Here is a 287,616-nt window from a genome sequence, read left to right on the forward strand (position 1 = left end):
CCTGCACCTCAGGCCAGGAGTCCCTTCTGCACACAGGCAGTTCCTGACAGGCAGCGGTCACGCAGTGTTGGCCCGATGCCGTTAGCAGAGTCATTGGAGCGCAGAGCTGTGCACTGTTCAAGGCACCAGAAGAAGGTTTTGCAGACAGCTTTGTGCCCCTTGGTATGACGCTAAAGAAGAGTCTGGGAGGCTTGGTTTGAAAAGGAGCTGTTTGACATACGGGGAATGTCATGTCTGCTCTCCGGTTTTGCCGGAGGTCCTTCTTGGAGCACCCAGAGAGCAGAGTTGGGAGCCCTTGATTAAAGAGGTGGGAGTTTGCATCTCTAACAAATGGGCTTTTCTCCAGCTGTGCAGGCAGGCAGGTGAGTTACAAACAAAGGGCTTTATTTCCCCTCAGTTAATCAGGGTTTATTCTCTTGGTATGTGTAACTCATAACCTCATGGCCTCTTCCAGAAACAACAGAGTATAGCCAGACCCAGATTTCTAATGTAAAAAGAAAAAGCTGAACAAAATGGAACAGACTCTTGCCCTGAACAGTTCCCCAAATGTTCATGTGAAATCACACCCCCATGCTAGGCGTAAGTTACCTACAGGCTGCCTTTCCTATTATGTGTGCAGGTGCTTCCCTGAGACAAGGTGAGTGAGGAAATAGCTTTTATACCTACCCACCTTGACTCTCTAGTGTCCTGGGACTGACACGGTTACCACGACTCTGCATACAGACTCTTCCCTTTCAGACTGCTAGCTGCATGTGATGTTTGTGCTGTTTTCCAGTGACGATACCCCTCATGTCCCCAATGAGAAACTTGGAGAAGAAGTAGTGCTGGAAATAATTGCCAATTTGACTGCTCTGATAAAACAGGTGTTTCCAGGTACGATTCACCTGAGCTGACAAACCAAGAATGTGGCAGTGCAGAGAATATCTGACCCAGCATCCCACTGGCAGGAAAGACCAGCTCAGCCAGATAGAGATGGCAGATCTAGAGAAGGGGCAACCATCTAAGGGGTCAAGGAATCTAGCACACTTGGGATATGAGGGCATATTTGTCCCCCTGCCTATGATTTATAAACTCTACGCCTGGGAGGGGTGGAGGGGGTCCAGAACACCCTTATGGTCTCTGATTAGCTTCACTCTTGAAGGGGCAACACACTGCAAGGGGGAAGTTTGGAATAGCAGCAGCCTTTGAATAATTCATGGTGGAAAAAACCATTGGAAACCTCCTCTCCTGTTTGAACATCTCAGCAATGGGGAGAAGGAATTATCCCAACACTGGGGCCGGACCCACCAGATCAGTGGAGAGATGCTGGCCTAGCACTGGAATGCCCCAGCAAAGTACATCAAGCCCATAATTGAACTGTGTCTATGGAAAACCAAACGTGGATCATTCCTCGGAGGGGCCACGGCTGCCCACTTGAGAAACCTAGTGCAAAAGGAAAGGAGGACTTGTGGCACCTTACAGACTAACAAATTTATTTGAGCATAAGCTTTTGTGGGCTACAGCTCACTTCATCGGATGCATGCAGTGGAAAATACAGTGGGGAGATTTTATATAAACGGAGAACATGAAACAATGGGTGTTGCCATACACACTGTAACAAGAGTGATCAGGTAAGGTGAGCTATTACCAGCAGGAGAGAAAAAAACAAAAACCTTTTGTAGTGATGATCAAGATGGGCCATTTCCAGCAGTTGACAAGAACGTGTGAGGAACGGGGGGGGGGGGGGGGGGGGGGGGGGGGGGGGGGGGGGGGGAGGGGGCGAGGGGATAAACATGGAGAAATAGTTTTACTTTGTGTAATTACACATCCCACTCCCAGTCTTTATTCAAGCCTAAGTTAATGGTGTCCAGTTTGCAAATTAATTCCAATTTAGCAGTCTCTCGTTGGAGTCTGTTTTTGAAGCTTTTTTTTGTTGAAGAATTGCCACTTTTAGGTCTGTAATCGAGAGACCAGAGAGATTGAAGTGTTCTCCGACTGGTTTTTGAATGTTATAATTCTTGATGTCTGCTTTGTGTCCATTTATTCTTTTACGTAGAGACTGTCCGGTTTGACCAATGTACATGGCAGAGGGGCATTGCTGGCACATGACGGCATATATCACATTGGTAGATGTGCAGGTGAACGAGCCTCTGATAGTGTGGCTGATGTGATTAGGCCCTGTGATGGTGTCCCCTGAATAGATATGTGGACACAGTTGGCAACGGGCTTTATGCAAGGATAGGTTCCTGGGTTAGTGGTTCTGTTGTGTGGTTGCTGGTGAGTATTTGCTTCAGGTTGGGGGGCTGTCTAATCACATCAGCCACACTATCAGAGGCTCGTTCACCTGCACATCTACCAATGTGATCTATGCCATCATGTGCCAGCAATGCCCCTCTGCCATGTACATTGGTCAAACTGGACAGTCTCTACGTAAAAGAATAAATGGACACAAATCAGACGTCAAGAATTATAACATTCATTTCCCCATGTTTATTTCTCTCCCCCCCCCCCCCCCCCCCCCCCCCCCCCCCCCCATCCACTGTTCCTGAGACGTTCTTGTCAACTGCTGGAAATGGCCCACCTTGATTGTCACTACAAAAGGTTCCCCCCCCCCCCCACCGGCTCTCCCTGCTGGTAATAGCTCACCTTACCTGATCACTCTTGTTACAGTGTGTATGGTAACACCCATTGTTTCATGTTCTCTGTGTATATAAATCTCCCTACTGTATTTTCCACTGAATGCATCCGATGAAGTGAGCTGTAGCTCACAAAAGCTTATGCTCAAATAAATGTGTTAGTCTCTAAGGTGCCACAAGTCCTCCTTTTCTTTTTGCGAATACAGACTAACACAGCTGTTACTCTGAAACCGGTCTAGTGCAAAAGGCCCCCTCCTGAGTGAGTGTCTCTCCAGTGCTCCTGCAGGGGTGAGATACGCACAGCATGGAGTCAGTCAGCATTTCCCACAGCTGACTGCAACTGTTGCCAGGCTGCGGCTCTGGAAACTGGCAGCTTCCATTTGCCCGCAAATGCCCACCCTGAACAGCTCCTCGCCGGGGGCTCACCCGACAGTCCCCCCCCCCCGAGTGCTCGCCCTGAACAGCTCCTCACCGGGGGCTCACCCGACAGTCCCCCCCCCCCGAGTGCTCACCCTAAGCACTCCCTATCCCCTTTGTGCTCACTCTAAGTCACTCACTATAAATGGCTCCCCAGGTGCTGACTTTAAGCAGTTCCTCAAGTGCCCCCCTAAACAGCTCCTCCCCAAGGACTGACCTGCACAATTCCTCCCTAGACTCTACTTAAAGCCCTCAAAATAGCCCTTCATTGGGATGTGTTGGCCCTCTGTCCGGGGGTGGGGGCCAGGGTTTCTCTCCCTAGGTTTGCTACAGGTATTTTGGTGGAGCTGCAGCAGTTCAGAACACCACAGGTGTCCCCAGTGCAGATGTCTCCATGCACGAGAGGGGAATTCACTCCAAACCCTGTCCAGTCCAGGCCTCAGGCTGCTCACAAGGGGCCTATTAGCGTTTTTGTTCCCCAGCCGCTCGGCTGAGACCACCATGTTGGATGGGAATGTCATTCAGCCATTCCTGCCCTGCGAAGGGGTGACCTAGCATTGACGGGCCCCATATCCTCTTGCCCTACCCCAGAGCCATTCTGTCCTCTCCCTTAACTCTCTCTTGCACTCCAGCACCAAAACAGGCCACAAGTTCCTTCATGTTTTCTCTTGATTTTCTCCAGGCACTAAAGTCTATCCCGCGATGGGCAATCATGACTTCCATCCCAAGAACCAGTTCCCAGCTGAGACGCACAGGATCTACAACGCCACAGCAGAACTGTGGCGCTCATGGCTCAGCAGCGCCTCCATCCCGACATTCAAAGCAGGCATGCCCGTCATTCCGGCACCGCTAGCTCCCGCTGTCTGCACCGCTGGGGGAAGAGGGCGGAGGAATCCCCAGTGACATGCTGCCCATGCAATGCTGCCCTCTACAGATAGGGCAGTTTTGGGCATATCTGCAGCTAGAGGAAGGCCCTAGCAATGGGCTGCCAACCTGGTGCCACTCACCAGCTCTGAATTCACTTACACATGAGAAAAGGAAAGATGGTTCCTTGTACCTCAATCTCTCCTGCTTTCTCACAGTTGCACGAGAAGGGTGGCCTAGGAGTGTTCCTTGTAGTACAGAAGATGTAGGACTGGGCTGTAATGAATATGAGGGTCTGCGGCTGTTGGACTCAGACAGAGCCCATGGTTCTTGCTGGCTCTCCAGCTCCTGGACTGACTTGCGCGGATTACGCAGATCACCACTCAGAGCCTCCCTTAATCCTGGTCTGACATAAGCAGCCATGGGTGGAAGTGCTGGTTACACTAGAGCCATAGATTGCCCTGAAATAATTTTACTCCAGATGAACGTGTCCTCCTTGAACAGGAACAAAGGATGCATTTACAAACTCCCAGACATGCAGGAGAGCGGTGGGCTGGGCCACTTTGAGCTTCTTTATAAAACCTTTCCCATCATTGCATGACCAGCACTTCAGCTGCATGGCTGGAAGCAGCTCTGGGAGCACTGATGCAGGCTGGGCTCTAGGAAGCCTCTGGTCTGCTAACCATCATCCGCTAACCCTGCTCAGATCAGATGCACAGCACATGGTGTTCAATGTGCTGGCAGCCGTGCCCAGACTAGGGCCCCCATCATAGCTATCACCATGGAGCTGAACCTGAGGTAGAAACAGGAGGGGAATTTGGGGCACAAAAGCCAGCAAATGTTGTACCATCAGGTCCTTCTCCTGCTGGTTGTGTTTTGCAGGTGCTTTCTACAGCGAGAAGCTGCTTGGTCCCAATACCAAAGGACGAATGATTGTCCTCAACACCAATCTGTACTATGATAGCAATAATCAGACAGCTGGCTTGGAGGACCCTGGTGGGCAGTTCCAGTGGCTGGAAGATGTGCTGACCAATGCGTCAAAAGCAGAAGAAATGGTAAAACTGTTTCCTTCTTGACTTCTCCCACCCTGGAATGTCCCTCCTGGAAGCCCCTTCTGCTGCTGAGCTCCTCCTTAGTCTAGAAACCCTGGAGAGCCTCTACTCTGCTTGGAAGCACGCACTCAGTCTGTACTCAGCCCGGCTCTTTTCTGTTGTAGGTCTACATTGTGGGGCACATCCCGCCTGGCTTCTTTGAGAAGAAGCAGAGCAAATCCTGGTTCCGGAAGCACTTTAACAAACGCTATACGGAGATCGTGCAGCAGCACCATGCAGTGATAGCTGCCCAGTTCTTTGGGCACCATCACACTGACAGCTTTCGGATGTTTTACAGCAATGGAGGTACCGTTCCTTGGCCTGGTCTGAGCCATTCGCCCACAGCCCCGTCCACTCTAGGAGAACATCCCATTACTGAACACGGTTCTCGGTGACCGTTCCCCAAATGCTATTGAAATGAGTCCAAATGCTAGGAAAGACTTGTTCTGCATCACACTTTCTGAAATTGAATGGTCGGTGGTTTGGTCCGGTCTATTCTAGCACATAGACTTGTCAGTACCAAATCAGGGGACCCTTTGCTGAAAACCGCTGTCACCATGATGTGGCAAGACCTGTAAGCCTGCCGGTGTTACTGTTCGGCGAGTCTTCCTGCCTCTCAGCACTGTGCAGTGCCAGAGTGCACTGCCCCACCTGACGCTGGTGACTGTCCTCCAGGCACTCCGTCCCCACCTGCTGAGGCCCTATGGGGTAGCGGCACAGATCTTTCCAGCCCACGTAACTCACTGGTCAGTGTCTGCCATGGAGCTCTCTGAGTGGGAGCCACAGACAGGGCCGGATTAACTCCCCTGTGGGCCTGGGGCTATGAGATTTTGTGGGACCCTTGTATACAAGTCTTTTTCCTAATTTAAAACAAAATGATCACAATTATGGCATTGAGGCTATTAACGCTATACTAAACTTGTCTTTTCATTAACATAATGTCATTCAGTGGTTACATTTCAGTCTTAAAACATGTAGAATATAGTTAATTCAAAATAGGCGGCTACTTATCTTAGAACAGCTGTTATATTAGTTCCTTTCTGGGAGGGAGTTTGGGTGCAGGAGGGGAGTCTGACCTGGGGCGGGGTGCAGGAGAGGGTGAGGGGTGTGGGCTCTGAGAGGGAGTTGGGTGCAGGAGGGGAGTCTGACCTGGGGCAGGGGGTTGGGGTGCAGGAGAGGGTGAGGGGTGCGGGCTCTGGGAGGGAGTTGGGTGCAGGAGGGGAGTCTGACCTGGGGCAGGGGGTTGGGGTGCAGGAGAGGGTGAGGGGTGCGGGCTCTGAGAGGGAGTTGGGTGCAGGAGGGGAGTCTGACCTGGGGCGGGGTGCAGGAGAGGGTGAGGGGTGCGGGCTCTGGGAGGGAGTTGGGTGCAGGAGGGGAGTCTGACCTGGGGCGGGGTGCAGGAGAGGGTGAGGGGTGCGGGCTCTGGGAGGGAGTTGGGTGCAGGAGGGGAGTCTGACCTGGGGCAGGGGGTTGGGGTGCAGGAGAGGGTGAGGGGTGCGGGCTCTGGGAGGGAGTTGGGTGCAGGAGGGGAGTCTGACCTGGGGTGGGGTGCAGGAGAGGGTGAGGGGTGCGGGCTCTGGGAGGGAGTTGGGTGCAGGAGGGGAGTCTGACCTGGGGCAGGGGGTTGGGGTGCAGGAGAGGGTGAGGGGTGTGGGCTCTGGGAGGGAGTTGGGTGCAGGAGGGGAGTCTGACCTGGGGCGGGGTGCAGGAGAGGGTGAGGGGTGCGGGCTCTGGGAGGGAGTTGGGTGCAGGAGGGGAGTCTGACCTGGGGCGGGGTGCAGGAGAGGGTGAGGGGTGCGGGCTCTGAGAGGGAGTTGGGTGCAGGAGGGGAGTCTGACCTGGGGCGGGGTGCAGGAGAGGGTGAGGGGTGCGGGCTCTGAGAGGGAGTTGGGTGCAGGAGGGGAGTCTGACCTGGGGCGGGGTGCAGGAGAGGGTGAGGGGTGCGGGCTCTGAGAGGGAGTTGGGTGCAGGAGGGGAGTCTGACCTGGGGTGGGGTGCAGGAGAGGGTGAGGGGTGCGGGCTCTGGGAGGGAGTTGGGTGCAGGAGGGGAGTCTGACCTGGGGTGGGGTGCAGGAGAGGGTGAGGGGTGTGGGCTCTGGGAGGGAGTTGGGTGCAGGAGGGGAGTCTGACCTGGGGCAGGGTGCAGGAGAGGGTGAGGGGTGTGGGCTCTGGGAGGGAGTTGGGTGCAGGAGGGGAGTCTGACCTGGGGCGGGGTGCAGGAGAGGGTGAGGGGTGTGGGCTCTGGGAGGGAGTTGGGTGCAGGAGGGGAGTCTGACCTGGGGCAGGGGGTTGGGGTGCAGGAGAGGGTGAGGGGTGTGGGCTCTGGGAGGGAGTTGGGTGCAGGAGGGGAGTCTGACCTGGGGCAGGGTGCAGGAGAGGGTGAGGGGTGCGGGCTCTGGGAGGGAGTTGGGTGCAGGAGGGGAGTCTGACCTGGGGCGGGGTGCAGGAGAGGGTGAGGGGTGTGGGCTCTGGGAGGGAGTTGGGTGCAGGAGGGGAGTCTGACCTGGGGCGGGTTGCAGGAGAGGGTGAGGGGTGTGGGCTCTGGGAGGGAGTTGGGTGCAGGAGGGGAGTCTGACCTGGGGCGGGGTGCAGGAGAGGGTGAGGGGTGCGGGCTCTGGGAGGGAGTTGGGTGCAGGAGGGGAGTCTGACCTGGGGCAGGGTGCAGGAGAGGGTGAGGGGTGCGGGCTCTGAGAGGGAGTTGGGTGCAGGAGGGGAGTCTGACCTGGGGCGGGTTGCAGGAGAGGGTGAGGGGTGTGGGCTCTGGGAGGGAGTTGGGTGCAGGAGGGGAGTCTGACCTGGGGCGGGGTGCAGGAGAGGGTGAGGGGTGCGGGCTCTGGGAGGGAGTTGGGTGCAGGAGGGGAGTCTGACCTGGGGCAGGGTGCAGGAGAGGGTGAGGGGTGCGGGCTCTGGGAGGGAGTTGGGTGCAGGAGGGGAGTCTGACCTGGGGTGGGTTGCAGGAGAGGGTGAGGGGTGCGGGCTCTGGGAGGGAGTTGGGTGCAGGAGGGGAGTCTGACCTGGGGCGGGGTGCAGGAGAGGGTGAGGGGTGCGGGCTCTGGGAGGGAGTTGGGTGCAGGAGGGGAGTCTGACCTGGGGCAGGGTGCAGGAGAGGGTGAGGGGTGTGGGCTCTGGGAGGGAGTTGGGTGCAGGAGGGGAGTCTGACCTGGGGCGGGTTGCAGGAGAGGGTGAGGGGTGCGGGCTCTGGGAGGGAGTTGGGTGCAGGAGGGGAGTCTGACCTGGGGCGGGGTGCAGGAGAGGGTGAGGGGTGCGGGCTCTGGGAGGGAGTTGGGTGCAGGAGGGGAGTCTGACCTGGGGCAGGGTGCAGGAGAGGGTGAGGGGTGTGGGCTCTGGGAGGGAGTTGGGTGCAGGAGGGGAGTCTGACCTGGGGCGGGTTGCAGGAGAGGGTGAGGGGTGTGGGCTCTGGGAGGGAGTTGGGTGCAGGAGGGGAGTCTGACCTGGGGCAGGGTGCAGGAGAGGGTGAGGGGTGTGGGCTCTGGGAGGGAGTTGGGTGCAGGAGGGGAGTCTGACCTGGGGCAGGGTGCAGGAGAGGGTGAGGGGTGCGGGCTCTGAGAGGGAGTTGGGTGCAGGAGGGGAGTCTGACCTGGGGCGGGGTGCAGGAGAGGGTGAGGGGTGCGGGCTCTGGGAGGGAGTTGGGTGCAGGAGGGGAGTCTGACCTGGGGTGGGGTGCAGGAGAGGGTGAGGGGTGCGGGCTCTGGGAGGGAGTTGGGTGCAGGAGGGGAGTCTGACCTGGGGTGGGGTGCAGGAGAGGGTGAGGGGTGCGGGCTCTGGGAGGGAGTTGGGTGCAGGAGGGGAGTCTGACCTGGGGTGGGGTGCAGGAGAGGGTGAGGGGTGCGGGCTCTGGGAGGGAGTTGGGTGCAGGAGGGGAGTCTGACCTGGGGCAGGGGGTTGGGGTGCAGGAGAGGGTGAGGGGTGCGGGCTCTGAGAGGGAGTTGGGTGCAGGAGGGGAGTCTGACCTGGGGCGGGGTGCAGGAGAGGGTGAGGGGTGCGGGCTCTGGGAGGGAGTTGGGTGCAGGAGGGGAGTCTGACCTGGGGCAGGGGGTTGGGGTGCAGGAGAGGGTGAGGGGTGCGGGCTCTGGGAGGGAGTTGGGTGCAGGAGGGGAGTCTGACCTGGGGCAGGGTGCAGGAGAGGGTGAGGGGTGCGGGCTCTGGGAGGGAGTTGGGTGCAGGAGGGGAGTCTGACCTGGGGCAGGGGGTTGGGGTGCAGGAGAGGGTGAGGGGTGCGGGCTCTGAGAGGGAGTTGGGTGCAGGAGGGGAGTCTGACCTGGGGCGGGGTGCAGGAGAGGGTGAGGGGTGTGGGCTCTGGGAGGGAGTTGGGTGCAGGAGGGGAGTCTGACCTGGGGCGGGGTGCAGGAGAGGGTGAGGGGTGCGGGCTCTGGGAGGGAGTTGGGTGCAGGAGGGGAGTCTGACCTGGGGCGGGGTGCAGGAGAGGGTGAGGGGTGCGGGCTCTGGGAGGGAGTTGGGTGCAGGAGGGGAGTCTGACCTGGGGCGGGGTGCAGGAGAGGGTGAGGGGTGTGGGCTCTGGGAGGGAGTTGGGTGCAGGAGGGGAGTCTGACCTGGGGCAGGGTGCAGGAGAGGGTGAGGGGTGCGGGCTCTGGGAGGGAGTTGGGTGCAGGAGGGGAGTCTGACCTGGGGTGGGTTGCAGGAGAGGGTGAGGGGTGCGGGCTCTGAGAGGGAGTTGGGTGCAGGAGGGGAGTCTGACCTGGGGCAGGGGGTTGGGGTGCAGGAGAGGGTGAGGGGTGCGGGCTCTGGGAGGGAGTTGGGTGCAGGAGGGGAGTCTGACCTGGGGCGGGTTGCAGGAGAGGGTGAGGGGTGCGGGCTCTGAGAGGGAGTTGGGTGCAGGAGGGGAGTCTGACCTGGGGCGGGTTGCAGGAGAGGGTGAGGGGTGTGGGCTCTGGGAGGGAGTTGGGTGCAGGAGGGGAGTCTGACCTGGGGCAGGGTGCAGGAGAGGGTGAGGGGTGTGGGCTCTGGGAGGGAGTTGGGTGCAGGAGGGGAGTCTGACCTGGGGCAGGGGGTTGGGGTGCAGGAGAGGGTGAGGGGTGCGGGCTCTGGGAGGGAGTTGGGTGCAGGAGGGGAGTCTGACCTGGGGCAGGGTGCAGGAGAGGGTGAGGGGTGTGGGCTCTGGGAGGGAGTTGGGTGCAGGAGGGGAGTCTGACCTGGGGTGGGGTGCAGGAGAGGGTGAGGGGTGTGGGCTCTGGGAGGGAGTTGGGTGCAGGAGGGGAGTCTGACCTGGGGCAGGGGGTTGGGGTGCAGGAGAGGGTGAGGGGTGCGGGCTCTGGGAGGGAGTTGGGTGCAGGAGGGGAGTCTGACCTGGGGCGGGGTGCAGGAGAGGGTGAGGGGTGTGGGCTCTGGGAGGGAGTTGGGTGCAGGAGGGGAGTCTGACCTGGGGCAGGGGGTTGGGGTGCAGGAGAGGGTGAGGGGTGCGGGCTCTGGGAGGGAGTTGGGTGCAGGAGGGGAGTCTGACCGGGAGCAGGGGCTTGGGGTGTGAGGTGCAGGCGCTTACCACAGGCAGCTCCCAGCCAGCGGTGCAGCAGGGCTCAGGCAGGCAGCCTGCCATAGCCCCACACCGCTCCCAGAAGTGGCCGGCTGCTGGCACGTCTCTGCACATCCCTGGGGGGAGGGGGACAGCGTGTCTCCATGCGCTGCCCGCGCCTGCAAGTGCAGCCCCCGCAGCTCCCATTGGCCGGGAACTGGCCAATGGGAGCTGCGGGGACGGTGCTGCGGGTGGAGGCAGTGCGCAGAGCCTCCTCCCGCCCCCGTGCCAGGGGCCACAGAGACGTGCCAGCAGCCGGCCGCTTCCGGGAGCGGCGTGGGGCTATGGCAGGCTGCCTGCCTGAGCCCTGCTGTGCTGCTGGACTTTTAGTGGCCTGGAGATTGCAGTTGACTGGCAGAAGCTCCAGGATGGACCAGTCGATCACGATCGACGGGTTGGTGACCACTGCATTGTGTATAATTATGGATTTTTGTGGGGGGCCCTTAGCCCGAGCCCCTGGGCTACAGCCCCTAAAGCCCCTGCCTTAGTCCGGCCCTGGCCACAGAGGATGTGAAGCTGTTGCAACCCGTAGCTGCAGAGCCTGATTCTTTAGCTCAGGCTGTAGAGAGTTGTGCTTTTAGCTGGGGAGGGCCCCAGTTCCACCCTGGTGTCAGCCCGGATGTTGGCGGCCGCTCATGCACCGTGATGTCATCAGGCGCCATTAGGAGCGGATTCACAAACCCCACTGACACATGGTGGAGGGAAGTGGGGCAGGCAGCAGCGTCACAGATAGTTACCGATGCCAAGCACCGGGGTTGTAGCTGGACTGGGCCTGACACAGGCAGGGCGTTCACTCACACACGCTTTGTTTTGCCTTTCCATTCAGGTTCCCCAATCGCCGCCATGTTCTTAGCCCCAGGAGTGACTCCCTGGAAAACAACGCTACCCGGAGTGCACAACGGTGCCAACAACCCTGGGATCCGAGTCTTTGACTATGACCGAGGCACCCTGCAAGTGAAGGTGGGAGATGCCCCCACACTGCATGGTCTGTCCCCTTGGGGCGTGACTGCAACAGCCCAGGGGCTGCTCACCCAATACCTCCACATTGCTCTAATAAATCAGACCCAGAGGTAATCTAAGGCCAAAGGGAGAGAGGCAGGGGCAAAATATTCCAGTGTCACAGTGCCCGTGAAGGCTTGATTCAGTAGGACAATGGCAGTAAGTTCCAGGGAGCTTGGGAGGGTGATGTGGGTGTAGCGAGCTGCTGGGATCAGAGCCCCCCAGGGCAGTGCAGGATTGCTCCTCCCAGTTTATTCTGCAGGCCCTTACCCAGTCTGGTTTTAAATATCCCTAGCAATGGGGCTTCCAGCACTTCCATTTGGGGAATAAAATCACAGCTGACTAGAGCTCACATGCAAGACTCTAGCTCCCATACAGAATATGGTTTAGGTCTGATCTACACTGTGAATGGGACCCGTACTGTACCTGGATCAGGGAATAGCTGTGTTGTAGCGGGGGCCCCTGACTCAGTTATCTGTGCTACCTGGAAAGGCGAAAATGTGCTTGTGCCCTTCTTTGCTTCTTTACAGTGAATAAGGAAGGCCCGACAGTATCATTTTTATAAACTCTTCTGTATGGTCCATTAGAAATGCAACGTTTATTTGTCCTGGAAGATTCTCTGGAAGCCTGGAGAACTAGTCAAGGAGAGATCTCAGGAGCCCAGAGAGTGAATGCTGGGAGACAGAGCAGCAGGGGTTTTAACCAGACTGTTTAAAGCTCTGCTTTTGCCTTGATTTTGTTAACACCCGGTAACTTTGCTGAGCAATGAACAGTTTGGCAAAAGGCAGACTTTAGTAAAGAGTCAGTCCCCCATCTCCTCCAGGAAGGGCTCATGCTTACAGTAACCCTGCACCCTCCCCCATGCCCCCCTGCAAAGCGCCACAAGCCTCATATTTCTGTGGTAAAAACAAACACCCCAAGCGCCCTGCCAGCCCTTCTCCATCCAGCATAAAGATGCAAACTGGGACACAAATCCAGTTTGGTCAAACTCTTTTAAAGCTGGCCCTTGCAGGATACTCAGGCTTGAGATACCTTTTAACCTGGGCCCCATTAACAGCCCTTGGCACATGGCCTGTTACTTGATGGGATAAAGCCCCCAGCATGAGGGCCGGACCCCCAAGCAGAGCCAACATCAAGCCAGAACTGTCCTGCTGGCATTGGCCAGAGCTTGCCAGACGCCTGCTCACCGCTCACCAGGCGGCTGGTGTCTCTTCCACGCTGGTTTGGCGTGGTCGGAAGTGCCCCACACCAGCAGCAGTGATGGGGAAGCTGCTGAAGCCCAGCCCCATCGCAGCCCTGGCCGAACTGGTCGCTCCCCGTGTTGTTTCTGTGCTCGGTTGCCCAACACTCCTCTTGGTCTCCTCTTTCTCGCTGCAGGAGGTAGTGACTTATTATTTAAACCTAACTCATGCTAACCTGGTGGCCCCAAGATGGGAGAGAGAGTATCGGCTGACTGAAGCCTTCCAGGTCCCTGACGGGTCAGCGCGCTCCATGCACATGGTGCTGGAGAAGATATCAAAGGACAAGAACTACTTACAGCGGTACTATCAGTTTAACTCAGTCAAGTACGACCTCACAGCGTGTGACGAGAGCTGCCAGACTGATCATGTCTGTGCTATCAGGGAAGTTGATTTTCTAAAATACGAAGAATGCATTAAAGCCAGGAGCTTCACGGCTGTATCCTCTCTGCCAGCAAAACCCCTTTTATTCCTCTGCTCGCTGCTGGGCCTCCTCCGCTTCCAGGGGCACCTCTGGTGACTCTGCCTAGGTGGAGCCCTAGCTCTGTGCAAACAGAGAATGCAGCCCACACATCAACATCAGCAAATGCCTCAGGGGTGGAATTTACTCCAGAAGAGCATGAAATCTGTTTTTATTCCAGGGGTTTTATGACATGACTTTGACCCCTTCTAATAAAGATTGTTGGGTTTGGAAGGGATGGTGTCCTGCCTGGTGCTTTCTAACCAGGAATGTGGGCGAGGAAATTGCTGTTCACCCCACCATGACATGAGCGGGGACCTCACGAGTCCCATAATCTTTAACTCGGCCTGCTAACAAGTGTGGAACTACACCCTGCCTCGTCACTAGGATTGTAGCCCAAGTGCCGAAATTGGAGTTAGGGACGTTCCTTTTTTCCTAGTGACAAGGAGACCACAGAGGCTGACTGAGTGGCACGGGTGGGTGGCAATGTGGGGCAGCAGGCTAGATTGTGGTGCATAAGCCAAGACAGCTGGGTGCGGGTCTTTAGTCTGACACTCATTTACCATGTGAACTTGAGCAAGTCTCTTAGGCCAAGATTTTCCAATGTCAATGCCTAACCTTAGGTTCCAAAATAAATGGCCAAGTTTGAAGTGATGGGCACCCAGCGTTACCCCAAGAACAGATCCAGGGGTCCCAGAGTATCCCTTCTGTTGCTTACCTCTCATGGATTGGTAACTGGTTAAAAGATAGGAAACACAGGGTAGGAATACATGGTCAGTTTTCAGAATGAAGAGAGGTAAATCGTGTGCCCCCCCAGGGGTCTGTACTGGGCCCAGTCCTATTCAACATATTCATAAACGATCTGGAAAAAGGGGTAAACAGTAAGGTGGCAAAATGTGCAGATGATACAAAAATACTCAAGATAGTTATGTGCCAGGCAGACTGCGAAGAGCTACAAAAGATCTCTCAAAACTGGGTGACTGGGCAACAAAATGGCAGATGAAATTCAAGGTTGATAAATGCAAAGTAATGCACATTGGAAAACATAATCCCAACTATACTTATAAAATGATGGGGTCTAAATGAGCTGTTACCACTCAAGAAAGAGATCTTGGAGTCACTGTGGATAATTCTCTGAAAACATCCACTCAATGTGCAGCAGCAGTCAGAAAAGCCAACAGAATGTTGGGAACCATTAAGCAAGGGACAGATAAGACAGAAAATATCATATTGCCTCTATATAAATCCATTGTACACCCACATCTTGAATACTGTGTGCAGATGTGGGCGCCCCATCTCAAAAAAGATATACTGGAATTGGAAAAGGTTCAAAAAAGGGCAACAAAAATGATTAGGGGTATGGAACGGCTTCTGTATGTGGACACATTAATAAGACTGGGACTTTTCAGCTTGGAAAAGAGATGACTAAAGGGGGATATGATTGAGATCTATAAAATCATGAGTGGTGTGGAAAAAATAAATAAGGAAGTGTTATATATTCCTTCTCATAGCACAAGAACTAGGGGTCACCCAATGAAATAAATAGGCAGCAGGTTTAAAACAAACAAAAGGAAGTATTTACACAATGCACAGTCAACCTGTGGCACTCTTTGCCAGAGGATGTTGTGAAGGCCAAGACTATAAGAGGGTTCAAAAATGAACTAGATAAGTTCATGGAGGACAGGTCCATCAATGGCTATTAGCCAAGATGGACAGGAATGGTGTCCCTAGCCTCTGTTTGCCAGAAGCTGGGAATGAGTGATGGGGGTTCTCATCGTTTCTGACTCTATGGAGCACACACTAACAGAGACATCATTTGGTGGACACCTCCCCTCCCATTCATGATCATCAAGTCCCAGATCCCTGGCTAGTCACCCTTGCAGAGATCACCTCCTCTCCCGTTTGCAACTGCCCCACCTCTCCTTCCCTCCTAGTCATACTCAGTAACATCCCTGCAGCAGCTGCAGCAATTGCTGCATTGGGAATGGAATGGGACTATTTAGGGTCTTCGATACTTTTCAGCAGATGGAAGGGGAGGAGCCGTGACCATGGTGTGGTGGGTTACCCCCCCTTTGGGGTGCAACCTGATGTACTGGGGTACCGCTGAGCCCGCCTGCTCCACCAGCCTGGGCTCCCTCACTCTGTCCTGATGAGCCAGGCCCTCAAGCCTCCTCCAGCACACACACAGGTAGGGACACACCCAGCGGCAGGAAGACACAGACACTGAGATCAGCTCTGCATGGGAAGACTCAGCTCAGGAATTGCCCAGCACTCAAGTGCACACCCCCCTCTGGAGTCTAAACCCAAAACTGTATTTGTCTTGTGCTGCACAGAGAACTGTACAGCGTAAGATCATGAAATTTGCTCCCTCCCGCAATGTGGCGGAAGATATGCACAGCTTTTTGCCCCCCAGTTATGAATTCCACAAACTGGTTTTAGGATAAAAAAAAACAAGTTTATTAACGACAAAGGATAGATTTTAAGTGATTATAAGGGATGGCAAACAGCTCAAAGCAGATTACTGAACAAATAAAACAAACCTGCAAACTAAGCTTAAACTGGTTACAAGTAGTAATTTCTCACCCTAAATGTTGTTTTAGGCATTTCTTTCACAGGCCAGACACCTTTTCCAGCCTGGGCTCAGCTCTTCTCTCCCTTCAGTCCTTGCTTCTTAGATCATAGAATCACAGAATATCAGGGTTGGAAGGGACCTCAGGAGGTCATCTAGTCCAACCCCCTGCTCAAAGCAGGACCAATCCCCAACTAAATCATCCCAGCCAGGGCTTTGTCAAGCCTGACCTTAAAAATATCCAAGGAAGGAGATTCCACCACCTCCCTAGGTAACGCATTCCAGTGTTTCACCACCCTCCTAGTGAAAAACTATTTCCTAATATCCAACCTAAACCTCCCCCACTGCAACTTGAGACCATTACTCCTCGTTCTGTCATCAGCTCCCAATGAGAACAGTCTAGATCCATCCTCCTTGGAATCCCCTTTCAGGTAGTTGAAAGCAGCTATCAGATCCCCCCTCATTCTTCTCTTCTGCAGACGAAACAATCCCAGTTCCCTCAGCCTCTCCTCATAAGTCATGTGTTCCAGTCCCCTAATCATTTTTGTTGCCCTCCGCTGGACTCTCTCCAGTTTATCCACATCCTTCTTGTAGTGTGGGGCCCAAAACTGGACACAGTACTCCAGATGAGGCCTCACCAATGTCGAATAGAGGGGAACGATCACTTCCCTCGATCTGCTGGCTATGCCCCTACTTATACATCCCAAAATGCCATTGGCCTTCTTGGCAACAAGGGCACACTGTTGACTCATATCCAGCTTCTCGTCCACTTTCACCCCTAGGTCCTTTTCCGCAGAACTGCTGCCTAGCCATTCGGTCCCTAGTCTGTAGCGGTGCATTGGGTTCTTCAGTCCTAAGTGCAGGACCCTGCACTTATCCTTGTTGAACCTCATCAGATTTCTTTTGGCCCAATCCTCCAATTTGTCTAGGTCCCTCTGTATCCTATCCCTGCCCTCCAGCGTATCTACCTCTCCTCCCAGTTTAGTGTCATCTGCAAACTTGCTGAGGGTGCAATCCACACCATCCTCCAGATCATTTATGAAGATATTGAACAAAACCGGCCCGAGGACTGACCCTTGGGGCACTCCACTTGATACCGGCTGCCAACTAGACATGGAGCCATTGATCACTACCCGTTGAGCCCGACAGTCTAGTCAACTTTCTATCCATCTTATAGTCCATTCATCCAGCCCATACTTCTTTAACTTGCTGGCAAGAATACTGTGGGAGACCGTGTCAAAAGCTTTGCTAAAGTCAAGGAACAACACGTCCACTGCTTTCCTCTCATCCACAGAGCCAGTTATCTCGTCATAGAAGGCAATTAGATTAGTCAGGCAGGACTTGCCCTTGGTGAATCCATGCTGACTGTTCCTGATCACTTTCCTCTCCTCTAAGTGCTTCAGAATTGATTCCCTGAGGACCTGCTCCATGATTTTTCCAGGGACTGAGGTGAGGCTGACTGGCCTGTAGTTCCCAGGATCCTCCTTCTTCCCGTTTTTAAAGATGGGCACTACATTAGCCTTTTTCCAATCGTCCGGGACTTCCCCCGATCGCCGTGAGTTTTCAAAGATAATGGCCAAAGGCTCTGCAATCACATCCGCCAACTCCTTTAGCGCTCTCGGATGCAACGCATCCGGCCCCATGGACTTGTGCTTATCCAGCTTTTGTAAATAGTCCTGAACCACTTCCTTCTCCACAGAGGGCTGGTCACTCCTCCCCATGCTGTGCTGCCCAGTGCAGTAGTCTGGGAGCTGACCTTCTTCGTGAAGTCAGAGGCAAAAAAAGCATTGAGTACATTAGCTTTTTCCACATCCTCTGTCACTAGGTTGCCTCCCTCATTCAGTAAGGGGCCCACACTTTCCTTGACTTTCTTCTTGTTGCTAACATACCTGAAGAAACCCTTCTTGTTACTCTTAACATCTCTTGCTAGCTGTAACTCCAGGTGCGATTTGGCCTTCCTGATTTCACTCCTGCATTCCTGAGCAATATTTTTATACTCTTCCCTGGTCATTTGTCCAATCTTCCACTTCTTGTAAACTTCTTTTTTGTGTTTAGATGTTCTCAGCAGTCATCCCGGGCAGGGATTCAGTGAAGAATGACTCACAATTACATTATTTCCCTGCCTTAAATAGGATTTACTTATTGCGGGAATCCTTTGTTTCTCAGTGTGATTCCCACCTCCCTCAGTGGAAAAATACTGGTAGTCCAAGATGGAGTCCAGTACCAGGTGACATGCTCACATGACCCTGCAGTGTCAAAGCAGTCATAAATCCTCAGGAAGACTTATAAGGAAGGTGGGAGATTAGCATCTTCAGAGTCCTATTGTTCTCCCTAATGGCCCATTGTGACGGGGCAGCTGCCCCTCACTGGCTGGCAAAGGGTTAATAGCAGCCCTTGGAGCAGCTGTGAAGAACCCAACCAACCAGAGGAAGGCTTAGAAGCAGCCAATCAGGGCCAGGCTGGGTCCTATAAGAAAGGCTGCAGGGCAGCAAGGAGCTCAGTCTCTCCCTAGAGCTTGAGGGAGAAGGCCTGGCTGCCCATAGAGAGATGTGCCTAGGACACAGCAGTGCTGGGCAGGGTCAGGGGAAGCAAGTGGAGCTCCAGCCTGCCTGGCTCCCAAACGGTGGCCTTGATACAGGGGTCGAGTAGGTGCTGGGGCTACGGGGAAGTGGTACGGGGAAAGCAGGTAGTGGCAGAGGGGAAGGAGAGTCAGTGAGCGGCTGCCAGCTATAGGGTCCCTGGGTTGGGGCCCAGAGTAGCGGGTGGGCCTGCCCTCTCCCCCTTTGCCCCACTGGCTGCCAAGGGAAGTGGCCACCCAAAGGACTGTAGTTTGCCCCTGAGCAAGGGGCTGGACTAGGGGCTGCAGTTTGCCACTGCGGCGAGAAGCCAGGAGAAGAACTGCTGGTTCCCCTGGAAGGGATGAGACAACGGAGTTGGGGCATGCCTGAAGAGGACGTCGCAGACCGGGAGCAACGCGGGTCCCCACAGACGGTGGAGAAGCAGTGATGGAGAGTGAGACACCACAAAAGGAGGAGGCGGCCCTGCTGATGGACAGAGCTAATTCCTGGAGCAACCAGCAGGAGGTGCCATGGTGGTGAGCACAACCCATCTCACCCATCCAGACTGACTGCATTCTGTCTGGTGGGCGTTCCCCAGATGTAAACCCACTTGTAATTGTTACATAATCAATATTCCTAACTTTAGATGCAAAAATGATACATGCATACAAATAGGATAATCCTATTCAGTAAATCATAACCTTTCCAATGATACCTCACAAGACATAAAATACATCCTAGAGATGCTATAATCATCTTATCACAATATTTCTATGAAGAATATGGGGAGCAGCATCACATGGACAACCAGCACTTACTCCACAGCTCCCAGTTTGGGAACCATTGGCTGAGGGGATCTAAACATCAAGTTGGTGCTACCAGTTCTCTTATGGCCTTACAGTCTGCGCAAACCATAGCAGGGAGGTTATGACAAGGGAGCTGGAGCCGGGACAAACCAAGGATTGGCTCAGACCTCTGTCCTGATAAATACACAGAGGTTACTTTGTGGGTTTTTCAGACCAGGCCTTAGCAACTGATGTTCTTTTGGGCTGGCAGTGACCCTGAAAGAGCCCATGATGCAATTTGTAAGGTAGAGGTTTGCTTGGTGCCATAGCAAAGTCCATGGATTCCAAGGCCAGAAGGGACCATTGTGCTCATCTGATCTGACCCACTGTATCACACAGGTCAGAGAACGGCCCCCAATAATTCCTAGAGCAGAGCTTTTAGAAAAACAGCCAATCCTGATTTAAAAATGGTCCATGATGGAGACTCCACCATGATCCTCGGTAAATTGTTCTGATGGTAATTACCCTCCGTGTAAAAAATGAATGCCTTACGTCACGGAAGCACTGGGAGATGCTTTGGAACACTCTATACGAAGCCAGTCAGGACACTGGGGGAGCCTCCTCTCTCTGAGCAGACTGTCTCCAGGGCAAGAAGCTTACACAGCTTCAAGCTTCCTGGGTCTAACCTCAGAGTATTCAGCATCCCTGTCCTCACCGTGCACTTCCCACCTGGGTGGAGCTCCTGGGGAAGCCAAAGGGCCCTGCACCCCAACTCCACAGTCAGCTGTGACTCTCAGCCAGCCAGTAAAACAGAAGGCTTATTAGTCGATAGGAACACAGCAGAGAACAGAACTTGTTGGCACAGAAATCAGTGACTTTCTTACAGAGTTCCGGGCTAGAAGCCCTGGACTCCCCTCTTCCAGTCCCCCCCAGGCAGACTGTCACGCTTCCAGAGACCCAACCTCGGATACCCCCATTGCCCCTCCTCCTTGTCTTTGTCTCGCTTCCCAGGCAAAGAGTAATCTGGTCATCACCTGGTTGCAGCCCCCTCCGGGGTCTCAGGTTACAAAGGGCACTGGGGGCAGCTGGAGCAGCCTCACCTGCTCCAGAGGGTCTCAGCCAAAGTCACACACCTCTGTTCCCACCACCGAGGCCCTGGTGCATCACCCAGGAAAACTGGGGCACGCACAGTATTCATCCAAAACAGTAAGACTCACATAGGCGCACGTGCACCAGAACAAGGGAAATTCCCAACTTCGTCACACCTTATTTCCAGTCTTTCTAGCTTCAATTTCCAGCCATTGGACTGGGTTGACCTTCCTCTGCTAGACTGAAGAGCCTCGTATGACAGTCCAGTGGGGTTCAGGGGAGCACCCAGCCCGGGGAGGGGCTGTCACCACTTGGGCTCGAACCCCCAGCCGGGGCCACTCACCCCAGCCGACGAGCGGGCGGCCTGACTGTCCGCGCTGCTCCAGCAGCTCTGACCCCCCTGCACGGCCCCGCTCTGGCTTCCAGCAGCCTGGGTTACGCTCAGCCAGGCGACCCCAGCGCACCCCCAGTCCCGAACTTCCCCAGAAGCGTGTGGTCCGCAGGGGCCAGGCCTCACCGGGACCGTGGCACGAAATGATGTGGGTCATGGATGGGGGGCGGGGCCCCGGGGGGCCTGTCGGGGGCCTGTTGGGGGGCTGGGTGGGGCCCCGGGGGGCCTGTCGGGGGCCTGTTGGGGGGCTGGGTGGGGCCCCGGGGGGGCCTGTCGGGGGCCTGGGTGGGGGGCGGGGCCCCGGGGGGGCGGGGCCTGTCGGGGGGCTGGGTGGGGGCGCCGGGGGGGCCCGGGACCAGGCTGCGGGGGGGGGGGGGGGGCAGAGCCCTCCCGACCCGGCCCCCGGCCTCACAGCGAGGCCGCTTCCCGAGCGCGCTGGGGGCCGCGGGCCGAGCCGCCTCCGCCCCGCCCCGCCCCGCCCCGCGGCCGGCAGCGTCTCTCGGGCGGCGCCCCGGGGCCGGGGAGCGATCGGAGCGAGGGGGCAGCCGGAGCCGCGGGGAGCCTGGGGGAAGGGTTCAAGGGGTGGGAGGGGTCCCCAGGGGCCGGGGGGAGCCCGAGGGGGGTGAGGGGGTCCCCAGGGGCGGGGGGGAGCTCGGGGGGGGAGGGGTTCCGGGGGGGGCGGGGTCCCCAGGGGCGGGGGGGAGCCCGGGGGGGGCGGGGTCCCCAGGGGCAGGAGGGAGCTGGGGGGAGGGGTCCCCAGGGGCAGGAGGGAGCTGGGGTGGGGGGAAGGATTCGAGGGGCAGGAGGGGGGGATTACCCAGGGCAGGGAGGGTCCCGGGAGGGTTGGTGGGAGCCGGCCCCTCCGGCACGGGGCACAGCGGGCAGAGAGCAGGGCTGAGCAGGGCGGCGACATCTGTGGCCCCTTTGTGCCATGGCAGGGTCAGGCCATGGCTCTGGTGGCCCCCCACCCTCATCCCCTCGGTACCGGTACCTGGACCTGCTCTTCGCCCTACTGGGCACCGCTGCCTTCTTGGTAGACCTGGTCGCTGATCTGTGGGTGGCCTCCAGCTACATGCAGGCTGGGCACTGTCTCTGGGGGGGGCTGGTGCTGGCACTGCTGGGCCTCTCCTCCCTGGCCATGCAGTTCTTCAGCTGGGCCTGGTACCGGACGGACAACATCGAACAGGAACTTCCCAGTGGCCGCTGCCTGGCTGCGCTGCACCTCCTCCAGCTGGGCTATCTCTACAGGTAAGGGCACTGCCCAGTAACTCACCCTCTGCTGAGATCTTGCAGCCCAGGGCCACCCTGACCTCAGCTGGAGAGGGGTCCAGGAGGTCCCTGCAGGCCCTGCTGCTGAGCGTTATAATTTACAAATAAAAACTACACTACACTGGAGTCAGTAACCAAAGGGTTAAAATATCACAGAGTGGCTGTAATTATCCCCATACCAGCTGTTACAAACCCAGGAAATTCAGGGTTAAGGTTCAACTGAAATCCAAAGAGCAGGGTCTGGAAGTGCGCAGTCAGGGCCCCTGTGTTCCTGCCGGGTAGTGAGGCCCCTCAGTCATTCCTAGTGCACGGTCGGGTTGTGCTCCCGGGTCCCAGATGAAGCTGATTTTGAAAGACAACGTAATTTTTTTCATTTCCCCTCCTTGGTTCCCCTCCATTATACAAACAGTAACATGCTGGCCAGGGACTCGTTTGGTGGGCGGCAGGGCTTGGCTGGGGTGGGGCAGCTGCAGTAGGTGACCGCATGAGGAAACGTCAGAACTGTGCAACTCCCTGGTGCTAACGCATACAAGGCAGTGCGTGGTTTTGTCTTTGTTCCCAGCGTGCACAAGGAGGTCAAGGCTTGGTCTACGCTGCCAACTTATATTGGTATAACGACGTCCCTCAGGGTATGGCTCTCCCGAGAGCGACCTCGCCCTCAGTGTGGATAGTGCTGTCGAGGGAAGAGCCTCTCCTCTGGCCATAGTCACCGGCTCTGGGACAGGGGGCATTCCTGTGCCAGCGGGGGAAGCTCGCCTCGGTGTCCTCACCCTGCACTGTTGCAGCACTTAGGTGTAGACAGGCCCATACGCTTCTGCTGGCGTAGCAATGTCCGTCGGAGGTGGATTTGTTTGCAGCGTTGCTGTCCCGGCAAATCCCCGAGTAGAGGCGCGGCTGGAAGTGCGTTAGCCGGCACGGGTGACTTTGCTTGTGCAACGGGTGTAAGCAGAAGCTCTACCTCCAGGAGGAGGGTTTGCTCGTCCAGCAGCACTGGCGCCGTTTACTAGCAAACCTCTTCTGCTGTTATTAGTGTGAGACACACTCAGCTCCCTCAGGCCTCGCCCGCGCGGCCTCCGGTCTGGGGTTGGCTGCACGGCACAGTCCAGCGGCAAGCACAGAGAGCCGTGGGTCAGCTAACCTGGTTGTTGAAGCTCTGCTGTTTTCTGGTGCAGAGGAGACCTAAGCTACTGCAGCTGCCTTGTCAGTTCCAGCCATTTCCCCTAAAATGTCCCACCTTTTCTACCTGGTTTTTCCCTGCTGGGAGTAGTAGCACCAGGAATGCTAGTGTAGACAGGACTCAGAGGCCACCATCCCATTGCCTAGACCTGCTTGGGTGTTCTGCTGGCAGCCCCCATACGCGCGTTGTTGCTGTCGCAGGTGGTGCTGCAGGGCTATTAACTTTGAGAAAAGGCTGATGCAGACAGCCTCAGTGCTGCGCTGGGCTCATGTGGGCCTGTCCCTCTCCAGCACCGCCTCTGGAAGTGCCCCATGTTCTTCTCGTGGTGGAGTGTTTCATTCATTCTCTGCCCAGGGCACAGAAACAAACTGCTGAAGTTCCCAGGGTTTCCTGCACACTGGGGCTGTGTTTCAGGCTGCCACTGGCAGGTTCAGTATCTTGTGTGTAAAAAGCAATGTCATTTCCTGCATTTGAACCTTTGGTTGTTAAAACTGGGCAGACTGTTTGCTGTTCACCACTTGAGCTGATTGCCGGGGGTTGTGCTTTGTTCAGCTGGGACAAGGAAAGTAAGTCACTTTCTCTTTTGGTTCTGGTCTGCTTCTAGTGGATTTCAGGTCAGTCTGTGGAGTGCTCCCTGCTGCAGTGTTTGGGTTGCACATACTGCAGGGGAATGTTAAACTCAAACCAAAAGTCATTTTTATTGGAACTGGGGGAAAAATGACGCCCTGGATTTCTTTTTTTTGATGGTGGATTATTAATACAGCCTAAACTTTGGGCCTAAAGTGACTTGACAGGTGAGTGGGAGATAGCCTGTCAAACACAGCCCAAAGCCCCCCAAATGAGTGACACTCTGAAGTTATTCATGCAGGAAATGTAACCTGATTTGGGACCCTGGTGTCAGCGTACGCTCTGTAGCATCCATATGATGAGTGCTGACTGGCGACGCAGATAGGTGTCCGTGAGAGAAGTCAGGGCAAGGCAGGTACTGGGGATTCAAATGAGATCTCCCTTGATGTGAAGGGCATGAATGAGTGTCCCATTCACTTTGTCCGACACGGATTTAGAGGTGTCTTGAGGGCAGGCTGGCTCTGGAATCCCACGGACAGCCAGAGCTGTATTTGTGGCATTGAGGTGCTGCCCTGGTGTAGAGCAGCCTCTCATGGCAGGGCCGTGATATCTGCGCAGGTGTCTCCGTGTGCTGAGAGCGGGCTGGCGAGCATGCAGGGTGGAGACCGCACAGGAGCGAGACTACGCTGTCTTCCTGTCCCATGACATCAGCATGCTGCGCCTCTTTGAGACCTTCCTGGAGGGCACCCCCCAGCTCACGCTTGTGCTCTCCATCGTTCTGCATACAAACAAGTTGGAGCCTTTCCAGGGTGAGTGGCACAGCTCCTGGGCGTGGTGGGGGCAGGGCACGGCGCGGGGGATTCCTTATCACAGAGCCACATGGTGAGTGGGATAAGGGAACGATCCCCTGAGCTGCTTCAGCTCCAGCTTCTAAGGGATACGAGAGCTGGGCCTCGTTCTGGAGCCCGTCGGTCAGACTGGGGAGGTGCTAGTTCTCCCTGGTTGACCCCTCCTGCCCACAGTGTCTTGTGGTCCCAGCCCTGGGGGATTTCTCGCTAGCACCACGTTAGCTCAGAGCTGGGGTTGAGCGTTGTGCTGTGCAGGGCTCCAGTTAGAGCTGCCCAGTGTAGCGGGGAGGTGAATCCCTAGAGGCTCGGTGCCGTCTGCGTGCACTGGCTCTGTGCCTGGGACACCCTCTGGCCAGACCCTGCAGGGCTGGGATGTGCTATGCTGCAAGGAAGGGGGTTCCGGCTGCTGGGAGACTGGACCGTTACCTAGTCGCAAGTGTTTCCCCTTTGTGCTGATGTGCCCATCTCAGACGCTGCAAAGCAGCTTGCTGAGAAGAGGGGAGGGGTTGGGATTTTGGTGCCCATGGGGAGGGATCTTCTCTGGGAGATGGCAGAACACTTTGAACAAGGGGGGGCAAAAGCAGGGCCCTGCATTGAGCCCAGAGCTTGCTTCAGCTGGGAAAGGGATGTGTTGGGCCCACAGAGCCGTGTGCTTAGCCAGGTGCAGGCATGGCACTCCCTGCATCTGGGCACGTGGGGTGGGCACCGGGGCAGTGCCCTCGGAGATCGATTGGCTCTCAGAGCTTCCCAGTGGGACACAAAACTGGGCCAACCCTGAGCCCCCCGCTCAGCTGAGGGCCAGATGCTATTCCATTGACTCCAGCGGGTCAGGATTACCTCCCCCCACCCCCGTTTAGTGCTTGGCTGCAGGGGACGGCACAGACCAGGTTAATGGGAGGAGCTTGGTCCAGTCCCCCCCTCCAGGCTGGGCTGCCTCAGTCAGGAAGTAGCAGGGTGCCTCCGGCCTTAACCTCAGGCCCGGTCCTGTGGCTACACCCCACTCAGTCCTAAATGGCAATGGCTGAGTCACCTCCCAGCCCCACGGTGCCCCCCCCCCCCCCGGCTGTTGGCATCCGGGCCAAGGAGGGCTTCCCCTGAGCCCTGCAGTTCTCCTCTGTTGCTGCCCCGTGGGGGTGGGGCACTCCCGTTCCAGGCATCTCACAGGGAGCAGGGCATGGAATAAGGGCTGGCCTGTGGCCGGGCACTTCCTAAGCATTTCTGGGGCTCCCTGAAGCAGGAAGTGGCATGTTTCAGCGCAAGCCTGTGGGGTGAGTGAGCGAGGGAGGTGTGCAAGGGACCGTGAGAGCAGCTGTGACACAGAGCCCTCCGGCTGGGGGGGCCCTTGAGAGCCGTGGGCTTTGTTCGTTGATCCAGGGCCTGGTTGCAGTGATGCCTCGTTGGGGTGAAGCCGGCACCTCTTCATGCCGGTCACTGGTGCCCAGGGCCTGAGCTGTTGCCTGATGCTCCATGCAGCTGCCCCCACTGCCTGTGTTCCCCGGTGATCCTTTCTCCCGCTGTTGTCACAGGGCTCGGGATTTTCACTGCCTCCCTGTGCGTGGCGTGGTCGCTGCTGGATTATCACCAGTCCCTCCGCTGCTTCCTGTTGGACAAGCATGAGCTGGGCCCGCTCTCCTCCACCATCTTCTTCCTGTGGAACTTCCTCCTCATCTGCCCCCGCGTCCTGGCAGTCGCGCTCTTCGCCACGCTCTTCCCGTGCTACGTCGGCCTGCACTTCCTGGGCATCTGGGCTGCCATGCTACTCTGGGTCTGGCTGCAGGGCACTGACTTCATGGAGTGCCCCAGGAGGGAGTGGCTCTACAGGGCCACGGTGGCCGTGATTCTATATTTCTGCTGGTTCAACGTGTCCAAGGGGCAGACGCGGCAGCGCAGCACGATCTATCATGGCTTCATCCTGGTGGACAGCGTGCTCCTCGCTGGCTCCTGGCTCTGGCACAGTGCCCCTCTGCATGAGCGCTCTTTTCTGCTCCCTGTGCTTCTCGCTGCCCTGCTCTGCTTCGTGCTCGGGCTGCTGCTGAGAATCGCCTACTACAAATGGTTCCACCCCACGCTGCAGGTCCAGAGCCAGGCAAGCTATGATGAGGTAGACACTGCAGAAGGACTAGCCGGTTTCCGAGCTGGCCCAGTGCCGGCCCCTGTGAACAGACGGATGTACCAGCTGTCCCAGAACCACTTCTTGGTCTCTTTGCAGGCCGGGCGAAACTGGGGGAATGGGGACCTGGACAACATGCCTCTCTGAGCGCAGCTGTCCCTGCTCCAGGCAGAGGGATTTACACCTCAGGGATCTGTGCTGCGGGATCCCATTCCGGACCTGGCTCCAGCCATCTCAGCGCCTGCACTGTGTTCCCAGGGACTGAGCACCACACCTCTGGAATGGGCAGCCGTCGCAGGGAGAGGAGATTGGAGCGAGCTAGGCGGGCTGAGGGCACTGGCACGTAGGGCCCAACAGCTGGCATCCAGCACGGGTAGCTGTGAAGCCTATTCTGGGCTGGCACTCTTCTAATGGGACAGGCACTGCAGCGAGTGTCATGGGAGAAACCCGCTATAAGAGTGCTGGATGCTGGACACATTAACCCTTTATCCTTAGGCCCCGGCCCGGGATCCGCTCCGTTACAGGAACTGGCTTCTGCTCTGCACGTTGCCCTGTTCAGCCCCATCCCCATTTCCCTGCCAGGCTCTCCCCTGCTTTGTTTCAACGGAGTTCAGTGGGAAACCGTGTGCTCTGTTCTTGGCAGGACCTGCCAGATTTTCCGTTTGTCTGGAATTTCTCTGCACCTGTGTTTTTGTTGCTAATTTCAAAGCTTCCCTGTAGTAGTGGGTGACCCACGGCACCGCACTGGGCGAGGCTTGGAGCCTCTAGGGACGACTTGGCCACTGCAGGGGGTGTTCGTTTGTTGATGTTTATAAAGGGAAGGGTATAAATATGTGGTGTTATAATAATGTGTCTTCGACAGAGACCCAGTCTCTAGCTCCGCACTTTCAGGAGGCAACAGCAGCATGTTCCTGTTGGAGAGATGGGGGAAGCATGTGAAGAATTCAGGGCGGTGGAGGGGAGGTGAATGGTGTGGAGAATTCAGGAGGGTGGGGGGGAATGGCGTGGAGCATTCGGGGGGTGGGGGAGAATGGCATGGAGCAGTGGTTTTCAAACGGCAGGTCGCGGCATGGAAGGCGCTGGGTCGCAGCGGCTCCGGTCAGCACCGCAGCCTGGGCCGTTAGACGTCTGGTCGGCGGCGCTGCCTGGCTAAGGCAGGCTCGTCCCTGTCTGCTCTGACCCCGCGCTGCGCCCTGGAAGGGGCCAGCAGCAGGTCCTGCTCCGGCTGGGGTCATCGGGCTCCGCATGCTGCCCCTGCCCCGAGCACCAGCTCCGCACTCCCACTGCCCCAGCCCAGAGCCCCCTCGCACACCCCGAACCCCGCAGCCCCCTGCCCCAGCCCAGAGCCCCCTCCCACACCCCGAGCCCCGCAGCCCCCTGCCCCAGCCCAGAGCCCCCTCCCACACCCCGAACCCCGCAGCCCTCTGCCCCAGCTCTGCTGGGTCACGGGCAACAACAGTTTCCTTCAGCTGGGTCTCCAGAAAAAAAGGTTTGAGAACCACTGGTGTGGAGAATGGTGGGGTGGGGGGAGGGGAATGGCTTGGAGAATTCGGGGGATGGGGGGTGAATGCTCTGAGCTGACTAAACCCTTTGGCTTTTTCAAAACAAAGTTAAAATGTTGAAGTTTTTCCAGTGTTGGTTCTTTGTTGCAAAGATAATTGGTGTGTTCCTGCATGAATCCTGGCCCCAATCCTGGCCCCTTCCCCCCCCCACCCCCCCAGCCGTGGCTGACCCTCTGCTCTCCTCGGTGGAGTAGTGAGGAGTTGTTGCTTTCCCAGCATTAGGAAATAGCTACTGGAAGTCAAGAGCCTGGTCTGGGAGTCGTCATGCTTGGGTCCTGCAGGGACCCACACACTGGCTGTGGTTGGCCCTGGTGGGAGTGGAGCTGCTGATTGATTGCAGTTTCCAGTGCGGTGTAGCTAAGTTGCTTAGTTTCCAGTTTGTGGGAAGCATCTGAGCCTGGCCTCCTGCCGTTTCTTGGCCTGGCCCTTGGGGCTTTAGGCACTTTCCAAGGTGCCCAGCTGGAGAGGTGTGTTTCCGTGTAACAGTCCTAAAGCTGCCCCAGCGGGGCAGGAGAGGGGTTGAGGTTTGTGGCGGGCGAGTATCAGCCCTGGCACTGGGTTGGCTGGATGGCCAGCTCTGCAGGACCCTGGGCCTCAGTCCACCCCCTCCCTTCCCTCCAGCACCAGGGCAGGAATCTGGGAGTGTGCAGGCCTTGCCTAGGGTCAGGAGCTGCATTGGTTGATTCAGCTTCCAAGATGCTCCAAAATCCCATCACAACTGGCTGCTCTTGGCTTAGCATCAGTCACTCCCTTCCCACTGATGCTGAACTGCTGAGAGCCAGTTAGGTACTGCAGGGGTTAAAGGTGGCAGCTGCAGGAGGCCCAGGCCTGCCTGTGAGAGATAAGAACCCTCCAGCTGCACAGGAAGGGTGTACCCAAGCCTGGCAGAGCCAAGGGGCCCAGCTCTCGCTGACGGGCCCTTCCCATCTCTGTTTCCATGAGCGCCCAGTGTCCTTTAAGAGGGGATTGGGGATGGGCCATGTTCCAGGATTGGCCAGGGTCAGCAAGGCCCTGCAGACACCTCCTCCTAACCTCTCTGAATTTATTGTTAGAAGTTCTCAGCAGAAAGTGTCGGCACTGGGCAGAGTACCCAGCAGCTTGGTAAAGCCCAGCTGCACAAGTCCTTGTGTAATTTTCAGAACAAAATAATGACCCCCCCGGCCAAGGCACCAATAAATCTGCTGCAGGGCACCTTCCCGTCGGGGCCACGCTGCTGTGTGACTGGAGCTGCTCTAGTGTGCTCAGAGCCGAGCTGTCAGCCGCCCTACGTGCTCTTCAAGCACAGTCTGTTAGATGAATGGCCACTAGGCCAGGCCTAGCGCAGGCCAACACAGGACTGAGCTGGGCCAGGCCACCACTGGGTTTCTTCTGTTTGTACAGCACCAATCGTGATAAAAAGGATTGGGCCCGTAATGCTTTGTGCTCCCCAAGCACCCTGGAACACCAGCCAGGATCCAGTAGTGCAGAGCCAGGGCTGGCCTGTAAATGCAGACTGGGATCAGGCCCTATGGAAACCTGGCTTCCACGGTGAGGCCGTTCACAAAGGAAACGAGTTGCAGTTTCAGGGTGAGGGGACAGTTGTCCTTATCACATCTCACAGGCTGCCGGCTTTGTGTCAGGGCTGTTCTGCACTGAACTTCAGCTTGAAACATCCTTCCCATTGCGGCTTTAACAGGCTGCATAGAGCCCCTCCCAGCAGGATTAGATTCCTTAGAGACTTGGGCTCCTGAACAAGACAGGTGAGCAGGTCCCTGGGGCATGCATCAGCAAGCTGGGAGGGACCCCACGTGTGGAGATGGCAGGGTCCCCCAGGGCCAGGAGAACGCAGTCCCAGCAATTTAGGTGATGGGCCAGGAGCATCAGCGTGTGGGGCTCTGCCTGGCCTCAGCCCTTGGGGGAGAGTCCACTGCTGGTGAGTCAGGAAGGGGAATGACAGCTCTGGACTCTGGGGAGGATGTAGGAGGTGGCTGAGTGAGGGAGGGAGTGGTAGGGGAGACCAGGACCTGTCCAGATGTAGTTTAAGGTAACTCCAGCAGGAGGCAGCAGGTGATTTCTCAGACAGCAGAGCCACTGGGCCAGCTCTAAGAAAGATACAGCCAACAAACCTGTTTAGTACCATCTCCCTTGGGCACTAGCCATTCAGTGGCCAGGGCCTCTGCCCTAATCAAGATGCTCCAGGCCTAGCCAGAGCCAAACTCTTTCTGCCCTCTAGCCCTTTCCTCCCAGCCAGGCCTGTGCTGGGGCCAGGGTGGCTCTAGTTCCTGACCCCCCCCAGGAGCAGAGAGGATACGTTCTAGGATCTGACTGGGGCCCTGGCTCCTACACCCCTCATGCTCTGCCTAATGTCTCCCCTGTGGTCCCTGCACGTTCGTCAAGGCCTTCCCCATCCCTGGGATGGAACCTGGGGCAAGGCCCAGAGCTCATGAACAGCAGCAGAGATGGGACCCTCCCGCTGCTGGAGGGTTTTCCAGCCAGCTGCAAAAGGTCAGCACCAGCTGAAACAATGTGGTGGGAGGGAGCTGGGGGCCAGGACGGTCGACTTATCAGTGCCACCTGCCCCTTATGCCCAAGCACTGCAGGATAACCCTGCGCACCCACCCCCAGTAGCCACCCATCTGGTGACGTGCGGGACGGTTGGAAATCAGATCAAAAGCTTTCCAGCAGCCTCAACCCTATCCCCACCCCTGCCAATCTCACACCACCCCAAGAGGCGGGGCATAGAGCTGCGGGTCTACACATGAGATGTGCCTGGTGAGGCAAAGGGAGGGAACCCTTTCCCCCACATGGCCCGTACTGGTGAAACATCCCCTCCACCTGGGGGGACTGTCCCCACCCACCCTGCATGGCCCATGGTATTTCCACACCATCCTTCAGCCCCATGTGTGGGAGAGGAGTGGAGGCGCTGCCCTGTTATTCACAGGAGAGATGGGGTGCTGCCTTTGGCTGTGGAGTAATTTGTTTCCTCACCTCCTGTGAGAATGGCTGAGAGTTGCTAGAGCCCCAGAAGGTGGGCAAGAGTCAGGCAGACATGCAGAAAGGGTTTTTCCCCAGGCAGGGCTCAAGAGGGCTGGAGCATCTTGTATCACTGCCAGGTAGCTGCAGCCCAAAGCACATGACTGGGAAAACATCATGAACTGACAGACTAGGCCCCCCCCAAGGTGGGGATGTGGCACCCTCTTCGGGGGGTAATTGCACACTAGACTGGGACAAGTACTGCTCCCAGCTGGCCTGTGCAAAGCAGGGTGGATTGATTTAAGTTATTGATTTTAGTCAACTTCTCCATTTGTACTTCTGCACCTTCCTTTAGAAAATGACTGTCTCATTAAGTGAGATGAACGTGTTGATTTACAACCACATGGAGCCTTGACACGAGATTTTGAACACTTTTGCTACCTCGGAGAGTTCACTACAACAATATACATTTATGTAAGCAATATACAGCTTAATATTTTCAGATTCTTAACTGTACATTTTTAGTAGATTAGAAAATGGTGAATGATATATTGCTATTTACTAGATAACTTTTTGCTCATTAGGATGGTAACTGGAATTTAAACAAACAACACAATAAAATTTATTTTTATTAAACAAAGCTACCTTAAAAGTTATGTTTTGATAAGATGTGTATGTAAAACACATTTCACATTTATAACAATGATTTATCAGAGAGAGGGGATTAACTGTGGTCAGTGAATTAAATTGATTATTTCAGATGTTCTGATAATTGGTCTAAAACTTTTGCCGCCTTTGGAATTTACATGGAAAGCAGGTCATGTTATTTTCAATAAAGAAAGGATGTTATAAACAGGTGCAAGAGAACCAGACAGAGTAAACCAAAAAGGCCATTCTGATATAATCCAAAACCTGTTGAAATTATGCTAGTTAAAAACAGATTATGGAGCCAGAAGTTAATGTACCAAAATTGGTGTGCCTTGCATCTTTTCGGTGCATTGTTTACATTCAGCACCTGTTCCTTTTTTATCCAGAGGTTCAGGAATCTCTCGAAAATATTTCAATAGGGTCTTTTTTACGACCTGCAGCCATGGTGGATATTTCCCTGCCGTTTCCAGGTGTTGAAATCAGCACTAAGGCTGCACTCTGAAGAATGTTGTCCCTTCTTCCCAGTGCCGTTTTGATACTGGTGTTACTCCTTTCCGGTTGCACAATCTGCTCCTTCTCCCCCTTACATAACTTCCCTGCCCGCCCCTAGAAAAAGAAGAACTAACAGCAATCCAAGACTTCTGCTTGTGTAACCCACAGGCCTGTTGCACTGCAGTATTGTACTTGTTTAGAGACAGAGATGGAGGCAGTTCAAAAGTTAGTGGATGTCTGTGCACACATGCAAGGGGACAGAGCAAGGCCATTTACTGGAACTGCCCAGCCCCATCCAGAAGCAAGGGCTGGGAGTTACTGGGCAGATCACTTTTTTCATGAGCTCGAAAATAAGTTTCCATGGCAGGTGGAGTGATAAATATTCATAATTTGAGAACTGAGGCCATCAGGGCTCATGTAGGGACAAGCTATAAAATAGGAGTGGGCTCAATGGATGATCTTGACGAGATATATGATGGTGTCTCCTAGCGTCAGAGGCTGGGTCCCAGTGCCTGTGATGACAGTCTTTTGCACCCAATAGCACATCCCCAGGTCCCCCACAGGATGAAACCATTAACGCAGCTCCCGACCTATCGTGCCATCTTTATAAAGCTTAGCCTCAGAAGTTAGAAAGAATCAGAGGGAAACATCTTTCTATAGAAAAACAGCCTTTAACCCAAAGGTTTTGCTAGAGGCTCATGGATTCAGCAGTTATTTTTTATTTAAATGTTTAAGAGATTATAATAAGTTTTGGCCATAATAGATTTTGTATTAAATTCAGATTTAGTTTTAAACAGGTTTATTTTTAAAAATAAAAACTTATAATTTAAACAACACAATCAAAAAAATTCCATGCAAGTCACAGAACTGATCAATGTTTCTCCCCACGGTGCAGCACGAGCTTGTGGTTCTCCGTCCCGCCCACGCAGCAAGCACAAACTACCCCACGCTGGCAGCCACAGCACAGAGGCAAAAGTCTGGCATGAGCCATGAAGAGCATGCTCCTCATTCGCCCTGAGAGGTGGCCCTTCCAGGAGAGGGTTCAGAATTTTCCCCTGCCATAATCAGCTCCAGGGCTGTCACACTGGATTTTAAAGCCAGCAGAGTGGCTTTCGTGCCATTTACACTAAACGTAAGAATGGCCAGGCTGGGTCAGACCAAAGGTCCATCTACCCAGTATCCTGTTTTCCGACAGTGGCCAATGCCAGGTGCCCCAGCAGGAATGAACAGAACAGATAATGATCAAGTGATCCATTCCCAGCTTCTGGCAAATAGAGGCTAGGGACACCATCCGTGCCAGGGCACAATTGCTGCTGGGCGGAGATGTGACAGTCAGGTTTTCAGAGAACAGACCATAGCAATTATTACAGAAAATAGACTTTATTTTTCCAGTTTATAGGATAGTTCCCATCACACAGAACATGACTGGTCACGGAATCCACAGCCATTAATGCCCTCAGTCATATACATACACTGCAACCAACACCTAGTTCTGTGTAAGGCATCTGGCGGGCCCAGGGGGAACCACCTGCTTGCTAATATACTCGAGTACAAAGGGGTAATGCAGCCCTGCCAGGGCACTGGGAACCAGTAAGCTTCAACAGGCTGGTTTTTAAAGTAACAGGGCTACAGCAAAGCTGAGGACACAGACTTTACCGACTCCGCCAGGAGGGCATAGGAATGCTCAGAGGGAGCATTTTAGGGCTGTGCAGCTTTTCCAGCTTTAGAATTTGACAAGTTGCTGGTTAAATTACAATCAAATTGAAAATAATCAAAAAGCAACAAAGCAGCAGGCAGCAGAAATGGTTTTCAAACAATCCTCTTCTGAAGAGAATCCCACGCCTGCCAGCTCATTAGAGAAGGGACAAGTCTCACAAATGCAGCCAGCCGAGGAAAGAATAAAACAGCCAGGTTAACCTTTATTAATGTAACACAGAAATGTACCATCAACCTCCTGGTAGAAAAGTATTTTACACACGTTGGAGGGGACATCGTATAAATATCGCTAGGAAAGGTCAATGGCTGCAATAGTTTCACACTCAGCCTAAGTTTTGCTGAGGTCTTAAAGGTTCCTTAAAATAATCTGAAGTAAACAAACACAAAGCAAAGCCTGCCAGCTATCTGACTGCTCAGCACCTTGGCTTCTACACTCACTGCAAGCACCGGACGGTCCCCCCAAGGCAGGGTTCCCCTGCAGTTCTATGTTGTACAGTGACTGGGGGGGGGGGGGGAGGGGTTCCCGAGGTTAAGGCACAGATTTCAAATCCCAAATTAAGCTCACTGAAGCATGAGAGACATGTTCCAAACAGGCTCAGTTTCACAGGACAAAGTGCCTCAAGCATGTTTACAAAAGAGCTTCTGGCTAGTGACCCTCACCAGCGAGAGATGCTTATGGAAACCAGAGCAGATTCTCCTTTGATCATCCAAAGTAGACTTCTCATCTTCAGACACACGCAGCATCTGTCTCTTTGGAAACTATGCATTTTGGTTAATTTCCTGCTGGCTGCTCCCCACTCTCAGTGGTTAATGTAGTAGCTAACCCTTCTATGGGCTTTATTTTACAAATAGGTGCTTTAAGGAGCTGAGAACAAGGCAACTCCAGTACCTCCTGTCACACATAGGACATCCCTCGCCGCACTCCTCTAGCGTCCCCAAACACACGGGCACCTCCATATACAGTGCATGCCTTCCCTGCCCCAAGTCCTCCCCCAGCACACAACATGTTAGGGAGAGCAGAGACAATGGGGTCTCCTCCCAATGCCAGTGTGTAAACCTCACTGGGGTAATGGCAGCAACATGAGCGAGACACACTGCTGTGTCTGAACACTACATGACCAGGCAGCCTCCCCCGGCCACCAATGCAGGGAACAGAGCAGTAGTTACAAATACAGATGTAGTTCCAAACATTAGGACAACTCCCATATAATGAGCCATTAAGTAACTACTCACTGTTGAAACTGGCATGACAGATTCTCTACCAGGGAAGTTGCTTCCCAGACTGAATGGTTTCTATGTACACGGCACTAAACACATGGAAGAAGTTTCCTGGGGAGTCAGCTACAAATGCACCCAGCTCTGGAGTATATCAGTTTAAGGTCAGAGTGCAAAACTAGTGCCTAGTGAGTGGATAGAACAAGAAAGGCAGGCTCCTAGTGCCCGGGCTCCCTTTGGCCGTTGGGAGGAGACGACATTCCTTATTTGTTGTTTTATCAAGGAGGTCAAAGATATAAATACACCTGAAATCCAGAGACCCCTATGCTTCCCCAGTTCTCACCACTCTGGCTCTGCCTAGATTAGCAAACCCATCCAGCTGTCCCAAGGTTCAGAGCTGACAGTGCTTAGAACAGTGGCAGCAGCCAGCAGGCTCCAGCACTGCCAACACCCGTGCAGCTGAGCTGGTGCTAGCCATAATGCCAAATTCTCAGACTGTCTCTGGCACAGACAGGGCTCACTGCCAGTGGATTTCCTTAGAAATGCATGAGCTTGCTGCGATGGGGGAGTAGGTCAGGCACTTTGGTAGCTGTGGCCAAAACATGCAGCTGCTCAATGTCCCTCTCAGTGTGTAGCTCTTTGGAGTGAAGCGCTGAGCTTCCCAGACCATCCCCTCTACAGGTTCCAGATCACAGATCAAGGGCTGTCTCGGGAGCTCAGGATGTCTAAAGATGGGATCCTTCGGGTACATCAAACCATTCGTAACCCAGCTGAGCACAAACAGCAGAGAGGACGTGCTGCTGCTGGACATGAGAGGCTCCTACACTGTACACAGGAACCTCCGAGTCGCACATGTTCAGGTGCTACCATGGCACATGCTTAGGAAAGAGGCAGAAGCGTTTCACATGGGATGGGGAGAGCTATGCACAACAAAGCCCTGCAGCTAACACTGGAACTGCCCTCTGGCAATCTCCAAGGTCTAACACACGGCCAGTACCGAGCAGGGTGGTGCTAAGACACAGGTCTTCTCACTGGGAGCTGCTGTCACTTACGCCCTAGCAGAAAGGCCAGTGTAGCTACAATCCATGTCTGGGTGCAATGGGGGAGGGGGTCGGGTGTCTCCACTCATTGCTAGTGGCTCTGGGTCTCAGTTGTCCTAGAAAACAGAATTCCACTGACAAAGGGATTTTTGTCGGGTGTAACGGGGTCTGTAGTGTAGTGGGAGGAGGAATCCAAGCAACTGAACCTGATTCTGCCAACAGGAACTTACTGGACCCAGACGGAACTGGGAGAAACAGCCCAGAAAGCTCATTGACATTTCCTTTCCTAATATAATTTATGAGGATAATTGTGCCTCAAATCACTGGTGGCCAAGTGAAGAACCTCCCATCACATCAGCAGTGCTGAATGAAATACAGCACACGTTCCTATAGTGCCCATCACTCTGTAGTCCAGATCACTGGCCATTGGCGAGACTAGAATTTGGTAATTCTTAGCTGGGAGACAGGGCCCAGGGGAAGGGGTCTGTGGTGACTGAATAGAAATGCAAGGGTTCACTAGGAAAGCAGACCTTTTCCTATAGGGGGAACTACAAGTCCTGGATACATGCCCTTCTTCCTCGTTACTATGCAGTGAAGCTGTCTTGGAACAAAATCTAAAGAAATGGCACTAAATTAACTCCTCTGAACAGATGGGGCGGGGCTCATTTTCACAGTGACAGAGGTATTTTTGACATTTTCATTAATATTTCAAAATTAACAGACTTTTTGGCCTTGCGAGACGGGGAAAATTCAACCCTGCCCCAGACGCTGGACTCTTTTCTATAAAAATAATGTCTATACATTCACTGTGGGTTCTATAACTAAGTTGGTTAGAATGGGAGAGGGATCTTACAAAATCTGTTGCTATTATATTACCACAAGGATAAGCACAGTGAATCTCTGGCGATTACCAGCTAGAGCTCCTTAGCCCCAGTCATTCCCTTCTTTAGAAAACAGAGAACAATTAAAGACTGCAGCTATACTGTGTCTGCTGCTTTGGGTAAACCCCTTTGTACCTGGCAGTACCCGTGCTCCTGAGGAAGTGACCGGATGTCACCTCCTACTGTACAGTTTGCATCAGCTACATTTCTTCATCAAGATGAAAAGAAAGCTCCCAGACAGACAAGATTTCTTCCCCTCCTGGAGAGGGGCTTGAAAGGAGCTACATTTGCTCCTCTCAGCTTCTTACAGGAAGTCTAACTCGAGGGCCTGGTGAAGGGACACAAGATCTGCATGGTTCGTGATCCTCCAGAAGGGCATGTTGTGCTGCAACAGAGAGTTACAAAAACACGGTTACAGAACGGCTATCCATCTTCACATAGTCACATCAAAGTGCATAGGTCGAGTTTGACAATGCAGTCCCAAAGCTGACAGGCCCTAGCATACACTGGGCCACCAGGATTCCGCTGGCCTGTTCACGCCTGTGCTACCCACACCTCTATGTTCAGGATGAACAAGGCTGCAGTCAGCTGAGTTACAGAAGGTGCTGACCTCAGGCTTTGGGCAAGCTGCTGCTCTCAGAGGACAGGTTGCTGCCTAGTTTACAGGAGGAGCATGCTTAGATGAGAAAGCAGCTGCATGGCACATGCATGAGAGTCAAGTCTGCATAAAGACTGTACAGACAGTGACTTAGTGCACTTGGCAGTTAGCAGGATTGGATTGAACAACCCTGAACAGCTTGCTTAACCAAACTGTCAATACCCACTGTTAGTCTAATTTATAAAACCGAGAGGGGATAACCAGGAGCAATCTAGTGATCTAACGACTGTTAGGAATGGAGTCCTCACTCATTTCAGAGACCTTGCACCTCACCAATCAATGTAATACAGTAACATTCTCTGCGATTATCTAATGAGGATGGTATTGTACTAACAGGCTACGAATGCAAGTTAAATGCAACCAAAAAAGGAAGCACCCAAGGGAGACATTAAGGCTGAGAAATCAAGCCCTCAAGAGTCAAGTAATTCTCCAAATTAAAGGATCTCCCACCATGTTAACTCTGTCAGGCTCCACATCATCCTATACGTACAGTCGCTGTTAAACAGCATACCTTGGGGGAGGGGAAAGTAGGGTTACTGTCCCCCCAGCAACTGTGGTTCTTTGAGATGATGTGGTCAGTGTGGATCCCATTGTAGGTTTGCATGCACCGCTGGTGGCAGATTGGGGTCTTCTGAGAAGCATCCATAGAGGCTGTCCATGTGCCCCATGCCTCCTCATGCTCCCATACGAGGACATAAAGGGAAGGACAGCCATGACCCTCCTTCAGTTCCCTCCTAATTCTCCCTGGATAGCGGGATGAGGAGTCTTGGCTGTATCAGTCAAACAGGAACTGAATTGAAGCACTGCTGTCCCGAACCTGTGAAATGTTTCACAGAGGTCAGGGGGTTGCTCCACGTGGCCGCCCTACAACGGTCAGCGTAGTTCTGTAGCAGGCCAGAGATGTTGCCAGTTCCTGCTGGAGCGTGCCTTGACGTTTGGAGGGGCAGGCGCAGCAGCCAACCGACAGCAAGTGGGAACGCACTGTGTGCTCTCCATCGAGATTTGCAGGAAGGAGATGGCTTGGCCTTTCAACACATCACATGTGGCCACGAAGAGGCAGGGAGGAGGTCTGAGAGGCTTAGCCTTGTTGATGTAACAAAGCAGGCTCTTGGAACAGTCAGAGTATGAAGCTTCGGGAAGAGGACTGGTAATGATAGAGACTGGTTCAGGTGGAGTTCTGAACTCAGGGTGGTTTCATCACCACTGCTCCCTGTCGAAGGACGTACATGGCAGTCCAGCCATGAGAGCTTGTGCTTCACTGACTCTGTGCTGATGTGATGGCCATGAGAAAGGCAGTCTCAATGGTGAGATGGCACAATGAGCATTCTGCTAATTATTCTCAGGGGGGCTCCATGAAATATAGGAGAACCACATGAACCTTCCATGTGGGAGTAGGGTCTCTTACTGGAGGCAGGTCTGGAGAAGGCCCTTGAGAAATCTTGACTCTGTCTGGTGTGAAAAAACAGAGTGTAACTGCGTTGGAGTGTGGCACACTGATACTACTGCCAGATGGCCTTTAAGGGAGCTAAGGCCTAGTCCTTCCTGCTTCAAGGACCAGTATGTAGTCCAGAATTTTTGGTATCAGGGCCTTAGCTGGGTTTACATCATTTTGAGTTGTCTACATGGAATATCTTTTCTACTTCGAGGAGCAAATCTTCCCACAGGAGGGTTTCTGACTCTGCAGAAGGGTCTCCTGGACCTGCAGGGAGCAGTCTCCATCAGTCCCGTTGAACCTTCCAACATCCAGGCCATCAGATGCACCAACTCCAGGTCCAGGTGCAATACCAGCCCCTGGTTCTGCAATTGCATGTCCAGGTAGGTGGAAAGGTGTATTAATGGAGATGTCTGCAGGAGACCTGACAGCCAAACTTGCCTCAGCCAGGAAGAGGCTATCATTATGACCATAGCTTGGTCCCATCTGATCTTGGATATGATCCTGGGGATCAACAGAAAGGGAAGTAGTCCTTGAGACCACTGAAGAAGAAAGGTGTCTGTAAGCGAGCGGGACTAAAACCTCCCATGGAGCAGAAGTCCTTGCATGTGGCATTGTTCACCATGCAAACAGGCCTATGGTGGGAATAGCCCACCAGCAAAACACTGGATCTAGGGATGGATTTCCACAGTGACCACTTGTGGTTGGTTGCCACGTTCCTGCTCAGGAAGGTGCTAGGCTGTTCAGTGCAGAGCTACTGGAGTCACTGTGTGTCAGTGGCACCAGTTCCAGAACACAGTCGCCTCCAGGCAGGAAGGAGATGACTGAGTACCTCCCTGCTTGTTTGTGCAGTGCATCACCAGAGTGTTGTCCATAAGGATCTGCACTGTGGCATTCCAGAGGGCAGATAAGAATGCTATGGAAGCCAGCCTGATGGCTCTTAGTTCCAAGACATTCACATGGAGTTTTAGATCATCCTGAAGCCAGAAAGCTTGCATCTGCAGGTGGTTCAGGTGGACACTCCAGCCTGTGACCAGCATCATCATCAGGGAGGGGATTAAAAAAGGTACCCCTTTTCTTATGTACAGTGGGTCTAGCCACCATTCGCGGTACCACAGGACATGGGGTAGGTCTGAGACTTACTTGGTCATAAGGTGCCTAGATGGGGAATAGACTGTCCTCAGCCAGTGTTGCAGGAGGCTCAGGTGAAGTCTGGTAAGTGGTGCCACATATGTGAGCACAGACTTAAGGCCAAGGGTCTCAGACATGTACACACTGTGGTTGTTGGCCTTGTCTGTGGGTCACACACTACAACTGCAGGGACTGGAACTTGTCCTCAGTTTGGCAAAAGCTTTCCTCAAAGGAGTTGAGCAGAGCTCCTTTGAACTCTAACATCTGTGCTGGTACAAGAGACAACATCTCATGGTTTACCAGGAGTCCCAAGTGGGAGAACGGAGCGAGGATATGAGCTGCTTTGGTCTCCCCTTCAGATCTGCCTCTGACCTGCCAGTTGTCTAGATACGGGGAGACATAGATTCCTTGTTTCCTTAGATGCTCGGCCACCATGGACAGACACTTGGTGAACACTCTTCGCTCTGTAGAGTGTCCAGAGAACAGAACCCTGTACTGATGACAGTCGGGCCCCACTGCAAATGCTTAATACTTCCTGTGGGCCAAGTGGATGGCGATTTGGAAGTATGTATCCTGAAAATCAAGAGCCACAAACCAGTGGAGCTTGGAGCTAATGGAGGCAAATATTACCATCCTGAATCTGAGATGGCATATGTATTTGCTGAGTCTCTTCAGGTCTAGGATAGGTGAAGACCTCTTTTCTTCTTTGGGACAGGGAAATACCAGGTTTAGAAGCCTCTTCCCCTGCACTCCTGAGGTACCTCTTCTATGGCTCCTAGGCAAAGCAACGGGGTCCACTTCTGTTCGTTACAGGCTCTTGTTAAAAGGGTCCCTGAAAAGGGATGGGGTGGGGGTGGGTGGGTATCAGGTAGGGAATGGAACTGGACAGAGTCTGCTTTTCTGAAGTCCAGGGTCTGTATTCTGCTGCTCTCCTTTCTTCCTTGTCTCAGGATCCTGAATTCGACCATCTCATAGTCACTGCCTCCCACGTTCCCATCTACTTTTGCTTCCCCTACTAATTCTTCCTGCTTTGTGAGCAGCAGGTCAAGAAGAGCTCTGCCCCTAGTTGGTTCCTCCAGCACATATCCATCCATGACAGTACGCCAGTCATGTGAGTTATCCCACCAAGCCTCTGTTATTCCAATCACATCATAATTCCTTGACTGTGCCAGGACTTCCAGTTCTCCCTCCTTGTTTCCCAGCCTTCTTGCATTTGTAGAAGGCATAGAAGGCAGCATGTTTGGAGTCCGCCATTCTAAGTTCCTGTACAGGTGGGCTGTCTCTATGGGCAAGTTGTACAGGGGATCTGCAAGCAGCTGTTGGTTTGAAAAGTGCTAAGAACAGAGTAGGCCAATAAAAATAAAGAATGAAGGTGGTTCTGAAGAATCTCAGAAGATCTGAAGGAGGTTTTTGATAAGTTTAGCTGGAGTGAAAGACTAGATGGTCAGACACCATCTAGGCTCAGTCTCGCTGCCACGGCTGGTAAGAGGGAACTGAGGGAGGGTTGTGGCTGCCTGTCCTTTCTGCCCTGGCAGGGGCCACAAGGAGACACAGGGCACATGCTCGGTCCTGCCAGGTACTGCAATTCAAAATAATCCAATCTGATGCATGTGAGACACATGCATACTACAGTGGATCCTCACTGACGTACACAAGGGAGAACACTAGAGGAGCACAATGTGACAGAGTTTATGCTGGCAACGGCACCAGGAGATGAAGAGGCCAAGATGAACAGCTACACAGAGGCAAGAGGGGAAGAGCTGGGATGGAGTGCATGTCACAGGAGGATCGGGGAGGAGCTCCACACCACTGGGGAGCAGCCAGGGAAGAAGAGCCAAGCCCCAGGAGCAGAGTCTGTGGAAAAGAAGAGCAGTGCAAGCTCAGCCCCCCAGTTCGCATCAGCACCACAACCTGAGCTGCAGTCCCAGACACTCACCTGTTTAGCTGCTATCTCTTCATCGCGCCCATCTCCGATCACCACATAAGTTACTTTCTTTCCAAATCGTGACACAATCCTCTCAAAACAGCTCTCTTTACCTGCCAAAACACACCCCAAAGGTGACTGCTTGTGGGAGCAGCACTACTCACCCCAGCACAGGCCCACCCAGCCAGGCCAAGGGCAGACTCTCGTTTGGTTCCTTTCACAAGGCTACCATCTCCTTGGCAAGGACAGAACACCTGCTTTGGACTCTACTGGTACAAGCTGTTCCCATTCACATGAGCAGCTGGAGAGAGCCAGGCATCAGGGATTTCTCATTTACACAGTGCTCTTATTTCCATCCCAGGATAGAGAGAGGGTCATTTCAAAGCACACAATACAAATGCTGGCTCCTTCTCTGATGCGGGAGCCCAAGTCCATGTCTTTTTCAAATCCAGTACTGGGCTGTCTAGAAGGATGAGCTCACAGCCACTGCATACTAGGGGAGTTGGGCACCAGGGAGAGATTTGTCTGTGCCTGCCACTCCCTTCCCAAGTACTGGCTGGAAACGCCGAGCAACTACAGATCTAGCTCCAGTGACTAGATGGGCCAATGTGCCATATCCAGGCCATTTGAGGGGTGCAAGCCAAGGAGTTCCCCAACAGGACTGTTAGCCAATTCAGACATCACACAGCAGCTACACCATTCCCGAGAGGGTGCAGTACAGCCCCGCCCCCCTCCACCCAACTGGCTCTGCTGTCCGGTGCTGAGGAGGGTAAAGTCATGGCCCTGCCCTCACACTCTGTCAGGCATCTAGCTCCCAGAGGCTTGCCAGCAGGGCCTGTGCTCTCCCTGGAATTCTGGCCAGCACCAGGGCCCTCCCTTCTCCTGCACATCCCAACACAGGGCCTGACCAAAACTGGGCCTTGAGAGGGACAGTGAGACTCTGCCAATTGAGCAACGCCTCTGTCAAGTCCCTTTAGCAATGGCTCTGTCTGCTGCAGGAGGCTGGGTCCCTGCACTGTATGCCAGGTGGCTGCAGACTCTCTATTTCCTAAAGAGATTTTACTGAAGAGGCTTAAATCTCAAATATCTACTGATAAGAATGTGTTAAAACAATTTGAATACTTCAGGAGCTGTACTGAAGCCATATTCTGTGCTCTCTGTGAAGTGCCCGAGGACAAGGATGAGGGCAGAAGCCCACAACTGGCAGTCTTGGGCAGTGCTGTTCAAACTTAGCTGTGTTACTGGGGCCTCGCCTACATTAGGGTTTTTTGCACCAGGACAGCTACCCGAGTGCCAAACTGGCATGGATGTTCTGCACCTGTGTTAAGTGGGGTTTATCCCAGGATAAACTGTGAAGGTACAAGCCATGCATTATGCCAGTGCAGTCCATCCACACTGGTGATGTAGCAACAGTGCTAAAATCCCTGACATAGTTGAGCTCTGGCTCTCCCTCTAGAGGTCCCAGCCAGCACTCCGAAACAGGCACCCCTGGCAACAACAAAGAGCTATTTGGAGCAATAACCGTACCTATTTTTGTAGCACTATAAATATTTTCAATGGGGAACACTTCTCCCAAGCCGTACAAGAGAACTTTGGCGAGAGCTGGCACCAGCTGTGTCGTCGTGATCAGGACATTCACACAATTTTTTCTAAAGGGTAAAAGAGGTAACAATGAAAAACACAGCCATGGCAGAGGGTGCAGGGGCTGGCTCTGGACAGCTGGCTTAGACAACCATAGCAGGGGCCACATGCTTTGCTGGACACTGCTGTACTTTTCAAAGCAGATCGTGATTTAGCCTCTCTCTTTTTGCCTACTGAAAAAGTCTCCTCCTTGCTCTCCCCCTCATCCTTCTCTTACATTTAGCGCTTTTTGTACATCCCTCCTCTTCTTTAAACTGCATTCAGTGCCTTTAACAGTAGCTGGGCTCTGTCCATCACTATTGCTTTCTGTTCCAGGTCACTGCCATGAGCGCGCGAGTCAGTCTGAGTCGGAGCTAGGAACACAGCAACGTGCTGTCACTCTGTCCATCACTATTGCTTTCTGTTCCAGGTCACTGCCATGAGCGTGCGAGTCAGTCTGAGTCGGAGCTAAGAGCACAGCAATGTGCTGTCACTCTGTCTATCACTATTGCTTTCTGTTCCAGGTCACTGCCATGAGCGCGCGAGTCAGTCTGAGTCGGAGCTAGGAACACAGCAATGTGCTGTCACTCTGTCCAGCACTATTGCTTTCTGTTCCAGGTCACTGCCATGAGCACGCGAGTCAGTCTGAGTCGGAGCTAGGAACACAGCAACGTGCTGTCACTCTGTCCAGCACTATTGCTTTCTGTTCCAGGTCACTGCCATGAGCGCGCGAGTCAGTCTGAGTCGGAGCTAGGAACACAGCAACGTGCTGTCACTCTGTCCATCACTATTGCTTTCTGTTCCAGGTCACTGCCATGAGCGCGCGAGTCAGTCTGAGTCGGAGCTAGGAACACAGCAACGTGCTGTCACTCTGTCCATCACTATTGCTTTCTGTTCCAGGTCACTGCCATGAGCGCGCGAGTCAGTCTGAGTCGGAGCTAGGAACACAGCAATGTGCTGTCACTCTGTCCAGCACTATTGCTTTCTGTTCCAGGTCACTGCCATGAGCACGCGAGTCAGTCTGAGTCGGAGCTAGGAACACAGCAACGTGCTGTCACTCTGTCCAGCACTATTGCTTTCTGTTCCAGGTCACTGCCATGAGCACGCGAGTCAGTCTGAGTCGGAGCTAGGAACACAGCAACGTGCTGTCACTCTGTCCAGCACTATTGCTTTCTGTTCCAGGTCACTGCCATGAGCACGCGAGTCAGTCTGAGTCGGAGCTAGGAACACAGCAATGTGCTGTCACTCTGTCCATCACTATTGCTTTCTGTTCCAGGTCACTGCCATGAGCGCGCGAGTCAGTCTGAGTCGGAGCTAGGAACACAGCAATGTGCTGTCACTCTGTCCATCGCTATTGCTTTCTGTTCCAGGTCACTGCCATGAGCGCGCGAGTCAGTCTGAGTCGGAGCTAGGAACACAGCAACGTGCTGTCACTCTGTCCATCACTATTGCTTTCTGTTCCAGGTCACTGCCATGAGCGCGCGAGTCAGTCTGAGTCGGAGCTAGGAACACAGCAACGTGCTGTCACTCTGTCCAGCACTATTGCTTTCTGTTCCAGGTCACTGCCATAAGCGCGCGAGTCAGTCTGAGTCGGAGCTAGGAACACAGCAATGTGCTGTCACTCTGTCCAGCACTATTGCTTTCTGTTCCAGGTCACTGCCATGAGCGCGCGAGTCAGTCTGAGTCAGAGCTAGGAACACAGCAATGTGCTGTCACTCTGTCCAGCACTATTGCTTTCTGTTCCAGGTCACTGCCATGAGCGCGCGAGTCAGTTTGAGTCGGAGATAGGAACACAGCAATGTGCTGTCACTCTGTCCAGCACTATTGCTTTCTGTTCCAGGTCACTGCCATGAGCACGCGAGTCAGTCTGAGTCGGAGCTAGGAACACAGCAATGTGCTGTCACTCTGTCCATCACTATTGCTTTCTGTTCCAGGTCACTGCCATGAGCGTGCGAGTCAGTCTGAGTCGGAGCTAGGAACACAGCAATGTGCTGTCACTCTGTCCAGCACTATTGCTTTCTGTTCCAGGTCACTGCCATGAGCGCGCGAGTCAGTCTGAGTCGGAGCTAGGAACACAGCAATGTGCTGTCATGCAGGAGTCTGTCCCTCACTCCCCTGGGGTGGGGGCAGCAGCACCTTTGGCCACTGGGAAAGGAGCACTCAGTTTCAGTTCTGAGCACTTCCTTTGACTGATGCTCATACAGACAGTAACAAACACCTGCCGAAGCCAGGCCCAGCCTACTTTAGCCAAACAGGGGGCTGCTGTACCTCAGGTCTCTGGGGGGAAGAAACACAAAGTGGCAGGGAACAGAGAGAGCCCAGGGGATCCCCTCCAAAAATTATATCAAATGCTCTAAGGAATAGGCAGCTAGAGAAAGCTGTGCACGGGTACTGCAAGCATTAGCTGCTTCGAGGGGCTGCTGATCACGCAGCCTTTTGCTCTGCTTTTCGGCACAGGTGTGTCGCTGTAACGCTGGGCAAGCAGCAGGGTGAGAGGGTCACTATTCCCCTCCACGAGTTCTGCTGAGTTACTTCCTGTTCTGACAGAGGAATGGACGCTGCAGCGGGGCCTGGGCAGCTGGTCACGGACAGTTACCGTTGGAGTGACACGTACTTGGCCCCAGTTCCATACCTGGATTGTATGAGAAGTAGGGATTTTAATGCAGTTCCCAGCCAGGAATCTGTTAACACTTCTATATCAGCCCGTAGTCTCTGCAAAGCTTCTCTCTTCTGTGGGCTGAGGAGGCCTATAGGAGGTGCAGACAAACAAAAAGCTCCTTAGAAAACCATATTTCCCCAAGTAGAGGTATTGTCCAGTGCAGAGAACTGCCCCATTCGGGCCTCAAGGTAGCAGCAGTGCTTTCTGGTCTGACTGGCTGGAAAAGGCATGTTAGAAGGGTTGTTTTCAAACCTGGCTATGAGATTAGGAAAACAACAGCCGGTAAATCAGTTTCCATGCACGCAGGTGACATGGTTGGGAAGTCAGGATTGTAATTGGTGTTTGAATTCTAAGGAGTGTGGGGAGAGGAAACAGGGCAGGGCATTTCATGATACTTTGACATGATTGCGTAAAACTAGCTCTTAGAGTACTGACAGTATAATCTGTTCCGTTTTGTTCCATTCCAAAGTGCACCGAGTGAAGGACAAGGAGCTAGGTAGGAACTCCTGGGTTCTATTCCCAGTCCTGACACAGACTTACTGTGTGGCCTTGGGCAAGTCTATAACCTCTCTGTATCTGAACTTCTCCATCTGTAAGAAAGGAAAAATGCTGACCAAACACCCTTGACACTGGAGTGGAGCACACTGAAGCAGTAAAGCACTATATTTATAGATTCATAGGGCCTGAAGGGACAATTCTGATCATCCCGTCTGACCTCCTCCATAGTACAGGCCAGAGAATTCCACCCAGTAAATCCTGAACCAAGCCCAGAATGTATGTTTGAGAGCTAGAGTACAGATCTTTTAGAAAGAGTCTTCCAATTTTAGTTAAAAGACTTAAATACAAGGGGTAGCAGTGCTGTCATCAGTACGTTTGCACATCCCACTACTGCTCCTGGGTTAGTGTGGGCAATGCAGAGTTTTGGGGTTGTTAGGAGAACACTTTTTGTGGGAGGAGGGGAAGAGAAGAAACTGGATAAGGAATTCAAAGAACTTTGCTGACAGATTTTAAAAAAGGCGCATCAGACTGTGGGCCCAGCAGTCTGAAGAGCGCACACAGCGCACATTTCAGGAAAACTCACGGCGGTTAAGGATGAATCCTAGGGAGACGTAGGCAGCGTGAAACGTGCAACATTTCACACCCCTCACCAGCTAACATTGTGCCAATTCACCTCAGTCCTGACCTCCAGCAACTCTAGACCAGCACCTCATCAACACAAGCTAAACCTGGCCAATGCAAACAAGGCCTAACGCGCTACACTTCCAGTTGTGGGATTCTCCATCTCACATCACAAACCAGTCTCATTCTGCACTCTGTACTGCTGAACAACCTTTTGAATGTCTCTCTTTTTCACACGGGAAACAAATCAAGGTTTGTGAAAATAAATGTGGTGAAGTGCAGAATGGTTTATGTCAAGCGATTTAAGGTGAGCAATATGCAGCTATTTGTACAAAAGCAGCAGCAATGGGACATTTTACATTTAATGGAAAGATTATAACCTGCTAAAGGCACTGGAAACTGATCAATGCAACCTACATAGCTAGCAAATTGCATCAGATTGCCTTTCAGTTCTGGCTAATGCATTTTCAACACATGAAAATGATGCAACATGTCACGGGAGAGTGGCCATGCCCCTGAAGCTAGGAAATGGAAACAATGGACGCTCTGGGTTCTCCCAAAGGGTGGATCCCATATGCTGCCTTAGGGGGTGGCGGCTTTGCTAATGCCCAAGCACCAGGATGAGTAAAAATTACTATATGTGGAACAGCTTCCAGCAAGAACCCTGCTTTGTGCATGGTGCTCAAACTCCACCCTGTGGTCAAGGTTCCAGCACCTGTGCACACACGCGTGGCCTGCACTCACCTCCAACATTGCTTTTGTGCTTGTCATAGATCTCTCGCACTTTGCGGTAGCGGAAAGCCAGTTTTCTCATCCAGTCCACTCCTCCCTGTGCCCCCACTGCGGAGCTGTGATTGGCATTGTTTCCTGAGCCACTGAAGCCATCCGTGGAGAAACTGTAGTTACTAAAGCAGAAAAACAAACCTGTTACACAAGCTGCAGCAGCAGGCTGGCTGACATCCTCCTAACTGGTGGTTTTCTAGTTTCACACTCTGCCCATGGCTGATCAAGCCTCTGGGACCGCCAGTCCTTCCCCCCATTGCAGACAGGTCCTCTCTACATAACGGGCCTGTTCCTCAATACCAGTGAAGATGGGGACTGTGTGTGCTCACTGGGCAATTTACCTCAATGCTCAACAGGTCTCACAACTGCACCTGAACCGCTGCATTCGAAGTGTGAGATTATTCCTCTTGCACTCCCTCAACTACAGAAACCGTCTTCTTCTCCCTTGGCTAACACCTCCCAGTTATATAGCATTATATATAACAGAGTGGAGGGACAGCTCAGTGGTTTGAGCACCCAGGGTTGTGAGTTCAATCCTTGAGGGGGCCATTTCGGGATCTGGGGCAAAAATTGGGGATTGGTCCTGCTTTGAGCAGGGGGTTGGGCTAGATGACCTCCTGAGGTCCCTTCCAACCCTGATATTCTATGATTCCCCTTTAATCACCAGGCCTCAGTACTCAAATGTAATCACTCTCTTTTCATAGGTCTCATCCTTCTCAACCCTCCACTGGGGAGACAGGCAGCACTCCACGCAGTGTCCCCAGCACAGTCTCAACCGGTCAAGAGGGTGCAGTACTATTACCCTCTTTGCTTTACCGGAAATGCCTCTCTACACACACACAATGGCACTTGTGTTTGCACCAAGGCTTTCTAAATAAGTCACTTTCCCTTTTTCACTGCTGAGCTTGAACTGCCACATTTCTTTGAGACATTGGGGTTGTTTTTTTTTTTAAAGTGAAAAGTTCTAATAAAGTTGTTTAAATTCACAGACATGTATCTAGAACCTAAACTCCATAAAAGCTATGTCTGAGAATCCCTCCTGGTTTAGCGCATCTCACTAACCTCACTTTGCACTTCAGATCATATCGTACTGAGATGCACAAGCCAGAGACTGCCTATAGTAGCCCATTAGCTACCTCCCTCATTTGGTGATTCCCCATTAAGACCTTGCTACCTCTCAGCCAATGTGTTCCAGTTTTCTTTGCAGCTGCTTTCTGACTTCCCTGCTTTCATTGGCTTCAATACAAAAAGGTTTCACTGAAATCTAGTTAAGTTACATTTACTGTGTTACCGGTCTCCCTCAGGCCAGCAGATTTGTCAACTGCAGTCTAGGTTTACTGAGTCCATGCTGCTTACTACACATAATTCTTTCCTCTAGGTATTTAGACAATTTTTTTCATTATTCAGTCCAAGATTGTCTGGTACTGTTTTACACTCAGACTAATGTGTCAGTAGGGTTCCAAGTCTTCCATTAAATAGACTGTCATTTCTATTTTCAGGTGATAGGGTACAATTTCCAAGGTAAGGACATGCCACTATAAATACCATCAGTGGTATTCTCTAGCCTGTTTCATGACACTTCACACCTTGTTTGTTTTTTTGCACTGAGTTGATGCATTCACAGACATGACCACAACCATAGCCTAGTCTCTTTTTCTGAAGGCTTAATTTGGAAGCCAAAGTAGTTCAAATTATTCCTTTCAATGTGCTTTTCCCTGAACTTGTCAATACCGAAGTTCATCTGCCAGCATGTTACTCAGGCACCTAGTTGTGTTAGGTTGCTCTGAAGTTCCTTGCAGTCTTCTGTGACCATTTTAACTTAATTATATTGGTGTCACTTATTTAATGGTCCAACTGTAGTTACAGCTCAGACCGACTCCTGTGTGTTACGTGAGCCCAGATCACAAAAAGCCTCTCCTCTTGTGTGCTCTACAGCTAGCTACACCCAGAAGCCTTTTTGTAAGGAGTCAAGAGGCTGCTTTGCTAAATCCTATCCCAGCTGACCAGTTTCCATGTGAGTAGCTGAAATTTTAGCAATTTGTCTTTGGTTTTTCTCAGCACTGTGCACTTGCTCTCATTACCCTAAATTTGGGTAAACTGGGAGAGAGGGGGAAAACACTTTCTGAACCCTCTATGGCTGCTTCATCTCTTTGTGGACAGTTTCTTTGGCGTAAATTCAATCAAGACAATTTGCAAAGACCATCATGTATGGAGGGGCAGCAGCCAGCCCAAAACCGGACTGCAGAGTGGCCTGGCGAGAGGAGAGCTGCCTGTATGGGGGGAAATTCAGGCCTAGCACACTCCCTCCAGGTAGAAGAAATGAGATGCCAGGCCCCCCCGCTCCCATCCCCCAAGGAGAAGCACAGATATCACCCAGACTGCTGCACCCATCTTGTCTCCTCAATACTGTCCTAATATTGCTTTACTGTGAATCAAGGTGTAGAGTTGGCCCAGGGAAAGCAGGAAGCTTAGATTGGGAGATGGCCCCTCTATGATAAAATGTAAGAACCACAAACAAGGGAGTAAGCCTGTGCTGGCCAAAATGATCTAGAAGGCCTTTCTAGCTTGTATCAACCATTCACCCTAGGTCACAGCTGCACGGCATCATGTCAAAGACTCTGGCAGGACTTTCAGAAGGCAAGATCTCAGACTTGGAGCCTGCTCCTCAAGTTTACCCAGTTTCAACCACCAGATAGTACAACAGAGTACACAAGTGGTTATGCTGGATTGTTTGGCTAAGTAGCTTCCCCTTCCCTCACAGCTTTTCTTGTAGTAAATCTCTCAAACAGAGAAGCACTAAACCAGTTGCTCACTCCACACACTTCCTGAATATACCACCTTAAGTCTTGTCCATTGTCATCCGATGCAACATCTTCTACATGCACCTGGTCACACTCCTGTTCAAGACAAAAGACCCACAGATTGCTGTAGCTGAGGAATGCACTGATAGAACAGAAATTGGCTGGTTGTATGTGTACAAATCTTAGATTACCCAACAGGATTAGCAAACTGGTTTAGATGAAAGACGAAATCTTCCATCCTGTCCCCCAAAACAAACCTTTTTGAGGTTCAAAGAACTTCAGTTATCTTTGCCTCTCACATTTAAGATTTCATTCCTCAGCACCTCTGCACTTGCAGGTTCTGGCCAAGACTGGAACTTGAAGTACCAGAAATGTCTGGGCAGAGTTTGCTTCCATGACATTTCAGCTCAGGTTTGCGACTCAAAGGTTCAGAACATTTGAACAAATAACTGGAAATTGTCGGAGTTTACCCTGACTGAACTTCTGATGCTCATTTAGAGTGACAAAGTGGGTGAGGTGGAACAAATGTGAGCCCCACGCAGCATGTCTACGCTGCTGTTAGAAACCCACGACTGGCCCATGCCAGCTGACTCAGGCTCATGGGGTTCAGGCTGTGGTGCTGTTTAACTGCAGTGTAGACTTCTGGGCTTGGGCTGGAGCACAGGCTCTAGGATCCTGCGAGGTAGGAGGGTCCCAGAGCTTGGGCTACAGCCTGAGCCTGGAAGTCTACACTGCAATTAAACTGCCCCACAGCACCAGCCCGAGCCAGCTGGCACAGGCCAGCTGCAGGTGTCTGGCTGCAGTGTAGACATACCCACAGAGCTCTTCTTCAGGGTCTGGGAGAGGTACTCCAGCATCATAGCTAAATGCAAGGTGGAACAGATTGTTTAGCATAAGTAGTTAGCACATATTGTAAGGGATAATTCGAGGTAGAGTGGCCCGTCACACCTCTGCAGTCACAGGACACAAAGAGAGGGTTAGTGGGTTACAGATTGTTATAAACAGCCATAAATCCAGGATCTTTGTTCAGTCCATGATTTTTAGTGCCTAGCAGAGTTATGAATTTAAGCTCCAGAGGTGTTAACGGGCCACTGTTCCTTGAATGGTCCCTTAGAGTATGTGCTACCTACTTATGCTAAAAAATCTGTCCAACCTTGAATTTAGCTGTGACAGTGGGAGTATCTTTCCCAGACCTGAAGAAGAGCTCTGTGTAAGCTTGAAAGCATGTCTCTCTCACCAACAGAAGTTGGTCCAATAAAAGACATTACCTCTCCCATCTTGTCACTCTGATATCCTGGGCTGTATCGACATCTGCAGCTATACTGCATGAAGCGCATCTGTGACTTTCACTTTGGCTACCAAATCCACACTGTATTTTACAGTATCTTTGTGCAATGTTGAATCATCATCTGATCAACAATTATCCAAATCCAAATTAATTCCATCCCAATACACCAGCCATGGAGACATGCCACCAACCTGTAATGTAGTGGCGATATTGCAAACAGTGCAGTGCTCAGTAGAGCAAAGAGCCTGTGCAGAGTCATATCCCTAAATGCCCTTTTTCTTGAAAATTTTTCCCTTGCTGCTACCACTGGAGGTGATGGTAAGACCACGAGTATCAAAAAGTTCACTGGCCACTGCTGGCATTTTAACTACCTTGTGTAGACCTGAGCAGGCGAGGTGATGGGGCAGTTAAAACTACAGCTCAGTGCAATTTTTTGGGCAAATAGTAAATTGGCCAATAAATGCATTTTTCGGGGCACCAAACCCATTCGCAAATTTGGGTTGAATTTGGCAAACAGTTTCAGCCAAAAAAAAAGCAACCCCAAACCTGAAAACAAATTTTGAAAATGTCAAAATACATTGATTTGACATTATTTCAAATGAAATGTTGGTTCGAATTGACGTTCAAAACCTTTGATTGAGCCAAATGAAATTTTTTCATTTTTTTTTGTTTCGTCAAGTAAAACAGAGAAAATTCAGTTTTGGTTTGAAACCAAATAACCTTTTTATTTTGTGTTTATGATGTTTCTGTTTGGACACCAAACAAACTAGTCAGTCATTGGCTCGGTCTAATTAAAACACTGGTGGCTGCTTGCAGCCCAGTCTAAACTACTGATCCCAACATCGCTCCCCCATTTGAGCTGAACCAGTGGTAGCAAACATGAGGAATTGGAGGAAAGAGCCTAGTAGAGTCACCACCAAGAACCAGGGGAAACGCTGAATGTAGTGCAGGATACAAACCTAAGTGCAGAGCTCTCGTTGTTGTTGATGGGAATTGGGACCCACAGACCCCTTGGTGCCAACTGGCAGAGGGCACAGGGAGTGCAGGGTTTTACAGGGATCCCCTGGATCAGAGATCTGCACAATAGTTCACCAGAGGGTGGCATGTGAGATCTCTGCCAAGAGCCAGTAGTCCACTATGATTCCTAATAATCATAGTGAAATGTGTGTACAGATAATATTTAAGGCATTATGTATCTATGCTAAAAATTATGTTCTCAAAGTCTTGAAGTTAAGGCAGGTCACCAGGATGTGAGACAGCTGGGACATGCTCCTTTCAGACAGGAGGTAACAGATATCTATCTCCCTGTCTGGCCATTTGAGTATTGTAGGTGAGTTGCTGATTGTTTTTAAGATATGTTTTTTCTGTAATACTTTTGTTCTGAATAAATAATACTTTGCTTTATGAAGGCTGGCTAGTCAATTGCCTCAGAGACGGTAGAGCTGCAGGTGCTGATCTAAATCCAGACCTGCTGGGACAACCACAGTGAACTGCAGGAGAAACTGCAGCTGAAATCCCCAGTCTAGAGAGAAAGACTCACAGGACTCTGCCCTGAGAAATGTCTCAGACCTTTAGCCATCAGCTAAGTGGGATGTCAGCAAAGAGGCTACAAAAGGGTCAGAAGTGCAGTAACGTCAGAAACTGTGACAGGTGGCAATAGGGAGATTATAGTCAATTCAAAATCCTCACTTCAATGTCTTTAATTAGCCCAAAGTGCATTTCCTATAGTAGTAACATCACAGAACATGTTTACACTTGTATCAAATTCATGTTAATGCAGCCAAGATTAAGCAATCTCTTATAAATGTCAAGGCAAAATCATTTATGTAGCTCTTTCTACCTTGGAACACTGAGTTGTTCCAAGAGAGGCTGTATTTTGGGCTTTACCATCTCAGACCGTCCAGACTGAACTGTGCGGAGACCTGACAAGCATTATTATGAGCTGGAATGGTGACATAACTTGATTGCTTTCTTTGTAAAGCTCAAAGCCAAACAGGGCCAGCAGGAAATTAACAAAAAAATTACATTTTTGAAAACACTCATGAAAATTTTTGGCAGTTTTTCTAATATTTGCACTTTTAAAAGCAATTGTGGAGTACACTGAGATGCTCACACATGTAATAGCTCATGGTTCCTGATCTAAACCCAGCAGCTATAGTGTTACCTTTTAAAAACAGAACTGTATACTCAGAGGCAATGTAGACTAGTGTTTACAGTAACGGACTAAATGTCAGTAAGATCAGATTTCTATTCCCAACCATTTATTTGCAGAATCTGAAGTACTTCCACACCTCCTTGGGTAAGCCATATTTATTATATATAATATTCTAATTTATAATGAATTATTATGATTGGCTGGGTGAAGCGAGGCCTTACACACCTCAACAGCATTTCTGTATTTGTCAATTAGAGCAGGCTGATTGACTGAGTGCATTCCATTTTGTATGATCTTGGCTCACACACCAGCTTTGCTCCTGTACAGCTTTAGTTCTGGTAGATGCTATTAGATTTTCATATTAAGTTCTGCTTCACACTTGTGTTTGTCATTAGAAATAGTACTCTCATCTGGAAGTTTCTGATGTTTAGGTTCCTGAACAAACAACTGGCACATACCTCTAAGTCATTGAAAAATAAGTGTGTGTCGGCCACTTCGAAAATCATCTCCTCCATTGTCAGACCTGAGCCAATCACTAGAGTTGGGTCCTGGAAAACAGGACAGGGAAAGAAAATTTTGCCCTGGTTCTGTACTAAAGTAGAAATAAACCTCTTGCCAAAGAAGTTTCACAAGATTCCCACTGGATCCTAAGGCTAAAATGTGCTAGCATGGGTTTTGGGGTTTTTTTTCATACCATTCAATTGTATGGATTGTAATATCCTTAAAATATTGTGGGCACTTGAAGAAAAGCCAGATTCTAGTAAAGTATCAAAGCAAAACAAATCAAACTCCAGTGCTGTGCAGTTTGGACAGATACACTTCCAGCAGCACAACAGAAAAATTATTTGTGATTGTTTAGTATGTTTCAGAGAGGCTCAATTTACCTTCACTCTATATTGGAAACACACTGATTCATACTAATGACAGGGACATGTTTTGTTATTTACAATAAAGTGACCACACAATAAAAAAAGCAAGCTTAATGTGCTTTGCTCGTTTATTTTGAAAATTATATAGCAGCTGTAATACTGACGTATTTTTAAAATGTAAAACAAAACACAGTTATTTTTAGTTTACATTTAAGCACTTAAAATATTTGACAAATGAAACCTCCAAATGATGAAAGTTATTATATGATCTCAGCGCAAAGGGGCTGAAATTACAGAGTGCATGATCCTTAACTTCTGCCAGCATCTGCACTTCAAAAATACATCAATTCGTAGCCTTGTACTTAATTAAAATGAATATGTTTGCAGTCTTTACCTCCTAGCTCTGTAGGTACTTGATCCAGTATTCTCTTCTTTGAAATGGTTACCCCTTTGTTCAAATAAAAGGGGAGGTCACTTACCTGTAACTGGAGGTTCTTCAAGATGTGAGGTCCCTATCTGTATTCCCCTGAGGGTTATGTGCATGTGCCCAGAGCCGGAGCTTTTCAAAATAGTGTTCGTCAGTCTGTGCACGTGCCTTTGCATTGCCTTGTGGTTTTGCCTGAGGCGACAAAGGGTAGGGTGGACCAACTGCATCTCAAGTTCCTTCTCTACCGCAGAGCGGAAAGAGGGTGGGATTGGAATACAGATAGGAACCACGCATCTCAAAGAACATCCAGTTATAGGTAAGTAACCTCCACTACTATTACCTCTTTTTGTGATGGTCCTTATTGTATTCCACTGAGGGTGATTAACAAGGAGTACCTATGTAGGAGGAGGGTGCGAGGAAGATGACAGAGACCCGTGGAACGGAGGACTACTGCATTGAATGAGGTGTCCATTGCAGAATCGTGCACTAAAGCATAATGAGAAGAAAAGGTGTGTACCAAACTCCATGTGGCCGCCTTACGTATGTCTGCAAGGGGCACATTGTGGAGTATGGAGGTAGTTGATGCTTGCACACTTGTGGAATGGGCCCATATCCCAGCTGGTGGGGACCGTTCCGATAACTGATAGCAGAGCGTAACACATCCTGAGACCCACTTTGAGATTCTCTGGGTGGAGATGGTCTGGCCTTTAATTGTCTCCACTATGGCAACTAATAGTCTAGGAGACTTCCAGAAGGGCTTCATTCTCTGTAGGTAAGAGGCCAGGGTCCTATGGACACTGAGGGAGTGAAGATGCCATTCCTCATTTGAAGTGTGTGGTTTGGGAAGGAAGGTTGGCAAATGTATAGGTTGATTGAAGTGGACGCGGGAAACCACTTTTGGTAGAAATTTAGGATGCAAGCACTGCAAAACTATATCCTGAAAAGTGGTGAAAGGGGGGTTACCATCATGGCTCCCAGTCTGCCAACTCTTCTTGCAGAGGTGATCGCCACCAGGCAAATGACCTTCATAGAAAGAAGAGAAAGTGGCGGACCATAGGTAGCATACGAATCCCCAGAGGAACGGGGGTGGGAGGGGGGGATGGAATGGGGAATGTTGTAGGAACACGACCAGAAGGAGGCAGATCTGATGTAGGAGAGGGGGTTCTCTTAGCATGCGAATGGACCAGAACATACAGAAACCTTATCCATTCTAGGGCACACAGTTTGTGAGGCCCAAGAGCACATCCAATTCTCCCTGGCTTCAAAGGCACCTGGTCCATGGACGGAAGCAGGGCCGTAAGGGGGCCTGCCTCAGTATGGACAATTCACGCTGTGCAAGCGAAGCCATTGCAGGAGGGAATGCCTGGTTCAGGAACTGGGACTGGTGGATCTGGCGAATGATGCAACTTCTTGTCACTCTTGCGGGCTCCACCATGGCTGGAACTCATGGCAGTGTAGTGTCTTTCTTGGATCTGGAGGAAGACTTACTGCCTTGCTTACGTGTATGCTTTCGTGTTTCATGGCCAGGCCCCAGCATGGGGTTCATAGTGCCGGTACAGGTGGAACCAGACCAGGACTCTGCAGCAGGAGGTGCACTCCTGGATTTCTCAGGCCGATGTACGGGGGCAAGGGAGGGTCCCCCAGCCAGGATCCGACTGCGATCCCATGGCAACCTCCATGAGGTGCTTCTTAGGGCACAGAGAAGTCTGGCCTTCCTGGGTGCAGGCAGGGAAGGAGAGGCATGCATATAACCCTCAGTGGAATAACAACAGGACCATCACTCCGAGAAGAAGCAGTATGCATTTTCTACTTCTTTCACCTACAATTAATGTATACTTATTGATAACATTTATGATCTTACCTCTGAGAAAGAGGTAAGACAATATTACCTTTCCATATTTCTGGGCGTACGACCCTGTGAGAAGGGAATGGAAAATGATGATGGTCTCATCCAAGTCCCATAGAAAGACTCGCTGGGAAAGGAATTACAAAAGGAGGTTAATCTTGGAATATTCCAACTGCCATGCTGCAGCAAACAGCAAAATCACAGAAATGTAGGGCTGGAAAGGACCTCGAGAAGTCATCAGGTCCAACCCCCTGCACTGAGGCAGGACCAAGTAAACCAAGACCATCCCTGACAGGTGTTTGTCTGATTTGTTCTTAAAAACCTCCAATGACAGGGATTCCACAACCTCCCTTGGAAGCCTGTTCCAGAGCTTAACTACCCTTATAGTTAAAAAGTTTTCCCTAATATCTAACCTAAATCCCCCTTGCTGCAGATTAAGCCCATTACTTCTTGTTCTACCTCCACTGGACATAGAGAATAATTGATCCTCATCCTTATTACACCAGCTCTTAACATATTTGAAGACTTAACAGTTCTCCCTCAGTCTTCTTCTCTCAAGATTAAACATGTCCAGATTTTCCTCACGGTCAGCTTTTTCATCATATTTATTGCTCTCCTCTTGGACTCTCTTCAATTTATCCACATCTTCCTTAAAGTGTGGCACCCAGAACTGGACACAGCACTCCAGCTGAGGCCTCACCTGTACCAAGTAGAGCGGGACAATTACTTCCTGTGTCCGATGATATGTCTACACGTAAAAAGCCACATGGCACAGCTGAGCTGCTGTAGCGCTTCTGTGCGGACACACACTACAGCAAAGTAGTTAATCTTCCTCCCTGAGAGGCAGTAGCAAGGTTGATGAAAGAATTCTTCTGTTGACCTAGCAGTGTTTATGCCAGGGATTAGGTTGACATAGCTTCATCTCTCAGGGGTGTGGATTTTTCACACCCCTGAAAGTAGCAGCTATGCAGAGGTATGTTTTTAGCGTAGACCAGCCCTGACATATATCACTTCTTTTAACAGTCCCTAGCATAATACCAACTGCCTCACATTGTTGACTCATATTCAATTTATGATCCACTAAAACTCCTAGATCCTTTTTAGCAGTTATTCCCCATTTTGAGCTGTGCATTTGATTTTTGCTTTCTTACTTTGCACTAGTCTTTACTGAATTTCACCTTGTTGATTTCAAACCAGTTCTGAAATATTGTATTGAACTCTAATCCTGTCCTTTAAAGTGCTTGGAACCCCTCCCAACTTGGCATTGTCAGCAAATTTTATAAGCATACTCTCCATTATCCAAGTCATTAATGAAATATTGAACAGTACCACACCCAGGACTGATCCCTGTGGGACCTCACTTGAAACACCCTACCAGTCTTACAGTGAACCACTGATACATACTCTGACTAGTCTTTCAATCAGTTGGGCACCCACCTTATAGGAATTTGATCGTGACTACATTTTCTCAGTTTGCTTATGAGAATGTCATGTGGGACTGTGTCAAAAGCTTTACTAAAAATCAAGATATATCTATTGCTTCCTCCTTAATCACGAGACCAGTAACCCTAACAAAGAGGGAAATTAGGTTGGACTGGCATAATTGTTCTTGAAAAATCCATGCTGGCCATTCCTTATAACCTTATTATCCTCTAGGTGCTTACAAAAGGATTGCTTAATAATTTGTTCCAATATTTTCCCGGGTACCAAAGTTAGTCTGACTGGTCTATAATTCACCACATCCTCTTTGCTTCCCTTTTTAAAGTTAGGTACTAAGGTTTGCCCTTCTCCAGTCCTCTGGGACCTCAACTGTCCTCCAGGAGTTCTCAAAGGTAATTGAAACAGTTCCAAGATTCGCAAAAAGAAAAGGAGTACTTGTGGCACCTTAGAGACTAACCAATTTATTCCAAGATTGCTTCAGCTAGTTCCTTAGGTACCTTAGGATGAAGTTCATCAGGCCATGCCTGCTGTGTCACCCACTTTGTGGTTAGGTGGAGTGTCCCCTATAGGAATGGCCCACTGCTCTTTTATCAAGCTCCATCAACAGTGTCTCTTAGTTTTGTGCCTCTGGTTAGAGAGACGCATTTCTGGACTTCCAGCATTCCTCCCGTTTTTTACCCAATTATCCCAGCCCCTTTCCCCCGCCAGAAAGGGGAAGGGAGACACACTGGCCTGGCTGCTCTTCCAAAGTGACTATTCAGGAAACCAGACTGTTCACTTACTTCCAGTTCACTGTCCTGAGGGGAGGAGGCATCTGCTTTCCTCTTGCCCCTGTTTTTCCCAGCCATGTTTTTCCTAGTCTGCTCATCTAACTCTTTACTGGCTGTTGCTCTTGGCAAAGATGGACTTGTGGATGGATCTCCTAGAAGAAACACACAACACTGTTCCCATCTCATGATCATACAAGACGAGCACCCAGTCCCAACACATCTCTTCTCCGGACAGCTCTTGGCCATATACCAGAGTCAGAAAACAGGAGATGTTATTGCACCTCATTGAGGCACCAGGAGTTGAACACTACATAGAGCAAATGCAAAGTTTCTCTGTCCAGTCATGTCAATACACACCCATCTCCCCAGTCAATTCAGCAGTAAGCCATGATGGGGGTGAAGTCAGATGGTACATCTACACTCCGGGCCCAGGTCAGGTGTCTCAGGCTTGTGGGGCTTGAGCTGTGGGGCTAAAAACTGAATGTAGACACTTTGGCTGGAGCCCAGGCTCTGAGACCTCACGAGGAGAGGGCCTCAGAGTCTGGGCTCCAGTCTGAGAGTCAACACTGCAATTTTTACCCCCACAGCCCAAGCCCTGCAAGCCTGAGTCAATTGCCCTGGACTCTGAGACTCTGTGCTGTAAGTGTTTTTATTACAGTGTAGACATACCCAGGAATGAATGCTGCAGGGTGGGTACCAGGTACAAGATCAATGACAGAGTTCCTCCAGCCACTTAAGAATTGTACAAAGAATACAACCCCTCCTCTGCCTTACTGCTATTAGAGCTCCTTCAATTTACATTTCATTTAAAAAATGGTAACTCAATATTTTTAGAAGGTTCCTGCAAGACCCTGAGCCCTGGGAAAGAGTTCTCTCGGAAAGATTCTGACCCATTTTAGAGTACACTTATTATTAAGTTAGTTCATTTAACATCTCGTTTCCCCCAGGTTCCTGGGCTAGTTGGGTGCCTTTCCTCACTGCCCGTCCCCCAGAACTCAGCTGCCACTCATCAGCGGTTAGTACTTTGTACTACTTTCGATGCAGTGTGAAATAGGAGAGACTCAACAGGGAGTATTAAACCACCCCTGTTTAGTTAACTGTTGCTGGAGGGCCAACAGACCTTGCTGAAAAGCCAGCAGGTCTAACAGGTGAGGAGCAATGGCAGGCATTAATTTCCCTCTTTAAAGTATTTTAAGCTACTGAACTCGGAGCCCTAAATCTAAAATCAGATTTTTTTAAGCAGCAGCTAGTTAAACTCAGCTCCACAATTTCTCAGCCTTTGCCAAGCAGCCTAGCCAGGCTCTGGCCTAACGCTCCTCCCACAGTGGCACTTCCAAAGGGAAGCCACCACTGCCCTCTCAATCCTACTGTGAGCAGCTCAGGAAGTAATAGATCCATCTCTACCCCTGTAAGAGAGGGACGTTGGCTTTTTGGTGATGAGGTCCCAGTCATGCACTATTGTGAGTTGAATCATGACATGACATCAGCAGAAAAGGTCATCCAGCCAACAGGAAAACAGCTTTGGACCGACAGTTAAACCCTTCTCGGTTACATTTTCCGCTTCTTTTAACTGACAAAAGCCTGGGGATAATTAACGGGACACACAAAGACATTTATATATGAAATGCTTTCTGGAATTTCCCTTTTCCTGGTTTCTACCTTAGATCAGTGAGGAAATTTCACCCAATAATTCCAGCATGAAGGCCAATGAGTTGTAGTTAAATTAAGGCATTTCTTTTAGAAGGACATCTGATCTTGATTTAAAGACTCCAAATGATGGAGAATTTACGACATTGCTTGGCAATCTGTTTCAATGGTTAATTACACTCACTATTAAAAAGAAATGTACATCTTAGTTCCAGTTTGAACTTTGCTGACCAACCCCCCTGCCACTGGATTTTGTTATGCCTTTCAATGCTAGATTAAAGAGCCTGCTACAATCAGAAATCTTGTCCCTGTAAATATTTATAGACAAGTGACAAGATGAACAGGTTGAGCTCCTTCACTCACTAACTGCAAGGCAGGTTTTCTAGGCCTTGAATCATTCTTACAGTTTTTCTCTGTTTTTAAAACATCCTTCCCCTCTTGGTGCCTCATTTTCCCAGCTGTACAATGTGGGTTTTGAAAAGTGCTTTCACGTCCTCTGACAGGGCTGCCAGTTTCGGTTGGACATATTCCTGAAGGTTTCATCACATGACAATCTTTAATTAAAGATTGATCTTTAATTCCTGGAGATTCCAGGACAATCTTATCCCTCTGATGAGAGGATTTCTACACATGAAATCTCTGTGTGTGACTATGACACATACTAGGGGATAGGACACTTCATAGCTCATGAAGGCTGAGCCCATTACACCCACCAGGGGCTCACTGAATCCCTCCATCAGCTCCCTGTGGGCCACCCTCCCACCCGCCTCTACTTTAAGGACTCCCAGCAACTCTCCCACACACCCCGCATGCCAGGGGCTCTGTATGCCCCCATTTCCTCCTCCCTCTATACCAGGGTCCCCCATTAACCCCCAAGTCAGGGGCTGTGTGCACACCCTCCCCCCTTCTACCCCAGGCCAGGGGCTGTGTGCGCCACCATTTCTTCCTCCCTCCATTCCAGGATCCCCCATTCTGTCCCTTATGTCAGTAGTTTTGCCCTGTGTGTACCCCCATTTTCCTTCATACCAGGGTCCCCCTCCCAGCTGGGGTCCCCCAATCCCAAGGTGTTCACACCCCCCTTACTCCCATACCAATGTCCCCTATTCTTTTCCCCACTGGGATTTTCTGCTATCCCCTTCTTCCCCTCATATCAGGGGCGCTGTGTGTGCCCCCATTCTTCTCACCCCCAACCATGGCTCTGTATGACCCCCCACCTTTCCTCATCATTATTGTTTCTCTTCTTTATGTCTGGGAGCAAAGTCATTCAGGGTGTTAACACATTACACTCTATTGGGAGGGTGGGCAGAGATTAGATGCGGGGTACTGTTATGCTGGAAGATGCTCATCGGTATAATCTGCCAGTTCTTTGATCTACAGACAACTGCACAGGTGCATGAAGCTGTGGCTGTGCTAAACACACGGTAGGGGCTCCATGTATCCCCCATTTTCCCCTTCCCCCCAGCACAACAGGGCACACACTAATACCTAGAACATTTGCTGAAATTTGGAATTAATTGGACAGGGCATTCAGAAGTTATCCCGTGACAGACAGACAGACAAATGCCATCAAATTGAGCGTAAGGCCTCAAGCTCAGCCAATAAAAATAAGTGCAAAGTGAGTGTTTCTTTTTTCCTCAGGATCCCTCCTCACAACCTTCCCAGACCCTAGCTTTCACCAGCTCATCCTACCATAGCCAAGGGAAGTGGTCATCATGGGGAAGCTGGGTCTATCAGAGTTAGAGAGAGGCAAAACATCTGCTAATTTAGAAATGAAAATGTCAGCTCCTCTTCCTCTGCAGAGCCTGGTTTAACTTTCATTTCCCTTCACTGAAGGGCCTTAGAAACAACTGATGGGAACACTCTGGTTATCGCTAAGAGCTAGAGGAACTGTCTGACACTTGGTCCACTGGGAAAGGAGTCTCTACTTAGCGCATGTTGGTTTCCCCTCACTGGAAGAAGAAAGTTGCTTCAGAAGCACTGTGAAACAAATGGATGTCACCATGGGGGGAAAAAGGCAACAAGCAGAGCTGCCCTCATCAGTGCCAGTTAATATGACAAAGGGGATTGGAGGAAGGAAAGGGAAGAATTTCATGTGGAATGCTGGGAAATAACTTGTTCTCATGCAGGTGACTTTCAGAGCTAAGGAATCCCAAAGTGCTTTGCACAACAGTGAGTTAGATGCCCACAGTGCAGTGGCACAGCTGCACTAGCCCATACATGAGAGCAGGAATGCTGGCCATCACCCCAAAGTTATCTTTAACTTTTATTTGAAGTGTTCCAAGGGATCTTTAATACCCACCTGACAGCAGCCACCAGAGACAGGCAGAAAGTTCTTTAGTTTAACGCAGATGGCACCTATAACCATATGACTTCCACAGTCTTCCACATCATACTGAAGGGTGTGTAGTGGGAGAATAGGTTGCAGAATGGTCAGAAAACCAGATATTTTAGGCCCAAAGGAGAAACAAAATGGCAAACATCCTTCTTTGAAAATGGATGGAGTGTGCTCTGCACACATCAACACACGATGCCCCTCGTTACACTTCTGAATTTCACTCCCCCAGGCCTGCCAGTGTGCTGTATAACCGAGGGGGTCTGAAATCCACCCTACTAAAGCTGCAGCACTTACCAGAGAAAAGTCTCTGCTCCGTCCGTGTAGGCACCATGGCATTTGCTTTTTCAATTGGATATGTGGTGGTTGCTAACGTGGGACTCTCCATGCTGCTGTCTGCTGGTGCTATAACCCCGAAGCCAGAACTCGGATAGCATGGCTGGTACTGGCTTTGGCCGAGAATTGTGTAGGTAGGGTATTCCTATTCAAAGAAAGGATCAAATAAGGTAGGAAAAGGCTGTTCCTCAGAAAACACTGAAAACCAAATGGGCTGCTGGCCTAGAATGCCTTTGGGACAGAGAGGCGCAAGCAAAAGCTCAGGCTCTCCCCCTTTTGGCCCCCAGCACCATGAGAGCTCTATGGCAGAAAGAACTGGTCCCCAAAGGGGAAGGAGCAAGTAGGCAGACAGGATCACCCACTCCAGACTTATGGAGGGAGAAGAAACGGTGCTGCCTGCTAATGAATGGCTTTTAAATTCCAGCTATATCAGAAGGGTTCTCTCTCTCTGCTCACCATCTTGTCAGACTCTTTGGATGCATCACCTTCCCCTTTCCTTGCTGAGGGAGACTGAAAAGGGTTTAAAAAGCTGTGTGACTATATTCTTCACTGTACAAGCTACACTTGAAAATTAGGTTGTCAATTAACTACATCGATCAGGGCTGTAAAAAATCCACACCCCTGAGCAACATCGTTCAGCTGACCTAAGTCACTGTGTAGACAGAAGAATTCTTCCATCGACCTAGCTACTCCCACCCGGGGAGGTGGATTCCCTACACGACCAGAAGACCTCCTCTCAGTGGTGCAGGTAGCGTCTACGCTGAAGCGCTCAAGTGGCACAGCTGTGCTGTTGTAGCGTTATAAGTGTAGACAAGCCCTAAGCTAATCATAGTTATGCTACTTACACTTCTGTAATGCCTGCCACATAGGGATTTCAAATTAGAGGATTGGGCCAAAAGAAATCTGATGAGGTTCAACAAGGACAAGTGCAGAGTCCTGAACTTAGGATGGAAAAATCCCATGCACCGCTACAGACTAGGGACCGAATGGCTCGGCAGCAGTTCTGCAGAAAAGGACCTAGGGGTTACAGTGGACGAGAAGCTGGATATGATCAACAGTGTGCCCTTGTTGCCAAGAAGGCCAATGGCATTTTGGGCTGTATAAGTAGGGGCACTGCCAGCAGACTGAGGGACGTGATCGTTCCCCTCTACTCGGCACTAGTGAGGCCTCATCTGGAGTACTGTGTCCAGTTTTGGGCCCCACACTACAAGAAGGATGTGGAAAAATTGGAAAGAGTCCAGCAGAGGGCAACAAAAATGATTAGGGGGCTGGAACACATGAGTTATGAGGAGAGGCTGAGGGAACTGGGATTGTTTAGTCTGCAGAAGAGAAGAATGAGCGGGATTTGATAGCTGCTTTCAACTACCTGAAAGGGGGTTCCAAAGAGGATGGATCTAGACTGTTCTCAGTGGTAACAGACGACAGAACAGGGAATAATGGTCACAAGTTGCAGTGGGGGAGGCTTAAGTTGGATAGTAGGAAAAACTTTTCACTAGGAGGGTGGTGAAGCTCTGGAATGGGTTATCTAGGGAGGTGGTGGAATCTCCTTCCTTTGAGGTTTTTAAAATTGACAAAGCCCTGGCTCGGATGATTTAGTTGGGGATGATTTAGCTTTGAGCAGGGGGTTGGACTAGAGGACCTCCTGAGGTCCCTTCCAACCCTGATATTCTATGATTTGATCTCCAAGTGCTTTATGGTTACTGACCCTCACTTCTCTTTAAATTGACAGGGTGGGAAACTGAGGTACAGAGAAGTGAAGTGACTTGCTCAAGGTCCCAAAGGAAATCTGTGGTGGTCAGGAGAAGAATAGCTCTACTGACTCCCAGTCCTGTACTTTAACCACAAAACTAATTCTCCACACACAGTGAACTTGCTCTCTGCAAATCCAGTGCCCAAACAACAGAATTTTGAATTTACTTCATGCCCCAACTAGTCCCCATTGGCAAGAAAATGCTGCAGTGAACAAGGTCTGGGGACCATTTAAAGTGGATTACAAATATTTAGCCTTAAAATACTCAGGAACTCTCAAGAAAATGAATAAACAGTTACACTCCAACTACTATGATGTCAGAATATTTGAAAACGAAAGCTACACCAGATGTGCCCAAGAGAAGAAAAGCTAGCAAGATGTTTTACCTGGTGTGAGATGCTGGCTACAGCTGGTGTTGAAATATTGACAACAGTCGAGGACGTGGAGACTGGGCTAGTATTGGTAGTTGATGCTGTAAAAAGTAAATAAATCGTATTGTTAATACATTTTAATAATTGTAAAAGGGAGAAGACCTATTGTAACTGTGAAGCTGTCACATTTCTAGCCCCAACTACACTCTAACTAATAGCTTAAACAGGGTTTGCCAGGACAATAGGGATGGAGCGTAATGTTTTAAAACTATGTTTTTATAATTCGCTATAGAACACTTTTCAAAAGGCCTTGCCCCCTCCATTCCTGTCACATAAATAGTTCAAATTAGGTTAACGTGACATGTTTTTCTATTAATTTTTATTTCAAATTTTGGGACAACAAAGACCAGAACACAAGATGTATTTGTCTGTATTTGTTACAACAGATAAAAACAAATATATCTATACTAACAGTAAGAGATCTGAATAGCATTTAAATTAGTTCTGATAACATTTTTATCCAACATTGTGGATGAGACCTTAAAATATTTGATCCCACTGAATTCAACAACTTCAGGAAATACTAAAACCCATTTAAGTCATTAAATATAAAACTACATCATACTGAGAAACTGTTGGTATTTAACGTTTGAAATCCGTGTTAAATTACAAGTATTTTCTGGAAGAGGTCCCTTGAGATCACTGTTGACAGCAGCTCTGTGAGACAGACCATGCACTTACAGACACAGATTTACTAGTACGAATATTTTGAGGTGCTTAAGATTCTTAAGTTTTTCCCACAGCAACCAGTGTCCATAGAAGGGTTGCATTTTCAGACAATTTTAGTTCACCTGAATCCCTGGAGTCCCTCTGTGCCTCCCTTTGGGGACAGATGTAAATTAGCAGCACTTATGGTTTTCAAGTAGTAGAATAGTCAGATTAGACTGCGGCCTGCTTTGGGTCTCAGGAGGCCGAAACACAAAATGACAAGTCCAGTGAAATCCAAGTGTACACGTTAGGTGCAATCAGAGAATGTTGTTATCCCTCCGTCATGCTTGCCCAAACTCCATAAAAACAAAGGTTCATGGTAGCACAGATTGTAAAGAGATCTTTGTGGAAACTGCACAGTATCAGCCATCTTATCTCCTGCCATAAAAAAAATAAGTATTTTCTACAGATACCACCTGTGATGGAATCTCAGCACGAGACCGAAAAACAACCCAGGCTCTTCAATGGTTTGGTGTTTTCCCATCCTTGAGGGAGGCAGCGGAAGGGAAGAGCTCACACCAGACCCTTCCTGGTCATCGCTTGCTGCCTGGTGAGTCTAAATTCTGCCCTTTGAGGATTCCAGTCAGTTCCTTCAATTTAGTAGGAGGTGAATCTCCCAAAAAGAAAAACTGATCCAAGATGTGCCTCAGAGAAAAAGGAAAACCCCGGTGCAAGAAAAAAATACCCAAGAAAGGAGACTTTCCCTCAGAGAGGTGAGTGAGAACCCTCCAAGATGACATCTCAAGAAACACAGAATGACAGTGAGGTAATTCTCTCTTCTCTAAAGACACCATTGGTGCAGGAATGCCACTCTGAAGAGGAAGCCCCAAGGAAAGAGGTGTTTAGCACATCTAGAAGACACCCTTTCTCAGAACAACGCACACAGCGCAGCTGTCTGGAAATGCTCCTCACCAACCCAGAAGCAGAACTCTACAATGGATCCTGTGGAAGCCTCAGAGGAATTTCATCACCTTGGGATCCCTGTGCCCAGACAGAAACCTTAGCAAGGAAAGGGGAAGATGGGGAACAACTGCACAAGGCGATGTGTTCTTGGAGAAAGAGAACCAACTATTTATAGTGAGCTCCACTCAGGTGGAATCTCTCAATGGGAAACACCTAGTGCCCTACCCTACCTCTGCTACACCCACACTGGCAGAGCCATTGGCCCCTTGCAGAATCCATTAAGACCTACAGAAACTCCTTCAAAAAAGTCGGTGGGGAGGAAAATCTGATTCCTGCTCCCAGTATGGAACTAGGAGAAGCCTGAGAGCCTGCGGAGTGGGGGCAGATGGTTGGGGAAGCTGGTCAGGAAACCAGGCAACCAGGACATCTGTAGGATCCTCTGGGGAAACCTGCAAAGCTTAAGAGCTCTGGAGGGCTACAGGAGTCACTAGGGCCAAGGTGAGGCGGAGTCCTTGGGCTGCTGCTGCGCCCCCGCTGTTCACGGGTCCCCATGGTGCACACTGCAAATCCCTCACCTTGGTGAACAGTACAGAACAGGTCTGTAACACTAGGCATACCAGGATTTTCTATCTTTATCTCGAGTCCCAGGACTTGCCCTTGCCTACCTCTTTGGGATCAAAGAAGCATCTCAGATTTGAGCAAGAAATTGTCTAATGGCCACAGGCCACACACACACTTTCCGAAGTTGAAATAAAGATTTTTGAGGAGTTACAGAGGAGGCCAAGATCAGGCTTACAACAGAAAGCAAGTCTCACCCTTAACCAGGGACAGGAGGTTGCTGCTCCATTAAAATGGATCAAAGAAACTATAGAAAGGAAAAAAACATATTTGGATTCTGGTAGCAATACAGACAATCTCCCCTTCATGCGTTCTCTTGTTACCCAACACCCGGAGGATATCGCCTTGTCACGGCCCACCTGTTTACACATTGTAATGTACCAGGTCTCTAACAGGGTTATACTCAATTGCATCAGCAATACTCTTTCAGCAACCGCCGGACACAGGTTACCCTGAGGGTCAACAACTCTTCTGTGTGTGCCACAAATACAGCAACATCGTTCTGCCATGCTGACGTGCCAAAAGGAACTATCCCCAGGTCCCATGTTTAAATGTAGTCACAGAGGTTTGTGTCTTCCTTTTGTTACCCTTCCCCTCCACCCCCGGTTTTCTTTACTTCTCCCTCCTGTTTCCAGATTGCTTCTCCAGACCCTGAATCTTCACCGTCCCCCTCACCGCTCCGTTCACCCCAGAATGCTCTGCTTCAACCATCCTAAAATGCCCTATTCTGCTCTGCTTCACATGCTAATAACAGAGAGCAGAGGAGGGAAGTGGAATTGACAAATTTTGTAAGTTTGACTTGGCTGCTTTGCTCCTACATAGAGTGGAGCAGTGGGGGAGGCAAGGAGCAGCAATTCCTTCTACATCTGACCAGAGTGGTTCGCGGCCCCTCTGGCATGCAGGGTAGGAGTTGCGGGTTCCCGGGTTAGATCTAAAGGATACACATTAGCAAAATTAGCTCAAAGAAAATCATCTGCTTTTCAGCTCCAGGGGGAGCTTTTATGTTCACCTGAGTACACTACCCAAGTCTGCGAAGTCAGTAAGTGCACCCGGGCATTCACCAGAGTCCTGAGCCATGGCATTACTTAGGCAGAAGTCTGAAGACCAAAACATGCAGAACTTGGACTACAATACATATCAACTGGGCCAATAATACAGCATAACCACATACCACTGAATACATATTCTCCTGTGAGTTCAGTCAGGTTTTTAGGGTTTGTTTTAAAGAACATTTATTCTAAATAAATCATGCTTAAGTAACATTAAGACTCTAGCTGCCACCTTATCTTCCTCAGACCCTTTGACTCTGAAGTCACCAAACAGTCTGTTCTACTAATGTGCTTTCCCATTCCTCCAGCTCTGTCCTTGATCCTTTCCAGTTTGGATTCTGCTCTTTCCACTATATTAACGGCCTCCCCAGGACTCACCACTACCTGGCTTTCTAATAGCTACATCTACAGGGATCTGCCCTCATCTTTCTTGCTTTCTCTTACTTTTGACACAGCTGATCATGTTCTCTTCCAATCTCATCTATTGTGTCTGTCTGAGATCTCTGGCATCTCCTCTTACCTGGCTGACTGCATCTTATTCTGCAGCATGTCCTTTAATAGGGTAGGAGCAGCTGTCTCTTAGTGTCCCAAATAGACCTGTTCTCAGCATCTGCCTCTTCTCCTCTCCCAGTGACCGTAACTTCTTGATACTTTCGACAATCATCTCCATGGTGAGGTTACCAAATCTACCGCATTCACTCCAAAAACTGACCTGATCTTTCCTCCTAACCCCCACCATTCCGTCTCCCTTCCTTTTCTGTCTACACTGACAACTTCTCCCTCCCTCTCTTCCAGGCTCATATCTCAGTGCTCCCTCCACCTCCCAGCACCAGTGCCTTGCTAAATTCTAAAGTTTTTCTTCCTAATATCCCCCAAATTCATCCTTCCATCACTGTCCCCAAGGCAAAGACTTTTCTCATCTTTCACTTTAACCATCTCCCGACTAGCCAAATGCTGCTGCTAAAACTGCACCTCCCCTGCTAAGACCACACCAGCCCTTTCATCTCATTCAGACTTCCTGTCCTCATCAACAAGCCCTATCTAAGCTTGCCGTTGGCTACATCTAGTGTGGCCACTCACACAGTCACAGAACACCAGACATTCCAGTACTTCCGGGAATGATGTGGGCCCACCCGCACTTGTGTGATTCTGCCCCTGCCAGCATGATCTAACACGCACCATGCCACAATGAATGGGACACCATTTTGAAAAGCATGTTGACTCACCCCCCACACAGCATGACCTCACATGCACTATTGTGCAAGGTCATGCCAGCGGGCAGGGGACTCTTCAAAATGGCATTCCCCATCCAATATCTGGTGAAACCACATCCAGTTTGGTCTCAGTTCCGGATGGGGGACAAACCTTAGAAAAGCAAGACTGTCTGGCTTAAAACTAGATGGAGAGCCCGCCTAGCTACGTTCCCAACTCACTCCTCTCTCCCTTCCCTGTCCTCTTGCCAGCCTATCTCCTTTTGCCCCCTCTAGCTTTGCCCTGTTTATCATGCTGCCCTAAATCCAGAACATTCTCCCTCTCCTCATCAAGTGCCTTCTCTCTCTTTCAGCCTCTCCTCTTAACCTCCTCCTCCCCCAACTCCAGTCACCATGGATGAAGTTACCATCCTTCGTGTCACTCAAGCCCATCCCTGGGGGTTATCTTCAACGCGGCCTTCTTCCTAGATACTCACAACGAGGTAGTGCCTAAACTCTGCCAATTTTTCCTGAGTAACATCCTTTCCTCTCCATCCACAACTCCCATCCAGATTCCCATCACCTCATGTCTTGACTGCTGCACACTCCTCCTTTCCAGCCTTGACAAATCCCATCTTGCCCCATTTGTATCCATTCCAAGTGCTGCTGCAGAGATCGTTTTCCTAGCTCATGGCTTTGAGTACGTCACTCCTCTCTGCATCCCTCCATTGGGTCCCCTTCTCCACTGCACCAAACACAAACTACTGTCTTCACTTCCAAGGCCCTTCAAGCCCTACCCCCACCCATCTATTTTCTGTCACGCGATGGCGATGCTGCTCTGCCCACGATACTGCCCTTCAGTGCCCACTGGTTAACCTTTCAAACACACTTTTGGGCTGTCCCCCCGGCTGCCCCTCACACTTGGGAGGAGCTGCCCAGAACCATCCGCAAAGCACCTCAGTATCTTCCTTTCGATCCCTCCTGAAAACTCCCCTTTGCCCTGGTGCCTACAACGGTTAGGCAGGTGGTGACCACTGCACATCATGGTGAGCTGTGCTATACGATTGTTTCTTGGTTCTTCCCCATCTGTCTGTTCTATCCACCTTTTCTCTCATCTGAGACTTCAATTAGAAGATCTTTGGGACAGAGACTGTCTTTTTGTTATACATGTACCGTGCCTACCACAATGGGGTCACAATCACTGGCTGAGGCTCCTAGGTGCTACTGCAATACAAATAAATAAATAATCCCTCCTTCCTTCTCCTCACTACTAATCCCCACTTCTCCTTCTCCTGAATTGCCGTCTCATCTTTCTGTCTCATTCTGATGGTGGTGATGTGGGGTGTGACAGAAGAAAGGAATAGCTCTTATTGGAGCTTGCGAAACTCTCTAGAAAATGTCACTATCTCTATATGACGAAATGATCACAGTGACCGTGAAAAAAGCTGGACAATTCAAAGGGAAGGCTGACACGTTTTAGAAAGCACAACTATGCTCCGAACGGCGGTTCCATTCACACGATAGCATGGGGCTCCAGATTTATACTCTCTCTGCGTATCAAACGCGTGCAGTTTGTAAGTGAAGAGCCTCCAACTCCAAGGATCTGATGGTCAAGCTGGGTTTCTTCTACCTCTCACATCACCCCGGTGCGTCTGTATTCTGCATTTGGAACTTAGCTGGCAATTCTAGTGATGGTGCAGGATGCAGGACAGCATCCAGCAACCTCTTCCATATCTTCTTATTTTTGTGGCCATTTCCAAAGAAGTGAAAATTTATTTTTTGTCAGCAAAGGTACACACAGAGCAGCTTCACTGAAAGGTGCCATTTCTAGACAGACAGTCACTTTTCCAATTTTAATTCAGAACAAATCCTGCATCTTGGCAGGGGGTTAGACTAGATGTTTCCTGCAGTCCCTTCTAACCCTATGATAGGAAATGAGTTCAGGATAAATGTATCCTTGGGCCTTTCCTGCTCACAATGCAGTGAGCTGAGAAAGCATCAGTCGTAATGATGCACTTCATCAGCTGTACAATTTAAGTCATGTTAAAACCCACACAAATGAGAAACTAGCACATCTTGAAATTCCTTTCTGAAAAGACAGTTCTGGGAGGTTCTCAAAACTCTGAGAAATTTGTCAAAGGATGAATTTTCATCAGAAAACATTTTCACTAATAAAATGGCAAAAATCCAACCTGAAACAAGTAACTCTGCAGAACTTTTACTTCCCAATATTAAAATGTAAGTCGCTGGCGGGGGTGGGTGGATATTTGTATCCAGCTCCAGTGTCTACAGCTTCACTTTCTAGCTCACCTTGCATAGTGAAGCAAGCACACACACTGGTACCCAGTGCAGACCATCTCTGCCACCCTAGCTGGCACACAGAAAAGAACACCCTTTGCCTCAAGAAGCAACACTTGAATCTTAGTGCAACTCACGCCCAGGACTGCTAAGAAACAGCTTGAGCTACAAGAGCATTCTGAGGAGCGGCATGCAAGTGAATAACATTCAATCTCCCCTTTCCCACCGCGCCTTTGCTCTTCACCCTGTTAGGATTCATCAGCATGGCATAAGCCAGCTGGGTGCAGGCAGAGCTCTATACAGAGTACAAACCACACACACACAACACATAGGGTCTGGAGCATACAAGAAGAGAAAAATATGGCTTGCAAGGCACAGAGAAGCATGCACAAACCAAGAGCAAACATGCTGGCCTCTTTATTTGTGGTATCTGGACACGAATAGGTGGAGAGAGATGTATATAAAAACCATGCCAAGTTACCTTGAATAGGATAAGAATAATGTGCTGGGCAGGGCTGGCTTGTGGTTAACCCTGTAGTGCAGGTAAGAACATTGTGCTGACTTGGAGATGGAGTCTGAATTAAACCACTTTCAGGTTTCATACCTGGCCACAGTGCACCTGAATCGGATAAATTGGACCAGTTACAAACAAATACGCTGGGACCAAACAGCATGTTTACTACCCGAGAACAGTTTGTCTGTTTGTTACAAAAGTAAATGACTGAGAAAGTCACATATAAAAAACAATATTGCTTTTATTTTGCAATAGCAAATTCCTGATTCTCGGGTTGGATTTGAGCTGCTGAGATAAAGCTAGCTGAAAAAGAACAGCTTAGAGACCAGCAAGGCTAGTTTCTAAACCTTTCAATGGAAAATTCTTTGATCCAACAATAGGAGCTATTGCAATGCTGGCACCAAGGAGCCACTCATCACTCTCTGGGACTTGGACTGCTACAAAGTGTTCTCAGTAGCCCAGACTGCTACTCAGTAAGATAATGATCTTACTGATAGATACTGATAGTGCTGACTCATTTAGTCAATGGCAGTCCTTCCATTGGCTTCAGTGGACACTTGGTGGCTCCTACAGCATTAAAGGGATATTCAACTTCCTATCTAGTACTTAATTTTTATATTTTTTTTTAAGTAGCGTCAGATCCTACATCTGCCCCTGAATCTCCTGCTGATTCATGTGGTTTTACAATTACACTTGACTATTTGTTTTTAAAAAAAATCTTTCCCTTGCTTCTGTGACACAAATGGGAAAATGACTGACTGCCTTCAGGGGAAAACAGTGAAATTGACTGTATAGGCAGGGCTCACGAATGCCCAAAGTAAACAAACTGCAAACAGAGGAGAATAAGCTTTTCCTCAAATCTCTTACAATTCCAGTGATCTTAAGCAATATCCGTAACAACAGTGGCACACATATAGTATGACTTCTCAATCCACGTGTCCCTTTAAGGCTCTGCCTACTGCACTCAGGCTGGAACTGAATCAGCAAGAGCAACATCTCAACAAGGCAGCCTAGTCTGGAGCAGGGTTCTGCAGACTCGTCAAGCTCCTGATTTCAGCTGCTTTCTGAACTAATTCCAACATCAGCAAAAACAAAAAATGTGGAAATGGCAGAAGTGCTAAATGACTTTTTTGTTTCACTTTTCACCAAAAAGGTTAGTAGCGACTGGATGTCTAACATAGTGAATGCCAGTGAAAATGAGGTAAGATCAGAGGCTAAAATAGGGAAAGAACAAGTGTAACAATACTGCCTCTGGCAGGACACTTCTGAGAGTATCAATTCTGGACAAATTGCTTAGAGCAGGGCAGTTACAGCCCAAGGCTGGGTTTCCTTTACCATTAAGACACACCAAACCAGCCAAACAGAGAGGACTTCAGTCTCATCCCCTGGCTAACCATAAGTCATACAAACAGTTTCCCAGTATCACCACCAGTGCCACTCATTATGGGGACAAATGGTTATGAAAACCAATACCCCAGTAAAAGAAAAAAGGTTCTCTCAATCCCAAAGGACCAAGCCCCAGACCCAGGTCAATATACAAGTCAGATCTTAGCCTCAAATCATGCTGTTGCCAATCCTTTAGAATCTAAAATCTAAAGGTTTATTCATAAAAAGAAAAATATAGATGAGAGCTAAAATTGGCTAAATGGAATCAATTACATACAGTAATGGCAAAGTTCTTGGTTCAGGCTTCAAGCAGTGATGGAATAAACCACAGGCTCAAATCAAGTCTCTGGAGAACATCCACAGCTGGGATGGGTCATTCAGTCCTTTGTTCATAGCTTCAGTTTGTAGCAAGGTTCCTCCAGAGGTAAGAAGCAGGATTGAAGACAAGATGGAGGGGCTCCCAGGGCCTTCTATTCTCTGCCATATGGAAGGACACCCCTTTGTTCTTACTGTGGAAAATCACAGCAGCAAGATGGAGTCTGGAATCACATGGGCAAGTCACATGTCCATGCATGACTCAGTTTTCTTACAGGGGGGAACAGCCATTGCTCACATGCTACCTTGAACGTTCCCAGTAAGACTTCTCATGTGGTTTGGAGTCTCCCAAGGTCCATTGTCAGTTAAGTGTTTCTTGATTGGGCACTTAATCTGCAAATTCTGTTCTCAAGAAGCTGACCAAATGCTTCACTAAGGCTACTCAAACACACTGAGATACAAATACATAGCCAATATTCATAACTTCAGCTACAAAATGATACACATATACAGATAGCATAATCATAACCTTTTTATAGACATCTCACACGACAACCTTTGTACAGTATTTGCTGCAAATATATAACAGTGGTTGCAACAATGATCTATAAGGTCACAGTTTATGTCAATAACATCACAACAAGTTAAAAATTACTTAGACAAGTTAGATGTATTCAGGTCACCAGGCCTGATGAAATACATCCTAGAATACTCAAGAAACTGACTGAGGAGATATCTAAGCCACTAGCAATTATTTTTGAAAAGTTATGGAAGACGGAAGAGATTCCAGAAGACTGGAAAAGGGCAAGTATTCTTGTCCACAGTATTCTTGTCAGCAAGTTAAGGAAGTATGGGCTGGATGAATGCACTATAAGGTGGGTAGAAAGCTGGCTAGATTGTCGGGCTCAACGGGTAGTGATCAATGGCTCCATGTCTAGTTGGCAGCCGGTGTCAAGTGGAGTGCCCCAGGGGTCGGTCCTGGGGCCGGTTTTGTTCAATATCTTCATAAATGATCTGGAGGATGGTGTGGATTGCACTCTCAGCAAATTTGCGGATGATACTAAACTGGGAGGAGTGGTAGATATGCTGGAGGGGAGGGATAGGATACAGAAGGACCTAGACAAATTGGAGGTTTGGGCCAAAAGAAATCTGATGAGGTTCAATAAGGATAAGTGCAGGGTCCTACACTTAGGATGGAAGAATCCAATGCACCGCTACAGACTAGGGACCGAATGGCTAGGTAGCAGTTCTGCGGAAAAGGACCTAGGGGTCACAGTGGACGAGAAGCTGGATATGAGTCAGCAGTGTGCCCTTGTTGCCAAGAAGGCCAATGGCATTTTGGGATGTATAAGTAGGGGCATAGCGAGCAGATCGAGGGACGTGATCGTTCCCCTCTATTCAACACTTGTGAGGCCTCATCTGGAGTACTGTGTCCAGTTTTGGGCCCCACACTACAAGAAGGATGTGGATAAATTGGAGAGAGTCCAGCGAAGGGCAACAAAAATGATTAGGGGTCTAGAGCACATGACTTATGAGGAGAGGCTGAGGGAGCTGGGATTGTTTAGTTTGCAGAAGAGAAGAATGAGGGGGGATTTGATAGCTGCTTTCAACTACCTGAAAGGGGGTTCCAAGGAGGATGGCTCTAGACTGTTCTCAATGGTAGCAGATGACAGAACGAGGAGTAATGGTCTCAAGTTGCAATGGGGGAGGTTTAGATTGGATATTAGGAAAAACTTTTTCACTAAGAGGGTGGTGAAACACTGGAATGCGTTACCTAGGGAGGTGGTAGAATCTCCTTCCTTAGAGGTTTTTAAGGTCAGGCTTGACAAAGCCCTGGCTGGGATGATTTAACTGGGAATTGGTCCTGCTTCGAGCAGGGGGTTGGACTAGATGACCTTCTGGGGTCCCTTCCAACCCTGATATTCTATGATTCTAAGTATAATGCCCATCTATAAAAAAGAGAATAAAAACAATCCAGGAAATTACAGACCAGTCAGTTTAACTTCTGTACCCAGAAAGATAATGGAGTAAATAATTAAGCAATCAATTTGCAAACATCTAGAAGATAATAAGGTGATAAGTAACAGCATGGATTTGCACAAGGGCCAAGTGGCTGAGATAGAACTGCTAAAGAGACTCTTCATTTTCTGAGAGCCTCTTCCGCATTTAAACTGAGAAATTTTACAAGTAGGATGACTTTTATTTGTTTGTATTTAATTTCTAAGTTCTACTTAAAAGAAGGAAGAGGACGGAGGAAAGCAAAATAGTCTCATTTGTCTGGCTCAAGTGCAGATGTCAGCTTCTAGAAGTTTCCTTTACTTTTTTTTTATTATTATTTAAATAGCCTTCTTGTGCCAATGTTGGTGCATAGGGCAGAAGCCAGCTTTTTCCATTCCTCTGTCATTTGCTGCTGCTTCCATTTGTTCTGTGGTGTTCAGATCAACTCTTTGGCCTTCCCTGCTAAGGGTTCTTCTTAAGGTTTCTTTTAGGCACCCTCATTTCCTACAGCAGTTGGTTTCCACTGGACAGCTTCATGTGGCAGTCTGTGTGTTGGAGTACTGCAGAAAGGGATCGGGAGGTCTTAGTGGATCACAAGCTAAATACGAGTGAACAGTGAAACACTGGTGTAAAAAAAGCTAACATCATTCTGGGATGTATTAGCAGGAGTGTTATAAGCAAGAAACAAGAAGCAATTCTTCCACTCTACTCCATGCTGATTGGGTGTCAACTGGAGTATTGTGTCCAGTTCTAGGCACCACATTTCAGGAAAGATGTGGACAAATCGGAGAAAGTCCAGAGAAGAGCAACAAAAGTGATTAAAGGTCTAAAAATATGACCTATGAGGGAACACTGAAACAAATGAAAAGGAGTACTTGTGGCACCTTAGAGACTAACAAATTTATTTGAGCATAAGCTTTCGTGAGCTACAGCCCACTTCATCGGATGCATCCACTGAATGCATCCGATGAAGTGAGTTGTAGCTCATGAAAGCTTATGCTCAAATTTGTTCGAGCTTGTGCTCAAATTTGTTAGTCTCTAAGGTGCCACAAATACTCCTTTTCTTTTTGCGAATACAGACTAACACTGCTGCTACTCTGAAACCTGAAACAATTGAGTTTGTTTAGTCTCGAGAAGACTGTTTTCAAGAACATAAAAGGATGTTACAAAAAGGAGAAAGAAAAATTGTTCTCTTTAATCTCTAAGGATAGGACAAGAAGTAATAGGTTTAAATTGCAGCAAGGGTGGTTTAGGTTGGACATTAGGAAAAACTTCCTGTCAGGGTGGTTAAGCACTGGAATAAATTGCCTAGGGAGGCTGTGAAATCTCCATCATTGGAGATTTTTAAGAACAGATTAGACAAACACCTGTCCTACAATTCTAGGATTATACATGCCCCAGATATGTCCAGCATTTCCTTCTGATTCTGGTGGAAACAAGCTGCCGGCTGATTATTCTCAGATCTTTTAACTGGTGAAGAAGTCTTTCCAATCAATGTCCAGAATCTTTCATAGGCATTTATTTTTGAAGGTGTCTAATTTTCTGTCTAATGTTTTAATAGACCTTCAGCTTTCACAGCCATATGTTCACACCAAAATTATGTTTGAACTGAAAATTCAGAGTTTTGTTCTGGTGACATATATATTTGATTTCCATACATTGTTGAGTTTAGTAAATGTTGTGGATGCCTTTCCTACCCTTGATGTCATTTCCTTCTTGAGGTCTCCATTGGCTAACATGGTGCTGCCCAGGTAGATGAACCGTTCTACTTTCTTGATATTTCTGCCTTTTAATGTGATGTTAATGATTGACGTTTGGGTTTCAAGGATGTTTGTTTTAGCATAACTAATTTTAGGCCCAGCATGGTCTGCTTTTTTTGCCAGGTTGTCTGTCTTTGTTTGTAACTTTTCAGGGATGTTGTTCAGTAGCACAATATTATTAAACTTCAGTACTTCTAAGCATTTGCCACCTATTCATGCTGTGCCGGTATTTGTGTTGCTAATACACTTCATTATCCAGTATATGGTGATGCCAATCAAGAGTGCAGATAAAATGCAGCCCTGTTTCATGCCACTGTCCACACTGAACCACTCTGTTGCTCAGTTGTTCATCCTTACAGACCACTTCACATCTTTGTATGTGGCCTTGATGAATTTACGTAATTCTGATGGAAACTGCACAGTAATGTGTGCATCCGTGAGAAGTCCATGACAGAACCTTCACAGCTCATCTGGGTTTGAGTCATCACAGTGAAAGAAACTAGTTTTTAAAAGTAGGAAGTAGTGTATTGTTTCCAATTTGATATAATTCAAAGATGGCTGAACAGAACTGGCTCAAATTTGCCAAAGAAAACCCTTCATTTTTGGGCTGAGACCATACATGAAAAGAGGGGTTCAGAAGGAAACTCCTTTTTTAACCCTAACTACAGTGCCCACTAAGCACAACTGCTATAAAAATACCTACATATGTTAATGTGATGTAACATATCATCTTACAAAGCCATTCTCATTATTGTTATAGACAGCAAGGATAAGGCCAAACTCAAAATCATAGAATCATAGAATATCAGTGTTGGAAGGGACCTCAGAAGGTCATCTAGTTCAACCCCCTGCTCAAAGCAGGACCAATCCCCAACTAAATTATCCCAGCCAGGGCTTTGTCAAGCCTGACCTTAAAAACCTCAAAGGAAGGAGATTCCACCACCTCCCCAGGTAAAGCATTCCAGTGCTTCACCACCCTCCTAGTGAAATAGTTTTTCCTAATATCCAACCTAAACCTCCCACACTGCAACTTGAGACCATTAGTCCTTGTTCTGTCATCTGCCACCACTGAGAACAGTCTAGATCCATCCTCTTTGGAACCCCTGCCATAAATATAAAGAGAAGGGTAAACACTTTTAAAATCCCTCCTGGCCAGAGGAAAAATCCTTTAACTGTAAAGGGTTAAGAAGCTAGGATAACCGCGCTGGCACCTGACCAAAATGCCCAATGAGACAAGATACTTTAAAAAGCTGGGAGGAGGGAGAAAAACAAAGGGTCTGTGTCTGTCTGTGTGATGCTTTTGCCAGGGACAGAACAGGAATGGAGTCTTAGAACTTAGTAAGTAATCTAGCTAGATATGCGTTAGATTATGATTTCTTTAAATGGCTGAGAAATTAAGCTGTGCTGAATAGAATGGATATTCCTGTCAGTGTGTCTTTTGTAACTTAAGGTTTTGCCGAGAGGGATTCTCTATGTTTTGAATCTAATTACCCTGTAAGGTATTTACCATCCTGATTTTACAGAGGTGATTCTTTTTTACTTTTTACTTCTATTAAAATCCTTCTTTTCAGAAACTGAATGCTTTTTCATTGTTCTTAAGATCCAAGGGTTTGGGTCTGTGGTCACCTATGCAAATTGGTGAGGATTTTTACCAAACCTTCCCCAGGAAGTGGGGTGCAAGGGTTGGGAGGATTTTGGGGGGAAAGACGTTTCCAAATAACGCTTTCCTAATAAATAAACCCAGATAAACGTTTGGTGGTGGCAGTGGAAGTCCAAGGACAAAGGGTAAAATAGTTTGTACGTTGGGGAAGTTTTAACCTAAGCTGGTAAAAGTAAGCTTAGGAGGTTTTCATGCAGGTCCCCACATCTGTACCCTAGAGTTCAGAGTGGGGAAGGAACCTTGACATGGTGGCAGAGCAGTGGTAATTAACTTGAAATCATTTTGAGATCAATCTGAGATTTTTTGAACCAGAAAAACAGATTTTAAAAGGAAATTTTTAAAATCCTTTGGGCTGCTAGAAAGCAGGTCTCCAACTGGAAATAGTTGGAAGGTTTTTTTGCTTTGCTTTGGGGCCAGAGCAGAGACAAAAGGGAATTATCTTTTGTGAATTGCAGTTTTCTCTACCTAAAGGCAGAGTAGTTAACCTCCTGCAGGGAAATTCACAAGTCTTCACAGATCTGAAGTTGGTTTTTTTTTTTACCTAAAAGTAACTAGAGGGGTTTTCTGCCTATTTGCCTGGAGACAAAGGTGTTAGGGTTTTTGGGGTTTTTTTAAAATTTTTTTTATTGCTGTTTGTTGTTGGGGTTTTTTTTTTTTGGATTTTTCTGTCGACTGACAATCACTATCAGAGAATATAGGTATCCTATTACAACACAGCAAAATTTTACAAGCCAAGTTTTGTTTGTTTTATTTCTAACCCTCGGGTGTAAAGTTAGTTAAAAACAGAGAGGTAAAGATGACAGACACCAAGGCACTACACAAATTGGAGTTAGCCAAACTGGAGGCAGTGAAAGAAGCCGAAAAAGCCCTAGAAGCTGCTCACAGGAGAGAAATGGAGGCAAAGGACAAAGAAAGGGAGGCAGCGAAAGAGGCAGAACACCACCAAGTGGCTGCTCACAGGAGAGCTATGGAGGCAAAGGCCAAAGAACTGGAGGAGAAGGAAAAAGAGAGGAAGCATGTGGAGGAAGAGAAGGAAAAAGAGAAGAAGCATGAACTGGAGATGGAGAAGGCAAGGGCTCAGCAGAATATACCAACAAACCCTAGCAATCCTTCTCCAGGTACCACTTCCCATCCCAGAAAGTTCCCCACCTACAAGGCAGGCGATGATACCAAGGCCTTCTTAGAAAACTTCGAAAGGGCCTGCCTTGGGTACAGCATCTCTAGAGACCAATACATGGTAGAGCGGAGGCCGCAGCTCAGTGGACCCTTAGCTGAGGTGGCGGCTGAAATGCCTAAGGCACAAATGAACCAGTATGAACTGTTTAAAACCAAGGCGAGAGTCAGAATGGGGCTAACACCCGAGCATTCCCATCGGCGATTCAGAGCCCTAGGTGGAAACCAGATGTCTCATTTACCCGACATGCCTACCACACTGTGAAACATTGGGATGCCTGGATATCAGGAGCAAGCGTTGAATCTCCAGTAGATTTGCTCTTCCTAATGCAAATGGAAGAGTTCTTAGAGGGTGTTCCTGAGGAAATAGAAAGATACATCCTAGATGGGAAACCCAAAACTGTAATCGAGGCGGGGGAGATTGGAGCCAAATGGGTGGAGGTGGCAGAGAAGAAAAAAACTGGTCACAGTTGGAGCGGATACCAGAAGGGACAACCTCAGACCACACCCTATTACCGGGGGCCGCCCAAGGCTCCATCTATCCCCCAAGGAACCCTCCAGCCACCTTATCGTCCCACCACACCGTTCTCCAGCAACCCACCTCGCCCCAGTGACCCGTCAGCTGGACGATGTTTTAAATGTAACGAGCCGGGGCATGTAAAGGCCAACTACCCCAAGAACCCCCCACCCCCCTTTCAGGTAGTTGAAAGCAGCTATCAAATCCTGCTTCATTCTTCTCTTCCGCAGACTAAAAAATCCTAGTTCCCTCAGCCTCTCTTCAAACGTCATGTGTTACAGTCCCCTAATCATTTTTGTTGCCCTCCCCTGGACGCTTTCCAATTTTTTCACATCCTTCTTGTAGTGTGGGGCCCAAAACTGGACACAGTACTCCAGATGAGGCCTCACAAATGTCGAATAGAGGGGAACGATCATGTCCCTCGATCTGCTGGCAATGCCCCTACTTATACAGCCCAAAATGCCATTGGCCTTCTTGGCAACAAGGGCACACTGTTGATCATATCCAGCTTCTCGTCCACTGTAACCCCAGGTCCTTTTCCGCAGAATTGCTGCCTAGCCACTCGGTCCCTAGTCTGTAGCGGTGCATGGGATTCTTCTGTCCTAAGTGCAGGACTCTGCATTTGTCCTTGTTGAACCTCAGATTTCTTTTGGCCCAATCCTCTAATTTGTTTAGGGCCTATCCCTATCCCTACCCTCCAGCGTATCTACCACTCCTCCCAGTTTAGTGTCATCTGCAAACTTGCTGAGGGTGCAATCCACACCATCCTCCAGATCACTAATGAAGATATTGAACAAAACCGGCCCCAGGACCAACCCTTGGGGCACTCCGCTTGATACTGGCTGCCAACTAGACATGGAGCCATTGATCACTACCCGTCGAGCCCGACAATCTAGCCAACTTTCTACCCACCTTATAGTGCATTCATCCAGCCCATACTTCTTTAACTTGCTGACAAGAATACTGTGGGAGACCGTGTCAAAAGCTTTGCTAAAGTCAAGAAACAATACATCCACTGCTTTCCCTTCATCCACAGAACCAGTAATCTCATCATAGAAGGCGATTAGATTAGTCAGGCATGACCTACCCTTGGTGAATCCATGCTGACTGTTCCTGATCACTTTCCTCTCCTCTAAGTGCTTCAGGATTAATTCTTTGAGGACCTGCTCCATCATTTTTCCAGGGACTGAGGTGAGGCTGACTGGCCTGTAGTTCCCAGGATCCTCCTTCTTCCCTTTTTTAAAGATTGGCACTACATTAGCCTTTTTCCAGTCATCTGGGACTTCCCCCGTTTGCCATGAGTTTTCAAAGATAATGGCCAATGGCTCTGCAATCACAGCCGCCAATTCCTTTAGCGCTCTCGGATGCAACTCGTCCGGCCCCATGGACTTGTGCACGTCCAGCTTTTCTAAATAGTCCCTAACCACTTCTTTCTCCACAGAGGGCTGGCCATCTACTCCCCATGTTGTGATGCCCAGCGCAGCAGTCTGGGAGCTGTCCTTGTTAGTGAAGACAGAGGCAAAAAAAGCATTGAGCACATTAGCTTTTTCCACATCCTCTGTCACTAGGTTGCCTCCCTCATTCAGTAAGGGGCCCACACTTTCCTTGACTTTCTTCTTGTTGCCAACATACCTGAAGAAACCCTTCTTGTTACTCGCAACATCTCTTGTTAGCTGCAGCTCCAGGTGCGATTTGGCCCTCCTGATTTCATTCCTACATGCCCGAGCAATATTTTTATACTCTTCCCTGGTCATATGTCCAACCTTCCACTTCTTGTAAGCTTCTTTTTTATGTTTAAGATCCGCTAGGATTTCACCGTTAAGCCAAGCTGGTCGCCTGCCATATTTACTATTCTTTCAACTCATCGGGATGGTTTGTCCCTGTAACCTCAACAGGGATTCCTTGAAATACAGGCAGCTCTCCTGGACTCCTTTCCCCTTCATGTTAGTCGCTCAGGGGATCCTACCCATCCGTTCCCTGAGGGAGTCGAAGTCTGCTTTCCTGAAGTCCAGGGTCCGTATCCTGCTGCTTACCTTTCTTCCCTGTGTCAGGATCACTGACACACTGATCGTTCCGCTTTCTCAGGATGAGGCAGGAGCCCTCCCCCCTTGCGCTCTCCTGCTCGTGCTTCCTCCCGGTATCCCACTTCCCTACTTACCTCAGGACTTTGGTCTCCTTCCCCTGGTGAACCTAGTTTAAAGCCTTTCTCACTAGGTTAGCCAGCCTGCTTGCAAAGATGCTCTTCTCTCTCTTCGTTAGGTGGAGCCCGTCTCTGCCTAGCACTCCTCCTTCTTGGAACACCATCCCATGGTCAAAGAATCCAAAGCCTTCTCTCCGACACCACCTGCGTAGCCATTCATTGACTTCCACGATTCGACGGTCTCTACCCAGGCCTTTTCCTTCCACAGGGAAGATGGACAACACCACCACTTGCGCCTCAAACTCCTTTATCCTTCTTCCCAGAGCCACGTAGTCTGCAGTGATCCACACAAGGTCATTCTTGGCAGTATCATTGGTGCCCACGTGGAGAAGTAGGAAGGGGTCACAATCCGAGGGCTTGATGAGTCTTGGCAGTCTCTCAGTCACATCGTGAATCCTAGCTCCTGGCAAGCAGCAGACTTCTCAGTTTTCCCAGTCGGGGCGGCAGATAGATGACTCAGTCCCCCTGAAGACGGAGTCCCCAACCACCACCACCCACCTCCTTCTCTTGGGAGCAGTGGTCGTGGAACTCCCTTCCCTAGGACAGTGCATCTCATGCTTTCCAATCGGCGGAGTCTCCTTCTGCTCCCTTCCCTCAGATGTATCATCTAGTCCACTCTCCGCATTCATACCTGTGGAGAGAACATAAAAACGGTTGCTCACCTGTATCTGCATTGCTGGTACGTGGACATTCCCCTTTCTTCTTCTGGAGGTCACATGCTGCCAAATTTCTTCACCGTCCTTCTGTCCCCGCTGCGCAGCCTGCTCTGAATCTTCAGAATGTTGTGCCCGTAGAAGCATATCCTGACATCTGGCCAGGAAATCTTCAGTTTCTCTTATGCAATGCAGGGTCGATACTTGCTTCTCCAGATCTTGAACCTTCTCTTCCAATATGGAGACCAGCTTTCACTTAAACCTCTTGGGCTGAAATTTTCCATGTTGGGTATCTACCTCAGATGGAATTTATTTATTTATGAAAGTTTCAGCAAAAGTGGTTTAGCTGTCCATTAGGGGGAAATACATAGACTCACAGGACTGGAAGGGATCTCGAGATGTCATCTCGTCCAGTCTCCTGCACTCACGGCAGGACTAAATATTATCTAGACCATTCCTGACAGGTATTTGTCTAAACCTGCTCTTAAAAATCTCCAATGATGGAGATTCCACAACCTCCCTAGGCAATTTATTCCAGGGCTTAACCACCCTGACATTTAGGAAGTTTTTCCTAATGTCCAAACTAAACCACCCTTGCTGCAATTTAAGTCCATTGCTTCTTGTCCTGTCCTCTGGGGTTAAGGAGAAGAATTTTTCTCCCTCCTCCTTGTAACAACCTTTTATGTACTTGAAACTGTTATCATGTCCCCTCTCAGACTTCTCTTTTCCAGACTAAACAAACCCAATTTTTTCAATCTTCCCTCATATGTCATGTTTTCTAGACCTTTAATCATTTTTGTTGCTCTTCTCTGGACTTTCTCCAATTTGTCCACATCTTTCCTGAAATGTGGTGCCCAGAACTGGACACAATACTCCAGGTGAGGCCTAATCAGCGCGGAGTAGAGTGGAAGAATTACTTCTCGTGTCTTGCTTACAACATGCTAATACAGCCCAGAATGATGTTCTCTTTTTTTGCAACAGTGTTAAACTGTTGACTCATATTTACCTTGTGGTCCACTATGATACCCAGATCCCTTTCCGCGGTACTTCTTCCTAGGCAGTCATTTCCCATTTTGTGTGTGCGCAACTGATTGTTCCTTCCTAAGTGGAGTACTTTGCATTTGTCCTTGTTGAATTTCATCCTATTTACTTCAGACCATTTCTCCAGTTTGTCCAGATCATTTTGAATTATAATCCTATCCCCCAAAGCACATGCAACCCCTCCCAGCTTGGTATTGTCCACAAACTTTATCAGCATACTCTCTATGCCATTATCTAAATCACCGATGAAGATATTGAGCAGAACCGGACCCAGAACTGATCCCTGTTGGACCCCACTCGTTATGCCCTTCCAGCATGACTCTGAACCACTGATAACTACTCTCTGGGAACGGTATTCCAATCAGTTATGCACTCACCTCTTAGTAGCTCCATCTAGGTGGCATTTCCCTAGTTTGTTTATGAGAAGGTTATGCGAGACAATATCAAAAAGCTTTACTAAAGTCAAGATATACCACATCTACTGCTTCCCCCCCATCCACAAGGCTTGTTACCCTGTCAAAGAAAGCTATCAGGCTGGTTTGACACAATTTGTTCTTGACAAATCCATGCTGTTACTTATCACCTTATTATCGTCTAGATGTTTGAAAATTCATTGCTTAATTATTTGCTCCATTATCTTTCTGGGTACAGAAGTTAAGCTGACTGGTCTGTAATTCCCTGTTTTGTCCTTATTTCCCTTTTCATAGACTGGCACTATATTTGCCCTTTTCCAGTCTTCTAGAATCTCTCCCGTCTTCCATGACTTTTCAAAGATAATCGCTAATGGTTCAGATATCTCCTCAGTCAGCTCCTTGAGTATTCTAGGATGCATTTCATCAGGCACTGGTGACTTGAAGACATCTAACTTGTCTAAGTAATTTTTAACTTGTTCTTTCCCTATTTTAGCCTCTGATCTTACCTCATTTTCACTGGCACTCAGTATGTTAGACGTTCAACCAGCACCAACCTTTTTGGTGAAAACCAAAACAAAGAAGTTATTAAGCACCTCTGCCATTTCCACATTTTCTGTTATTGTTTCCCCTCCTCCTACAATGCTCTCCTTAAAAAAATGTAATAACCACTTTACTGAGAAGCTCTAGTGCCATCACGCATTTGGGGTCAGAAATGTATTTTTTCCCATCTGTCTGAAAATCTGCTCAAATTTAGCCAAGTTTACACATGCTCTGTAGAGTTTTGTTAGAGTCTACCAGGGTTATTCTCCATCCATCCACATGGAGTATGCTCAGTCCCCTAGCTCCTACCTGTTGACCAGACTCAGCATGTGCCATCCCCACAGACTGAGATCATCCTGGGGCTGTTACTAAATTTGTTAAGACAATACATCTTTCAATGCCGACCTCACATTTGGTTAAGGACAAAATTTTAAAAAATAGGAACCTACCATTAGGCTCCTATATCCATACTCAGACAACTGGTCAGGTTTTAAATGGTGCTGAGAATACAAAGCTCCTACTAAAGGCTACTCCTGGGGGAATTCTGCACCAAAAAATTAAAAATTCTGTGCATTATATTTTAAAATTCTGCATATTTTGTCAAAATAACACAATATAATTAAGCCAGTTTCAATTATTTTGATAATTTATTTCAAAATACCTGTCAGCAAGCATGTCTGTAACAATACAGACAAAAAAAAGATTCTGGTAATTTTTTTTTTTACAAATACATTCCTTACTAGGCATATTAATATAGAACTTTGAATAATTCATTCGAACTGCAAAACAGAAACTTATTTCCTCCACCCATCAGAAGCAATGCAAAGGCTTGAGGGAGTTAGGGGTAACAGAGAAACTGAGGGAGAGGAAAGGAGCCTGGAGTGAACCTGGTGGGTTATTGGGTGTGGGTGGGAAAGGTATGGAACAAGTTTTTTGGGGGAGGAAGGGAGGGATTGCTAGGGAGTTGGGGAGCCTCCTCCATGCAGACCCTGGTTGACCCCAAGCCTCTCCCATTCAGTCAGGCACATCTGCCCCTATCCCCACGCGGCTCTGCAGCCCTCCTCTCCCATCCCCATGTGGCCTTGCACCCCCACTCTCATGCAGTCTCTGGCTCAATGCTGTCATCCCACTAGCTCCTGAGCCCATACCCCAGTCTATCCAGCTCACTAGCCATTCTAAACCCCAGGCTGTGGAGACACACACACACACACACCCCGCAACCCTGTGTGCCCCACTTTGTCTGTTCTAACCTGGCTCCATGGGCAGGGTGCTGGGATGAACTTCTACTCCTGGGGGAATTCTGTGCCACTGTGCACAATTTTTTTGCCCGCACAGAAAATACATTCTGCCCCAGAAGAGCTGCAGTTCTGTCTTTTGCCCACCCGAGGCTGCTCTGGTGCCAGAACAGCCCGCAACTGGCTGCATGCATGCTGCTGGCGGTTCTGGCACCATAGCAGCCTCTGGTGGATGAAAGTCAGAACTGCAGCACTTCTCAGGCAGAATGTATTTTCTGTGGAAAAAAATTCTGTGGCCAGACATGAATTCTGCACATGCCCAGCAGCGCAGAATTCCCCAGACGCATTAATGGCAATGGGAGCTGCAGGGCTCTTAGTGCTTTGGGAAATCAGACCAATTCTTTAGATGCCTAAATATCGACTTAGACACTAAATCTAAGTGCCGTTGTTTAAAATCTTGGCCTAAACACTTTCACAAAAACAAACAAACAAAAAAACCCCAACCAAATCCACACACTGTTAGGATAATCAATGAAACACATGTAGGAAGACAAGAGAACACACAGAGCAATGCATATTCTTCATGTTTACAGTAAATGAACTATCAGTTCACAGGTCATCTATGGTAGCAACTGAATGAACCTCTAAACAAATGCTCAGATTAACACAAAACTATATGTGACTCAAACAACATCCTGAAATCACAGACCGGATACACAGCGAGGCAGACACACATGAACTCAAGACTATAGAGATTGACATTCTTGTTTCATTTTGCTCAGAACAGCCTGATTGTTCTATGTATTCCTACAGCGAACAGAGTGTTCACGAACAGTACATGTGAGTGAAGACCTATCTATCAAGAGAGCTGCAGCACTGTAAGTTTCTCTGTGCTGACCCCCCGCTTCACATGAAAGGAATCACCCCTTTGGGTGAAATGGGAATTCAGTCTCCATCATCCACACAGATCTCAGGATCTAACAAGATGGACACCAGGGTCCAAATGCAATGTAGGTACCCACTAGGGACTCTGCTGACACCACCAATTCAGCTGACCTCTTTCCATGAACATTCCCAAAATGGTAATAAATCTTGGTCATTACTGACACAGACTAGGCTGAAAGTGCTGAAGCACAAAGTCCTCAAAGTTACCCAATTCCCCGCCTCCAAAGAGCCAGAATTTCTAACAAACACCCCCACACACATACATCCCCGAAGACTCCTAGTTCTATAGCTTTCATCCAGCTAGTGTCATGAATCTGTCACGGGAGGTTTTTAAGAACAGGTTAGACACACACTTGTCAGGGATGAACTAGATAATACTTAGTCCTGCCTGAGCGCAGGGGGCTGGACTGGATGACCTCTCGAGGTCCCTTCTAGTACTACTATTCTATGATTCTATCAAAGGGCAAATATCTGAACACTAGTGCAGAAAAGAAGATGGTCCGGAGGAGTCAGACCCTCAATATATAAGTGATTAGAAGAGGAATCATTCCCACTATCTTTTTTTTTTTTTTTAAACATGGCTATTTTGACCCCAAGAAACACCATCGTTCTCCGATTTCACAAATGAGATAACAAAGCTTGCACCATTTCAGCAGCCAGAGCTGGGGACAGAACCCAGGTCTCTAATAAAACTGAGCCAAGTCTCTTCCACTTTGTGAATTTTTCAGAAGCAATATGGCAAATTAGACAGTGTTGCCAACTCTCTCAGGTTTACAGTGAGAGGCGCAATTTTGGCCCCTACTGTAGGAGCTCTGGTGAGAGGAAGAGCATGTTACTCTCTGTCGACTAGCCCATATAAGGAGACGTGACATACACACATTTCAGTGGGTTACACAAGTATTGTAAGACAACAGTGAGATGCTGGGCACCAGAATTGGTTAAACAGCATAGCGTCTCTTGGGGTCAACTGTGGGGACTGATCCCTGGACTGTGCATATAAAATCATGAGCCACTACCACTTAAGATGAAGAACTAGATCTCTTCAAATGGACGCAGCTGCAGAGTACTATGTGGGTCCAGCTGCTAACGGGTGATAAAGTCATACTGTTTTCATGTAAGTTACGGAAGCAAACTGCCACCCACACACTAGAGAGGAGGCAGGGGGAGTTCAAAAATTGGAACACAGTCCAAAAGACAGGATTGATTTTTGTTTCTCTCCTTACTTTTGCGGCAATCTTACAATTTCTTGGCGTCTGACTCATAATTTTTTTAATTTGGGGTTTCACAATATTAGAAAATGAGAAAATCCAAAGGAAAATTCAGTGGTACAATCACTCATGACACCCTGAAATGGCTAATGCAGAACTTAAATGTTACTGCCATGTAACCATCTGTTTCAGTGGCTTATACATAATAGGAACTATGGAGCTAAATACTATTATTAGCTGAGTAATCTCAAAGACAGTATAACAGGCAATCTACATGCAGTGAAATGTGAGGTGAGGCAACAGGTCTTTTAATACTAGCCAATAGGCCAGTACTAATGTACCAGCAAAAAGGAAAGAAAGATGATACCTAGTGCAGAGATGTTACACAGGGCAACACTGGAGAGGTGCTTTGTCCCATTTCATCTGGTACATAAATCAGCACTGAAGCAGTCAAGTAATAATTTGGGAAAACTGTAATCCCCAAGTTTCAAACATCCCTGCAGTCAGCTTGCCAGTCCACCAGAATTAACTGAGAGTACATCAGATTTTTTACAAGATCTATTTAACACGACATTTCCACCACAGAGACAATGCACTTTAAACCTGAACAGCTGTCAACTAAACACACTATTCCCTCATTTCCAACTGTTCTATTATTGAAAGCCAAGCCTGCGGTCTTCTGTAAGTTCTTCCCTCTAAAATGCCTGGGAAGTTTGCTGGAAAAGCAATGGGCATGGGAAGTACAATTATATACATTGTTTGAAGAGAATTTAAAACCTGACAACTTTTCTGTTGACGCTTTACCAAAAGGAGGTAGTCCATAGGTCTGGGTTGTCTGTGGGTAGATGGCGTAGGGTTGAGTCTGCTGTAGAGCTTGATACTGAGTCTGACCAGGATAAGGGGTCATCGTTTCGGATATAGGTACAGAAAGGATATGTGCATATGGCCTATAAAAAAAAGAATTAAAATGTTCATATTATGCAGCTCTCATCATGTACAAGAACAACCTGAAAGGGCGCTTTAGAAACATGTGCTAATTATAAATACAGAGACATTTGCTTTTTAAGGAACTCAGGAGGAGAATATACCAGCTGACAGAAGCTCTTAGGCCTCATTTTCCGTGGTGCCAAGCACCCACATCTCCAAATGAAGTCTTAAAGAGCTGTGGGTACCCAGCATCTCAGGGAAGTCAGGGTGCTTTCCCACAGTTTTAGTAGTTTCAGAAGAGTCTAAGCGAGTTAGTGACAAGCTCCACCGGTTTCAGTAGGATTTGAGCACAGAGTTCCCTTAGAAATCCCAGCCAGTATCATTAATATCAATTAATCAAAGGGATATAGAGTTACAAATGTTTAACCGTTAAAAAAGTAAAAAAATGTTGCAAGCCAATCAAAGCCATCCCATCTGTTTGGCAACAAAGCAATGCCTTAGGACTTGTCCATACTACAATTTGTAAGTGCTTTAACACATTAACACACGACTGCAGCATGAGGCTATGAGACTGCATGAAGGCAAATATGGGGAATTAAGATATCTAGAAATTATTGTGCAATGGGAGAAAATACTAAAATCTACAAGTATAGAAGAAGGCTGGGGCATCCTAAGATGAAAATCAAGGTGATGATGGCGATTTGTCTTAAAACAAGATAAAGAACAAGCAGATGACAATGTAGCTTGAATCTCTGAGCTGAGGTTTAAAAAACTGTACTGAAGTGACAGAGCAGGGAGCAACTGAACAAAACTAATCAATCAATAAAGCATTCCAGTACCACAGTGAAAGGCACAGAATCTGGAAACAATACATGATAGGGAAAGAAAATAGAAGAATGAGCTAATGATAGCCAATAAGGTTAGCAATATGAGAAGGGTTTTATAATAAAAACAACAAGGAGTCCTTGTGGCACCTTAGAGACTACCCAATTTATTTAGGCATAAGCTTTCGTGGGCTAGAACCCACTTCATCAGATGCATGGAGTAGAAAATACAGGATCAGGTATCCGGGAAAAATAAACTAGCATGAAAGTAAGGCCATTCATAAATGAGGAGGGTGAAATAGCAGTAACATCTCTTAAATGGCTTAATAAATGGTTTTTTAAAATCTAACTTCATCAAGAGAAATAAAGGAGATGTTTGGACAATTAGGAAGTAATGAAGACCTAATATTAATAAGAAGCAGGCAAGGGAACATTTAGGATTTCTGTGAGATCCATTTTTCTACAGTCCGGATGACACACATCCTAAGTTTGTAAGCTTACCAAACCATTTTTTATGAAAAGTCATGGAGTACTGGGGAGGTACCAGAGGATGGCTGGCAGGGGGGAGAAGGCGGTTCAATCCTCAAAAAAGGAAAGACAAGTGATCCTAGAAATGACCAACAGGAAACTACATTCAACTGCTAATAAAACGGAACGAAATATGTAAAGTAAATGGTAAACATCTAGGCTGGGGTTTTCAAAGGAGGCTAAAAGGACCTCGAGTCCCAGTGACTAGGATTGGAATACCTAGCTCCCTTTTGAGACAACGTTAAACAATGTATGAAGAGAACACTGGAGATGTAACATCTGATTATTCCCATTTCCTTTACATTTGATGCTGACAGCTCCTTTTCCCAGGTATGCAAGTGCTTAGATGTCATCAGTGCCTAAATAAAGAGGGACAGTTGACGCTAAATATTGGTGAGATGGAAGGCATGTTGATGGGAAGAGGGAAATATCTGTAGGAAGTAGCAAACACCATAACATCTTCCATCAAGGGCATCTATTCTCAAATCATCAAGATGATATGCAACATAATGCCCAGAGCCCCTGACTGAAATCAGGGCCCATTATGCTAGGTGCTGTACATGTATACAGTAAAAAACAGTTGCTGCCTTGAAGAGCTTCCAATCTTAGACCCAGTCTTACAAACTCATGCAAATGGTTAATTTTACATAAGCAAAACCACAGATTTCAGCAAAATTTCTCACACGGCTAAAGTCAAGCATGTACATGTTTACAGAACAGGGGCTAAACCAACAAGACATACACCAGGTAGAAGAAAGGGAGTATTATCCCCATTTCACAGATGTCAGATTTCAGAGTAACAGCCGTGTTAGTCTGTATTCGCAAAAAGAAAAGGAGTACTTGTGGTACCTTAGAGACTAACCAATTTATTTGAGCATAAGCTTTCGTGAGCTACAGCTCACTTCATCGGATGCATATTTTTTCATGCTTTGTGTGTATAAAAAGATCTTCTACACTTTCCACAGTATGCATCCGATGAAGTGAGCTGTAGCTCACGAAAGCTTATGCTCAAATAAATTGGTTAGTCTCTAAGGTGCCACAAGTACTCCTTTTCATTTCACAGATGGAGAACTGAGGCAAAGATAAATTGAGTGACTTGCCGAGGGTCACACAGGAAATCTGTGGCAGAGTGAGGAACTGAACCCAGATCTTCTGAGTCCCACAGGGGCCTTCCTAGATACCTCACTGCTACCAGATACCCAGGTAACCACAGCTGGTAAAGATATCTTTTTTCATCTGTGGCAAATCAGATAGAGGAGACCTGGCATTGTGATCTATACACTCACCACCTTCGAGCTAGAAACTACAATGCACTGCCACCTGGGAATGAAGGCTCAAGACTGAAAAGGCTCATTATGGTTCAGAAGGCAACAGTTTGCCTGCCCATCAACATAAACTGCCAGGTGTTCTACTTTTGACCCTCACAACTGTCCTTATTTTTTCCTGTTGTCTCCCGTAATTATTTGAGTCCCAGGCTCAGTGGATCCTCGCCATAGGCTGGGGGAGAGTCCTTTAGCCATAGGCGGGCTTGTGCCTGCCCACCTCCTAGAAACCAACAGGAGGACACTCTTGCTGGCGTGGAGCTGCTACTACTGGGCCCAGAGCACCCGCTTCAGCTTCGTCTGGGCCGGATTCCGGCCCCCCCCCCTCCACCTCACCAGCTGGTGCTCTCCCTGGGCTACTGTTGCTCCTTGGGAGACCCTGCTGGCCTGCTCCCCAGAGGGGGAGTGAGGACCTCGCCACTGCTTTGCTACCACCTGTGGGGTCCCTCCTCCCTGTCTGCTGGTTGCTGCTGTCTGAAAGCCTGCTGCTGCCTTGGGGAGGAAAAGGAAGACCTTTGCTGCTGGGAGAGCACGCAGGACCACTGCAGGACTCTGTGGAGGGGGCTTACTGCAGGACTGAGTGACTTTTTTCATCTTTGCTCTTGTGGTGGTGGTAGCTACTGTTGCTGTGGGAGCAGCGCAGAGCCCTCCCCCGGTCCATCTTTCTCCCCTCAGTCACCACCACCACTCCTGCCCCCTCTATCGCCCCCCCACCTACCAGCTGGACCTGTTCCTCACCCCTCCGCTCAGCCGCTTGCCTTGCCCCTTTTTTCCACCATTTGGGACTGGCAGCAGCAGCAAGCAAGGCCCAGTGCTATGCAAGTAACAACGTGGGCACAAATTCTTTCCCCTCCCTTTGGACTTGCCCTCCCCTCCTCTGCTACTTTCAGCTGGTGCATCTCCCAACCCTCTGCTTTGCCCACCGGCCTTCCCACAGCAGTTTGCCCTCTTTCCCCTTGCTGCCCATATTTGCCCCCACCCCCGCTCAGATCTCACAGCAGTGGTTCTGCTTGTTTGCCTGCCCCGCTCCAGTCCCTGGGAGTTTGCCTGCCCCGCCCTGGCCCCTGCAGTTGGCCCCGGCAGTTTTCCTGCCCTGGCCTGCTTCCAGCCCGTTCCTTTCTCCATTGCCCTCCCCTCCCATCCCCTCCCCCACCGTCCAGTCCCCTCGTTAAGTGCGCCCATGTCCCACCCCTACGGGCTTGTGCCCCTTCCCCTTTTATGTTGAGCTCCTTTGTTCGCTGCACCCCCCAATGATATTATAGTCCTTCCCTTTCCCAGTGCAGCAGGAGGCACCGGTATTTCCAACATGTGTTGGTAATTGCGCCCCTTCCCCTCCCCTGCCTTGATTGGTGTCCCCGAGCTCCCCCCACCCATCCCCCTTGGCGCCCTCCTCTCCTACTTGCAGCCAATTGTGGAAGAGTAGTTGGCCTTTCCTCCTCCCCTTTTCTCTCCTTTCCCCCTCTCCTTCTGGTGTGCGTCCCTGTCCCTTCTGAGAATGGCATGGGAAATAGCAGATGAGGCCCCCCCGGGTTGACCCTGCTGCCCCCCATCAGCCTGCTCCCCCATCCGTCCCAAAAATAACAAACTACCAGGAACATATCAACCCAGTGTTCCAGACACAGCACTGTTTCCCCAAACACCCGGTCAAACTCAGAGCCCCAGTCCTGGTGTTCACCTCTCTTACTCCAGAGCCCTACACCATGACAATTTCACTCCTCAGGGACAAGGGAACTGTCAAGAATTATTCAGGGTGCTAAAAGGAGCAGAACTAGAAGCAATAGAATAAAATTAAGGGAAGGAACAATAAAGCTGAATATGAGAGGACACATCCAGTTACTGTTAGACTGTGAAACAGACTCCAAAGGGAAGTGGGGGAAGGTCATTCACTTGGAATATTTATGACTAGAGAAAACAAAGCACTGGAGACAACAGGGAATCCTTCCACACTCATCTACGTGAATTAGATCATGGGTACAATTTTCAAAAGGACCTAAGTGACATAGGAGCCTAAATCCCACTGAAAGTCAGTGGGGTTTGGGCTCCTAGATCAGTTAGATTCATTTGGAAATTTTAGCCCTTTCCTTTCTCTCTCTCCGGTGTGTCTGATTTTATACATAAGGAAACGATTTCATTTTCACTCATGTCCAGTTTGTTTATTCACTGACTACCTTGGGCTTGAGTCTATAATACATTATGTTCTCAGTCATTGCTAAGGTATCATGTCACTTAGTAATCACTCAAGGCCCAATCCAACTCCCATTGAAACCAATGGCAGTCTTTCCATTGGCTTCACCGTGTGCTGGACTGGGTCACATATGCAGCAATGCTAATTTGTTGTCTCTAAATATACCATTCTGCAATGTGAAATGTTCTATTAAATGCAGGTTGAGATGGTAGGAGGGGAAGGTTAATATAAGAATGGACATAGTGGATCAGACCAATGTTCCGTCTAGCCCAGTATCCCGTCTTTCAGCAGTGGCCGACGCCAGATACTTCAGAGGGAATGAACAGAACAGGGCAATTATCGAGTGATTCAATCCTTGTTGTCCACTCCCAGGTTCTGCAATCAGAGACTAAGGACACCCAGAACATGGGATTGCATCCCTGACCATCTTGGCTATTTAATTGCCATTGATGGACCTACACTCCATGAACGTATCTAGTTCCTTTTTGAAACCAGTTATAGTTCTGGCCTTCACAACAGTCCCTGGTAGAGAGTACCACAGTTTGACTGTGCATTGTGTGAAGAAATACTTCCCTTTCTTTGTTTTAAACCTTCTGCCTATTAATTTCATTGGGTGACACCTGTTTCTTGTGTTATGAGGAGTAAATAACACTTCCTTATTCACTTTCTCCACACCACTCACAATTTTATAGACCTCTATCATATCCTCCTTTAGTCATTTCTTCTCCAAGCTGAAAAGTTCCCATCTTTTTAATCTCTCCTCATATGGAAGCTGTCCCATCCCTAACCATTTTTGTTGCCCTTTTCTGAACCTTTTCCAATTTCAATATATCTTTTTTGAGATGGGGCGACCACATCTGCACACAGTCTTCAAGATGTGGGCGTACCACGGATTTATATAAAGGCATTATTGTAGTTACTGCCTTGTTATCTATCTCTTTCCTAATGGTTCCTAACATTCTGTTAGCTTTTTTGATTGCTACTGCACATTGAGCAAATGTTTCATAGAACTGTCCACAATGACTCCAAGATCTCTTTCTTGAGTGGTAAAAGCTAATTTAAACCCCATCGTTTTGTATGTATAGTTGGGACTATGTTTTCCAATGTGCATTACTTTGCAATTATCGCCATTGCATTTCATCTGCCATTTTGTTGCCCAGTCACTCAGTTTTGTGAGATCCTTTTGGAACTCCTCACAGTTTGCTTTGGACTTCACTATCCTGAGTATCATCTGCAAACTTTGCCAACTCGCTGTTTACCGCTTTTTCCAGAACATTTATTAATATGCTGGTCCCAGTACAGATCCCTGGGTGACAATGCTATTTACCTCTCTGCATTCTGAAAACTGATAATTTATTCCTACCCTTTGTTTCCTATCTTTTAACCAGTTACTCATCCATGAGAGGACCTTCCCTCTTATCCCATGACTGCTTACTTTGCTTAAGAGCCTTTGGTGAGGGACCTTGTCAAAGGCTTTCTGTAAGTCCATGCATACTATATCCACTGAATCACTCTTGTTCACATGTTTGTTGACTCCCCTCAAAGAATTTTAATAGATCGGTGAGACATGATTTTCCTTTACAAAACCATGTTGACTCTTCCCCAATAAATCATGTTCATCTATGTGTCTGATCATTCTATTTTTTACTGTAGTTTCAATTTCCCTGGTACTGAAGTCAGTACCAGCCTGTAATTGCTGGAATCGCCTCTGGAGCCTTTTTTTAAAAACTGGTGTCACATTAGCCATCCTCCAGTCATCTGGTGCAGAAGCTGATTAAACTGATAGGTTATGTACCACAGTTAGTAGTTCTGAAATTTCATATTTGAATTCTTTCAGAACTAAATCAAAAGTTTTAAGAGTTTAGAGAAAAATGCAGTTATAAAATTTAGAACCAATTGTTCAACTTACTTTGCAGAATATAAGCTGTGAGGTATAGTCATTTGGTGACCTTGGGATGTAATCAGTGCATGTCAGAACTGAAAAAGAAACATTTTATACAACAGATTGTAAGAAAGGATTTTTTTTTAAATACACAATTTACAAAAAAGTAACAAAACTTAATGAATCACAGTGAAACATTAGCACATCTCACAATGTGTTCTAATCTGACAAACGATGTAGTTTTTGGAGTGCTTAGATATGTGGCTTAAAAATATTTACAACATGTGCTGTTTAAACAGGGTGAAAAATGTAACTTCCTGCCCCTGTAAATAAGTGCAACATTCAGAGCAGCAAGTTGTCCCTTCAGAGGTGATAACACCAGAATCTGTGGCTTTCATTGTACACCTTGATTTGGGAGTGTGACAAATCCCCTGAACATTCTAAAGTTCTGCACATGCACCGATGCCTCACTTCAGCATGGCGCTGCACTGAAAAACCCCACGGACCCCAGCTGTTATCAGAGCAGCTATGGTGGCTAAGGGATAGAGAGACTGCGAGGTCAAGTTGAGCCAGGCTCTGCCCCCGGACCCCTCTCCTCTGCCCCCAAAATACATGGCCCAGCAGCCCATCTTCTCCCTCTGGTGGCACTACATTAGGCAGAATCCCCCAACCCATCTCTTGGGGAAAGGACAAGAACTCATGGAGCAGAGAACAGCCTGGCTGCTGCCAGAACAGCTGTAGCAGCAAGGGAGAGAGTACCAAGCGTTACCGACCTGCTCGGATCCTGCACGTGGCCCTGGCAGCCCACATCCCCCTTGGGGATACCACATGAGACAAGAGTTCACCTATCTTCCATGGGCAGCATAACAGGGCCAGTCTGAAAACACATCTACTTAGCCTCAACGCCTGTTCAGAAGAGCCTGCCATATCTTGTCCTTGGCTATACTGTCTGTAAAAGGGGGCTACTTAGTCAAGTCATTGCTTCTGTGGTTATCCATCCTCCTCTAGTGGCTTGTTCATATACAGTAACAGCCTTCGCTTCCAGCTAATGCACTTGATAGCCCTGTAGCTCAAGCAGTACATCTGAGGTGTCAGTTCAAAACACTAATAATGTGAAGTGTATTACAGTTGTACAAGCCAATGTTTTTACTTTTTTCTGTTTAAAAACGCAAATGGAAATTTAAAAAGTTATCCGGGTTGAAAAGGCAAGCACTCAAAAGCGCACAAATGTCATATTTAATGTTGTGCGTGTGCCTTATGATACATTCTATAATTACATGGTCACACACTGTTTTTCCACAAGACCTCTGCCATCATTCAGTGCACAGGGCAGTCGGTGTTCAGGGAACGAATCAGGGCTGTGCAGTAAATAAGGTCACTCTAGTCTATGGGCTCTCTGCCTCGTTTGCTCTAGAAGTTGGATGGCACACAGAGAATGAGGAAGGGAACTGCTGGAAGAAAAGGGTGGTCCTGGGGTAAAGGCATTTAAATGCCACTTAGAACTGGCTTTCTAGCCTGGCTCTCCACACACTTCCCATGCTTCTTCAACCAGTGCTGTGGGCAGCTGGCCACTGGCTGCATGTCCCTCACTTGCTGGTTGCCCAGTGTGGACCACCCGGGGGCTGGATACACAGGAAGTGCTGAGTGATCAGAACAGCAAGGCAAGTCAATGGGAGCTCAGTGGGAGCTCATCACCTCTGGCAGCAAGGCAGTGAGATGTGGAGTTGTAGGCACAGGAGTTGGCAGTCAGGAGGACCCACAGGAGTTGGCAGTTCAGATCCTGGCTCTCGCACTGATTGAACTTGCATCCATAAACCTCTCTTTCTTTGTCTCAGTTTTCACCGTTTTGAAATTGGGATGATAAATACCTCTCCTACCTCACAGGAAAGTTGTGAATATAAACTCATTAGTGTCTGTGACGCTTTCATACTATATCAATGAGAGCCACAGAAGAGCCAATGAGCATATTACTAGTTCTGTATTCAGCGGCAGGGCTTGGATGGGGCACAGTAAATAAGGCAAAAGGCCACACACTGAATGATGAGCAGAAGAGCTGCCTCATTCCCTGAGTGCTGTCTGCCCTGTGCATTGAATGAGGCTGGGGTTCTATGGAAATAATAGGGTGTGATTATGTAATTAAAGAATTGTATGCACTAGGGGGGCTAAATTACAGTTGCACAGGCAACCTTCAATTGACATTTTGACTTTGCAACCAAAATAACTTTCTTTAATTTAGTGTTTTGGGATGTAGTTTAATTATACAATGTAATCCAGTATGATATTACAATCCTGAAAACATACAGTCTGAACCTTACAGAAGCTGCTTAGTATTAACTATTGAATGTTGTGGGTTATGAGTAGAGATGACAAAGAAAGTCTCAGGGCTTGTCTATACAAAGGGCTAGTGCGTGGCAAGATGGGATGTAAATCTACGGCGCACTAGCTTGCCATGTGGGCCCTGCAATTTTAAACTAAATGTTCCCTAATGTGCTTTGACCTTCTACTGAACAGCAGCAGGTCAAAGTGCACAAGGGGAGAGGAGGTTATTTCCCTGTAACTGGGCATTCTTTGAGACGTGGCCCCTTTCTGTATTACACTGCAGGTTACGCATGCACACCATGCGACTGGAGTCAGAATTTGAAAGTAGAGTCCATTGGTCCTGACTCGCCTTGTGCTGCCGTCCAAGGAGATAAAGGGCAGGGCAAACAGACTGCGTCTCCGGTTCCTTCTCCACTGTGAATCAGACAGATACAAAACACAGGGGAAGGGTGGGTAGTGGAATATAGATAGCGATCACACATCTCGAAGAACCTGCAGTTAAAGGGAAGTAATCTCCTCCTCTTCTTTGAGTGATGGTTCCTATTGTATTCCACTGTGGGTGACTGGCTAGCAGTACCTTAGTTGGAGGAGGATGCAAGGATGAGGGTGGAAGGCTCATGCAAAGAACCACCATGCCGAAGGATGCATCTGCCACCGGAGTCCTGCACAAAGGCACAGTGTGTGGACAGAACCCCATGTGGCTGCTTTACAGATCTATGAGAGGCACAACCTGAAATGATGCTGTGGTCATAGCTTGGAGTGAGCCCATACCTCTATTGGGGGAGGTTCGACAGCTGGTAGCAGAGTATAATGCAGCTAGAAATCCATTTGAAAGATTCTCTGGGTGGAGATGGCCTATCCCAAGTCTCTCTGCTACCTCAGTAAATAGACTTTCTGATTGGTTTCATTCCCTGCAGGCAGAAGGCCAGAGCTCACTGGACGTTGAGGGAATGGAGAAGACGTTCTTCTGCAGATGCATGTGGGTCGGGAAGAAAACAGGTAAGTGAATGGATTGGTTAATGTGAACCCTTAGATAAGAATTTCGGGTGTAGGCGTAAGGAAACCTTATCTTTGTGGAAGACTGTAAATGGCGCATCTGTCATTATAGCTCTGAGTTCCCGTATCCTCGCTGAAGTGATAACAACAAGAAAGGCGACCTTCATGGAGAGGAGGGACATAGAGCAAGATGATATTGTCTCAAAGTGGGGCTTCATTAATACCGAGAGTACCAAATTCAGGTCCCATTGAGATGCAATTGTTTGGAGAGATAGGAAGGTTCTGAGGCGGTCTTTCAAAAATCTATCAGTTAGTGGGTGTGTAAAAATAGAGTAACCTTCCACAGGAAGATGGAATGTGCTGATCACCGGTAGGTGGACTCTCAAAGTGCCAAGGGCAAGGCCTAATGCGTACAAGGACAGAATGTGGTCCAGGATTAGGAGAATATCAGTTGCTTCTGGTAAAACTCCTTTATGTTGTGCCCAAGACGAAAACCGTCTCTACTTAGCTCAGTAATATTGTCTACTGGAGTTTTTCCTGCTGTTTAGAGAGAATGTCTTGTACCACTGAGGAACATGCCTGTTCTATAGTTGATGCCCATCCAAGTATCCTGCACTGAGGTGGAGTGGACATGGATTGGGGTACTTGATCTCACCATTGCACTGTGTCAAAAGGTTGGGAAGTACGAGATGGGGATCGCTGGGTGGGACGACATGAGCAGAAGATTGCGGAAGCAGAATTGTCTGGGTCAGAAGGGGGCAAACAGAATGACTGTTGCCTTGTCTTGATGGATTTTGTGGAGCACTTGAGGTAGGAGCGGTACAGGAAGGAAGGTATAGGTGAGCTGGTGTGACCAAAAGAGAAGAGGGCCAAAAGAGGGCCTCGTCCTGAGAGCAGTAACCGAAGGCTCCCCTGGAGCAGTACGTGATGTTTGTCTAAGAAGCAAATAGGTCCTTGGTTGTGGTCCCCCATTGCGCGAAGATGTCACATAGCACTGCATTGTGAAGTTCCCACTCGTGATTGATCGCAAAATGTCTGCTGAGTGACGTTGTGAGCACATTCTGCATCGCTGGAAGATAGGCTGCGGATAGGCTGATCTGATTGCTGATGAATCAGTTCCAGAATTTGACCACTTTTGCGCATAGAGAGGTGGATCTCACTCCTCATTGTTTGTTGTGGTAAAAAAAGAGACTGTGGTGGTGTTGTCCAACATGATCAGGACATGATGACAGCAAATGAGTGGAAGAAAGGATTCACATGCTCTTCTTACTGCTCAAAAGTTCTAGGACATTGATGTGCATTCTGGATTCTTGAAGTGTCCATGTCCCTTGTGTGGTATGGTCATCCATATGTGCTCCCTAGCCTAATAGTGACATGTCAGTGATGATAGTTCTGTCCAGGGAAGAGGGAAAAAATGGGGACTCCCATACATATGCAATGTGGGCCTGTCCACCATAGGAGGGATGATAGTATCTTGGGTGGGACTGTCAGCATGAGGTTCATAGATTGAAGGTTCAGTGAGTGCACAGTCTGAGGCCACATATGCAGGCAGACAAGGTGAAATCTAACAAAGGGGCACGTAGGCGCATGAAACCCATAGCCACGTAGAGAGAGGCACATCTTGGCTGGTACAAAAAGGTTGTTCGTGATGCGAGCTATGACAACATTCATTGCTTGAACACTGTCTGTAGGCAGGTATTCCTGTGCCATGATAGAGTTTATGCTAGCTCCAATGAAGTCCAATGACTATGTGGGGTTGAGGATTGACTTCTTGATGTTGATGCTGACTTCTAGTGAAGCAAGGAGGCTGAGTAACATGAAGGTAGATGAATGGGCTTCTTGGCAGGACCTGGCGGCTAGGAGCCAGTCGTCGAGGTATAGAAACCAAGGAGACCATAAAGCCTGAGAACTGCTACTACAGAAAATACTTTGGTGAAGACTCAGAGCAGTAGCTATCCCAAAAGGCAGTACTCTGTATTGGAAATGGTTGGAGCGCACCATAAATCTGAGAAAAGGTCTATGGGCAGGGTGGCTGTTGATGTGGAAGAAGCATCCTTCATAATGGAGAGCCGGGAACCAGATGCCTTTTTCTAAGGATGGAATTATTGTTGCCAACGCCACTATGCGAAACTTCAGTTTGCGGATGAAGCAACTGAAGTGGCAGTGATTGAGGTTTGGTCTCCAGCCACCCCTCTTCTTGGGTATGAGGAAGTAGGTCAAGTAGAACCCGTTCCTTGATGTGCTAGAGAAACGTGTTTTATTGCTTCTCATTGTAATAAGGAGTTCACCTTTTGGGTAAGAATACTGTTGTAAGAGTGGTCCCCGAAGGGGGGGTCTTTGAGCATTACAAACTCGATTGTATAGCCACAGCTGATGACATTCAGCACCCACGTGTCCATTGTTATCACACTCAAAGCATGGGAAAAGAGTGCTAAAGGACCCCCCAAATGGAGCGGAAGGGTCATGAGTCTCTCAGTGATTATCAACTCTCAAGCTTGTGTCAAAAATACCTCTTGGCTTGAGGATGGGGGTTGAGACATTGAAGCCTGTGGGGGGGCCTGGATAATTTGGACCTCTGGACCTTCTGTTGCTTTCATGGAAGTTCATATGGTCTCTGTGGGTGATAATGAAGAGACCTGTACCTTTGGGTAGACAACAGGTGGTGGGATTTTCATTTTGGGGCAGCAGTATAGATGCCTAACGAGCGAAGAGTAGCCCTGGAGTCTTTTAGTGTATACAAAGACTCATCTTTCTTCCGATTGAAGAGATTTATCTAGGATATTCTGGACCTCCCTAGGAAAACAAGAAGCATGAAGCCTAGACTCTCTGTGCCTCACAATAGCTGTAGCCATGGCCCTGGACGAGGTATCAGCCATATCCACTGCAGACTGGAGGGCAGTTTTGGCTATGAGTTTGCCTTCTTCAGTGAGGGCCTGAAAGCAGGCATGATCTTGTTGTGGGAGACTATTTGTGAATTCCTTGAATTTAGCGTAATTCAGGAAGTCCTATTTAGCCAACAATGCTTGATAATTGGCTATCCTGAACTGTAAACTGGAGGAAGAGGAAGAGAAGACTTTCCTCTGTAGAAGATCTAGACACTTCCCTTCCTTGTCCACTAGTGTGGATTGAGGGTGTTGTTGTTTAGCTCTCTCAGCAGCAGCCTGAACTACCAGTGAGTTTGGAACTGGGTGGGAAAAGAAGAATTCTGAGCCTTTGACCAGGACACAGTAGCATCACTCCTCTCCTTTAGGAGTGGCGGTGCATGTGGCAGCATATGCCACACGGTCTTGGCTGGCTCCAGTATGGTTTCATTGATTCTCAGAGCTATTCTCTCTGGTCCTAAAGACTGAAGAATGTCCAGAATCTTTTCCAGTGGGATTTGGAGTTCCCCTGCAACTCTCTGTAGATCTTGAAATTGTCTGAAGTCATCAAGTGGGGAAGGGATGATGCAGTCACAGCTTTGTCCAGTGACGAGGATGGGGGTCTAGCTAGTTCTGGAGGGACCATCAGAACCAGGGTATAAAATTCTTCCTCCTCCGCTACGGGATTTGTGGGCCTGCTTGAGGGATCCCTAGTGGGTGAAGCAGGTGGCAACACTCTCACAGACCAGGCAAGCTCCGAATGAGGATGCTGGAATATCCTAATGGTCCCCAATATGGCCAGTAAGACAGATGCATAGGAGGTTGTTCCCATTGGTGTGTCAGTCTCCATGACGGTGTATAGGAGCAGTACCGTACAGGTGGTTCTACCCCTGGTTACAATTCGTTGGAAGAGAAAAAGGCAGATTCCAGTTCCAATAGTGGTACTGTCGGAACTGATGGAATGGTGTACAAACATATGCAAAGAAGGCGAGAGACCCTGTACCGTAAGCATATCCGTGGCAGGGATTTACGTTCTCCGGAAGTGGAGGGGCCTAATAGAGATGACATTTCTGCATCCAGCAAGGTGAAGACTTCTTTGGGTGCAGCCATGGCTCCAGATTTACCTGGTTTAAGGAGCACTCTCTCTTTCCTGGTCGCCAGTACCGATGCTGATGTCTGTCCCAGTGCAGGAGGTTCTCTCTTCTTGTGAGGGGCTGGAGATGGCGGTACCGACAGTTTGCCACCTGGAACCATTGGATCCCATTGTTTATGGGTCTTCTTCTCGGGCCAGTGGGACTTAGAATGTGCTGTGGCCCCTGGGGCTGAGCTGTCCAGTCTCCTGAACTTGGAGGAAGACTTAGTCCCAGGCTTATTGGAGTGCTTCCTAATCTCCCAACTAGGCCCCATCATGGGGTCTGTGGAGGTACTTCCTCTGGCATCAGAGTTTGACGTAGCACCAGGACGTGCACTCCTCACAGAATCAGGCCGATGTACAGTGAGGAGTGTTCCCTGGCATGGATCTGACTGCAGTCTCATGACCATCTCCATGAGATACTTGTGGAGATGAAGTGCACAGCCCTCTCAGGTACAGTTGGGGAAGGACTACACAAAGCTGTGATGTGAGCTTCTCCCAAGCAGTAGAGGCAGCACTGAACTGGTTGTCACTTACTGAGAGGGATAGTGGTCAAGAGATTCAGAGTTTGAAACCCAAAGTCCTCGTCATAGTCTGATATCCGAAGAGGGGTATGAATGGGGGCAGGAAATCCCTGAAGTCTTCACTAAACTGTTAAAACTATTAATTATTAAAACTAGAAATAAAACTAGGTAAACTGCCTTAAAAACCGATAAAGCTATTTACAACTGCAATTAGAACAGCATGAGAGAGGAGGACACAAAGTTCTGACCCAGACCATGTGGTGGTGAGAAGGAACTGGAGATGCAGTCGGTCCACCCCACCCTTTATATCACCTTGGACGGAAGCACGAGGAGAGTCAGGGCACATGCACGGACCAATGGACACTACTTTCAAATTCTCTGAGCGCATGATGTGCATGCATAACCACAGTGGAATACAATAGGGACCATCACTTGAAGAACTTGTAGTGTGGTAGCAAGGTCCACACAGCCAGTTAGTGCACAGCAAGCGGAATGCACTATAGATTTATATCTCAGCTTGCTATGCACTAATTCTTCATGTAGACAAGCCCCCAGTGGATTGTAGACAGTATGCACCATGGAAGTCCTCAAACGGGGACCCTCACAGAGTTCTATTCTGTCACCTCTTGTTCATCTGTATTAAAAGGCACTGGGGGACATTTTTAGGCATTCTGAAAATCCAGGGCTATCAGTATGCTGATGACACTAAGCTCCACATCAAGTACAGAGGATGTACTCCCCTTCCCACTGTGTGACCTTCTGCGAGTTGTTTATTCTGCATCTCAGTTTCCCATCTGCAAAATGAAACTACTTACCCTCACAGTGGTTTTGAGAAACTTTTTCTGTAAAGCTCTGAGAGCTTCAGATTAACTGTGCTTTAGCAGTGCAAATGATTATAACAGACTCCACTCAGTGTTTGTGTTGAGGTAGTGACAATTTATGAGAGATGGTTCCCACTCATTTGTCATTACCAAACAACAATCCCTGCCGAAAGGAAATCACAATCTAGGATTTAGACAATGCACAAAGAGGAATGAACAGGCAAATAGGGGAATGGGGAAGACACGGTAATGACAGAGGCAGGAATGTTGCATTAGTAGTCACAACCAAGGCCAGGCAGTAGCGATATGTAGGCACCGTAGCAAAGGTGGGTTTTAAAGAGGGATTTAAGAGGTTGCGATAGTGGCTTTGTGAATTTTGACCAGGAATTCTTCTCAAGAACAGGGATATGCGTGGGAGAGGTCAGGAAGGAGTCTGTGAGAGAAGGTGACAGGAGGGAGATGGAGATTGGCATCATTAGTAGAACAAAAGCAGGGGATGGCCTCTGATAAGTAATTAGATTTGAAAGATAAGGTGGGGTAAACGGTGAAGGACCAAGAAGTTTTTGCTTGGCACAGAGGACCCTGAGGAACCAATGGACACAAAGAAGGGAGTGAGCGGGTCAGAAAGAGCCTTACTTTCACTTGACATGGGAAGGTTTGGGCCAAGGTTTGAAGATTCAGATTTCTGATCACTGACTTCTGTGGTGCTCACTTGACTGAAAGGATAAAAGCACACATTAGCCACCAACATCACCAATCTGTGCACTAACAGCGCTGGAAATTTTAAGCAATTGATTTTGACCTTCCTAGCTAACACTGGCCACAGGCTGCTAGGGAAACATTCTGCATTCTGTACTATTTCACATATACCAACACACAGTAGAATCTGGAAGACATCCTTGCATCTCTTTGTACAAACCTCAAATCCTCATGTCCTTCAGAGTATTAACTCACTAATTTTCTCAAAATAATAAACTTTTAATAGAACACAGAAATCTAATACAACCTTTGTTGTAATGTGTAAATGTGAAAAATCCCAAAGGGACAAAAATAATCCATGTCACAGCTGGGTCGTGGGTGGCCAAATTTAGTAGTCAGAGCCAGAGTCCACAGTCACAAGATAGGGTTTAGGAGTCAGCTGGGTCAGGATACCAGGAGCTAGGGGTTAAAGTAATGCTAAGGACTTACCGGTACGGAAGGCCGGGGTCCTGAGCAAGGTGGGGTGAGGCCTCGGACGGAAGGGGCGGAGCCTTTAAATCCCCAGACCCTTTAAATCGCCGCCGGAGCTGGAGGGCTCCCAGCCGCTGCCGCTACCCCAGGGCTCCAGCAGCAGGGCTCTGGCGGCGATTTAAAGGGCCTGGGGCTCCGGCCGCTGCCAGAAGCCCAGGGCCCTTTTAAACTGTCGGCCTAGGGAAGCTGCCCCGTCGGTACAGTCGGCTGTTTACCGGCTCTTGCCAGTATACCATACTGGACCATACCGGCTTACTTTCACCTCTGCCAGGAGACAAACTGGGGATCAGAACAACAAATCAGGAACCAGAGTCAGGCCGGATCAGGACACTGAGAGGTCAGAACCACAAATCAGATGCCACGAAATCAAGCAGCAGGAGCAAGAAGCACAAGGCATGCAGTCCAGAATGGGATGGAGCCCAGTTGTTTGGACAGCTTCCTGTTCCTGCTGCTGGCTTAAGTAGGACCAACCAGCAAAGCCTCAAACTGGAGCTGGTCTTCTTTGGTCCCAGGCAGGCAAGCATCAGCAGACTGACAAATGGAGTGCTGGAGCAAGGCTGCTCCTGGAAATCGTGCAGACCCAGGTTTGAGACTCATGGGTCACGACAATCCAATTAAAGACAGAAAAACAATCAGAAAAGACAATGCTGTCCCACTCATTTTCTCATACAATTTGATATGCATAGCACGCTTCTCTCTAAATGTAGTAATAGTGATTAATATTATCAAAGTAAAAGATGTACTTAAAAAGAGCTACTAAGCAAAAACTATGTACCATTGAATTAATTCCAAAATAAAAGATCCTATCAATCAGAGAATTCCTTACACAGTGAATGGTTGTCTCACCTGACTGCTCCAGGGAATGTATTAAATAGAGCACTACAACGCAATATTAAAAGCAAGATGTAAGTTGATGCTATTTAAATTCTATGCAGTCATTCACAGAAAATGCTTTTGTGAATTTAGATTTACAAGAATTTTATAATTGCAAGATTTAGCATTCTTATAAAAGCTCATAGTGTCTCAAAGAATATAAATGAAGATAAATGATAAAAGCCCATGTCTTGTGAAAAATGCACAAAGCAACCTGCTTTCTCAACTGAAGCATACAATGAAAACAAGAACCTGACAATTGGTCAAAACTAACATCAAAATCAGTACTACACACCTTAAATTTTGTTCTCCAGATTCCTGCATCTTGGCCTTTTTCACCTGCAAAGACGAAAATGTTCAAAGACACCATGAGTGAGAGCTGTCCTTGACAATCTCTGTACACAAGTGACAGGCTGCAGTTAGAAGCTAATCATTGTTTGCAACACAGTTACTATTAGTAGTTGTTTGAATTCAAGTAGCCTTGTGGTTGAGTCCTGGAGTTAAATAGTGAAACCTGTAGGTTCTCTGATTTAAACAGCTACTGCTACCCCAGAATTTGTTTGCAAGGTTGCTTTTTCCCTGTCTCCCTCCCTCCCCTGCCACTCCCCGCCCACTTCTTTGCACTGGGATACTGAACTCCCAAGGTTTGACAGGGACCTTTCTTTGTAACCCAAGGAACTTCATTAATTCTAAAACAATCCTATTCTGAACAGATCTAGCATTCAGACTGCACCCAATGCTCAGCTGCCATGAACTAGGATCCCTTACCCTCTCCCTAGCTAAATAATGCTTGAAGCAAGAAGTTTAAATCATTTCTTTGTTCACACCAGTAGCAAATCCGAAGTCCCAACTTGCATTTTTGAGAAAGAGACACTAAACTAGTATTTAATACTGCATTTGTGGACGGCTCAGTAGTCTAATGGTAGCATGATGTACTATTGTAGAGGGATCAATTTAAACAAAGATTTGGTCAGTCACTTCTGGTCCAAAATGGACTGGGATCCTATCATAGAATATCAGGGTTGGAAGGGACCTCAGGAGGTCATCTAGTCCAACCCTCTGCTCAAAGCAGGACCAATCTCCAATTTTTGCCCCAGATCCCTAAATGGCCCTCTCAAGGATTGAACGCAACTCTGGCTTTAGCAGGCCAATGCTCAAACCACTGAGCTATCCCTCCCCCCAATTGTTTCCAATTTTGAATTTTTATAACTCAGCTTCCAGTCCCCAGATCTTGCAGTACTTCTCAAACAAGCCATTTAAATTCTCTTAATCTTACCCACCCCCGAGAGATGCTAGCATCCCATCTTTCCTTCCCTGCAAAGTAGAATGTATCATAATGGACATAATCCAAAATTTGCCCTGCAATTCATTTCATTCTTATATGTCTCTAATACAAAGCATGGTGATCTGTCATCACGCTACTTCTGGCTCTTTCCATGCAAATAAGCTAACAGCATGATCAGGACACAGAGAGCAGGAGTGTCCAACCTTTTCAAACTGAGAGTCAAAAATATTTCAGAAAGGTCAAAGTTCCCCAGTCAATTTGGGGCAGTCTCTCTACTGCCTTCTGCTCCCTTTGTGTCATTCAGGTGCCCCATGCTAGAGAGCAATAACTAACTGATGGGTAGCTGGGGTGGGGGGTTATCGGGGATCTCCCCAAGAGTGGTCATGTGGGGCAGGAGAGCTGCCCTCTACTAGCTCATATATGGCCCGTAGACCAGGGGTTCTCGCAACAAATTTTTTGGTGGCCTCGGGGTGCGGCCATCAACTCTTGCTGGTGGCCGCACTTACACTTTTTCCTAAAATTATTTATTTTTCCTAAAGTTAATAAAGTAATATGCACATATATACATCCAAATCATTGTAATTTATGTAAGGTTTGGGGTTGTTGGGTTTTTTTTTGGAAGACTCAATAATAAAAATCATGCACAGTTATATCTATTCTTTACTGGACCTAACAGAATAGAAACACAAATAAGGTGCTTTGGATGGTCTTGTCTTTTTTATTATTGTTTCTTTTGCTTTTTGGGTAAAAGTGGTTGTCTGTATAACAATTCTGAAGTAAATTTAAAAATGCTTGTACATAATAGAAGTGCATATAATAATGAAAAACGTATCTGGGTGGCTTGGGTCTGGGGAGGAGAGGCACGGCTGCAGCTGGCCCGGGGCTCCTCCGGGCATGTGGTGGGGCTCGGGGCTCCAGCCAGCCCGGAGCTCCTATGGATGAGGGAGTGGGGGTGCTCCGGGCTTTGGCCAGCCGGGGTCTCCTCCGGGCAGGTGTGTGGAGGCGGGTGCCAGGGCTTCGGCCAGCCCGGGGCTCCTCTGGCCTCAGGGGGTGGGGGGGCGCTCGCGGCTTCTTCAGGAGGGGGGCTTGTGGCTCCAGGTGCAGGGGGCGGGAGCGCAGGCAGAAGGGGTGCAGTCGGGGGCCTCCACCAGCTGCCCATGCACCCGCGCTCACCTCCTCACCCACCACCTGCCTCCTGTGTCCCTCCTCACTCCCCCATGTTCCGCTTGCCTACTCACTCCCCTGCCACAGACACCCCCCTGGCTGGTGGCTCACTGCTCACCTCCTCACTCCCCCACTCACAGCCAGACCCCCAGCCTGCCTCCTCATCCTGCTGCTGGCTCCCCACTTTCCTCCTTATTCCTCCGTCAGGCCTCCCCCCATGCTTTGCCACTCACCTCCTTACTCCTCCGCCAGGGCCCCCGCCGCTGCCACTCATCTCCTCACCCCCCCCCCGTCCACCCGCCACTCGCCTCCTCACCACCTCTGCTCACCTCGCCTCTCACCTCCTTAACCTCCCCCCCACTTGCTTCCTCACTCCCCGCTTGCAGCCAGACCCCCACCTGCCCTCCTCACCCTGCTGCTGGCTCGCTGCTCACTTCCTTACTCCTCCGCCAGGGCCCCCTCCACCACTCGCCTCCTCACCCCCCATCTGCCCACTGCTCACCTCCAGTCCTCACCCCTCACCTATCAGGGAAAACGTAATAAATTCTACCAATGCTTTACACCCTTTACCCCGTCTGTAAGTAGCTCAGTAACAAAGAATCAACATTTCATTGGGAGGTCACCTCCTAACAATGGCCCAAGACAAGATACCCAGGCCAACATCATTCACTCTCCCAATCAGCCTTTGAGGCCCTTATCCATGCGGCAGCCTCCACTGGCCCACAGCAGGAGTGGCTCTGCTGAGCACTCAAAAGAGGCTGGTTCAAGGCTGTTAGTATTAGTACACCGCAGCACTAAGGAGCCCCAGCTATGGAGCAGGACCCCATGGCACTAGGCACTATACAAACACAAAACCAAAAGACAGGCCCTGCCCCCAAAGAACTCTCAACCAAAGCATAAGACAAGAGACAACAGATGGAGACAGACAGACATGAGGGAGCACAAGGAAACAATGAGACAATATTGGCCAGCACAACAGCAATTGCTCTTCCTACCTCAGGTTGCTCATACAGGGAGTCCCATTTTCCCCCTGCTTCTGTCTAGTTGTGTATACCTTCAATGGCAAGGCAGGAGTGGGATTTGTTGTAATAGCAACTAATGCAGAAAATCCTGATTCCCAGAGATGCTGTGGCAACAGGCACAAGTGCTCTCAAAGCTGCACTTAGTAGTTCTGGGTATTCCCCCCTCATAGGTTTGTGTTTCAATCACCTTTAAATGTTATATTTGATACCCCATATGCTTTACAGAAACTGTCCTTGTGATAGGAACTAAAGCAGGTCATTTTCTGGCAGCTATATATACAGTGGGAGTAGTTTGCTAGAGCAATCTAAAGAGAGGTCACTTGTCAATTTAAATGCTACAGGAGTGCACAATCAGTATCAATAGAAGAGTTTTGGATCAGATACAAAGATGTTGTGCATAGTTTGGGGGAGATTCTGCTCCCCCTCTGACCACGCGACCACTCGACCAAAAGCCATGTAGCTCCTTGCTTCCTGCTCTCCCCATTGAGGAAAGAAAATGGAAAGTGAATTTACTTGGAAAGCAGTTTCCTCCCCATACTTCTTTCAAGTTCTCTCTTTTCCCACCTCACCCTACCGCCATGATTCACCATGCGTATCCCTCCTCACCTTGAAAACTCTGCAGGACTCCCACATGCCATAACCCATGCCATAATGCGTATCAGTACTGGGGAAATTCAAGTTGTTTAATGTCTGCATCAGAATAATGCAAGATAAAAAGAACTCCACTTAGCTAATATTATGAAGGCACTGGTCATGGCTCCATAGTTAAAGTCAGGCAACATACGCAGAAAGTTCAATAATTCCACAATCAAATCCCTCAAACAAGTCAAAGACAGCCATCACTGCAAACAGACAGATTAAAATAGAGGGGGAGGTCTAAGTCAACCTCTAGAAGTATGATGAGCCTAACAGTTACAAAAACTGTCAAGAAGTGAGATCACCTCATTTTCTGAACCTTCATATTTCCCCTAAAATAACTTATCTAGTTTTCCTCATACTTCAGAAAAATCTGACTCTAGCCAGGATCACACAAATGACGTTTCAAACCAATTGGTTTAGTTTTGGAGAAATTAGAGGTAAAGGGGTCAAAAAGAAAAAAGAACTGCGGGGACAGGAGGACGGTGAAGAAATTTAGCAGCATGTGACCTCCAGAAGAAGAAAGGGGAGTGTCCATGTACCAGTAACGCAGATACAGATAAGTAACCGTTTTCATGTTCTCTCCACAGGTATGAATGCGGAGAGTGGGCTAGATGATACATCTGAGGGAAGGGAACAGAAGGAAACTCCGCCGATTGGAAAGCATGAGATGCACTGTCCTAGGGATGGGGGTTCCACGACCACCACTCCCAAGAGAAGGAGGTGGGTGGTGGTGGTTGGGGACTCCGTCCTCAGGGGGACTGAGTCATCTATCTGCTGCCCCGACCGGGAAAACCGAGAGGTCTGCTGCTTGCCAGGAGCTAGGATTCACGATGTGACAGAGAGACTGCCAAGACTCATCAAGCCCTCGGATCGCTACCCCTTCCTGCTTCTCCACGTGGGCACCAATGATACTGCCAAGAATGACCTTGAGCGGATCACTGCACACCACGTGGCTCTGGGAAGAACAATAAAGGAGTTTGAGGCGCAAGTGGTCTTCTCGTCCATCCTCCCCGTGGAAGGAAAAGGCCTGAGTAGAGACCGTTGAATCGTGGAAGTCAACGAATGGCTACGCAGGTGGTGTCAGAGAGAAGGCTTTGGATTCTTTGACCATGGGATGGTGTTCCAAGAAGGAGGAGTGCTAGGCAGAGACGGGCTCCACCTAACGAAGAGAGGGAAGAGCATCTTCGCAAGCAGGCTGGCTAACCTAGTGAGGAGGGCTTTAAACTAGGTTCACCAGGGGAAGGAGACCAAAGCCCTCAGGTAAGTGGGGAAATGGGATACCGGGAGGAAGCACAAGCAGGAGCGTGCGAGAGGGGAGGGCTCTTGCCTCATCCTGAGAAAGCGGGACGATCAGTGAGTTATCTTGAATGTCTAGACACAAATGCAAGAAGCCTGGGAAACAAGCAGGGAGAACTGGAAGTCCTGGCACAGTCAAGGAATTATGATGTGATTGGAATAACAGAGACTTGGTGGGATAACTCACATGACTGGAGTACTGTCACGGATGGATATAAACTGTTCAGGAAGGACAGGCAGGGTAGAAAAGGTGGGGGAGTTGCATTGTATGTAAAGGAGCAGTATGACTGCTCAGAGCTCAAGTATGAAACTGCAGAAAAACCTGAGAGTCTCTGGATTAAGTTTAGTAGTGTGAGTAACAAGGGTGATGTCATGGTGGGAGTCTGCTATAGACCACCGGACCAGGGGGATGAGGTGGATGAGGCTTTCTTCCGGCAACTCACGGAAGTTACTAGATTGCAGGCCCTGGTTCTCATGGGAGACTTCAATCACCCTGATATCAGCTGGGAGAGCAATGCAGTGGTGCACAGACAATCCAGGAAGTTTTTGGAAAGGGTAGGGGACAATTTCCTGGTGCAAGTGCTGGAGGAACCAACTAGGGGCAGAGCTCTTCTTGACCTGCTGCTCACAAAGCGGGAAGAATTAGTAGGGGAAGCTAAAGTAGATGGGAACCTGGGAGGCAGTGACCATGAGATGGTCGAGTTCAGGATCCTGACACAGGGAAGAAAGGAGAGCAGCAGAATACGGACCCTGGACTTCAGAAAAGCAGACTTTGACTCCCTCTTGGAACTGATGGGCAGGATCCCCTGGGAGAATAACATGAGGGGGAAAGGAGTCCAGGAGACCTGGCTGTATTTTAAAGAATCCTTATTGAGGTTACAGGGACATACCATCCCGATGTGTAGAAAGAATAGTAAATATGGCAGGCGACCAGCTTGGCTTCACAGTGAAATCCTTGCTGATCTTAAACATAAAAAAGAAGCTTACAAGAAGTGAAAGATTTGACAAATGACCAGGGAAGAGTATAAAAATATTGCTCGGGCATGCAGGATTGAAATCAGGAAGGCCAAATCACACCTGGAGTTACAGCTAGCAAGAGATGTTAAGAGTAACAAGAAGGGTTTCTTCAGGTATGTTAGCAACAAGAAGGAAGTCAAGGAAAAAGTGTGGGCCCCTTACTGAATGAGGGAGGCAACCTAGTGACAGAGAATGTGGAAAAAGCTAATGTACTTAATGCTTTTTTTGCCTCTGTCTTCACGAACAAGGTCAGCTCCCAGACTACTGCACTGGGCAGCACAGCATGGGGAGGAGGCAACCAGCCCTCTTTGGAGAAAGAAGTGGTTCGGGACTATTTAGAACAGCTGGATAAGCACAAGTCCATGGGGCCGGATGCACTGCATCCGAGAGTGCTAAAGCAGTTGGCGGATGTGATTGCAGAGCCGTTGGCCATTATCTTTGAAAACTCATGGCGATCGGGGGAAGTCCCGGACGATTGGAAAAAGGCTAATGTAGTGCCCATCTTTAAAAAACGGAAGGAGGAGGATCCTGGGAACTACAGGCCAGTCTGCCTCACCTCAGTCCCTGGAAAAATCATGGAGCAGATCCTCAAGGAATCAATTCTGAAGCACTTAGAGGAGAGGAAAGTGATCAGAACAGTCAGCATGGATTCACCAAGGGCAAGTCATGCCTGACTAATCTAATTGCCTTCTATGACGAGATAACTGGTTCTGTGGATGAGGGGAAAGCAGTGGACGTGTCGTACCTTGACTTTAGCAAAACTTTTGACACGGTCTCCCACAGTATTCTTGCCAGCAAGTTAAAGAAGTATGGGCTGGACGAATGGACTATAAGGTGGATAGAATGTTGGCTAGATTGTCGGGCTCAACGGGTAGTGATCAATGGCTCCATGTCTAGTTGGCAACCTGTATCAAGTGGAGTGCCCCAAGGGTCGGTCCTCGGGCCGCTTTTGTTCAATATCTTCATAAATGATCTGGAGGATGGTGTGGATTGCACCCTCAGCAAGTTTGCAGATGACACTAAACTGGGAGGAGAGGTAGATACGCTGGAGGGTAGGGATAGGTTACAGAGAGCCCTAGACAAATTGGAGGATTGGGCCAAAAGAAATCTGATGAGGTTCAACAAGGACAAGAGCAGAGTCCTGCACTTAGGAAGGAAGAATCCCATGCACCGCTACAGACTAGGGACCGAATGGCTAGGCAGCAGTTCTGCAGAAAAGGACCTGGGGTGACAGTGGACGAGAAGCTGGATGTGAGTCAACAGTGTGCCCTTGTTGCCAAGAAGGCAATGGCATTTTGGGATGTATAAGTAGGGGCGTTGCCAGCAGAGGGACGTGATCGTTCTCCTCTATTCGACATTGGTGAGGCCTCATCTGGAGTACTGTGTCCAGTTTTGGGCCCCACACTACAAGGAGGATGTGGAAAAATTGGAAAGAGTCCAGCGGAGGGCAACAAAAATGAATAGGGGACTGGAACACATGCCTTATGAGAGGCTGAATGAACTGGGATTGTTTAGTCTGCGGAAGAGAAGAATGAGGGGGGATTTGATAGCTGCTTTCAACTACCTGAAAGTGGGTTCCAAAGAAGATGGATCTAGACTGTTCTCAGTGGTAGCAGATGACAGAACCAGGAGTAATGGTCTCAAGTTGCATGGGGGAGGTTTAGGTTGGATATTAGGAAAAACCTTTTCACTAGGAGGGTGGTGAAGCACTGAAATGCGTTACCTAGGGAGGTGGTGGAATCTCCTTCCTTAGAAGTTTTTAAGTTCAGGCTTGACAAAGCCCTGGCTGGGATGATTTAGTTGGGGATTGGTCCTGCTTTGAGCAGGGGGTTGGACTAGATGACCTCCTGAGGTCCCTTCCAACCCGGATATACTATGATTCTATGAAAATAAATTTATAAGAAGGAGCTGAACTTCAACCTTAACTATGGAGATAAGCAGTCTCTATATTCCATACAAAAAACCAAGTAGGTTATTATGATTGTAAAGTCAAGCACTCAAAGATTAGAAAATACCAGAATTAAGGACGCCATTACAACCTTCACTACACTTTGAGGTTTGTATGTGAACTTTCTTTTTCTTTTTTTAAGTGCTAACATGGGCTTTTTTTTTTTCCCCCTCAGATTCCAAAGCTAGAAAGATTCATTGTGATCATCTAGCCTGACATCCTATTCAACACAGGCCATAAACCTTCCCCAAAATAATTCTTGTTTGAACTGGAGCGTATCTTTAAAAAAAAGAAAAAAAAAAAAAATGCAGTCTTGATTGTAAAGTTGCCAGTGAATACTCCTCAACCCTGGGAAAACTGTTCCTGTAACCAAATAGCCTCACTGTTAAAAATATATTCCTTGCTTCCAGTCTGAATTTGTTTAGCTTCAACAGTCTGCTAGCCCATTATCGTATATTTGTTTCCATGTAAGTACCTATAGACTTTAATCAGATCACCCTTTAAACTTGTCTTTGTTAATCTAAATGGTGGACTCAAGAAGCTCAGTCTACTATAAGGCATGTTTTCTAATCCTTTAATCATTCTCATAGGTCTTCTCTGAACCCTCTCCAATTTATCAACATCCTCCTTGAACTGTGGACAACAGAACTGGACACGGGATTCCAGAAGGGGTCAGACCAGTGCCAAAAACAGTGGTAAAATAACCTCTACTTCTACTCGGGACTCCTGTTTATACATACAAGGATCACATTTGCCCTTTCGGCCAAAGAATCACACTGGAAACTCATGTTCATCCAATTATCCACAATGCCCCCCAAATCTTGTGGAGCAGTTCCCCAACCACACCCCCAATTCTTGAGGCATGCAGAGGTGGAGTATCACTAATTCACACATCCTAAGGAGGGAAGTAAAGACTCCTGTGGATTTTATGAGCACATAAGGAGGGCTTTACTTGTATATATGTGCTATCTACAAGGTGAACTTTGTGAGCTTTGTCAGACTTATCCAAGACCTACCCCTTGCAATCCTTATATTTGTGGCACTCCTGCAAGCCATAGAAACTTGGGGGTATGCGGAAGATGGTGGTGAGTAGGCACTCAGCGAGGGGACATGCGTGGACTGCAAAGAGTGACGAGGCCTAGCTGGGGGAGATAGAAGGGAGTGCTGCAGAGAAAGTCTGAGCAATAGTACTTCACTTCTGAGTCCTGCTGACATGAACAGGAGATGTGTTTTTTCTTCCTGCTCCTGAGCATTCCCTTACTACACAGACCACTCTGCTCCTGGCAGTTCTGCCCTTGTCCCCCAGCCAGAGACCCATCTCCCACAATGCACCACTCCAGAAAATAGCTGATTCCTCACCAGAGAGCCAGGGATAACGGAACAAACAGATCTAAGTGAAAAGAGCACTTAGGAGGAGGTATGGACACAAAAAGAAAAAGCATCCAGGAGACAAGTTCTTCCCTGTGCTTCAGCAGGGAGTCCCATTGTTGTGAACCACCGAAAGTCAGCAGGGGGTGGAGTGGATGAAAATAGCACTTCCTGGCAGGACGGTCTGCAGGAGGGCAGGACCCCCAGTAAACACTACCAAGCTCAACATCCTGCCTACATACATACGCCTCATCAGGTCCCCTACACATTACCTCTCCCATGTGCCTTAGAAAGTCAGTTGGCCCCTACACCTACAACCAGCTCCCCACATCACTCATGCTCCCTGGTGAGACGACTGGAAGAAGCTTCCTAATTACTGACACAGTGACGAGGCTATAGTTTGAGGTCTCCCTCTGCAAGTGAAACGGACAAAGACTGAGCTTAAAAAAGAAAAAGAAAAAAAAAAGTTGAGGTCCACACCAATGTCCCAAGTGAAAAAGTTAATGATTAAAGTGTGACATGATTTGATTGGACTCCGGGGTTGTAAACTACATCGCAGCTAATCTAGTGTCCAGGGATCCAAATCTCATCTCTTTCCTTTCTATTTTTTATTTTATTTTGCTACTAACTAGCAAAAAAACAAAACAAAACCAACACTGATGAATCGCCCACCTCCTCATGCAAGGGTTTCGTAATTGAAAAACCCCTTGTCCAAAAACTTCTAATTTTGTAGAAAAATTCTACCTCAGTCTATGATTTAACCTACTAGTTCTGAGAATGGGATTTTTTAATCTATTTTGGAGGTAGTTAAAATCAGGATTATAATGGAAATTTAGTTTCAACTTTATAGAGCAACTGCAATGTCTCCGTAATAGTTTAATAGATTAGCCTGAACCATTTGCATGAAGTTTGTAACTCCAACACTAGGGCTTCTAGTTATAGCAAAAGAATACAATAGAATGACCAGCTGGGAATGCAACAGCAGTAAAATAGTGCCCCAGTCTCAGTTTCCAAGATTGCAGAATACCATCCCACACTGAAAGCTCAGGCACAAGTGAAGAGCAATGCATTTTTCGGGCATCACTCTAGCCCAATGGTGGCTATTCCTCCTCTCTGCTCTGGCAGCTGCAGCGGCTCTAGCTTTTCCCAGGCAGGGTTGCTAGAGTAAGGTACTACAGTTACATATAATTATATCTTTTTTTTTTTTAAACAGATCACGGTAAGGGATTACTTTTGAAAACTGTCATCCCGATGAATAATACAGTGACTTTTCATAACAAACAGTAACCCTTGGATCACTTACTATGACTCTTGCCACATATCTATCTCCCCAACTCTGTCTTCAGTTCCCAGTCCTCCTGGGAACCCCAAACCACTGAGGACAGGGGAAACCCACCTAAAGTGGCATCCCACACTATGCAGCAGATAGCCCCCTCTTACTGTTGCAAAGCACTTGGAAAGAAGAGCAGGGACAGCAAAAAATGGGGACTAAATAGTCCTGCCTATCAAGATGTATAAATATAAACATGAAAGCAAGAATCAGGCTAGGGATAACGAGGTTAGTTCAATCAGGGAGGATGAGGCCCTCTTCTAGCAGTTGAGGTGTGAACACCATGGAAGGAGAAACTGCTTCTATAGTTGGCGAGCCAGTCACAGTCTGTTTAATCCTGAGTGGATGGTGTCAAATTTGCAAATGAACTGAAGCTCAGCAGTTTCTCTTTGAAGTCTGGTCCTGAAGTTTTTTTGCTGCAGGATGGCTACCTTTAAATCTGCTAGTGTGTGTCCAGGGAGATTGAAGTGTTCTCCTACAGGTTTTTGTGTATTGCCATTCCTAATATCTGATGTGTGTTCGTTTACGTAGGGACTGTCCAGTTTGGCTGATGTATATAGCAGAGGGGCATTGCTGGCACATGATGGCATAGTATAGGAGAGTATTTCTTTGATTAGTTTTAAATTTCCTGCCTTTCAGTTTCACTGAATGTCCCCATGTCAGTTTATCTATTCTTGTGATACACAAAGAGTTACAAAATATTAACTAGATTTTTCAGACTAGTTAACTGGAAGAGATACAGTTCTTCAGTCTGAACATCCCCAAAATATTTCCTATGCAAAGATTATTAAATGTACATTCCTCCCCAAAATTACTGCATGTTTTCTAGTACACTTGATAACTTCAGTATAAAAAGTAGCCACAGCCTACCATAAAAATGAAGTAATGTTTTCTTGTTTTGTTTGCATCAAGCTTGACTGAATTCTAAATATAACATTGTCACTCATTTTTTGTCTGTAAAGTAATGTGTTTAATTATTACACTGTTGCATTTACTTTAAAGTTAGATGTAGGACTTTATATCAAATATGCTGACTATTATCCTGCATTCACATTTTCTCTTCCAGAAGTGACAACAACATTCCATCTAAGTAATTTAAAAAACAAATATGCACTAACATTTCAAATATCTTTAAGAACTTTGTTGACAAATTTTCTATCAGTTCAGTGATAAGAAGCACCTCAGGAATTTTGAAACTGTAAATATAAGTAGTAAAAATTAAAATGTCTTGTTTTTGTTACAGTATTTAAAAATCAGTTATTCACCCTAAAATCTTTATTAGCAGAACTTCGGATTTAGGATGCAGCAAACAGGATTTAAAAACATATATCACTCCAACCATACTTCTTACCTACAGACACAGTTAAATTAAATTAAATTAAAGGTGACAATACTGCTCTCCTGCAACAGCTGCTCACAATATACTAGGGAATAGGGAACTTCTCTAAGCTCTCCAGGGTACCAGAAGAAATTAAAGAGCATAGAGTTTACAGTAACTATTTTACAAGTGCTATCTTAAGTAGTAATTTTTCATTTTCTACATATGGTTTGAAACCATATATTTCATTGTACAGGTTCTGAACAAAGCAAATATTTATTATCCATGATTTTAATCTAAGATATTAAAAACTTCAAATGTACCTATTTACTTGTTTTATTACTGTAGTTTGTATAACCCCAGTGAGGCTAATGGACAATATATATTACCAACAGCAAGAATGATCCCCACTTCTAGAAACAATAAATGTAAGGCATATTTCCTTATTTCCATATTTAGAATAATCACAATTGACTTTTTTTAGACTACTGACTTATTTTCCAATAATTTATAATATTTTACAAATATACTTACTGGTTGTTCCGGTAGGTCTTGTGCCTCTTCCATGAGTATCAATTTTTAAATATGCTTAAATGATTAGAATGGATGTCTTCATCTGCAGTCTTCAAAGCCTGTTAAAAAAGGTGTTCAGAGCTTTATATACTTTGTGGGGTGCTTATCATTTAGGCTATCAGAGAATATTCATTTCTATGTTTTCTGCTCTCAAGCTTTCTAAAGTCATGTTGCCATCTCTAAAATAAGAGACCAAACTCACATATGGAGGTTTTCTAAAACAAAGATTTATCAGTAAGCCCCAAAGACAAACAATGGTGGGGGGGGGGGGTTAAATGCACACGGCACATTTCTACTGCATTTCCCTTGTAACATACTCACTATAGAAGCCAATATATTAAACATTTCAATCATACACATGTGCTGCGATTGTAAAAACACTTTAGGATTACCAGAGTTAATTTAAGTGATCAACTGCGGGCTACAATGTCAGTAAACAGAATGATAAAATCTAACCTGTTTTAATTTAGAACATTTACATAACTGTCACACAAAAAATCAGGACAAGACTCACAACCAAAAGTTTCTACAAGCAAGGCTGATTATTAGCAATTACTGTTTAAATTACACACTTAAGAAAGAGTAGTCTGACCTTTTATTTTGAAAGAAAAAGTTAATTTCAAAGAAAGTAAAGCTTTTAGTACTACATGCTATCTGTATTAAGGGCCGACTGCAACAAGCAAGAGTCAAGACCCACTGGAATTATCACAGAAAAGTGAGCATTCTGAAGGAGACTACTTTCAGAATCGTTTTACTGAATTCCTATTGTCTGCTACTCAAAAAAATTAAATAAAAACATTACTTCCCCAGTGTTTTTTTCATTTGCTGGCTTTTTGGCATTTAAAAAAATAAAATCCACTAGACTTATGTCAATAAATAGTACCACCAGGACGCAAAATGTAAGAGGTTAAATAGTGACAGCCAACTTTGAATATGAACTATTACAGTTTAAAGTTTAATTTCTCTTCGATCACCTCTTTATCTCCAAACCACTGACATAAAACCCATCAGCCAAACTCTGCTCACAACACTGAAATCAATGAGTGTTTCAAGAACTGATTTACCTTCAATATGCATTCAATGGAGTAAGACACTTCTCCCACGATGTACACTAAGTTATAAACAATTTCATACCCTCCCTAGAAATCAGTCTTTCCCACAAAAAGACACATGAAGCACACAAAAGAGGTACACAACCATTTTACAGCTAGGTAAAAGCAACCACAAAAAGCACTGAAAGAATACATAATAAGTTAGGAATACATGAACAGCAATGTGCATAATTTACTGACTGTGTTAGACTCTGATCCTGTCACATTGCCATGAGCTTCAATGGAAACAGGATTGGCCCTATATTTATATCATATAGCAGCTGTTCTTTCACCATTTACGTTCTTATATTTTGCCCATCACTGTGGTATCTGAGTACCTTCCATATAATGAAATCATCCCAATTAAAAATAAATAGGTTGAGAGGTATGACCGTATACAATATACTCAAACTGAGCCCAAAAATCCAGTTCAGTTCAAACCAAAACTAATTTTTTTAAAAATTTCTCAAAAAAAACTAAAAAAAAAAATCACTTTGGGTCAAACAAAACCTGTTTGTCCTGAAATTTCTCAGTTTTCCATTTTGGGGTTGTGGGTGGGAGGATTATTGTGTGTACACACACACACACACACGCTTACCTTTTTAATTAGCTAAACTTCAAAGCAAAACACTTTCAAAACAAAAAGACAAAAGGTTTAATTTTGAAATGGCCAAAACAAACCACTTGATTTTTTTGTTTTTTCCCCCATTTTTGTTTCAGTAACCTGAAAAATGCATTTATCTGTGAATTTACTATTCGCTGAAAATTTTTTGCTCAGATCTACTTATAACCACTCTGGTCCTTAACTCATGCTGGTTATTGAAAAGCATCACAGTCTCTGAGCACTGGCAGGAGATCTTGTGTGGCATGTATAATTTCATATTGATATAGGAGCAAAATGCACAAATGGTTTCTGTTCCCAAATCAGTGGGAAGCACTGCAGGGTCTGTAATAAGGGTGATCTTATATGCTATGGCCAAAATTTTCAAAAGGGCTTAAAAGTCCCATTTTCAAAAGTTACTTTAGGCACTTAGGCTCTTAAGCATTGTCTTTCACTGAGATTAAGACTCTTAAGTGACAGACACTTCTAAAAAATTTACTCTGTGTATACCGCACAGCAGATGAAGGAGTGGGTGGTAGTCTGAATTTGTGGTTTGTCTGTTTAAATTCATAGCCTCATTTTACATATAAAAAGTTAATTTCCTTTTTAATTAAATTTTTGTAATTTACTCCTTTTAATAAATAAAGACTAGAAAGAAAAATTGTGGAATTTAAAGATTCTCGAAATAGTTTCAGAACTACAGAGTAAATTCTGTGAAAGTTTAAAGCTGAAACAAACAAACAAATAATAAACTGAAACAACAAACAAAAAAGAAGAAGATTACTTTATAAATCAGATTTTGATTCAAATCCTATCTGACATTTTGACCGAATGCTTCCATAACATTTTTTTATTCGGTTTGGTTTTCCATTGAAAGCAAGAGTGAAAACTATCTTAGTTTTCTGATCTGGATTTATAATTTTTTTTTTTTCAAATAAATCAAAAGGGCAAATTTGTTCTCACAAACACTGGAATTAGCTTTGAACAACTTAAGCCAAACTCACATCTAGTTTATAAATAGAGTTACAATTACAATCAGAAGATCCTCCTTCTCAAACAAATAGGACATCTTGCTACCACGAATGCAGAAAGCCAGGACCGGTGCAACCACTAGGCGAACTAGGCGATCACCTAGGGCGCCAAGTGGTTGGGGGCGGCGGTGGAGCGGAGGTAAGCTGGGGCAGGGGGGCGCAGGGAGGGCCGCCTGCAGCAAGCAACAGGGGCGGGGGGGGGCAGCACACAGGGGAACCGCTCCCTGCCCCAGCTCACCTCGGCTCCGCCTCCTCCACTGAGCACCGCCCCGCTCTGCTTCTCTCCCTCCCAGGCTTGCGCGCCGAACAGCTGATTGGCGCCGCAAGCCTGGGAGGCGGCAGAAGCTGCGGCGTGCTCAGGGAGGAGGCGGAGCGGAGGTGAGCTGCGGCGGGGAGCTGCTGCACGCGGCTCCCCAGGCCGACGGGAGGGGGCGGCGGGGAGTTGCCGCAGGGGGGCTCCCCAGGCTGAGGGGACGGAGGGGGGCGACGGGGAGCTGCCGCAGGGGGGGCAGCGCAAGGTGGAAGTTTCGCCTAGGGCGCGAAACCTCCTTGCACCGGCCCTGCAGAAAGCTTCTCCAAATCAAACCATTTACTATACCAAAATCAAAATGGAGAAACTTCTTGTCCAGGTGACAACTGAACTTGAGCCAAGACTGTTTCCCAGAGGAAAGGAGAGTGTGAAACATTTGCTACAACGAATAGCCATTTATACGGAGGACATCCTATAGAGAGCAATCCAAGTTGCAGCTAGAGTTACAGAGAAGCAGACAGAACACAACCAGCAGAAGAGAAAGCACGCCTTACAGATGTTGGGATAACTATAGTGCAGTTGGATAGAGGACTAGGAGTTCTCCAAGCAACATAGCTTTTTAGTTTAGAGTGTCTGTTTAATGTTTTATTCACCTTTTGTCAGGACACAAGGTGGGTGGCATATGCCATATTATTTAGCAAACACACACCTTTGCTGGCAGAAAGTTGTTAAAAAAGTTAGAGAAAATGAATTCTAATTTTTATTACAAACTAATTTCAAAAGCAGATTTTTTAACTCATGAAAAATTATGGTAACCATGCTTTGATAAATGTATCTACACACTTTCCACTAGACAATCTTTAAAACCAGTACAATCATATTTTACCAAACCCATGCTCAAGCATCCTTAGGTCCCCTACATAGTCTGAATTGTTGTACTGTTTCCTTTAGTCCACATACTTGGGTCTTCAAAACTTCCAAATGATGGTCAACCTTGTAAAAACATGAAGTCACAGCAAGAGGAAAGTAACTGGTACCCGGGAATATAAACCTATATACAAAACATGAATAATTCAAAAACCTACAGCAAGCCACTGAATGACAGGAGGCAGTCTGGAGTTTCAAGATTCTGAACAAGACTTGTGAAACAGTACATTTCTTTTTTAATTGTGAAAAATAACTTGCGTCCTTTAATAAAACAGTTCAGTGTTTAACGCTGAACTGTCTTCAAGAAACAAGATTCTACTAAAAATAAATAGCAGTTTTCGTCAGCTACAAAATAGAACGAGAGACACACTGAAATCTGAATCAAATTAATAAAGTTTTAGTGCTGATATTTTATTTAAACCTGATTTGTAATTGTATTAATTAATTTAAGCTACTTTATTATCATTGGGGCAAGCAGTTGTTTGCTAGAGTCAGTATTATTAAAAAAATAATAAAAAAAAAGATTCCAAAAAGACAGATGCTTTATACACCATTTTCTTTAGTTTGTTCAATTTACTGAAAAATCATTCTCCTAAACTTCAAAATAAAAGACACAAAAAGCAGAAGCATGGACTAATCAATTTCTCTGGCTTCTGTTCCTACAGCAAAATTCTGACACTGTATCTCCATGCCAAACCTGTGTTAAAAGTACTGACAAGTAAAAAGGAGTCATGTTGCATTAAATCCTATTTTAAAAATCGTAAACAGGCAAGTTTGGAATGTTAAACCTCAGTGAGGATGTAGATAATTCCCTCAGCAACCCAGACTGACATTAGTAGCAAATACTCCTTTTCCAGAACCATCGGCTTTGGCTTTGAGTCTTTAAAATTTCAGCTGGAACTTAGTTCGTCTCTCAAATTGCAAATGATTAAAGTTAAAGATACTGTGATATGAATACCAACAAATAATTAAAATATCAGTGAAAAGATACTTTTTTTCCTCAAACTGTATTTGCCTGAATGTATACTTTTCAGATTCTATACAATTTTAAATAATGAAATTAAAGATACTGAATAGAAAACTATAATGAAATATTTCACGATGATACACCTTGAGGTTTTAAAATGTACGATATTTAACACATTTATTTCAATCCCTTATCCACCCAAGGGCCACTAATATATTGCTTCTGCATGTGGTAGCAGTTAATTCTGGAATGAAGGGGTTAAAATAATGCTAACGTTCTAAGCTACGATGGAAAAAGAGACATTTCATGATGATCTGCCCCATTTCTCTACCCTATAGGCATACAGAATTAGACAGCAGACAGCTCTGTTAGGTCACCTAGTCTATCATCCAACCAATGCAGGATTATGCCTTAAAATATACTTCAACACTTCAAAATGTACGGTATTGCAGATTGCTCAGTGTTCAGAGACTCTGCAGTATCTAGGTACAATGAGATGTGGAAGATCCCCAAGATCACTTTTCTGTATTTAGTTTCTGTATTTGATTTCCCTTCGGGTTTCACTGAATTAAAAAATACAGCAGAGGAAGACGAGAACAAGAACACTAAATTAGTATTATGTACTGTATTGGTACCAGGTTGTCTTACACTGACAATGTAGAAGATTCAAAAAGCGAGTGCTAGTTTTACTACTGTAACAATGATTCTGTGCCATGCTGTCACTGTGCATAGATATGACTACTGCATTAGTGTAACACAGAGTTAAAAACTCCATATGGGGACCACAAAACAAAAAAGAAACTGTAGTTATTTAAAATTAAGTCCAATTGTGATCCATAGGTTTGTATACAAAGTTTTAAGACATTGTAAAAAAGAAAAGAATTGGAAAGTGACTTATTTATCTATAGTTGATATCAAAAGCTGCTTCTGTGAAATAGCTACTTCCCCCTAATTTTTAATCTACAGAAAACCACACATTTTATGGATACCATACAAACTCCACTGATTTCTTTATGATGCATTGGATCTGTTTTATTACTGTCACTTTTGCTCTGGGTGTTTAATTTCCTTCTCTCCATACGATGATTATTGTACAATACATACAGCGGCTACTAGATTAGCATGTCTTTGAGCAGTGATAATATAGCACAGAATCTAGCAAATTATTCAAGCATTTGTGGCCTTCTGGACCATCTACAATGTCAATAAGAAAAATTCTGTTCACATTCACTTTGTACTATACTCAAAAAATCTACTAGAAACACTATTAATATAAAAATTCAATATTCCCACAAGTGCCTTTTTAATACCATAAACCAACAAAGGGGAAAAAAAGACAGAAACTTAATGCAGTAACGGAACCTTAAAGGGTCTGCCTTTAAAACAATCTAAAGCAAATAAATCTAATCTAATCGCCTTCTATGATGAGATTACTGGTTCTGTGAATGAAGGGAAAGCAGTAGATGTATTGTTTCTTGACTTTAGCAAAGCTTTTGACACGGTCTCCCACAGTATTCTTGTCAGCAAGTTAAAGAAGTATGGGCTGGACGAATGCACTATAAGGTGGGTAGAAAGTTGGCTAGATTGTCGGGCTCAACGGGTAGTGATCAATGGCTCCATGTCTAGTTGGCAGCTGGTGTCAAGTGGAGTGCCCCAGGGGTCGGTCCTGGGGCCGGTTTTGTTCAATATCTTCATAAATGATCTGGAGGATGGTGTGGATTGCACTCTCAGCAAATTTGCGGATGATACTAAACTGCGAGGAGTGGTAGATACACTGGAGGGCAGGGATAGGATACAGAGGGACCTAGACAAATTGCAGGATTGGGCCAAAAGAAATCTGATGAGGTTCAATAAGGATAAGTGCAGGGTCCTGCACTTAGGACGGAAGAACCCAATGCACAGCTACAGACTAGGGACCGAATGGCTAGGCAGCAGTTCTGCGGAAAAGGACCTAGGGGTGACAGTGGACGAGAAGCTGGATATGAGTCAGCAGTGTGCCCTTGTTGCCAAGAAGGCCAATGGCATTTTGGGATGTATAAGTAGGGGCACAGCCAGCAGATCGAGGGACGTGATCGTTCCCCTCTATTCGACATTGGTGAGGCCTCATCTGGAGTACTGTGTCCAGTTTTGGGCCCCACACTACAAGAAGGATGTGGATAAATTGGAAAGAGTCCAGCGAAGGGCAACAAAAATGATTAGGGGTCTGGAACACATGACTTATGAGGAGAGGCTAAGGGAACTGGGATTGTTTAGTCTGCAGAAGAGAAGAATGAGGGGGGATTTGATAGCTACTTTCAACTACCTGAGAGGTGGTTCCAGAGAGGATGGTTCTAGACTATTCTCAGTGGTAGAAGAGGACAGGACAAGGAGTAATGGTCTCAAGTTGCAGTGGGGGAGGTTTAGGTTGGATATTAGGAAAAACTTTTTCACTAGGAGGGTGGTGAAACACTGGAATGCGTTACCTAGGGAGGTGGTAGAATCTCCTTCCTTAGAAGTTTTTAAGGTCAGGCCTGACAAAGCCCTGGCTGGGATGATTTAATTGGGGATTGGTCCTGCTTTGAGCAGGGGGTTGGACTAGATGACCTCCTGAGGTCCCTTCCAACCCTGATATTCTATGATTCTATGAAATGTAGAGTGAAGGCTGCTGCTTCCTACAACACAGGCAATACTGGTGTGCAGTGGGCTGTAGATACTAGGCACAAAGAGAATCTGAAGTTGTTAAAATAAAAATTTTCCACACTAATACAGAGGGACAAAATTTCCTATTAAAACACAGGGGGATAAAAAAATCCATATTTGCCAAACGGAAAAGGGCTCCCTAGGGGGAAAGTGCTGTCAAGATGACAGACTACAAATAAAGTAACCAGGAAAACTTAAAATAAACTGTAAAACACTGAAGCCTTTTAAGCCATTTCTTAGCAAACTCTACCTCTAAAGTCCGTTTACAGTATTTGTACACATTACTCTATCACATCTCCTCTTTGCAGAATGAATATGCCCAGGTTTACAGTGACAATGCTGACTACAGAAAAAAAACTGTCTAGTGCTATCTATGCTATAGTTAACAGAAAAAAAGTAAATATAATTGAGTTAGTCTAGCCTAGTTGGCATTTTGAGATAAGAGGCCAAGGACACTCAACTTCCTCTCTTAACCTAAAAAGAGCTGGACCCTTCAGGACAGGGTTGAGGCAGATTACTTAGCGAGATTGCACTGTTACAGCCTCACTGTGTCTACACAGTATTGGAGGCCCTCACCCTCCAGGACTGTCAATCCAATACGTTTTGTCAGCAGCAAATTCAGTCAAAAATTGTACTGTCATGATGAGAAAAAAGCTAATGGACACTATTCAAACAAGGTCTATGCAAACTGCTTTCAATTTAGTTTGACACTAAAGGATGCAGTGGAGTAGGCTAGACCCAAAAATTCACCTCTCGATTGGTGTATTTTTCAATTCACCACTCTCACACCGTAAAGCAAAGGAACAAGTTTGAATAAGGGTATGTCTACACAGCCGATGTTGAAGCGCTGCTGCGGCAGAGCTTTAAACATGGCTGTGTATTCGTGGCTCCAGCGCTGGGAAAGAGGTTGCCCAGCGCTGTAAAAAAACCCACCTCCGTGAAGGGAATAGTTACCAGCATTGTTACACTGTCTACACTGCCAATTTACAGCGCTGAAACGTGCATCACTCGGGGGTGTTTTTTCACATCCCTGAGCAAGGAAAGTTTCAGCACTGTAAGTGGTAGTGTAGACAAGGAGGTAGTTAAATCATTGTTAAATCATTAAATTGTTAGATCCCAGAAAGTTGATGATTGCACTGAATCTATTGTACAAATACCACAAGGAGGTTTACATGTTTCCGCCCCAACATATACTGTCCTGTAACTTTTTTGTGGAATCAGGAAGTAGAATCACTTAAATAGGTAAGGAGTTTGAGGATTTCTGTATTTGCATTGCTAATTGCTTTATTAGTCTGAATTTGGACCCAAAAGATGGTAACTTTTCATTTCCCACACAATGACCTCTGTTCCTCCATGTCAGAATATGAGCAGGCATGCATATGCAAGCAGAGAGAGAGAGAGAGAGAGAGGTCTCCTTTCTGATCCAAAGGGGAGACATCCTTGTGCCCTGGTCCCTACTCAAAGGCCAGTTCAGATGCGTTCCTCAGGTTTTTCAACTATTTCATTAATCAGCTGGCCAAAATTTTCCAATTTTTCGTTCATTTCCCTTAGTGACATCCTATTCCCCACATCCAAGTCCTCTTCTTCAATTAATCAGTGTTCTACCTGGAATCAGCCAGCAAGGGGCCTCAGTTTAGTTCCAAATTTAGACAATTTTCCATTTTGTTTTAAGTTCAGACCTATGTGAAATGAATTGGGGCTTCAGCTGGAACTCTTACTAGTCTAGCTGTCCAGGAGTGAGTAAATCTGAGAACTAAAGTTCACTTTTTCTCTCCCTGAAGGGGTCACTGCAGGGCAGAGGGATGGCAGGATGTGCACCTGGCGAAGCTTGTGCCACCACAACAATGCAAACAGATAACTAAGTGAACAAAGAGAAGGCTTGAGTCTCTAGAATGGTTAATCTGGCAACTTTCAATAACACAAAATTTACTTTAAAAACATGCTCAGAAGGAAAAGTAGCAGCAGCATTCAGTGACCAATATTAACTCCAGTGATTCATTTTATTAAAAGCCATTTTTCTGTATGTGCCACTAAGAGAGGAGAGAATTTTATAATTTTTAAGTAAATAATTCCCCTTGCAAAAGTAATCCCTGCAGTAGGATTGAAGGATCAAGTGCCATCTGGATCCAGTGATTTTCTAAACTAATTTCAAAAGTTATATCCAGGATACATATCCAAAATTTAGCCACCTTCAGACCCTCCCACCAGATGTGGAAGAAAGCCCCCCCACCCACCCACACGCCTGCATGCACTGGATTTACATTTTAATATCTTTTCTATGTGAGAAGTGGTAAAACCCCATGGGACCAGCACCTTAGTGATTCTCTTTAACAGAAACACCAACAGGGGAGTTAACAGCTCTGCTCCAAATTTGGGATCACTATTCAAGAGATTTCTCCTTTCCCATTTTATCATTTAACCACATTTATACTCCATATTACATTTTATTCATTCTATATCAAACCTAGAAATTAAATCCTTATAGCCCAAGAATTCGAATATTAGGAATTCCACTCTAGAAAAGGTAGTGTTTTTTAATAGAATCATAATTGCACAGGACTCCTTAAGAGTTCTAGAAAAGTCTTTTAATTAAAATTAGTCCTTTTATATTAAAAGAAGTCATCTCTGCCCTTTAAATTAGCATTTTTAGATTTTATCAGAAGATCAACTTTTCTTCACAACAGCTTTTTTGGGGAATTGTGTCGATCTTTATCTGTTATTAAAACTTCAAAGTTATGGAATCTATGTTTTACTATTTCACATGAAATTTTAGTTCTGTTCTAGTATGAAAATCATTTTATTCTGAAGGCAGAAAAACACAAAGTAAAATGAATCTCTTGGTAAGTCTGGAATATTTCTGATTCCTTAGGAACATCTATAAAGATTTGTCAATATTCATAAGATCCCGTACACTGCCCGGTAAATAACCAAAGAAATGCTTATGGCTTTTCAGTATTTTGGAGCAATATAGCCAATATAGTATGATTTAGTTGGTGTTGGTCCTGCTGTGAGCAGGGGGTTGGACGAGATGACTTCCTGAGGTCTCTTCCAGCCCTAATCTTCTATGATTCTATGATCCAGGTCAGCTGAAGTGTAGCTTTGCTGAATCACTGGTTTTTATTAAGAAACCCCTGAAAGTAAATAATCTAAATTCTCAAAGCATTTAAAATGAAATAGACTGTAGTTCCCCTTAGGCATTACATATAAAAATAACCCCTAACCTGAATGAAGCATTATTTTAAAATGGTTTATGAAAATAAGTTACAAGCTAGGAGGAGACATGAATAAGTGAGCAGACATTAGTAGCACTACTGGTAAGGGCAATCTTGTTTTCTTATGTTTACACATTATGTTAAGAAGGAAAACAGTATCTACCTGCAACATTATGGCACAAACAAGAATGATTAGGTCATATTAGGATATAGGGTTAACCTAAAAGAGTAATATGTAAACAGCAGTTATCACAGCAGCTTTAAGGCTTTACATCCTAAACTTTATTCTAATATGAAAAGCTTCCTACTGTCTGAAAAAAATCTGAGACACCACAAACCTAACAGCCTGCAGCTTTCCTATGAGAAGTGAATTATTTGCCATTCTTCATAACATGAAGCGGAAAGGAGTCCAGGAGAGCTCGCTGTATTTCAAAGAATCCCTATTGAGGTTACAGGGACAAACCATCCCGATGTGTCGAAACAATAGTAAATATGGCAGGCGACCAGCTTGGCTTAACACTGAAATCCTTGCGGATCTTAAACATAAAAAAGAAGCTTACAAGAAGTGGAAGGTTGGACAAATGACCAGGGAAGAGTATAAAAATGTTGCTCGGGCATGTAGGAATGAAATCAGGAGGGCTAAATCGCACCTGGAGCTGCAGCTAGCAAGAGATGTTAAGAGTAACAAGAAGCGTTTCTTCAGGTATGTTGGCAACAAGAAGAAAGCCAAGGAAAGTGTGGGCCCCTTACTGAATGAGGGAGGCAACCTAGTGACAGAGGATGTGGAAAAAGCTAATGTACTTAATGCTTTTTTTGCCTCTGTCTTCACGAACAAGGTCAGCTCCCAGACTACTGCACTGGGCAGCACAGCATGGGGAGGAGTGACCAGCCCTCTGTGGAGAAAGAAGTGGTTCGGGACTATTTAGAACAGCTGGACGAGCACAAGTCCATGGGGCCGGATGCACTGCATCCAAGAGTGCTAAAGCAGTTGGCGGATGTGATTGCAGAGCCATTGGCCATTATCTTTCAAAACTCATGGCGATCGGGGGAAGTCCCGGACGATTGGAAAAAGGCTAATGTAGTGCCCATCTTTAAAAAAGGGAAAAAGGAGGATCCTGGGAACTACAGGCCAGTCAGCCTCACCTCAGTCCCCGGAAAAATCATGGAGCAGGTCCTCAAGGAATCAATCCTGAAGCACTTACACGAGAGGAAAGTGATCAGGAACAGTCAGCATGGATTCACCAAGGGAACGTCATGCCTGACTAATCTAATCGCCTTCTATCATGAGATTACTGGTTCTGTGGATGAAGGGAAAGCAGTGGATGTATTGTTTCTTGACTTTAGCAAAGCTTTTGACACGGTCTCCCACAGTATTCTTGTCAGCAAGTTAAAGAAGTATGGGCTGGATGAATGCACTATAAGGTGGGTAGGAAGTTGGCTAGATTGTCGGGCTCAACGGGTAGTGATCAATGGCTCCATGTCTAGATGGCAGCCGGTATCAAGTGGAGTGCCCCAAGGGTTGGTCCTGGGGCCGGTTTTGTTCAATATCTTCATAAATGATCTGGAGGATGGTGTGGATTGCACTCTCAGCAAATTTGTGGATGATACTAAACTAGGAGGAGTGGTAGATACAGTGGCAGGTAGGGATAGGATACAGAGGGACCTAGACAAATTGCAGGATTGGGCCAAAAGAAATCTGATGAGGTTCAATAAGGATAAGTGTAAGGTCCTGCACTTAGGACGGAAGAATCCAATGCACCGCTACAGACTAGGGACCGAATGGCTAGGCAGCAGTTCTGCGGAAAAGGACCTCGGGGTGACAGTGGACGAGAAGCTGAATATGAGTTAACAGCGTGCCCTTGTTGCCAAGAAGGCCAATGGCATTTTGGGATGTATAAGTAGGGGCATAGCCAGCAGATCGAGGGACGTGATCGTTCCCCTCTATTCGACATTGGTGAGGCCTCATCTGGGAGTACTGTGTCCAGTTTTGGGCCCCACACTACAAGAAGGATGTGGATAAATTGGAAAGAGTCCAGCGAAGGGTAACAAAAATGATTAGGGGTCTGGAACACATGACTTATGAGGAAAGGCTAAGGGAACTGGGATTGTTTAGTCTGCAGAAGAGAAGAATGAGGGGGGATTTGATAGCTGCTTTCAACTACCTGAAAGGGGGTTCCAAAGAGGATGGATCTAGACTGTTCTCAGTGGTAACAGATGACAGAACAAGGAGTAATGGTCTCAAGTTGCAGTGGGGGAGGTTTAGGTTGGATATTAGGAAAAACTTTTTCACTAGGAGGGTGGTGAAACACTGGAATGTGTTACCTAGGGAGGTGGTAGAATCTCCTTCCTTAGAAGTTTTTAAGGTCAGGCTTGACAAAGCCCTGGCTGGGATGATTTAATTGGGGATTGGTCCTGCTTTGAGCAGGGGGTTGGACTAGATGACCTCCTGAGGTCCCTTCCAACCCTGATATTCTATGATTCTATGATTCTTACTCTAACTCGTGTCTTAAATTTAAGTACATGAGAAATTCCATAAACATGTAGCCCAGCAATGCAGATTGAGTCAAAGATCATGAAAAATGTTATTTGGCAGCCCCAGACAATTATGAAGGACATGAAACAACCAAACCATAAAGCAGCTCAATGGGCTAACAAAATTTGAGGGCATTAAATTACATGTTATTTAATGTGCCTTCCTACACTTAAAAAGATGTGTCCGGGAAGAATGTCTCTGATGACAAAAAAAAAACACTGGGCGCCCAGCTGGGAGGTAAATTTAACTCTTGTTTATGATTTAGTACAAACTGGAGAACCACAACATGTTAACATTAGTCAAATTAATACATATTTTTAAAAGACAAAAAAGAACAAAGACACCAGGGGAACAGCAGAGCTTTCTTGAGGGCTGTTTCAAGACTGTGGAATGAATTCTCTGAGGAACTAAGGACCATCATAAATCTTATCACCTTCCACTCCAAGAACAAACGTGACACATGTTAATACAAGTAAGCAATGTGACTATTTAGAATGTGTATTACCGTAACACCTAGCACTAGGGGAAGGCACTCAGATACTGTGGTGATGAGCACGGTATACTAATCTATACAGAACAGACACCAGGCAGGAAATAAACCAAGCTACAAACAAACCCAAAAGCTGCGTATGCCAAGATCTTTTTTTTTTTTTTTTTAAGTGGTACAATTGACTAAGTCAGCTCAGGAGAAAACACACACTAATCTTTCACTTCTTCATGCACAGAACTACTCTGTAACAATGTTCCTGAGCCCCATTCATGAATAAATCCACTCAATTTGCTTTATTAAAAATGTAATTTAAAAATTTCCACACACAGAGTCCCCCCACCCACCCTTAATTCCCTAAGCACTTAGGACTGGGGTTGGCAACCTGTGGCTCCAGAGCCACTTGCGGGCAGCCGTTTTTTGAGGGGGTACGAAGTGCAGGCTTTGGCCAGGAGGCGCTTACCACAGGCAGCTCCCAGCCAGCAGTGCAGCAGGGCTCTGGCCCCACATCGCTCCCGGAAGCAGTGGCTGCTGGCACATCTCCGCACACTGCCCCCGTCCTCACAGCACCCATTGGCTGGTAACCGGCCAATGGGAGCTGCAGTGGCGGTGCCTGCGGGGGCGGGCAGTGCACGGAGACCCGCTGTTCCTCCCTCCCCGCAAGGGACGTTCAAAGACTTGCCAGTAGGCAGCCGCTTCTGGGAGCAGCATGGGGCCACAGGATGCAGCTCGCCTGAGCCCTGCTGCGCTGCTGGCTGGGAGCCGCCTGTGATAAGCGCCTCCCGGCCAGAGACTACACTTCGCATCCCCTCCTGCACCCCAACCCCCTGCCCCAGGTCAGAACCCGTCCTGCACCCCAATCCCCTGCCTCCTCCTGTTTATATCCAAATTCAAACGGCAGAAGTCGCATTAAAAGTATTGATGAGTAGTAATAACTTTAATATGTTCAATTATTATTAGTTGATACATTCTAATTCAACAAGTAGCTTTGCATGTAGCTTTGCTCCCAAAATATTTTGGTCAAAGATAAAAAACAAAAAAATGGCTCTTCTTTGAAAGGCTGCACACCTCCAGCTGAGGAGAGCTAGCTCTCCACAGCCAGTTAAATACCCCTCCTAGGTTGCACAAAGGATGTTTGAATAAAACATACAGCTAATGAAGCTAAGGGCTACACTGACTTGCCTGATAGCATTCCCAGACAGGGAATAAAGAACCAAGTTTGAGATGCAAACTCTGATCTCCTTAATTGCTCCTTAAAATAGCAGTCGTGTTATATGCACCATCTATTTTATTTCGGAAAGGAAAATTACCCAGGCTGAAAACCCTACGGGGATAATGGAATTATGGATTACAAATATTAAAGCATTTAGTTCGCACACTTGTGTAAAAATATAAAGAAAGAATGAAATCCTTTGTAGAATTTTTTACTAGAAGAAAGCTATTTAAATAATAGAATCATAGAACTGGAAGGGACCTCGAGACGTTATCTAGTCCAGTCCCCTGCACAAAAGTCAGGGTTCAAAACTTTACTGCTAGTTAACATATCCATCATGTCCCAAGAATTAACTTCAGATGAAATATACTGTAGCAGAGGTCTGATTGCAGGTCAAGAATTCCTGATTATTAACCCCGTCTGACACTACCAACCTCTGTTAGCAAGTCATTTAACCTCTCTAACTCAACTCAGTCTGTTACACAGGTACAATAGATAGCTACCTCACAAGGATGTTGTGAAAAGCAAAGTAATTTGAAGATGAAGTTCATTATACCTATAATAAACTAGTCACATTGTTAAAAGATGGAACATAGGCTGGATATTTTTGGCAGATAGTTTAGTGCAAAGAGAAATGAAGATTATGGAAGATATGTAAATGTACGCAAAAACCAATCACTTTATTTGGAAACCTTAAAGAGCAGTTTGACACGTGGACACATTACCGGATAGCATCACATCAACAAATGGTTTCATTAGGTGGACAAATTGAATCACAAGATCAGTATTTTAAAATGATCATTTTAAAATTTCAATTAACTTATCACAACAAATACTTTCCAGTGTACACTTAGCTGGAACAAAGAATATATTGGTCAGTTTTGTTGTTTTTAGTTCTCTTCCACTCATACAGTGCTCTAATGGTTGGATTGCAAACACAGCTGGGGAATTTTAAATAGAAAATCTTGTTTTCACTGGATTTTCAAAAACATAAGTGAAAGCAAATCAATTTTCATTTTAAGTTATGTAAAATATTTTTTCTTTAAACAAAACCTTACATTTTGAGCCTAAAACATCCCAAATGTCCCTTCAAACTAAACTAGAGAGAACAGAAGTAGATCACAAACATAAAATGATCTACTCTTACAACATTTTCATTTTAGCTACCTGATAGAATGCTCTTGATCACAGAAACATAACATAATAAGTGACAGCAAGATTTCCTGTTTTGGTAACAACTGAATTTACACCTTGATCAAAAATGTTGTTTCTAAATTCACAATCCAGTTACAACTATGCTGAATAAATCGGATGACCAGAGTATAATTGTTGTTTTCAGTCAACATGCAATGATGGGGTCCTTAAACACTGCCCTGTGAAACTAAATTATGCACATGTGCTATACACATATCTACTCATGCAAGCAAGCCATGTCTCTGTGGTTTGCATGTACTTTTATACATACACAGAAAAATCTATACAATTGCTAGAATTGCACCTTCTGAGGGAAAATCTACCCTAAATAAAGTTTACAATACTCTTCTAAATGCATTTTTAAAAACCACCACCACCCTCTACAGGCCACTGCTAAACTTTTCTTGTAGCTAACCTTCTTCGCAGACTATTAAAACACAATAGGTAAACAGTTTTCCAGAAAAAAAGCCTTTTCAGACCTCTAGCAGGTTACCTCACACAGCCACAGCATATTAATCACCAAGAGTGACCTGTATTTATTTACCTTAGGCTGTCCTCAATTTTATTTTCAACAAGAAGCAATAAATATTTTGCAAATGCATGTCTTGACTTCATATGTTGACTATTAAAGGGCTGCCAGGATCCAGCACATTTGAAGATTAATCTCTAAATAGATCTTTCATCATTTCCCCGAATCTGTTTAAGTGCTCAGCCATAAGCCACACCCATATTTAAAACACTGTAACTATGGCAAACTTAATGATTTCTCATTATTGTTTTGCTTTAGGAGTGGCCATGATACTTATCATGGTGCAAGCAGTTCTAGGACATCTGTAGCAATTTGTGTCTTAGCAACCATAGATTCCCAGAGTAACCCACTCAAAAATTTAAAGAAGGAATGAATTCTTGGGTAGTTTAGTATTTTTACTAAAAGAAAATTGTTTCAACATCAAATTTCAAAGCTTTGCTGCCAGTTAACACATCCATCATGTTCCCAAAATTTACTTCAGAAGAAAGATACTATGGAAGTAGTGGTCTGACCACAGGACTAGAGGGCAAGACCTCATTAGTACTAGTGCCATCCGACACTATCTCCCTCTGTTAGCATGTCGCTTAACCTCTCTAACTCACTCAATCTGTTAAACAGGTGTAATATTTAGCCACCTCACAAGGATGTTGCAGAAAGCATAGTCATTTGAAAATTAAGCACAAGTTATGTGTAAGTATAATTACACAAAAAAGTACTTTAAAAGAACATTAGTGAGGTTGCAAAGCTAAGCACTCCATAGTTAGGAAGTCCAGAATTAAGGTTGTCTATGCATGTACATAATGATACAGTCTTTAATTATGTGATCACATACTGTTTTTTCCACAGTTGCCCTTCCGTCCTTCAGTGCACAAGATTGATGGTGCTCAGAGAATGAATCAGTGTTGTGCTGGGAAGGAGACTGTTGGACTGGCCTCATTTGTTGCAGAAGCTGGAAGGAGTGTGTGATGGTCCACACTGTTACGTTCACCACTTTTACAAGACGATGATAAATTTGGTACAAAGCGTGCCTTGTGAGGTATCACTTGAAATGTCATAATCTGCTGAATATAATTATCCTGTTGGAATATGTATAACACCACTATATGTCAGGTTTCAGAGTAACAGCCGTGTTAGTCTGTATTTGCAAAAAGAAAAGGAGTACTTGTGGCACCTTAGAGACTAACCAATTTATCTGAGCGTGAGCTTTCGTGAGCTACAGCTCACTTCATCGGATGCATACTGTGGAAACTGCAGAAGACATTATATACACAGAGACCATGAAACAATACCTCCTCCCACCCCACTCTCCTGCAGAGTGGGGTGGGAGGAGGTATTGTTTCATGGTCTCTGTGTATATAATGTCTTCTGCAGTTTCCACAGTATGCATCCGATGAAGTGAGCTGTAGCTCACGAAAGCTCACGCTCAGATAAATTGGTTAGTCTCTAAGGTGCCACAAGTACTCCTTTTCTTTTTGCGAACACTATATGTGTAGTTATAATACTCTATGGTATGATTGTTACAAAAATATGCTGTAATTCTGGGTAACACACACAAACCAGTTTTTCAGTGACAAAGATACACTAGTCCCAGCCAGGTGTTAAAGAGCTTAAGCTGCCATTCTGCAGGGGAAAGGTATAAACAAGAAATTTTCATTTCATCATGGAGACAGTCCAGACCTTATGTCAACACAAGACTGCTTGTCACCTGCACCCCAGCTGTGGGTAATCCTCAAAGAGGGGAGAGTGGTATAAGAATGAGAGACTGTGGCCTCCAATTTACCTCTCTCCTCCTTTATCTCTGCTCATCGACTCCCAAAAAACTGAACCCAGGCTTAAAGGAAACTGAGCCTGTGAAATTTTCTGCAGAATATGGTAAGACAAAACCTTTTGTTTTCCATAGAATATCAGGGTTGGAAGGGCCCTCAGGAGGTCATCTAGTCCAACCCTCTGCTCAACGCAGGACCAATCCCCAATTTTTGCCCCAGATCCCTAAATGGCCCCCTCAAGGACTGAACTCACAACTCTGGGTTTAGCAGGCCAATGCTCAAACTACTGAGCTATCCTTCCCCCAAAGTTTTTAAGTTCACTTAGCTTGTTACGTTAGGTATTAGCTTGCGTTTTACCCTTTTATTGTCTTTTGTAACCAGATTTGACTTTTATGTATCAGTTGCAATCATTTAAAACTATCTTTCTGTAGTTAATAAATTTATCTTATTGTTTTAACTTAAGCACTATGTTTGGATTACAGTGTGTGGGAAACTCCAGTTGGGATAACAAGGCTGGTGCGTTATTATTTCCCTTTGATGAAATGAGACTTTCTATGAGCCTGTACTGTTCAGAAGGGTACTAAGCAGTACAAGATGCACATTACTGGGTAATATCAGAGTGTAGTGAACGAGGAGGCGGGGTGAAAGTCACTTAAAGGACTTACTGGTACACAGGGCCAGGGTCCTGAGCAGGGGGATGGGGCCTCAACCAGAAGGGGGCGGGGCCTCAACCGTAAGAGGCGGGGCCTTTAAATCCCCAAGGCCCTTTAAATAGCGATTTAAAGGGCCCGGGGCTCCGGCAGCAGCGGCTGGGAGCCCCGAGCCCTTTAAATCGCCACCAGAGTCCCAGGGCTCCTGGCTGGCGCCACTACCCCAGGGCTCCAGCAGTGGGGCTCTGGTGGGGATTTAAAGGGCTCAGGGCTCCCGACAAGCAGCCAGAACCCCAGCCCTTTTAAATTGCTGGCCTGGGGAAGCTGCCCCCAGCTGATATGGTTGACTGTGTACCGGGGCTTGCTTTCACCACTGCGAGGTCTAATAATTAAGGCACTTGAAAGCTGTCCTAGAGAATTGGATTCTGTACACTGTCTCTGCCCCATCGTTCCCGTATGATGCTGGGCAAGCCGTTTAAACCAAACTTTTCACAGCTGGCCATTAATTTTACGTTCCTCATTTTCTCGTTGCCTGACTTGAGATAGTTGGTCTGCTTTGCAGACATGCTGAACACTCACAGCTGCAACTGAATTCAGCGGGAGCTGTGATCTGAACATACAGAGTGCTATATAATCAAGGTTACAAGAAAACCATGCGCTCCAATTTTATTGCAGAAACCACACTTCTAACACATACCACAACAACTACGGCAAATTTGAATGGCATTGTGACCCTATGTGCTAGTTTGCCACACTACTCCCTCACAATGTCACAACACTGTTCACTCAAATTTGAACCAGCTTCCCCTTCCACCATGATAGAAGGGCAGCCAGGCCAAATTTCAGTGACTGGTATTGTGACCTGGTGCCCTCAAATTTGTCCTCACACCAAAACCACAACTTTAACTAACTACGGCCACAACTTTTGAAACAAACAAATCACAACTTTCTTATAGCCTTAGATAACATGTTAAATATTCTGAAAAATCAGGCCCTAGGTTTCTCAAATTGTGTTCCAAATATTATTGGATACTTTCAACCATAACCTCAGGTGCCCATCTATAAAATAGGAATTATAGCACCCGGGAATGGGGGCCACTCAACTCTCGTGAGCACCTCCTGTTGGCCAGGTGTGAACCTGCACTCATTCTCTCTTTTCGCAGTACCCCCTGTTGGCCATTGCCTCATCAGGCAGGTCTTCACTGGCTCAGCCCTCCAACTAAGTCACACAGTTAATATTCATGAATGAACAAACCCCTTCCAGGGTAACAAAGTCCAACAAATGGCTGGGCCTCTCCAGGGTCTTCAGCCCCATCTCTAGGCCTGTTTAAATTCTAGCCCCATTCTCAGGCTCCAAAATGAAACGTATCCCCTTCTCGAGGCTTTGGCCACTCTGCTAGTGGGGGGACCCAGGCCTGCCCGCTACTCTATGTCCCAACCCAGGGACACCCAACATGCTGCTTTCTTTACTAATTGCTATTGCTGCATTCCCTCAGCTGCTTCCCACTCTGTCCCATCACTTTCTTGGGCTCTCCATCTGTTCCCTGTTTAAGTGGGGTCTCTCCCAGGCCTCCAGATTGTTTCTCAATCTCTGTCTGATTTCTCAGACTCTTCTCTCATACCTCTTTGCCTGGAGAGCTTGTAACCGTCTCTGCCACCTTTTAGTTAGGATTCTCTCTCCCAGGCCTCTGCGCCTGGAGAGCTTCACAGTCCTATCCCAAATTGAGCAGGGTTTATCCCCAGTCTCTTTATCTGTGGAGTCTCACAGCCTTCCACTCCTTCCTCACCCTTCCGGTCCCAGCTAGCAACTGACCCTGCTCAGGCCCTGCAGCTCCTTTTAACTGAGCCGGCTGGGATCTGATTGGCTGCTTCCCATTAGCTTTCTAGGTAGGCCTGGAGGAACCCACCTTCACTGCTCCTTGCTGGGTTGGGTCGGGGTGTGGTAGGATCAGGGGACCTCAAATTGCCCAGAACAGCCCATCACACACCCATTTACCTCAGGGGCATTCTGAAAATAAATTCATTAATATTTGTGAAGCACTCAGATATTGTAGTGATGAGCACCAGTGAAAACCCTGTGAGGAAATTAATAATTCTGCCTTCAGAGCAGGGTTTGAATAGTGTGGAGTAAATAATGCCTGGGGCTGCACATTAAACCATAAGGAGAAAACAAAATTTTGAATAGCTGCTCATTCAGTGAACCCTGTGCATCCTGTGCTCTGAAAGAAGCAGGGATCCTGAGGGAAAAATGGTATGTGACTGTGTAATTGAAGACTGTACCATATGCATATGCACAAGCGAGCTGAATTAAGGTTGCACAAGTAACTTTAATTCTAGCAATTCCTAACTTTGGAATGCTTGACTTTGCGATCTTAACAGTGTTCTTTTTAATGTAATTGTGTGTGGGAGATCTTCTAGGTTTTTAAAAAAGCAAACTGAAAAAAAAAATTGAAATTCCATCACGCAGCATCATACTGACCCCCACATGATTCATCAAAAGGGTTGGAACCCTTAGATCCACCACACAGACCTCTGTCACTTGAGCTAACGGAGTAAATGATAGCAAGAGTAAGTTGCTACCCTCTGTGTACACCAGCACTAGTAAGGCCTGGGACACTTTGCCAATGGGTTTCACAGATATTTGCTGACAGCAGAGGAATAGTGAGACTCGGGGATCTTGGGTTCCATCCCAGGCTTTGGAGGGGACTCTGTTTAGTGGGCACAGACCCTTCTGCCCATTTCTCCCAAGCTTGACCTCGCCCCATTCCCTGCAACCTGTCCCCTTTCTCCCCCCCCCACTAGTTCCTCATCCCAGTCTCCACTCCTCAGGCTTCTGACCCCAGTCTGCCTTCTCAGAAGCCTTCCTCTCACCCCTCTACTCTCCCCATCCCAGTCCTCCTGCCCAACCCTTCCCAGTCCCCTCTTCAAACTCCCCAGCCTCCTTGCACTTCCCTTCCCTGATCTGTTTCCCCACCCCCATCTCCTCATCCAATCTCAGTGCCCTCTCCTTACCTGGCTCCTTGCCTCTGTGCAGCCAGTGCCAGTTCTTCCTCCACACCCTGCCTTCCTGTCAGTTCTGTCTCCCCCCACCCACATTGGTTCCTAGTTCCAGTATCCCTCTTGGCTCCTCATTCAATCTCAGTTCCTCCCCCACCCACTGGTTCCCTGTGCCCCTTCCTGGCTCCCAGACATCGCCTCCTTGCCCAGCCAGTGCCAGTCTCCACCCCCCAGGCTCTCCATCCCAATCTACCCCCCTGATCCTCCCCAGGAATGCTCTAGGTCCAGCTCTTGTCCTCTCTGCATTGAAATCAGACAGCTTCTTCCTTCCTCCTATACACAGCCTGGGTGGAAGCAGGGGCATCACTGAGAGCACAAGAGAGCCAGGCTCCCTGCTCTCAGTTCCAGTGCCCAACCCCACCTCAACCCCTATCAGCCATTACCTGCACAATCCAGCTTCACCCTTGTAGCCTGGGGCTAGACGGAACATGCTCAATCACTCTGCAGGGATAGCGCATGCAGAGTCTGATCAGCACTAGATGCAGAGTGAGGCTTGACTTGAGCATGCTCAGTGAGGACAATAGAAAAGTTACCTACCTTTACAAAAAGAAAAGGAGTACTTGTGGCACCTTAGAGACTAACCAATTTATTTGAGCATAAGCTTTTGTGAGCTACAGCTCACTTCATCGGGTGTAGCTCACGAAAGCTTATGCTCAAATAAATTGGTTAGTCTCTAAGGTGCCACAAGTACTCCTTTTCTTTTTGCGAATACAGACTAACACGGCTGTTACTCTGAAACCTACCTTTACAGTAACTGGAGTTTTTTGAAATGTGTTTTCCATAAAAATTGTATGGAAAAAAAAATGTCATACAACTCTTGGCATGCATGCACCCCTTGCACTCGAGATCAGAATATTTTGGCCAGCAGCGTCCACTGGGACTGTATGATCTCATACCAAGAGCACAAAGGGTGCTGCACGACCAACCACTGCTTAGTTTCTCGTTCATAACCTTTCCCCGCAGAATCCAATCCAACAGGACTCCAAAACAAAGGGGAGACAGGAGGTTGGTACCACTAAGGCAGTGGGCCTGCATGCTGGTGGAATGTGGAGCTCTACCAATACCAAAGGAGATTCAGATTCCTCCATAATCTACAGGTTTCAGAGCAGCAGCCGTGTTAGTCTGTATTCGCAAAAAGAAAAGGAGGACTTGTGGCACCTTAGAGACTAACCAATTTATTTGAGCATAAGCTTTTGTGAGCTACAGCTCACTTCATTGGATGCATTCAGTGGAAAATACAGTGGGGAGATTTATATACATAGAGAACATGAAACAATGGGTGTTACCATACACACTGTAACAAGAGTGATCACTTAAGGTAAGCTCTTACCAGTAGGAGAACAGCGGGGGTGGGGGGCAGATGGGAGGAGGGACCCTTTTGTAGTGATAATCAAGGTGGGCCATTTCCAGCACTTGACAAGAACATCTGAGGAACAGTGGGGGGGGTAGGAAGAATAAACATGGGGAAATAGTTTTACTTTGTATAATGACTCATCCACTCCCAGTCTGTAAGGAGAGTGATCACTTAAGATGAGCTATTACCAGCAGGAGAGTTGGGGGGGGGAGAAAACCTTTTGTAGTGATAATCAAGGTGGGCCATTTCCAGCATTTAACAAGAACGTCTGAGGAACAGTGGGGAGGAGGCGGGGGGAAATAAACAAGAGGAAATAGTTTTACTTTGTGTAATGACTCAACCACTCCCAGTCTCTATTCAAGCCTAAGTTAATTGTATCCAATTTGCAAATTAATTCCAATTCAGCAGTCTCTCGTTGGAGTCTGTTTTTGAAGGTTTTTTTTGTTGAAGAGTAGCCACTTTTAGGTCAGAAATCGAGTGACCAGAGAGATTGAAGTGTTCTCCGACTGGTTTATGAATGTTATAATTCTTGACGTCTGATTTGTGTCCATTTATTCTTTGACGTAGAGACTGTCCAGTTTGACCAATGTACATGGCAGAGGGGCATTGCTGGCACATGACGGCATATATCACATTGGTAGACGTGCAGGTGAACAAGCCTGCGATAGTGTGGCTGATGTGATTAGGCCCTATGATGGTGTCCCCTGAACAGATATGTGGACACAGTTGGCAATGGGCTTTGTTGCAAGGATAGGTTCCTGGGTTAGTGGTTCTGTTGTGTGGTGTGTGGTTGCTGGTGAGTATTTACTTCAGGTTGGGGGGCTGTCTGTAGGCAAGGACTGGCCTGTCTCCCAAGATTTGTGAGAGCGATGGGTCGTCCTTCAGCATAGGTTGTAGATCCTTGATGATGCGTTGGAGAGGTTTTAGTTGGGGGCTGAAGGTGACGGCTAGTGGTGTTCTGTTATTTTCTTTGTTGGGCCTGTCCTGCAGTAGGTGACTTCTGGGTACTCTTCTGGCTCTGTCAATCTGTTTCTTCACTTCAGCAGGTGGGTATTGTAGTTGTAAGAATGATTGATAGAGATCTTAGAATCATAGAATCATAGAATATCAGGGTTGGAAGGGACCTCAGGAGGTCATCTAGTCCAACCCCCTGCTCAAAGCAGGACCAATCCCCAATTAAATCATCCCAGCCAGGGCTTTGTCAAGCCTGACCTTAAAAACTTCTAAGGAAGGAGATTCTACCACCTCCCTAGGTAACACATTCCAGTGTTTCACCACCCTCCTAGTGAAAAAGTTTTTCCTAATATCCAACCTAAACCTCCCCCACTGCAACTTGAGACCATTACTCCTGGTTCTGTCATCTGTTACCACTGAGAACAGTCTAGATCCATCCTCTTTGGAACCCCCTTTCAGGTAGTTGAAAGCAGCTATCAAATCCCCCCTCATTCTTCTCTTCCGCAGACTAAACAATCCCAGTTCCCTTAGCCTTTCCTCATAAGTCATGTGTTCCAGTCCCCTATTCATTTTTGTTGCCCTCCGCTGGACTCTTTCCAATTTATCCACATCCTTCTCGTAGTGTGGGGCCCAAAACTGGACACAGTACTCCAGATGAGGCCTCACCAATGTCGAATACAGGGGAACGATCATGTCCCTCGATCTGCTGGCAATGCCCCTACTTATACATCCCAAAATGCCATTGGCCTTCTTGGCAACAAGGGCACATTGTTGACTATACTTCTCGTCCACTGTAAACCCTAGGTCCTTTTCTGCAGAACTGCTGCCGAGCCATTCGGTCCCTAGTCTGTAGCGGTGCATGGCATTCTTCCTTCCTAAGTGCAGGACTCTGCTCTTATCCTTGTTGAACCTCATCAGATTTCTTTTGGCCCAATAATCTAATTCGTCTAGGGCCCTCTGTATCCTATCCCTACCCTCCAGCGTATCTACCTCTCCTCCCAGTTTAGTGTCATCTGCAAACTTGCTGAGGGTGCAATCCACACCATCCTCCAGATCATTTATGAAGATATTGAACAAAACCGGCCCCAGGACCGACCCTTGGGGCACTCCACTTGATACCGGTTGCCAACTAGACATGGAGCCATTGATCACTACCCATTGAGCCCGACAATCTAGCCAACTTTCTATCCACCTTATAGTCCATTCATCCAGCCCATACTTCTTTAACTTCCTGGCAAGAATACTCTGGGAAACCGTGTCAAAAGCTTTGCTAAAGTTAAGGAACAACACGTCCACTGCTTTCCCCTCATCCACAGAGCCAGTTATCTCGTCAAATAAGACAATTAGATTAGTCAGGCATGACTTGCCCTTGGTGAATCCATGCTGACTGTTCCTGATCACTTTCCTCTCCTCTAACTGCTTCAGAGGAGAATGAGGGGCAATATTTAAATCCAGGTGATTTTGCATGAGACATCCTAAAGTCCTGGTACTTGGAGATTGCTGTGGGGTATATACACAAGGGGAGGAAGAATTAAAGCATCCCCAAAAACTAAAGCCTACTGAAAAAGGATCTGCCACCTACACTAATTGTCAAAAGATGGAATATATATTGGATATTTTTGGCAGATAATCTTTATTTCTCTTTATATTAAACCAAGGACGATATGTAAATGTAAGCAAAAACCAATCACATCTTGAATACTGTGTGCAGATGTGATCGCCCCATCTCAAATAAGATATATTGGAATTAGAAAAGGGCAACAAAAATGATTAGGGGTATGGAACGGCTTCCATATGAGGGAAGATTAATAAGACTGGGACTCTTCAGTTTGGAAAAGAGATGGCTAAGGGGAGATATGATTGAGGTCTATAAAATCATGACTGGTGTAGAGAAAGTAGATAAGAAGTGTTGTTTACTACTTCTCATAACACAAGAACTAGTGGTCACCAAATGAAATTAATAGGCAGCAGATTTAAAACAAACAAAAGGAAGTATTTCTTCACACAATGCACAGTCAACCTGTGAAACTCCTTGCCAGAGGATGTTGTGAAGGCCAAGACCATAACAGGGTTCAAAAAAGAACTAGATAAATTCATAGAGGATAGGTCCATCAATGGCTATTAGCCAGAATGGGCAGGAATGGTGTCCCTAGCCTCTATTTGCCAGAAGCTGGGAATGAGCGACAGGGGACTGATCACTTGATGACTACCTGTTCTGTTCATTCCCTCTGGGGCACATGGCACTGGTCACTGTCAGAAGACAGGATACTGGGCTAGATGGACCTTTGGTCTGACCCAGTAGGGCCATTCATAGAATCACAGAATTCTATGGGAGGTCATCTAGTCCAACTCCCTGCTCAAAGCAGGAAAACATTCTCATGTTCTTACTTTAGCTGGCTGGAAACCTTGAAGAACAATTTGACATGTGGACATGTTACCTGATGTCCTCCTAATGAAGCCCTCTGTTGATGTGAAGCTAAATTGAATCACAAGATCAGTTTTACCTCAGCTCCTCCATTTCCTCCTCTTCACAGGACCTCAGCACTTGCACCTTAGTTGTGATATAAAACTCTGTTCTCAAAGTATTTACTAGCAGTAATTAGGAACCTAAATCAAAACTAAACAAGTGAAAGAAATAAGTTTTTCTTTCTTTCCCACAATAACTTTTTTCATTTCAACAGCCTGTAAACCTGCAAGTCACAGAAAAGGATATGTAGTATGTGTCCAACAAAACCCAAGAGGACAGAAACACTTCAGACACCTCTGCATAGGTCAAGCATGTGAAAAATAAACAGAAAAATATTCCAAACCCAAGTCTCTGAGACTTAGAGCTCCACTATAATAAAAGGACAAAAGCAATCAAAGAGTAAAACAATTCTATAGACAGACCAGTCAATTTTTACCTGGACCAATTTTAGAAAGGAAATTGTAAAACCTTCCAGGAATGATGGACGCTTGAATTTTAAAAAATGTTCCATGCACAAATGAAAGAATTAATTTTGCTCTCTGACTTTTCATCAGCAGTTTCCTGTTAAACTCTGATCAGGCAAAAGGAAATGTACTTATGTGATGGCTATGGTGCTGCTCGGGTGTGCACCTGGATTCCCAGAAATCTAAAGAGCAAGTTTTCAGATAGTGGTGAAATTGTCTCTGAGCTAGAACTTTCCAATATCTTGTTACCTAATTTGTAGGCAGGGTGACTTTAGGTTCCCCACCCCCCTTATTAAATAGTGTTATGTCATAAGAAAAATACATTATTATATATTAAATATATTAGTAATTTTATGTTAGGTGATTCACCTCACAGCATTAGAATATTACCACACTATTATGATAAAAGGTCTAGAAAACTTCACCTGTGAGGAAAGGTTAAAAAAACTGGGCACGTTTAGTCTTGAGAAAAGACGACAGAGGGGGGAACCTGATAACAGTCTTCAAATATGTTAATGGCTGTTATAAAAAGGATGGTGCTTAATTGTTTTCCATGTCCACTGAAGGAAGGACAAGTAGTAATCTGCACCAACAGAGATTTAGGTAGATATTAGGAAAAACTTTAACTATAAAAGGACAAAAAGTAAAGGAGTACTTGTGGTACCTTAGAGACTAACAGTTTTTCCACTGAATGCATCCGATGAAGTGAGCTGTAGCTCACGAAACCTTATGCTCAAATAAATTTGTTACTCTCTAAGGTGCCACAAGTCCTCCTTTTCTTTTTGTGAATACAGACTAACATAGCTGCTACTCTGAAACCTATAAAATGCATTGGAACAGATTACCAAGGGAGGTGGTGAAATCCCCATCACTGGAGGCTTTTTCAGAACAGGGCAGACAAACATCTGTGAGGGTTGGTCTAGGTATACTTGGTCCTGCCTCAGCATGGAGGCAATGGACCAGCTAACCTCTCAAGGTTCTTTCCAAACATACATTTCTATGATTTTTGTCTGAATGTTGGCCTTTTGTCCCTAGAGATTTAACTTAAATTATATAACCAGTATTACAAATATTTTCTTGGAGAAGTCGGATTTTCTCTCTTTGCAGTGATATTGAGGCCTAAAGTAGTACTTTATTATAGACGGAAAAAAGTTCTATTGATCATTGTTATATTTAATGATACATGGATGGGGTTTTTTTATATTTTAGCCTTTGAAATTACAAATAGGAAGAAAATTAGAGTAAGAAGAAAAGGCAACCCAAGGTTTTAACTTCAAAACAAGTAATCTCAAAACAACTGGGATTCTAACACTAACAATTACTGAATCTCCTCCTCATTCAAAATGCCTCACAACAAATTTATGAAGGCTTCTTTGCAAAGTCCCATATTATTAACATTATCATGCACACTATATATAAATGTTGATAGGTGCAAAGCAATGTACGACTGTAAAAAATAATCCCAATTATTCATACAAAATGATGGGTTCTAAATTAGTTGTTATCAATCAAGAAAGATCATGAAGTTATCGTGGATAGTGCTCTGAAAATATCTGCTCAATGTGCAACAGCAGTCAAAAAAGCTAACAATGTTAGGAACCACTAGGAAAGGGATAGATGATAAAACAGAAAATATCATAACGCCACAATATAAATCTATGGGACACCCACACCTTGAATATTCTGAGCAGTTCTGATCACTCCATCTCAGAAAAGACACATTAGAATTGGAAAAGGTACAGAGACAAAAATGATGATGATGGTTATGGAATAGCTTCCACAGAAAATAGACTGGGACTATTCAGCTCAGAAAAGAAACAACTAAGGAGGGATACGATAGACGCCTGTAAAATCATGAATGGCAGGGAGAAAGAAAATGGGAAGTGTTATTTATGCCTTCACATAATGCAAGAACCAGCACGTCACCATATGAAACTAATAGGCAGCAGGCTTAAAACAAACAAAAGGAAGTACTTCTTCACACAATGCACAGTCAACCATCAACCTGTGGAACTTATTGCCAGGGGATGTTGTAAAGGCCAAAAGTATAAGTGGGTTCAAAAAGGAATTAGGATAAGTTCATGGAGGATAGGTCCATCAATGGTTATTATTAACCAAGATGGTCAAGGATGCAACCCCATGCTCTGGGATGCCTTAAACCTCTGACTGCCAGAAGCCTGGACAAGATGACAGGGGATGGATCACTCAATAAGTTGTCCTGTTACGTTCATTGGTTAGTTTTGTTGTTTTTAGTTCTTTTCCACTCATACAGTGCTCTAATAGTTGGATTGCAAACACAGCTGGGGAATTTTAAATAGAAAATCTTGTTTTCACTGGAATTTCAAAAACATAACATGTGAAAGCAAAAATTCTATTTTTATCTTAAGTTACGTAAAATAATTTTTTCTTTAACCAAAACCTTGGGATGTTTTAGGCTCAAAATGTAAGTGTCCCTTCAAACCAATCTAGAGTGAACAGAATTAGATCATAAACATAAAATGATCTACCTTTATAACATTTTCATTTTTAGCTTCCTGATAGAAGACTTGATCACTGAAACATAACATCATAAACGACAGCAAGATTAATTATTTCCTGTTTGGTGGTAACTGAATTTACACCTTGATAAAAAACATAGTTTTCTAAATTCACAATCAGTTACACCTGTGCTGAATAAATCGGATGTCCAGAGTATAATTGTTGTTTTCAGTCAACATGCAATGATGGGGTCCTTAAACACTGCCCTGTGAAACAAAATTATGCATATATGGTATACACATATCTATGCATGCAAGCAAGCTATGTCTCTGTGGTTTGCATGTACTTTTATATATCACATTATGACAATTGCTAGAACTGCACCTTCTTAGGGAAAATCTATCCTAAATAAAGTTTACAATACTCTTTTAAGTACATTTTAAAAAACACCACCACCCTCTACAGGCCACTGCTAAACTTTTCCTGTAGCTAACCTACACAGACTGCAGTGCATGTTAAAACACAATAGGTAAGTAACCTTCCAGAACACTGGGTAGACTCAAGCCTCTTCAGCACTCAAGCAGGTCAGCTTACACAGCCACAGCACATCAGTCACTAAGAGCGACCTGTATTTATTTACCTCAGGCTGCCCTCAATTTTATTTTCAACATGAAGTGATAAATATGTTGCAAATGCATGTCTTGACTTCATATATTGACTATTAAAGGCTGCCAGGATCCAGCATATTTGAAGATTAATCTCTAAATAGATCTTTCATTTCCCCAGATCTGTTTCCATGCTCAGCAGTAAGCCACGACTGTAGATAAAATGTTGTATCTGTGACCAATTTAGTGATATATTATTTCTCTTTAGAATCAAACATGATATTATCATGGTGCAAGCAGTTTTAGGCATCTGTTGCAATTTGTGTCTTAGCAACAATAGGCTGCCACAGTAACCTGTTCCAAAATCTTTTTTTTAATGAAGGTTCCTCTGAACTAGGTGAGCCTTTACCCCACCCCACCCCTCAATGCTCCATGAGCAGTAATGCTCATTTTCATTTCACTTTTTATAATAAAAACTAAACAGGTATATTAAAAAGCTCCTAATTTACATGTGTGGACTTGAAATAAAAACGGTGAGCGTAAGTGGTCCCAGAACCACAAACTTCTAAACGCAATTTGGGAAGCTTGCCTTGACAAATGGGGGCGGAGCTACTCGAATATGTTCTGCAGAACATAAGATTCCACTTTTTTCTTTAAAATTAAGTTGTTGCCCTTATGGCTGCAAAAAAACCAATTTTTTTTATGTCCATCAAGTAACTAAAAGTTTTGTCTCCATGAGTCTGCAGACAGAGAGCTCCAACATGCCTGCTGAGGCTCACTGAGGCTGTTTGAAAAAGCAGAACAAAATTAACATAACTCTTAACAGTTTCATTGATGCTGTTCAGGAGCCGGTGAGTAGGATTTAAACCCAAGTATCATGTTAGTTTATTGCCTCTTCTACTTGGCAAGGCTATGAACTGCAGTGGAAAAAGGACCTGAAGCTATCTCTCTCTCACACACACACACACAAGGACCTGAAGCTATCTCACACACACACACACACACACACACACACACACACACACCACACACACCACACACACACACCACAGGATCTCTCTCCCCTATTCAGGATCCACACACTGGGAAAAGCACATAGTAGGAATCCCCCCACCCCTGCAGCCAGGAAACTCTAGGATGGAGAAGAATCAGAAAAAACTCCTCCCATACCAGCACATGGGGAAGGGGAGTAGCTGCAGATTTATTAGACACCATTGAGCCAGACTAATGCAAAAAGGTCTAGCGACAGCACCCTGAGACAATCCTGAGCTCCCTCATCCTTCTCAGCCACTATTGGCACGTAAACCCAAGCTTCTCACCCGGACCTTACAGACTGAGGCCCCCATCCCCATATCTTTTGTATCTTCCCCTCAGACAAGCAGCTGTTGAGAAATTTTTTAAGCCCTGCCTAAAGGGGCTTCCGGGTTCACTGGGGAAGAAGAATAAACTTAAAACTCCTATTTTTCTCCATCCCTCTCTCCACAGCTAGCCCAGCTGCCTTTCTGGCAGGCAGTTGGGATCTTTTCAAGTATTAATCATAGTTAGGCTTGGAAGGGTTAGATTTTTTTCAACAAATGTCAATAAACGTTGATTTCACCAGACACACAAACCGATGAAAAATATATTTCCATTGATAATAATGGAAATTTACAGATAGGCAAAGTACTGCTTGAGAATTTATTAGAGTAATTTAAGACTATTTACTTCATATATTTGACATGTGATGTTGAAAAATTAGGCTTTAATTGTTTTAAAGCTTAACTTTTTGAATTTCAAACATCTACTGTCATTAAAAAATTATTCTCTGATCCCCCTCCATGATTCCCACAGTTTTGCAAATTTAAATAAAAATAAAAATACAACTTAAAAATGAACATATTTATTGTCCATTGAAATTATAAAAAGTAAAAATTGAATTCTGGCAAGCCTAACCATAGTTAGCATAAAGTTGTTACTGCTGTCAGTCTCAAACGTAACCCGGAGACTTTTTCTGAATATAAAGTCCAGAGCAGAACTTTAACCAAACAGAAATAGAGGGATATGGTTCCTTTATTGAGAGTGCATCAAGTTCACTTACTGTCCTGGCTACGGTAATCAGTAACAAAAAGGTTACCTTGACGCATAAAATAATGGCAAGGCATCTACAAGGATTCAAGAGGTTTAGTGAGGTCTTGCAGCTATGGTAACCAGATTTTCACAGTGAATAACAGACACCTATTTCTCCTCTCTCTCTTCCCCTGTCCTTCAGTCTATCCCCCCCATTTCTTTTCCTTGTCCTTCAATTCTATTATTTATTTTAATTATTTAAGTGCCATCTGGCTACTTTATAAAACAAACAGTTTTTCATCAAGAACCATTTTTAAAAGCTTACACCACACTCAGTCCATTCAATTGCTGCATGAACAAGAGATTAACCCCTTAGATAATAAACACCTTCCACAACTCATTTTGTTCACATAAAGAACAGAAGGACTTGTGGCACCTTAGAGACTAACCAATTTATTTGGGCATAAGCTTTCGTGAGCTACAGCTCACTTCATCGGATGCATTCAGTGGAAAATACAGTGGGGAGATTTATATACACAGAGAACATGAAACAATGGGTGTTACCATACACACTGTAAGGAGAGTGATCAGGTAAGGCGAGCTATTACCAGCAGGAGGGCGTGGGGGGGGGGGGAGAAAACCTTTTGTAGTGATAATCAAGGTGGGCCATTTCCAGCAGTTAAGAACGTCTGACGAACGGGGGAGGAGGATAAACAAGGGGAAATAGTTTTACTTTGTGTAATGACTGGAAATGGCCCAACTTGATGATCACTTTAGATAAGCATTACCAGCAGGAGAGGGGGTGGGAGGAGGTATTGTTTCATGGTCTCTGTGTATATAATGTCTTCTGCAGTTTCCACAGTATGCATCCGATGAAGTGAGCTGTAGCTCACGCTCAAATAAATTGGTTAGTCTCTAAGGTGCCACAAGTACTCCTTTCTTTTTGCGAATACAGACTAACACGGCTGTACTCTGAAACAGTCTCTATTCAAGCCTAAGTTAATTGTATCCAATTTGCAAATTAATTCCAATTCAGCAGTCTCTCGTTGGAGTCTGTTTTTGAAGTTTTTTTGTTGAAGAATAGCCACTTTTAGGTCAGAAATCGAGTGACCAGAGAGATTGAAGTGTTCTCCGACTGGTTTATGAATGTTAAAATTCTTGACGTCTGATTTGTGTCCATTTATTCTTTGACGTAGAGACTGTCCAGTTTGACCGATGTACATGGCAGAGGGGCATTGCTGGCACATGACGGCATATATCACATTGGTAGATGTGCAGGTGAACGAGCCTGTGATAGTGTGGCTGACGTGATTAGGCCCTATGATGGTGTCCCCTGAATAGATATGTGGACACAGTTGGCAATGGGCTTTGTTGCAAGGATAGGTTCCTGGGTTAGTGGTTCTGTTGTGTGGTGTGTGGCTGCTGGTGAGTATTTGCTTCAGGTTGGCGGGCTGCCTGTAGGCAAGGACTGGCCTGTCTCCCAAGATTTGTGAGAGCCGTCAGGAACACTATCCCCGATAATGTCACGGCAAACCTGGTGGCTGAACTTTGTGACTTTGTCCTCACCCATAACTATTTCACATTTGGGGACAATGTATACCTTCAAGTCAGCGGCACTGCTATAGGTACCCACATGGCCCCACAGTATGCCAACATTTTTATGGCTGACTTAGAACAACACTTCCTCAGCTCTCGTCCCCTAATGCCCCTACTCTACTTGCACTATACTGATGACATCTTCATCATCTGGACCCATGGAAAAGAAGCCCTTGAGGAATTCCACCATGATTTCAACAATTTCCATCCCACCATCAACCTCAGCCTGGACCAGTCCACACAAGAGATCCACTTCCTAGACACTATGGTGCTAATAAGCGATGGTCACATAAACACCACCCTATACCGGAAACCTACTGACCACTACCTACCTGATTCCTACCTACATGCCTCCAGCTTTCATCCAGACCACATCACATGATCCATTGTCTACAGCCAAGCTCTACGATACAACCGCATTTGCTCCAACCCCTCAGACAGAGACAAACACCTACAAGATCTCTACCAAGCATTCTTACAACTACAATACCCACCTGCTGAAGTGAAGAAACCGATTGACAGAGCCAGAAGAGTACCCAGAAGTCACCTACTGCAGGACAGGCCCAACAAAGAAAATAACAGAACGCCACTAGCCGTCACCTTCAGCCCCCAACTAAAACCTCTCCAACGCATCATCAAGGATCTACAACCTATGCTGAAGGACGACCCATCGCTCTCACAAATCTTGGGAGACAGGCCAGTCCTTGCCTACAGACAGCCCCCCAACCTGAAGCAAATACTCACCAGCAACCACACAACAGAACCACTAACCCAGGAACCTATCCTTGCAACAAAGCCCATTGCCAACTGTGTCCACATATCTATTCAGGGGACACCATCATAGGGCTTAATCACATCAGCCACACTATCACAGGCTCGTTCACCTGCACGTCTACCAATGTGATATATGCCGTCATGTGCCAGCAATGCCCCTCTGCCATGTACATTGGTCAAACTGGACAGTCTCTACGTCAAAGAATAAATGGACACAAATCAGACGTCAAGAATTATAACATTCATAAACCAGTCGGAGAACACTTCAATCTCTCTGGTCACTCGATTTCTGACCTAAAAGTGGCTATTCTTCAAACAAAAAAAAACTTCAAAAACAGACTCCAACGAGAGACTGCTGAATTGGAATTAATTTGCAAATTGGATACAATTAACTTAGGCTTGAATAGAGACTGGGAGTGGTTGAGTCATTACACAAAGTAAAACTATTTCCTCTTGTTTATTTCCCCCCGCCTCCTCCCCACTGTTCCTCAGACGTTCTTGTTAAATGCTGGAAATGGCCCACCTTGATTATCACTACAAAAGGTTTTCTCCCCCCCCAACTCTCCTGCTGGTAATAGCTCATCTTAAGTGATCACTCTCCTTACAGTGTGCATGATAAACACCCATTTTTTCATGTTCTGTGTGTATATAAATCTCCTCACTGTATTTTCCACGGAATGCATCCGATGAAATGAGCTGCAGCTCACGAAAGCTTATGCTCAAATAAATTGGTTAGTCTCTAAGGTGCCACAAGTACTCCTTTTCTTTTTGCGAATACAGACTAACACAGCTGCTACTCTGAAACCTTTGTTCACATAAATGCCTCTTCTCCAAATGCCAGAGGAGACAAAGATGGACTTTACAGAACTTCGTTTGGCCACACATCTGCTCTTAGCCCTTTGCTCTCCCTTCTCCTGCATTCCACAGACAGATACCCTTCTGTCCCCCCAGACCTGACACCCACAACCCCTTCCCCCGCCAAGAGTAGAGCCAGAGGACACCCCCCCCGCTCCAAACACAAGCCCCTCCCCCACCCTCGCCACAGAGCCCAGCTGCGTAGCAGCCCCTCAGACACCAATCCCTACTCCCTACAGAGCGCAGTGGCGGGGAAGCCCCACAGACACCAGCCCCCACCAGACCCCTGCGGTGGGGCAGCCCCCAGTGCCCCGCCTCCCCACAGAGCCCAGCCGTTGGGCAGCTCTCTGACACCAGCCCCCGCATCCCTGCAGAGCCTAGCCACAGGGAACCCGCAGAGCCCAGCCGTGAGGCAGTCCACTGACACCAGCCCACCCTCCACAAAGACCCCAGCCAAGGGGCAGCCCCCAGACACCAGACACCCCATGCCCTGAGAGCCCTGCCCCAGGGCAGCCCCCAGACACCAGCCCACCCAACTCCACACAGAGCCCAGTTGTGGGGCATCCCCCTGACACCAGCTCCCTTTCCCCAAAGCCCAGCAGCAGGTTAGCCCCCTGACTCCAGCCCCACCTCCCCGCAGAGCCCAGCCGCGGGGCAGCCCCTGGCCCAAACACCTGCACCCCCAGAGCCCAGCCGCGGGGCAGCAACCAGAGCCCAGCCGCCCTCCCTCCCCCGCCTGCAGAGGCCAGTCATGGGGCAGCCCCCAGACTCCAGTGCCCCCTCCCCGCAAAGCCCAGCAGCAGGGCAGCCCCCAGACACACCCCTCCCCATGGAGCACAGCCACAGGGCATCCCCCTCACACCAGCCCCCCTTCCCCACAGAGCCCATCCGAGGGGCAATCCACAGAGCCCAGCCCCCTGAAAAGCCCAGCAGTGGGGCAGCCCCCAGACACCAGCCCCACCTCCCCACAGATCCCAGCCACAGGACAGCCCCTTGACACAAGCCCCTGCCGGGCCCAGCCATGGGGCACCCCATGACAGCAGCCCCCGCTCCCCGCAGAGCCCAGCCGTGGGACAACCCCCTTACACCAGCCCCCCCGTTCCCCACAGAGCCCAGCTACAGGGCAGCTCCCTGACACCAGCCCCTGCATAACCCAGCCGTGGGGTAGCCCCTGGCCCAGACGCCACCACCACCCCCAGAGCCCAGCCGCGGGGCAGCCCCCTGACACCAGCTCCCCCTACCCACAGAGCCCAGCCACGGGGCAGCCCACTGACACCAGCTCCCCCTACTCACAGAGCCCAGCCACGGGGCAGCCCACTGACACCAGCTCCCCCTACTCACAGAGCCCAGCCGCAGGGCAGTCCCTTGCCCAGATGCCAGCCCCCACTGCCCACAAAGCCCAACTGCGTGGCAGACAGGGCCCTGCACCCCCAACTTCCTGCAATTCACCGTGACTCTCAGCCAGCCAGTAAAACAGAAGGTTTATTAGACGACAGGAACACAGTCCAAAACAGAGCTTGTAGTTATAGAAAACAGGACCCCTCAGTCAAGTCCATCTTGGGGACCAAGGAGGCCGGACCCCAGTTCTGGGCCTTCCACTCTTTCCCCAGCCAGCTTCAAACTGAAACCCCCTCCAGCAATCTCACCCAGCCACACACTCCGGCTCCTCCTCCAGCCTTTGTCCAGTTTCCCGGGCAGAATGTGTCACCTGGCCCCAACCCCCTCCCGGGCTTAGGTTATGTGCTCAGGTATCATCGCTCAAGAGAACTCACACCCTGATATCCCACCACCATCCAGCACCAATGCAGACAGTACCAGTAAAACGCCCACGCAATATTCCCAGGTCAAAACTCCCCACTACCTACACTCCATCACACCCCATCCCCACAGAGCTGAGCTGCGGGACAGCCTCAGACACCAGTCCCCAATCCCCACAGAGCCCAGCCGGGGGGCAGCCTCTGGCCCAGACGCCAACACCCCCAGAGCATTTACTCCCCCCCCAACTTCTTCACTGTCCCGCCGGGGGAATGAGGATCAAAGAACATGCAACCTCCAGCCACGCCAGGCTGGGCGCTCCGCTCACTGTGAACTGGGCTCTGCAGAGCCCAGCGGCCCCTAGTGCAGCCAGAAATTCTGCGGGGGAAACAGGGAATTCTGCAAAATTCTGCATTCTGCAGTAGTGCACAATTCCCCCAGTAGTAACTTCAGAAGTGCAGCCAGTGGCCTGGGTTGGGTCAGCTGCTGCCTTCAGATGGCAGCAGTGGAGTTGATCGGCCTCAAGGCTCACCACTAACCCCAGTCAGTGAGTCTCCAAATCCAAGTTAATCTGAGTCTATGCGCAGGGAAGAGAGATAGCTGAAGGATTTATGCAAGAGTGTGTGGGGGCTTTCCGAGAGGACAGCAGTAAAGAAAGTAGAGTGGAGAGGATTTCAGTTGTAGTCACATGACAGGTAGGGCATGGGCTAGTCCCTGACTATGCTTCAGCCGGACTGCCAATTTTACTGGCATAGCTAGCCAGTGTGCAGGGTTTACAAAGTGGGACAAAATACTGTTTTTGTAAAGCTGATAGAGGCAATATGACAAGCCCTGACAGCCACACTTGCAGAACTAATGCTCTAATAAATTTGTTAGTCTCTAAGGCGCCACAAGTACTCCTTTTCTTTTTACGGATACAGACTAACACAGCTGCTACTCTGAGAACTAAGTTTGTGTCCCAATGGGTTTTTTTGACCTAACATTTTCCCCATGCTACAACTTTTAAAGAAGTGAGAAACACGTGAGCGGAAAAGACTGGAGTTTGGCCAGGTGTACAGGAAAAGCCCCAGGAACTTTTGACCCAATAGCCAGAGTCAATACAGTGGTCCTTGAGTTCAGGGCACCTTGGACCAGTGACCAGAGTGAATACAGTAGCCCGAATTCAGGGCAGCGTGGCCTAGTGGCCAGTGTCAATACTGCAGCCCTTGAGTGCCGGGTAGCGTTGCCTAATGGCTAGAGTCAATATGGCAGTCCTCAGATATGAGGCAGGGTAGCATAGCAGCCCTCAGGTACAGGGCAGTGATGCCTAACGGCCAAGACCTGAGAGCCCACCTCCAGGGGGGGCAGCCCGGGTAGGGGGGCCTGGGCCCACCTGACTCTACTGGGCCCCAACAGTGGTGGAGTGGTCTGCCACTGGGTCAGCGGGGAATCCCACCAAAACACTCTGACCTCAAACACGTGGGAGATAACACTTGCTCACCCTCCCTAGGTCACTTCCTATCACGCTTTGTGAAGTTGCAGTCCATGGGGAATCAGGGTCTCTGGGCTCCTCAGCGCAGGTAATTCCCTGGGGCTCCATTGGCCACAGATCTCCAATCCAGATCTCGGCATCTCCGGTCCTGCAAGCAAGGGCTGTGACAGCTCCTCAGCTAGAGCCTCCACCAAAGGTCCTTCCTCTCCGAAAGTCAGCCCAGACTAAGCTGGGCTGCTCCCTTTTATATTAGCATAGCACCTGGTGCATGCCCAGTATGGACTGAGGAGCGAGACTTCCTCCACCAGAGCGTGGGGTATGCACACCCCATCACACAGACCTAATTCTCAATTGCTCAGTAACAGGTCTCTGTGACCGTGCCATTTAGCTCGAAGGTTCATTTTGCCCTGTATGTAGGTAGCTTTCATCAACAGGCCTTGACCAGCAGGGATAAGATCCTGGTGGCTACTTCAGTTCAGGACCTGCTCTTATTCCTCCATGCCAGTCTATGTAAGCCTTTTTTGTTTGTCACTGTCATGAATCTGTATGTGGTAGTGTGCTCCCCTGTAATGACAGCTACCAGCACAGTATCTGTGATTTAGTATTTTCCATAGTCTGGAAGCTACCAGATATACTCCATTTCAGATCTCATGAAAGGTTACTGGCAAAAACAACTGATGCCAGAATCCATGAAGACAACTCCACCTAACTCACCGTGGTCTGTGACCGGAGAAAAGAAGTTTCCCAACAAAAAATACCATAAAGAGTAAACAGCCCATTTTACTGCAAGTGCTTTCTTCTCTATGAGGGACTATATCTTTTCTCGAGGGAAAAGCTTCTGGCTTATATAAAGTAATGGGTGTTCTTCTCCCTCAATCTCCTTCAAAAGGACTGCCCTTAGAACACGTCTGAAGCATCAGTTTGCAGGATAAATCCTTTTGAAAAGCCTGGATTAAAAAGGACCAGCTCTTGCAATGTCTTGAAAGCCTTATTATCTGACCACTCAAACCTTCCTTTCTTTAGGAGGTCTGGGAGGGAAGCTGCAATTGTGGGAAATCCTGGCATAAAGCGCCAATAGTATCCGCCAGACCCACTAAGCACTGGATTTGTTTTTTTGTGTGGGCACTGGACAGCTGTCAACACTTGGATGTTACTAACTAATGGCTGCAGACAGCCCCCTCCCACGGTGTACCCCAAAGAGGTGACTTTGTGGTTCCCTATTTTATGTTTTTCTTGGGTAGTCTTTAGGCCAGCATGTGCGAGGGCCTGAAGCACTGCTCTGAATTGCTTTATGTGGCTGTCCCACTCTGGACTATAAATGATCAAGTGATCAATGGCTCCATGTCTAGTTGGCAGCCGGTGTCAAGTGGAGTGCCCCAGGGGTCGGTCCTGGGGCCGGTTTTGTTCAATATCTTCATAAATGATCTGGAGGATGGTGTGGATTGCACTCTCAGCAAATTTGCGGATGATACTAAACTGGGAGGAGTGGTAGATACGCTGGAGGGGAGGGATAGGATACAGAAGGACCTAGACAAATTGGAGGATTGGGCCAAAAGAAATCTGATGAGGTTCAATAAGGATAAGTGCAGGGTCCTGCACTTAGGACGGAAGAACCCAATGCACCGCTACAGACTAGGGACCGAATGGCTAGGCAGCAGTTCTGCGGAAAAGGACCTAGGGGTGACAGTGGACGAGAAGCTGGATATGAGTCAGCAGTGTGCCCTTGTTGCCAAGAAGGCCAATGGCATTTTGGGATGTATAAGTAGGGGCATAGCGAGCAGATCGAGGGACGTGATCGTTCCCCTCTATTCGACACTGGTGAGGCCTCATCTGGAGTACTGTGTCCAGTTTTGGGCCCCACACTACAAGAAGGATGTGGATAAATTGGAAAGAGTCCAGCGAAGGGCAACAAAAATGATTAGGGGTCTAGAGCACATGACTTATGAGGAGAGGCTGAGGGAGCTGGGATTGTTTAGTCTGCAGAAGAGAAGAATGAGGGGGGATTTGATAGCTGCTTTCAACTACCTGAAAGGGGGTTCCAAAGAGGATGGCTCTAGACTGTTCTCAATGGTAGCAGATGACAGAACGAGGAGTAATGGTCTCAAGTTGCAATGGGGGAGGTTTAGATTGGATATTAGGAAAAACTTTTTCACTAAGAGGGTGGTGAAACACTGGAATGCGTTACCTAGGGAGGTGGTAGAATCTCCTTCCTTACAGGTTTTTAAGGTCAGGCTTGACAAAGCCCTGGCTGGGATGATTTAACTGGGACTTGGTCCTGCATTGAGCAGGGGGTTGGACTAGATGACCTTCTGGGGTCCCTTCCAACCCTGATATTCTATGATTCTATGATTCTATGATGATGTCATCCAGGTGAGTGGCTGCATACTGCCCATTCCAGCTGTAGTACCCAGTCCATTAGCCACTGGTGTGTCTCCTGTGTGATATCCAAGTAGTTGAGGATGGTGGCCTTAATTCTGGGGTAATCCTGAGTAGTCATCAGGTTGATCTCCTAGTAGGCCACCTGGGAACATTTGGTCAGATGAGGGGGGCCAACAAGATGACCCACTATGGGGCCACTATGTTGCTACCGCCACCCACTCTGATGTCATAAGGAATGCCTCAGGGTCATCACCAGGGCCCATTTTCATACACTTCACCAGGATCGATGCAGCCGATGTGGTTGGGTTTCAGGTCCCTGCTGTTGGATTCCCTGTTGCCCCCGCAGACTGGAAAAGAGTGAGTTTGTGTGTGTGTGTGTGTGTGTGTGGGGGGGGGGGAGTGAGAAAACCTGGATTTGTGCTGGAAATGGCCCAACTTGATGATCACTTTAGATAAGCTATTACCAGCAGGAGAGTGGGGTGGGAGGAGGTATTGTTTCATGGTCTCTGTGTATATAATGTCTTCTGCAGTTTCCACAGTATGCATCCGATGAAGTGAGCTGTAGCTCACGCTCAAATAAATTGGTTAGTCTCTAAGGTGCCACAAGTACTCCTTTTCTTTTTGCGAATACAGACTAACACGGCTGTTACTCTGAAACCTGGAAAAAGAATAGCATTTATTGCACTAGGCATTGCTGCGGATGCTGTTGCTGGGCCACTAGATCACTAATGAATTGTTGCTGCTATTGTGCCATCTGCTGTTGCTGCTGAGTGGCCAACTGTTGCAGCAACGGCTGCTGTTCCTGCTGGGCAAGCTGAGGGTTCTCCACAACCCATGTTAATAATCTGTCCACTATTTTTTAAGCAACATCATTTTCCCTTATCCCCAGGACTATCAACATGCCCATATTCTCCACCAACTGTCACGAATCTGAACATGGTAGAGGTTCCCCTTTAGGAGATACATGCGGTGCGCACACATGTGAGTCTAATTACTCCCATCCCAGCGGGTGCTGCAGAGTGGGTCTTTCTAGACAGCCAGTGCTCAAACCTTCAGCCGAAGCCTCTTGGCTGTTTCAGCCCCTCTCTCATGGTCTCAGGTGAAACAACAAACAATCTGCAGTCAATAAACAAAGTTAAACCAAAAAACGAAAAAGAAAAACCTGTAGACAGCTCCTTTCAGGGATATGGGCCCCTCTTCTTTCAAAGGGCCCTGGGAATTTCACAGCATACTCCAGAGTTCACTGGGGCTCTAGTTTACATCTCTCTCTTTTCCTCCTTTTTGTTAGGGGAATCTGCTCCCATGTTCTGTGAGAGCAGGGGCTCTGCAGGCTGCCAGCCCTCTCTTCAGGGTTGGAGAACTTTACAGCCTGTTCCCTTCCCAGGGTGGTCCTCATCTGAGCAGAGTTTCCTCCTTTTAACTCCTTTAGTTCTGGCCTGATCTATAGATGCACAGGGGCAGGGCCATTCCAGCTCAAAACAGCTCCTTAACCTCGTCCATGCTAGTGCGGAGTGTGTATGCCCCATCACAGTCACGTTTGATATGCCAGGCTGAGACACTGCGGAATTCCGTGAAGTAAGGACTCTACACTATTTACGACCATCGTTAGTTCCAACAAACTGATATTGTGATGAGTTTCCCCAACAGGATCATTTTTCTTGATTTTGACTCTACTCCAAACAGAAGAGTCGGCCAGGAATTTTCCCTGAGCTGGTTCACTTTTTATTTCCACCATTGCTTTATATCTTTTACATTATCTAGAAAGGCTTGGCTTATTCCCCTCCCAGACCGTGTGGGGAACAGACGTTTGAGAAGCTAGGAAAATCAAGGTAAGGGGCTCCTGAAATTTTAAGAACTCCTATAATTTCAAGAGCTCATATATTAGATGTTGTGCCAGAAATTAAAAAATAAATAAATAAATAAAAAATCTCAGCCGTCTCCTTAAATCCTTGAAGTTCCTGGGATAACAACAATTCTTTGTTTGGGAGTGTTCTCCCAAGAGCTACTCAGGGAGAGCTGTGCTGACTTGAACTATGGAAGTAATTTTTGGTAAATTTTAGTGAAAGAACTGGTGATTAAGTCTAGGTCAAACACTTATGTTGCTTTGGAGCAGTGGTTCCCAAACTTGTTCTGCGCGGGCCGAGGGACGTACTGGCCGCCGCTTCCAGCAGCTCCCATTGGCCTGGAGTAGGGAACCGCGGCCACTGGGAGTTGCGATCGGCCGAACCTGCAGACGCGGCAGGTAAACAAACCAGCCCAGCCTGCCAGGGGCTTTCTCTGCACAAGCAACGGAACAAGGTTGGGAACCACTGCTTTGGAGAGACCTCTAACTCCTCCTGCCATTGTGCAGTGAGTTATTTATAATTTACTATTTTTCCCCAAGTGATTCTGATGTAAGAAAAAATACTGTTCTCTTCTTTCATTTCATTTTAAATTGATCCCACTTGGTTAAGGAGGAGAGTTTCTCAATCTCTCTCAAGCAGATTAAGTCAGCAGTGAAAAGACCAGTATAATCCAACTCAGATGATTATACTGGAGAATTTTCAGAGAGGAATTCCTTGTGATGATATGGCATCTAGACTGATAAGAATGATCTTCCAAGGACAAAGCGGTACTGTGAGTTTTGACCTGATTTTGTGTTTCAGATTATGGTTCTTGGAGGAGAAAGATCTGCGATAGCCTCAGGTATGAGGAACACTGATTCAAGACTTGGCAAGGGGTGGCTTTTGGAAAGTAAATATAGCCGCCTAGCCAAAGAGCAATTTGAGAGCTGTAGTTTACAGCTCCAAGGGTATGGAGAGGCCATCTTCTGTACCCATGTGTTGTATCTAGTTTGGGACATCCCCAAAAAAGGATGTAGGCCTGTGCACAATCATTCAAGTCTTCTTTTGAGTTAAAGTTTAAACTATTGAGGTAAAAGATGATGGCTGATCTGAGGAATGGAAAGCCACAATACCGGGTAACCTTTTGGATGTACAGCCTGTAGCTTAGTTACATGGCCGAGCCAGAGAGGCTGATGAGTAAAGACCTTGAGGAGAAGACAAGAGAGCTGGGGAATGAGACCAGGAGTGGAGCACAGCAACGAGACCTCACCCATATTAGCAGTTTGTTACGGCATAGGTGGACATTTTCTTCCCACAGCACTAACCTTGGCATCAGTCTTGAGTGGCAAACTAGTAGGACTGTGAGTAAGCAATCTGCCGAGTTTGTACAAGTAGCACTGCTTCATGAAGACCTTTCTGCACCTACATTTGGAACAAGGAGATAGATCAGCCACTCAAGGTACCAGAATGGTAAAATGGCATCCCTCTGAAATACTACTGAGATGTACTTCAAAGAAAGGAGCTGCTGGAAGAAGCAAAGACTCCCCTGGCTGCCTCCTAATAAATTAGACCATAACTCCTCCAATAAATTACAAAAAGGGAGAGAGAATTCACAGCAAGACGGAAAGAAAGTGAAAAAAAGGCTCTCCTTAACCTCCTAGTCATAGGGCCCACCAGCAAGTGCTATAGATAATGCTCTGGTAAGAAGACCAGTCCTCACTTGCAGCTGCTCAGATTCTTGTCAGAGTGCTGTTCCTGAACATTCTGGGAAGGTCACTTTTATATATAGGTCTCTAGCTAGTTGGCTTCTGATAATGTCACTTTTCAAACTTGAATAACACAGATAATGCATCCGACGAAGTGAGCTGTAGCTCACGAAAGCTTATGCTCAAATAAATTTGTTAGTCTCTAAGGTGCCACAAGTCCTCCTTTTCTTTTTGCGAATACAGACTACGGCTGCTACTCTGAAACAGGTTTTTAGAAGACCTAATCACTGGACGGGTGTAGCACATGGCATGTACCAGCCTGCCAAGTCTCAGTTTTAACTAAAATTCAATTTGTTTTTTAGCTGAAAGTAGCAAAGAGGATCACTGAGCTTTAAAAAAAATATTGTTTCTGTCAACTAAAAAAAAGACATTTAAGGTGACTTAGGCCTGGTCTACACTAAAAAGTTTTACTGGTAAAACATGCTTTTATTTGGCACATCTTGTGAGCATGCGCACTCAATTTTGAGTCCTACCGGTAAAACCATGACTTTCTGATCAAATTAAGCCACCTCCCCAAATGACAGAAGCCACCTACCTACCAGCCCTGTTCCACCAATAAAATGCCTGTGTCGACACTGCATTCGTAAAAACAGACTTCCAGCCCTGTCCCACAGTGCCCCTGCCCCACAACAGTGACTGTTCTGGACACAGTTCTGTTCTTTGCTGCTCACTGACTGGAAGCCTTTGAAAATCCCAGTGTTTTTTTTAAATCTTTCTCTTCCTGATAGCCCACCTGGCTCCAACTGAAGATGCAGGAAAGCCATGTGCTGCTGCCTAATCCAGGAAAGAAATCTTGGTTTCTGTCTGCCTGTGGGGAGAAGAGGCAGTAAAAGCCCAGCTGAGGAATACCCTAAGAAATAATTTGGACATTGCAGAGATGATGTCGCAGTTGGGATACAAGAGGGAAAAGCAGTGTGACAGACTGAAAATTTCCTGCAATATCCTGAATGAACTTTATTGAATTAAATTAAACCTTAGTGAATTTATTTTAAACATCTTGGAAGTTCACTGTATTAAAATACAGTTGTGTATGCATTATTGTATGTACTTCCATGTGACAAGTACATAGGAGAACAACAGGGGCATTTCATTTCAGAAAAAAGGGGAACTACACAAAAATGAGGAAGCTAGTTAAACAGAAATTAAAAGGTACAGTCCCAAAAGTGAAATGTATGCAAGCTACATGGAAACTTTTTAAAAACACCATAACAGAAGCTCAAATTAAATGTATACCCCTTAAAAACATGGTAAGGGACTAAAAAAGTGCCACCATGGTTAAACCACAAAGTAAAGGAAGCAGTTAGAGGTAAAAGGGCTTCTTTCCTACTGAGGAAAATAGAAAGGAGTATAAACTCTGGCAAGTCAAGTGTAAAAGAACAGTTAGGTAGGCCACATACAGCAACTAGCCAAAGACTCAAAAAATAACAAATTTTTTTTTTTTAAGTACGTCAGAAGCAGGAAGCTTGCTAAACAATCTGTGGGGCCACTAGATGATTGAGGTGCTAAAGGAGCACTCAAGGAAGATAAAGCCACTATGGAGAAATTAAATGAATTATTTGCATCAGTATTCACTGCAGAAGATGCGAGGGAGATTCCTATACCTGAGCCACTCTTTTTAGGTGACAAATCTGAGGAACTGTCCCAGATTGAGTTGTCATTAAGAGGCGGCGTTGGAACAAATTGATAAACAAAACAGTAATAAATTACCAGGACCAGAAGGTATTCATCCAAGAGTTATGAAGGAACTCAAATATGAAATTGTAGAACTACTAACTGTGGTATGTAACCTATCATTTAAATCAGCTTCTGTACCAGATGACTGGAGGACAGAATGTGACACCAATTTTTAAAATAACTCTAAAGGCAATCCTGGGAATTACAGGTTGGTAAACCTAATTTCAGTATCAGGCAAATTGGTTGCAACTATAGTAAAGAACAGAATTATCAGAGACACAGATGAACATGATTTGTTAGAGAAGAGTCAACATAGCTATTGTAAAGGGAAATCATGCCTGAGGGTGTCTTTGAGGGTGTCAATAAACATATGGACAAGGGTGCTCCAGTGGATATAGCGTACTTGGACTTTCAGAAAGCCTTTGACAAGGTCCATCACCAAAGGCTCTTAAGCAAAATAAGCAGTCATGGGATAAGAGGGAAGGTTCTCTCATGGATCAGTAATTGGTTAAGAGATAGAAAACAAAGGGTAGTAATAAATAGGCAGTTTCCAGAATGGAGAGAGGTAAACAGTGGTGTCCCCCAGGGGTCTGTACTGGTACCAGTGCTGTTCAACATATTCATAAACAAACAAGATAAATTAATGGACAATAGGTCCTTCAATGGCTATTAGCCAGGATGGACAGGGATGGTGTCCCTAGTCTCTGTTTGCTAGAAGCTGGGAATGGGCAACAGGGGATGGATCACTTGGTGATTACCAGTTCTGTTCATTCCCTCTGGGGCACCTGGCTTTGGCCACTGTCGGAAGACAGGATACTGAGCTAGATGGACCTTTGGTCTGACCCAGTATGGCCATTCTTATATTCTTATAAACAGTGAGGAAGCAAAGGTTGCAGATGACACAAAATTACTCACGATAGTTAAATCCAAAGCCGACTGCGAAGAGTTACAACGGAATCTCACAAAACTGGATGACTGGGCAACACAATGGCAGATATAATTTAATGTTGATAAATGCAAAATAATGCACATTGAAAAACATAATCCCAAATAGACATACAAAATGATAGAGTCTAAATTAGCTATTACTACTCAAGAAAGAGATCTTGGAATCACTGTGAATAGTTCTCTGAAAGCATCTGCTCAATGAGCAGCAGCAGCCAAAAAAGCTAACAGAATGTAAGAAACCATTAGGAAAGGGATAGATAACAACAGGGTGGATAAAAATCAATGATTTTAAAAAAAAATTAAAAATAGGATTTTTTTAAATTTAAATTGGATTTTTTTGATAAAATGCTTGTAGAGGAAAAAACCTATCTAAAAGATAGTTTTAATTAAGATACATTATAGCTGAAAGATCTCATCATGGAATAGGGATGATAAATTCTAATTCTATAGTATGGGACAATATATTCATGTAATGTTTGAAAAAAGTTTTGTAGATGAGTTCCAATAGTTCATGGATTAAGGATCGAATCTTATGGGGTTCCAGGGGCTTCTGTATAGATTATTTAGGTTAATCTTTCTTTCTACCAATGGGACTCAGTGCTAAGTTTAGAACAGGGGTGGGCAAACCTTTTGGCCAGAGGGCCACATCTGAGTGGGGAAATTGCATGCAGGGCTATGAATGTAGGGCTGGAGGAGGAGGCTGGGGTGCGGGAGGGAGTGCAGAGGGTGGGAGGGGGTGTGGTGTGCAGGAAGGGGTTCAGGGCAGGGGGTTGAGGTACAGGAAGGGTGCGGAGTGCGGGAGGGGGCTCAGGGCAGGGGTGCGGGGAGGAGTACCAGTTTGGCCAATGTACATGGCAGAGGGGCATTGGTGGCATATATAACATTAATAGACATGCAGGTGAATGAGCCTCTGATGGTGTGGCTTGTGTGGTTGGGTCCTCTGGTAGTGTCACTAGAGTAGATATGGGGTCAGAGTAGGCAACAAGGTTTGCTACAGGGATTGGTTCCTGGGTTAGTGTTTCTGTGGTGTGGTGTGTACTTGCTGGTGAGTATTTGCTTCAGGTTGGGGGGCTGTCTGTCTACTAATGTGATATATGCCATCATGTGCCAGCAATGCCCCTCTGCCATGTACATTGGCCAAACTGGACAGTCCCTACCTCAAAGAATAAATGGACACAAATCGGACATCAGGAATGGTAACATACAAAAGCCAGTGGGAGAAAAACTTCAATCTTCCTGGACATTCTATAACAGATTTGAAAGTAGCTATACTTGAACAAAAAAACTTCAGAAACAGACTTCAAAGAGAAACCGCAGAACTAAAATTCATTTGCAAATTTAACACCATTAATTTGGGGTTGAATAGGGACTGGGAGTGGTTGGCTCATTACAGAAGCAGCTTTGCCTCTCCTGGAATTGACATCTCCTCATCTATTGTTGGGAGTGGACTACATCCACCCTGATCAAATTGGCCCTGTCAACACTAGTTCTCCACTTGTGAGGTAACTCCCTTCTCTTCATGTGTCAGTATATTTATGTCTTGCATCTGTAACTTTCACTCCATGCATCTGAACAAGTGAGGGTTTTACCCTCGAAAGCTTATGCTCAAATAAAACTGTTAGTCTTTAAGGTGCCACCAGACTCCTTGTTGTTTTTGTGGATACAGACTAATACGGCTACCCCCTGATACTTGACAATATGCTGTAAGTTTCTGTATTAAAAATGGATTGCTGCATTATAGGTGGTGTCAGGAGGCGGAAGGAAAAGAAGTTTACGTAAGGATAATGCAGTAGTCAAACTGGCCATCACCTCCTTGTGCAGTCTCCTTGCCTCTAGACTCTCCAAACCATCAAAATGCTACTGTTAAAAAAAGAGAGAGGAAAAAAAAGGTACCTTGCCTGATGCTCTGACCAGATCTCGTATATCTAGCTCTGGCTTCCCCATGCCTTTATATCTTTTAAATTTGAGCTCCTGACCTGACCTCTATCTTCAAAGCCCTTCACAATTCAGCACTTCCCACTCAACTGATTTTACCCCTCACAGCACACAATGAGCCACCTCCCTAGCTGCATTTCCCAGTGTCATCTCCTGGCCTTTTTCCTTGCTGCTGTTCACACCCAGATCACCATGCCTCATCTTCTTTTTCAAGACTCTCCTGCTTAAAACAAACCCCTTCTGTGAGGTCTATAAAACCTTACTCTTGCTCTTATAGTAGAAGTATCCAAGTTACAAACCCCACGAGGTACATGTATGTCTTACTAGTCAAAGCAGATCTTGCTGTAATATTTGTCCTCTTTTTTCCCCCACCTCCTTATTTATCACCATAATGCAGCATCACATTATGTAGTAACCTGGATCGTGATACCACAAGCTGATCGCTAGTGATGGATCTTTATGCTCATTTAGAGCCCCACTGACCTCATCCATCCACATGGACACAGGAGTCTGTATGGATTAGCTAGTGGGATCAGGGCTTCAGACTGTTAGTTCCCTGGGCGGGAAATTTGTGAAAATATACTAAGCAATCAGGCTCACATCACAAGTAGCACAACGGGTATTCACAAGTACATGATTTTAAGGAAAGGAAAGGCCACAGCTACATGATGTCAGCAGAACAGCAAACTTTCCCCCCTAGTCAAAATTAGGATTCCTGTGCAGCTACGGAAAGAAGTCACCACCCTAAACCTGGAAATCCTGGGCGGCCCATCATCTCAGGCATTGGCTCCCTGACAGCAGGATTGTCTGGCTATGTAGACTCCCTCCTCAGGCCCTACGCTACCAGCACTCCCAGCTATCTTTGAGACACCACTGACTTCCTGAGGAAACTACAGTCCATCAGTGATCTTCCTGATAACACCATCCTGGCCACTATGGATGTAGAAGCCCTCTACACCAACATTCCACACAAAGATGGACTACAAGCCATCAAGAACAGTATCTCCGATAATGTCACGGCTAACCTAGTGGCTGAACTTTGTGACCTTGTCCTTCCCCATAACTATTTTACATTTGGGGACAATGTATACCTTCAAATCAGCGGCACTGCTATGGGTACCCGCATGGCCCCACAGTATGCCAACATTTTTATGGCTGACTTAGAACAACGCTTCCTCAGCTCTCGTCCCCTAACGCCCCTACTCTACTTGCGCTATATTGATGACATCTTCATCATCCGGACCTATGGAAAAGAAGCCCTTGAGGAATTCCACCATGATTTCAACAATTTCCATCCCACCATCAACCTCAGCCTGGTCCAGTCCACACAAGAGATCCACTTCCTGGACACTACAGTGCTAATAAACGATGGTCACATAAACACCACCCTGTACCGGAAACCTACTGACCGCTATTCCTACCTACATGCCTCCAGCTTTCACCGTGACCACACCACATGATCCATTGTCCACAGCCAAGCTCTACGATACAACCGCATTTGCTCCAACCCCTCAGACAGAGACAAACACCTACAAGATCTCTATCAAGCATTCTTACAACTACAATACCCATCTGCAGAAGTGAAGAAACAGATTGATAGAGCCAGAAGAGTTCCCAGAAGTCACCTACTACAGGACAGGCCTAACAAAGAAAATAACAGAACGCCACTAGCCGTCACCTTCAGCCCCCAACTAAAACCCCTCCAACGCATTATTAAGGATCTACAACCTATCCTGAAGGATGACCCAACACTCTCACAAATCTTGGGAGACAGGCCAGTCCTTGCCTACAGACAGCCCCCCAACCTGAAGCAAATACTCACTGGCAACCACACACCACACAACAGAACCACTAACCCAGGAACCTATCCTTGCAACAAAGCCCGTTGCCAACTGTGCCCACATATCTATTCAGGGGACACCATCACAGGGCCTAATAACATCAGCCACACTATCAGAGGCTCGTTCACCTGCACATCCACCAATGTGATATATGCCATCATGTGCCAGCAATGCCCCTCTGCCATGTACATTGGTCAAACTGGACAGTCTCTACGTAAAAGAATAAATGACACAAATCAGATGTCAAGAATTATAACATTCATAAACCAGTCAGAGAACACTTCAATCTCTCTGGTCACGCGATTACAGACATGAAAGTTGCGATATTACAACAGAAAAACTTCAAATCCAGACTCCAGCGAGAGACTGTTGAATTGGAATTCATTTGCAAATTTGATACAATTAACTTAGGCTTGAATAGAGAGTGGGAGTTTCTAAGTCATTATGCAAGGTAACCTATTTCCCCTTGTTTTTTCCTACCCCGCCCCCAGACATTCTTGTTAAACCCTGGATTTGTGCTGGAAATGGCCCACCTTGATTATCGTACACATTGTAAGGAGAGTGATCACTTTAGATAAGCTATTAGCAACAGGAGAGTAGGTTTGTGGGGGGAGAGGGGGGAAGAAAACCTGGATTTGTGCTGGAAATGGCCCAACTTGATTATCATACACATTGTAAGGAGAGTGATCACTTTAGATAAGCTATTACCAGCAGGAGAGTGGGGTGGGGGGAGAGAAAACCTTTTGTAGTGGTAAACACCCATTTTTTCATGGTTTGTGTGTATAAAAAGATCTTCTGTACTTTCCACAGTATGCATCCCATGAAGTGAGCTGTAGCTCACGAAAGCTTATGCTCAAATAAATTGGTTAGTCTCTAAGGTGCCACAAGTACTCCTTTTCTTTTTGCGAATACAGACTAACACAGCTGTCACTCTGAAACGTGTCATAAGAGAAGAGTGAATTAAAACCCCTCTAATTTTACAACATTCTTTTTGAGGCGGCCTGTCGAGTACAGCACAGGGAGGGTGCAGCTCTCATTTGTATCATAGCATTGCATTTTGTCTTGAAGACTCCGTCCCATTCTTATGTGCCCGAACAGCTCGCTGTTCCTTTCTACCCTAGCGGCACACAGAGAAGAGGGTCTCGCTGAACGGCCCACAAGGACACGCGCTTTCTTGCTCGCAACCACCGGGAACGGGCTCTGCGCAGAGCCCCGACAACGCATCGCCACAGGGCTCACGCTCGGCCGCCTTCCACGCGGCAGGAGCCGCGCTCGCCGCACGAGCCGCGCTCGCCGCACGGGCGCAGCCTAGGTGGCGGTTTAAAGAGGCGACTGGGGCTGGGCGGAGGGACTCAGCAGGGAGACGGCTTCGCCGCCCGGCGCGGGCCGCTTCACGGCGGCCGCGCGCGAGAGGAACCTTCGCGCTCATCTGCCCGGCGCGCTCGGGGGCTGCCCGCTCCCCAGCCGGCCCTGAGGCAGCCCAGGGGCCGCAAGCCCGCAGCCGCCACGCCCGCCCGCCCCGGCGCGGCCCCCAGGAGCCCCCCCCCCCGGGCCCCGCAGCCGAGGCCGGGCGGGGCACCGTGACAGGGGCGGCCCCGCGGGGGGGCCGGGCACGCGTGGGCCTCTGCCGGCGGGGCCCTGGGTCTCGCGGGAAGGCGCTTGCAGGGGCCAGCGGAGCAGCCTCTCACCGTGGGGCGGCAGCTCCGGAGCCGGCAGCGGCAGCGCGTCCCGCGGGGGACATGGCAGCGGCAGCGGGTCGAGACAAGCCGCCCTCAGCTCGGAGCCCAGTCAGGGCGGCGTGACCCGGAAGCAGAACCCCGATCGGCCGGAAGTGACGCTGGGGCGGCCGGCTCGGCTGTCCCGCTGGTTCGCTCCTCGTCCTGGGCTCGGGCGCGGGCCGGGCCCGGCCCCTGCGTTCCCCTCGGCGGCGCCGGGCGCTGGGGATCGCGGGCGGCCGGGTCGGTTGAGCCCCGCCCGCCGCAGGTGCTGCCCGGCCACGAGGTGTCCCCCGGGAGCTGCTCGGCCCCGGCTCTCGCTGCCAGGGCCCGGCCGGGGCCCCGCCTGGGGACAGACCATGCCGCGGGGGGCGTCGCTCTGGGCTGGGGGCAGGGAGGGGAGCCGGGCTGGGGCCGCGCGCTGGGGCCTGGGCAGCGGCTCGGGGGGGCAGGCTCCAGGCGGCGCTTACCTCAGGTGGCTGCTGGGAGCCGCGGCATGTCCCTTACACCGCGTCGGAGAAGGGACCCCAGGCACTGCCCCTGCAGCTCCCATTGGCTGCGGGTCCCGGCCAATGGGGCGCCGCTTGTGGTGGGGGCAGTGTGCAGCGCGGAGTCCCCTGGTTGTCCCTCCACGTAGGAGCCGGAGGGGGACCATGTTGCTGCTCCCAGGAGCCGCGTGGAGCGGCCCCCGGCCCTGTTCCCCAGGTGCAATGCCAGAGCAGGGCAAGCCCCAGACCCTGCTCCGCAGCAGGAGATTGAGGCAGGAGTGAAATAGCTGGCGGGCCGAATGCGGCCCGAGGGCTGTAGTCTGCCCACCCCTGCTCTGGCGTGTCCTGAAGTGCAGTGAAACAGCCAGGACGCGTGGAGGAGGCCTGCGATTGCCAAGGTGGTGAGCACCGGGGCTGCCTGACGCGAAGGTTCGCTTACTCTACTGGTAGCTGAGCACCCAAGCTAGGCATGACACAGGAACAAGTGAAGGTGTGACCCATGCCCACGAGAGCTTACAGGGTGAGATCCTGATCATGCAATGGGATTGCCAAGGGCTGGTGTTGTTAAGGAAAAGTTAGCACATGTGACTCCATTTTGGTTTGGGGCCCACCATTGTCTAAATGCCAGCACATCATACACCAGGAGGAGTAATCCTTAGATACCGAATCCGTGTGAAAATCCTCCTCCTTGTCTCCAGCCTGCCTTGATTTGCAGTATCTGGTTTTTGTCAGTCTCTAACTCCCTGTCTCTTGGCCTTGATGTGAGGCCTCCCATCCTGATAATAAAAGTTACTGATGCATGGCTTTAGGACCATGCTGTGTAATTAACATACTGGTATAGCACGAGGAATGCACCAAGCAGGGATAGGTGGTAGATAAGACAAGGGTTTGTTTATTGGCTAAGGTTTCCGATGCACGAGGGCAACATGCTTTGCTAAAAAGTATATAACCTTTGTATAATCTGTATTCAGGGTCCCCTCCTGGCTAGCAGGGGGGCACCACGCTCGAGCGTAATAAACTTAGTGTCTTTTGGGAACTCTGCAGTTGTGGACTTTATTTCTGTGCCTCAGCCTAGATTCGAACTGTGCGTGTCCTATCAGGTATAATTCGCAGCACTTGTGTGCGTGTCCTACCGGGTGTAATTCGTAGCACTTGTGTGCGTGTCCTACCAGGTGTAATTCGTAACAGTGTTCGACTTTCTGGGGTCAGCAGCCAAAGCCCAAGACCAAGCCTCACCGTCTGGAGCCAAAGACTGTGCCCCATTGTATGAGGCCAAAGCTGAAGCCTCAGTCTCACCAGACGGGTCCGAAACCTAAGGACTTCATCCCTTAGTGTCAGGGCTCAGGTCACAGGCCTCCTGCCTGGGGCTGAAAGCCCTTTGGCTTTGGTTCCCCCGCCCAGAGCAGTGGAGCTTGGGCTTTGCCGCCGCCACCACCACCACCCCCGTTTTGTCAGAAAGGGGTCAGGTGAAGGAGTGGAGTTTGAGAACCCCTGAGCTAGAGTAATAAAAAGGAGTTTGCAGTGTTGTTGTTGCTATGTTGGTCCCAGGGTAAGAGAAACAAGGTGAGCGAGGAAATATATTTTATTGGACGAGCTTCTGTTGGTGGAAGGGACAGGCCTTCAAACAACATAGAGCTGCACTGACCTGAGGAAAAGCTGTGTGTAGCTTGAAAGCTTCTTCCCACCAACAGAAGTTGGTTCAATAAAAGATATTCCCCCACCCACCTTGTCTCTAATTAAAAAGGGGGTGGCAGAGGGAGAGAAGGGAAAATAGGTAGGACAATGGTTGCAGTAATAAGATCATACAGGTACTCTGCTATTTTACCTTTTTTTTCTTTTTTTTAAACTTGTACTCTCAAGCCAAAGTGAATGTTAGGAGGGATGTGAAGGAAGGGGAGAGAGATGGCATGGCAGTTAGGTTTGGAAGCTAATTACAGGTGTAATGAGCAGCATATAAGAAAGTCCAGAGGAGGGGAAGGAGGAAATTAAATGAAGATGAGAAATTCTCCATTTATTTTTCATATTGCTCCTGAATGCATTGCTATATTTTCAGCTTTTGATTATCATCCAAAAAAGTTCTGCATATAATTAAACTTTCTAAATAATTTTCTCTGCTTCAAAAAAGCAAAACATATCTCAGAAGTGTTGTGAGGCCTGTTTATAAAACACTTTGAGAACCATGGATGGAAGGCACCATAGAAGAGTAGAGTATGTAATTTTCATGATGTGTGGCATTCAAGTGGACTTTGTTAGAAATTAGGGAACATACTTGATGGCCTTAATACTTGTCAGGCTTTTTTTAAATTTCACATTACAATATTCACTGTGTTTATATTGCATTCAGGAACCCTTCAAATTTTTTAATACCTGTACATTCCCTTTGACTTGACTATATAACCAAGTTGCAAGTCTCTAAAGCATACTAGATTTTGCAGAATGTTCAACTTTTTAAGACTATTCAGGTTGCCTGTTCTACTGAGTGAAAGTATCCACAGATCTTAAGGGAAGGTGCACTGAGTTGGGAACTTTACAGACTGCTGTTTGTATTTCTGTGCACTTCATAGCCCAGATTACAGACCAAGACCTCATGCCTCAATCCTAGAAGGTAGTCAAGTGGTAGCCACCCCATTTTACAAATCACCAGAGAGGTTGCAGTTGGGAATAGAACTCTAGGAATAGGTTTCTAACATGATAGACCCTATCTTTATCTGCTGATCTACACTGCCTGTCAGACTAAATGTGCCAAACCTATGTGTTTTCGTTATCCTGTTGCTAACCACTACATCACACTTCCTTCCCAGAGCCAGGAATAGAACTGCAGTTCTAACTGCCAATATTCTGCCTAGCAAATAGGTCTTGAATTACTCTCTCTATGTGTCAAGACTCCCTCTATGGCAGGGGTTCCCAAATGGTGGTACGTGTACCTCTGGGAGTATGTGAGACATCTCTGGGGGATATGTGGGAGAAATTGTGTAATGGTGGATTTTATTTATTAATTTTATTTATTGTATTTTCATAATAAACTACTCAAATGAAACTTTAAAACTCCATGGGAATTTGTTATATAAATATGGTAGCTAATTTACTTCAAGCTTTACCAATGAGATTATAGAGATGCTGAGGTACAGAGCCATTGCTTCCAGTCACCGTACAGCACAGATTCAATTGCCCAGCAACTGTCCAGTCTAACTGAGCTCAGAAACAGGGTTTTTTTTCTCAGTTGTATACATTGCACTATAACTATATCTGTATGTAACAGTGAAGTATGGACAGATGGCTAAAGACAGGTAGTGTTAAGAAGAACACACAAAGTCTCAGTGATGAGGCAGGCAGCTGGATGTGGAAGGGGGTACATGGGGAGCTGGTAGATCTCAAAGGGAGTACTCAATAAGAAAAGTTTGGGAACCTCTCCTCTAGAGGCCGGTCCACAGAAAAGGTAGTAATGTTCCTATGGCTCAGATACTTCAGATCTGTGCTAGGAATATGAAGTTGCTGGGTGGAGGGGTCTTTATGAAAAGGGAAATAAGGACAACCCGGGGAATTACAGACCAGTCAGTTTAACTTCTGTACCTAGAAAGATAATGGAGTAAATAAATAAGCAATCTATTTGCAGACACCTAGAAGATAATAAGGTGATAAGTAACAGTCAGCATGGATTTGTCAAGAACAAATTGTGTCAAACCAACCTGATGGCTTGTTACCCCCTGTCAAAGAAAGCTTTGTGGATGGGGGGAAGCGGAAAATGTAGTATATCTTGACTTTACTAAGACTTTTGATACTGTTTCGCATGACCTTCTTATAAACAAACTAGGGAAATACAACCTAGATGGAGCTGCTATAAGGTGGATGCATAACTGGTTGCAAAATCATTCCCAGAGAGTAGTTATCAGTGGTTCACAGTCATACTGGAAGGGCATAACGAGTGGGGTCCTGCAGGGATCGGTTCGGGGTCCAGTTCTGTTCAGTATCTTCATAAATGATTTAGATAAATGGCAAACTTATAAAGTTTGTGGACATTACCAAGCTGGGAGGGGTTGCAAGTGCTTTGGAGGATAGGATTAAAATTAAAAATGATCTGGACAAACTGGAGAAATGGGCTGAAGTAAATAGGATGAAGTTCAATAAGGACAAATACAAAGTACTCCACTTAGGAAGGAACAATCAGTTGCATACAAACAAAATGGGAAATGTCTACCTAGGAAGGAGTACTGCGGAAAGGGATCTGGGGGTCATAGTGGATCACAAGCTAAATATGAGTCAACAGTGTAACTCTGTTGCAAAAAAAGCAAACATCATTCTGGGATGTATTAGCAGGAGTATTGTAAGCAAGACACGAGACGTAATTCTTCCGCTCTACTCCGCGCTGATTAGACCTCAGCTGGAGTATTGTGTCCAGTTCTGGGCACCACATTTCAGGAAAGATGTGGACAAATTGGAGAAAGTCCAGAGAAGAGCAACAAAAATGATTAAAGGTCTGGAAAACATGACCTATGAGGGAAGATTGAAAAAATTGGGTTTGTTTAGTCTGGAGAAGAGACGACTGAGAGGGGACATGATAACAGTTTTCAAGTACATAAAAGGTTGTTACAAGGAGGAGGGAGAAAAATTGTTCTTCTTAACCTCTACGGATAGGACAAGAAGCAATGGGCTTAAATTGCAGTAAGGGCGGTTTAGTCTGGACATTAGGAAAAACATTCTAACTGTCAGGGTGTTTAAGCACTGGAATAAATTGCCTAGGGAGGTTGTGGAATCTCCATCATTGGGGATTTTTAAGAGCAGGTTGGACAAACTCCTGTCAGGATGGTCTAGATAATACTTAGTCCTGCCTTGAGTGCAGGGGACTGGACTAGATGACCCTTTGAGGTCCCTTCCAGTTCTATGATTCTATGATTGCCTAGGAGATTATTTGGAATTTTTTTGTTTTTGTTTTTTTAATGATATTCACACAGTGAGAACACAGCCTTTAAAATGGTTAAACATAGTCTGTCAGTTATGGTTTTAGAGAGACACCGTGGATGAGATCATATCTTTTATTGAACCAACTTCTACAGTAGAAGCTCAGAGTTACAAACAACTTGTCAATGGGATGAACGGACATTTTTGTAACTCTGAACAAAACTTTATGGTTCTTTCAAAAGTTTACAGCTGAACATTGACTTAATACAGATTTTAAACTTTACTATGCAGAAGAAAAATGCTGCTTTCCCTTTATTTTTTTAGTAGTTCACATTTAACACAGTACTGTACTGTATTTGGTTGTGGGGTTTTGTTTTGTTTTTTTGTTTCTGCTGCTGCCTGATTGTGTACTTGCAGTTCCAAATGAGGTGTGTGCTTGACTGGTCGGTTCGTAACTCTGGTGTTTGGAACTATGAGGTTCTACTATATTGGTGAGAGAGACAAGCTTTCACGCTTACGCAGAGCTCTTCTTCCAGTCTGGGAAATGAATGTCAGCTAAATACGAGGTGGAACAGATTGTTTAGCATAAGTAGATAACACCTATTTCATGGAACCAGTGTGACACACTGTACCTCAAAGTAACACTCTGGAACTCCCATATTTACCATGGTGATATGATTATGATATCTTTTGTACAAAGTATACCTTGTGAGGTATCATTTTAAAAGTCTTGATCTGTTGAACATTAATACTCTGTTGGATTGTATGTATCGTCATTGTATGTGAAGTTATGAAGTATTTATGTGTGTTTCTGAAATATGTTGTGAACAACCACAACCAGCCTTTCAGTTACAACAAAGGACTAGCCATCGGTAGCCCGACAGCATTAATGGCTCATCAGCACCCATCAAGAAAAGAATCCACTATCTCAGACTCCTTAGAGAAGACACATATGCAGCGGAGACTGCTTGACCAATGGGGACTTCCTGATCCCCTCGTCACAGCAAGGAGGAAGAAAGTATAAAAGAGTGGAAGTGACCTCATCACTTAGCCCCTCTCTTTCTCTCTGCCCCCGCCCCTCCAACTGTCTCTCCACCCCTCCAACTCAACACCTAGAAGAATGTCTGGAGGACAAAGACTTTGAACTGGGGAAGTTTAGTTGCAGGCTGGAAGGTAGTCCCAATCTGTGTATTGAGGAACTGTAACCTGCTTGTACCATCCATCGGGGTGAGACATTGTTTGATTCAACTGTTGCTTAGACTAAATTTTAGGATTTAGAATGTGTGTTTACTTTTCATTTCAACTATCTCTGACTTTTATGCCCACCGCTTATAATAATTTAAAATGTATCTTTCTGTAGTTAATAAATCTGTTTTATATTTTACCTAAAACAGTGTGTTTTGGTGGAAGTGCTTGGGAAATCTCAGAAAAGGTTAACAAGGGCTGTTGCATGCCCGCTACCCTTTTGTCAGAGTGGCGAACTAGGTAATGAGTTTATACTGGCCAGGCTTCTGACCAATGCAAGACAGTACATTCTGGGGTGCAAGGCTGAGGAGCTGGGGGGAATTGGCTGGAGCCTCTGTATTGGTGGTTCATGAGTGACCAGGAAATCATTCATGTAACTCAGTTGGGTGTGTCCCTGTCTGTGGATGTCTGTATAAGTGCAGTGCCTATTAGAGGTTTGTAGCTTAACATCAGCATCACAGCATGAGAGGCAACCCATGTTGGTGGGTTCAGAAGACTCAGTGGTCCCATAGTCCACGTTGCACCCTGGGGATCCCGTCACAACCAGTCAAGGTGAAGTGACCTGTTAACATCTCTCCAATCGGGAGGGGGAGGGGTTAGTGAGCTATAGATAGTTGTAATAAGCCACAAATCCAGTGTCTGTATTCAGTCATTTATTTTTAGTGTCTAGCACAATTATGAATTTAAGCTCCCAGACTCACCTTTTGAACATGGTGTGCAGTTTCCTTTGAGGATGCGGTCTGAGAGGCCAGACATAGAGTGATTGCTTTGTGAAAAGTGTTCACCCACAGGTGATATGGTGTTTGTCTTTTATCATCGTCTTATCATGTGAATTCATTTGAGAGCATAGTGATGGTCTCATTTCATCCACATAGTTGTTGTGGCAATTAATGCACTGGATGAGGTACACCACATGATAGAAACATGTGTAGGACCAATGGATCTTGAAAGGTGTGTTGTGGGGAGTATTGGTCATTGTAGCAGTGAAGGTATGTCTACAGGTTTTGCATCTGTTGTCTTGGCAGGGTCTGGTGTTGCTTTGAGTTGCTGTCCTGGTCTGTGGGGAGCTTGCTTCTGATGATGAGCTTGGAGAGGTTGCAGGGTTGTTTGAAGGCTGAAAGAGGGGGTTCAGGAAAGATTTCTTTCAGATGTGTGGTCCCCAATGAGAATGGGTTGTATTTGTTTGATGGTACTCCATACGGGTTCCCACGTGGGGTGGTAGTATTAGCAGTTTGTGATTGGAGGAGGTTTTATTTCTGTAGTGAAGCAGGTTGAGTGGCTCATTCCATGATGTGATCTACTTCTCTGGTGGAGTGTCCTTGTTTGGTGAAGGTGGCTTTAAGTGTGTTAAGGTGTATATCCCAGACTTTTTCCTGAGAGCATATTCTGTAGTATCTGAGTGCCTGGTGTAGATAACAGACTTCTTGATGTCTTTTGGTTGGTTACTGGATCTGTAAGGTAGGTGTGGCGATCCGTGGGTTTTGGGTATATAGTTGTCTGTAGGGCTCCATTGTTGAAGCTAATCATGCGGTCCAGGAAATTGACACTAGTGTGAGAGTGTTCTAGAGAGAGTTTAAGGGATGAGTGGTAGTTATTGAAGTTGTGGGGGATATCTATGAAGGTTCTCTCTCCAGAGGATGAAAATATCAAAGATGTATCTCAGGTATATCATTGGCTTTGTGATGCATTTGTCCAGGAATTCTTCTTCAAGGTGGCCCATGAAGAGGTTGGCATATTGGGGAGCCATCCTAGTACTCCTGGCTGTTCCCATAGTTTGAATAGCATGTTTGTTGTTGACTGTAAAATTGTTATGGGTGAGGATGAAATGGAAGAGTTTGGCAATGTGTTTGGGGTGGGTATCTGAGTATTGTTCATTATCTTGTAAATATTGGAGGCAGGCAATGATGCCATCATTGTGAGGTATGTTGGTGTGTAGGTAGGCAAGGATAGTGTTCTGAGGGAGGTTGTTAATGTTGCAGAGTTTCTAGAGGAAGTGCGTAGCCTCCTGGAGGAAGCTGGCTTTTTGTGTGGTGAGTGGTTTGAGGATGCTTTCTATGAGTACTGATATTCCTTCAGTAAGAGTGCCATGGCCAGATCTGATGCGTCTGCCTGGGTTCCCTTGTTCATGTATTTTGGAAGCAAAAAGGTCCCTGGAGTAGGTTCATGGGAGATGAGGTTGTAGGGTTTCTCTTGGTTCATGTCTACACTACAAAATTAGGTCGAATTTATAGAAGTCGGTTTTGTAGAAAGCGTTTTTATACAGTCGATTGTGTGTGTCCCCACACAAATGCTCTACGTGTATTTAGTCGGCGGAGTGCATCCACAGTACCAAGGCAACCATCGACTTCCAGAGCGTTGCACTGTGGGTAGCTATCCCACAGTTCCCGCAGTCTCCGCCGCCCATTTGAATTCTGGGTAGAAATCCCAATGCCTGATGGGGCAAAAACATTGTCGCAGGTGGTTGTAGGTACATATCATCAAGCCCCCCCTTCCCCTCCCTCCCTCCGTGAAAGCAACGGCAGACAATCGTTTCGAGCCTTTTTTCCTGGGTTATCCGTGCAGATGCCATACCACGGCAAGCATGGAGCCCGCTCAGCTCACCGTCACCGTATGTCTCCTGGGTGCTGGCAGACGCGGTACTGCATTACTACACAGCAGCAGCTCATTGCCTTTTGGCAGCAGACAGTGCAGTGTGACAGGTAGTCGTCGTCGCCATACTCCAGGGTGCTCTTTTAGCCGACCTCGGTGAGGGCGGTCAGGGGCACCTGGGCAAACATGGCAGTGACTCAGCCACGTCATTTCCCTTTTAAGTTTCATTTCATGGCAATTCAGTCCTGCCAGCAGTCCTACTGCACCGTCTTCTAATGAGCAGACAGGAGACGACAATGGCCAGCAGTCCTACTGCACTGTCTGCTGCCAGCAAAATGTATAAAGATAGATGAAGTGGATCAAAACAAGAAATAGACCAGATTTGTTTTGTATTCATTTTCTCCTCCCTCCTGCCGTGAAATCAAGAGCCTGCTAAACCCAGGGTTTTGAGTTCTATCCTTGAGGGAGTCATTCTGTTTCTCCTTGATGCAAAGCCCTCCCCCTTGTTGATTTTAATTCCCTGTAAGCCAATCCTGTAAGCCATGTTGTCAGTCGCCCCTCCCTCCATCAGAGCAACAGCAGACAATCGTTTCGCACCCGTTTCCCTGGATTGCCCGAGCAGATGCCATAGCACAGCCAGCATGGAGCCCGTTCAGCTCACCGCAGCAGTTATGACCATTGTAAACACCTCACGCATTATCGTGCAGTTTATGCAGAACCAGCACCTGAAAAACCAGGCGAAGAGGTGACGGCAGCGCACTGATGAGGACATGAACACAGATTTCTCTAAAACTGCAGTCCCCAGCAATTTGGAGATCATGGTGTTACTGGGGCAGGCTCATGCTGTGGAATGCCGATTCTGGGCCTGGGAAACAAGCACAGAGTGGTGGGACCACATAGTGTTGCAGGTTTGGGATGATTCCCAGTGGCTCTGAAACTTTCGCATGCGTAAGGGCACTTTTATGGAACTTCGTGCTTTCCCCTGCCCTGAAGCACATGAATACCAAGATGAGAGCAGCCCCCACAGCTCACAAGCAAGTGGCGATAGCCCTCTGGAAGCTTGCAACCCCAGACAGTTACCAGTCAGTTGGGAATCAATTTGGAGTGGGCAAATCTACTGTGGGGGTTGCTGTGATTCAAGTAGCCAACACAATCATTGAGCTGCTGCTATCAAAGGTAGTGACTCTGGGAAATGTGCAGGTCATAGTGGATGGCTTTGCTGCAATGGGATTCCCTAACTGTGGTGGGGCTATAGACGGAACGCATATCCCTATCTTGGGACCAGACCACCAGGGCAGCCAGTACATAAACCGCAAGGGGTACTTTTCAATGGTGCTGCAAACACTGGTGGATCACAAGGGACGTTTCACCAACATCAACATGGGATGGCCGGAAAAGGTTCATGATGCTCGCGTCTTCAGGAACTCTGGTCTGTTTAAATGGCTGCAGGAAGGGATTTACTTCCCAGACCAGAAAATAACTGTTGAAATGCCTGTAGTTATCCTTGGGGACCCAGCCAACACTTAATGCCCTGGCTCATGAAGCCATACACAGGCACCGTGGACAGTAGTAAGGAGCTGTTCAACTATAGGCTGAGCAAGTGCACAATGGTGGTACTGGATGTTTAAAGGGTCGCTGGTGCAGTTTACCGACTCGGTTAGACTTCAGCAAAACCAATATTCCCATTGTTATTGCTGCTTGCTGTGTGCTCCACAGTCTCTGTGAGAGTAAGGGGGAGACGTTTATTGCGGGATGGGAGGTTGATGCAAATCGCCTGGCCGCTGAATATGCCCAGCCAGACACCAGGGCAGTTAGAAGAGCACAGCAGGAAACGCTGCGCATCAGAGAAGCTTTGAAAACCAGTTTCATGGCCAGATACTGTGTGACACTTCTATTTGTTTCTCCTTGATGAAAACCCACCCCCTTGGTTGCCTCTAAATTCCCTGTAAGCCACCCACCCTCCCCCCTTCAATCACAGCTTGCTTGCAAAGGAAATAAAGTCTCTATCATTTAAAAAACATGTATTCTTTATTAATTGATTATAAAAATAGGGAGATAACTCACAAGGTAGCCCGCGTGGGGTGTGGGAGGAGGGAAGGAAAAGACCACTTTAAAACTTCTTGAATGACAGCCTTCTGTTGCTTGGGCTGTCTACTGGGGCGGAGTGGTTGGGTGCCCGGATCCTTTCTCCCCCCCCCACCCCCCACGTTCTTGGGCATCTGGGTGAGGAGGCTATGGAACTTGGGGAGGAAGGAGGGCGGTTAAACAGGGGCTGCAGCAGCAGTCTGTGATCCTGCTGCCGTTCATGAACCTCCACCAAACGCTGGAGCACGTCTGTTTGATCCCGCAATAGCCCCAGCATTGCCTCATGCCTCCTCTGATCTTCCTGCTGCCACCTCTCCTCACGTTCATCAGTCACCATCCTGTACTCTGCTATTGCGTCCCTCCACACATTCTGCTGAGCTCTATCAGTGCCGGACGACTGCATGAGCTCAGAGAACATTTCATCACACGTGTGTTTTTTTCGCCGCCTTATCTGAGATAGCTTTTGGGACAGAGGAGGGAGGCTTGAAACATTTGCAGCTGCTGGAGGAAAAAAAGAGAGTGAAGTATTTTTAAAGATACATTTTACAGAACAATGGCTATAGTCTTTCATGGTGAACAACACTATTCACATTACATAGCACATGTGATTTTAGTACAAGGTCGCATTTTGCATCTTATATTGAGTGCCTGCGGCTTTGGTGTTAGAGTTCACACATGCAGTGCCGGGAAACAGAATTCAGCTTGCAGGCAGCCATAGTAAGCCATAGTCTTTCGGCTTCTGCAACCTTCATAACAGCAGCGCCCTCTTCTCCCATACGAAGCAAAGCACGTTGAGTTAGCCATTTAGTGCTGCGGTTTTCCTGTTAACGTGCAGCAGCAGAAACCAAAATAACCCCCCCCCTCCAATTCTCTGGGATGATCGCTTTACCCCTCCCCCCACCGCGTGGCTGGTATCAGGGAAGATCCCTGCTAGACAAACGCGAACAGCTCAGCGCCAATGCCCCCCCTCCTCCGCCACTGCGTGGCTAACTGCGGGGAGGATTTCTTTTCAGCACAGGCAAACAGCACAGTAGGAATGGCCACCTCTGAATGTCCCCTTAATTAAATTCCCCTATTTCAATCAGATTACCATGAACCATATCACTCTCCTGAGGATAACACAGAGAGAGAAAGAACGGATGTTGCTTGAATGCCAGCAAACACCGGGACCATACGCTGCCAGGCTTTGTCATGCAATGATACCAGATTACTTGCTACTAGCATGGCGTGGTAAAGTGTCCTACCATGGAGGACGGAATAAGGCTGCTCTCCCCAGAAACCTTCTGCAAAGGCTTTTAGAGTACCTCCAGGAGAGCTTCATGGAGATGTCCCTGGAGGATTTCAGCTCCATCCCCAGACATGTTAACCGACTTTTCCAGTAGCTGTCCTGGCCATGAATGCATCACAAGTCCTCAGGGCTACTTAATCATTAAAAAACGCTTGCTTTTATAACATATATTTTAAAAGGTACACTCACCAGAGGGCCCTTCTCCAACTTCGTTGGGTTGGGAGGGTATTTCAGTCAGGGTGATAAAAAGATCCTGGCTGTCGGGGAGAGTGGTGTGCTGTGTGGTCTCCTCAAGCTCATCGTCCTCCTCCTCCTCATCTTCCCCATCCGCAAAATCCTCAGGCATGGCAGAGAGTATCCCATCCTCGGAGTCCATGGACAGGAGTGGGGTAGTGGTGGCGGGCCCCCCCCCTAGAATTGCTTGCAGCTCAGCGTAGAAGCAGCATGTCTGGGGCTCTGTCCCGGAGCGTCCATTTGATTCTTTGGTTTTCTGGTACTCTTTTCTGAGCTCCTTAAATTTCACACAGCACTGTGTTGCCTCCCTGCTATAGCTTCTGTCCCTCATGGCCTTGGAGATTTTTTGAAATGTTTTGGCATTTCGTGTTTTGGAACGTAGTTCTGATAGTACAGATTCCTCTCCCCATACAGTGATCAGATCCAGTACCTCCCATTCGGTCCATGCTGGAGCTCTTTTTCGATTCTGGGACTGCATGGTCACCTGTGCTGATGAGCTCGCCTGGCCAAACAGGAAATGAGATTCAAAAGTTCCCAGGGGTTTTCCTGTACGCCTGGCCAGTGCATCCGAGTTCAGAGTGCTGTCCAGAGTGGTCACAATGGTGCACTGTGGGATAGCTCCCAGAGGCCAATACCTTTGAATTGTGTCCACACTAACCCTAATTCAAAACAGCGATGTCGATTTCAGGGCTAATCCCCTCGTTGGGGAGGAGTACAGAAATCTGTTTTAAGAGCCATTTATATCGAAAAAAATGGCTTCGTTGTGTGGATGGGTGCAGGGTTAATTCGATTTAACGCTGCTAAATCCAACATAAACTCGTAGTGTAGACCAGGCCTTGGAGTTATTTGGAGAAGGATTGGATAATACCCATACATTCCTTGGTAAATTGTGATATGGGGGTCTTCTTTGAATTCTTTATAGTAGGTGCTATCAGAGAGTTGTCAGTTGGCTTTGTTAACGTAGTCATCACGGTTGAGGACTACAATGGCACCCCCCTTTGTCTACTGATTTAATCACTATTTGGTGTTTGCACTTCAGGGACTGTATTGCTGTCCTTTCAGCGGTGAAGAGATTGTGCTGATGTGATGTGATAAGGATTTCACAGTCATAGAATCATAGAATATCAGGGTTGGAAGGGACCTCGGGAGGTCATCTAGTCCAACCCCCTGCTCAAAGCAGGACCAATCCCCAATTAAATCATCCCAGCCAGGGCTTTGTCAAGCCTGACCTTAAAAACTTCTAAGAAAGGAGATTCTACCACCTCCCTAGGTAACGCATTCCAGTGTTTCACCGCCCTCCTGGTGAAAAAGTTTTTCCTAATATCCAACCTAAACCTCCCCCACTGCAACTTGAGACCATTACTTCTCGTTCTGTCATCTTCTACCACTGAGAATAGTCTAGAACCATCCTCTTTGGAACCACCTCTCAGGTAGTTGAAAGCAGCTATCAAATCCCCCCTCATTCTTCTCTTCTACAGACTAAACAATCCCAGTTCCCTCAGCCTCTCCTCATAAGTCATGTGTTCCAGACCCCTAATCATTTTTGTTGCCCTTCGCTGGACTCTCTCCAATTTCTCCACATCCTTCTTGTAGTGTGGGGCCCAAAACTGGACACAGTACTCCAGATGAGGCCTCACCAATGTCGAATAGAGGGGAACGATCACGTCCCTCGATCTGCTGGCTGTGCCCCTACTTATACATCCCAAAATGCCATTGGCCTTCTTGGCAACAAGGGCATGCTGTTGACTCATATCCAGCTTCTCGTCCACTGTCACCCCTAGGTCCTTTTCCGCAGAACTGCTGCCTAGTCATTCGGTCCCTAGTCTGTAGCAGTGCATTGGATTCTTACGTCCTAAGTGCAGGACCCTGCACTTATCCTTGTTGAACCTCATCAGATTTCTTTTGGCCCAATCCTCCAATTTGTCTAGGTCCCTCTATATCCTATCCCTACCTGCCACCGTATCTACCACTCCTCCTAGTTTAGTATCATCCGCAAATTTGCTGAGAGTGCAATCCACACCATCCTCCAGATCATTTATGAAGATATTGAACAAAACCGGCCCCAGGACCGACCCTTGGGGCACTCCACTTGATACTGGCTGCCATCTAGACATGGAGCCATTGATCACTACCTGTTGAGCCTGACAATCTAGCCAACTTTCTACCCACCTTATAGTTCATTCATCCGGCCCATACTTCTTTAACTTGCTGACAAGAATACTGTGGGAGACCGTGTCAAAAGCTTTCCTAAAGTCAAGAAACAATACATCCACTGCTTTCCCTTCATCCACAGAACCAGTAATCTCATCATAGAAGACGATTAGATTAGTCAGGCATGACCTTCCCTTGGTGAATCCATGCTGACTGTTCCTGATCACTTTCCTCAATTTTTTCCTGAGACAATCAATGTAATTATTAAGATTGTGGTTTCAACCATTGTGGCTGTCCAGTCAGATGATTATTTTTTCTTATGACTGTATATGAGGACGTGGTAACTGTGGGTGGTGTTATCATTCTTGTGCAAGAATTCTTTGAGGCGGAGTTTGTGGAAGAATTCTTCTAATTCTCCACATTAGTGTGGTATCAGGTATGATGCTGTATGGAATATGCGGGTCACTTTATAAGAGTGTTGATACCAATATTGGTAAAATAGCATATCTGGTCAGATTCCTTGCAACGTAAGGTATAGGTATCTGAAAATGTTATGATTTGAAAAGTACGATAATCTTGTTTATATGTTTGTATCACTTTTATATTACAGATATATTGCCGAACTTGTGCTGTGTTTCTGGCTGACACCCCCTGACAAAATGGCATCAGCACTAAACCTGCTTGATGGCCCATTAAGGGACATCAACTGTACAATTAACTGATTGAAAGGGCCAGGGACTACACCTTATGACTTAGCAAGGCTTCCCTAAGGCCTTTGAATGCCATGTGCTATGAGTTTGTGTTTGGAACAAAGGAAGTACCAGCCACATGGCAAAAGGACTATGAAGTGCAGCTGCATCATCTCCATTTTGTCTTTATTCCTGCTTCTTACCTCTGGAGGAACTTTGCTACAAACTGAAGCTCTGAACAAAGGACCGAATGACCCATCCAAGCTGTGGATATATTTCAGAGGGACTTTCAAGCCAGCAAACTCACCAATACCGCTAAAAACCTGATACTTGGACTTTGAATCTTTGTACGTATGTGACCACGTTACCATTTAACAACGGTCTTCTTGTTCTTTCTTTTTTGTTTATAATAAACCTTTCATTTTAGATGCTAAAGGATTCGCTGGCAATGTGGTATTTTGGGTAAGATCCAACCTAATACTGACCTGGCAATGTGGGGCTTTGGGGTCAGAAGAACATTTTGTATAGTGAGCAGAGTTTTAAAATAACTTCTCACTGTACTGGACCTAGATGCTGACTGGGAGCCAGAGAACTGGAATGCACTAAGGGGGCTGTGTGATTCCTTTTCTTTTGCTTCTTGATAACCAGTGTAGGGATCTGAAGCACAGTTTGTGACTGGTTGGGGAGTTTAACTTCAGTGTTACGCACAAAACTGGTGGGTATCTGCTCTTCCTTTTGCAGGGTGCCCTGACTTTGGCATTTCCAGTAAGAGTTGCCCCAGGCACACTGGGTCACATCGGGTTTTGTGGTGTAGCAGAAGTTCAGTCCTTTGGGGAGTACAAATAATTCAGCTCCAATTACCACTAGTTATGACATTCCCCAGGGTATAAGCTGGACTGTTGGACAGCTATGTCTCCTCAACTCTCCAAATGGGGTGCCTTTTACAGTGCTTCGCTGTGAGAACCACTCCTAATCTGTATACACACAGCCTTTAGTATGCAAAATCACTCCCAGCTGAATTATGAGTGCTTTTAGCCAGCCACTCCTGAATTATATTGCAGTGACACCAGCAAATTTCCAGTTCCAGATATGCCCTGCCCAGCTCTTGCCTTCTGTGCAGTGCAAGCTCATAGCAAACAGAGCTGTAAACAGGGGAGTTTGAGTGGGAGTTTGAAAGGGGAGTTTGTCTTGTGGTGCTTGTGGTGCTTGTTTGGGGTTTGGTTTTGCTGTGGGTGGTGGTGTTTTGGTGTGGTTTGTGTTTCCCAGATTAACAGGATTTAGGTGGGAAGGCTATGACAGATACAGAGGTGGGAGTGACCCATGTAGCAGAAGACACAATGAAGATGACTGGATGTGGAAGCTGTGGTATGTACATGATCCTGGAGGGGGCACCTGGTAAGAGTTTTGTCTGCATGAAGTGCCGTCTGATAGAGCTGTTGGAGGAAAAGATCCGAGGTTTGGAGATGCAGGTGGAAAGTCTGGTAGAGTTTAGGAAGGGGTTTGAGCAGATTATGGAGCAAAGACATGAGGTATCTGAAGGGAAAAACTCAGACTTGCAGATGGAAGCAGGACTAGGGAATTCTGAGGGGAGACTGGGTGAGGAAAGTGGTCAGTGGAAGCATGTGACTAAAAGAACTAGGCAGAGGAAAAGACGGGCTAGTGAAGGAGTAATAGAGCTTAAGAATAGGTTTGCAGAGTTGGAAAATGAAGAAGGGGCTCAGCAGGTAGTTTCTGAAGGTGACAGGGCAAGGAAGAAGAGAAGAGCGGTTAGTCCTATAGGAAAAGGGGAAGAGTTAATGGAGATTACACCAAATATGAGCCCCAGGAGGATACAGGATGGGTTAAAAAGGATTACAAGGGAGAATGGGAATGGAAAGAACTTGCAGCCAGAGGGAACAGGGGATAGACTGGAGAATAGCACCGTCACTAGGAAAAGGCAGGTCTATGTAATTGGGGACTCTTTACTGAGAAGAATAGATAGGCCTGTAACCAGAGCTGATCCAGAAAATAGGAGGGTGTGCTGTCTTCCAGGTGCTAAGATACGGGATGTAGACCTGAGGTTGAAAAGGATTCTAAAGGGAGCGGGAAAGAATCCCCTAATTATCCTTCATGTGGGAACAAATGATACGGCTAGATTCTCGCTGGAAAGTATTAAGGGAGACTATGCTAGGCTGGGGAGGACGCTTAAGGAAATTGAGGCTCAGGTGATCTTTAGTGGGATTCTGCCTGTTCCTAGAGAAGGGCAACAAAGGTGTGACAAGATTATGACTATCAATAGATGGCTTAGGCAGTGGTGCTATAAGGAGGGCTTTGGGATGTATGGCCACTGGGAGGCATTCATGGATAGAGGACAGTTCTCTCGGGATGGACTTCATCTGAGTAGGGAAGGAAATAGACTTCTAGGATGGAGGCTAGCACAACTGATTAAGAGAGCTTTAAACTAGGAATTTGGGGGAGATGGTTGGGAGATGTCCAGGTAATCTCCACGCCAGAATTTAGCATAGAGTGGAAAGAAAATGAAGTAAGAGTGGATACAGCCGTAGGTAGGAGGAAGGGCAGTGTAGATACAAGTCTAATAGGTTATACTGGTAGTAAATAACCGTGCCTAATAGGGTACAGAATGTGAGTGAGGCCAAACAGCAAAAATTAAGATGTTTGTACACTAATGCAAGGAGCCTAGGTAACAAAATGGAGGAACTAGAGTTACTGGTGCAGGAAGTGAAACCAGATATTATAGGTATAACAGAGACCTGGTGGAATAGTAGTCATGACTGGGCTACAGGTATTGAAGGGTATGTGCTGTTTAGGAAAGACCGAAATAAAGGTAAAGGTGGTGGAGTAGCATTGTATATCAATGACGAGATAGAATGTAAAGAAATAAGAAGCGATGAAATGGATATGACTGAGTCTGTCTGGGCAAAAATTAATTGGGGAAGAAAACTATTAGAGACTCCCCTGGGATAGTGCTTGGGGTGTGCTATAGACCGCCGGGATCTAATTTGGATATGGATAGAGCCCTTTTTAATGTTTTTAATAAAGTAAATACTAATGGAAACTGTGTGATCATGGGAGACTTTAACTTCCCAGATATAGACTGGAGGACGAGTGCTAGTAATAATAATAGGGCTCAGATTTTCCTAGATGCGATAGCTGATGGATTCCTTCAGCAAGTAGTTGCTGAACCGACTAGAGGGGATGCCATTTTAGATTTGGTCTTGGTGAGTAATGAGGACCTCATAGAGGAAATGGTTGTAGGGGATAATCTTGGCTCAAGTGATCATGAGCTAATTCAGTTTCAAACTGAACGGAAGGATTAACAAAAATAAATCTGCAACTAGGGTTTTTGATTTCAAAAGGGCTGACTTTCAAAAATTAAGAAAATTAGTTAGGGAAGTGGATTGGACTGAAGAATTTATGGGTCTAAAGGTAGAGGAGGCCTGGGATTATTTTAAATTAAAGCTGCAGAAGCTATCGGAAGCCTGCATCCCAAGAAAGGGGAAAAAATTCATAGGCAGGAGTTGTAGACCAAGCTGGATGAGCAAGCATCTTAGAGAGGTAATTAAGAAAAAGCAGAAAGCATATAGGGAGTGGAAGAAGGGAGGGATCAGTAGGAAAGCTACCTTATTGAGGTCAGAATATGTAGGGATAAAGGTGAGACAGGCTAAAAGTCAAGTAGAGTTGGACCTTGCAAAGGGAATTAAAACCAATAGTAAAGGTTCTATAGTCATATAAATAGGAAGAAAACAAAGAGAGAAGAAGTGGGACCGCTAAAAACTGAGGATGGAGTGGAGGTCAAGGATAATCTAGGCATGGCCCAATATCTAAACAAATACTTTGCCTCAGTCTTTAATAAGACTAAAGAGGATCTTAGCAATAATGGTAGCATGATAAATGGGAATGAGAATATGGAGGTAGACATCACCATATCTGAGGTAGAAGCAAAACTCAAACAGCTTAATGGGACTCAATCAGGGGGCCCAGATAATCTTCATCCAAGAATATTAAAAGAATTGGCACATGAAATTGCAAGCCCATTAGCAAGAATTTTTAATGAATCTGTAAACTCAGGGGTTGTACCGTATGATTGGAGAATTGCTAACATAGTTCCTATTTTTAAGAAAGGGAAAAAAAAGTGATCCGAGTAATTATAGGCCTGTTAGTTTGACATCTGTAGTATGCAAGGTCTTGGAAAAAATTTTGAAGGAGAAGGTAGTTAAGGACATTGAAGTCAATGGTAAATGGGACAAAATACAACATGGTTTTAGAAAAGGTAGATCGTGCCAAACCAACCTGATCTCCTTCTTTGAGAAAGGAACAGATTTTTTAGACAAAGGAAACGCAGTGGATCTAATTTACTTAGATTTTAGTAAGGCGTTTGATACTGTGCCACATGGGGAATTATTAGTTAAATTGGATAAGATGGGCATCAATAGGAAAATTGAAAGGTGGATAGGGAATTGGTTAAAGGGGAGACTACAACGGGTCCTACTGAAAGGTGAACTGTCAAGCTGGAGGGAGGTTACCAGTGGAGTTCCTCAAGGATCAGTTTTGGGACCAATCTTATTTAATCTTTTTATTACTGACCTGGGCACAAAAAGTGGGAGTGTGCTAATAAAGTTTGCGGATGATACAAAGCTGGGAGGTATTGCTAATTTAGAGAAGGACAGGGATACCCTACAGGAGGATCTGGATGACCTTGTAAACTGGAGTAATAGGAATAGGATGAAATTTAATAGTGAGAAGTGTAAGGTCATGCATTTAGGGATTAATAACAAGAATTTTAGTTATAAGCTAGGGACGCATCAACTAGAAGTAACGGAGGAGGAAAAGGACCTTGGAGTATTGGTTGATCATAGGATGACTATGAGCTGCCACATGTGATATGGCTGTGAAAAAAGCTAATGTAGTCTTGGGATGCATCAGAGAGGTATTTCCAGTAGGGATAAGGAGGTTTTAGTACCGTTATACAAGGCACTGGTGAGACCTCACCTGGAATACTGTGTGCAGTTCTGGTCTCCCATGTTTAAGAAGGATGAATTCAAAACTGGAACAGGTACAGAGAAAGGGGCTACTAGGATGATCCGAGGAATGGAAAACTTGTCTTATGAAAGGAGACTCAGGGAGCTTGGCTTGTTTAGCCTAACTAAAAGAAGGTTGAGGGGAGATATGATTGCTCTCTATAAATATATCAGAGGGATAAATACCAGAGAGGGAGAGGAATTATTTAAACTCAGTACAATGTGGACACAAGAACAAATGGATATAAACTGGCCACTAGGAAATTTAGATTAGAAATTAGACGAAGGTTTCTAACCATCAGAGGAGTCAAGTTTTGGAATAGCATTCCGAGGGAAGTAGTGGGGGGCAAAAGATCTATCTTGCTTTAAGATTAAACTCGATAAGTTTATGGAGGAGATGGTATGATGGGATAAAATGGTTTGGTAATTAAATATTCATGGTAAATAGGCCAATGGCCTGTGATGGTTTTTAGATGGGTAAGATCCAAGTTACCCGGGAAAGAATTTTCTGTAGTATCTGGCTGATGAATCTTGCCCATATGCTCAGGGTTTAGCTGATCGCCATATTTGGGGTCGGGAAGGAATTTTCCTCCAGGGCAGATTGGAAGGCCCTGGAGGTTTTTCGCCTTCCTCTGTAGCATGGGGCACGGGTCACTTGCTGGAGGATTCTCTGCTCCTTGAAGCCTTTAAACTACGATTTGAAGACTTCAATAGCACAGATATAGGTGTGAGGTTGTTTTTTTTTTGTAGGAGTGGTGGGTGAAATTCTGTGGCCTGCGTTGTGCAGGAGGTCAGACTAGATGATCATAATGGTCCCTTCTGACCTAAATATCTATATCTATCTATGAAAAGTCTGTCACTTCATTATAAAAAATTATGTGCACAAACCCTGTGATCTTAAACAGAGGTTCCAGATGCTTCAATCCAAATACACCCTGGTTTAGATTAAAAAAAAATAAAAGGAGTTTATTAATTACAGAAAGATCGATTTTAAGTGATTAGAAGTAATGAGGCATAAAAGTCAGAATTGGTTACAAAGAAATAAAAGGTAAAAAATATCTAACCTAACAAGCTGAGTGAACTTAAAGCAAAAAGGTTTTTCTCACCACATCATCACAGCAGCCTGGCTGGATTTTGTCCATGTGGTGGGTCCTGGTACTACACGTAACAACACAGGTGTTCCACATTTTGGTCATTAGTCACACCTTATTTTCCACTGAATGCATCCGATGAAGTGAGCTGTAGCTCACGAAAGCTTATGCTCAAATAAATTTGTTAGTCTCTAAGGTGCCACAAGTCCTCCTTTTCTTTTTGCGAATACAGACTAACACGGCTGCTACTCTGAAACCTGACCTTTTGAATGATTGTGTCACCCTGGCAGGTTTGAAGGTTGAGAGGTATACTTAGTAAACCAGTGTTGCTTTATTTTTAAAACCCAGTTTTGTACTACTAGTAGTAATTTTTACTAACATTTACGGCCATCAGTGTAATTATGGATTGCTTACCAAAAGACTCTGTTGAAAGAATGTGAAGCAAAATCAAGCACTCAGAAATTAGGAAATGCCAGAATTACTGTTGCCTTGGCAACCCTAATTCACCTGCCCAATGCATATCCATGTGATAGTCTTTAAATACATAACCACATTTTATTTTTCTCCAGGACCCCTGCCTCATTCTGTGCCGAGACTGGATGATGCTCAGGGAATGGTTACTTAGGTCTTTTTCCTTAATTTAATTCAGTGTGTGGTCTCTGGCCTTATTCACTGCACTCCACCCAAACCTTGCACTGAATACAGAATGGGCTCTTTTATAGATGATATCTCATGGTAGAGTTCCACAAGCTAATTGTGCACAGTGTGAACAAATATTTCCTTTGATCAGTTTTAAATGTGCCCTTGTTCTTGATATCAGGAGGGAAACAAGCAACTAGTTACTCATTGCTGATTTGGGGTTTTTCCCCTAAGCAGCTTGCAATATCCTAACACTAAAAGAAGTGTGGTCCCATTCCTATAATTAACTTCCTGTGGGTAAATCCCTCTGTAAAACAAGGATAATAATACTTCCTAACACAGAGGAGTGCTGTGAGACTTAACACATTGTTTGGAAAGTGTTTTGGGATTCCCACATGGAATGATTGGTAGTTTGAGTATCACAGTTACTGACTTTGCTGAGGTCATACAGTCACCTTTAACAGAAATGGGCCCAAACTTGAAAACCAGAGTTTTGGTTTAGGTTAATCTTTAAAACTCTTTGCCAATAAAGAGGAGGGGAACTTGAATTGTCCCTGATGTTAAGTCTCAACCTGTTCCCTGGGAATGGCTAGCAATACAGGAATTTGGGCACAATGTAATGGATCATGTGATGAAGATGTGTGGATGAACATACTCTTTAATTCCATCCTCCATATCCTTGCAAGCAGCCCAAAGAATAAATGCAAGATAAACTTTGCCAGTCTGGCACATCTTTTTGACTACATGTAGAATTCCTTGGCATTGGGAAACCAGCACCTCCCTAGCTAAATGCAACTGGAGAAAGGACAAGCACATCCAAACCAAAATTCCTCTAGTAAAAAACTGTCACTCAACTGAGAAATGAAAACCAGGTTGAATGAGTGTGAAAGTGGTTTATTGAGAATGTTACTTGTTAAATAATTATAACATGTTCAGTGCAATACGAGACAACTAAAAAGAGAGTCCTGGGCCCTAGTATTTTATAATCTGGCCCTCAAGCTGATAGTCTTAACACTGATTTGTACATTCTCTCTCATATAATCCCATTGGTTTCAGTAGGACTACTCAATGTGAATGGAGTATGGCAGTTGGCCCTGAGAGAGAATATTTATGCTCATGGAATACAGCTACCATCAATCCTCTCAGCAGGCAAGGTGGTGATTCGGTCTTGACTTCACCTACCAGAAATCACAATGTAAAATTTAATCTGAAAAAAAAAATTGAAATGCTCTTCACAATACTGATTCTTTGTATGACTGTTAAACAGTCACTTTATGGGTCTCCACAACCGTTTGTCCTCTGTACTGTCCACTACCTTCACTTCATTATTATAATGGATGGAACGACCTTTCTTCTCTCTGTTTTGTTCTGTTACAGAAAGTTTCTGAAAATAATTGGTTTTTGGCCATTTAAATCATTTCAGTCTGACTGTTCAAACCCATCATATTTCATGCCCACCTTTCTAAGCAAAGTCCAAAGCTCTTCCCTTTCCCAGTCTTTTGGAAAGTGCTCCTTGTTATTGGCCTATTACTGGTTACTGGCTCAAGCCAATGTTTCAGAAGTTGGTTTTCTACTGAAACCTCATTTCTTTCCCTTTTTCCTTAACTGGGTTAGATTGTGTTTTATTCTTCTCTTTCATCGTCCTGGCTGGCCTACTCACTGGTGGTTTAAAAAAAGAAAAATCGCTGCCAGTGAACACATGGCAACCTGGCTTTGGGGGGCTGTAGACCTTAGTTGTACTTTCCACTGCACCCGAGGAAATAAATGAAGGTTAAATACAATATCAGTTGCCTTTGAATTCTACCCCAACATCTATTCATTATTATAGAAATATTCCTCTGGAGTTTTTTCACCTTCTGTTGCAACGTGGGCATTGGTTTAAATTAGAATAAATGGTGGATTTTCTGTCTTTAAATCATTGTTTGAGGACTTCAGTAACTCAGCCAGAGGTTATGGATCTATTGCAAGAGTGATTGGGGTGAAGTTCTGTGGCCTGCAGTTGTGCAGGAGATCAGACTGGATGATCATGATTGTCCATTCTGGCCTTTATGTCTGAGTCCTCATCCCCTGATTCTGTTCATCATTACAGATGTCATGCTTAAAAATATGTAACTTGTTTCATCACAAGCATCCAGCTTGGCTTGATTTATGAATTTCTACCCTTTGGGCTGAGTGAGAACATCACTTTTTTCTCCCCCATTTCTCTTCACTTCTCCTTTCAGCCCCCCATTTATTGGTGAATGTAGAAAAAAATATCAGAGGATTGAGCACAAGGGGGAAAAGTTTTAAATTTATTTAAGACTCTTCTGGAGGATCCATTTTGTTAAGTCAAGCCAGGACATCCTTGTCCTGCATGCAGTTTAACAATTTCCCATTAGTATAATCCTGTTCCTCCTCTAAAATTTAAATGATCATCCCAGAAGCAGAAGTGAAAAATCTCAGCAATATTTTTAAACAGATATATTTTAAGTGATTTGGTTAAGTTTTAAAAAAAAAATCCAGTTGGAGTGCATTGTCTGTCCTGTGCAAATGTCTTTGCCCTTTGATAATAAATGCAAACATCTAACATCAAAATGGTTTGCTCTAATAACCAAGTAGATGCCATATCTGCACTAGAAGAAGCCCCTGCGTAGTCTTCGTGGGCAGCCCTCAGCAGAGGCCATTGCAGTAGTCTAGCCTACAGGAGGCAAAGGCACATGCAGTTCTGATCGGGTTCTTATCCATGTCCTGCGCTGTAGCATCTGAATGCATAGGTGACCATTGTGAGGTCCACAGTAGAAAGGAAAAGTCTAAACTTTTTGCCCACTCACAGATATCAAAGTTTGTGGTCCCCCAGTGATGGCTGGGGATTGAAGAGTTGGGAATCCTCTCAGTGAAATATGAGCATAATATAATACCATTGTTGGTCGGATGATTGGAGAGGTTTGGAGTTTGCCACACAAAACACTCCTAGCAGTTCTCTGGCTGGTATCACCAGGTTTGAGTACGAGTATCACCAGGCTGCTGCTAACTGGTATAAATAACCTTTTCCAATGTTGACATGGCAGATGAGTTTTTCCAATCAGTAGCTGGGAAATTTTTCTAGAAGAGTTTAGGAACCAAAAACTCATGTAAGAGCCCAACTAAGTTCCCCACCCTGTTCCACTTCCTGTGCTTGAAGGAAGTTTAGTATTGAGCAACTCAGGGTTAGACAAGGAGCCTTAAGTGTCTTCTGATCCATAATCAAGCCTAGCACCCTTAGGATAACCAGCTTTCTGTGGGCCCATATTGTCTGCAGCCAGCACTGTTTAGAGCAGGGTCCCTTTCACCCTGGACTGAATGCCTGAGCTTAAAACCCTTGATATTTTTGCACTGGACTTAACATGACAGTAGCAGTTTAGTGGCTTGGAGGTTGCCCTGCGGTGTGGCCACAACCTGTTAGTTTTTTAATGATAAAATACTAGAAAACAGTCTTCAAATAAGCAACCAGCTACATTTCTTTGTTTCCAGCAGTAAAAGTACAAGCAGGGACAATAGCCACTCCCTCTTAAAAATCCCCATCTATAATAAATAAAAGCAAAAGCATTAAAAACCCATTCATTTGCTATCTTAACTCCTATGATGGCAATCACCTTCTGTCACTTGGAGCTTTCAGTTTATATTTGGTCTCTTTCTGAAAGATATGTGCTAGCTCAACCAGAAGTTATTGGCCTGGGTCCAGGAATAAGTGACATTCTCTAGCTGGTGATGTGCAGGAGGTCAGGCTAGATAATGGTCCCTGGTGACCTTGAAAATCTATATATACAGATCCCAGAGAGATTGGGAGATCTATGGCAGAGGTTTCCAGCACATCACCAATACCCATCAACTTTCACAGACCACCCCCTTATCCCCAGGCTGGTTTCTTGGATCAGATCCCATAGAATCTCTGTCATTCATAAGGGTGAGCTCTCTGCATGGCAATCCCTTGCCCTCCCATGTTAAAGTGCTGACAGATCACATAAGGAGATAGGAGGAGTGGGAAGGGCACAAGGTCAATGGCATTTTTCTTCACAGAAAAGAAAAACCAACTGAGCTGTGATTAGTGTCCCATGAAGCATCAGTATGTGGCAGAAAGTGCTCCTTTGCAGCCCCTGCGGAGTCCCTATTCCTCTGGTTGCATTTGTGGGTATGGGGATTGAATGCTCATATTTCCTCTTCCTGATGGAAATGCAGAGATCTGGCCCACTGATGTGTCCCTCTCCAGGCTGGCTTAGTGAGAGGAAGCTGATGACACAAGTGGCCCAGCCCTGCTCAGTAGGAGACAGGGCTGTATTCATTTCTCATGGGGTTGTTGGGGAGGTCATTGATGGGCACTGTGCCCTCAGTCACTGTTTCAGTGGTTTGCCTGGAACACTTGCGACTCCCTGTCATGTTTTTAAGATTCTCTGAAAGGTGCTTCCTGAACTTCGTGGTTAGGAAGCAGTAGATGACAGGGTCCAGCATGCAGTTGGTGCTCAAGAGGCATAGAGTAACCTGATGGGCATCGTTGATCTGCCGGCGCAACAGACAGTTTTCTTTCTGCCACCACTCTAGGACCGTCAGGGTCCAGGGGAGGTCAATGAAATGGTGAGGTACAAAGCATATGATGAATACAGCCAGGACAGTACACACCATCCTGAGTGCCCTCTGCTTCACATGGGTGCCCTTCTGCATCTGCACTGGCTTGGTCAGCAGTGTCCTGATAATGAACAAGTTACACACCAGTATAAACAGGAAAATTAAGACAAAAATAACGAATATGACAACATGGGTTGCGAGGATGTGCGCAGTGTTGCTAGAGGTGTCATAGCGCTCAAAACACCGCGTGACGGTGCCTTGGTTAATCTCCTCCGCATTAGTGCCATCGTCAATGAGATAGTACAAAGCACTGCTCACTATCACCACCCAAATAGCTGCGGAGAGGAAGATACCCCTTCTCCGGGTGGGGAACTGAGCGGCTGTGATGGGCTTGGTCACTGCCTGGAATCGGTTGTATGTAATGACTGTCAAAAAGGCTATGGAGCAGTAGGTGTTAACGAAGAACAAGTAGCCGGCAACGTTACACAGGAATGTAGGCATAATCCAGTCTCCTCGGTGGTGATAGTAAACAATCCACAGGGGCAGCGTGATTAGGAACAGCAGGTCAGCCACTATCAGGTTCACCATGAATATCTTGATTTCGTTTAGTTTCCTCCAAGCATAAACCTGGCAGAAAATCCACAGCACATAGCAATTGGCAATGAAGCCCAGAATGAAGATGAAGCTGTACAAGATGGTGAAAAGGGGGTATCTGAACTCAGAGTCCACCCTGCATGAGGTGTTAGTGGGCAGGGTGGAGACACTCAGAGGTGAAAGAGTGCTATCTCCCCACTTCGTGGACATTGTGTCACTGACCCGACTCTTCCAAGGCAGAAAATTTTCTGTCCTCTTCTTTTCTTCTTATTCTAAGAACACAAAACATATGAACTAGGATTACAGGGTGTAGGGTCGCTGCCAAGCCCCAAAGCCACCTGTCTGTTCTCAAAAAGAAAAGGAGGACTTGTAGCACCTTAGAGACTAAAAAAAAATTTATTTGAGCATAAGCTTTCATGAGCTACAGCTCACTTCATCGAATGCATCCGATGAAGTGAGCTGTAGCTCATGAAAGCTTATGCTCAGATAAATTTGTTAGTCTCTAAGGTGCCACAAGTCCTCCTTTTCTTTTTGTGGATACAGACTAACACGGCTGCTACTCTGAAACCTATCTGTTCTCAGTTCATATCCCCTCTGACTGCAGGAGTTCTCCCACATTCTTTTGTGCCCACTCACTCCTCTGAGCTCTCCTCTCACTCTCCAACCTCCGACACCCACCCTGCCGTCTGCCCCCCACCCACTCCGCTCCTTCCTCTTCTCAGTATTACTCCAGTTTCATACCCACCTACATCCTATGCCCGCTTGCTCTGTGGTCCAGTCTCCCTTACTTCTCTAGTTCCACAGAGAACTACTCCCCACCCATTCTACCGCTTTCCCTGCCCTGCCTCTCCAGGGATTTGAAGGAGCCAACTGTAAAGTATGGGACAGAGCTCATCCTGAAATTGTTTTACTCGCGATACAAAGCCTGTGTTGGTATCACAGGGCCCGAGCATTTCCATGGTTATAACTGGAAAGCTGATGTGTTTCCTAATGTCTACTTCTTGGACACTGGTCATATCACAGGGCATTAGGCACCACATAAGCCATGTTCTTTAAAATACAGAATGGCCAGTCACCCTACAAGCTCATATCTGCCTACCCGCCTGCCCCTCCAATCTCAGCCTCTTTCCCGGAGTTGTGTGGTGGGGAAGGTGCTCTTTAATTGCTGCTGGCCCATCTGACTTGCACTGAACAGAAGAACAGCCCTATCAGGTCAGAGCAAGGGTCCAGCTAGCCCAGTGTCCTGTCTTCTGACAGCGGCCAATGCCAGGTGCCCCAGAGGGAATGAACAGAGCAGGGAATCAAGTGATCCATCCCCTGTTGCGCATTCCCAGCTTCTGGCAAACAGAGGCTAGGGACACCATTCCTGCCCATCCTGGCTAATAGCCATTCATGGACCTATCCTCCATGAATTTATCTAGTTCTTTTTTTGAACCCTGTTATGGTCTTGGCCTTGGCCTTCACAACATCCCCTGACAAAGAGTTCCAAAGGTTAATTGTGCCTCACTGTCCCTTCTCACATAGGTTACTGCCTCTCTTTTCTCCTTTACTGTTGACCAAGCAACAACCTATTGCCACATAAACACAGAGAAACCAGAATCATTAGTTAACCCCATATAGTATATGGGGCAGCAGGCCCAGTGAGCTCTGTTAGCTCCACCTCTAAGAGCTCACCCATTTCTTTGAGGGCGGGATGTGTTTGTATAGGGATAGATGCTGAGTTTCTTGTAACATAACTTTACTGTATAAATATATCCCCCATGCTGTGAACTGCAATGCCTGCTGAAGCAACCAATGCATAATCAAAGCCCTGGTGGTGGTGGTGCCCAGCCCTTCCCCTCCCCTTCGGTCCCCCCAGGGTGCAGTGTGGTGTGCATGCATGCCCCATGAAATAGATCCATTCCACTGGAGTTTTACAAACAAGTAGCCCTTGGCAGCGGGTGTGTTCAGAGACTTTCTACAGCAGCGCTTGGAGTTTGGGCACAGTCGCACTCTGGAAAGGCCCCATGGAATCTCTGCTGACTTAGCAATGGAAGAGAACATACAGGAAACTAATCTGCCCCTAACACCCTGCCAGGAGCGGAGTAGAAAACACAAACACATGCCCCTGTTTTCCTCACTAGGTCACCTTGCCCATAGAGCACCTCTCGAGAGCGACTTGCCTGTCTCTGACAGAAGAGCCCTGGCCAGGGAGCGGGAGGGCCCCAAACGGGAAAGGGGTAATTCCTAGTCATGCAAGTTGAGGAAGAGTCTGTAGGCTGGGAGACTGGGAACAGCAGAGAGAAGCTGCATGGTGCCAGCTCTTGCTCAGTCAGGCTGCTCACTCAGCAGCATCCCTGAAGCAGCCCGTTTATTGACTGCCGTGAGAACTGTGGGAAGATACTGCCCTGGCTGCATCACCCCCAGCAGCACAGAGGGGAGTGTTGCTAAGAGCGAGCTAGAGGTTTGCTCCAGATTCACTGGTTGCTACCTGAGGGGTCCATCCGCTTTGACAGCCAGCACAGTGTTCCTGCCCTGGCATGTGCAGAGGGCTCTGGATTGAGGTGATGCTGTTCAATGGTGGTTAACCTCTGAGCCTGGTCCTCCCCACCCTGTTCAGTAGAGAAGCCTTTTTGTGGCTTTGTTCCAATCCAACCTGTCTGCTGTGCCTAGAGATTCGCTCATGTGGCTGCTGCACTATATTTAGTAGGCTGGAGATGTCCAGACACAGAGTCACCATGTGCTAATTTAGATCAGATCCAGGAATCATTCCAAGCAAGGCCATCTCCTGGCCTTCCTTCCTCAGTGCAGTGGGGGTAGGAGTCACTATTCAAGCAAGGGGCAAGAGGAGTCATCTGGAATATGCACTTTGGGGAAATACAATCAAATCTCTGCACCAACCAGGGGCTTTGAAGGTGCTTCTCTCTGTCTGTCCATCCATCCAACCTGGGATTGGATTGTGGAGACTGAATTGTACTCTCCTGGAATGGTGACAGGTTTCAGAATGGTAGCTGTGTTAGTCTGTATCAGCAAAAGGAACAAGGAGTTTTGCCCAAATAAAGTTGTTAGTCTCTAGAGTGCCACAAATACTCTTCATTCTCTTTCGTGGAAATTGTTAGGCGATAGATAGATATTCAGGCCTGTCTGTAAAGGCCTATACTCTAAGAATTTAGGTGTATTCTTATCACTTGGCTAGTTCTAGAGGTATAAAAGAATCAAAATCACTGTCTGCCGGTGTAAGGGCCTTCTCTCACTGTGACAGTCTGAGGCCCTGTGCTTAGCCAAAGGCCTTAGCCTAAGCAGCAGAGGCAGCCATAAGCTGGGAAGCGACCGGTCACCTCCTCACATTCCAAACTAGTCTCATTGAGAGAAGGTGCTATGGGGCTGTTTGGAATACAATCCTGTCCTGATAATGCCTATCGCCTCCAGAGAAAGGGAAGTGCCTCGAAGATGTAAAAGGAAACTTAGTTTGGTAGCATCCTGTCTGGCAAGAACTCACTTATCAATAGCTGGGATGTGAAATCCTCACTTCTGTATTGTTTTGTCATTCTAGTTCCCACTTTGCTATTGTTTGTCTGTATAATCTCAGTCTTAGGCCCTGTGATGGTGTCCCCTGAATAGATATGTGCCCATATAGATAGGACACCATCACAGGGCCTAATCACATCAGCCACACTATCAGAGGCTCGTTCACCTGCACATCCACCAATGTGATATATGCCATCATATGCCAGCAATGCCCCTCTGCCATGTACATTGGTCAAACTGGACAGTCTCTACGTAAAAGAATAAATGGACACAAATCAGATGTCAAGAATTATAACATTCATAAACCAGTCGGAGAACACTTCAATCTCTCTGGTCACGCAGTCACAGACATGAAGGTCGCTATCTTACAACAAAAAACTTCAAATCCAGACTCCAGCGAGAAACTGCTGAATTGGAATTCATTTGCAAATTGGATACTATTAATTTAGGCTTAAATAGAGACTGGGAGTGGCTAAGTCATTATGCAAGGTAGCCTATTTCCCCTTGTTTTTTCCTACCCCCCACCTCCCCAGACGTTCTGGTTAAACTTGGATTTATGCTGGAAATGGCCCACCTTGATTATCATGCACATTGTAGGGAGAGTGGTCACTTTGGATAAGCTATTACCAGCAGGAGAGTGAGTTTGGGGGGGAGGGGGGGCGCGGAGGGTGAGAAAACCTCGATTTGTGCTGGAAATGGCCCAACTTGATGATCACTTTAGATAAGCTATTACCAGCAGGAGTGTGGGGTGGGAGGAGGTATTGTTTCATGGTCTCTGTGTGTATATAATGTCTTCTGCAGTTTCCACAGTATGCATCCGATGAAGTGAGCTGTAGCTCACGAAAGCTCATGCTCAAATAAATTGGTTAGTCTCTAAGGTGCCACAAGCACTCCTTTTCTTTTTGCAAGTTCCTAGAGGCTTCCCGCTCGTAGTGCGTCACACTTTCCCTAACAGAAAGGATTTCTCTGCCTATTTAATGCAAAACCGTGTTCCTGTCTCCCCCACACCCTGTAGGCCTAGCCCAGGGAGCGAGCATTGCAGCCCAGTGAGTGCCGCACATTCAGGGTATCCTGGCATACCAAGTGTGCATCCCAGCACAAATGGAAAGATCCTCGGTTGCAACCAAGGCATTTAGTTCACCTTCGGAAGTCAGGTTAAGAAAGTAGCTTTAAATTATCGTTGTGTTCCCCTGATCCAGGAGCCATCCTGGTCCTAGTCCCAACTGGAGCCTGAAGGCTGCTCTAAGTTAGAACAGCTTCCACTATCTCCAATATTGCCCAGCAGTCAGGGATCCAGTTGGGCAAGAGGGAACCCTGGGGATGCACCCTTTGCCAGGAGGGGTTTGTGCCATTGTAACCTTTGCACCAGCATGACACAAAGCTGCCATAGTGCACTGGAGGGTCTGGCCACATCAGGCTGGGTCCCAGATTGACCAAGTGTATCCAACTGATCACATGCCTGTCTCCACTCAGTGGGATCTAGACTTGGATTGGGCACCTGGGTGGGAGTGGAAGCTGGGGTTCCATTCCCAGCTCTGCCCTCGACTCACTGTGTGATGCAGGAAAAAAAAGTCACTGCATCTCTGTCTGTTAGTTTCCCCATCTGTAAATTCATGGTAAGTGCTACACATACTTGTGTCCTGGGGAAATATGCCTCACACATTCCAGCCCCAGGAGTACCTGTCCTGATGGAACTTGTCCAGTACTCCCATCCCAACAATAGCTGGGCCAGGGGGTCTCAGCCTGGGTGTGTGTCCTGGCCCAGTGAAGAGGTGTCCCAGCACAATGTGTCCAGTGCATCCCAGCTGCATACTCATTGCTCAGCACAACGTGTTCTGCAGGTCCTGGTACAAGGTGCTGGAAGTGACCCAGCTGATGTACACATCGTCCACTAAGTCCCTCTGGCCTGCTGAGCAGAGCTGGGAAGGGGTGACGGCACCCAGAGGTCAGACTCGTCTCTGTCTGCACTCATGGCAGAGGATGGTGTTTGGGGCACTCTTCTGCTGAGGGCCTGATATTAGAATAAGATGTAACATGAAGCACTAATTGCTTGTGATCATTAAAGATCCCATGAAACTTTTCAATTGGGGTCTGAATTCCAGAGTTGTGATGAAGCTGAGAAATTGCCAGCCAGAACAGCAGGGGTTAAGGAGAGCCTTTGGGCCCAGCTAGCCCTGCCCTGCTATCCCTGCAGACAGGGCCAGGCCTGGAGAGGGGAGGAAAGGATAGAGCCTGGCCTAGTTCAGGGCTGACTGGAGGAAAGGCAGGAGCTAGCTGCCTTCCTACCCATAGGCACCAACTCCGTGGGTGTTCAGCCCTGGAGCTTGCATGGGGAAAAATTAGCAGCTGCTTATCACTGGCTGACAGCCTGCTCCCCCTTCCCTCCCAGCGCCTCACAGCCACTTGCTCAGTTGTTCTGTGGCATGCAGGAGGCATGGCGGGAGGGGGACAAGTGGGGGGAGGGTGCGCTTGGGGCACCTCTGTCCCTAGCTGAGGGGAAGGAGCACTAGCCAAGGCGGCCACCTGGGGGGGGGGGGGGAGACACGGTCTTCCCAGCCAAGGGGACCTATGTACCCAGCACCCCAGGAAACTGAGGTAACGGCCCCAGAGACGTTGTGGGGCTTGCCCTAACCACCTTGTGGCTGGCCCCCCAAGGAGCTGCCCAGGACCCAAGAGAGGTCAGCAAGCTGCGAAGCAAACTGGACTAGAGCGGCCACACCCCAAACTGAACAGTCTGGTAGGACATAGCCAAGGTCAGTATGTTTTCATGCCCTGCTTGGGGCCACCCTTCCCTCCGTCCGTCTGCCCCCCCCATCCCTCAGTTCAGAGGTTGACTTGCACAGGGCTCTGGGCTGGGCCCTGGTGGAGAGGGAGGGCTTGGGTCCCCCTTACCCCACTGGCTTTAAAGACTCAGGCTCCTCAACCAAGTAGGAGGCTGAGAGCTCTGACCATTAGGCTACCCAGCTCTCCAAGCCACCTGTTACAGATGTCTTGGCTAGATTCCAACCTGGGTACTCTGTTCTGTTTACCAAGAATTCCCCCAGCAGCTTTAGTGGGGTACATTGTTCTCTCTGCTTCTTCTTGTAAACTCTTAAGTAATGCTGCTGCTGCTGCTGCTGCTAAGAGCTCAGGTCAGAGGTGACTGCATTTCAGCAATAGATAAAGTGATTCCTGTGGATGTGGCCTATAAAATGCTCTGGGATCCAGTGGGATGAAAGGTGCACTGGCAGGCTCCCCCTGCCCATCGGCTACAGATTGATAGAGCCAGAAGAGTTCCCAGAAGTCACCTACTACAGGACAGGCCCAACAAAGAAAATAACAGAACGCCACTAGCCGTCACCTTCAGCCCCCAACGCATTATCAAGGATCTACAACCTATCCTGAACGATGACCCAACACTCTCACAAATCTTGGGAGACAGGCCAGTCCTTGCCTACAGACAGCCCCCCAACCTGAAGCAAATACTCACCAGCAACCACATACCACACAACAGAACCACTAACCCAGGAACCTATCCTTGCAACAAAGCCCGTTGCCAACTGTGTCCACATATCTATTCAGGGGACACCATCACAGGGCCTAACAACATCAGCCACACTATCAAAGGCTCGTTCACCTGCACATCCACCAGTGTGATATATGCCATCATGTGCCAGCAATGTCCCTCTGCCATGTACATTGGTCAAACTGGACAGTCTCTACGTAAAAGACTAAATGGACACAAATCAGATGTCAAGAATTATAACATTCAAAAACCAGTTGGAGAACACTTCAATCTCTCTGGTCACGCGATTTCTGATCTCAAAGTGACTATCCTTCAACAAAAAAAAAAACACTTTGAAAACAGACTCCAACGAGAGACTGCTGAATTGGAATTAATTTGCAAACTGGATACAATTAGCTTAGACTTGAATAGAGACTGGGAATGGTTGAGCCTTTATAAAAAGTAACCTATTTCCCCTTGTTTATTCCTCCCCCCCCCCGTTCCTCAGATGTTCTTGTTAAACCCTGGATTTGTGCTGGAAATGGCCCACCTTGATTATCACACACATTGTAAGGCGAGTGATCACTTTAGATAAGCTATTACCAGCAGGAGAGTAGAGTGGGGGGGGTGGGGGAGAGAAAACCTTCTGTAGTGATAAACACCTATTTTTTCATGGTTTGTGTGTATAAAAACATCTTCTGTATTTTCCACAGTATGCATCGGATGAAGTGAGCTGTAGCTCACGAAAGCTTATGCTCAAATAAATTGTTTAGTCTAAGGTGCCACAAGTCCTCCTTTTCAATATGGGAAGGGTCATCGCTTAGTCATTGGTATGTTATACTCTGAAATCAGAGAGACCATGGCCAAAGCCAGGAACGAAGGCAATCACACTGTCTCCAAGATAATGATACTTCATGTTCATCCAGTGAGCTCCAATCACTTGAAAAAACAAGGGTGAGCATCATTAGTTCCATTTTATACTAGGGGAACTTAGAGACAGCAGGGAAGTCACTTGCCCAACATCAGCCAGCGAGCCTGTGGCAAAGCTAGGAACAAAGCCCCAGTCCCTTGATTCCCAGTCCACTGGGCCATGGTGCCCCAATACAGGATAGACAACAGCATGGCAACTTGGCACAGCAATCTCACGCAGATAAACCATTCTAAGACATTCAGGCTAGAATGCGAATTCCATATGAATAGCACTAGTGGAAGCTAGTCCCTGCTTACCAGAGTCGAATGGATGCAGAGTGATCTCTCCAATGCCAGCCTTTGAAGAGCAGTGGCGCATTCAGCTTGCTGGGTCAGCTTCCAGGTCCTGTCCCTCCCAGCTTGTGGCTACAGCCTTCCCTCCACCCACAGTTCTATTGATCAGAATTGCGGAACTGAAAGTATTGCAAAAGCTTCCTGCCAAGTCATTAGAGAAGAGGAAATGTCATGTGATAGTTTATTTCTCTTTTCCTTTGCCCTGCTAAGACATGGGGGGGGGAAGCAAATTGACAGCAAAGACTGGGTGTCCCTGAAAAGCCATTAGCAGTAGCATTTCAAAGGAACTCTACTTCTAATGGCTGTGTTCCTGAAAGAGATAGGGACATCACAATTAGCCTCTGGAGGCTAAGGAGGAATCCAGTCCCTTGCCTGTGGTGAGGTCAGGAAGGAAACTGCACTTCAATGGCATCTTTCCCAGCAGCAGGGCTGGCCTGTGCACGGAGTACTTTTTCTTTACAAATCCAAGAAAATTAATTGCTAGAGAACAAGCCACTCCACATAGAGGCTGGGATTTTTGATGCACAAAGGCCACAGGAGCAGATTCTCCAGTAAATAGTCAGCGCTGCGTCTTTATGCCAGAACTAAAGAGACTTAAACCCAGGGAATCCAGCCACACTAGGACTCCTGTTTTGCAAGGGGATCCTCAGGGATTGCTGAGCCACCTAGTAGTTCCTACCCTACCCTCTATCAGGCACTGGTGCAGGGGTTAAGACTGGAAGAAAGACATGGCCTGGGGTATCCTTGTGCCTGACAATCCCTAGCTCCCAGAACAGCCCTGGGGCCATTGTCCCCTGGTGCAACTTAAAGCAGCATTGGGCCACTGTGTTGCTCCTGAGAACTGGCTTAGTGCTTGACAGCCCCAAGATCAGGGCACCAAAGATGATTTACAGAACAGCCCAGGATCTGGGCCAGCGAATGCAGAGTTCTGGTTCCCACAGCCATTGTAACCGGGCAGCAATCATAGAATCATAGGGTTAGAAGGCACCACAAAGGTCATGTAGTGAGTCTAAGCTCCCTGACAAGATGCAGGATTTGTTGTGTCTAAACCGTCCAAGACAGATGGCTCCAGCCTCTGTCTGAAAACCTCCAGTGAAGGAGGTTCTACAACCTCCCGAGGCGTCTGTTCCATTGTCCTACTGTTCCTACAGTTAGGAAGTTTATCCTGAGATTTAATCTGCTCTGCTGTAGTTTGAACCCACTGCCTCTTGTCCTGCACTCTGGCAAGAGAGAACAACTGTTCTCCATCTTTTTCATGGCAGTCTTTCAAGTATTTGAAGACTGCTATCATGTGCCTCTTCAATCTCTTTTCCAAACTAAAGATACCAGTTCCTTCAGCATTTGCTCAGTTGACTTGGGGAGGGATAGATCAGTGGTTTGGACATTAGCCTGCTAAACCAGGGTTGTGAGTTCAATCCTTGAGGGGGCCATTTAGGGATCTGGGGCAAAAATTGGGGACTGGTCCTGGGGGTTGGACTAGATGACCTCCTGAGGTCCCTTCCAACTGTGATAATCTATGATTCTATGACTTGCATTCCATCCCTTTTCTTTTAAAGGAGGACTTGTGGCACCTTAGACTAACAAACATATAAAATTAAATTTGTTAGTCTCTAAAGTGCCACAAGTCCTCCTTTTCTTTTTGCGAATACAGACTAACACGGCTGCTACTCTGAAACATTCCATCCCTTTGATCATCTTTGTCACTTGCTTCTGGTTCCTTTCCAGTTTCTCTACATCCTGTCTATCCATTGGTGACCAAAACTGGACACCATACTCCAGCTGAGGCCTAACCAGGGCTGAGTAGAGCGGTACTGTCACCTCCCGTGACTTGCAGGCTATGCCTCTGTTCATGCAGCCCAAAACTGCATTTGCTTTTTTTGCAACAGCATTGCATTGCTGACTCATGTTGAGGTTGTGATCCACCACCACTCCCAGATCATAGAACCATAGAATATCAGGGGCGGAAGGGACCTCAGGAGGTCATCTAGTCCAACCCCCTGCTCAAAGCAGGGCCAATCCCCAATTAAATCATCCCAGCCATAGCTTTGTCAAGCCTGACCTTAAAAACTTCTAAGGAAAGAGATTCCACCACCTCCCTAGGTAACCCATTCCAGTGCTTCACCACCCTCCTAGTGAAAAAGTTTTTCCTAATATCCAACCTAAACCTCCCACACTGCAACTTGAGACCATTACTCCTCGTTCTGTCATCAGCTCCCACTGAGAATAGTCTAGAACCATCCTCTTTGGAACCACCTCTCAGGTAGTTGAAAGCAGCTATCAAATCCCCCCTCAGTCTTCTCTTCTGCAGACTAAACAATCCTAGTTCCCTCAGCCTCTCCTCATAAGTCATGCGTTCCAGACCCCTAATCATTTTTGTTGCCCTTCTCTGGACTCTTTCCAATTTATCCACGTCCTTCTTGTAGTGTGGGGCCCAAAACTGGACAGTACTCCAGATGAGGCCTCAATGTCGAATAGAGGGGAACGATCATGTCCCTTGATCTGCTCGCTATGCCCCTACTTATACATCCCAAAATGCCATTGGCCTTCTTGGCAACAAGGGCACACTGTTGACTCATATCCAGCTTCTCGTCCACTGTCACCCCAGGTCCTTTTCCACAGAACTGCTGCCTAACCATTCGGTCCCTAGTCTGTAGCGGTGCATTGGATTCTTACGTCCTAAGTGCAGGACCCTGCACTTATCCTTGTTGAACCTCACATTTCTTTTGGCCCAATCCTCCAATTTGTCTCGGTCCCTCTGTATCCTATCCCTACCTGCCACTGTATCTAGCACTCCTCCTAGTTTAGTATCATCCGCAAATTTGCGGAGAGTGCAATCCACACCATCCTTCAGATCATTTATGAAGATATTGAACAAAACCAGCCCCAGGACCGACCCTTGGGGCACTCCACTTGATACTGGCTAACATCTAGACATGGAGCCATTGATCACTACCTGTTGAACCTGACAATCTAGCCAACTTTCTACCCACCTTATAGTGCATTCATCCAGCCCATACTTCTTTAACTTGCTGACAAGTATACTGTGGGAGACCGTGTCGAAAGCTTTGCTAAAGTCAAGAAACGATACATCCACTGCTTTCCCTTCATCCACAGAACCAGTAATCATAGAAGGCGATTAGATTAGTCAGGCATGACCTTCCCTTGGTGAATCCATGCTGACTGTTCCTGATCACTTTCCTCTTGTGTAAGTGCTTCAGGATAGATTCCTTGAGGACCTGCTCCATGATTTTTCCAGGGACTGAGGTGAGGCTGACTGGCCTGTAGTTCCCAGGATCCTCCTTTTTCCCTTTTTTAAAGATTGGCACTACATTAGTGTTTTTCCAGTCATCCGGGACTTCCCCTGTTCACCACGAGTTTTCAAAGATCCTTCTCAGCAGTGCTTCTGCCAAGCCAGTTTCCCCCCATTCTGTATTTGTGCATTTGGTTTCTCTTCCCTAAGGGTAGCACCTTCCATTTGTCTTTGTTGAATTTCATTGTGTCATCTACAGTCTAGTTCTCCAGTTTATCAAGAGCCCTTTGAATTTTAGCTCTATCCTCCAAAGTGTTGGCAACCTCCTGCCCCGTGTCATCTGCAAAGGTGATCAGTGTGCTCTCTACTCCCACATCCAGGTCATTAACAGACATTTTTAACTATACTGGACCCAGAACAGATCCCTGTGGAACCCCCCTGAGTCCTCCCTCCAATCTGACATCATTCCATTAATAGTTACTCTTTGTTTGTGGTTGTTTAGCCAATTGTGTCCACTTAATTGTGGTTCTGTCTGTAGTAGAAAGAGCCTGAGACAGAAGGCCTTGTATCAGAGACCCGGCCTGTGGCCTGAACTAAAGTAGTGGTCAAGCCTTGCTAATATAAAGGAAAGTTAGCAAGAGACAGGCTGTGAGCAGAGTCAGGCTCTGCCTGCGTGCAAGCTCACAGAATCTGGCAAGAACAGGGCTAGTATTGCAAACGCACGCATTCCTGAGAAATGCTGGGCACAGGACACTCATGCAAACACATTCCAGAAGGATGGTACCAGAACACCCCCCAATATCAAGTGTGGTACAAACACATGCCCTGTGGATGATACAAAAATACACTGACCCCCTCTTAGAGATGAGGTCAGTCTGACAGTGTGATGGATAGATATGTTTTGATTGAACTAACATGTACAAGGTAATGGGTGGTAACTGACCACAAAAGAGGGTGGAAATGGACCATGTCAGAGGGGCAATACATAACTTGTTTGTATCACTGTATCGAAAATGGAGTCTCAGACTAGGAGTGTCTTTGGCTGGCCAGGGGGCAGTGGAAAGTCCTGCCACTGACTGGGCTCATCCATTGTGATGGGCATACAGGTGTTTGTGATCCTGTAGACTGTGGGATACTAGGACCATGCTTCGTTAACAATAAATCTGGCTGGATGCCTTCGCTACTAAACAGGTCTGTGGTTATTGGGCAGTTTGATAGGAACCTGCTGTATAGGCTGTCTGGCGAGAGCCAGTGCAGCATGCAGAGAGAGAGCATACACACAGCCAACATCTGTCGACACTGCGTAAGCCCACATTTCTCCAGCTTACTTATCAGACTGTCAAGTGAGACAGCGTCAAAAGCTTTCCTGAAATCCAGGTATATTATGTCCACTGTGTTTCCCCCTAGCCTCCAAACCAATTACCCTGTGAAAGAAGGAAATCAAGCTGGTTTGGCATGATTGTTCTTGGTAAATCCAGGCTGGCTGCTAGTGATCACCCCTTCATCCTCCTGGCACTTGCAAGTTCCCAAGCAAACTCTGTTTGCTTCTCCTCTGTTCACTGCCATAATGCATACACACACCGTGGTGTTAAAGTCTCCTCTAGGAGACTGGAGGACAGTGGGCCAACACATTGACTAAAGGTCACTATGGGTATGTCTACACAGCATTTTGGAGCAAGCCTCCCACCTTGAGTCAGACTTGAGCTTGCAAGGCTCATGCTAGTACTCTAAAAATAGTGTATAGACAGCACCCCCCATCCCCCACACACGCTCCCTCGGCTTTAGAGTCTGAGCACCAGCCCGAGGCCCAACTTCAAAGAGCTGCCTAGACAGGTATTTTTAGAGTGTTATCACGAGCCCTGCGAGTGCAAATCTGCATGTACCCGCTGGCTCTTTCCCCCAGAGAATCACAGAGACAATAGCCTGCCAATGGGGGGGGGGCACAGTGAGAACAGCCAGCTTCAGCAGATGTTACTGAGCATGCTCAGTATAAGACAAGCAGCAAATCTGGGGGAGGGTATATTACCCTGTGTGCCCTCCCACTAGGGTTGCCAGGTGTTCGGTTTTCGACTGAAATGTGCACAGGGACCCTGGTGGCTCCAGTCAGCATCCCTGACCAGGCCTTTAAGAGTTCAGCTGTGGCACAGCGGGCTGGCAGGCTCCCTGCCAGGCTCCTCGCAGCTCCCTGAAGCAGCAACATGTCTCTGCGGCTCCTAGGCAGAGGGACAGCCAGGGAGGCTCCACGCGCTGCCCCTGCCATAAGTACCGGCGCCGCAGCTCCCATTAGCCAGGAACTGCGGCCAGTGGGAGCTGCAGGGGTGGCAGTGCACAGAGCGTCCTTGAGCGTCCCTCTGCCTAGGAGCCACACAGAGGGACATGCCGGCTGCTTCCCAAGAGCTGCCGGAGGTAAGCGCTCACCCTGAACCTCCTCCTACACCTGCACCAGCCCCTTCCCACATCCTGAACCCCTCATTTCTGTCCCCACCCTGGTGCCTGCACCCCCAGCCCAGAGCCCATACCTCAATCCCCTGCCTTAGCCCAGAGCCCCCTCCCACACTGAACCCCTTGGCCCCACCCCCCGGCTTGGAGCCCTCTCTGTACCCAAAACCCCTCATTCCTGGCCCCACTCCAGAGCCCGCCCCCCCCAGCTGAAGTCCTCACCCCCTCCCGCACCCCAACCCCCTGCCCCAGCCCAGTGAAAATGAGTGAGTGAGCAAGGGTGGGGGATAGCGAGTGACAGAGGGAGAGGGGATGGAGTGAGCGGGGGCAGGGCCCCAAAGAAGCAGGGTTGGGGGGAGGCCTCGGGGAAGGGGCGGGGCAGGGTGTTAGGGTTGCCAACTTTCTAATTGAGGACAACCGAACGTCACCTCTGGTCAGAATCAGCCTGCAGGGGGCGCTTGGGGCTGCTGCGGGGAGAGGCTGTACTGGAAAGAACGAAAACCTGCAGGGGGCAGGGCTGTGGGGAAGGTTGGGGTGGGGGGGGGGGGGAGGGCACCTCTGTAGGTTCGAGAGCGTTTTCTGATCAGTGTCCAAATGTCTGTCTGGCCGCTTAGTGGAGCTGGGAGCAGTGGAGTAGCTGGGGGAGCGGGGCAGCGCCTGCTCCCCCACTGAGCGCAAGTGGCTCCTTGTCACTGTTCCCCTGTTGAGGGAAGAGGGGGCGCGATCCCAAGACAGGCACCACCCACGGTGGCACTCCCAGCGGCGCTCCGGGTCTTCGGCGGCGGGACCTTCACTCGCTCCGGGTCTTCGGCGGCACCTCGGCGGCGGGACCTTCAGTGCCACCGAAGACACCCGGAGCGAGTGAGGGCCTGATGCCGGAGCGCCGCCAGGTGAGTAAAAGCGCTGCAGCGGGTGGTGCCTCTCTTTGGGATCGCGCCCCCTGTTCCCTGCACCTGGCTACGCGGCTGGCTGGGAGTCCCTGTGCCTCTTCTCTGCTATCAAGGACAGAGGCTCAGCTGCCTGCTCCAGCCATGGCTGCACAAACAAAAGCAGCAGTCTCGGGGAACCTGAGTGCTGGGCCCTATTGGTGGGCTCAGGAAAAGGCCAAAAAATGCAAAGACCATCTGCCCCACAACCATGGAATATCAGGGTTGGAAGGGACCTCAGGAGGTCATCTAGTCCAACCCCCTGCTCAAAGCAGGACCAATCCCCAACTAAATCATCCCAGCCAGGGCTTTGTCAAGCCTGACCTTAAAAACTCCTAAGGAAAGAGATTCCACCACCTCCCTAGGTAACCCATTCCAGTGCTTCACCACCCTCCTAGTGAAAAAGTTTCCCAATATCCAGCCTAAACCTCCCACACTGCAACTTGAGACCATTACTCCTTGTTCTATCATCTGCCACCACTGAGAACAGTCTAGAGCCATCCCCTTTAGAACCCCCTTTCAGGTAGTTGAAAGCAGCTATCAAATCCCCCCTCATTCTTCTCTTCCGCAGACTAAACAATCCCAGTTCCCTCAGCCTCTCCTCATAAGTCATGTGTTCCAGACCCCTAAACATTTTTGTGGCCCTCCACTGGACGCTTTCCAATTTTTTCACATCCTTCTTGTAGTGTGGGGCCCAAAACTGGACACAGTACTCCAGATGAGGCCTCAATGTCGAATAGAGGGGAATGATCATGTCCCTCGATCTGCTGGCAATGCCCCTACGTATACATCCCAAAATGCCATTGGCCTTCTTGGCAACAAGGGCACACTGTTGCCTCCTATCCAGCTTCTCGTCCACTGTAACCCCTAGGTCCTTTTCTGCAGAACTGCTGCCGAGCCATTTGCTCCCTAGTCTGTAGAGGTGCATGGGATTCTTCCGTCCTAAGTGTAGGACTCTGCACTTGTCCTTGTTGAACCTCAGATTTCTTTTGGCCCAATCCTCTAATTTGTCTAGGGCCCTCTGTATCCTATCTACCTCTCCTCCCAGTTTAGTGTCATCTGCAAACTTGCTGAGGGTGCAATCCACACCATCCTCCAGATCATTTATGAAGATATTGAACAAAACCGGCCCCAGGACAGACCCTTGGGGCACTCCACTTGATACCGGCTGCCAACTAGACATGGAGCCATTGATCACTACCCGTTGAGCCCGACAATCTAGCCAACTTTCTATCCACCTTCTAGTCCATACTTCTTTAACTTGCTGGCAAGAATACTGTGGGAGACCGTGTCAAAAGCTTTGCTAAAGTTGAGGAACACCACATCCACTGCTTTCCCCTCATCCACAGAGCCAGTTATCTCATCATAGAAGGCAATTAGATTAGTCAGGCATGACTTGCCCTTGGTGAATCCATGCTGACTGTTCCTGATCACTTTCCTCTCCTCTAAGTGCTTCAGAATTGATTCCTTGAGGACCTGCTCCATGATTTTTCCAGGGACTGAGGTGAGGCTGACTGGCCTGTAGTTCCCAGGATCCTCCTTCTTCCCTTTTTTAAAGATGGGCACTACATTAGCGTTTTTCCAGTCATCTGGTACCTCCCCCGATTGCCATGAGTTTTCAAAGATAATGGCCAATGGCTCTGCAATCACATCCGCCAACTCCTTTAGCACTCTTGGATGCAGTGCATCCGGCCCCATGGACTTGTGCTTATCCAGCTTTTCTAAATAGTCCCGAACCACTTCTTTCTTCACAGAGGGCTGGTCACCTCCTCCCCATACTGTGCTGCCCAGTGCAGTAGTCTGGGAGCTGACCTTGTTCGTGAAGACAGAGGCAAAAAAAGCATTGAGTACATTAGCTTTTTCCACAGTCCTCTGTCACTAGGTTGCCTCCCTCATTCAGTAAGGGGCCCACACTTTCCTTGACTTTCTTCTTGTTGCTAACATACCTGAAGAAACCCTTCTTGTTACTCTTGACATCTCTTGCTAGCTGTAACTCCAGGTGTTATTTGGCCTTCCTGATTTTACTCCTGCACGCCCGTGCAATATTTTTATACTCTTCCCTGGTCATTTGTCCAATCTTCCACTTCTTGTAAGCTTCTTTTGTGTGTTTAAGATCAGCAAGGATTTCACTGTTAAGCCAAGCTGGTCACCTGCCATATTTACTATTCTTTCTACACATCGGGATGGTTTGTCCCTGTAACCTCAATAAGGATTCTTTAAAATACAGCCAGCTCTCCTGGACTCCTTTCCCCCTCATGTTATTCTCCCAGGGGATCCTGCCCATCGGTTCCCTGCGGGAGTCAAAGTCTGCTTTTCTGAAGTCCAGGGTCCGTATTCTGCTGCTCCCCTTTCTTCCCTGTGTCAGGATCCTGACCTCAACCATCTCATGGTCACTGCCTCCCAGGTTCCCATCCACTTTAGCTTCCCCTACTAATTCTTCCCGCTTTGTGAGCAGTGGGTCAAGAAGAGCTCTGCCCCTAGTTGGCTCCTCCAGCACTTGCACCAGGAAATTGTCCCCTACCCTTTCCAAAAACTTTCTTGATTGTCTGTGCACTGCTGTATTGCTCTCCCAGCAGATATCAGGGTGATTGAAGTCTCCCATGAGAACCAGGGCATGCGACCTAGTAACTTCCATGAGTTGCCGGAAGAAAGCCTCGTCCGCCTCATTCCCCTGGTCTGGTCTATAGCAGACCTCTCTGGAGAGCTGGGGCAGGGAAGATAGAGGCTCCAGGTAGAAAGCCCCTGGGGGCAGTGCTCTGTAATTGTGCAGGGAAGGGCAAGCAAACTCCTGCTTCCCACTTTAAACAAGCCCTGCTGCTATTAATAGCACCGGCAGAGAGGTGTGCTAACCACACAGGAATTTCAAGTGGACAGTGTTGGTCCTGATTCTTCCGGACCTCTGAGCAGACCAGCCCTAGCATTGCCCTATGTATCATTGGGCATGTTCAAAGCAGGATCTGCAGTATCACCAAAGCCAAAATTTCACAAATTATGAGTCAGACCCCAAAAAACATGTTTTTTTTAAAAAAAAAAACTAAACGATTGATGCCATTTTTTTTTTTTTTCAGATTGTCGAAAGTTGCAGAATTTCTGTGAAACCTGCATCCCAAGCAAGAGGAAAACATTCATAGGGAAGAGCTGCAGCCCAAACTGGATGGGATAAAGTACAACATGGTTTACAAAAGGTAGATTGTGCCAGACCAATCGGATCTCTTTCTAGGAGAAGATAATGATTTTTTAGATGAAGAAAATGCAATAGATCTAACCTACCCAGATTTCAGTACAGAATATAGTTACACATCAGAAACTAGTTAACTTGAAGGTGGGGATTAATACGAGAATTGAAAGATGGGTAAGGAACTGGTTAAAGGGCAGTACAACCCATTGTAGTCTGAAAGGTGAACTGTCAGGCTGGGGGGAGGTTACTAGTGGAGATCCTCAGGGATCAGATTTGGGATCAATTTTATTTAACATTTTTATTACTGACCTTGGCACAAAAAAATAAAAAATTTGTGGATGACACAAAGCTGGGAGGTATTGCCAATATTTTAATGTTTTTAATAAAGTAAATACTAATGGAAACTGTGTGATCATGGGAGATTTTAACTTCCCAGATATAGACTGGAGGACGAGTGCTAGTAATAATAATAGGGCTCAGATTTTCCTAGATGTGATAGCTGATGGATTCCTTCAGCAAGTAGTTGCTGAACCGACTAGAGGGGATGCCATTTTAGATTTGGTCTTGGTGAGTAATGAGGACCTCATAGAGGAAATGGTTGTAGGGGATAATCTTGGCTCAAGTGATCATGAGCTAATTCAGTTCAAACTGAACGGAAGGATTAACAAAAATAAATCTGCAACTAGGGTTTTTGATTTCAAAAGGGCTGACTTTCAAAAATTAAGAAAATTAGTTAGGGAAGTGGATTGGACTGAAGAATTTATGGGTCTAAAGGTAGAGGAGGCCTGGGATTATTTTAAATTAAAGCTGCAGAAGCTATCGGAAGCCTGCATCCCAAGAAAGGGGAAAAAATTCATAGGCAGGAGTTGTAGACCAAGCATCTTAGAGAGGTAATTAAGAAAAAGCAGAAAGCATATAGGGAGTGGAAGAAGGGAGGGATCAGTAAGGAAAGCTACCTTATTGAGGTCAGAATATGTAGGGATAAAGTGAGACAGGCTAAAAGTCAAGTAGAGTTGGACCTTGCAAAGGGAATTAAAACCAATAGTAAAAGGTTCTATAGTCATATAAATAGGAAGAAAACAAAGAGAGAAGAAGTGGGACCGCTAAAAACTGAGGATGGAGTGGAGGTCAAGGATAATCTAGGCATGGCCCAATATCTAAATGAATACTTTGCCTCAGTCTTTAATAAGACTAAAGAGGATCTTAGGGATAATGGTAGCATGATAAATGGGAATGAGGATATGGAGGTAGACATCACCATATCTGAGGTAGAAGCAAAACTCAAACAGCTTAATGGGACTAAATCGGGGGGCCCAGATAATCTTCATCCAAGAATATTAAAAGAATTGGCACAAGAAATTGCAAGCCCATTAGCAAGAATTTTTAATGAATCTGTAAACTCAGGGGTTGTACCGTATGATTGGAGAATTGCTAACATAGTTCCTATTTTTAAGAAAGGGAAAAAAAGTGATCCGAGTAATTATAGGCCTGTTAGTTTGACATCTGTAGTATGCAAGGTCTTGGAAAAAATTTTGAAGGAGAAGGTAGTTAAGGACATTGAAGTCAATGGTAAATGGGACAAAAAATACAACATGGTTTTACAAAAGGTAGATCGTGCCAAACCAACCTGATCTCCTTCTTTGAGAAAGGAACAGATTTTTTAGACAAAGGAAACGCAGTGGATCTAATTTACTTAGATTTTAGTAAGGCGTTTGATACTGTGCCACATGGGGAATTATTAGTTAAATTGGATAAGATGGGCATCAATAGGAAAATTGAAAGGTGGATAGGGAAATGGTTAAAGGGGAGACTACAACGGGTCCTACTGAAAGGTGAACTGTCAAGCTGGAGGGAGGTTACCAGTGGAGTTCCTCAAGGATCAGTTTTGGGACCAATCTTATTTAATCTTTTTATTACTGACCTGGGCACAAAAAGTGGGAGTGTGCTAATAAAGTTTGCGGATGATACAAAGCTGGGAGGTATTGCTAATTTAGAGAAGGACAGGGATACCCTACAGGAGGATCTGGATGACCTTGTAAACTGGAGTAATAGAAATAGGATGAAATTTAATAGTGAGAAGTGTAAGGTCATGCATTTAGGGATTAATAACAAGAATTTTAGTTATAAGCTAGGGACGCATCAACTAGAAGTAACGGAGGAGGAAAAGGACCTTGGAGTATTGGTTGATCATAGGATGACTATGAGCTGCCAATGTGATATGGCTGTGAAAAAAGCTAATGTAGTCTTGGGATGCATCAGGAGAGGTATTTCCAGTAGGGATAAGGAGGTTTTAGTACCATTATACAAGGCACTGGTGAGACCTCACCTGGAATACTGTGTGCAGTTCTGGTCTCCCATGTTTAAGAAAGATGAATTCAAACTGGAACAGGTACAGAGAAGGGCTACTAGGATGATCCGAGGAATGGAAAACTTGTCTTATGAAAGGAGACTCAGGGAGCTTGGCTTGTTTAGCCTAACTAAAAGAAGGTTGAGGGGAGATATGATTGCTCTCTATAAATATATCAGAGGGATAAATACCAGAGAGGGAGAGGAATTATTTAAACTCAGTACCAATGTGGACACAAGAACAAATGGATATAAACTGGCCACTAGGAAATTTAGATTAGAAATTAGACGAAGGTTTCTAACCATCAGAGGAGTGAAGTTTTGGAATAGCCTTCCGAGGGAAGTCGTGGGGGCAAAAGATTTATCTTGCTTTAAGATTAAACTCAATAAGTTTATGGAGGAGATGGTATAACATGGTTTTGGTAATTAAATATTCATGGTAAATAGGCCCAATGGCCTGTGATGGGTTTTTAGATGGGGTAAGATCCAAGTTACCCGGGAAAGAATTTTCTGTAGTATCTGGCTGGTGACTCTTGCCCATATGCTCAGGGTTTAGCTGATCGCCATATTTGGGGTCGGGAAGGAATTTTCCTCCAGGGCAGATTGGAAGAGGCCCTGGAGGTTTTTCGCCTTCCTCTGTAGCATGGGGCACGGGTCACTTGCTGGAGGATTCTCTGCTCCTTGAAGTCTTTAAACTACGATTTGAGGACTTCAATAGCACAGATATAGGTGTGAGGTTTTTTTTTTGTAGGAGTGGTGGGTGAAATTCTGTGGCCTGCGTTGTGCAGGAGGTCAGACTAGATGATCATAATGGTCCCTTCTGACCTAAATATCTATATCTATATCTAATATGGAGGTTGACCAGAACATCTTACAAGAAGATCTGGAGGACTTTGAAAACTGGAGTAATAGAAATGGGATGGAATTTAATAGAGAGAAGTACAAGGTCGGGCACTTAGGGGCTAACCAGAGTTTTTGCTATAAACTGGAGGCACGTCAGTTGGAAGCAAACAGAGGAGGAGAAAGAGCTGGGTGTGCTGGCTGACCACAGGAGGACTATGAGCTGCAAATGTGATGCAGCCATAAAAAAGGCTAATGCAATTTTAGGAAGCATCAGGCAAGGGATTTTCAGTAGAGACAGCAAAGATACCATTATACAAGGCACTGGTGAGACCTCATCTGGAATACTGTGAGCAGTTCTAGTCTCCCATGTTCAAGAAAAATGAATTCAGACAGGAACAGGTGCAGAGAAGGGCTATGAGGATGATCAGAAGAATGGAAAACCTACCTTACAAGAGGAGACTTAAGGAGCTTGCCTGCTTTAGGCAAATCAAACAAAGGCTGAGGGGAGATAGGATTGCTCTCTATAAATAGACCAGAGGGATAAATACCAGCATAGGCCCCGACTCTGTGGGTGCTCCATGGCTGGAGCACCCATGGGGGAAAGTTAGTGGGTTCTCTGCACCCACTGGCAGCCAAGCTCCCTTCTCCTCACCTCCTTCTTCCCAGCCCCAAGCGTACCATGTCCCCGCTCCTCCCCCTCCCAGCGCTTCCCATCCCCCCGGTTATCTAACCGCTCTTTGGCAGCGCTTAGGACTTTCTGGGAGGGAGGGGGAGGAGCAGGGACATGGTGTGCTCAGGGGAGGAGGCAGAGAAGAGGCGGAGCAGGGGCAGGGATGGGGTGGGAAAAGGCAGGGTGGGGACTTTGGGGAAAGAGTGGAATGGGGGTGGGGCCAGGGTGGGAAGAGGCAGGGAAGGGGCAGGGCCAGGGGGATCAAGCACCCACCAGGCAGAGGGGAAGTTGGCGCCTGTGAATACCAGGGAAGGGAAGTTTAAGTTCCACACCAATGGTGCACAAGAACAAATGGATATAAACTGGCCATCAATAAATTTTGGCTTGAAATTAGACGAAGGAGTCTAACCATCAGAGGAGTGAAGTTCTGAAGCAGACTTCCAAGGGGAGCAGTGGGGGCAAAAAGAACTAACTAGCTTCAGGACTGAGCTTGATAAGTTTATGGAGGGGATGTTACGCTGAGACAATAGCATGTGGCCCATCTGCCACTGCTGGTAGCAAGTGTCTCCAGCCGTCAGTGGACGAGCTGGGATAGGAGTGGTCTTTGGGCTTGCAGGTCATTGTCCTTTCCCCTTGGTGCCAGGGCACTGTTTCTCATTTGGCTTCCCAGTCTTGTGTGCAGTATTGTGAGCATGCCTGCAGCAAGGGCCAAAAAATCATGTTACGATAAATTTGCAAGAGTGAGTAAACTTGTTCCTCTAGGCCAGCAGTTCTCAAGCTGTGGGTTGGGACCCCAGAGTGGGTCACGACCCTATTCTAATGTGGTTGCCAGGGCTGGCATTAGACTTGCTGGGGCCTGGGGCCAAAGCCCAAGCCCCACCGCCTGGGGTGGAAGCTGAAGCCAGAGATCTTCAGTCCTTGGTGGCTGGGCTCAGGTTACAGGCCCCCTGCCCAGGGCTGAAGCCCATGGGCTTCACCTTTGGCCGGCTTGCCCACCCAGGCTGGTTGGGCTTGGGCGGACTCAAGCTCCAGTAACTCCTCCTGGGGTCACAGTTATTTGTTGCCTGAAGAGGGTCGCGGTGCAATGAAGTTTGAGAACCGCTGCTCTAGGCCATGCTGCATTAGCATATGATCCAAGGGCCACAGATTAGTTGGGCAGTCACATCCAGAGATAGAAGAGACAAAACACATCACATGCACTGACCAACAGAGCACATAGGATTCCAAAGCCACCCCCTTGGAGCTGGGGCTGGGAATGCCTGTGTATCCCCGACTCCCTTGTGTAACCGCCTCAGTGGTCAGTTTCTGTTAAAGAGACAGACACACAAAGAGCACCAAATGTTCATGTTATTTTGTGGGGAGGAGAATTATTTGCTGGCAGTGAAGGGACAATCTCTCATTTTTGCTGAATAGTGATTTATACTGAGACAATTCAAGACATAGAAACAGCCCAAAATGTTTAATTCTTTAAAAGAACCAAATCATTTCCAGAGCCCAGCCAGACATTCCATGCACAGGAAATGAAGTCAGTTCTCACTATAAGCAGAAAGCGAGTGATTTCAAAAAACCACTGCTTCATTAGTTTCACCTTCTTTAATTAACAGAGAAGTGGAGGAGCTGCCAGAAGTGGATCAGACTAGGGTCCCTCTAGCTCAGAATCCTGTCTCGGATAATGGCCATCGCCAGCTGCTCTGGAGGAAGGAGCCAGGGGCCTGCAGTAGCAGTTACAGGCTCATGCGGTTTCTTTTAACGAGAGGTTGGCCCAGAACAATCTCAAACCAAGATCTATTGACACAGTGCAGCAAAGAGGATCTGAGCACCATCATTGCCAGGAGGCGTTGGAGATGGAATCACATGACCGAACCATCACCAGAGTAGCAATAAGATGGACACCTGAAGGCAAGCGAAAACGAGGCCGCCCGAAAACATGGTGAAGAGCTGTGGAAGCCGAGCTGAGAAACCTGGGGCACAGCTGGAGAACCCGAAAGACTTGCTAGAAACAGATGGGAGTGGAGGAGCTTCGTCACTGCCCTAAACCCCAGAGGCGTAATAGGAACATGATGAGGACAATAAATGGTGATGGCCAGATGCTAGCTTTGCAGATGCTATTTTCTTGTATGAATCGGGCAGCAAAAAACAATGTTATAAAAGAAAGTCCAGAGAGCTTTGTCAATGAGCAAAAATAATTTTAATGCATTTGAGAAAAATAGAATGCTTCCTCAGCTCTCGTCCCCTAATGCCCCTACTCTACTTGCGCTACATTGACGACATCTTCATCATCTGGACCCATGGGAAAGAAGCCCTTGAGGAATTCCACCATGATTTCAACAATTTCTACCCCACTCTGGACCAGTCCACACAAGAGATCTACTTCCTGGACACTATAGTTCAAATAAGTGATGGTCACAAACATCACCCTATGCCGGAAACCTACTGACCACTATACTTACATGCCTCCAGCTTTCATCCAGACCACACCACATGATCCATTGTCTACAGCCAAGCTCTAAGATAGAACTGAATTTGCTCCAATCCCTCAGACAGAGGCAAACACCTACAAGATCTCTATCAAGCATTCTTACAACTACAATACCCACCTGCTGAAGTGAAGAAACAGATTGATAGAGCCAGAAAAGTACCCAGAAGTCACCTACTACAAGACAGGCCCAACAAAGAAGATAACAGAACACCACTAGCCATCACCTTCAGCCCCCCAACTAAAACCTCTCCAACACATCATGAAGGATCTACAACCTATGCTGAAGGACGACCCATCACTCTCACAGATCTTGGGTGACAGGCCAGTCCTTGCTTACAGACAGCCCCCCACACCTGAAGCAAATGCTTACCAGCAAGCACACACCACACAACAGAACCACTAACCCAGGAACCTATCCTTGCAACAAAGCCCGTTGCCAACTGTGCCCACATATCTATTCAGGGAACACCATCATAGAGGCTAATCACATCAGCCACGCTATCAGAGGCTCGTTCCCCTGCATATCTACCAATGTGATATATGCCATCATGTGCCAGCAATGCCCCTCTGCCATGTACATTGGCCAAACCAGACAGTTGCTACGTAAAAGAATAAATGGACACAAATCAGACATCAGGAATTATATCATTCAAAAACCAGTCAGAGAACACTTCAGTCTCTTTGGTCACTCGATTACAGACCTAAAAGTTGCAATTCTTCAACAACAACAAAAAAAAAAAAACTTCAAAAACAGACTCCAGCGAGAGACTGCTGAATTGGAATTAATTTGCAAACTGGATACAATTAACTTAGGCTTGAATAGAGACTGGGAGTGGATGGGTCACTACAAAAACTAATTTCCCCATGCTAATTTCCCCCTACTGCTTCTCACACCTTCTTGTGAACTGTTTGAGATGGGCCACCCTGATTACCACTACAAAAATGATTTTTCCCGCCTGTTGATAATAGCGCACTTTAATTGAATTGTCTCATTAGACCTGACCCTCCACGTGATAAGGCAACTCCCATCTTTTCATGTACATATACATCTTCCTACTGTATTTTCCATTCCATGCATGTGATGAAGTGGGTTTTAGCCCACAAAAGCTTATGCCCAAATAAATTTGTCAGTCTCTAAGATGCCACAAGGACTCCTCTTTGTTTTTGCTGACACAGGCTAACACGGCTGCTACTCTGAAATAAAGAATGAGGCAGCCAGATTCTGCACTCCTGCCTGTAGTCAGACATGCCATTATTCATTAGGAGTGTCTGACATGCATTGCCATCATGCCCAGAGGGACCAGTCAGGATCAGGATGTTGCTGTACTGGGTACTGCATAAACACACAGGTAGTGCTGGTCACTGTCCCAGCAGCCTCTAATGACAAGTCTGTTACAGTTTTACTGAACAGCAGCTGTGCCAGAGCTCCGACCTTGTCCCCATGGGTCCTGTGCTTCCAGGCGGTTTATGCTAGCCTCAGAGGCTCACTGCGACCCTCCACATAGCCCTTCTCTCTCAGGCCAGGGTACAGTCTACTGAGCCCTTTTTATCATAAGCCAGCAAGGAGTTTGGTTAGAGAACTCCCACAGTCTCTGTTGTCCCTACAGGCTTATTCAAGAACAGTTTAGCCTCCTGTCCTGACAGGGGCCTGTCTTCCCCTCCCAGGAGGTGTTTCTGTAGTGTCGGGTTGGGGGAACCCAGGCCCACCCTCTACTCCGGGTTCCAGCCCAGGGACCCTAATAGCAGCAGCTGTTGACAGCCGACCTTTCACTGCCAGAGTTGCTACATTTCCCCGGGCCACTTCCCCACAGCTCTCTCTTAATGCCTTCTTCACCCTTACCTTAGGGCTCCCTTTCCAGTGGTTTGAGGACATCCTCATTACCCAGACCATCAGCCACACTTCCTCAGCCTGACTGGAGTGAGCCCTTTTATAGTATCAGAGGGGCCTTAATTAGAGTCAGGTGTTCTCATTAGCCTGACAGCTTCAACTGACTCTTTGCAGGCTAACTGGAGTCAGGTGTCCACCCTAGCCCGGAGCAGCCCCTGCTGTGGTCAGTCAGGGAATAGAAAACTGCTTATCCAGCGGCCAGTATATCTGCTTTCTACTACTCTGCTGTATCTGCTTCAAAAAAAAAAAAAATACACTCTCCTGCTGCCCTCTGAAAAAAAAAACTACTCTCCTGTACCCAACTGGCCTGAGTCTATCACACAGCTAATGAGTCAATGCGAAATACTGTGGTCTGGGTATTTCCATTAAGCAGCTGCTGAATGTTAGCTGCACTCACTGCTGAAACCCGAGGAATCCAGCATTCTCACAGGAAAGGCAGAAATTTCCCAGAGGGAAATTTCCCAGAGGGAGCTGGGATTGTTTAGTCTGCAGAAGAGAAGAATGAGGGGGGATTTGATAGCTGCTTTCAACTACCTGAAAGGGGGTTCCAAAGAGGATGGCTCTAGACTGTTCTCAATGGTAGCAGATGACAGAACGAGGAGTAATGGTCTCAAGTTGCAATGGGGGAGGTTTAGATTGGATATTAGGAAAAACTTTTTCACTAAGAGGGTGGTGAAACACTGGAATGCGTTACCTAGGGAGGTGGTAGAATCTCCTTCCTTAGAGGTTTTTAAGGTCAGGCTTGACAAAGCCCTGGCTGGGATGATTTAACTGGGACTTGGTCCTGCTTTGAGCAGGGGGTTGGACTAGATGACCTTCTGGGGTCCCTTCCAACCCTGATATTCTATGATTCTATGATTCTATGATAAATTAAGGGCCTGGCTCTGCCTCGTGCTATCACTTAGGGCTGTGCAGAGTGGTTGGAATGCACTATCCTGCTGTTTGGTAGCAGATGAGACCCCCCGTTGCACAGGTGCAAATAGCAACATCAGATACAAGACATTAGGAATCAGGACCTCATTCTGGACCACATATAACTCGGGGACATGTAGCTACGTAACTCTTATGGTTTTGTGTTCTGTGTACCGTAACTTTACATGTCTAGGCGTCTTCAGGCTGCAGAGACAGCTGCCATTTTGTGCAGCAGGGTAGCTGCAGCATGTTACAGAGGAGGCACACACTGTCATCTTGAAAGTCATTGTCACTAAAAGTATCCTGCTGCTTTTTCTGTTGGAAAATAGACATGAAGACAGCCCCTGACTGTGCTATCGTTCTGCTCTGGCCACAGCAGTACTGGAAAGTCTCTCAGAGACCTCCCTGTCATTCCAATAACAGCAGGATTTGGGGTCAGGACAGACCTGTGCTTCCACCATTCAGCAGCGACTGAGCCAGGGGACATGTGACTCAGCCACATAAGATGCTCGTTCTAAATCGACTGCACTGGGCACTAACAGAGAGCGATTCTCTGAACTCTTGGCCTTACAATTCCAGGGGTGTCATCGGTACCCCAGACACACCAGCTCATGTGCAGCATGGTCACATTTCGTCTATTCTGTTATTTTAATTCATGGTCACACAGATCCTGGCACTGTCCAACCTGATTGCTTCAGCAATGCAGCGTGGTGTCTTCTGCAGCAGAGCACGAGGGACAGCTCAAAGCACAGCTCTGTGAGGTTCTGGTTTCTTGGGGCTGAAGTGGGAGGCAACACAGCTCAGTATTTCTCCCTTTGCTAGAAGCGCCAGTGCTGAGCTAGATTTTCAAAGCATACCACAGTGGGGAGCAGTCCTGAGATGAGCCTTGATGTGAACTCATTTGTCTGGTTAATTTCGACAGTGGCTTGAGTATGTCAACTCCCATCTCAGCCACATTCCAGGGAGCAGGAGTCAGCAAAGTGGCTCAAGCTTCCATGGCCCTAAGCAGTATTTTCTTTTACTCATTCCAGTAAAAAAATATTAAATCAGCACCTATAGCTTTCCACCTTGTTAGCACTCCATAGACTAGCAGGAAACAGGCTTGCCTTGCTGGCCATTTCCAAACCAGAGGGTTTCAAATACACAGCAGGAAGTTATGCAACACGAAATGAAATGCGTACCGTGTAAAGCTCTGTGAAGCAGAGTAATAGCCCCTCAAATGAAATGTAACCCGTGACCCCAAATTTAACTACATAGTGAGAGGGCCAAAAAAGTGTCCCCGTGGCTAAACAACAGAGTAAAAACCGTCAGAGGCAAAAAGGCAGCCTTTACAAATTGGAAGTCAAATCCTGCTGAGGAAAAGAGAAAGGTGCATGAGCTCAGAGCCAGTGGAATGTGCTCCCATGCTGATATCGCAGCATTTCACATCCATTTTCTCTCATCTGGGTTCTTGCATTGGGCCCATCACTGCAGTATCTGAGCATCTCCCAGCAGAAAATAATGGCATCCAGGGCCTCTCTGTCTTTCTTCCCTGCTTGCCATAGGCAGGCTCCAGCTGCTCCTGAATGCAGAAGAGCAGGAGTGTGGTGCTGGCCACAGTGATGGGGTTTGCATTAGCTTTAAAGGCAGCCAGGCTGGCCATCCTGGTTTCCTCTGCCAGCGAGCTGCGTCGTCTGGGTCTGGTTCCCATGAGTACTCTGTCAAACCCGATTGTTGGTCTCCCCCTCAGTTAGCAGCTGTTGTGGGAAGTCATGGCGGAGGGGGAAGAAAGCCGGTATCTCAGGCAGGTGGAGCCAGTGTCAAGCAAAGCTTTGAAACCGAGGGCAAGGAGCCTAAACGCGGTGTTCAGTGGGGAGCCAGAGCAAAGAGCAAAGACCCAGGCAACGTGTCCCTGGGAGCCCGTGGGGCTGGGCAGACGCTGCTGCACTGTGAACCACGCGGCGCATTCTCAGAGCTTGAGCCTCCATTTTCTGAAGACAGGAAACTGCAGCAGCCTTATCAGGGCGTCTACCTAACTCGTGGCCAGCTCAGCAGGTGATAAGATCAGCTGTGACCTGCTGGCCGGATGCAGACAGATGGGAGGGTGTTCTGCTGGGGGAGTGCGCAGGAGCAGGGCAGAATCAGCCTGGCCTGCGCAGAGGCAGACGGTTCAGCTAAACGGGATGCCTAGTGGTGATGCGGGTATTTTGCTGCAGGTCTGTGTGGATGGTCTGACTCTGGAACAAACCTGGCTCAGGGTGGAGTCAGCGATGGCTGGTAACAAACCCAATTTAGCTAACTCTGTTCTAGCCACGTTGCTTCCCAGGTAGGAGTGTCCACACAGCCTGGCACAGGAATACCTGCTCCAGGTAAGCCAGCGCAGGAGGTGCCCAAGGCCAGGGGCCCCTCGAGCTGTCTAGGGCCAAGGGATGGGGTTGCTCTGGCAGAGTTCTCCAAAGTACTCCCCTCTCACTGCCAGAATCAGCGCCACCTCATGTGGGGTGGCTACTGCCACTCCTCTCACCCCACCGCTGATGTTGGCCAGGTAGCGAGAGGCCTAGGAGACAGGGCAGGTAACAGTGGCCATGAAGCCAGAGCAAAGCTAGATGTGGTCTGTGCCCTGCTGGTCCCTCAGCCTGGGCATCTTGGCAGCTCACCTGTTGGTTTCCTGCAGCTGCTGAATGGGGAGGGCGGGGGATGAGCCTCAGGAGATGGGAGTCCTGGAGGTTGAGGAGTTGTTGCCCAGAATGACCCTGGGCTTCGGTCAGAGATGAAAGGCCGGAGCCATTGCAGGGCCTTGCTTGTCCTCCTTTGCAGGCAAGTAGCACAGCACAGTGGCAAACGCTGCAGAGACCTGCCGCAGGAGCAGAGCAGCTGCACCCCTGGCCTGTGGGCAGGAGCCCGTCACTCAGAGCCCAAGTGCTGGAGCCTGGTAGGGACAGGGCAGGAGCTGCTTGCAAAGTGGGGAAGCATTCAGTTTGCACAGGTGGAATGAGCAGACCTGCTATCAGGTGCAGGGCCGGGTCCATGTCTTAAGTCACCAGGATTCACAGTAACTTTTCACTCCAGAGACTCTAGCCAGCTGAGGGGGCTGAGCAACATCTCCCAAGGCTGGCTTGCTAGGCCTGGAGTACGTTCACAGCCTTCAACCTGGGCTGGGCTGGGGTGGCTGTGAGGCAAGTGCCTAGTCCCTTGTCCTGTGGTGTGGCACCTCTGGGCGCTGGCTGCACAGGGGAAGCCATATTACCTGGAAGGAGGAGGACGTTCCAAACTGTGCATGTGGCTTTTGTATGAAAAGCTCCCACAGCGGTTGTCTCTGGAGCTTTCCCCACAAGAGCCAATGGAGGACCATCCCTGGGATGCAGCAGGACACTGCGTTTGAGTGCTGGCAGCTGGTCACTGGTCCGGCCTGAAGAGGCAGCAAAGTCCAGTGGGCAGAGCACTAGCCTGGGCTCTGTGCCTCCTAGGGGTAGAAGGGCACTGTGGAAGGGCTACGTACTGCAATGGGCATGAAGGCTTCGAATAGACTTCTGGGCTCAGTGCCTCTGCAGCATTATTCAACTGAACCCAAAAAACAGGAAGGAGCCATTTGTGCACAAGGCAAATCCTCTGGGAGTCCCCTTCCCCCCCTGCTGCTTCATCCCCAGAGGTTTGGGGCTAGCTCCTCCCAGCTCCATGCTGTATTCTTCCCTCCCTCCGCCAAACTCAGGCCTGTCTGCCTGTCAGCAACACCCCCAAAATGATGTCCTTGGACCTAACACCTGGAAGCAGTGGGTCCCTGCACCCTCCTGCTGGCTTGGGGTGATTATCAGCACAAGGGGAGTTCCCTGTCCCCCAGAGCTGAGGCTGGAGAAAGCAGCTGCTCCTCTTCCCTTCGCAGGAGCCATGCTGTCCCCTCCTCCCTGACCCTTCAGGTAGTACATCTCCATCAGGCAGAGACTTTTTGTCTTACGGCCCAGCTGGTGACCACTGACTCCTGATGCTAAACCTGCATTGCTGCCCACCTCTGTGGTGTCGGTTGCTCACCTGCCCATTGTGTCAGTCCTAGACTGTGGGTGCTCTGAAGCAGGGACACACACTCTTTGCAGTGTTTGCAGAACGCCCCGTATAATTGGGTGCTGCTCCCTATCTGGGGTCCTTTGGCACGACTGCCGCAGCAAAAATAAATAACCCAGGCAGTGGCCTGCTTCCCTGCCATTTCCTGGAGTCTTGATTCTCTCCAGCCTATTCCCAGCCACACACGTAGCACCCCTGCTCTGCCGTGCTCACAGTGCAGGCACCGCAGCCTTGGGGAGGCTCTGCTGGGCGGCTTCAGCGTGTGACGCAACCAAGAGCCTTGGCGTGCTCAGGCTGTGAGCATAGCCAGTTCCTCCTGTCTCTGTGAACAGACTCAGGGTGCGGTGAGAACGGGCTCATTTCCTACGGAGCTTCTAAGCAAAATCAGAACTACTGACTGCAAGGGACTGGGGATGGGCCAGTGATACCTCTTAACCCTAGGTCATGGGTTCCAGTGCCACCACGAGGAGCTGTGGATGAGACAGTCCCACCTGGTGGCTGGGCAGGGGAGGGCACATGAAATAAAAATGTGAGGCTGCACATTTAAAACTGAGCAAAGAAAATACATTTTGGACAATGCACATTAACCTATGGAACTCACTGCCACAAAGTATCACGGAGGCCAAGAGCTTAACTGAATTAAAAACCAGATTGGCCGTTTGTATGGAGAACAAGAATGTGCAGAGATATGATAGTAGAGATTATTATTAAACCTAAGCAAGAGTTTTTGAAGGGACACAAATCTTCCTGTTTCAGAAGAGGAGCCAACCCTTCCCTAAAGGGGTCAAAGGGATCAGGAGGTGCCTTCCCCCAGGGCAGGTTATCCTGCAACTGCTGCTGCAGGGCTCCTTCCACCTTCCTCTGCAGCAGCTGGTGCTGGCACTGTCAGAGACAGGATCCTGGGCACCCTGCTCTGATCTACTCTGGCAGCTTCTCTGTTAATTAATGAAGGCGAAACTAACAAAGTGATGGTGCTGTGAAATCATTAGCTTTCTAATTGTAGCAAGAATTGTGAAATCATTTCCTGCACATGGAATGTTCAGCTGGGGTGTGGAACTGATTCAGACTGGATGCCGTGTCCCAAAGAGCAGGCAATGGGTCCACGGCATCTCTGCTCCTTGTCCGTCCTCCTGTCTCTGACTGGTGCAGACACCTCAAGCAGGTAGGCACAGGAGTGGCGAGAGTAGTGGTGGGCGTGGGGAATTCAGGGGTTGTGAGCTGAGTACCACACTCTGGTCCCCCGCAATTCAATCCTTGGCCACCCAAGAATGGGATTTTCCTGGCTCTCTGTGTCCCCTGCCCTTGGCACTGTGTGCAAATCTCTCACTGGGAAATTCATGGCGCTGTTGGAGCGAGCACCAGTGAGAGATGTAGCACTATGGTGAGATGGTGAGAATGTAGCACTATGGACACCGACTCCCTGTTGGGGGAGAGAGCAGCACAGAACATCCTGTTTGGAGAACAGTGACCTTGCCTGCTCACTGTTCAGATCTCCGCTTACTCCAAGCTTGATATTCCCTGGCCAAGTGAAACCGGCTCAGAGTGAAATGGTGCCAAACCTCTCCTGGCCTGTGACTGGCTAGAGCAGCCCCCAAAGCGCCAGCACCTCTGGGCACCTTTGCCCCATGTCTCAAACAAAGCAGCAGCTGGCAGAAAACAGCTGACCAGAAATGACCAGCCATCCTGTGACATGGCAGCCCTGTGCTGGTGCTCCCCAAAGGCCTGGGTATGGAGATGGGCCCTGCCAGGCACCCTGAGGGTTCCCATACTGGGACTCCTGGGGGACCCAGGGGCAGTAAATCCCATGGCCCTTTTATCCCAGGTGGCTCCAGAGCCAGTGCCTCTACTCACCGCAGCCATGGCAGTGTGACCTGGGGAGAGACAGCTCTCAGACAGGCTGCGCCCAGCCCAGATAGGACTCTACAGCTCAAAGCCAGACCCCTTCAATTCAACCCAGAACCCCAGAGGCCACCAGGGGGTTCTCAGCACAGTGCACTGCTCCTGACACTGGCTGAACCCTGCTGCCCATTGCAGGGTGCCTTCAGGTGCCAAAGCACACACACTGCACTAGTCTGGAAGGGACAAAGGCCCAGATAAGGGGTGCTGAAAGGACCAGTGGTTAGGTTGCTAGCCTGGGTCCTGGGGTCAATTCCCTGCTCTGCCATGGACTCCCTGTGACACCTTGGACAAGTCACCTCCACTCTCTACCTCAGTTTCCCTGCAAAATGGGAGACTAGCCCCCCTGTGGGGTGGGAGGGTGGGAGGCTAAACCCAGTACAGAGTTAGGCTGAGAAGGGGTCCCGGGCGGTGAATCTGGCCACCGACCCCGCTCCGCAAATGCCGCACGCTTCAAGAGCCCTCCCCCTGGACACCAGCTGCTCGTACCTCTCTCTGCCAGAGCCAGGCAGTTCCTGAGTGCTCCTCCCACGTCAGCAGCAGCTGCTTTTCCCACCATCCTCGAGTGGATCAGAGGCCGACTGCGGACGGTTACTCAGGTAACTGGACTTTTGGTGTCCAGTCAGTAGTGATGACTAGACACTGCCAGGTCCCCTTTCTGACTGGACCTTCCAGTCGAAAACTGGACACCCGGCAACCCTATAGAGTGCAGGTGCAGATACGACTGCAGCAGGATCCCACCGAGACACCAGACACCCTTAGCGGCAGGAGGAAATGTTGCTTTTTTTGTGCACTGAGCTTTAGCAGGAACTCTCTTCCTGCCACCCTGATGAGGCTGGGTGTGACGAGCTAAAGACAGCTCATCACCAGCATGAGGAAGGTAGCCCCCGTGTAGCCCCCATCTTCCCACTGGGCCCCCATCCTGGAATCAGAATGGAGCAGAGGCAGAAGCCTTCTGAGCCCCGTGAGTGATCGGGGGCCGGGGGGGGGGGAGCTGCAGACATCCATTCAGTCTCACGTGCCCTTGGATGCTCTCCTGGAGGCTCAGACAGCGAGCCACAGGGAGCGCTGATTGCACCGAAAACAAGTGCTGGGCAGAGCCCAGGGACGGGCGGAGGCCCCAGCTCAGGTAGGGATGCACAGGACGGTTTCTGGCCCAGGCAGGTGGAGGAAGCAGAGGGGTTTTGGAGGCAGCCAAGGGATCAGCTCAGTGATGGGGGAGAGAGATTCCCCCAGGAGAACCACAGGAAAGGACCTTCTTACCTTGGGGACATGAAGCAGCAGAGCACTGGGAGCTGGAGCCACCAGGAGCCTTTGCAAAGGCCAAGCTCTGAGGGATCCCTGAGAATGGAGCCTGTTTCCTGTCTGCTCAGAAGACTCTGCCCCAGAGTAATGAGCAAGAAGGGGAGGTGTGGAAGGGGAGGGGTGCATGGGTTCGCAGGTGAGTCATCTTCCTCTTGGCAGCTGCAATACTCCCCAGACCTGCTGCTCCTCTCAGGGTGTGGCCTGGACCAGGCACTGGGAATCCCACCCACTGACTCACACAGCGTTTAGCAGCTTTTCTGGCAACTGGGCTGCTGCTGAGAAGCTGAATGGCAGGTCCCCTCCCAGGGAGGAGGCTGTGGGAGGCACGAGGCCGTGCATACCCCCTTGTAAATCAGGACTATTGGTGGTGTTATTCAGCGGTACTCAAACTGTGGGTCAGGACTCCAAAGTGGTTCGCCAGGGCTGGTGTTGGATCTGCTGGGGCCAAAGCCAAAGCTCAAGGGCTTCAGCCCTGGGTGGCGGGGCTCAGGATACAGGCCCCCCACCTTGAGCTTTACCTTTGGCCCCCCCCACCCTGAGCACCAGCTCCGTACTCCAATTGGCCAGGAACTGTGGCCAATGGGAGCTGGGGGAAGGGGGGGTGGTGCCTGCAGGCGAGAGCAGCGCATGGAGCCTCCTGGTCCCCCCGCCTAGGAGCCGGACCAGCAGGCCACTTCTGGGGCACAGTGTGGAGCCAGGACAGGCAGGGAGCCTGCCTTAGCCTTGCTGCGCCACTGACTGGGAGCTGCCCGAGGTAAGCCCACACACCAACCCTGAGCCTCAACCCCCTGCCCCTAGCCCTGAGCTCCTCCAAACCCAGAGCCCCCTCCTGCACCCTGAACCCTTCATTTCTGGCCCCACCCCAGAGCCCACACCCCCAGCCAGAGCCCTCACCCCCTCCCACACCCCAACTCCCCGCCCCAGCCCAGTGAAAGTGAATGAGGATGGTGGGGGACAGTGAGCCACCGAGGGAGGGTGAATGTAGTGAGCGGGGATGGGGCCTCAGGGAAGGGACAGGGCTAGGGTGTTCATTTTTGTGCGATTAGAAAGTTGGCAACCCTACCCAGCATGGGACCATGGGCAAGTCACTCCTTTGGGCCCGCTTTCCCCCTCAGAACTCCCCTCCCACACAGGATAGGGCTGTCAGGCGTCTGGTTTTCGAGTGGGACACCCAGTTGAAAAGGGACCCTGGCAACTCCAGTCGGCATCACTGACTGGGCTGTTAAAAGTCTGGTCGACGGCATAGCGGGGGCCTGGGGCTAAGGCAAACTCCCTGCCTGCCCTAGTTCTCTGCGGCTCCCGGAAGCTGCCACCAGGTCCTTGCTGCCCAATGACACATGGGCAGCCAGGGAGGCTCTGTGCACTGCCCACGCCCCGAGGGCTGGCTCCACAGATCCCATTGGCTGGGAACCACAACCAATGGGAGCTCTGGGGGTGGCACCTGTGGGCACGAAGGCAGCGCACAGAGCCTCCCTGGCCGCCCATGCAGCTAAGGCAGGGGTTCTCAAACTGGGGGTCAGGACCCCTCAGGGGGTCGCTAGGTTATTAGCTGGGGGGTCACGAGCTGTGAGCCTCCACCCCAAACCCCATTTTGCCTCCAGCATTTATAATGGTGTTAAATAGATAAAAACGTGTTTTTAATTTATTGGGGGGATTGCACTCAGCGGCGTGCTATGTGAAAGGGGTCACCAGTGCACAAGTTTGAGAACCACTGATCTAAGGGCTGTAGGGACCTGGCGGCCACTTCCCATAAGTGCCGCCGAGACCTAGGGTGACCAGACCGCAAGTGTGAAAAATCGGGACGGGGTGGTGGGGGAATAGGTGCCTCTATCAGACAAAGCCCCAAATATCGGGACTGTCCCTATAAAACTGGGACATCTGGTCACCCTACTGAGGCCCCACACCCCAACCCCCTGCCCCAACCCAGAGTCCCTTCCCGCATCCAAACTCTCTTCTGGAGCCCACACCCCCCAGCCTCCTGCCACAGCCCTGAGACCCCTCCTGCACCCCAAACACCTTATCCCCAGCCCCACCCCAGAGCCTGCACCCCCCTGGTGGACTCCTCACCCCCCCTTCGCAAGCCAACCCCCTGCCCCAGCCTGGTGAAAGTGAGTGAGGGTGGGGGAGATCAAGCAACAGAGGGAGGGGGATGGAGTGAGCGGGGGCGGGGCCTTGGAGAAGGGGTGGGACAGGGCGGGGCCTCAGGGAAGGGATGGAGCCAGGACAGGCAACACACAGGTGTTAACAGAACAGGAGGACTTGTGGCACCTTAGAGACTAACCCATTTATTTGAGCCTAAGCTTTCGTGAGCCACAGCTCACTGCATCGGCTGCATGTAGTGGAAAATACAGTGGGGAGATTTTATATACATGTTCTCTGTGTATATAAAATCTCCCCACTGTATTTTCCACTACATGCAGCCGATGAAGTGAGCTGTAGCTCACGAAAGCTTAGGCTCAAATAAATGGGTTAGTCTCTAAAGTGCCACAAGCACTCCTTTTCTTTTTGCGAATACAGACTAACACGGCTGTTACTCTGAAAACTGGTGTTAATGGAGCTTTGGAGTCGGCCTCCTGCGACACGAGCAGCCTGGGTGACTGGCCCAATCCTGGTTACTTTTTTTGGATTATTGTCCCCAGTACAAGTGAAGGCATAAGCCCTGCCCACCCTCACTGTGCTGCTCATGCCTTAGCAACTAAACAAGGGATCTGCTCACCAGCACCATGGCAGGCCTGCCTTTCTTAGGCACTGGCATACGCTGCTCTGGGAGCACTGCACTCAGATGTGACAGGCTGTTTCCTCATATGCTTATAAAGATTGCAGATTGTGGCACTGCTGAATCATGGGAAGACTGTCCAGCTCTGAGACTCTGATGTAACCACAGCTCACATGTGCACTCACTCACAGGACTTGCCCAATGTAGGTGGGAAGAGAGCACTGCAGGGGAATTTTTTGTGTGCTATTTTGCAATTACACTGGTTTCGAAAGGAGAGAAAAATTCCAGTTTGTGAGAACAAAGTCACAGGCCCCAGCTAAGGGCCACACATTCACAAGTGTTAGATGCACAAATGTGTGCCCCACACATGTCTGTTGGTGCATGCAATCCCTACAGTTGGGGGAGGAAACTGACCATTTGCATACTTCACCATCCTATTAGAGTGCACTAGCAAGGTGTGATGCTCTGTGCCTCGGGGGAACACCCTACCCGCCCGTGTTCATCCTTGTAAAATGACTGTGGGGTATCCAATGCAAAGTTTGTCATGTTGGGTGTCTTTGGAAGGCTCATGATGCACTGAGCATGGTTGTTATAGTAATGTTACAGGTTATAATTTCATGTATGTAGTTATGAGGCTGAAAATGTATCCTCATGGCTTAAAATAAGCCCAGGCAAAAACTCTCCAAGAGCAGAGAGGCAGTTCACACCTCATTCGGGCAGGTATGAGACAAACCCAGCCTAGCCTCACAGGAACAAAGGATGCTGGCCTAGGCAGCAACAAAAGAATCTGTTAGACTCTGGAGGGAATCACCCCCTTCCTTTGGTCAGTTTGGAACTGCAATGAGGTAATGCTCACCTGACTCTGAAGGTGGGGGGCAAAGCCAGGAGGGAAGAAAGGACATGATAAAAGGGAGAGACATTTGCCATGCTCTTCCTCTCTCTTCCACCTATATCTACAGACACCACACAAAGTGACTGAAGTGCTGATCAAAGGGGAGAGCCTGGCTGAAGAGCAACCAGCCAGCCTGTGGTGAGAATTATCTAAGTTTATAACGGCACTGAAAGTGTTAAGATCAGCTTAGAAGGCATTTTGCTTTTATTTCATTTGATCAAATCTGACTTGTAATGCTTTGACTTATAATCACTTAAAATCTATCTTTGTAGTTAATAAACCTGTTTGTTTATTCTACCTGAAGCAGTGTGTTTGGTTTGAAGCATGTCAGAGACTGCCCTTGGGATAACATATCAATTTCTTTGTTAAATTGGCCAACTCATATAAGCTTGCAGCATCCAGCGGGTATAACTGGACGCTGCAAGACGGCGGTTCCTAGGGTTACATCTGGGGCCAGAGATATTGGCTAGTGTCATTCGGTTGCACAATCCAAGGAGCAGCTGACATGCCAGAGGCTGTGCGGGAACAGCCCAGGAGTGGGGGTTCTCAGAGCAGAGCAGGCTAAGGCTGGCTCCCTGAGTCAAAGATTGGAATGACCTAGCAGATCACCGGTCTGGATAACACCAGAGGGGAATGTCACACAAGATTACTGAATATGCAGCTAAGACACACAATTTCTGTCCTAATATTTATGGAAATAGTCCCCTAAATCTCCCCAGAGAACAGCACTACAGATTTATGATGGCCCTACACACAAAGCTGCTACAGGTGCAATTTTAAACCATGTTAGTTAAACCACAGAGAGAGAGAGAGAGAGAGGGAGAGTGTACACACTTGTCCAGCAGTTTAAACCTGCCTTCTGGTAGGGCAGCTTGCCCTGTCATTTACAGATGCTAACTATGTCCAGCGGCATAGCTAGGTGGAGGGAAGCAGCCATCCAAGTAGTCAAGTGAACTCTAAGCCCCCAAGGAGGAGGAACACAGGCATGTTTAACACTTTCAATAGAGTCTGATCTACTCAGAGAGATGTTGGGATGTGATTGCCTGCACTCTACTGCTCTCCCCAGGAGAGACAGCACTGGGGAGCTCCTGTGTTCTAATTCAATGAGAAGGTGAATGCTCTCTTAGCATCCAAGCTTCCCTGAGCAAGAGTGAGGCCTAGGGGAAAATATTGGCAAGTTTATGGACTAGTTAAGATAGAATTCTGTAACCACCTTGTGGAGAAAATTTGGATCTGGCTTCATCTTTGTAAGAGACTGTAGAAGGGGAGTGAGTCATGAGAGCATGCAGCTCGCTCACCCTTTATAGCTACAGTAAAGGCTGTCTGAACTGACAGGTGAAACAGAGACCATTCTCCCATAGGCTGAATGCAGGGTTCATGAGCTGATTACTCAGCTTCACACTGAGGTCCCACACCAGTGGAGGGTTGCTAACTGGAGGGCAGATGTTCATTAACCCCTTCAGGTCTGTTTACTATTGCCTGGCTAAACAGCCTCTTGCTAGACTAAGCTGCAATGAGCTGACCTAGCTGTGAGATGTACGTTTACAGAGGAGCTGGAGTGTCCCAAGCGTTTTAAATGAAGTTGGTACTGCGGGATGGGTGGAACAGCAACTGCAGCAGTGATTGTGTTACTGATGCTTGCGCACAAAGAGAATCATTTCCACTTATGATCATAACAGTAGTGAACGGATTGCTGCCCGGAGTTTAGCAGAATCTCCTGTGCCTTTTCCAAAGGACAGTTCCAGATCTCTGAAAGTCCTACAGTTGATGTTGCCAAGCGGAGAGAGTCTGGCGCCGGATGGCAAATCCAACCCCTCTGCTGGCTCAATAGGTTTGGAATTGCAGGGGGGGAAAACAGATAAATCAGTTGTGATAGTTGCAGTAGATCATAGAAGAAATGGTTCACACCCTCTCCGTGACTGTCGTTCTGCACGATGTGTTGCACAAGTCCATTCCACTGTAGGTGTAGGTGTGCTCCAGTGCACAGCTGCCAGAGATTTTCCCTTAGTGGTACCTGCTGGGGCGGCATGAGCATGCACTGCTGCCTCACACAGGCATATAGAGAGGAGCAGTCCCCAGCACACCTCTACAGTGGAACAGATATGTGCAATCACTCAAAGAACCACCCCTGTTGTCTTAGTCAGGCCAGGCCAATAAGGATAGCCATTGCTCCATCGTGTTTGATTTTCCCGAGAACTCCCTGAACTGGAGGAATTGAGAAAACACAAAGAGGAGACCTACTCCCCAGTCTAGAAAAAAATCATCCAGATGGACAGGTTGTCTGCTCCTGTTCTGGAGCACATTTGGAGTTGTACCTTATTGCAAACAGGTCTCTCTCTAGATAATCCCAGAGAAAGAAGACATTGCTTGCTTCCAAGCCCTTGAGTGACTGCTCAGGCTCATCACAGGTCTCTGCTCAGCAGATTGGCCTGTATGCTCTCCTTGCCTGCAAAGCAGAGAACTATAGAATAAATTCAGTGTATGATTCATAGATTCTAAGGCCACACAGGACCATTGCGATCAAACTTCCCATATAACACAGCCCAGAGAACCTCCCCAAAACAATTCCTATGGCAGATCCTTTTAGAAAAGCATCCCATCTTGATTTAAGTGATGGAGAATCCACCGCGACCCTTGGTAAGTTGGTTCCAATGGTTAATTACCCTCACTGTCAAAAAGTACACTTTATTTCCAGTCTGAATTTGTTTAGTTTCAACTTCCAGCCATTGGATTGTGTTATACCTTTCTCTGTTAGACTGAAGAGCCTATTATCAAATATTTGTTCCCCATGTAGGTATATACAGACTATAACTAAGTCACCCTTAACCTTTTCTTTGATAGACTAAATAGAGTGAGCTCCTTCAGTCAGTCACTATAAGGCAGGTTTTCTAATCCTTTAATCATTCTCATGGCTCTTCTCTGAACCTGCTCCAATTTTTCAACATCCTTCTTGAATTGTGGGCACCAGAACTGGACACAGGATTCGAGCAGCAGTCACACCAGTGCCAAATATAGAGGTAAAATAACCTCTATACTCCTAGTCAAGATTCCCTTTTATGCATCCCAGGATCATATTAGCTCTTTTGGCCACAGCATCACACTGGGAGCCTATGTTCAGCTGACTGTCCCCCACACTCTTCCCCCCCCCCCGCCCCAAATAAATCTTTTTCAGAGTCACTGCTTCCCAGGATAGATTTCTCCATCCTGCAGTTATGGCTAAAATAGTTGCTTCTAGATGTATACATTTACCTCAGATACACAAATTTATATTTATGCACCACTCCCACAGAGCTCTGGCCTCTTCGTACAGCTGACTGGAATTGCGCACCCGCTTTCTCATATAGAACGGTGCTGTTGGCTGGGGAGGAAAGGATATGAGAACCTTATAAAATTGCTCTTAATTCTAGAATGTTGCTGTTAGGTTTTTCTTGCAGAAATTCCGGTGATGGTGCCTTGGCAGCGTCTTGTAATGAGCTTCCCAGCCCTGCCTGGAAATACTGGAAGTGATTGTGGCCGAGAGAGCTGAAGGGTTGAAGACAACTCTGTTGAGATATTGCAAAGTTGAGTCCATCATGAAGGACAGGAACACATCTCTGAGCAGTGCCAATCTTATAAACATGCTGTCTGAATTTGATATACAGTATTTTGCCAGCCAATGTAGAGGCTTCATCTTTAGATGAGCGTACAGAGCTGTGCATGCCCCTGAAGGCCTCTCAGCTTGAGGAAGGACATCACTGTTTGACACAAGTTCCAAAAAGGGGAAACAGTGAGAAGGTTGAAGGGGTCTCGTGCTTCCTGCTGAAGCTGAAAGGCTGGGGCAGCGGAAGATGATATGGCAGATCTCCTCTCTTGGGGGTTTTAGGACTTATACTTCTGCCACTAATGAGCAGGGAACTGTTGTCAGCATTGCTTCCTTTGAACAGAAAGGGAAGTATAAGTTGGGTTTAATGTCTCTGATAACAAAACAACAGTATCCTGAATCTCTTTAGAGGGGGGTTGAGATGTCCCCAGAGCCCTTGCAATAGGATTGGTCTCTTTCAGTTTCTCTAGAACCTCTTCTGTTCTGCAGCAACAGTCCTCCACCATCCAATGGGAAGTCTCCTCCCCAGTCTAGGTAAACAGCCACGAATGGTGGCTTGGGGCAACTGCAGATGGTACAGCTCTAGATGTCATATCAGAAGCGATGGTGGATGCCCTCAGGCCATGCTTAACTACCAGCTGAGTGTTAGGGATTAGGGCTTTGGCCAGTTTTCTCTGTTCTTCCAGCAGTGACTGAGCAAACAGTGCTATTTTCTCCCAGAAGGGATACTGGTATTGGGACATCAGCGCCTGAGAGTTCACTACTCTAATGCCTAGTGTGGCAGAGGAGCATCTAGCTTCTTACCTTCACTGTCTGAAGGGCTAGAGTGGACTCGATCTCCTACTGCCCTTTGACTGGCAACCACCACTACCAACAAATCTGGGGGTGGGAAAGCAAGAAGCCCTCATGAGGCAGATAGTATAACTTGTCTGCAGATTTAGAAATTGCCTGCCCAGCAGCTGGGTTTATTCAGGTGTTCTTTGTTGGCTCCAGTAGGTCACCTAGGCCTGGCAAGGTAATCTGACTCCTAGATGGTGAACCCAGGATATTGAAAGCTAGGTATGTCATTTCCTCCTAGGTCACTGAAGGGACGTGTAAGGTAGTAGCCTCCTTCTCTGTGCTCATGAAGTTATAGCATATCCTCTGGGGGAGAGGATGCAACTATGGTCATCTAGCAGAGTCTGAAGGTCCAGATCTGTACATCTGTCTTGTGAGTTCAATCTTTCCATCTCATCCCCAGGCACCACATGCAGGATTAGTGAAGTAGACTGTTCCTTTGGTAGCAGCAAGAGTAACAAACGCAAGCAGGACAAAGCCAGTGCAGGGCCCTCTCTTTGAGCCCTTATGTGAAAAGGCTCCTTTTGCAACTGCCCTTGCTCAGTCCTTTTGATTTTGGGGAAGTACCAGAGGGAAGGGTTTTATGGCCACATTTCCCATTGTGGTACCTTCCAGCCCTGCCACTACCCAGCAGGGAATTAATTCCTAATTTCGAGGGACATGATCATTCCCCTCTATTCGACACTGGTGAGGCCTCATCTGGAGTACTGTGTCCAGTTTTGGGCCCCACACTACAAGAAGGATGTGGAAAAATTGGAAAGAGTCCAGCAGAGGGCAACAAAAATGATTAGGGGATTGGAACACATGACTTATGAGGAGAGGCTGAGGGAACTGGGATTGTTTAGTCTGCGGAAGAGAAGAATGACGGGGGATTTGACAGCTGCTTTCAACTATCTGAAAGGGGGTTCCAAAGAGGATGGCTCTAGACTGTTTTCAGTGGTAGCAGATGACAGAACAAGGAGTAATGGTCTCAAGTTGCTGTGGGGGAGGTTTAGGTTGGATATTAGGAAAAACTTTTTCACTAGGAGGGTGGTGAAACACTGGAATGCGTTACCTAGGGAGGTGGTGGAATCTCCTTCCTTAGAAGTTTTTAAGGTCAGGCTTGACAAAGCCCTGGCTGGGATGATTTAATTGGGGATCGGTCCTGCTTTGAGCAGGGGGTTGGACTAGATGACCTCCTGAGGTCACTTCCAACCCTGATATTCTATGATTCTATGAACATATACCTGGATGAAAAAGGGTGATCTCATGGTATGAATGGCTGGAGCCAAGAGCCTTGATAATGCTCTCTAGGTTTCCTAGGAGGGGAAGGATAAGAAAGGTGTCAAGCCAGACAGTCTCTTTCCAGAGTAGAGTGTAGATACAGAGGTTTCCAAAGATGATAATTGTTTTGATAAATGCGAAGCTGGGAAGGGTCAGATATTGCCCTGGAAAACCAGCAAGAGTCGTAAGGGGCAGTTATTGTTTCTGGGAGGTTTGCATAACTGGGGAAACTAGCTTAGCCTTGTACAATTTTCTCTCTCCCCCCCAGAGGAGGAACCATCCCTACTACCTTACATTTCCCCCCCGCTGTCTTTTTGCACTGAGAATAAAGTATCCAGTGCCACTGAGGGGCCCCTGATCTAAGGGTGGATCCTCACAAGGGAATCCCAGGGGCTTGATGAGATGAACCTATGTCACTACGGTAACTATGGATCCAGTAGGAACTGATGGCTCTGAAAGAGCATCAAGCACCTTATCAGGCTTATCATGAGCATAAGACTGGCACTGTAGCCCTAGGTCCAGCACAGAGAATGAATCCATATTACAGCCTTGGCCCTCAGTTGCATCCGATGAAGTGAGCTGTAGCTCACGAAAGCTTATGCTCAAATAAATTGGTTAGTCTAAGGTGCCACAAGTCCTCCTTTTCTTTTTGCGAATACAGACTAACACGGCTGTTACTCTGAAACCAGACTTTATTTTGACTCTGGCTTTGGTGGCTGGAGCCTTGAGGGGACACTTACACATCAGTGCACAGTACCAGAAGAGCGGGATCCTGAGGGGAAAACCCTTGAGGGCAGGCTGTCAGCAGATGCAGACACCTCTAAGGCCAAGCATTTTTTAGGACTGGCTCCAGTCTAGGAGCTTGACAAGACTTTGCCAGGCTTTTTAGGCACCTCACAGGACTGCTGCATCTTGCAGCCAGGAGGAGCTACTAATTCCTCCTGCAATGGCAGAGCCCAGAGATGCTGCTTTCTAGTCCTGGGGGTGGAGGAGCAGCTTGTGGAACAGCGAGGGGAATTACCACCCACCCACCCCGGGCAAGCCAAATGGACTTGTGCCTGAAGCAGGAAAAACAGCAGGGCAAGTGACCCAACTCTTGAACCCTGGTTTCTCAATCTTTGGTTTTAACATCTGGCAACTGGGGGAGGGGAGCTCTACAGCAGGGTGCCGAGGGTGGGGATGGGATGCTCTGCACTAGTGTCAGTGCTGGGGTGGGGAGGGCTCTGCATCTGGTGCGGAGATCCTGGGAGAAAAGAAAGGCAACGCAAGACATTTTTAAATGATAAAAATTGGCCAGCTAAGGTAGCGGAAGTGGTAATGATCTATTCCAATGAGTCTGGGTCAGACTGACCCTGTATGGCTCCTGGTCCATCTACTACAGAGTCTGGAAGGAACTGAAGTTGCTGGTGCACCATGCCCCCAAGAGCCCCACCTTTGTCTGTTCAGTGCTGTGGGGAGGGGCCCGGGGTGCACAAGCCCTCCAAGAGGGACAGCCACTAGCTGCACCCATGGTACATCCTCAGCAGGAATGGGCAGAGACCATTCAAAGAAGAGACCACTGATTTAACTTAACAAAGAGAAGGAAAAAGGGGTAACGAGTATAGTTGATAGGTACTGACATGGGCAAGCGCTATTTAATAATGGGCTCTTCAGTCTAACAGAAAGATATAACATGATCCAATGGCTGGAAGTTAAAACTGAAATAAAGCATAAGTTTTTACCAGTGCAAGTAATTAACCATTGGAACAATTTACCAAGGGTTGTGGTAGATTCTCCATCCCTGACAATTTTTAAATCGAGATAGGATGTTTTTTAAAAGCTCTGCTCTAGGAATTGTTTTGGGGATGTTCTCTGGCCTGCTTTACACAGGAGGTCAGACTATGTAATCACAGTGGTCACTTCTGTCCTTGGAATCTATAAAAGCCACCTTGTTTTACAAGCTGAACATGGGACCCAAACCAACCCAGCAGCATCCTTTCAAGGGGCTGGAGAAGTCTTTATCTAGCAATGGCACGGTGCTTGGGCCTCTACATGCCAAAGATAGACAGCTCCAGTGCCCAAGGGCATCCAGCCTCCTGGCCAGAGTAGACGGGACACAGGCAGGAGTCTGGAGGAGGAAATCACCACAATTATGAAGCCTGCACAGACAGCAAGAGCCATTGCTAGATTTTTTGAGCTATCATGGCAAAGCCAAGCAGACCTTTCCTCACAGCCAATCAACAGGCAGCTGCTCCAATACAGCTCCAATTTGCTAAAAAACTAGTTCTGCTGTGGTATGAGCCTGCAAAAGCAATCCTGCAAACAAGAAGGGCTTTGTGGGAAACGTGGCCTCATGGAAAGGAGATTCGACCTTGACAATGGAGTCATTGCTGTGACTCTAATTCGCACTGAATAGAGTGCCCATGAGGCAGGCTGCCAAATTATCTCCCAGTGAGGAAGCAGGGGCAATTTCTACCAACACTGGACTCAACAGCTTTTACCAGCCATGAGGGAATGAACCCACTTGGCAGGTCACATGTCGAAGCTCCACCAGCATCTCCAGAACCAGACTGAGCAGGATGGATGGAAACTTCTCTGGCAAACATCCTAGTCGTGCTCCAGACAGCCAGTTCGCCACAACCAACTGATCCCACCTCCAGAGAGAAACCAGCAACACTTGTTAGTTCCTCTCAGGAACAAGAGTATGGAAACAGTCACCTCCCTGCAGGAACCAGCAGCACTCCACCTGAGCTCACACCCAGTCCATGCCCTCAGACGGACGGCAGAGAATGGCAGGCGGCTTTCCAGCATGTACAGGAAGTGCAGCCCCCGCAACTGGAGACGATAGAGTGAAGTGGATTCATGGAGCAGCAGCAAACTGCATTCGCTCAGCTCTTCACCAGTCTGACTCTGTACTCGGCACATTAATGCCCATTGCATCTGCTTATGGAATGAAGTGCCAAAGTAGTGATTGGAGAAGGGAGCTCCTCGCTCTAGAGTCAAGTCATAGCAATTTCTATAAGGACCATCTAATGAGTTTGCAAGCAGGTGCTGGAGCAGGAGCTGGCCTGAGGAAGCATTCACACCAAGCAAAGAAGTGCCAAGTACCAGAAGCTGATGTTCTCCCTCAACAGCTCAAATTTGCATCTTTGGAATAATTCTGAGCAAGAATCAAATAACCTGGGTAAAAATTTATTTTACATACAGAACAGAGAGTTTTTTCTTTACAGAAGGTGACTAGCAAGTCTGAGATTCCCAGAGCTCTGAACTGGAGAGCCAGGAGATTGCAGTTTAGGAATCAGACACAGGGGGTGGCTTTCAGCACCACGCACTTTGGTGGGGAACTGCAGAAGACTTAACTGCACAACTCCGTGTCGGGCTGGCAAATGACCCCTGGCTGGTAGAGATCTTTCCGAAGTTTGACTTGCTGAGAAGGACGAGGCCCGGGAAGGTGCCGGGCACCATTTCAAGCATCTTGTTTAATTTGACTCTCACAAAACTATACATGAAGGTGGTGGAACAACACAATCTCTGAAGTACAAAACATTAAATTACAGGGCTGCAAACAAACAGGACAGTAACAACAGCGGGACCCTCCTAAGCCAGTTATTCTACGAGCAGCTGGTTCATGACTGATTTTATACCACGATCCTAATTCAAATGTACAGAGTACAAAAAATACTTTGACCAACATTCAGTTGTACTGGAACCAAGCAATCTACTAAAAAGCAAGTATTATTCTAGAGGCCAATAAGTCCTTAAAAGCAGGGAGGGGCTGAGGAGACTTGCTCGTGCATAGCTGCTGCTGGACTCATTCGCGCTGCTCCATTTTTACTTTGGGGGGTCTCAGGAAGGTCCTGTTTTTCTTTTCTTTCTTCCCTTTTGTATTTGCCTGGAAGTTTCTCCAGCTGTCCACACGGCCATCCCGACTCTCCTGAGCAGGACAAAGGAGGAGGAAGGGTTAACAAGAGACAAGAATGGGTCACGTCCTACCAACTCTAGCAGATTGCTGGCATTTTCCTCTTCCCCCAGCAGAGGGAACTCCCCACAGAGATCCCCCAGTACAGTGATCCCCAAATGTGGGGTGCATCCCCCTCCCAAAGGGGGCACGGAGGAATGTTCAAAGGGCACCGGGGGGGTCCTTGGCCAGCCCCCACAGGGAGTGGGGAGAGAGCACCACCTGGCCCTGCTCTCAGCCCCGGCTCCTGACCACAGCTTCTGAGTGGGGTGTAGACCGGGTAAGGGGGGGGCGGGGGGGAGGGGGCCAAAACTGAAAAAGTTTGGGGACTACTGCCCTATCAAGAGTGCAGATGACTGCCAGCTGCTTGAAGGCCATTGGACAGCAGACAGGGACTGAGAAGAGCAGATGAACAAGAATATGACCAAGAGTAGCTGCTGGCAGGTTTCCAACCCCCCAGTGCAAGAGAAGTATGTCGGTGTCTTGCTCTAGCAAAGACCAGCCAGGGGTTTGCAGCAGTAATTGGGGCCATCAGATCCTCATTAGCACAAAGCAAACAAGAAACCTCACTTCCCATCTCTGCCTTAAATCACTGATTAATCAGCCAAGAACCAAGCCAAGAGCACACCCCACAGACCTTGCTCCTATTAGCCAACAGGCTAAAGGCCGAGACAGTGGGACAGAACAAGGAGTGTCCTGGTGGGCGGGTGTTTCCTTCACATCATCTGAGCAGCATGCAGCAAGCAGAGCAAGCACAGAGTCTGCCTCAGTGTACTGACTATGGCCTCTGGGCCCTCCTGAACCTAGGCAGGTCTAAACAGATTTTGTACCAATTTAAATATTTCAATTCAGGGATGACTTTTTAACCACAACAGTTAAATCAGAGCTACCCCCTAGGGTGGCCAGTTATCCTGGTACGAAAAGACTTAAGCCAGTATAACTCATTTCCACCCATTTAGGGGAAATGAGCTATACCAGAGTGGGGCACCTCCATACCTGAATAACTGCAGCCACCCTAGGGGGTTGGCCTGATTTAACTAGAATAGTTTCTACACAGATGGTTAAACTAGTACCGAAAGCGTGCATGGACGAATGCGGACGCGTTGGGAAAGTGAGATAACGCATGAGAAGAAAGTGATCAGGAACAGTCAGCATGGATTCACCAAGGGAAGGTCATGCCTGACTAATCTAATCGCCTTCTATGATGAGATTACTTGTTCTGTGGATGAAGGGAAAGCAGTGGATGTATTGTTTCTTGACTTTAGCAAAGCTTTTGACACGGTCTCCCACAGTATACTTGTCAGCAAGTTAAAGAAGTATGGGCTGGACGAATGGACTATAAGGTGGATAGAAAGCTGGCTAGATTGTCAGGCTCAACGGGTAGTGATCAATGGCTCCATGTCTAGTTGGCAGTCGGTGTCAAGTGGAGTGCCCCAGGGGTCGGTCCTGGGGCCGTTTTTGTTCAATATCTTCATAAATGATCTGGAGGATGGTGTGGATTGCACCCTCAGCAAATTTGCGGATGATACTAAACTAGGAGCAGTGGTAGATACGCTGGAGGGCAGGGATAGGATATAGAGGGACCTAGACAAATTGGAGAACTGGGCCAAAAGAAATCTGATGAGGTTCAATAAGGATAAGTGCAGGGTCCTGCACTTAGGACGGAAGAACCCAATGCACAGCTACAGACTAGGGACCGAATGGCTAGGCAGCAGTTCTGCGGAAAAGGACCTAGGGGTGACAGTGGACGAGAAGCTGGATATGAGTCAGCAGTGTGCCCTTGTTGCCAAGAAGGCCAGTGGCATTTTGGGATCTATAAGTAGGGGCATAGCGAGCAGATCGAGGGACGTGATCGTTCCCCTCTATTTGACATTGGTGAGGCCTCATCTGGAGTACCATGTCCAGTTTTGGGCCCCACACTACAAGAAGGATGTGGATAAACTGGAGAGAGTCCAGCGAAGGGCAACAAAAATGATTAGGGGACTGGAACACATGACTTATGAGGAGAGGCTGAGGGAACTGGGATTGTTTAGTCTGCGGAAGAGAAGAATGAGGGGGGATTTGATAGCTACTTTCAACTACCTGAGAGGTGGTTCAAGAGAGGATGGTTCTAGACTGTTCTCAGTGGTAGAAGATGACAGAACGAGGAGTAATGGTCTCAAGTTGCAGTGGGGGAGGTTTAGGTTGGATATTAGGAAATCTTTTTCACCAAGAGGGTGGTGAAACATTGGAATGTGTTACCTAGGGAGGTGGTAGAATCTCCTTCCTTAGAAGTTTTTAAGGTCAGGCTTGACAAAGCCCTGGCTGGGATGATTTAATTGGGGATTGGTCCTGCTTTGAGCAGGGGGTTGGACTAGATGACCTCCTGAGGTCCCTTCCAACCTTGATATTCTATGATTCTATGATAATTCCACAGCCCCACCCCCCAGTCTCGGTTAGGGATGGTGACCTGCACAGAATGGGCGACCGTGCCTGTTGTTGCTAATATCCAAAAAGGATTCGGTGCTTTTCATAAGCATTTTTTCCTCCTGCTTTTAATCCTACCAATATCCAGAATCTCTAGACTTGCTTCCCAGTTTGGGCTGGGGACTCTGCTGGCCCATAATTGAATAGGTAAAGAGAGCTGAATCTTGAGCAAAGAGCTTTTCTCACAAGTGTCTGCAGGCTGTCTGAATTAAATGGTTTAAACAAAACCAGAGTTTTCAACTGTCTGAATAAAAATCCCTTCTTTCAATTATTCAGTTTCATTTCTGTTATATTGATGATGTCAGAGCCCTCTCAGTTCTTCAGGTGCCCATAGAACAAAATTCACATGACAGAATCTGAATTTTTTACATAAAAACACAGCAGGAAAAGTTGAGAGAACTTTCAGGCCAGCCAAAGAGACAACTCTCCAGGGCTCCTCCTTTGCAGGTCACCTCAAAATGTCTTGGCCAAACCCTGCCAAATGCCCTGTAGGATGTAGTAAGATGAGGTCCTGAAACATAAGCCTTGTATCAGAGGCCCAGCATTAGCCTGAGGCCTGAACCAAAGGAATGGTCAAGACTTTGCTAACATAAAGCAAAGTTAATGTGTGAGCCAGAGGCAGGCCCTGCTCACAGAAGTTGGCAAGAAGAAGGCTGCTAATTGGACGGATACACCTATCTAAAGGGGATCAAGCACTAATAGGATAAACAGGTGCCAGGATGGCACCAGAACAGTCCAGTACGAACACATTCCACAGAGATAATGAGGAACAGGCTGACCCATCCTAAAAGACAGGGTCAAAAGGATAATACGATGGATAGACTCGTTTGTTCGAATCAACATGTACCAGGAGAGAGGCAGCACCCCAACACGCAGAGGGGTTGTACCTCGATATGTCAGGAGTGATGTGTAACTTGTTTGTACCTGTGTATAAGAATGCACCCTTGAGGGGATGTCTTTGTCTGGCCTCGGGGGCAGTGGAGAGTCCTGCCACTGACTGAACTGTGTCCATTGTCGGGGGCACATATTCGTAGTATGTCCTGTAGAGTCTGCGGGAAACTATTACTGTGCTTCGTTTGACAATAAACCTGGCCGGGTGCCACTCATCTGTGGTCACTGGGGGTTCTCTCGGGGTCTGCTGTGTCAGCTATCTGCGCAGAGCCGGGGCAGCACACAGAGGGAACGCACGCACTCATGCAGCCGACTGTTATCAACATTGAACAGAGCAGATCACCACACTGGTGGCATCTGACAACATAGGAAACCATCTCTCACTGTCCAGGGACAGACAAGGCACTAACCAATCCTTTCCTTTCCTGACTCCTGGAATTCCAGGAAGCAGACTTAGACAAAACCATGAGGCAGCAGAGAGGAAAGCAAGACATACATGAACAAACACTAACGAGTCAAATGGAGATGCAGCAGGAGTGAATCCATTCTAAAATACAAGTTTACATATAAAGTGCAGTTATTGTCTGGAACGCACTTGAATAAACGCAGTTCTTCCTACTCTGTAGACCTGCTCCCTATGTGAAGCTGTCAGAGATACTGGCTTCAGTAACACAAAATGAGGTTAAATTACCCTGCAGAGCCTCACAGCTCTGGGAGGGAAGCTGGATTCCCCTCTGGCTCTCAGGCCAGAATGGTTCACTACATTCCGATTGCCAGACCTTTGTTGCTGGTGTTAATGCACATGCCAGAAAGAGCCTCAAGTGACCAGCAGGAGCATATACCACTGGCTGCCAGGAAGAGCTTTTTATTTGTGAACTCAGTGGGTTTGAAATGGATTCAGAGAAACATGGAATTTTAGGGTGCCATTTTCAGGGTCACTTTCCAGGTCCCAATCTCATTTGAAGCAAAAACATTTGTCTTGCAGCACTGAGAACTCAAAGGAGAATCTCTCCTAGAAACAAGAAACCTGAAACAACCTCAGCAAGGGTCTCCACTCCCATCACACACACATGCTCTGACCAAGAATTCACATGCTCTTCTGTCTCTAAACCTTCTCTCCCAGCTAGAGGAGGTGTGGGGGTGTGTCAATCACTCCAGTTCCCAACATTAGCATACCCAGAGGAGAGCTCCACCTCTGCCCCCATTTGGTCTTTGATACTCTGTGTCTCTGTCAATCTCAGCAAATTGACATGGCAATTTTTGTGATGTGAACACCTAACCACCTGAAACTAGCCTGGGACCCACCGACTAATTCCAATTCCACACTGGTTGTTGAACAGCCATCAGAGGTTAACTCTTATTGGTCACCAATGACCTGGGCTCAGAGGCAACCCAATCTCCTGACTTGGGGTAGGTATCAGTCGGTGACCTGGAGGTGAAAGACACTGGACTGCAATTCACCAGACATCTACTCTCAGAAGGAGCAGGGATCACATCCTTTCCCTTGGCTGTGAGACACCCTTCAGTACTCATGAGACATGCAAGGGTGTGGTTCCTGCCCATCAATAAGGCAGCAAACAGGTTCCTGTAGGATCCTTCAGTAAAATGTGCCTACTTGGAGTGCCTCGTGCCTTCAACAAATGGGATGACCTTCCTTGTTCTTCACGTACATGCTCTGCAGCCTACCCAAGAGCAGATATGACTCCCTAAATGCAGGTGGAAACTGGTTATGCTGCAGATTACCTCAAAGTTCTTCTGCCATTCTCGCTCTCGCTTGGCTTTCTCTTGAGCCTCAATTTCCTCCTCTCTCTGTCGCTTCCTGTACAAGAGGCCATAAAGCAATAGTTATGGACCAACCAGCATCTACATTAAAAAGACACACAAAACCCCTCACCACAGAGACATCTGCTCTGACTGCAAAGGGGAGACTAACTTTTTATCAGAACAGATGGATGAAATACTCACTTCTAAGCATCTAGTAGAAGAAAAGTGCAACTGAAGGTAGCATTATTGATACAAGACCTACTTGCAAACCATACAGATGAAAACGGCAGAACGTATATATACTAGACCATATAAAACACTGACTGGTGAGCCACCAGGACATGGATGTCACCAAATGACACCACACAACACCCAAAAGATTTCAGGCACATAATTAACATTAGGAATTTAGCCCTTTGCACACTACTTGCATACAAACATATGCGCCAATTTATTTAATTGTTCCTCTGGGAAATGCCAGCATCCTCAGTTTAAAATAACATTGTTTACAAACCAAGTCTTTACAAACCAAGTCTCCACACCGTAAATTTACACACAGAATTCTGCAGTCATGACACATTATTTCTTCTCAGTAAACTTGAAAAAAGATCCTCATTCACACAGATGGAACTCCAATGTTGCTCATACCTTTCATGCATCTCTTTAGCTTCTCTCTCTTTCCTTTTAATTTCCAGTTCAGCAAAGAGCTTCATTGTCTGTTTGTACACGGCCTGTTTGAACTGTAAGCAACAGAACTTTATTTCAACACCATAATGCATCGTAATGTGGTTACGTAAGCCTCTGTTTTTCACTAGCCCTTCAGTTCTACAGTCTAGCATCCATGGGTTATGAGGGACAAGAAGCTCCATATGAGACCCATAGTTAAGAGGCGTTAATCAATGTGGTGTGGCACAAAAGCTCAACTCTTGGCATCCAAGTTAATACATTTCCATTGACTTCCACAGGAGCTGACAGGTCAGCAGGCCACTCCAGCCTTCCCTTGCTACGGGGACAATTACCCTTTACATCAGGATCCCTGTTGCCAGCAGCTGCAGAGCCAGGGGAATGGGATAATGCTGCACAGAAACACTCTGGTAACACTGCCTATTGGGTAAGGTTGGCTGGAGTGAAGAAGTGCACCCACTTCAGTTCCACTGTTGGTGGGAAAGAAAGGGGAAAGCATGCAGGGGCTGGGTATTGCCCCACAAAGCCACTCTGCCCAACATCCCTACCCAGCACCTCCTCCCACAGCAAGAGAGTCAAGTATCACCCAAGGTCAGAATCATGTACCTTCTGGAGGCCCACAGGATAGAATTTTAATGCTCAAAAAATTGTAATGCTCTCTTATTTACAAGGCGGCCAACCTTAATAGCAACCCAACCTAATGGGGACAGGGAGGAGTCATCTCACATTATGGCCTGCAGCAGAAAAGAGCTCTTTGTTAGCCTGACATGGTCTTTTTTCCCCCACTTGCTATTACTAAAGCAGAGTCGGAATCAAAGCTCTCACTCACAAGCCCTGCTACCCTTCTGTTGAGTCCTGCAATGTAGCCTTGACTGCTGCTACGGAAAGAACATGAGGTCACTACCCAGGTATTATGGACTTCACTGCAAAATCATTCTACACTAAAAAAACAAAACATGCTGAAAAAATGGGAACCCTGGATTTAAATAAAAGAACCTTTAATAACAAGCATACATAGCAAGGAACTTCTGGAAACAAATGGAAAGTAAACAGCGGCACTTCGCTACGGGCTCTTTATTAGCCGTCAACAGAAAGTCCCTTTGTAAGAACAAAAAACTGAAACTAGAAGAACATCCTTTAGTTTCCAAATACCTGTTGAAACAGACGTCTTTGTGAGCTCGCTGACTGAGCATCCCCCAAAGCCCTGTCAGAGCCATGACGCCTCTGGCTTTCACGTTGTAAAAATCTAGTGATGAAGAAGGAACTTACACCAAGTGTTTTTTGCCATCATGTAATGCCATTGTTTACAGCAGAGATGCTCCGACTGGCTCTCGAGCTGCACGTGGCTCTTTAACCTGTCTCCTGCGGCTCTTTGCCGCACATATTAAAACACTGTGTGGTTCCATTATTAACCCATCTGAGTTATTAACTAATCAAGACGCTTATACTATGTTATTAACCAATTAAAGTATCAACTTATTTGCTGTGAGAATACTATGTGTGTATATAAACTAAATATTTCCCCTGTCATTCACACTAGTGTGACTCTTTTGGGTGATGCTGATCACTAATTTGGCTCCTGAACCACCGAGGTCTGAGTATTACTGGAGTATAGCATTTGAGGACACATTTGGTTTGGAAGAGGCTATCCAAACCAAACATTTATTGTAGCCCATAGTGTTAGCAAGGACCACTCTGAGTCCCCCCCAAGCTTTACATATTTCTGCTGACATCAAGGATGTCACTATTCTAGTGCACAAAGTACAGTGACACAGAGCTACTCAGTACTAGAAACACAGTGAAATGAGATATTGGCCAAACAATAAAGGCCTAAATGAGTGAAAGCATTCAGACCTCTAACAGGGTATTAATGCTGGAGATAAAGATACTAAACCTACACAATTAATTGCATTCCTTTTAGAGAGGAGCTTACACGCCCAGCAAGAGCCATCATGGTTATACAGCATACTCTCTAATCAGTCTCTCTGTAATGCTGTACACTCTTCCAAGTCACAGACAAGTGTTTCTGTATCATTGTAGAAAAAATAATAGTCTCAGATTCCAAAGTCAGAAGGAACCACTGCGATCACCTAGTTGACCTCTAGCCTGGAGTCATTGTGGATAGTTCTCTGAAAACATCCACTTAATGTGTAGCGGCAGTCAAAAAAAGCTAACAATGTTAGGAACCATTAGGACAGAGATAGATAATAAGACAGAAAACATCATAACACCACTATATAAATCCATGGTATGCCTACACCTTGAATACTGAAGGGCGTTCTTGTCGCCCCATCTCAAAGAAGAGATATTAGAATTGGAAAAGGTATAGAGACAAAAATGATTAGAAGAACAGCTTCCATACAAAGAGAGATTAAAGAGCCTGGGGCTGTTCAGTTTAGAAAAGAAACAACTAAGGGCTGATATGACAGAGGTCTTCAAAATCATGAATGGTAAGGAGAAAGTGAATGGGGATGGGTTACTTATCCCTTCACATAACACAAGAACTAGGGTCACCTGATAAAACTAACAACCAGCAGGTTTAAAACTAACAAAATGAAGTACTTCTTCACACAATGCACAGTTGCCATGGGATTTTGTGAAGGCCAAAGTATAACTGGGTTAAAAAAAGAATTAGATAAGTTCGTGGAGGATAGGTCCATCGATGGCTATTAGCCAAGATGGTCACAGATGCAACCCCTGCTCCAGGTGTCCCTAAACCTCCAACTACCAGAAACTGGCATGGGACGACTGGGAAAGGATCACTCAAAACTACATTGGGCCAAGAACAGATTCCTCTTTGACTTTCAGCCCCTTTAAACAGTCCCAAAAAATATCTGCTTTCATGCAACTTACTAATTCCGGATCATCCTCCTCTACGTTGGTTGGCTTTCCTTCCTTCTTTAATGACTTCTTTTTTTCTTTCACCTAAAGAGCATCAAACATCAGAACAGAAAGAGCATTTTATTGGTGTTCGGTTAGTGGTCTCCAGCTAATTCTGCAACCCCGACACACCCATGGAACTAGGTGTTTTGCAGAGAGAACTTAACCTGGATTTGTGTTTTACATTATACCCAAGTGCGTGGCTCTACATAGATATAGATACACACACACACACACTGTTCCAGTCTACGGAGAAGTTTGCCACAATCGCTAGCAGAACAGATGAGAGTTTCTTGGTTTAGAGAGCCCCTGAGTTTCCCCTTATCAGCCTGTTTCTCAAGTTTAGTGTGTGTGACTAAGCCTACCTTTCAGCTCCCTCCCTCACTTTACAGGGCTTCTTCCCAAAACCCACCTGCCCCACTACCCAGTTCTAACCACCTTCTGCCTCCCTGTGTTTGTTCAGTATCATTCATTCTTAGAGTTTAAGGCCAAATGGGAACATCAGACCATCTAGTCTGACCTCGAGTATATCGCAGGCCATTACATTTCACCCAGTTACCCCTGTATTGAGCCCAATTACTTGTGTTTAACTAAAGTTCATTCTTGTTCATGCACCTGGACAGTAGCTCCTTGGGGCACAGATCTGTTCTGGGTTTTGGACAGCTCACCTGTTCTGCCTTTAGCATACATTGTGCTGTACAACTAAATGACAACAATTCTCTAAGCACCAAGGGCTGTCACACATGGAGTACTTACAGTATGTTCCACATATTCTTTCCCTGCCTGTATCACATCCAAGGCCCTCTTCTTTTGCTCCTGGTCCAGCAGCAACTTGTATGCTTTGTCCACAGCTAATAAGAACATAAGAGTGGCCAGAGTGGGTCAGACCGAAGGTCCATCTAGCTGAGTATCCTGTCTTCCAACAGTGGCCAGTGCCAGGTGCCCCAGAGGGAATGACCAGAACAGGCAATCATCAAGTGATCCATCCCGTCACCCATTCCCATCTTCTGGCAAACAGAGACTAGGGACACCATCCCTGCCCATCCTGGCCAATAGCCATTGATGGATCTATCCTCCATGAACTTATCTAGTTGTTTTTTGTTGTTGTTGTTTTAACACTGTTATAGTCTTGGTCTTCACAACGTCCTCTGGCAAAGAGTTCCACAGGTTGACTGTGTGCTGTATGAAAAAATACTTCCTTTTGTTTATTTTAAACCTGCTGCCTATTAATTTCATTGGGTGACCCCTAGTTCTGAGAAGGAATGTTATGAGAAGGAATATATAACACTTCCATATTTACTTCCTCCACACCAGTCATGATTTTATAGATCTCAATCATATCCTCCTTTAGTCATCTCTTTTCCAAGCTGAAAAGTCCCAGGCTTATTAATCTCTTCTCATATGGCAGCCATTCCATACCCCTTATCATTTTGTTGCCCTTTTCTGAACCTTTTCCAATTCCAATATATCTTTTTTGAGATGGGGCAACCACATCAGCACGCAGTATTCAAGATGTGGGCATACCATTGATTTATATAGAGGCAATATGATATTTTCTGTCTTATCTGTCCCTTTCTTAATGTTTCCCAACATTCTGTTCACTTTTCTGACTGATGCTGCACATTGAGTGGATATTTTCAGAGAACTATCAACAATGATTCCAAGATCACTTTCTTGAGTGGCAACATCATTTTATATGTATAGTTGGCATTATGTTTTCCTATGTGCAATACTTTGCATTTATCAACATTGAATGTCATCTGCCATTTTGTTGCCCAGTCACCCAGTTTTGAGAGATCCTTTTGTAGCTCTTTGCAGTCTGCCTGGGACTTAACTATCTTGAGTAGTTTTGTATTATCTGCAAATTTTGCCACCTCACTGTTTACCCCTTTTTCCAGATCATTTATGAATATGTTGACTAGGACTGGGCCCAGTACAGACCCCTGGGGGACACCACTATTTACCTCTCTCCATTCTGAAAACTGACCATTTATTCCTACCCTTTGTTTCCTATCTTTTAACCAGTTACCAATCCAGGAGAGGACCTTCCCTCTTATCCCATGACTGCTTACTTTGCTTAAGAGCCTTTGGTGAGGGACCTTGTCAAAAGCTTTCTGAAAATCTAAGTACACTATATCCACTGGATCCCCTTCGTCCACATGCTTGTTGAACCCCTCAAAGAATTCTAGTAGATTGGTGAGGCATGATTTCCCTTTACAAAAAACACGTTGACTCTTCCCCAACAAATTATGTTCATCTACGTGTCTGACAATTTTGTTCTTTATTATAGTTTCAACCAGTTTCCTGACACTGAAGTCAGGCCTACCAGCGTTTAATTGCCGGGATCACCTCTGGAGCCCTTTTTAAAAATTGGCGTCGCATTGGCTATCCTCCAGTCATTTGGTACAGGAGCTGATTTAAATGATAGCTTACAGACTACAGTTAGTAATTCTGCAACTTCACATTTGAGTTCCTTCAGAACTCCTGGGTGAATACCATCTGGTCCTGGTGACTTATTACTGTTTAGTTTATCAATTTGTTCCCAAACCTCCTCTAATGACACCTCAGTCTGGGACAGTTCCTCAGCTTTGTCACCTAAAAAGAGTGGCTCAGGTTTGGGAATCTCCCTCACATCCTCAGCCATGAAGACAGATGAAAGAATTCATTTAGTTTCTCCACAATGGACTTATCCTTGAGTGCTCCTTTAGCCTCTTGATCGTCCAGTGGCCCCACTGGTTGTTTAGCAGGCTTCCTGCTTCTGATGTACTTAAAAAAAAAATTGTTATTACTTTTTAAGTCTTTGGCTAGCCGTTCTTCACATTCCTTTTTGGCCTTCCTAATTATATTTTACACTTCATTTGCCAGAGTTTATGCTCCTTTCTATCTTCCTCACTAGGATTTAAATTCCACTTTTTAAAGGATGTCTTTTTGCCTCTAACTGCTTCTTTCACTTTGTTGTTTAGCCACAGTGACACTTTTTTGGTTCTCTTCCTATGTTTTTTAATTTGCGGTATACATTTAAGTTGACCCTCTATCATGGTGTCTTTAAAAAGTTTCCATGCAGCTTGCAGGGATTTCACTTTTTGCACGGTACCTTTTAACTTCTGTTTCACTAACTTCCTTATTTTTGTGCAGTCTCCCTACAGTGTTGGGCTGCTGTGGTGTTTTCCGTGACACAGGGATGTTAAGTTTAATTATATTATGGTCATGATTACCAAGCGGTCCAGCTATATTCACCTCTTGGACCAGATCCTGTGCTCCACTTAGGACTAAATCAAGAATTGCCTCTCCCCTTGTGGGTTCCAGGACTAACTGCTCCAAGAAAAAGTCATTTAAGGTGTCAAAAAACTTTATCTCTGCATCCCGTCCTGAGGTGACATGTACCCAGTCAATGGGGGGATAGCTGAAATCCCCATTATTATTGAGTTTTTTATTTTAATAGCCTCTCTAATCTCCCTGAGCATTTCAAAGTCACTATCGCCATCCTGGTCAGTAATATATCCATACTTCTCTATTCTTATTATTAGAGCACGGAATTACTATCCATTGAGATTCTATGGTACAGTTTGGTTCATTTAAGATTTTTACTTCATTTGATTCTGCGCTCTCACATATAGTGCCACTCCCACACCAGCGTGACCTGTTCTGTCCTTCCGATATATTCAGTACCCTTGTATTACTGTGTCCCATTGATTATCCTCATTCCACCAAGTTTCTGTGATGCCTATTATATCAATATCCTCATTTAATATGAGAGACTCTAGTTCACCCATCTTATTATTTAGACTTCTAGCATTTGTATACAAGCACTTTAAAAACTTGTCACTTTTTAGTTGTCTGCCATTACATGATGTAATTGAATGGGACTTTTTTTTCCATTTGACAAAAAACACATTCACAAAACACTACTAGTCTAAGCTACTACGTGACTTTTGTAGACTGTTTCCAGGGATCTCCTAAGTCAGTCACAACTTGACTAGCTAGAAGAAATATCATCACAGATTCCAATGGCAAAGGCCTTCCTTGGGCCACATTTAGGATTCATTAAGCTTGAAATTGTCAGTCCCAGTAAGTGTGGGATTTTAGAGCATTTGGCAGTTAGTTGTATGCTGCATGACTCCTCCTGGCTTTAGTGCAAAGTGTGTGGCTAAAACCCACACAACACTGCCCTACACACAGTCCACATATTTTTCTACTCCAGTTAGAGAAGTCCCACTAGATCTATAAGCCACTTGAGTTTCAATTTGTCTATTATCACAGTGGTTTTCAAACTGCAGGTCGCGACCCAGTACTGGGTTGCAGAGGCTCTGGTCAGCACCACCGACTGGGCCATTAAAAGTCCCAACAGCAGTGCTGCCCAGCTATGGTAAGCTAGTTCCTACCTGTTCTGACACCGTGCTGCACCCTGGAAGTGGCCAGCAGCAGGTCGGACTCCTAGGCGGGGGGGCGCCACAGGGCTCCATGCACTGTTCCCGCCCAGAGCAAAGGCTCCGAACTCCCATTGGCTGGGAGCCAGCCAATAGGAGCTGTGGGGGTTGGTGTCTGCAGGAGAGAGCCACGTGGAGCCATTTGCGCGCTTCCGCCTAGGAGCCAGACCTGCTGCTGGCTGCTTCCGGGGGGCACCGTGGGCTGCGGTGCCAGGACAGGTAGGAAGCCTGCCTTAGCACCCTCGCTGTGCCACTTACTGGGAGCCTCCCAAGGAAAGCCAGCACCCCAACCCCCTGCCCCAGCCCTGAGCCCCCTCCAACCCCAAGCCCCTTGCTGCATCCCAAACGCCTCATCCCCGGCCCTACCCCAGAGACTGCACCCCAGCCCAGAGCCCTGATCCCCTCCAGCACCCAACCCCCTGCCCCAGCCCTGAGGCCCCTCCCACACCCCAAATCCCTCTGCCCCAGCTCCGTTGGGTCGCAGGCATTACCAATTTTCTTCAACTGGGTTGCCAGAAAAAAAAAAAAGTTTGAAAACCACTGTTTTATCAGACTGTAACAAAGCAACTGCTGCCACCTAGAGGAATACCGCAGCTATAAGAGAAAGTAACCATACTGAATAGGTTTCAGACTAGCAGCCGTGTTAGTCTGTATTCGCAAAAAGAAAAGGAGTACTTGTGGCACCTTAGAGACTAACCAATTTATCTGAGCATAAGCTTTCGTGAGCTACAGCTCACTTCGCTATATTTCTCTCTCTCCAAATACATCTGCACTCAAGCCCCAGTTTGCAGCCCCTCACCACCCAGGGAAGAGAACAAGCTCTCTCCTGACCTAATAAACTAAAGCATCAAAACCAGCTAAGGAGAAACACCAGTACAATAGCACTATATGTGACATTGTCAGGGGTATTACCTTCAAAGGCCTTCTGGGCTCTTTCAGCATCATCTTGATTTTTGTCAGGATGCACCAATATGGATAACTACAAAGAACGAAGTAGTATTGCAAGATTATAATCGTTTTTACAGATAATGGATATTTCATAGATGCCTCCATGGAAACAAAGGACCCTTTCTGAGGTAAACAACATCCGACAGGAGAAAAGCATCAGCTAAAAAGGCATCACACTGCTTATATAGCACAGGATTCTCTCCTAGTGAAGAGAAAATTGACTCACTGGAGCTTCCACCACTCAGTGTATTATCAGTAAAGATCTGAAGGTGACATTCTAACCAGTGGCAGCTTTAGGGCTAAATTTGAGGTGGGCATCATGATTCTGTAGATCCACAAGGGCTCAATAAAAGGACTTTTGACAGAACGCTCAGTCCTTAGCTTGTGCTGATCAGATTGTAGAACAAACTCCCTTCCTTAAGTCCCGCTGCTCCAGAGGCCTCGTCCACTGGGCCTAGCTCAAAACTCTGCTGCACACAGATATGCCCTGTTCCTCAGTGAGGTTATTTCTAGGGCATGGGATATTTCAACTGAGAGGCCTGAACACCCTCTCTATACAAGGGATGCAAAGTGCAGAGAATTAAGGCCAGCAAGTCACAGACATTGAGAAATAACTCATGGCCTCCTGACTCCCAGCCCCACGCTCATTTCCTCAGGCCACAGGGGTACTTGGGGGAGATGCAATGCAACAGCTGGAATAGAATCCCCTTCACCACATCCTGTTCTCCCACAATACTGGGAAGTCAAGTGCTCACTGGAGTCCTTAGCTACACATACAATCCATCATGAGGGACAGGGTCATGGACTTTGCAAACATAAATATGCACTGGGCACTTCAACAACGCTCTCTTGGTCAAACCAAGACCAGTTTCTTCCCAGACCTGGCCACACACTGCTCTGCAGCAAAGTATTTCCCTGGCAACTTGCAGCCTTCACACCCCGGCCACTACAAATAGCAAGAGCTGCTCCAAAAAAGTGCAAGGACTAGTTCCTAATGGGCATTCTCCTTATGTTCACACACAGCTGACCCAGCTTTGCTCAAGTTCTCAAGGTCCCTCCAGAGGCATTCGGCACTACCACAGCTAGACCAACAAAATGGCCACATACCTGCCGGAACCTCTTCTTTATTTCTTCATCTGTGACATCAGGATCCATCTGTAGTACCTAGAAGTACCCACAGCAGAGAGAGTTTCATGACAGGCACCAATTGTCAGGTTCCCTGCGGCCCAGCCCTGTAACACCTGTTTCACTGGCATACAGGGACAAAAAGTCAGCCAGAGGGGGCGTGGCTGGAGCATGTTGCTGTTCCAGTCTCCACCTGGCCCCAGTATCTCAGTGATGCAAAGGTGCCAGGAAGCCACCTTTAGCTGCTAACTCCAGTTTCAGCCCTGCAGTACAGCTCAACTTGTCTGGAATAGAAAATCAGAGCTGGTAGTATTCAGTGAGATATTGGCAGGTTAAGTCATTTTTAACAACCTGTTTCCTGCCCAAAATTACTAACATCACTTTTGATCTGATCAAACATCTATGTCAGTCTCTACCATTTACACGGTTTGTTTAACTTACGCATTTTTCTCATCTTGAAATGAAAACAGACTGGTGAGTTTCACTGCCTGGCTCTTGAGTGACAGCCTTGCAGTCCAGAGGTTGGAAGTTTGTCCAAGGAAGTGCCCATTAGGGTGCATTTGAATTTAGGAAATCTCTCTTATGAACTGATCTTCTGAATGAAAGATCTGGGGAATGAACTTCTGTGCGAGCTCAACTCTTGAGACTATAGGCACCGCAGAGGATTATGTTAATTAAATAAATTGGAAATTAATTTTAATTCCATGGAGAAAACCCCTGTACAGCTGTTGGATTTCACAGGGTTTTCAGAAAAAACGTGTCCACTTTCTAACCAAGTGTCAGGATTCTGTGTAGAACTATTCTGCAGATTCACCCTGGCAGACTGAGCAACTGGGCCTCTTTTTAGCTCAAACTCAGGAACATAAAAGGCTGAGAGTTTCTCAGGCTAGAGACAGGAACAGGAGATCCTGCACAAAGGCACGCTCAGAAGAGCCAGCTCAGGCTAATGCTTGTTATATGTACAGTACAGCTTCAAGGTTTTGTTACAGCATGAATGCATGATGCACTGAGAGCTAGGGGGCACACCCCAATTTCACACACCTTGATGATCCTCTAAAGTGCCATAGGTAACTGACTTGAATTTACTTACTGCCCTGCAAATTGCTCCATGGAATAAAGTTTTATGTAATCTGTTCTAAAGCTTTGCTTCAGATGTCCAAATTAATATGCACAAGCAGTAAATACCAATGGAGTCGAGAGTCTGATAAGACCAGAAGTTGGTGAGACAGTCGTGTTACACCCTCACCCAAAAGATGCCAGCCATAAACCTGCCAAGTCTGTCAGTGACACAGTATACCAGTGAAACCTGCCAACAGGAGGCGCATATATAGCTTGTGCCTCCTACTGGCTGAGCAGGGAGCGTGAGGACACAGTCCATCTGGTGAACCCTTGCTATATGAGACTATGCCTAGATGTATTTTTCAATGGTAATTAAATATCCAGTAGGTACACAAGGATCTAAGTAGGAGTCAATGAGAAAGAGAGGGCTCAGACTTACTTCAAATGGATTCAGGTTGAAATAGGAAGATCCAGGTCGGGTCAGTCTCTCAATCTGGTTTTTTGGCGTTAAAACAGAGTCACGTTTTTCGATCTGCTTCACCTGGAGAGGACACTTGATTAACTGAATGATCACCACATAATTAGCTGCATTCTCATATGGCCACCATGACAGAGGGTTTCATTCAAAGGCAACCTACGCAACATCCCACCCAGACTCAGGTCTGCAGCCATCAGTTCAGTGGAGACCTTTCCTTGCTCAGGTATTTGCTGAGCTCACTTTATTCTTTTACTGCATAATGCTATAGAACTATGCTTTCTCTTCACCTTCTCTATCCCCTCGCAGCCACAACAGTCCAGATACTGCTTTTGCTTCTTCCTGCACTAAGCAGCTGTGCCCTAAACCCTGTATCACCTGATTCCTGACACCTTAACAATGCTGCTCACCTTCAGCCTTCACCATTCTCTAAGCTACATAAACTGCCCCTTAAGGTCTTATCTACACACAAACCTTCACAGGTTTAACTAGAGGTGTGGTTTTAAACTGATTTAATTAAGCTGGCACAAATGCATGTGCAAATTTATTTAAGAGTGGACTAATTTTGGTCCATCTTACTATTTTTTTCTTCTCCACAGGATTAAACTAAACCAAAATAAGAGTGTCCACATGCATACAAAAAGAGAAGGAGTACTTGTGGCACCTTAGAGACTAACAAATTTATTTGAGCATAAGTTTTCGTGAGCTACAGCTCACTTCTGCTACTCTGAAACCTGTCACATATATACATTGGTTCAAATGAACCAGTTTAAAAATCAAATTAAGTTAAACCAGCACAATGTAAGAACGGCCATACTGGGTCAGACCAAAGGTCCATCTAGCCCAGTATCCTGTCTTCTGACCATGGTCGATGCTAGGTGCTTCAGAGGGAATGAACAGAACAGGTAATCAAGTGATCCATCCCCTGTCGCCCATTACCAGCTTCTGGCAAACAGTGGCTCATGTTAAACTGGTGCAAGTTTATGTGAAAATAAAGCTTAAGGGGGGGGGGGGGGGGGGAAGGAGAAGAAAATCATCTTCACTTGAGTGGGATGGCAAATTGTCTGAGAGGCCAAGTGATGAGGTGGAGCAGGCTCAGCAATGGTGCAGTGCTTGGTGTGCACACACAAAGCCACTTTCAGTGCAGGTATAGTGAAAAGGAGGAGCTGTCTGAAGTGTACAATTCCCACGGAGTGTGATCCTCAAAATACAGTGTACTCCATGTACAACGAAAATATTGCACATTAGGGTCCCCTTCCTTTGCAAGAAGGGTAGTGAGATGAGCCCCCTCTTGACAAGGAAGGGAAAGACCCCTCTCACCAGCGGTTGGTTAAGTCTGAAAACTTTTAGGTCACCTTGCTCGCTCCGAACAGAGACTCAGCACCCTGCATCTGTCCTCATGATTTACACTCTTCACTCTGCTGCCCTGTAACACGCATCCTTCCGGTTTATCTCCTACTTTGTGACAGTGACCGGCATACCCTGGAATCTAATAAATGCCTAATACAGTATCATGTTACTCTGCCATAGGTAACTTGTCAGTCACCATCGGGTGGGGTGGGGGGCCCGCGGGATGTAGCACAAGGACGCAGTCCACTTTAGAAAGAAACATTTCTCAGGCCAGGAAAAAGTACGCGGCGCATCCGGGCTGCAGCTTGGCCTCTCTCGCTGAATCACCGGAGACCCCGGTGTCCGCGGATACTCGCTGCCATTGACACGGCGGGCGCCTCTCGCCGCCGGGCGCCTCTCGCCGCCGGGCCTGGCTGCGTGGCCGAGGCCGGGGCGGCGGCGGCGGGAGGCGGCGGGGAGAAGCCCCCGCCGGGGCGCCGCCTCACCCGCCGCAGGGCCCGCGCTGGCCCCGGAAACGGACACGAAGCTTTTCGGGACGCAGGAGCCCGAAGCCAGAGGCCAAGGCCCAGGCCCAGGCCCAGGCCCGGCCCCGGCCCGCAGCAGCTGCCCAGCCGGCAGCGGGGGCGGGGCCGGCGGGCACCAGGAGCCCCGCGCGGCGCCGGGAGGGCGCGGCCGAGCCCCCCTCGCGGGCCAGCTGCCAACGGCCCCGGCGGCGGCGGCGGCTTGTCCGAGCGGCGGGGCGGGGCCCGGCTCCCGGGCGAGGGGCCGCCCCGGGGCCCAGCGCGGCAGCCCCAGAGCCCGCGACGGCCGCGCGCAGGTACCTCGCTGTAGAAGGTGAGAAACGCCTCCTCGGCGGCGCCCCCCGCCCCGCGCTCCCCGGGAGCCGCCATCGCCCGCGCCACGTGACCCGGTGACCCCACGTGACCCGGACACCGTGCCCGACAGCGGCCGGCACCCGCCACGTGATCCGAGTCCCTTCTACGCGACAGGCCCCGCCCGGCCGGGCCCCGCCTCCTGCTCGCTGCGGGGGGAGGGCGGAACGCCCCGCCCCCGCTGGCTCCGCCCCGCCCCCGCCCCCGCCCGTGCCGCGCCGGGGTCCGCAGGGCCGTTGGCGGCCACGCGCAGCCAGAGCCCTGCGCGGCCCCGGACTCGCCCCCGCGCCCATCCGCGCGGCCCCGGGCTCCGCCCACAGGCCGCGGCGCTGACGCGGGCGCGGCCCCTGGCTCGGGGAAACGCCTCTGGCCGCGCCGCCGCCGCGCGCCCCCGAGCGGTGCCAAGGCGCGGCTCGTCCCCGCGGCCCCCAGACGGCCCGGCCGCCCGACGACCCCGGCCACTGCCACCTGACGGCCCCGGCCCCGGACCTGGCCCCCGCCGCTGCCTGACGGCCCCGTCACCGGTCCCCAGTCCCCGCTGCTGCCCGACGGCCCCTTCCCCGGTATCTGGCCCCCGCCGCTGCTTATAAGGTGGGTAGAAAGCTGGCTAGATTGTCGGGCTCAACGGGTAGTGATCAATGGCTCCATGTCCAGTTGGCAGCCGGTATCAAGCGGAGTGCCCCAGGGGTCGGTCCTGGGGCCGGTTTTGTTCAATATCTTCATTAATGATCTGGAGGATGGTGTGGATTGCACCCTCAGCAAGTTTGCGGATGACACTAAACTAGGAGGAGAGGTAGATACGCTGGAGGGCAGGGATAGGATACAGAGGGACCTAGACAAATTGCAGGATTGGGCCAAAAGAAATCCGATGAGGTTCAACAAGGACAAGTGCAGAGTCCTGCACTTAGGACGGAAGAATCCCATGCACCTCTACAGACTAGGGACCGAATGGCTCGGCAGCAGTTCTGCAGAAAAGGACCTAGGGGTGACAGTGGACGAGAAGCTGGATATGAGTCAGCAGTGTGCCCTTGTTGCTAAGAAGGCCAATGGCATTTTGGGCTGTATAAGTAGGGGCATTGCCAGCAGATCGTGGGACGTGATCGTTCCCCTCTATTCGACATTGGTGAGGCCTCATCTGGAGTACTGTGTCCAGTTTTGGGCCACACTACAAGAAGGATGTGGAAAAATTGGAAAGAGTCCAGCGGAGGGCAACAAAAATGATTAGGGGGCTGGAACACATGACTTATGAGGAGAGGCTGAGGGAACTGGGGTTGTTTAGTCTACGGAAGAGAAGAATGAGGGGGGATTTGATAGCTGCTTTCAACTACCTGAAAGGGGGTTCCAAAGAGGCTGGATCTAGACTGTTCTCAGTGGTAGCAGATGACAGAACAAGGAGTAATGGTCTCAAATTGCAGTGGGGGAGATTTAGGTTGGATATTCGGAAAACTTTTTCACTGTGAGGGTGGTGAAACAGTGGAATGTGTTACCTAGGGAGGTGGTGGAATCTCCTTCCCTAGAAGTTTTTAAGGTCAGGCTTGACAAAGCCCTGGCTGGGATGATTTAGTCGGGGATCGGTCCTGCTTTGAGCAGGGGGTTGGACTAGATGACCTCCTGAGGTCCCTTCCAACCCTGATAGTCTATGATTCTATGACAGCCCCATCCCCGGTATCCGGCCCCCGGCGCTGCCTGACGGCCCTGTCCCCAGTATCCAGCCCCCGCCGCTGCCCGACAGCCTCGTCCCCGTCCCCCGCCGCTGCCCAACGGCCCCGTCCCCCGCCGCTGCCCGACGGCCCCTTCCCCGGTATCTGGCCCCTGCCGCTGCCCGCCGGCCCCATCCCTGGTATCCGGCCCCCACCACTGGCTGACTGCTCCGTCCCCGGTATATTGCCACCGGCGCCTCCTCTCCGTGGCCTTTGGGAGGAGGCGGCAGAGTCCAGCGCCGTTTCTGTGACTGTGTCACTACCTGGAGGCTCTGTGCCTGGCGCCTGAAGGGCCCCGTCTCAAGGCTGGAGCAGTACCTCGCCCTTCCCTGCCCCAGCCAGGGGTAATGGATGCCCCCGTAGCCTGCCCAGAGCTGCTGCTGCTGCTCCTGCTTTTCTCCTTCCTTTTTTTTAAAGGTATTTCCAGATAACCGGTCAAAAAACGAGGAGTGTATCCGAAGGCGCGGGAGCATGCAAACACCGCCGCTCCGGCCCCAGGGGGGAAGTATTACAGCTGTTATTATTTATGCATGTGTAGTACAGTAGCACCTATGGGTCCCCACTGAAATCAGGGCCCTATTGTTACGGTGACAAGACAGCAAGTGTGACAAATCGGTACGGGATGGGCGGTAATAGGCGCCTATATAAGAAAAAGACCCAAAAATCGGGACTGTCCCTATAAAATCAGAACATCTTGTCACCCTACCTATTGTGCAGGGTGCTGTACACACTCATGGAGATAGTTCCTCGCCCTACAGAGACTACAATCTAAACAGACAAGATAAACAAAGGAAGGATTGCTATCAGCATTTTACAGATAAGAATCTGAGGCCCGGAGAGATTAAGTGATTTACCCAAGGTGGCATTCTGTCTCCCCCAAACCAGAACCAGCCCATAAGCAGCCAGAGAATTACGCTACCATGGGCACTGCATTGTGCCATCATAGGCAGACCTACACTGTCCCCACTGCATACTCCAGCTGTGGGAGGCAGGAAGTCTAGGGCAGAGAATTGAACACAAAGCTCCTACTGCTGTACCCCCAGGACCATCCTTCATCTCCGTGTAAAAACTCTTCCCAGAAATAAGTATGAACTTCTAAGACATGACAATAAATAAACTGAAAGGCAGTAAAGCTGTTCAACCCATTCCTAAAGCCTACAGCTAAAAGAACCCCAACACACTACATTTGTGGCATACAATTCTGCACACATAATCATTTGCATATGCAAAAATCTGAAAAGGAAGCCAAACTGTGGTTCCTTTAAAAATATGGCCCCCTATGCTTAAATTTAGGGAACACATAATATTATGTTGCCTAAAAGTTAGAGCAGCATACTGGTTTCTATATTTGTCTGTGCCACTGATTCACTGGGTTTTCCTTAGGCAAGTCATTTAATCTCCCTGAGCTAAATTCATTGTGACATTGTGTTCCAGCTAATCCCCATACCTCTGCCAATTTCCCACCCAGAACATGAAGGAAAATCCCAACTAAAAGTCTGGCTGAAACAAACAGAGTACTAAGATATGAGAGAGAGAGAGAGGGTCCCAACATTAACCAGTGACCTAAATTATGATTAAATTTACCTACTGTGCACTCATGGGTTTTATCAACCCGCAGCTGTGGATGTATGAAAATTCTCACAATAATCCCCCAAGGCTTGTATGTCCATCTTTGACATGTTACTCATGCACCAGTTGAAGCTCTTTTTGGAGCATTACATTCTTATTAATAGATTCCAAGGCCAGAAGAGACCATTGTGATCATCTAGTGAGTCTGACCTCCTGCATAACACAGGCCACGGAACTTCCCCAAAATAATTCCCACTGCAGATCTTGTAGATCTTGATTTAAAAATGGTAAGTGATGCAGCACCCACCAGGATTATTATTAGTGAACATAAATAAATCCTCTGGTGAGACTCCATCCCTGTTCCCTTTACAACAGTCCCAACAGCAACACATCCCCACCCCCAACTACCAGCCCCATTCTCTGATCATCCCATCACCCCCAAACCATCTCCAAATACCAGAGATAATCCCCTAATGAGATCAACCACATGACCCCAAAGAACAGCCACCATCCCCAAATTAAAATAGCCTCAAACACCCCTCCCCCACCAGCCCAGTGCTGTCACCGAAATACCGTCCCCTCCCCCTTCCCAGACCCACCCTGCCCTTCTCCTCCCTGGAGGACCCCAGACAAAGCCATTTCCTGAGTCTGATCTTGAGTCTGCCCCCCAGCAGTCCTGTGCCCAGCTCTGCCCCTCCCCGCTCAGCTCCTTCCCCCCAGCCGTCCCTGCCTACCTCTGACCCCGCCCCCAGCTCTTTTCCTTTCCCAGCCTGGCTCCCCCCAGCCATCGCCAGCCCGGTTCCTCCACACCCCCCGCTCCCGAAAGTCTCTACCCCCGCAAGCTCGTCTCTACCCCCGAGCTCAGCTCCCCTACTCTGTTTCCCCCACCTCCCCGCTGCTCCATGGATGCAGAAAGTTTCATTCCTGGATACAAAGTTGCAGTGATTGTTGATGCAGCTGGGCTGGCTCCTCCCCCCCGGCTGCTGCCCCGACTCACCCTCCGGCTGCCCAGGGCCCCATCTGCCCTGCACTGTCCGGCGAGGTGCACGGAGCCTCGTGGACTGGACCGGCAGAGCCACTCTGCAGCCTGCAGTGAGCACTGGGACTCGGGAGCGCGCGCCTAGGAGCCCTGAGCCCCCGCAGACAATTTAAAAGGGTCTGGGGCTCCCGGCCGCTGCTACCACAGCAGTGGCCAGGGCTCCCAAGGCCCTTTAAAATCACCCGGGCCCCTAAGCAATTGCCCCCTTTGCCGCCCCCATCAGCGGGCCTGGCATGTACACAAAAGGGCTGGGCCAGTACAAGTAGTGTAGACATAGCTTGAGTAACTGATAGCAATAGAAGGTTCTTGTTTAATAAAAGGGGCGGACAAAGGAGGTGCTGTAGTCATAATGAACAGGTCGGATTATGAACAGGAGGCTGCCAGGCAGCTCTCCAACACCACATTCTACAGGCCACTATCCTCTAATCCCACTGAGGAGTAACCAAAAGAAACTACACCATCTCCTCAAGAAACTCCCTGCTACAGCACGGGAACAAATCTACACGGACACACCCCTAGAGCTCCGACCAGGGGTATTCTATCTGCTACCCAAGATCCATAAACCTGGTAACCCTGGACGCCCCATCATCTCAGGCATTGGCACTCTTACAGCAGGATTATCTGGCTATTTGGACTCTCTCCTCAGACCCTACGCTACCAGCACTCCTACCTATCTTCGAGACACCTCCGACTTCCTGAGGAAACTACAATGCATTGGTGATCTTCCTGAAAACACCATCTTAGCCACCATGGATGTAGAAGCTCTTTACACCAATATTCCATATGAGGATGGACTATAAGCTGTTAAGAATAGTATCCCTGATGAGGCCACGGCACACCTGGTGGCTGAGCTTTGTGACTTTGTCCTTACCCACAACCATTTCAGATTTGAGGATGATTTATACCTTCAAGTCAGTGGCACTGCTATGGGTACCCGCATGGCCCCACAGGATGCCAACAATTTTATGGCTGACTTAGAACAACACTTCTTCAGATCTCGTCCCCTAGCACCCCTCCTCTACTTGCACTACATTGATGACATCTTCATCCTATAGACCCACGGGAAGGAGGCCCTTGAAGAATTCCACCTGGATTTCAACAATTTCCACCCCACCATCAACCTCAGCCTGGACCAGTCCACACAAGAGATCCACTTCCTTAACACTACAGTGCAAATAAGTGATGGTCACATAAACACCACCCTGTACCGGAAACCTAATGACCGCTATACTTACCTACATGCCTCCAGCTTCCATCCAGGACACATCACATGATCCATTGTCTACAGCCAAGCCCTAAGATACAACCAAATTTGCTGCAATCCCTCAGACAGAGACAAACACCTACAAGATCTTTATCAAGCATTCTTAAAACTACAATACACACCTGGGGAAGTGAGGAAACAGATTGACAGAGCGAGATGGGTACCCAGAAATCACCTACTACAGGACAAGCCCAACAAGGAAAATAACAGAACACCACTGGCCATCAAGTACAGCCCCAAACTAAAACCTCTCCAGCACATTATCAACGATCTACAACCTATCCTGGAAAATGATCCCTCGTTCTCACAGACCTTGGGAGACAGGCCAGTCCTCGCGTACAGACAGCCCCCAACCTGAAGCAAATACTTACCAGCAACTACACACCACACCAAGAAACACTAACCCAGGAACCAATCCCTGTAGCAAACCTCGTCGCCTACTCTGTCCCCATATCTACTCTAGCGACACCATTAGAGGACCCAACCACCTCAGCCATCCTATCAGAGGCTCGTTCACCTGCACATCTACCAATGTGGTATATGCCATCATGTGCCAGCAATGCCCCTCTGCCATGTACATTGGGCAAACTGGACAGTCCCTGCGTAAAAGAATAAATGGACACAGTCAACAGTGTGCCCTTGTTGCCAAGAAGGCCAATGGCATTTTGGGGTGTATAAGTAGGGGCATTGCCAGCAGATCGAGGGACGTGATTGTTCCCCTCTATTCGACATTGGTGAGGCCTCATCTGGAGTACTGTGTCCAGTTTTGGGCCCCACACTACAAGAAGGATGTGGAGAAATTGGAGAGAGTCCAGCGAAGGGCAACAAAAATGATTAGTGGACTGGAACACATGAGTTATGAGGAGAGGCTGAGGGAACTGGGATTGTTTAGTCTACGGAAGAGAAGAATGAGGGGGGATTTGATAGCTGCTTTTAACTACCTGAAAGGTGGATCCAAAGAGGATGGATCTAGACTATTCTCAGTGAGAGCAGATGACAGGACAAGGAGTAATGGTCTCAAGTTGCAGTGGGGGAGATTTAGGTTGGATATTAGGAAAAACTTTTTCACTAAGAGGGTGGTGAAACACTGGAATGCGTTACCTAGGGAGGTGGTGGAATCCCCTTCCTTAGAAGTTTTTAATGTCAGGCTTGACAAAGCCCTGGCTGGGATGATTTAGTTGGGATTGGTCCTGCTCTGGGCAGGGGGTTGGACTAGATGGCCTCCAGAGGTCCCTTCCAACTCAGTTATTCTATGATACAAATCGGACATCAGGAATGGTAACATACAAAAGCCAGTAGGAGAACACTTCAGTCTCCCTGGACATTCTACAACAGATTTGAAAGTAGCTGTACTTGAACAAAAAAACTTCAGAAACAGACTTCAAAGAGAAACAGCAGAACTAAAATTCATTTGCATTTGTGGCTGGCTCATTACAAAAGCAGCTTTGCCTCTCCTGGAATTGACACCTCCTCATCTGAAACCTGTCATCTATTATTGGGAGTGGACTACATCCACCCTGATCGAATTGACCCTGTCAGCCCTGCAGAACTGGAATTAATTTGCAAACTGGACACCATCAAATTTGGCCTGAATAAATACTGGAGTGGATGGGTCACTACAAAAAGTAATTTTCCCTCTGCTGATACTTACACCTTCTTGTCAACTGTTAGGAATGGGCAACGTCCACCTTAATTGCATTGGCCTCCTTAGCAGTACAAAAGTAATTTTCACTCTGATATTCACCCCTTCTTGTCAACTGTTGAGAATAGGCCACTTCCACCTTAATTGAATTGGTCTCATTAGTGATGACCCCCTCCACTTGGTAAGGCAACTCCCATCTTTTCATGTGCCGTAAAATATTTATACTGCTTGCTGTATTTTTCACTCCATGCATCTGATGAAGTGGGTTTTAGCCCATGAAAGCTTATGCCCAAATAAAATTCTTAGTCTCTAAGGTGCCACAAGAACTCCTCAACCTTTATTTGTCTCCTTCATGTGATTGTTGCTGCTGGTAGTAATACACAGTGGCAGGATGGTCATTTGCTGACTACAAATCCTCGTCAGCAATCATCACAATTTTCATGCAAGGCGGCAAGTTAACAAAGCATGGCAGAATGCTGTATAGAAAGACACATTACTGGGGCTCGTTATTAAAATGTTGCCTCAAAGCCTCCCTGATTCAAAAGACAGGGAGGGGTTAAGGGGGTTCCCTAGCTCGTGGTTTTCCGTCATGTTAGATTGTGATTCCTACGGCGGACAGCTTGCTTACTCACCAGATCAGCGGTTGGGGTCACCAATGTGGTCAGACGCACCGGTGTGGTGCTCTGCTCTGTTCAGTGATGATAACAGTCGACTGCATGTGTGTGTTCCCCCTGTGTGCTGCCCCACGCACCTGTGTGCTGCCCTGCGCAGGTAGCTGACACGGCAGACCCCAAGAGAATCCCCAATGACCACAGACTCTGATAAGATACGAAGGCACCCAATGAGGTTTATTGCCAAACGAAACACAGTCTCTAGCTCCCTGAATCAGATGTCTACAGTTCTGCTAGTACATATGTGCTCCCTAACAATGGACCGGCTCTGTCAGTGGCGGGATTCTCCACTGCCCTCCAGGCCGGACAAAGACACCCACTCATGGGTGCATTCTTGTACACAGGTACAAACAAGTTACACATCACTCCTGACATATCGAGGTACAACCCCTCTGCATGTTGGGGTGCTGCCTCTTTCCTGGTACATGTTGGTTCGAACAAGCAAGTCTGACCATCATATTATCCTTTTGACCCTGTCTTTTAGAATGGGTCAGCCTGTTCCTCAGTATCTCTGTGGAATGTGTTTGTATCAGACTATTCTGGTGCCATCCTGACACCTATTTTACCTATTAGTGCTTCATACCCTTTAGATATGTGTATACATCCAATTAGCAGCCTTCTTCTTGCTAACTTCTTTGAGCAGGGCCTGCTTCTTGCTCACAGCTTAACTTTGCTTTATGTTAGCAAAGTCTTGACCATTCCTTTGGTTCAGGCCTCAGGACTCATACCAGGCCTCTGATACAAGGGTTTATATTTCAGGGCCTCATCTTACTGTTGGAATCATGTTGATGCAAGTGTGCAGGGCCATTAATCGCATCTTGCTCAGAAGAACCGTGACTCTGGGTAACGTGCGTGACATTGTGGATGGCTTTGCACAAATGGGTTTCCCTAACTGTGGAGGAGTAATAGATGGCACGCATATTCCAATTCTGGCACCAGACCACCTAGCCTCCGAGTACATAAATTGCAAGGGGTATTTCTTGATGGTTCTCCAGGCACTTGTGGATCACCGTGGGCGTTTCCAGGCTGGTCTGGAAAGGTGCATGACACACACATCTTTCAGAACACTGGCCGGTTCAGGAAGCTGCAAGCCCAGATCAGAAGATCTCCGACAGGGAAGTCAAAATGCCCATTGTGATCCTTGGAGACCCCGCCTAACCTTTAAGGCCATGGCTCATGAAACCATAGACAGGGAGCCTTGACAGCAGCAAGGAGCAGTTCAACAACAGGCTGAGTTGGTGCAGAATGGCTGTTGAGTGTGCTTTTGGCCGTTTAAAGGCCCACTGGCGCTGTCTGTATGGGAAGCTGGACCTGGCCAATGACAACATCCCTACAGTTATAGCTGCGTGCTATACCCTCCATAACATTTGTGAAGGGAAGGGTGAAAGCTTCACTCAGGCATGGACCACTGAGATTCAACGCCTGGAGGCTGAATTTGAACAGCCAGAGACTAGGGCTATAGAGGGGCCCAGTGCAGGGCTATAATGATTAGGGATGCCTTGAGGCAGCAATTCGATGCTGAAAGCCACTGGTAATGTTTGGTGCCCTGCACGGGAGTGAAATGCAATGGTTCCAATGCTAGTAGGCATCTGTGTTTGCTACGTATGATGCACTGACTTGCCGTGCCTGTTGCTTTCCTGGGCAATGCTGTCTTTTACTTAATGCAATAAAGAATGTTTCCAAAACCAAAAAAATCATTTATTGAAAAGAAACACAACTGCTGGAGAAACACACATGGCATGACACATCTGTGCTGTGTAGGAGGAGGGAAGGGTGGGGAACGGAAAAAAAAAATCACAGATTTGCGTATGTCCTGTTATCATATTTAGCCTTCCTGTCTGGAGTGCCGTGCAATGAGTGCTGCACTTGAGGCTGGCTAAAGTGCATGGTGATGGGGGTTGAGTGCAGTGGGTAAGGGTTGTAGTTTGCAGGGTTGGGCGGTGCAGGTAAAGGTGCTGGAGGCAGCTGGCGGTGATAAGAAACTGGATGTTGGGGGAAGTGGGTTGGCAGTGACATGGGGGCACAAGGGAAAGAGTTTTGGGAGAAGGGCTGCAGGTGGGTGCGGGCACGGATCTGCTCCATATGCAGTGCTATGAGCGCATGCATTGAGTTCACCTGGCACTCTATAATGCTTAGGAGCCATTCTGTGGTTTGTTGCCAGCGATCCGCATTCTCCTGGCGGACCCGCCTTTCGGTCTCCCACCACTCCTGTACTTTTTGATTTTTCAGTAAGGGACTGCTGCATGACTTCATGCAGAAGGTCCTCCTTGCTTCTTCACGGCCGCTTCCTGAGGCTGTGCAGCCTTTCGGCTGTTGATAACAAGGATGGCTGGGATCTCAAGATTGCATCTGTAAAGCCAAAATGCAACATTTTACAGAGGCAGCATTGTTAACACTAGACAGAGCAATGATTTGACCGAACTTAAAGACAAGCACAGTGCACGCAATAGCACAAACTGTGTGTCCCAAGGCAAGCACACAACCCACAAGAGCTCCGAAATGGTGAGTAACCACAGGGGCAGGGGGGACTGATTGTTCCAGCGCCATACTGTCCTCTGGGGTCCTGTGTCTTGGGGACCCAAAGCTGCACGGGGCCCCTATACTCAACACTGTCCCCACATTTTTAACAGGATGGGTTCGTCCTGGAAGATATCTCACTGTTGAGGGTGACCTGGGAAGCAAGGGAGGGTCTTCTGCAACAATGTGGCTTCTGCCCTGGCCCTTATGCAGCTTGCCTGTGTGCAGCAATGGTCCCCCTGCCCCTCGCGGCACAGTGGCATGGATATGTTAGCCTTACTGGGACAAGGAGCACAGTAGCTCTGCCAAGGAACCCGCGTAAGCAAATTGCCCAGCTTCTGCATGAGACCTTTGATGAGATCACTGAGGCCGATTACCATGATGTGTGAGAGTACATCAATGCCCTATTCCGGAACTAGGCATGCACGCAGCCCTAACCCTTCTTTCTGCAACCCACATCACCCCAACAGCCCACACCCAACGCTCCCTTCTCAGAATAAAAGCCGCTTACCAAGCACCTCCTCTGCTATTTGTTCTTCCCCAAGCACAGTCCGCTGCGACTGGCTACCTTCCTCCTGGCTTGAAAACAGCTCCTGGCTGCATGCACCTATGGATGCTGGGCCGTCCTCTGGGTCTGGGCCTCACTCCTCCTCAGCACCCTTGCTCCCGCTTTCCTCCTCCTGCCTTGTTGCACTCTGGGCTGCCACAGCCTCTGAAGTGTCCATGGTGCTCTTCGGAGTGGAGGTGGGGTCGCCCCCAAGTAACTCGTCCAGCTCTTTGTAGAACCGGCAGGTCGTGGGGGCAGCACCGGAGCGGCAGTTTGCCTCCCGTGCTTTGTGGTAGGCATTCCGCAGCTCCTTCACTTTAACCCTGCACTGCACTGGCCTTGATATCTGCCCGTAAGTATTGTAATTCCTACAGCTGGAGCGCAGCTGGGCCTGGACAGCCTCCTCCCCTGAAACACTGATGAGGTCCTGCACCTCGCCGTTGGTCCATACTGGGGATCGCCTGGCACATGGAGGCATGGTCACCTGGAAACATTCGCTGAGAGCACTCCACGCTTTGCTGAGCAGACAGGAAGGGGGCTTTCAAAATTCCCAGAGAATTTAAGGGGCAGGTCTGGCGTTTGGTCACCTGAGGGCAGAGCAGGGCAGTAGAGTTCAAAGTGATGACCAGAGTGGCTAGAACAGGCATGGTGGGACACTTCCTGGAGGCCAATCAGAGCGCATTAAGAGACCAGGGCATCCACACTGGCACTGCGGTGCTCCAGCCGGGGCGCAGAAAGCTCTGTGCTTTTCGTGGAGGGGGATTACCAGGGGCGCTCCAGCTGCAGAGTTCAGGTGCTCTACATGCCTTGCCAGTGTGGACACCTTCGGAGTTAGGGCATCCAGGGCTGATTTAATGTGCTGCAACTCGCAAGTGTAGCCAAGGCCTCAGTCAATATTCCTAACGTCAGGTACAGAAATTATACATGCATACAAATAGGATAATCACATTCAGTAAGTCATAATCTCTCCAATGATATCTCACATGACCCATCTTGCATAAAACATATCTTAGTGTATGCCATATTCATAACAATATCTCTATGAAGAATATGGGGCATAGTGTCACAGTAGGCTCCAGTCCCATGGCGGGGCTGCATAAACAAACAGTCCGTAGCCCCTGAGCCTCTGGGCTGGGATTGACAACCACAACTGGAGTTCTTGCTCTCTGGGCAGAGCAAAACAGCAATTAGTCTGTAGCCCCTGGGCAGGGCAGAATAAACAAACAGTCATTGGCCTCTAAGCCTCTGGGCTAGGACATAGAGCTGACAGCAGCCTTGCCTGGTGGGGTGTGGTAGGGGAACCTGGCCTGGCCTCTCCACCGGGTTCCAGCCCAGGGCCCTATGAAGCCAGGGAACTCCCCAATAGGGGTTCAGGCATCGGCTTCTACTGCCTTCTCTGGGTCACTTCCTACCACAAGTTTTATCCTGGGCATCTCCTCAGCTGGCGGCGGCTTGGCTTCCCCAGCAGTCTCCGCAGTCAGCAAGTCATCCGCAGTGTAGTCCGTGTCTGTGGGCTCTACCACCTGGAGCATCACGGGCATCCTTACAGGAACCTGCAGTACACGTCCTTCCTCCACCACAGCCAGCCCCAGCTGAGCTGGGCGGCCTCCTTTTATCTGCCTTTTCCACCTGGAGCATGCGCAGCAGGGGAAAGGAGGCATGGCCTCCTGGGCCCACAGGGATTGGTCCATCCCTGTTGGCCCAGTGCTGGGTTGGTACACCCTGTCACACACCCGTCCCCTCAAGTCAGGACCGGATGGGGGTCCTCCGTCATCCCTTCCCCTCCTACCCAGGTTGGGCACTAACTCAGCCCCCAACTGCTCCAGGAGGAACTGCCCCATCTCAGTAGGGGGCATTCCGGAAGGCTCTAAGCCCAGTTGCTTGGCACTGCCCATCACCTCAACAGGCTTGGCAGCTGCAACTTGGGTGCCATCCACAGCGGGCAGGTGGAAAAGGCAGGGGTGCACCAGAAATGAGAGCAGGGACAGTATCCTGGGCAGTGGGTGGGGGAAGGAGGAGGAGGGGATGCTGCAATGGGCAAGGTGCCCATGGGGACTGAGGCCCACTGGCAAAGGGTTGTCCTCCCTCTGGGTTACAGGGGTCAGACTCAGGGCCTTAATCTCCTCCACAATCACTTGGAGTCCCCTGCCCACCAGAATGGGGTCCTCCCCATCAGCAACCAAGGTAAGTTCTACCTTGGTGCTGATGGGGGAACAAATGGTAGAAGGGAAAGGCTCCTTCTGAGGTCTCCTCCATGATGGACTCTGGAAGATGGGCAGCATTGCCCCACCACCACCACCAGGGCCTCCTCGGCCAGCTCCACCCACTGGATTTTCTCAGGAGGTGCGTAAGCAGGCCTAGCAGCAGCCTCCTTAGATATCAGGCAGGAGGCTTCCTTCCCTTCCTCGAGAGGCAGGTGCTGGGCCCACAACTTAGTTTGCCATGCTTTGCCACCATTACTAGTAACCAGCCCCCTGTGGTGGTGTCTTTGGAGAGCTGGCCAGTGGGGGTGGGACCAGGGGGTGTGGGCAATGGGATTGGGGCTTGGGAGGCATGGAGAGGGGTCAACAGAGGGAGGGGTGGTCTCCATCTGAGATAGGCCCTTTCCCAGGCTCCCAGATGTACAGGGATTGAAGGGTATGTGCTGTTCAGGAAAGACAGAAATAAAGGTAAAGGTGGTACAATATCATTGTATATTAATAATGAGGAAATTAGAAGTGATGGAATGGATAAGACAGAGTGTGTTTAAGTCAAAATCATGTTGGGGAAGAAAGCTACCAGAGGTTCCCCTAGGATAGTGCTTGGGGCGTGCTACAGACTGCTGGATCCGATTAGGATATGGATAGAGACCTCTTTAATGGCTTTTAATTAAATAAATTCTACTGGGAATTGTGTGGTTATGGGAGACTTTAACTTCCTAGATATAGATTGGAGGATAAAAGTGCTACTAATAATGGTAGGGCCCAGATTTTCCTGGATGTGATAGCTGACAGATTTCTTCACCAAACAGTAGCTGAACCAACAAGAAGTGATGCCATTTTAGATTTGGTATTGGTTAGTAGTGAGGAGCTCATAGAAGAACTGGTTGTAGGGGACAACCTTGGTTCAAGTGATCATGAGCTAATTCAGTTTAAACTAAATGGAAGGACAAACAAAAATAGATCTGCAACTAGGGTCCTTGATTTAAAAAGGGCAAACTTTAAAAAAAATAAGGGAAATATTTAGGGCAGTTACTGGACTGAAGAACTCAAGGATCTGAATGTGGAGGTGGCTTGGAATTACTTTAAGTCAAAGTTGCAGAAACTATCTGAAGCCTGCATCCCGACCAAGGGGGAAAAATTCATTGGGAAGAGTTTCAGACCAAGCTGGATGAGTAAGCATCTCAAACAGGCTATTAAGGAAAGATGGGCTTGATCAGCAAGGAACGCTACCTCTTGGAAGTCAAAAAGTGTAGGGAAAAAGTGAGAACTGTCAAAAACCAAGCAGAGTTGGACCTTGCAAAGGAAATTAAAACCAATAGTAAAAGGTTCTATAGCCATATAAATAAGAAGAAAACAAGGAAAGAAGTGGAATCACTAAGCACTGAAGATGGGGTGGAGATTAAAAATAACTAGGCATGGCCCACACCTAAACAAATATTTTCTTTGGTTGAGGAGGACTCTGAGTTACTACAGAGAATTCTTTCCCAAGTGTCTGGCTGCAGGGTCTTGCTGAAATGCTCAGGGTCTAACTGATCGCCCTATCTGTGGTTAGGAAGGAATTTCCCCCCACATCAGATTGAAAGACACTCGGGGGGGTGGGGGTGTTCGTCTTCCTCTGCAGCAGGGGGCACAGGTCACTTGCAGGTTTAAACTAGTTTAAAGAGTGGATTCTCTGTAACTTGAAGTCTCTAAATCATGATTTGAGGATTTCATTAACTCAGCCAGAGGTTACGGGGCAGTGAGGTTTTGTGGCCTGCAATATGCAGATCAGACTAGATGATCATAATAGTCCCATCTGGCCTTAAAGTCTATGACTAAGCAGAGGTGGGGCAATGACAGTAACTGGGGGTTGCCCTCTGTCAGTCTCCAGCCCCCTTCCCCTCACGGGTGAAGCTGCCAGAGTGGAAGCCTCGCATGGCCAAGCTGGGGTCTGCCATCGAGTGCAGGTGATGGGAACAGCCACCAGAGGGAAGAGTAGGGAAAAGGAAGCGAACCACTCCACCCCACTAGGCTGCGTGCGAGAGAGGAGGTGCAAACATAAACTGGAGGGGTTAACAACAAAATCAAGGAGGGTATGGGGCAGAACAGGCATGGGGGGCACTGGCTCCTCTGGCTGCACTACTGAGGGGCAGCTGTAAAAGTGAGGGGGTGCGGTGAGTGGGGGAATCCAATGAAATGGGGGGATCACAAGTGCAGGAAGTATGCAAGTGCATGGGCTGGGAGGGGCAGAAGGGCCCTGGCTAGGGGACAAACAGCAAAGGGCAGGCTAAGGAAAACAGGTAAGCAAACACCTGGGTGGGCTGGATGGGGCAGGTAGGAGGGGGAAGAGGAAAACTGCCAGGATGGAGCTGGTGGGCAGGCCGGGTGAGGAGGAGGTGGCCCACCAGCCCAATGCTAACTGGGGTGAAGAGAGGGGAGGAGTAAGTCCAAGGGGGTGACGTGCACCCATGTGCGCTTGTGAAGGAGTCTGCAGCAGCAGTTGTCCCAGGGTAGGTGGGAGGCTAGAAGCCGGCAGGTAGTGCAGCAAAAAGACCAGCAGATGGTCTTCAGCAGCAGGAGGAGCAGCTGTGGAGAAGTAGATAGACTGGGGGGAGGGCTCCAGGCTGCTTCCCCCACCCCAGCAGCAGCTACAGCAAAACAAAAGCAGCTGTCACAGGAGCAGGTGCAGTAGCCTTAGCAGCCTCCTCTTCCAGTGACAGCCACTGCAGCAGTGACAACGCCTCACCCGCAGTCACAGGTGTGCAGGGAATGAGGTGGGGGATTGCAGGAACAGAAAGGAGTCTCCTGGTTAAAGCAGATGAATTCCATCCTGGAGAATTAGATTCCATCCCTGCTTCTATCACAGTGTTCCTATGTGATCCTGGCAAATCGCTTAAAACAAGCTGTCATAAATAGAAAGGGAAGGTAGCCACCTTTCTGCGTACAGAACTATAAAATCCCTCCTGGCCAGAGGCAAAACCCTTTCACCTGTAAAGGGTTAAGAAGCTAAGGTAACCTCGCTGGCACCTGACCAAAATGACCAATGAGGAGACAAGTTACTTTCAAAGCTGGAAGGGGGCAGGAACAAAGGGTTCTGTCTGTCTGTGTGATGCTTTTGCCGGGAACAGATCAGAAATGCAGCCTTCTAACTCCTGTTAAGTTCGTAAGTAATCTAGCTAGAAAATGCATTAGATTTTCTTTTGTTTAATGCCTGGTAAAATAAGCTGTGCTGGAGGGAATGTATATTCCTGTTTTTGTGTCTTTTTGTGACTTAAGGTTTTGCCTAGAGGGATTCTCTGTGTTTTGAATCTGATTACCCTGTAAGGTATTTACCATCCTGATTTTACAGAGGTGATTCTTTTACTTTTTCTTTAATTAAAATTCTTCTTTTAAGATCCTGATTGCTTTTTCATTGTTCTTAAGATCCAAGGGTTTGGGTCTGTGTTCACCTATGCAAATTGGTGAGGATTTTTATCAAGCCTTCCCCAGGAAAGGGAGTGTAGGGCTTGGGGGGATATTTTGGGGGAGACATCTCCAAGTGGGCTCTTTCCCTGTTCTTTGTTTAACACGCTTGGTGGTGGCAGCATAGGGTTCAAGGACAAAGCAAAGTTTGTACCTTGAGGAAGTTTTTAACCTAAGCTGGTAAGAATAAGCTTAGGGGGTCTTTCATGCAGGTCCCCACATCTGTACCCTAGAGTTCAGAGTGGGGAAGGAACCTTGACACAAGCTTTTCACAGCGTAGGCCTGGTCTACACTACAAAGTTAGGTCAATGTAAGCTGCCTTGCATCGACCTATTTATGTGTGTGTCTACACTCAACTTTGTCTCCCACCGTTATAAGCACCTTGTTACTGCAACACAGTAACACCTCCTCCCTGAACAGCATTGAGCCATGGTCAATGTACTGTGGTTGATGCAGTGCAAGTGCAGACACTGTGTGACCTATGTTGACCCGAACAGTCCTCCAGCAGCTTTCCCACAATGTCTGACAGTGGCCACTCTGGTTACATTGTAAATGCCACTGCCCAGGGGTCACAGAGACCAGAAAACAATCCCCCCCCCCACCTCTTTAAAAACCCAGCATAGTTTTGAAATGCTTTTTCCTAATTGCCCAGCCTGGGAGCTCACCTGGCAGCTCTCCACTGTTGTGTGCAACTGTCCAACCTACTCTGCTATCTACACGCTCTAGACATGCTCCTGCCTGGAGTAGACAGGAAGAATTGGATCTCCTGGCCTATGGGGAGAAGAGGCACAGCTAATGAGCAGACATAGAAACATCAACATCTACATGCAGATTGCACGGGGATGAAGGAGAAGGACTACAATAGGGGCAAGAGCAGTGCCCTGTGAAAGTGAAGGAACCATGGTAGGCATAGCAGAAGGCCAGGGGTGCCATCAGTTGATCCAGTGCTGAGCCACCCACCTGCCACTTTTACAAGGAGTTGCATGCCATACTTGGTGGAGACCCCACCTGCACCCCACAGAGCACAATGGATACTCCTGAGAAGCCTGAGACACAGACCCATACCATGAACAGTGAGGAGGAGGATGGGGGTCTTGTGACCTAGGGATCCAGCTATGCCATGAGCCAGGACTGTTCAAAACTCTACCACAGTCTAGGCAGTCCCACTGGGCTCACCCTAGCATGGGTGAGCCTGATGCAGGTCAAGGAACCTCAGGTTAAGTGTGTGAATTCATTTTCCATTACAATGTTTAACAGTACAGATGGTGTCACACCCCAACATAGAAGGACACTGGTATCACATTTTCATTAATTTACTCATCTAAGTAGAGGCAGTGGTTCGGCAAACATCAGTAGAGTTATCTGCATTTCATTTCCCCTATAGGGCTAGATAGGGGTAGGCGGGCAAAGAATCACAGAAGTGTCGGACTGAAAAGGACATCAGAAGATCATCTGGTCCAGTCCCCTTCACTCAAGGCATGCAGAGCAATTTATGTACGCACGGATGTCCTTTGACTCCTCCTGAGAGATCTCGATGAA

General features: G+C 47.5%; 6 protein-coding genes and 2 long non-coding RNA genes across 14 annotated transcripts in view; 4 read left to right on the forward strand and 4 right to left on the reverse strand.

Annotated features, from left to right (window-relative positions):
• Window positions 1-13,466, forward strand: part of SMPDL3B (sphingomyelin phosphodiesterase acid like 3B) — a 23,881-nt gene extending 10,415 nt beyond the window's left edge. For 2 of the 4 annotated variants that reach the window (XM_007066086.4, XM_043532428.1), the window contains exons 3-8: window positions 776-873; window positions 3,715-3,858; window positions 4,779-4,951; window positions 5,113-5,293; window positions 11,362-11,495; window positions 12,912-13,466. In XM_007066086.4, the coding sequence (XP_007066148.1) occupies window positions 776-873; window positions 3,715-3,858; window positions 4,779-4,951; window positions 5,113-5,293; window positions 11,362-11,495; window positions 12,912-13,292 (1,111 nt within the window). In that variant the 3' untranslated portion in view covers window positions 13,293-13,466. The other 2 variants (XM_043532430.1, XM_043532429.1) reach the window with 2 other exon arrangements.
• A 7,962-nt stretch (window positions 13,467-21,428) lies between these two features.
• On the forward strand, window positions 21,429-27,440 carry XKR8 (XK related 8). The gene is made up of 3 exons (XM_037881538.2): window positions 21,429-21,872; window positions 24,256-24,446; window positions 26,012-27,440. Exons 1-3 carry the CDS (start codon window positions 21,556-21,558, stop codon window positions 26,740-26,742), a joined length of 1,239 nt encoding a protein of 412 aa, XP_037737466.1. The 5' UTR covers window positions 21,429-21,555; the 3' UTR covers window positions 26,743-27,440.
• Window positions 27,441-33,613: 6,173 nt separating this feature from the next.
• On the reverse strand, window positions 33,614-175,534 carry EYA3 (EYA transcriptional coactivator and phosphatase 3). The gene is given in 21 exon segments (XM_043532426.1): window positions 33,614-37,486; window positions 42,259-42,359; window positions 43,774-43,895; window positions 46,499-46,613; window positions 48,389-48,549; window positions 51,266-51,324; window positions 55,130-55,219; window positions 57,857-57,940; window positions 60,036-60,175; window positions 64,300-64,483; window positions 66,475-66,560; window positions 73,767-73,904; window positions 91,648-91,790; window positions 98,539-98,552; window positions 98,554-98,606; window positions 107,801-107,880; window positions 109,563-109,606; window positions 122,189-122,232; window positions 122,235-122,286; window positions 166,761-166,857; window positions 175,288-175,534. Coding segments are annotated over 21 exon segments (1,941 nt in total). The 5' UTR covers window positions 175,341-175,534; the 3' UTR covers window positions 33,614-37,405.
• An 11,005-nt stretch (window positions 175,535-186,539) lies between these two features.
• On the reverse strand, window positions 186,540-188,617 carry LOC122463357 (trihelix transcription factor GT-3a-like). The gene is made up of 2 exons (XM_043532434.1): window positions 188,095-188,617; window positions 186,540-187,118 (listed from the first exon to the last, which is right to left on the reverse strand). Exons 1-2 carry the CDS (start codon window positions 188,615-188,617, stop codon window positions 186,643-186,645), a joined length of 999 nt encoding a protein of 332 aa, XP_043388369.1. The 3' UTR covers window positions 186,540-186,642.
• A 9,988-nt stretch (window positions 188,618-198,605) lies between these two features.
• On the reverse strand, window positions 198,606-237,409 carry PTAFR (platelet activating factor receptor). Of its 3 annotated transcripts, XM_037881539.2 has the most exons (3): window positions 229,125-229,201; window positions 211,118-211,294; window positions 198,606-203,171 (listed from the first exon to the last, which is right to left on the reverse strand). In XM_037881539.2, the coding sequence occupies exon 3, from the start codon at window positions 203,107-203,109 to the stop codon at window positions 202,000-202,002; it is 1,110 nt and encodes a 369-aa protein (XP_037737467.1). In that variant the 5' UTR covers window positions 203,110-203,171; window positions 211,118-211,294; window positions 229,125-229,201; the 3' UTR covers window positions 198,606-201,999. The 3 variants fall into 3 exon arrangements, with proteins under 3 accessions (XP_037737467.1, XP_043388367.1, XP_043388366.1); XM_043532432.1 differs by lacking the exons at window positions 211,118-211,294; window positions 229,125-229,201 and adding an exon at window positions 237,279-237,409; XM_043532431.1 differs by lacking the exon at window positions 211,118-211,294 and having other exon boundaries at window positions 229,125-229,210.
• On the forward strand, window positions 208,950-227,107 carry LOC119563970. The gene is made up of 3 exons (XR_005222770.1): window positions 208,950-209,159; window positions 220,837-220,953; window positions 226,410-227,107. It is a non-coding gene; the product is annotated as an uncharacterized LOC119563970 (long non-coding RNA).
• Window positions 237,410-249,763: 12,354 nt separating the features above from the next.
• Window positions 249,764-269,613, reverse strand: DNAJC8 (DnaJ heat shock protein family (Hsp40) member C8). 2 transcript variants are annotated; one of them, XM_037881535.2, is made up of 9 exons: window positions 269,436-269,613; window positions 267,229-267,330; window positions 265,713-265,769; window positions 264,570-264,636; window positions 259,987-260,081; window positions 259,204-259,275; window positions 256,315-256,406; window positions 255,646-255,721; window positions 249,764-250,521 (listed from the first exon to the last, which is right to left on the reverse strand). In XM_037881535.2, exons 1-9 carry the CDS (start codon window positions 269,502-269,504, stop codon window positions 250,399-250,401), a joined length of 753 nt encoding a protein of 250 aa, XP_037737463.1. In that variant the 5' UTR covers window positions 269,505-269,613; the 3' UTR covers window positions 249,764-250,398. The 2 variants fall into 2 exon arrangements, with proteins under 2 accessions (XP_037737463.1, XP_037737464.1); XM_037881536.2 differs by lacking the exon at window positions 269,436-269,613 and adding an exon at window positions 268,620-268,892.
• Window positions 269,614-269,698: 85 nt separating this feature from the next.
• The window catches only part of LOC119563983, a 19,859-nt gene continuing 1,941 nt past the window's right edge, over window positions 269,699-287,616 (forward strand). Inside the window, exon 1 of the long non-coding RNA XR_005222820.2 lies at window positions 269,699-270,077. This is a non-coding gene — a long non-coding RNA (uncharacterized LOC119563983). The remainder of the gene's footprint in view (window positions 270,078-287,616) is intronic.

This window comes from Chelonia mydas, chromosome 19 (genome assembly GCF_015237465.2).
Source record: "Chelonia mydas isolate rCheMyd1 chromosome 19, rCheMyd1.pri.v2, whole genome shotgun sequence".
In the NCBI taxonomy this organism is placed as follows: domain Eukaryota; kingdom Metazoa; phylum Chordata; order Testudines; family Cheloniidae; genus Chelonia; species Chelonia mydas.

What these genes read in the sequence shown, in the direction of transcription:
- LOC122463357 (XM_043532434.1), bottom strand. Translation starts at nt 188,617, where the DNA reads ATGCAGTCCCAGAATCGAAAAAGAGCTCCAGCATGGACCGAATGGGAG. An exon ending in AGTTGGAGAAGGGCCCTCTG is followed by an intron (nt 187,119 to 188,094) that starts GTGAGTGTACCT and finishes TTTTTCCTCCAG; the next exon opens with CAGCTGCAAATGTTTCAAGC.
- PTAFR (XM_043532432.1), bottom strand. Translation starts at nt 203,109, where the DNA reads ATGTCCACGAAGTGGGGAGATAGCACTCTTTCACCTCTGAGTGTCTCC.
- XKR8 (XM_037881538.2), top strand. Translation starts at nt 21,556, where the DNA reads ATGGCAGGGTCAGGCCATGGCTCTGGTGGCCCCCCACCCTCATCCCCT. An exon ending in CAGCTGGGCTATCTCTACAG is followed by an intron (nt 21,873 to 24,255) that starts GTAAGGGCACTG and finishes ATATCTGCGCAG; the next exon opens with GTGTCTCCGTGTGCTGAGAG. An exon ending in CAAGTTGGAGCCTTTCCAGG is followed by an intron (nt 24,447 to 26,011) that starts GTGAGTGGCACA and finishes CTGTTGTCACAG; the next exon opens with GGCTCGGGATTTTCACTGCC.
- DNAJC8 (XM_037881535.2), bottom strand. Translation starts at nt 269,504, where the DNA reads ATGGCGGCTCCCGGGGAGCGCGGGGCGGGGGGCGCCGCCGAGGAGGCG. An exon ending in AAGAATATGTGGAACATACT is followed by an intron (nt 259,276 to 259,986) that starts GTAAGTACTCCA and finishes GATGCTCTTTAG; the next exon opens with GTGAAAGAAAAAAAGAAGTC. An exon ending in GCTAAAGAGATGCATGAAAG is followed by an intron (nt 255,722 to 256,314) that starts GTATGAGCAACA and finishes CCTCTTGTACAG; the next exon opens with GAAGCGACAGAGAGAGGAGG.